General features: G+C 33.8%; 3 protein-coding genes across 5 annotated transcripts; 1 reads left to right on the top strand and 2 right to left on the bottom strand.

Annotated features, from left to right (window-relative positions):
- The first annotated feature begins 18,234 nt into the window (after window positions 1-18,234).
- Elk (Eag-like K[+] channel) lies at window positions 18,235-180,269 on the top strand. 3 transcript variants are annotated; one of them, XM_036370035.2, is made up of 17 exons: window positions 18,235-19,456; window positions 47,037-47,160; window positions 105,801-105,920; window positions 117,819-117,929; window positions 119,785-119,904; window positions 125,940-126,077; window positions 140,918-141,171; window positions 143,062-143,290; window positions 144,824-144,987; window positions 149,148-149,352; window positions 155,274-155,453; window positions 155,640-155,758; window positions 161,840-161,920; window positions 170,613-170,708; window positions 174,535-174,688; window positions 174,939-175,063; window positions 176,677-180,269. In XM_036370035.2, the coding sequence occupies exons 3-17, from the start codon at window positions 105,845-105,847 to the stop codon at window positions 178,828-178,830; spliced, it is 4,206 nt and encodes a 1,401-aa protein (XP_036225928.2). In that variant the 5' UTR covers window positions 18,235-19,456; window positions 47,037-47,160; window positions 105,801-105,844; the 3' UTR covers window positions 178,831-180,269. The 3 variants fall into 3 exon arrangements, with proteins under 3 accessions (XP_036225928.2, XP_069964209.1, XP_036225927.2); XM_070108108.1 differs by lacking the exons at window positions 18,235-19,456; window positions 47,037-47,160 and adding an exon at window positions 101,857-102,403 and having other exon boundaries at window positions 140,933-141,171; XM_036370034.2 differs by lacking the exons at window positions 18,235-19,456; window positions 47,037-47,160 and adding an exon at window positions 101,857-102,403.
- PPO1 (Prophenoloxidase 1) lies at window positions 63,438-70,157 on the bottom strand. The gene is given in 13 exon segments (XM_036370042.2): window positions 63,438-63,708; window positions 63,856-64,135; window positions 64,198-64,677; window positions 64,680-64,734; window positions 64,791-65,240; window positions 65,555-65,729; window positions 65,800-65,975; window positions 66,041-66,354; window positions 67,529-67,728; window positions 67,791-68,046; window positions 68,319-68,949; window positions 69,022-69,471; window positions 69,534-70,157. Coding segments are annotated over 13 exon segments (4,263 nt in total). The 5' UTR covers window positions 70,074-70,157; the 3' UTR covers window positions 63,438-63,452.
- LOC138857078 (uncharacterized) lies at window positions 71,400-80,577 on the bottom strand. The gene is made up of 2 exons (XM_070108509.1): window positions 80,073-80,577; window positions 71,400-72,537 (listed from the first exon to the last, which is right to left on the bottom strand). The coding sequence occupies exon 2, from the start codon at window positions 72,533-72,535 to the stop codon at window positions 71,927-71,929; it is 609 nt and encodes a 202-aa protein (XP_069964610.1). The 5' UTR covers window positions 72,536-72,537; window positions 80,073-80,577; the 3' UTR covers window positions 71,400-71,926.
- Window positions 180,270-221,599: the final 41,330 nt, after the last annotated feature.

The following is a 221,599-nucleotide window of genomic DNA, read 5'->3' as shown; positions in this document are numbered from 1 at the left end:
GAAACATCCCTAGAATAATTTGGAGGATGCTGCCGAATTAACAGTTCTTTTACGGATAAAAATCTAGATCCGTGTGTCAGACGTCATTCAAATCGATGAATCTAATATTTCAAATACAAATGAACATTGCCCAGAAAATCAAAGACCGAATGAAATTTTAAACATTGGTGACTGGATTAGAACCTGTTAGTATTGATTTTATAGAAAATTGATAAAAGCTACAGATCCCAGCGCAATCTATGTGGTTTCTCGAATGTAGTTATGTATGTAATCTCAAATTTTGCTAAAGGCAAGTTTTCGTTTAAAGAAATGTAGGTAGTTACTTTTAGGGAGTATTAAGGTTTTTGAACTTTGAAAAGGACTTTGTACTATTATTCGATCTACTCCCGCGAGACTCTTAAGTATGCCAACAATTACTACACAAAAAACAGGTACACAGTCAAATTCAAAAGTAGCAAGTAAAACAACAATGGCCTCAGTAAAAAAAATACAATGGGAGACTATTTCCCAAGATAACGAAAACCATTCGCTCAATAATTAATAAACATTTAATGGTCTTATAATGGGGAGAAAGCGGGTGCTATAAAGGACCCAAGGGTCAGAACAACATACAAACACACATTGGTGCTAGCGCTTTAAAATATAGACACATGCACACATGCGTACATGAATACAGTTATGTGCAAGAAAACGCAATTGAATGCCATTGACTAGGTGACTCGGAGGAAGGACAAAGCCCAATGGCATTGAATTACTAATACATGCATACGTATGACTGTAGCAACACTGTGGCAAGGCGCAGCGCACTCGCACCAAACAATATAATGAAGAAGAAGAACAGGGAAATTTTGTTTAGACAAAGTTTTTCATAGACATGGCTGAGGATGTGCTTGCCTGTGTGTGTGCGGCACGGACTAACAAAGAAAAGTTAGAGAACAAACCATTTACAAATAATTTATATATACAAGTATATTTATGTATGTTTACGTGTGTTCGTGAGCTTGTAGTACATTATTGTGGCAAGGTTTATATGCTTGCAACACTCTTGCGGTCTTGTTTGTTGTAGAAAAACCAGGCGCAAATGTGCCTTGTACGTGTTGCGCCAGGGCAATGGCTTATTAATTGACTAATTGAGGCTTATACACGGCCGGCCGGCTGGCTGGCGTATTGACTCGCCACTCGCCACTTGCCACTTGGTGGTGCGGTTTAAGTGCAAACTGCGAGTAGTAAAGCATGCATGGGTGTATATTTATTGTTTTCTATAGTCAAATGGCACCTGTGTGTACAATGAGTAATCACCTAAATGACATTGGTTAACAAAAATAATAATTGTGAGCGTAAAGAACAGAATATCAACAAAAGTTTCAAGGTTAATTGAGACTTGGAGGCCATTAACGTAAAAAAATTTCAGAGAATGTACATATAAGATCACAGGACAATTAACCAAATAATTTTAAGCAAGGCTTCCAAATTGACAACCCTTGGCAAGACAAATATCTGTGGTCATTCCAGACGACTATCTTGGAAGCATTTGTCAATAGACGATCATCAAATATTAAAAAACCATCAATGTTTTGATTGGGGTGAATATCATTAGCTTATTGAGCATTATACAAGTACATGCATAAAAGACAATCGCTGGAAGCCAAGAAAATTTTCAACAATTTCGACGATAAGGTTCGCCATTTTTACTGGAATCGTATATTCCTCATATACTGTTGTGCCTAAGATATTTCCTAGATGGCTCTTGCAATTTTTTATACTATATACTAAGGTTTTCATGAAAAAGAAGTTTGGAAATGCTTACCCAATAAGTGGATATGCTTCGTAATCGTGGAAAAACGGACCTGCTTTCTACTATTGTACCTTATACTTGTAATACTACGTCAGAGATATCAAGATTTTTGGCGTTGGTATTGTGAGCTAAATCAGGAAAAATGAACTAGTTACTCTTACTTACTCAATAGTGGACACAAATGTTTTATACACAAATGTTTTATAAAAGTTAATTGACATCAAGTGGACAAAAAGACAAGCACATCCTTGATTTCCTCCTGGGTATACCACCTGATCAAATTTGACCCGGACACGCTAATCGGGTTGATTAAATCTTTTTAATTTCGTGTGAGATTTGTGCCCATATGTCAATTGTGTGTGTTTGGCAGCGGTTTGTTTACGACGCGAAAAGTTTGTTCTTATTTTTTTACCATGAAAAAAATTTACCAATGAGTTTGCCTAAAATTTTGTGTTTCTAATGAAATTACGGCTACGGTATCATTGAAAATGTTGCAGAAGCGCTTAGCTTTTGCCTTTTTATCACGATATTTGAGTGACACAAAGCATTCCGTGAAGGTCGTGAAGTCGTTAAAAACTTGCCTCATGCGAGTAGGTAATCCACATCTGTTAATAACGACAACATCGAAATAGTTAAATAAACTGTGCTTGAAAATCGTTGTGTTGGCATCAGGCAGATGGCAGAGGATCTCAACCTCTGTTATCGACGCCGGGTAGAAGTCGCAAAAAATAAATGCTTGACAACGTAGCTGTGACCTTATACTTATCAAACGCATGATTACAGGTGACGAGCCAGGGGTTTATGAATATGACGTTTGAACTGTGCAACAATCTAGAAATGGCGTTTCACAAAAGAGGAGAAACCGAAAATATCAAAACTCGAAGCCATCCCAGCCGAAGCTTATAACAAGTGTGTTCAAATATTTTACGTGAAAATATAGTTCTTTTTATCAGTCCGGGTAAAATTTTATCAGATACTTTATGCTAAGGGTAAGTTATTTATTTTAGAGATGTAACATTTTTAATATTATTAACTAGATTACTTGTATGGTTTTCCAACCAAGTTTTCATCTGTACAAAAAGACTTTATGTCCCAAACTATGACTTTAGTTACAAATGAAATTTTCTTTAAAACATAAACTTTTAAATTCCTCATTTATTCACAATTTCTTTAATGAAATTATACTTAATGTCTTTATTAACTTGAAGTATTTTCATAATTCAAGCGTACGATTAAGAAGCACGGCATAACTTCTTGCTCTTCTACTTCTCTTTGCACTTCCATATGAAGCAAAAAGTGCGCAAAAAGACAAGAAAAAAATTATTTAATAACCCGTAAGAACTTTTATGGAACAAAACCATAAATAATAAGCACAATTGGTCAGACCATGATGATTGAACAATAAACCTTATCTACCATAGTATATGTATTATATACCTCTAAGTGAGTATGCCTGGAGACAAATGAAATTTCTACAATCGAAAGCCAACTGAAGTTTTCTTGGACAAAACCACCTGCCAATCATTGCTGCTGTTGTTGTTTTATATGCCAACAGGTAACCATAAGTACAGTTAGCTTTTATGCTGACTTAACAGCTGGCACATGCAGAAAATTACTGAGTCAACAACGAAGTGGATATGTGCGTGTGTTTCAAAGTAAGCATTGGGAGGAGAATTGCTGATAGTTATTTGATGAACATGACGCTAAAAGGAAGGGAATTGATAGCGTTTGAGCGATTGACTCTCAGTAAGAAATTTTTAAGAGGATAAACTTGAGGTTCAGTCCTGTGCTGAATCGGACTACATTTATATCGGACAAAAAACGTAGACTTCGGCATCCATTCCATTTCTTATAGCGTAAAATGGTATAAAAAGATCTTTATCTGGTTTTTGAGCGGTCAGTGTGTATGGCAGCTGTATGCTATAGTATGGTTCGTTCCTAACAATAATAATACGTTATACCTTAGACTATAATCCATGCTAAATTTCGTGAAGATATCTTGTTAAATAAAGAAGTTTTTCATACAAAGACTTGAGTTAAATCGATCAGTTTGTATGACAACTATAAGACATAGTGATTTGATATCAGCGATTCCGCCAACTAGAATGTGCTTAGAGAGAAAACGACTTTGGCAAAATTTCAGATGGATATCTCTAGTACACCCTGTTCAGATTATAAAAAGAAAAATTTCGTTGTGCAATGATTGAACACTGAAACAATATACTCTAAGTATCTTTGGTCTATTTTTACAAAACTGTGCAAAAGAAATAAATGTGGTAAGAATTTTGGTCTTATTTACAATAAGTTGCGAATGTGTTAGGTAATATTGTGTCTAAAACACGGCAGTGTCAGAAAAATCCGATGCGTGAACTTTAGTTAACTTTATTGTTAGTTCGGAAGCTCTTGTACTCGAAGCATGTATTTTGAGCTGTCTTTTGAGCGGTTTGTTCACAATGTACCAAAAATGTCTCTGTTCCACTAATTTATCGATTTCGTTTGACGTAGCTGACAGCACTGTGACATTTAAAGACATTTGTAGGTTATATGAGAGAGGGAATTATTACTACACATATCATAATCACAATAACCCCTGAGGGTTTTTGTTCAAGAGAAGTGAGAGCGTAAACACATTTTTTCCTCGAATGCCTCAGGTTTATAACTGTTTAAGCTTCTCCATACCATAGTCCATTATTAGGAGTTAGTCTTATAATACTAAAGCTCCTTCATTCTCTCCAGCCTTAATATATACGTTACTACAGTAACAAGCGACAATACATCTCATCCATTTTTAGCATTTAATATTCCATGCAATTTTCTCCTTCAGCCGCTTAGGCACACATATGTCTCATAAACAGAGTTCCACATGTGTGTTTTCCACAAGCATAAACTAAGTAATGCGTATTTCTTTTGTTCTGCGCCAATCGCATTGTCTGTCTGTCTGTCTATTTGGTCTATTTGTCTGCGCGTTCATTGTCTACCATAAGCTTCCGTCTGATTGTCTGTACTTCTTTGTATGTGTGTATAAATATATACGTGATACTGTGTTCGCTTGTTTGCTTCCTTACCCACCTTCATTTTGCCAGCGGTTTGTGTCAGTCTTTGCTTCGCCATGACAGTTGAAATTCCCTTTGGCCATAACTGACCCTGAGTGTCGAGGACGTCCGCGTGCACGCTATCGCAAAGTCATCAAAACCGCTTGTTGCTATCCACCTTCATGGACTTTAGGGATATTAAAAGTCAACGAAGCATTTATTTGCTAGCACACATTCAACGTGTATTGTTGTAAGTTATATATACATATGTGTGGTGTCTATTTGGTGCGAGTACCCTGTAGGAAAAATTATTCCGATATAACGCCTCTGTTCTTTTTAGAAAGTTTAGAGTGATCATCAACTCTACACCTTCTTTACAGCGTGAAGTTATAGAGGTTGAATAATCTTTAATGTAAAAAAATTAAGACAATTTTAGAAAGGTATTCCTAACACGACTTATCTTCTCATTCTGGAATGATTAAAAATACCATATGATTACTTATACAAGAAAAGGGTGCACTCATTAGCTTTTTTGTAGTACTCAGCTGGAAACTTGATTTTAATTCTGTAAGAGCTTCTTTTATAATATCATATTTTTTCTGGTTCTCGTCAGGGCCTTGGCTCCCAATCTAACTCCGATTCTGCAGCTGCCACTTTTCTCACAGGGTTTCTCAGCAATTATATACGAGTATAACCATACTATACTCATAATTATAAGTACACGTGGACAAAGTATAAATACACATTGATGTTCTAAGTATGATTGGTGTAGAAGGAAGCGCAGTAGCAAAGATATGTGGTGTCTGTTTTGCGCAAATTTATAGCATTTAAATTCTTGTTTATATCGAGCACTAAATGCATGGAAATAAAATGGAAAGGACAAATGAAAAAGCCATCTAATTAAATAAAAATATCTGATGGAAGGAGGGAAATATTTTTCAGTCAGAAAGTAGAGGGAGTTCCTAGGTAGAATTGTTTAAACAAATACCTTGTGTCATTTAAGAATATTTCAGAAATTTAAGCCTTAATTAAAATCAAATATGCCGTATGAAAGTTAAATTACTTAATTGCATTGAAAGCTTTGAAAATTTCTTGATTTTTGTGTAGTTTGTCAACGATTTTAACACTTAAAGTGGAAAATTTACCATTCTCAATTAATAATTAAAAACTTCTAAAAACTAGGTCAATTATCAAGTCAAATTGATAGACCAATTTTCTCAACTAAGTAATGAATTTAATTTTTTTTTAATTTGGTTGTAATCGATTTTGGGATGTCTCAATATTATTGTCAAAAAATTATCCCGAAAATTGTGGATGAAATTAAAGGTTAAAAGAACGCATCAGTTCCTTAAAAAAGTAAATTTTAATTAGCTAGTTAACGATTGCATAAAAACACGCTTATTTTGACTGCTGCATCAATTCGTATTGTCACCAGGCCTATCCAATAAAGTAACATCATATTAATGCCTAAAAAATGCCAATGATTTGATTTACTCAAATTACAACACGATATTGACAATTTTGTGTAATTTAAATTAATGTAAATTTTTATGATGGCGCAAGTATATATTCAGAACACTCCTACATTGATATGGTTTCGTAATGGAGAGAGTGGAGCAGCATGGCGTATGAGTGACATTTTCAGCATTGTGTGTATATGTATACGTACATATATAACTTCAGGTTTACTGCTAACCAGTTATATTATGTCACTAACAAATGGAACATAGATGATTGCACTCGGAATAATAAAGAGATGAAATTGAAGGACCGTAAATAACCAAAATTGGGCGTAATGAGATTTCAATGGTTCTAATCTACTTGGTGTGTTTTATATATCAATGCAAGGATGAAAGCCTTGTAGTATTTCAAAGTTCTATTTTGAAGTCTGCAGTCTAACATTTCTATCACACTGAAGTTAAGTAATATAATGAGTTAAATTATGGATGATAATTATATATGTAGATGAACCCGAACAGATCAAAAATGATAGCAAAGGTGTGAACTATAAATAGCATTTTATCCGTCAGTCAGTACTCACAAATTAAAGGATCTTCCGGCTTACTAAACATTTAGCAATAAGCGATATTTTGAGCCATCAGATCAACGGTTTATAAATTTTTATTAGGTACATGGAGGCTTGGTAAACATTTTTAGCATTTTTAGCATTGTTGCATTTTTTGCCTCAGTCTACATTGTGATCAGGAAAAGATGTAGATCAATTTATTATGTTAACAACAGTTCTCCTTGCGTTCAATGACTTTTGGTGAGTAAATTACCCTTTTGTTTAAATTTAGCTAGGTCAAAAACCTTTAGCAGGTTCAACCTTAGGCTTGTTGACTTCACTAATAGTCATTGATGGAGGCGCGTAGTTTATTACCTTTCTCGATAATTTCCATAATATTTTTTCGAGGATAATTAGATGTGTGAATAGTTTAAAAATGCCTCTTTATTGAAACTTACTACATTTAGAACTAACCTTATTTCGCTTTAATCTATTTCGATCTACCTTTCGGGAAGAGTTGTTCACGGGTCATTGACTGTAGCGTATTAACTTTGCTGAGGGTAATTTAGCATGGGAATAGTTCGTGCTCCAAGGGTGTTTGGTTAAGAGGGAGATTTAATTGCTACTAACTTTGAAAAATTTTAGCTTTCTTTAAATATTTTAGCAAACAAACAAACTGTAAGTAAAATTTTATTCAGGCTGAGAGGCTAAGAGTAAGCTTACGTATGTTAGAATAATATTAATATATCTCAATTTTTGCTGCCACTATAGTGTATTGATATGGCGGCAATGAACGATCCAAATCAAGTGCTTGTATTGTAACTTTTTCACTTGTGAAGGGTATTACAGCTTCGGTTTTTCGGTTGGTAGAAAATCGTATTTGCTGTTATAATTACTTTTTTATCACCAATAATACCAAATGAGATATAAATCATATCAAATATAATTTGTATTTTCTTATATTTACTTTTAAAAAGAAAGATGCTCAAAAATTTCCACCATTGCTTTCCTCTAAGCCGATTTCATTTACTTTTCGAGTAGAAATATGAAAGGAAATTTTTGCTCCCATTTCTGGAGCTTTGAGTTTTTGCTTACGAACTAAAAATAAACAACAAAAAAGTTGTCTATTTTTGACGAAAGTGAGCAAAGGAAATAAGTAAATGGTTAGGTATCTCTGAGACGGACAAGTAGAAAATTATGATGGGGGTAGCAACCAATGTATGGGTACATAAGGAAGGTAAAACGAGTGGCAAAAACAGCGCAATCAAATTCCATCAGTTGCGCGCTGCTGAAGCATGCAAAGTTTAATTTCCAAATTGGGTTGAAATAAAGCGAAAAGCAAATATTTGACAGACATCAACACAACAACACACAAAGTGGTAGATATAACGGTGATATTAGTAGTGTGCAAACTAGAAGGTGGGTGTGTACACCAATAGGGTTTACCACACACGCACACACCCATTTGCAAGAAAATAGGTAAATATTGTGGTATAATAGTTGCGGGTTAAAAGCCTCACGGCTCAAGTTGGAGGTGCAAAGGAATTGGACTTTATGTTATCAAATAGCTATCTAAGCTGCATGGAAATCGAGTTGAATTACGGCTGTGCGTTGGTATATGAATGTGGTGTGATGAGTGGGTGGTATTGGGCAAATAGCAGAGTTAAATTTAATTTTTCCAAAAAATTATAATAAATTATAGACTAAAATCTGTAGCAAAAAGTAGACATATTTCAATTAAAATGTCTGTACTTAAAAACAATTTGCGCTTTTTTTGCCATCGTGATGGACATTTACAATAAGTGACAATGACAGGCAGACAGACGAGTCAGTGCCCGCCGCTGACAAGCGGAGCAAAACAAAAACAAAAAATAATTAAAGAAGTGTGCAAAAACAAAGCAAAACAATAAAACAACTATTTAAAATTAAATATTTTACTTAACCCACATCAACTCTCTCCAGCATTTCTTAGGCAAAAAGTGTCAACAAGGGCAATAATTGTACAGTGTAAACATTTAACTGGCAAATATCGAGCGAAAACAAAGCCAACTTAGAAAACAGTAGAGCGAAAAAGTTTTGGCAAGCAAAAAGCAATTGAAATTAGCATTAAAATATTAGGGTGGACGGAAAAAAATTTTTTTTTTGCTTAGCCTGAGTGTAAAATTTGTATAATATAAAAAAATAAAATTTTTGAATAAGAAATTTTTTTAACATCTAGAAGCAGCTCACTCACTTATAAAGTAAATTTCGAGTTAAAATTTTTTTGGACAAAAAAAATGTTTGATAAGTGTTCTAGAAGTTGTGGAGAGTCCTTATCTTATCTTACCTTATAGAATTATCTACTTAAAAAAATGTTTTGTGGTCTTTATTGGAGTTTAAAAAAAGTCTTAAACGACAGCATGCTTTCCTTAAGCGTTAAAATAAATTTTGAGTCAAAAACCGTCAAATTCGGTAATTCTTACATAATTGTGAAGCGTTTAAAGCCAAAAAATTTGTTTTTTGTCCAAAAAAAATTTTAACTCGAAATTTTTTTCAAAAAATTTTCTTTTTTTATAATCTACAAATTTTACATTCAGGGTAAACAAAAAAAAAATTTTTTTATTATATATACACACACACATAATGAAAGATTCGCGTATATTGCGATTGCGTGTGTATAAGTTTGGCTTCTAACGGCGCGTCAACAAAAAGGCAAACAATTCATCGCCACAAAGCAAATGTGCCATTACACGGTATTGTTCTTTGATTTTCACACAAGGCAACAAAGCAAAAAGCAGGAAAAAAGAAAAATAAAATAAACTAATAGCTATAACAACGGAAAACACTTTAGCCAAAATAAATATGACAAAGAATTTGGGAAGATGAAGTGTCTATATTAAAGCATGTCACCAATGGTTACACTAATTTAAGCAAATGGAAATTTTAATAAAGTTTGTGTATTTATAATACTTGCACCTATTTATGTATATCAGTACAGGCAGAGGATGTTACAATAAGTTCAGCACAAAGTTTATAAAACCCTGAAGAAAGCGTTGAAGACCCTATAAATTATATATACGAGTATATACATGATCAGGGTGACGAGCTGAGTCGATTTCGCTATGTCCGTTTGTTCGCCTGTATATATATATATATATATATATATATATATGAAAACTAGTTTGAAATTTAGCATACGTCCTTTTCTCGCGAAGAAGTTGCTCATTTGCCGGAATCATTCTTGAATTTTGTTCATATAAATAATTTTTTTTTGTCCTTTTTAGGATAGTTTTTTCCGCTTCACAATGTCAATATTAATGTCTTCAACCGTTTGAGGTTTATTATTAAGTGAATTTGAATTAATATGGTTAAAAAATAATTTCCTACATGTACCAAAATATATAAAAATAGCTAGTTAAAGTCTAATTGGCATATTTGATAACTTCGTAGAACTCAACTCTCCACAGCGCCATTTAAATCTCTAAAACCATGCTGTGGCACGTATATACTCAACTATTAACCTTCCCACAAACATTTATCCCTGGTTGCCAATCACCATTTGCTAGTGGCTGTGCTGACTCCTACAGCCACACCAACTGCCTTTCGCTCGACTTTCATCGCCGTCACTATGTCTAGCAGCACCGCTGCAGCACCCACACTTCAGCAATGCCGCAGTTGAGGCAGTAATTTGAAGCCACTACATACGCATAGCCGTAAACACACGCTACATCTTTGGCATACGCTTACTAAGGTGTCGCCAATTCCGCCACACTCACAGCGAATTCATTTTTGTTTTATGTACTTTGGTGTGCTCCGCAATATGCTGCGATGTGACCATTGGTTGGAGTCTCTTGCAGCAATTCATTACCAATCTTGCGCTTTGGTTTCAACAACTTGCAACTAAATGAAAGCATTGTGTGTGACATACTTTTAGGCGTACACTTGTATTCGCCTTTGCTTTTCATGCTGAAAATAGCCATACATTTTGCATCTGTTGCATTCGTAGCCTTCATTTGACCATAATTGTTCTACTCCAACTAATCGGTTGACATTTGAGTTCGCACTTTGTTAATGTTGCTATTGTTGTTTTTGGCGTCGTTAGAGCAAATTTAGTTTGGAGTTACTGATTGCAGTGGCCTTGTCCGTTGGTCAACGGTGGGCTGCTAAGCTGTTGCTCCAACATTGGTACAAATTGTCGCACAAACTTTTACCAGTTTTTTTGTTTTACTTTTTGGGGATGCGTTTTTTTTTTGTGGTATTTATTGTTGTTGTTATTCGTTCGAGGAAAATAATCTCAGAACAACGCTGTGCTTATCAGCGTGTGAATATTCTTTGTAGAGATTTTACAGTTATTTGTGGAGAGAGTGAGTATAACTGTAAGTTCAACTGGCGAAAGCTTTTATCTCGACAGTTTGTAGCATACTGTATTAGTGCAGTTGTACAAAAAATATGAAAATTTTTTAAGGAAATGAAAAAAATAAAATACGTTACTTTTAAAACATAACTAAATGCAAAAATTATAATAATAATATAATGAATAAATAAAATATTAAAAAAGAATGTTCCTTGAAAAATGCTGTCTTTTATTTGGTATTTTGGTAATAATTATTGACCGGTTTAAGAAAAATATAAATATTTGTTTGATATAAACAACTTACAAGTTGAATTAAGGTTACTTAATAATGAAGAAAGGTCTTCTATGAAGATCATTATCTTTATTTTGATCAATTAATTTTTATGACAGCAGGTTATAGTGAACTGAAATCGACGGCTCTGACTAACGAACAGCTTCATGAGGGGAAAGGGCTGTGTGCGAAATTTCAGAACGATGTCTCAAAAACTGCTTGTTCGCGTATGTACAAAAAACCCACAAAATGTAAATAAAGGTTGTGTACTTGACTACATTTAAACAAAAGGGCCATTGACCTCGCAAAATGTAAACAAAAAGGTCGTTCATCGCAGAAAATATAAATAAATGGGTCAGTGACCTCAAACAATGTAAACCAAGGGGTCAGTGACCCCAAATGTAAATAAAGGTTGTCGACTTGGCTAAATGTAAACAAAGGTTGTAGACCTGGCTTAATGTAGACAAAGTTAGTTGACTAAGTGTAAACATAAAGGTTACTGCCCTCATAAAATGTAAACAAAGGGTTCATTGACCCCAATTATAAGCACAGATTGTTGACTTGCCTTATGTGTTATGTGTTAAAGCTTTCTTAAAGCTCTAGTGAAAGCTTATGCCACGAGTTTATTTGAAAGTTTCCTTGAGCTTACAAAGCTTTCATTTGAAAGTGCAAGAAATCATCGATGCGTTAATTTTTCGAGCTATGGGGGTACTAAAAGTGAAATGGGAGTCCGAAAATTGAAGCAAGCTTTTGTTAAAAACAAGTTAATTATAGAGCTTAACCAACGATAAATTATTGGAAAATAAATAATTATATGTATGATATTGTGGACAATAGTTTTCTTTGTTATTCAATAATTTTTTGCAAATATTTTATATATATTTTATAAAATATATTAAATCCATATACTAATTGATACTAATAATGCTGATGAGAACTTTTTTATTCCCACTAACCCGGCCAATTTCAATCAACTTTGGTACGTGACGTTATTCAACCATTCCTATGATACGCTGTAAAAAGGGTGAAGTCGGACAAAAACCACGCCTACTTTCCATATAACAGAAATTTAAATTCCTTCTGAGTCTTTCACTTCCAGTATACAAATCAAACATCAATGAATATATTGGGATAAAACTTTGCACAAGTAGTATCCTTAAGGCATTTAATGGTATGCCCAAAAATTGTCGAAATCAGGCCATATCTTTTCAAGGACCCGAACACGTCAGTCAATTTGTGAGTGCTAGTATAGAAATTTGGGGGGCATATTTCTGTGATGACAGCGTGCTCATATCTCAAAATGGGTAAAATCAGGCCACCATAGATCTAATATAAATATTGTCGAACTTTCGGTTGACTTTATACCGCATCTCTCGGTCAATATGTAAGAAATCTTACGAAATTCAGATTGAATCTCCTTCTAATAACAGTGTATCTTCTTAGCTTTTATATCCATCGAAGGACAATACACATAAGAGGGTCCAGAGCAAAAAAAAAAGTTGGTTTAAATTTGTTTTATTATTTAGTCGGAAGAAGGAAGAGAGGAAGAAAAGAAAAGAAAAATAAGTGAGTTTGAAAAGAATGTTCGAAATAACAACTGTTATTTATTGAAAGCTTCGTTCTGCATGACACTTGAGGCTGCACAACGCTAAACCCGATCTAAAACATTTTTTTATCTTAAAAATCATATTGTGGACCTCACCTCAAACTCAACCTCAACATAACCTCACTAAGCTGTTAATGCAAAAATTTATGGTCAATTTGACATTACCAATGCAGTTAAGATTAAATATCAACAAAGAGACACATATGTTGACAATAACTGAGCACCTCACAGCTGTGTTTCAAGGCCTTTTCGAAGAGGCCTTACGATTTTTTTTTGTTATCACAACGTATATGTATTAAGCACAACAAATATATTTGTATGATTACATATGTTATAGCAATCATGTGACCAACTGACACTACAACACACACACACCCACATGCAAAGAAATTTGCAGACATTATCGTCTTTCAACAAGCTGTTGCTTCGGTCCGTCTTTATCATTTTTTTGCAGACAAGAATGATAGCAGCACAGCAACTAACAATAACAGTAAACTGATACATGCAATATGCCAGGGTTATTGAAGTTGTGAGAGGTCAAAAACGAAGGCCCACTGATAAGAGGTATCAGTGCTGCACAGCATTTGCGCTCTTACTTGCTCTCACTTTCACTCTATGTTCGCGCTCTGCTCTCAAGAGCTTTCATCTGTTTATTATTGGAGACTTCACTGGCGCGGCGACGCAGCATCACAACAGCTGATTGCTGCTATTGTTGTTGCACACATATACGAACAATGACGCTACAACTATAACAGCAACAGTATTGTCAGTAGTTAGAAGCAACAGCAGCGCCGGAGTCAGAGTGGTTGTTCAAAGCGTTGGCAGCATCCACATCGGTCCCGTTTTCGGCATCGGCAGCCACAAGTTGCCATTTCGTGCGCTGTGCAATAGTAGCAGATGTGTTGCTTACAAGAACGGACGTGATTAACGGATGAAATCACAAAGCGGTTCAAAGTCAAACGCAGCCGGAAGTGTACACACGCACGCATACACTCACAGAAAGCGCAGTGCAACCCAGCTGGGAGGCGCGCACTTTCCTCGATAACGTTCTTAAGCACACATATATATAGGTTTTTGTCTACATGCGTATGTGTGTGCTTGCATACATACACACATACATCAAAGTAATTTAAAATATTGCGGTGCAGAAAGCGATCAAAAATTTGTTGATAGAATTCTTAATCGAAAATCAAATATTTTATGAAAGTGAAAAATCTAAGGAGCACCAGTGAAAGTGCGCAGAGAAAGTGAAATAAGTGAATTTCATCTAAATTAGCCAAAGGCTATGTGTTGTTACTGCTCTTCCCAATTGAAAGCCAAAAAATTTAATATCTGCGTCTGACGTGCCATCGACAGCGACAAAAAAAAAATAAATAAAGAAAGTAAGAAAACAGAACAACATCAAAAATAAATTAATTCCACAACAACATACGGTACATGGCGGAAAGTGCGTTTGATTGCTGTTGGTGTTGCTGCCACTGCTACGTGACTGAATGCTTGCAACCCCACGAATTTCCAAGACAGATGCAGGGCTAAGGCGCGCAAACCCATTACAACAGCGGATCCTTTTGCTATTTACATAGTTTGCGTTGCTGTTGTTGTTTTTAGTGCTTGAAAATAGAGAAAATCAAATTCTCACGTGCGAGTGTGTGTGTGTTGTTGTTTTGTGCTACCTTGGCCTTGCAAGAAGCAGCAACAGCTGAGTTACCACTGCCCACCTGCTCTCGCTGTTGCCTGTGTCTTTGGGGTGTTTTGGAACAGAAATTCTACGCAATAGAATGGTGAAAATTTCGTGACCGTCCCAAACAGAGATGTGACAATTTTCGACAGTGAATAGTCTGGTGTAAGCAAAGCTTTGTTAGGGCAGCTGAAAGTTGACATAATTAATTAAAAAGTTTATATTCAATGGAGAAATACAAAGCGCAGCGAGATGTTTTTGGTTTAAATAAGAAATAGATGCCGAAATTAAATTATTGTGGAAAAAGTTAAAAGTGCTGACAATTTTTGGGGAAAAAAGTTAAATTAATACAAAAATGAAATAAATTAAAATAAAAAAATTTATTTAAAATAAATAAAAAATCATATAAAAAAAAGTAATAATATATAAAATTTAAATAACAAACAAAAAATAAATTAAAATAAAATAAAAAAATTAATCAAATTATATAAAAAATAATCAAATAATATATAAAACAAAATAAAATAATTGTAAAAAATTATATAACAGAAAATAAATTAAACAAAATAAAAATTTGTTAATTGCCACAATTGAAGTTTGATGTAATTAAAAAATAAATAAAAAACAGTGAAACGTGAAACAAATTAATATATAAATCATACAAAAATAAAATCAAACATATTTTATGTAAATAAAAGAAATATAAATAATTAAATAAAAATACAGAGTAACTTTAACTGCTGTTGCACCGCATACAAGGGTATAAAAAGTTCTTAATGCTGATTTTGATTAGTCAGCTATGTACATGATATATATCTATATATGTCTTACATAACAATTTGTGCCAAATTTCGTAAAGATATTTTGTCAATTACAAAATTTTCCATACAAGGACTTGATATTAATGGATCAGTTTATATGGCAGTTATAATCTATAGTAGTCTGATATGGGCGGATCCTTCTTGGTAAGAAAAGGACATGTGCAAATTTTCAGATCGAATTCGTAAAATAATGTAAAATGGTGATTTTTGGGGTTATGTAAAAAAAAAATTGAAGTCATTAAATTCCAAAATAATTTACTATTTGCTATAAATAATTTGAAATTTCAGCTCAAATATTCGAAGATATTTATTTACACTATAATTTATGTGCTATGCTTTCAAAATTCGTTATCCGTAGATTTGAGATGTAATATCCCGAAGACAAAACTATATATAATGGGACATAAAACTTCACTAAAGCTAAAAGAAAATCAATTACGCTCTATTATATAATATGCAGCGTCTATAGCGTAAATATTGATGTAATTTAGCTAAAAGCATTGAATTTCCTTTTAGTGCGAATATATTGAACCGTTTTTAATATTATCTGTACTTACTGTAAATAGAAATGCATATAAAAAGCAGAAAAGATGGTAATTAAATGTAAGCTTTTAACTTGATTACTATTTTGAACTCAATACTTCTATCTAAGGTTAATCCCGCTTAGATTGCAAAAACCGAAATAAAATACACCAAAAAATGATTCGAAGCTTTTGAAAGTTGTTGAAAGCAAACCGGAAATTGTAGCCAAAGTGCAAGTAAAGTGATTTGAAATATGTAAATAGCACAGTTTTCAGAATCAGTTAAATCTGTGGCTCTTTGAAAACTTCGCTTAGTAACGAGAAGTATTGTAAATATGTAAATAATGAAATATAAACAAGTCTGGAATAACTCGTCGACTTAAAATTAATTAAAAGTGAGTTTTGCGTTGCTTGCTTTTCATTCTTCCTAGTACTACCTCCACGCCAAGAGAGCTTTGCTTAGCACTCCCCTAATACATATAGTTCTCCGAGAACTTTGTTACTTCTTCTGGCAATTGTAGGAGTACCAGTTGACCAAGAGCAAGTTCTTTGAAATACTTTTTGATAAATATTGATATTTTGTAACTTTCATGACTCTGATCCTTGATCAGTGAGAACCTTAACTGGTATAAACTATGATATAATAATTTGGTGAATACTTCTGAAAATATTTCCTAACGACTGAAATATTTTAATGCTGGTGGGAATGAAAGAAAATTTTGCGTTTATTAAGAAGTCATGTTTCGAGCTCTGTTATAAATTGTTTGTAATAGTTATAGCAAGTTTCAACGAAGAGTTTGTTGCATACTTTTCGAGATTCGCACCTAAAAATGTGTTAGATCATATCAAACTTAGTTTGAAAATATGAAGTTTCGAAAACAGTTTCTGTAGTTAAACATTATAAAAAGGCTAATAGGTAAGGAAACATACTATTATAGCTAATGAGATTATTCAAAACTCAGATATTGACCATTCCATGCTTATATTATATATATATTATATATATCAAACAAACATATTTTTAGTAAATAAGATACGCTGAGAGTCAGTGGTACTAAAAAATGGTAAATTCTTTCAATATTATTGATCAACCACCTCATCGACTTTTTTTGTTTCCAAAATTCAAGTTACCACTCCGTGGAACCAGTTTCGACTTGATTGAGGGCGTAATTGAAAATTCGCAGAAGGAACTGAAGACGATCCCGGACAGCACCTACAGTGCATGTTTCGATGATTGGAAAAGGAGGTGGCATATGTGTATCGCTTCAGAAGGAACATATTTTGAAGGCGAAAAATAAATATTGTTGCAGATTAAGCATTTTTTTTTTATTTACAATTTTTCTTTCTGGTCACAATATATAGCTGCCATACAAACTGAACGCTCGCAATCAATCTGCTATCAATATGTCTGCTCGATTTTTGGCATAGATTATTGCCCAAGGCAACGCTACATTTACCGAATATATTGTTCATATCGGGCCTATATATACATCTATAGCATGTATCTGCCATAAAAACTGACCGAGCAAAATCAAGTTAAAGATCTTTTAATACCCTTTTATGCCTTAAGAAATATACCAGTGAAGGGTATTATAGGTTGGGTGCAGCTGAACGTGACGTTTTGTTTTTTGGTCTGTTTCCATGTGTTATGAAATGTTGCGTATACGCCCAGTTGGTCCTATGAAGAGTTAATTTTTAGCATAGAAATTTTTGGAAAACAAAACCGTTATAGCCCCTAAGCAAACATTTTCCAGGATATTTTCACATGAGCATAATAAATCTTAATCACGTTCTTTTATTCTTCTTCCCAGCACACATTGTGACAGGCTATATATTATTAAATTTTATTGTTTCGCCCACAAAAGCGGCATCAAAACACATTAAATTGCAATTTACACTAAACGCAACATAAAACACATAAATGTGACAATGACGGAAAATTCTGCGCAAATTTATGTTCGCAATTTGTTTAAGTGAAATTGGGTAAACGCTGGGGCATTGCACAAGCAAGCAAACAATTATGCTTGTTTATATGCAAAAAACATTTTTTTGCGTACATTTGATTTTTATGTACTGAGAGCAAGCAGCAAGTGCTGGCAGGCGACAATAAATGCTGTAAATGCCGGATGACAGTTGCCAATTGAAAGTGAAATTTAATAAATTTTTTGGGCGAACAAAAGCAGAGACGGAAAATAATATCAAAAGCGCGCATAAAATCATATGCACAAAAGAAATTAAATAAATAATACATTCATATGCGCGCTGTGTTGTGGTGGTTGAGAAAAAGTGAAACCGAAATATTTGTAAATTTGTTGCCGGCGGCGGTGGCGGCTGTTGACGCTTGCTTCAAAGTGCTGGTGACATGTTTACAGCAGCACAAACACACACACACGTATATATATATATATATGTTTACTATATGCATGTTTGTGCATACAGAAACATAAAAATATGCAGACAAGGCATAGCACTAACGGCAATCAAGCGAAAACTTACATTTTTCGCTTGCATTTGCATAGTTTAAGGCGCAGACAAGAATGAATTTGTATGGATGCGTTTAGTTTCTGCTTGTGAGGTTTGGAGTGAATACTAAATATTAATATTTGCTTTTAACAATTCAGCCGCTATAGAATTTATGTGAAAAGTTTCCAACAAAAACAAAAAATACACATATGACAAGCAATGAAACATATTTACAGCGAGTGATTAAGCAACAAGCAAGCATCAGCCCATAATACATATGTACTGTAACCGACTAAGCGTGACAAAGGCGACGTCCAAGTCTCGTTTGGCGCTAATGTGATTGATGTGCTTTGTTGTTGTAGCGTTTAGACGTGGCGTATTTGCGACAAAGCATAGAACGAACAAAAAAAAAAAGATAAATTATAAAAAGCGGCAAACTTTGCTTCACAAAAGCGAGATATTATATAAAGAGTAGGATTTCATGCGCGGAAAAGCTTATCCGCAAAGAAAATGTGTGGAAAAGTGCAGAAGAAAATGAGAAAAACCGAGTGTTAAGCGCGAAAAAAAGCGCGCATTTCGTTATCAGCTGCCGGAAACAGCAGCCAAAAGAATTACAATCAACTAAAAAGACAACAACAAGTACTATAAACGAAAACGACAAAGCAACAACAACAACAAAAATTTTGCTGACACGTGCCACTACTGCAGCAAGCAGCCCAAAGCGTGGCGCAACAAAATCAAAGCAAAGACATAAAAAAAAACAAATAAAAAACATAAAGAAGCAACGCAAGCAAGAAAATAAAATTACATAATAATAAAATAAGCCGTCATACAAGCTGATCTTAGTTGCTGTGTTAGATTTGCTGTCTGACAGTTTGTCGTCGGGGCGCTTGTGAGTCCAGCTTCCTTCAACGCTTACGCTCGTGAAAAGGTAAGTGTGCCACTTTTTATATAAGTTTGCAGTTAAATCTTTCTTATCTGCTTGTATTCCTCTCGATTCGCACGGCTGCTCGTGCACAAAACGAGTGCTCTTCACATTCATCCGCAGCTACTTACATTTGTACATATGAGTTTGTTGCCGTTAATATTTAAATCACATTAATACTTTTTGTCTGAATTGTTGCTATTTATATTTTTCTTTGTTCACTTGTACTTGTACTCGTGCCCGTGACTTCTTTGTGTTAACAGGAAACTTGTACCCATGTAATCATAACATGTAATTCGCAGTTAGGTATTTAAGTCAAGGGTCCGACAGCGAAAATGTAAAATATTTTAATAAGAAGGATTTATATTACATTGTGTGCAAAAAGGAAGTCAGATTTTGGAATTGGGATTGAACACTCATTCTACGTACATATGATATATAAAAGTAGGAAAATCTGGTTTTTACTTTTTTTTGTAATGATTGTAGTGTAGTGATAATCGTAATCAAAATTTATTTTTATACTGATTTATTACTAATTACTACACTTTTCAAAAATTAGTCTTATTTATACTATATATACCATCTAATCAAATTCAACCCGGACTGACCAAAAAAGAAACAATTTACGTTTTCAGTTATTTTAATACAAATCTTTAAAATCGCCTTCAAAAGAGACTCCTGAGCCAATATAAGTATGCCAACGCATAAACAGAATTTCCGTACATTTGTTATACGTATAATCTTTGGTTGGGATAGTCTTCACTGCCTTCAGCGAAGTCCAGTTTTTTTTCAGTTTCGGCTCATTTTTGGAGCGCCACTCACTTCATTGTTGAACAGTTTCTATGTCATATCCATAAACCCACCTCTTGTTACCAGATCGCGTCAGAGTTTCAGTTTTGGCATTGACAAATTTTATGAACAAAATATTAACCAAATGTATTGAGGTGATCCATGAGCGATGTTAAATTCCTCTGCTATCTTTCTGGTGCCAACGCGATCATTATAAAGCATTGCTTGTTTAACTTTTTCCATGTTATCGTAATTAATAGCTGTGGATGGATGACTCTCCTGACAACTTGTTGATGGAGTAAACTCCTTTAAACTCCTCTGCCACACTTTCAACGATTCCGTAGCTGTGACTCTATTGGAAACACAAAATTTCAAGCAAACTCGTTGTTAAATTGTTTTTTTTTGCTGCTCACCATATTGAATCAAAGATTTTGAAAATCTTACATCAAATAAGATAATTTTTGAATACTAATAAGCGACGAGATGGTCTTCGCGCAAATTACTTCAAAATATTTTGATTTCTTCAGTGTTTTTGCCCGTCGGACTTGATTTTGAAATATTTTATAAGTCAATTACCACTCAAAAAAAAATTCAAAAAAGGTAGAGCAAAAGGTTTTGTTAAACCAACATCTACACACTTTGAGATAAAAATAAAATTACTGCGAACGGAATTTTTTGTTAGTGTAAAATCAAACTACCGTTAATTAGCAATATGACAGATATGACAACATGGCCAATTTTTTATAATAATGATCATATTTAAGAAAAAGTAAGTAAGGGCTAAGTTCGGGTGTAATCGAACATTTCATACTCTTGTAACTTGACAGGATCATAGCCTAAGACATAATGTTTGTTAAGAACGAAAATCATTTATGTAGTATATGTTAGTTTGAGTAATTGTGGACAACTTTTACATATTTTCGGCACTAAACTACAGTATAACCAATATTATCCGTTCAGTCAATCAATCACTGGAAAGTGAAAGAATCAGATGGAATTTAAAACTGTGCTATATGGAAAGTAGTAATAAACATAGAAATTTAGCCCATATCGGTCGAGTAGGTCCTGAAATGTGGGTTTTAACCTAAATATGGGCGATGCCAGTCCTATCGTCCAATTTTGAACGCTGCTCCTATAACGTCTTTTGACGTTTTTCTTACTCATTTATCGCGCTTTTAGTAGTTTTTAAAAGAATCTTTATGTGGGAAGTGGGTGGAGTGATCATTCGGTTCCATTAGTTTTTAAGGGATTTGTTTTGAACGAATTTGGTTATTGTGGTTATAGGGCTTATAGCTCAAGTGGTATAGGATATATTTACGTGAGGTCTATTAGTTTAGATTGAATGATTCTCGGTGCCAAATTATAGTTTTATATCTTAATTTAGTGCTTAGTAATGACACTTTTATAGATTTCATTTCGTGTACCAAGTTTCATTACGATATCTCAATTCTTACTCAAGTTACAGCTTGTACAGGCAGACGGACGGACAGTCAGATGTCCGGATTTCAACTCGTCTCGCCATTCTGATCATTTATATATTTATATATAAGCCTATATCTAACTCGATTATTTTTATGTCATACAAACAACCGTTAGGTGAACAAAACTATTATATTCTGTTGCAATATGTCGCAAGAGTATAACGAATTGGTTTGTCAGACCGCATCAAAGATGTGAAAGATTAATGTCCAAATGTTGAAATCGTTCACAGTTTAAAATTTTCAGAAATTTCTCACAGAACATAAGTATCTCAACGGCTTTTCAACTTTTCCACTAAATTTACTGATTCAATTTACTTTAGCTTCTTATTTCATAGCTGTTTTTGTCTTCTAAGTTAAAGCCTTCTCTGTCAGAGTGAGCGAATTTAGCGATGAAAAGGTATTTGTTGCATCCATTAAAACCTCACACATTTTAAATATAGATTTTTAATAATAAATGCCGTATAAGTTTATAAATTTGTTATTTCAAGTGAAATGTTCAACTCTGTTGATTTCACCGAACTGATTCAATTTTAAAACATTTTCGTGGAATAACAAAATAATTACGTGCAAAGTAAATTTGAAAGCTCCCTCGAGACAAAAGTATTTAGCTGTCGGTCACAAATCATGCCACTAGCAGAGACTCAACACACAAGTGTTGAGGTCAGCCGTCGCTAAATGAAGTGTAAAATTTCATAACTTAATAATTTAGTATGTCAGCAGTTTGTATGACATGAGAACAACAACAAGAACAAGAGAGTAATGTAACACAGGTGTAATTGAGCAATTCGAAATGCTTGAGTGGAATGTAGATTACGGCAAACTCTTGTAATTATATAGTAATTAAGACGATGATGTTTAAGGCGAGCTGAAATGACAAAGGATAAGCAAGTGAGCGAAAAGAAAAATGAGTGAAGAGCGAAATGTGAGAATAAATGTTTGAGGAGGATATAAAAAGCAGTGCTTAATTGTATGCGTAACTGAGTTTTTGTGCAGGTATACATTTTTAAAAAACACTAAAGCATTATATAAGTCATTATATTTACTTGTATACCTGTTACTCTGTCTGTGTATACGTAAACTAGTCCTTCAGTTTTTAAGATATCGATCTGAAATTTTGCACACGCTCTTTTCTCCTCTCAAAGCTGTTAACTTCTTGTCAGTATCTCCGATTTCGGCTCACTACAGCATATAGGTAGCCGCCATACAAACAGATCAATCAAAATTAAAATCTTTTTTTGGAAAACTATTTTCTTTTTTTCATTATATATTGTCTAAAGCAACGCTACAATCTCTGAACAAATCGGACGACTATAGCATATAGCTGCTATACAAACTGACCGATTAATATCAAGCAAAATATCTGTTTATACTTTTTAATGCAAGAAATGAAACTGTGAAAGGTATTTTAGCTCAGGCTCAATCGAAGTTAACGTTTTTTCGTGTTATTTTTGTGTGGCAAGCCAAATAAAACCAAATAATATTATTATATTTTTTTACAATGTCACCCCTCTTATTATATAAAAAAATTTACTCTCAAAGTGCAGTAAACCAGCTAAATCGAAGCCCATACATATTAATATCTGTCTTCCACACGAGCGTATGAGTGATTTTATTTCGTTAATTTCTTGCTCCATAATAAATGATGTGTACAATGACAAATAAATTAATTTGCACATTTTTCACACTCCAATCAAGAATTGAACAACAACATTGTTTTTGCTTCGCTTTCACTAATGTACATTTTATAAACCTTTTTACGATCTGTTGTTAAATTCTTATGAAAAATTCACGCACTAAAATTGTTAACCCAAAGCTTAATGAAAAGCGAAATATGCATATTAGCAAATGAATAATAAAAACCGAAAGATAACAAACGCATGCCGTGCATTTTAACGCTAACCAATGATTGAATGGAAGATATAGAATTTGGACATCCAGCTTTGAGGCACGTGGGGAAAAAATATTTGATTATTTGGAAATAAATTGTATTTATGCGTCGGAAAATGTTAACATTAAATTTTTAATTACATACAAAAATTTGTAGCGTGTGAAGAGTTTTTATAAATTTTTAATAGAAAAATATTTATTTATTTTTAGTATGTGTGTGTATTAAGTTGGTTCTTAAAAGTAGAGAGTTTATGTTTTGAATCAGGTTTGCTGAATTATTAGCTTGGATTGGATGTGTTTTTATTGAATACTTTGCTTGTTTTATTTTACTTTAAAATTTTCTATTTGATATATCCCCAAAACGATTTTGATATTAATGGAAATATACATAGTATATATAATGTATATAATCTTTTAGGTCATTAGAGACTCTTTTTCCTCTATACCATTTGATTGCTCAATTGAATTTGACCGCCCAAGAGAACATTTATATGTTATTTGCCTGCAAATAAAAAAGAGCATTCCTATTCTTTTATTAAATTCTAAATCTTTAATCGATAATTTTAATACGATAACCGATAAATCTAAATCGATAACTTGTAATTTTAATCGATGACCGATACTTATAAACCGATTTTTCACAAATGAAATGTAACATTAATTATTAATAATTAATTGATAGCCTCTAATTTGACATAAAGAACGAGCCGTCCTATTCATTTATCAAATTTATTATCGTTAATCGAGAATTTAAAATCAATAATCGATAACTTATGCTGTTAAATCTATAATTTACAAATTTGAGTCAATGACTTATAGCCTTAAATCGATAACCGATAATTTGAAACCAATTCTAAAAAAAGCAATTTTCGATAATTTTCTTATTTTCTAGCTCGTTTAATTTTAATGGGCATATTTCAATAAATTTTCCGGCTGTAATATTTAGAGTAAGAGATAAGAGAGGGAATGTTTACTTATGTACATCCAGTTGTGAGATATTGCTCTGAAAGAACAGGAAAGAGAAAAAGTGCTCATAAAAGCAATTTGTTCGGATTAATTGGTCATTCTCTGGAATACACTCTAAAATTTCTTTTAATTATAACATTATTTTTACGATGTATGCGCTTGAGATCTTGAATTATATGGAACAAAATTCAAAGCGAACCGCTTACTTCAAATCAGTCAGCCGCTGTCAGCAATAGTTTATCACAAACGATTTAAAATTTCGACGAAACGAATATTTTGACATGAGTTCACAGAAGCTCCTCCATTAATTAGAAGTTCATGTTTGTGCATACTAGGAAAAAATACTACAATACTTACTGGATATATTTGCTTCGAAAACCAATATGATTATTGCTCTCCGTTCCCACTATGATCGAATAAAGGTAAAAGCTTTCATGCACACACAACTCAGAAAGAATATATGAATGATTATCCAAACAAAAAACAAAATCGTTATTGATATTGAATTAATAAAAAATAAAATATGTATTTTAACGCTTCATAAATCAAATTAAAATTTTAAAGCGAACGGAAAAAGCAAGTGGACAGAAGAGCAGCACAAACATTATTTCATCATTCATTAATGGCGATAAAATGTGTAATTAAAACAGTGTTTGCAAAATGAATTAATAAAAGTTTAGATATCAAAACTGAAAAATCAACAACAACAAAGTGTAGACAACAAGAAAACTGCAAATTAAAACGCGCACTGGAAAGCAATTAAATTTTATCGCAATTTGCACCGGGAGCTAAAAATTAATTGACATTAATTTAGCTTCCCGAACATGTGTGGGAATCTACTGACTAGTGCGCGAAGAAGCGTAGAAGAATTATTAAAAACAATGAAGTGAAATGAAAACTCATGTTTGGTTGCGAGTTGGAAAAATATGCAGCCTTATGTCCTGTATGTGTGTGTGTGTGTGAGTTAAGGCTTGTAGGTGAAGTTTGCACCTGCAACGTAGACTTTCCATAAATTTTTATTATTTTTAATGTGTTTTCATTTTCTAATTAAAACGTGCTCTGCAATTAGATTTTCAATAACCAGGGTATGCGTTTTAGTCGGAGTAAAACCACGTAACTGAGGCATTGTAACTAATGAAATTGAAATTTTTAAATATATATGAAAGCACTAAATGTTTTCTGGATAATCAATGCAAAACTTTTGTATGAAAGTGAGTTTATCTTTTAGAAAACCTGTAAAGGTTGCGAATTTATAAAATGTAAATGAAATAAAATTTATTCAAATTGGATTGGACAATATGATATCTAAAAAATTATTTTTGTTTACAAAAATTATGCTTTATGGAGTAGCCACCTAATTTTTCAAAATTACTACAAAATTCAAAGCAAAATTTCGACAGTGTGCCACAGTTAATAATACAATACATTTAAAGAAAATAATAATTTGAGTTCTAAAACTAACACAAATTTATTTTGAATGAGTTGTATTTCGAAAGTATTAATATAAAATGTTATAATATTTGAAGTATAAATATTTTTATGATTTTAATATTTTATGTTGCTAATTGCATGAATTAAGAAATAATAAGGAATTTACAAAAACTGGACAATATGAGTATCAAAAAATAATTTAAAAAAATTTGTCTTTTGCGTTGCCACCTAATTTTTCAAAATTTGTAGAAAGTTCGACGTTGGCAATGTGCATGGAAATTTTTATATTGTCTAATTATTACAAATGGTATGGAATTTTATTGTTTTAATAAATAATAAATAAAATTAGCATTACTTTTTAAATGACAATTATTATTATATTTAAATGTGTCTATATTTTAAAATAATTTTTATATTTGGAATAATGACTTATTATTATCCTGAAATTTTGTATCTATTTTGGGAGAAATATTTTGCTTCTATGAACTTGGATAGTTTTTCTTTTCATATCCTTTTCTATTTCTATTTCCTGCTCACACACCTACATATATATATATTCATCTTCCCCTCCAAAATTGATTATTTTATTGCAATTTCGTCGCTACGTGTATTCCCGTATTCTTCGAGTAATTTAATTACCTTTCGGTTGCTTATCGGAAATGCCAAACGCTAAACAGATTTTTACTGTCAATTTTAGAGAGATTTCCAGTCGTAAATTTATGTCAATAAAACTTCAACAGTGACATTAATATACGCTTCATTTTTGTTGCTTATATATGTGCATGGAATAATAAAACGTACCTAGTTACCTTGCTACAATTCGGTTGTATTTGCATAGCATCAAGTGCACCCTGTGTTATGGACGTACGTGCTACTGTTTTACGATAGATTTTACGGCTGCGAATGTCTGCTGAAGTAAAACACTTTTATTGACAGTTAATGGCGGACTTAGCAAGACTTTTATTACATGAATGTATGTGTGTGTTGAAATCATGTAAAGTAAGTGTAGTGTAAGTGCGAAGGCAGACTTTTTTTTACCACTTTTTCGGGGCAAAATTTATGTATTGTGTGTAGCTATGCTTCTCACTGAAAGAGTCGGACGAGATAATCAAAAAAAAAACAATTAAAAATGTGTGTTTGAGTTTTGTATACCTGTACATATGTATTAGGGTAAGTCAAATAAATAAGTGATTTTTTTTTCGCTGCGTACTCTGAAAACTTTGTTGACAGGCACCTCTAAGTAGTAGTATGAGCTCTTAATTGTAACGGGAAGGTCCACAGCTTAACGTTTTTCTATTTTTATGTCTTGAACAGGGTATATTAAGTTTGTTACGAAGTTTGTGACACCCAGAAGGAAACGTCGGAGACCCTATAAAATATATACAAGAATGATCAGCACGATGAGCTGAGTTGATTTACCCATGTTCGTCTGTCCGTCTGTCTGTCGCATATACGCAACCTAGTGCCTAAGTTTTCAAACTATCGATCTTAAATTTAGCACATAACTGTTACTCATCAAGAAGCTGCTCATTAGTCGGAACTTTTTCATTTGACGAGAGATCTTCATAAAATTTGAAACGATGATAATAAGAAAAAAATAGAAAACCGTTAGGCGTACCTTCCCATTACAATATAGAGCTTGTACTTAAAGAGCCCTTTTTTTAGAGGTGCCTAACAACCAATTTTTCAGAGTACGAAGCGAAGGGATTTTTTCACCCATCCTAATGTATATGTTTATATAATTGAGATTGCCTTGAACTTGCATTCCTTGCTTTCATAAATATGCCTTCTTCTTTTATTACTTATATCCCTATTATTCTTTGAACTGTATTGCAATCCTTTCAAAGTTACTTTTGCTCACTTTTTCTTCTTTTCATTCATTCATATATAACATGTAATCCTTCTTCGCCTCCAGCTGTTTTCAATTTATTCAATTTCGTAGTGACAGCAGTCACAGATGAAAATCACTTGTCTGTCAGAGATGACAACAACTCACCTGTGGCTTAAAGGGGAAAAAACATTATAAGAGCCAAGCTGTTGAGAATTCGACAGGAAATACAAAAGAAAGACAGACGCAATGACAAGAAAATAGTAAAAAAATGAAAAAACTGAGGTGACAAATTTTGTTATGTTTGTTTTTGTGTGAGTGTGGTTTTCTTTAACGTGTTGCTTTAAGAGATGTAATGTAAGATGTGGGCGGACAGTGAAATTCCTAAGAAAAAGGCTCTATAATAAAAAATGCTAAGAAAAAATTGTTTTATGTTTATATTTTTGTCTGATACTTTTTAAATGCTGCATATTTACATATTAATTTTTAGTTTTTTATTTGCTTTCTTTGACAAAGTTTTTGCCAAGATATTAAAGAATGATGATTTGACAACAGCTACTAAAGGCACAATAATCATTTTTTCCGTTAAGATCACCATTTGTAGGCATCGAGTACTGCTTTCAGTTACTACAAACTTGTTTGGCTAACCACGAAATTCTTCGTCTTCCAAGAAAAAATCACCACTTTCAAATTTTGTAAACCACTTTTGGCATACTCGCTCAGCTAGAGCCTATTAACTTACATATTTAACACTTTCGGCTGAGGCTTACTACATATTAGAAAATGAAGAAGAACTCTCCGCAAAAACACTTTTTCAAGCCCAAAGTTCGACAAAAATGAGTGAAAACAAGAAAAAATGTTCACTTCGCCTACACCGAAGCTATAATACTCTTCAAAATTACATAAACAATGGAATAATAACAAAGTTACCCCATCTCCTGGCAAACCCAATAGAACAGTACAAAATCGCTTATTTATTGGGCACAGACCTTTATGCTCTAAGCGCAGACATCCTGCTATCTGATAAAGTGTTTATTTATGACTGAAGAAAGATTTAGCAAATATTTGATCTAAATAAAAGTTGAACTTATTTCATGGTAATTAATCTTGACATATATTATATATACTTATATACAATTTATGACACTTGGTTTATGAAATTTTACAACAAAGGTTAATTAAATATATTTGACTTTTTATTTCAGAATAGCAATCACACAGTTGTAGGAAAATTATTAAAATTTGTTTTCGTTGCTAAAGCTAAGTTTCATCAGTTGAGAAACTATTCAGAAACAATCGAAGTACTATTATTGATTTAAAAAATATAATATTATATATTGTTGCTGCTGTTATTGTAGCAGTGAATCAAATGGAACATAAGTTCTTAATGTGTGGTTTAACTTGAGTTTCATAATGTCCGCTTCTCTTTATCGGTGCTATTTCGTCACTCAAGTATGTTTCTTTACTCAATATTTACTCAACTGTTATTAAAAATAAATATTCGAAACTTTATCTCCTCACCTTATTCTCCTTCTTCTTGCTGCTCTTATTCTTTTTCTTCTTAATTGCTGCCATAAAAGTTTAAGCGACTGAATACAGAGCTGATTATAGTTTAGCAAGAGAGATAGTCAAAGAGACCAAACCTTTGTTGATAACTGAAAAAGCTGATTAAAACACTAATATGAAATAATTTCAGCAGATGTTTAAACAAAATTATTTTATTTGGCAGTCAAATGCAAATGCTTGCATGAATATTTTATGGTCCAAATACAACGAGTTGCTTGCTTTCGATAAAAAAATGCTTTCATGAAATATGTGAGAACTGATGGTTAGTGATTGATATGATGTTGTTGAAACACAAGTGTGCTGATGAAAGTGAAATCTAGGCAAACAAAGTGGACTTTTTAATTTATGATTAAAAGTGAAATTGAATTCGGATTAAAGTGAAGAGTAAGCCATGTAAAGTATTAAAAAATTATTGAGAATTTCAAACAAAAAGGTCAATGATAAAGAAATACATTGACACCGAATATGAGATAATTGGCAAACATTTGTATATTGACTCTGTTGGTATTTATTAATAAATTTCAATTCCACTTAATAAAAATATAAATATTTTTCTATAAACCACAATATTTATGCGGTGAAAATAGAGTTGTTGCACAATTTCAATAGAAATAAATTTACAATTTTATGACTTTGCTTACGCGTTAATTCAAATAATATATATATACATATATACTTAATAAAAGAGAAGTGAAAAAATTAGTTGAAATGTGAATAATAAAATTTATTCGAAATAAACTAACAAAAACACGCACACATACTCCACAGCTCGTGTGCTGTTTCTCGGAAGTCCTCCCAGCTGAGCGCTATTATAGCAGATAGTTTCAGAATTGTTGTAAAATAAAGTAACAGCTAAGGAGTTCCCTCACAAAACTAATGAAATGTTCCTCATAAGTATTTGCCTGGTTTAAAGTAAAGCACTCAGTGTCCCAAGCTGCTTTGTTGCTAAGTGTTTACATAGTTTTTGAAGCATTTCAAGGGCGATAACGTGTAGTACAGTGCAGTTGGTCATGCTCGTATGTATGTACGAGTAAACGGAATTGAGCAAAATGGCGGCCAAAAATTAGACACATTATTCTAAATAGTTGAGAAAATGATACGTTATCCATTACACATGATATATAAAATCGTTATTGTTGCAAATTCGAGTTTAATGATTTTTATGGCGTGAAACGATACCTCCAAAAATGGATATTATTATTTTCACTTCACTTTCATTAAACGCCACTTTCTTCAGTGTTATACACTCCTGTTTTGCAACAAAATGTAGGCTCACTGTTGACTATTTTGACAGATAATCAGTGTAAAACAAAAAATCAGATTTTCTGCAAAAACGCGATAAGTTTTTGGGAGTTAAACTAAATTAAACTCGAGTTTGTAATACAACATCAACTTATTAGAGTAAATTGGTTCCAGAATATCCCGTCCTTCTATAAAGTGCTTACTAAATTTTTTTTTATATGTAAAACTGAGAGCGAATTCTCTTAAGAAGAGAATAATAGAGGTGAATACATTTTCAAAAATAAAATAAAAATTGCGATATTAATGGAAATCACTTCGTGTTACTGATTTCATGACCGCAGACTGTTTGTATGTGGTATGATTTGAAACAGCACTTTATTTATCTAAACCATACTAAAATCAGAGATGCATTTATATAAAGCAACTGTGCTTAGAACTACATATGTACACATGAGATTCCTTTAGCTTGTGCAAATACACAAAAAAAAGAAGTTATTTTATTAATTGCTTAAGATTTACACAGTGAAGAAATTAGTAAAATGGCTTAATAAAATTGTATTTACTCAGTTGTCAAAATCACTTACGTTGTGTAATACATGTTAGTAAAATATATATAGTTTTCTTAACTAGAGTGAATGTTCAAATTTTGAAAGAGGATTGCTAGATAAGTCAGGAAAATTTTTATATCAATGGACCTGGAAGCTTGAACAGGTCCCTTATTCGTTTCAAACAGCCTTATAATTTAGTCAATTACAGAATTGTCTACGTGTATAAGTATAATTAATAATACGTTAATTATCTAAATTAGATCGCTATGTGAAATGCCTAGCTATTTCCTTAATAAGGTAAGTAAATTTAAAATTACATATAGTTGAAATATTCTAATAGTCAGCGGAGTCAATATATAACATATTTGTTTCCATTTCTTGTAGAATTATAATTTTCAATTCAACTATATTAGCAACAACTATTATTTAGCTTCTTCTAAAACTGCTCTAATTTATTTATTTTAAGAGTGAGAAAAGTAAACAAGTATGAAAGGTTACGTGAAATAATTACTAATTGACTCAATTAAGTGATCTTCTAAAACTTCTCTAAGTTATTTATTGTGAGTGTAAGAAAAGTAAATAACAAGGGAAGGAATAGATTGACTCAATTAGGCCATTTTCTAAAACTTCTCAAACTTTTTATTTCATTTATATATATTATATATTTGAGTGTGCGTAAATTAAGCAAGCTGGGATTCAATTAATGATTTTCTAAAACATGAAAAAAGTATGAAATACAAAAAGGCCTTTCATTTCTCTAGGAATTGAATGGTTAATAACGTAATTAACAAAATTGTACCTAAAAGTATTGTACTCAATATGTACGATGATTATATATAAAACTATGCTTTCCTTGTGCTGAACCTGTATTTATTTCCGGAAGTTAACGCATTTTAATGCCAACAATTTTTTTCCTCTAAAGCTCAACAATGTTTGATGCTGCCCTCTCATATGTATGTATGTAAACAAAAAGTATACCATTTATCATAAAATATCCATTAGTAATGAATGAGAATTGGTATTCTGCAAACAAAATATCGATACCCATAAGGACCATATTTTATATCAATACAAACGCCTAACCGCAAACGAGCTGTAAATAAACCCGAAAATTGTTGACTCATACATACAGACAAATGCGAATTGAAATGAAAACAAAGTAAACAAAACGAAAAATATGTATTTCAAATAAATATAAACTACAATTTAAAATATTAACCTCGAAATGAAAAGTAATGACAAAGAAACACGCGTGGCAACGCCGGAAGAGGAGAAGAACAAAGGCGCTGGTAATAAAAACGTAAAACAATCGTTGTGAATGATCAGATGTGCGTGAAAGCACGATTCGGTGGACAATGCGTAACAGACGCAACCGATATATTGGTGAACAGCAAACGCACATACATATACTCGTAGATGGCATTAGAAAGTAAATATTTATGTTTAAACTATATTTAACTCTTTGTTATATTTTTGTTCTTTAACCTAATTAAAAATACACATTTGTGTGATTAATAAATAGTGGAAAAATTGTTATATAAACTCAGTCTAAAAAAGTTTTTTATCACATTTATTTCCCACTGAGGCTTACCCCTAGGTTGTGAAAATATTATCTGGGTTAGGTTTGAAAATCAGCCGAAATGTATACCATTATCTTGCTTAATATACCTGCGTATGCTATTATGTTTTCTAAGTCTTCTGCCTATTCACAATCCATAACATTTACAATTTACGAACTCGAAAAGTATTTTAAGTCAATTAAAATAAAAAAATAAAATAAAATATAGAAAAATAATAATAAAAATTTAAATAAATGTTATTTGAGCGTTTAGCGTGTTAGTTGAGTATAAAATTTTTAATAAAAATTAAAATAATGATAACACTAGTTTCAGTATTTCATAACCTGGTGGAGAATTATACTTAGTTTGCCAATTAGTGAAGAAAATATTTTTTTTGCTAAATAATTGTAGTCGCCTTTGAAGGGATTATAATTTTGTGGTTTTCATATTCAAATATATTCGATATGTTGCTCTCATAGGTATAAGCCTTTTATGTCAGTGCGCTAAAATGTAGGCAACAATTATGCATTAAATAAGAAAAAAGTCATAACTGTTTAGGGAAAATAATGTCGGTATTTGAAATACTTAACAATACAGTTAATACTTAGAATTCTTTTATTATGAAAATTTGAGAGTTATTTTTTAATGAAAAATATTAAAATTCTCCCTTTTTCGTTAAATTTCTTGTTAGTAATAAAATTGTATAATTTAGCGAAAATAAATGTAAATTTATAATAAATAAGTAAATAATACAAGAAGGCTTATAAAATTCTGATTACTATACAATTTTTATAAAAAGTTATTTTAAGAAAAAATTAATTTATTTTCGTTAGCTAAAAAAGGTTTTATTAGAAATTTTAAAAGCCAATTTGAGAAATTTTGTTTAAAGAAAAATAATAAAATTTTCATTCAATAAAAATGAACGACATCGTACAATCCAAATGTATTAGTCGGATTTGTGCAGTATTTTTTTTGCTATATTTATTCAATTTTACAAGCCATAACATAGCAAAGGAAACACAATCTTATTATTATTAAAAAAAAGTTCGGCATTTAAGCTTTATCTACAGCTAAAATAGTATAATATTAGGTCAAGTAAAAATTTCGTTCGGTTTTTATCTAAGAGATAGCGTTATTGTCCATAGTACTAGTGTTTATTCGCGCTAAAAGTTTGTCTTTGACAGTTTTTCGATTGATTTACTCAGTTCGTTGTGAGCGCTCTTCAAAGATGGACACCAACAAAAAGAAATATCGCTATATTTTACAATACAAAGCAGCCAAAGCGGCTGAAAACATTAACTTAGTTTATGGGCCCGATACTGTAAACGAACGTGTAGCACAAAAGTGATTTGCTAGGTTCCGTTCCGGTAATTTCGATGTCAAAGATGCACCACGCGTCGGGAGGCCTGTCGTCGAAAATTGCGATAAAATCATGGAAGTAGTGGAAACAGACCATCACGTGAGCACTTATTTAATTGCTGAGGAACTAAAGATAGGCCAGAAAACCGTTTGGAACCATTTGCATAACCTTGGATTAAAAAGGAGCTCGATGTTTGGTGTCACACGAACTAACGCAAAAAACATGATCGACCGAATTTCCATTTGAAAATCGCTGCAGAATCGCAACAAAATCGACCCGTTTCTGAAGCGGATTGTGACTGGCGATGAAAAATGGGTCACTTATGACAACATCGAGCGCAAACGGTCGTGGTAAAAGCTCGGGGAAGCGGCCCAGTTGGTGGCCAAGACCGGATTGACGGCCAGGAAGGTTTTGCTGTGTGTTTGGTGGGATGGGCAAGGAATCATCTACTGTGAGCTGCTCCCCTATAGCCAAACGCTCAATTCGGCCCTCTACTGCCAACAACTGGACCGCTTGAAGACAGCACTCATCCAGAAGAGGCCATCTTTGATCAACAGAGGCCGAATTGTGTTCCATCAGGACAACGCCAGGCCACACACGTCTTTGGTGACGCGCCAGAAGCTCCGGGAGCTCGGACGGGAGGTTCTAATGCACCCATCTTATAGTCCGGACTTGGCACCAAGTGATTACCATCTTTTCCTGTCCATGGCGAACGCGCTTAATGGTGAGAAGTTGGCCTCAAGAGAGGCCTGTGAAAATTGGCTCTCCGAGTTTTTTGGCAATAGGGACGCAGTATTCTACGAGAGGGATGAAATATAAGTTGGCATCTCGTTGGCAACAAGTTTACGAACAAAACGGCGCATATTTGACTTAAATCGGACAAATGTACCGTCTTTTGTATCATCTTTTGAAAAATCAATAAAAAACCGAACGAACTTTTTACTTTACCTAATATATATATATATATAGGTACATATTTATATAATAACATACAATAGGAAAAACACTACAAGAAGTAATTGATAGTGACGCTATCATTATTACACATCATACAGCTTCGATTCATTATTTATAACAAATTTCTCAATGGTCTTTTCCCGTATCAAACACGCAATACAATAACAAAAAAATATATAGAAAACAAATCTAAAAAAAAAATGAGTTTATAAATACAGTACCTATCTATAGCACATATATATGTACATATAACCAATTATACATACACACTTCCGTACATACTAGTACATATTCAGCGATAAGCACTCTTGTACACAAACTTGCGCGCGCTTTTCACATCTGCTTATATAAATTATTCTTCCATTCTTATTTTCATTGTGAACTTTTTTTCAAGATTTTTTTTGTTGCTGTTCGCTGCCGGTGCTGCTGATAACGTCATCATTTCAATTTAGTATTCACTGCATTAGTTGCTCATTACAAGCATATGTATGTATTGTATTGTACATACATATACAAGTTTAGAGTATACAAAAATTAAAAAAATCGCAAAAAAATTTGTGTTCAATCTTGTGAAATGATTTCGCTTTCTTTTTCTTCTCCTACTGTAAATGCGGATTTTTTGAATTATTTATTATCGCAGATCGCTCGCTCAAATAATAAACATTTCCGTTTGTTTTGTTCCGCTGACTTGGGGCATGCCCTGAGCTTTATTTTATTATCTGTGGTACGCGTCATAAAAATTTGCTAAACGAATACATATATGTATATACAAGTATATGTACGTTCATATATTTATATATACTTATGCATAAAAAGTATTTAATTTTTTGGTTTGCGAATTCTGCTTTATTTGTTTTTATTTTCTTTTTTCTTTATACTTTGTTGTATTTTAAAATGGGTTAGTTTTAGTATGTTTGACTTAGATTTATTTTTTTTATTTTTAATATTTTTTATTGATGTCTGAACAAAGTCTGCTGATCCATTTTTCGCGCAGCTGATGTTTCATTTTTTTTTTAATTTAAAACTGGCAGTGATTACAAACATAGAGACCAAATAAAATTAAAATTAATGTCGCTCTAGTCCGATTATAGTGGAGGCTCTTTTTATTGTCTGATTTGATTGATTTGATTCTAATTCGAAGTACATTATCGCTAAAAGGAAACTGCATTTATTTGCGGTAGTTGAATTACTTCGAAAAAAACAACCGCATTTATAGTCAGATAAAGTTCATATTTAATAGATATATATGGATAACCGAAATTTAACAATACAAACAAATTGTCCCTCTAGAGACTGCCACAGTAGAAAGGTTGTCTCGTAATGATCGAAGAGTCTCGTAATGATCGAAGAAAAAATATTTTAGATACTAACATCAATTTTTAAGCCCCTCTGAAGTGTAAATTTTTTTCAGAAAAATCGACTTTTTTTCGGTACCTTTATACCTTTATTGTTAAATATTAATTTGCTTTTTATCTACTGGAGCATTTTTCATATTAGGAATCTGCCTATTCGAAGCCTTTTCAGGCCTAACGTAAGTTACATATATAAATAAAATAGATAAATAAATGCACAAATGGTCTGCCAGCTATTTTTGTCATATGCTTGTATATATGTAAATGAACTACTATCGACAGTCCATTATTTATAACATCAGGCGGAAATTAATTCTTTTGCCATTTAGATAAATATTTTGGTATTTCAATCGCACTGCTTTTCCTTCCTTAAATAAGCATGTTTGCGCTCGTTGCTTTCGCCGGAAAATCATTTTCGTTTTATCTATTGATTACATGCATGCATTCACCTATTTGTGTGTTAACGGATATTCACCATTAAATTAAAGCAACTGTGAGTGCTCATTTCATTTCAAAATAAAATTTCGAAAACTAAAATGCAGCAAAGGAAATATTTATTTAGTTTTAGATGAATGCAATTTTCGTAAAAAGGCGAAACGTTTTAAATAAAATAATAAAGTAAATATTTCATTAAATTGGCAGCTAATTAGCTTGTTTTGTTCAATAATACAAGAAAGTGAAATAATTAATATTCATTAGATAATTGATGAAATTATAGGTAGAGCATAGAGATCGGTATATAGTTACCATATGTAATGAATATACTCAGGATGACGAAAGAAATTGGCATACGTTTGGTGTGGTGTGAAAATGAGTGAAGTGAGTAATAACTATTAGCTAGCTCCAGTATAACGGACTGAAGCTGCTCATCTGACCCGCAGTAAATAAAAATAATTTCTTTTTCAAAACGTTAGGGTTACCATCTGCTCAAAAGCTTTTAGTTCAACAATTTACAACATAATAAAACGTTTGAAATTAAAGAGGCCTAAGAAATACAGTTGAATACAATTTTACATAATGGTTGCCACCTGTTTCAATTTTATTGAATAATAAAATTCTGTACCACATTTAAGAGCTGCTACTTACAAAAAGTATTTCTAAGAGTTTTTCAATCCAATTCAGAATTTAAAAGTTTCAGAGGTTGCCACTTTTAATTTTAGTACAGTAAGATGTGTAATACTTATAAAAAAATTATTACTAGAGACATATGTATTTATGCAATTGGAGAGTAGTAAATAAAAATGTATTTCCTACTAAAAAAAAAGTAGGGTTGCCACCTGTTTAAAAAAGTTTTAAGTGTGACTATTTTCGAAAAACAAAACCATTCCAATTAAAGCGATGTAAGAGAGTCAGTTGAAATTTTTTTTTTTAAAGTTGCCACCTAGTTAGCATTTAGATACTAAACGAATTACTACAATTTTGTACCAAAATAAATGGTCGGTACATATTGAAAGTGTTTCTTTTAATTTTATATGTAATGCTTGGTTGGTTTAAAATACAGGTTTTAAGTGGTTGCCACTTTTTTTCAGTAAAATATATAATACCTATACCTATATTACTACATACATACGTATGCAACTGAAGAGAATATAGGTGAAACTATTTTTGAGTAGTGTTGCCAACTATTTGTAATACTTTGTTAAAATTAAGTAAATATTTTAATATTAAATTATATATTATAAAGTATTTGAGGCAATTTTTACGTAATTATATAATAATTATTTTCAAAACAAAATATTTTAATTTACAATAAAGTGTTCAAAACTGCATTAAGAAGGGTGCATACAAATTTTTTTAAAACCCTATATCCTAATAGCGTGCTTATAGTTGCTATACCCATCTTAATTTCACAAAATTTTTTATCAATATTAAAATTTTCATAAAAATATTATAGGTATATTTATTAAAAAAAAAAAATTTTAAATAAATTAAAATTTTCATCCTAAATTAATGCGCATTTTCGCTTTGTGTTAAAATCATAAAATTCTCCACTGCAAATCATCTGCTTTTATTATAGCCAATAAGTGAAGGTCGCATTCAGTGAAATAGGTTTCGCGCCCCAAAGCGCTCTTGCAACTTCCATTGTCTCATGCTGTCAATATGTCGAATGTAATTTGCTTTTAGAGAAAATAAATTTCGCCCCACTCTTCACAGTTTGAGTGCGGTTAACTTTTTGGTTGTTGTTTTTGTGCCAATAGCCCACATAATTTTGCGATTTGGTTGCTCATCAAAGGCATATCCGCCAGCATTGAACTACGGATACGGAAAGGTATGCAGGTGTCTGTGTAAATTTAATATAAAAAAATATTGTTTGCACATGTGTTTGTTGGCCTTGGGAAAAGGTTCACATGGCAAAACTGTCAAAATTGCGTGAAGAATACAAAACGGCGCAAATTCTATTTTTATTGAGTCATAAATGCTTTCAGGCTAAATAGCTGTATGGCTACGTGGCGCACAGAAGGTCAAAATTAAATTTGCATGTGCGCAGCGAGGCATTAAACAAGTACATAAAAATAAATGACATTAATATATCTACCATAATGGAATATATTATATAATATTATATTAAAAAAAAAAAAAATTATTAAAATTGTATTAAAACGTTATTTCCTTTTTATTCTCGCAGTCTTAACTGCCTCTCACTGTTGCACCAAATTACTTTAAAGGCATTTGTTAACTTCGCATATGGCAACTGCCGCTATTCACTTGCCGGCGGTTTTGGTTTTCTTGTCTTTGGCAATCCGCGCGCAGCCAAACTTCGACTTATTAACTGTATGCTTTCTGTTTCGCCAAACCACAACAAAAGTTTAGTGTTTGTACTGCGGCTCAAAGAGAAGAAGATAAAAGGTGAGGGAGTCTGCGAGATAGCGAGTGCAGTATAAAGCCAATGGGAATTCGCAAAATAAAGTTGCAAAGCGTTTAAGTGCTGCTGAGAAGAAATCAATTAGCGAAATTGTTGTGGCCACCCGGACGTATGAGTAACGTGCGTTTTAGCTAATTGGCAGCGAGTGTTATTGACGCCAACAGCGAGTTGACTTATGCAGTATGCTTGGGAATTTCGCAAAAGTTATAAGCAATTGATGTAAATTAGAAATAAAACTTTTTTGGCGCAAATCTGCTAATATTTGGCAACTTATGAAGATTAAATAATTGAGTTGAGATATTTTGGCCTAATAAGTTTATATTGTGCAATTTATGATTATTATGGTGTGTGAGTGGAATGACAATCACTCAAATGTGTAATCTAGGGCGAATGCATCAAATTGTGATTTTATAACTTTCACGTTCGTATTTTGTTATATTTATTAAGTATAGGTTATGAAAAATACTCAACTTTAAGAATGTTCCATTGAAATTTGAGCTTTGGTATATTCTTATGGTATATTCTTGTGGTATTTGCTACACATTTTGATATTCTGTAACACGAAGAAATATGTAAACATAACCATAGCTAATATTTTAACATAATGTGTCAAAATAATACGTAACTACAAATCCATGGAGTAGTTAGGAAGTTAAAAATTTCGGCAAAACTGTTCTTCTTTAAGGGTTATATCCACTTGAAAATCAGAAAAAATGCTTTTTTTGTGAATTTTTTTCAAGGAATTTTATTTGAAAATAAGTTTAAATGATCCAAATTTACTTTAACATTTGGTGATTAAATTAAAAATATTGAATTACTTTGATTTCGCAGCAGAACCTGCAAAAGAAGGTGTTTGGCGGTGAGTAGGATTTTTCAGCCTAAAATTATCTAACATCCAAAAAGCAAAAAACATTATTTTAGCAATTGATGAATACAGGTAAAGATCGAAGGATTAGCAGAGACTTAGGGTTTTGACAAAATGACGGCTTCCCAAAAAAGTCGTTTTTATTATATATTTATGAAGATTGTGTGAAAATTTCATCTATCAGTCCAGCAGTTTCCGAGAAATTTCGTTAATCGAATCGAAATAGCGTATAGACGAAAACGCGTTGAAATTTTATGGAGCTTATTACAAAGATGCTCATAACTCCGAAACAATTTGAAGGATCAACTTGAGATTTTTGAAGAATACTTTCACATATATATATATTCGATATATATTCAGAAAGAAAATCGAGTTTTTGAAATTCACAAGTGGGTGTAGCACCTTAAACGTCACACTTAGAAAATTAAAAAACCTTTGTCCACTTTTTTCTTGCTCATGATATTTGAAAGCTTAGAGATTATTTTTTGCAATACTATGACAACCGTTAACTCTCTGATGTATTAATATCTAAAAGCAGAGCTACGCCATAAATCAAGCCAATACTGGAAATTAATCATTAATAAAATATTATATTTTGTCCTACAAATGTACAGTTGTTTGTCAAGCCACGTCACAGCCATTACAATGATGAATAATGACACGCCATTTTATTTTTCATCCTACAATTTATTACTAGCTGCTGTATGACAAATTTACGCTCTATTTGTAGATTATTATATCAAATTATTTATAGTTACTATGGTTGTCATTTCGGTGTGAAAGTAGAATATTGGCTCTGTTTTTTAAAGGTTGTGTGAATTTTTATCAAATATCACCGATTTATAAACGATTTCCTTTGAATTTACAATATTGAAATTGGCATTTGTAGTTATTGAAAGACATGAGGTAAAAAAATAACATAAAGAAGAAATAAATAAATTACCATTTTTCATAAAAATCTTTATATCGCCATTATAATATGTTATTTTTCAACCCCTAATAGGTTATATTAAGCTTGCCACACCCAGAAGGAAACTTCGTAAACTCAATAAAGTATACACATATATAAATGATCAGCGTGAGGATCTGACTTGATTAAGCCATGTCCTTCTGTCTGTATATATGCGAACTAGTCCCTCAGCTTTTAAGATATCGATCTGAAATCTTGCAGACGTTCTTTACTGCCCAAAAACTTGCTCATTTGCCCACTATAACATATAACTGGCATAACTAATTTGTTCCTTATTAGGTAACCTTTATTAGATTTGAAGTTTGTTCATATCAAACAACATGTGCAGAAAAAACATTGTGTAATTAAAATTTCATAAGTAACATAGTCAGTTCCTTAGTGCCATAATCATTACAAATTTTATTAAATTGTCGACTTTTTTATATATAAAATTTAAATTACTTGTACCACTGCTTATAAAATCACTTGTTTTTAAATAAGAGTTTCATTTATTTTTGTTTGGAAAAATATCTCTAGTAATTTCTGCCAGATGTTCATTCATAAAAGTTTTACGCTGCTGCGTTGCTCTTCACTTGCCACTGCTTAACTCATTTCACTCGAACAACTGATGTCACAGCACAAGTGAGCAACATCTGCGTGTACTTGACACATAAATGTATGTATGTATGTATATATTTCTAGACACATTTGATGTTTAAATATGTGTGCGATATACTCATATTTAGTTGCTTGAGCTTTGTTAATTTCGATACATTTAATTTTATATTCTATAAATTATTTCTTAGCCTTGAAGTCACAATAAAACCAAAAAGACATAGCTTTTTGTTCAACAACATTTGCAAAAAATATAAGTTATATAAACAAAATTGAATCAAATAATGTATTTTACTGTCAACAAGATTAAACATTTTGTTTCAGACGTTTCATAATATTTATACTTATATGTGTACTTATTCAAGAAATAAACTTTTCGATGTCTTTAGCGCCGGATGTGGAAATAGTCTTTACAATACAAAATCATACATGACTTAGTAGTTAGGTTAATAGAGTCATAATATATATTCAATTGTACATATTTCGCTAAAAAAAAAAAAACACAGAAAAGGCATTAACTATGGCTACACCGAAGCTATAATACCCACATGTGCTGTTCTTATAGCAAAAATGGGTATAAAAAGATGCTATAGTGATATGATTCGACCATTCCGACAAATGATCAGCTTCTTGAAGAGGAAATGATATCTCGCAAACTGAGGGGCTAGTTAACGTATATGCAGACATACTAAAAATATTTAGCTCGCAATGCCGATAACTTATATACTCGTATATATTTATGTACTTCATAGGGTCTCCGACGATTCCTTCTGTTAAGAACTTGGTGACAAACTCTGCGCATGGTATAGAAATAATAATAAATAATTATAACTTATTTCGTATTCTATGTCAAAGTCATGTCATAATTATGTCCTTAGTACTGTCATACCCATTTTCAAAACGGATTATCCTGAAGACCTAAAAGCTTAGTCCCTAAGTTACTAATTATTTTGAATATTGCTGCATTTTATTTTTTACGAGTGACTTCCACTCTGTCAAATACATTGGCAGTCATAACTAAACAAACGAGAGCGTATTCAATTTCAATTTTATATAATCTATGATAACAGTTCTCGAGACAAATTGGCACTGAAACACTGAACTGAGCTGAAAAAGTGAAGTTTGTGTTCGAAATATCACAGTTAATACTGACAGCTTGCTGAAACCGCTTAACGCAGTCCACACAATTTTTCTCAAACACTCTAAAACTGGTTAATCGGTTTTTAGTAGTACTGTAAACAAAAAGTTATATTTTATTTACTAAGGCATGTTTTTTTTTTATTTTATTACAATTGTATTACTTACTCCTGTTTTTTATGCATTTGACAGTACGTAGGCCACATTGCACAAAAAAAATATATATATAATAAAAATCGAGAAAATCAAAGGTTTATCATAAAATTGAATTGCGTAAAAAATGCTTGTTTGTATGTTCGTGTATTGCCGGTGTATAAAACAACTTGTTTACTTGCCACCTGTCTGCTATGAAACGTCTGCTCGATTTGTCTGACAATTTGCTCAAAAGGAATATAAAATAAAATTGAAGGTAAATAAGGTAATAATAATAATAACAACATGTTGCAACAGTATAAAAATAAATGAAGCGTAGCAGACCGACATGTGTCCATCAGTCGGAGCAGAGGTTGTGCTCAGTAAATATATGTATTTGCAGGATTTTGCTTGGCTATAAATAGCAATTGTCGGGACCTGTTCGCCAAATTGAGCAAAATTTGTGGGTTTTATTTGAGTGAATTTTGAAATTTTAAAATTTATTTTTAGTATTTTTCACACAAAAAAATATTACTCAAAGAAATTTTGTTCAAAGCAACAAGCAACAAATATTATGTTTGAAAAGTTCTAAAGTATCTTTCCACGAAAAATGTTTGTTGCTTATAAGTATAATAAAAATTAGTTTTAAAATGCAAAAAATTGCCTTAATAGCTGCTTTATTACACTTTCTGGTAGTGTACAACTCAATCTATTCGACATTAAACTTATCAGATAGCTATTGAGACGTATCATTGCTGGTGATATAGACTGAATCGTTCCTAAATATTTTTGATGTTTTATCGGGCATAAATGTCACTGACAGCTTTTTCTCATTCTGTGTGAACTTATTTCAGACAATCAACCTGATGAATGTTATACTTTGCGCAAATGAGGCTACTTTCTTCGAAACTCATCTGGACGTGGAGCTAACATTAACATATTGCAGAGTTTCCGATTAAACATGATCAGAGCAAATACAAGAGAAATTCGATATTGAACCTCGAAACCAAAATAACCCGAACGTCTTTTTGATTCTTGTCACTTGAAAATGAAGTGGATGTGAGCAGACGGAAGCATGTTGTTACACCGTCTGAATGTCTGTATATACGCGTCAGTTTTTGAGTTGTTAATCGTTTCTCCCTCAATAAACTTTGTATGCTAAACTTTTTTAATTGACACGATATCTTCACGAAATTTGGCACGTTTTATTGTCTTAGCTCCAACGCTTTAATCTCCAAACATATTGTTTAGATTGAACCGCTATATCATACTTTTATGATATTTGTTGCGCTACAATCTCCGATTTTATTGAGTGAACAAAATCAAGACAAAGACTTTTCATACACTTTGATGCAATAAAGAAATGCAACTGTGAACGGTATTATAGCTTCGCTGCAGCAGAAGTTAACTTTTAATTAATTAACTTTTAAGTAAAAATTAAGATAGTAACCTGTAATTTGATACAGGGGACTGCAGTAGCAAGGGGCTAAAGACAAATCTTATAAGAACTCCTATCGACAGTGTGAAAATGGTTAAACTCGGATTATAACCCAGTTCTCTCCTTATATAACGGTTTTGTTAAAAACTACTAAAAGCCTGATAAATCAATAACTAAATGCGCCAGAGATCTTAAATTTTACACCTAAGAAGCCAATGTCGAATCAGGGCAATGGGGGTGACACCGCCTACATTTAGTTCATAACCCATATCTCGAGACCTACTCGACCGATTTCAACCAAATTCGGCAAGTAATATTATCCTGACCTTCCTACATTACCATGCGAAAATAGGCTAAAACCACGCCTACCTCCCATATAACACAATTTTAAATTCCATCTCATTCTTTCACTTTCCAGTACACAAATCAAGAACCAATCAATATATTCGGATGCAATTTTGCACAAATAGTGCCTTTGAGATGTTTTACCTTATGATCAAAAAATTGTCAAAATCGGGATACAACTAGTCAAGTTTCCAGCTACCGAATATGTGGATCCAAGTTCCTATTGCGAAATTTGTTATCAAAAATATTGCTCAATCTGTGAAATACCTTATACAACACAATATATTACAATGTTGAAACAGTCTTTTCCTAATAATATTGTGCTTGTATGTTAAAAATGGATTGAACCGGATCAACACTTCCTTTAGACCCCATCTACATAACATAAAGATTTTCGAATTACCTATCTTAATAAAATTAAGTGAGCGTGTCTTTCTAATAATGGTGAATCTTTGTGCCTAAAATGGATGAAATCGGCTAAAAACTTGTTCAAACCTCTATGTAACTGATATTTCGCATTTTCAAACATTCGGTTGACTTTACTCCTTATATATATATATATTGGTGATGGTAAGTGAGGTACCTTAATGCAACTCAGAGAGCATCGCTGTTTTGTTAATAATATGTCGTAAAGCTTAAAATATATTAAATCAGGTCATTACTACCTCTATTTCCCATATACGTAATACGTAACGCAAGTTGCAAGAATATAAAATAATCAAATAATAGAATAAAACTTAGCCCTTCCTTACTTGTTTTTTTTTTTTATTATACACATGATCATCTAAGTAATATACATGTGTCTTTTTCAATACACTTCACATTCTGTTAAGTAACTTTAAGTTTATTGATTTACTATATTCCCTAAATAACCCTTAAAGTTCTTTAAGCGAAGACTTTCAAAATTAAATTAGCAATTTGTGTAATAACTTTATACGTCCTTGAAGATACCATCTCTATTGGAAGAAAACAAGAAGAAGAAAAGTAAACACAGTTACTAATATCAAGTCCAGATGGCTAGCTTGATTTAAGCCACTCAAGTATTCCGTTCCGGTTGTCACCAAACACATCAGTAATCTAATAAATTGTGCATAAACACTGGGTAAATCGTCATTTAGTGGGACCGCTGTAGATATACGAGCGCGTGGGTGTTCCTAATTTACATATAAACACACATACACACATAGATTTAGCTATAACAGTTATACAGCTAACCCATGGGGACCGAACACAAGCGAACCGAACGAGTTGGAAGAGCGAGGGGCGGATGCAATCAAGCGAGCAGCAGGTGTCATTTGCATTTTTCATGAGATTTGCTCTGTGATTGAATGAGACGTAAAAGTGTTGAGAACTTAACACCGGTATGGCGTGAAAGAGCCAAAAAGGATTTAAAAGAGTTTTGTAAAATAAAAACGGCAACAGCAACAATTTAAGCGCGTGCTAATAGCATTCTAATGGAGGTATGGAACTATATCAGCTTGTTGTTGTTGTTGTTGACGTTGTAGGGCCCCAGGAATATATAAAAAAATATACACGCGTATTTTAACCCTCCACAGCAGGATTCAATATTATTTTCGCACGGTTGCCCTTTTGCTTGGCAGCAGTGGTGTTTTAGCTTCCACTTACTCCTCTCCACCTCCATTCGCTTTAGAAACAGCAGGTGGGCTGGCTAGCAGCGCTCCAACGTTCACAACGCTTACTGCAGCGGAAATTTATGCCAGTGCAATTTATGTGTGCATTAGCTCGTGCGTATTTATATGTGTGCGTATGTGTGTGTGTGTATTTGAATATCCTTGCACCTGCATAGCGTTGGCATTGAGTCGGTGTTTACTACTGTTAGCTAATGAAATTTTTCCTACACATTTTCGCTTTTCAATTTCTATGGCTGCGTAAGCATTTCTCCTATATAAGTGCGTAAGTAACTGTTATACATACGATATATGCATGTGTGTTGGTTAGAGTAACACACTTGCAAAGTACTCGACCCCTTTTAACGAAATTGTTGCCAGTTTTTAGTTTGTTTGCCTTTTCAAACATACACACATTCGCAGCAACACCTATTATATGAATAAAACCACACACATATATATATATATATAAACATACATACTATATATGAATATATATCATAAATTATTATATATATACAAAGTTTCATATGCTTTGCACAAATATTAACATTAATTTTGAAAATGAGAAAATGCGCTTAACTAATTTCACTTGTTTGCCTTTAATTGCTGACGTGTTTGGGTGTGTGTATTTTCTACTCATTACAGCACTCAAAATATTTATACGTCGCTTAGCCAGAGTAGCAACATTGGCTATACGACGGGTTTGGCGAGCAACAGCATCGAACTGAGCACCATAAAACTAGTGGCTGCGCGTTCATTGAGCAAAAACGTAAGTACATAAATATATTACCATGAATATTTATGAACAGAAGTAATTTATATTTACTTAAAAGACTTAGTAAAAATATTTAAAAGTCATAAATAATATTTCTGTATTACTTAATTAGTTGTAATTTACATTTAAAGCATAGTGATAACGAATTAAACTAATGACTAATGTCAAAATTGTACCGCTATGTTCACTTAATGCATTTATAAAATTAGAAAATTTGGATTTAAATCACGCTTACCTTACCTCGAACGCCATTTACTGTACCATCAGTACAAATTTGACCAAGACTGACAAAAAAAAATTAAATGTTCTGGTATTTTAATATATTATCGCTTTCTATATAAGTCCCTGTGTCAATACGAGCAATCCAATCCAATTTTCCATACATTTATTATAAGCCTTAGCTAGGATGGCCCTTCAGTGCTAGGACCAGCGCTTGTTAAGCTCACGCGAAATCCTAAGGCCCAGCGCTAAAACGCAAGAGGACAACGGATACTCCTAGACATGTGAGTTTTACTGAAAGAGCAGGCTTAAAGCATCCTTTTTGGTTCCCTCAAGCAATATTAATGGATTGCAATTGAAAAAAAAATGTTCATTTTCTAATTAAAAAAAAACTGTATCGCTTGAGCTGAAAGAGTACACATGCAGATATACATATGTGCCATAGAATATAATGTAAAATGGCAGCAAATCTCAAAATATTCTCAGCTGGCTGCATCATTGACCGCACAAGCATCATCTAGAGTCTGGCTTTTGTCATATTTTTTTCTGGACATTTCTCCATTTATCCTTCATGCGCTTGCATGTACTTGTATTAGTGTGTATAAGCTTTCCTATTCATATAATAAGGCCAAGTACACAGGCAAGTAATTGCTCGTTATAATGTTCAAAGTGAGTATGTAAGGAGCAGGCAGAACAGCCAAGAGAGAACACAGGCACCATCGAATTAAATTGGTAATTTCAAACTACTCCCACTACAACTAGTATATTGCATAGAGGAATTCAAAGTGAAGCACAAAACAAGACGAGTATATTTGCACTCACACAACAATGGCGAGATCGAGAGAAGTCGCACTGCCAGAGCTCAGTTGCGTTTCTGCTTGATTGTGGCACATATATATATATATATAGTACAATACATGAGTTTATGTGTTTGTAGGCGCAATTGAGTTCGAAAATGGATAAGATATTCTCTTTGAAATGCTAATTGTTCGCAATTATGCTTTATGTTAATGCGTTTGAAAATTGAGTTTCTCCGTTCGATAGTCGTAAATAATTGAAATAAAGATGGAAAATTAATGCTCCCATCAGTATTGGCATTGAGCAAATGAAAGGGATTAAATGGGAAGGATGAGAGGTGATTGTGGTGGAATATTGTTGGAAGTGCTGGCTGTGCAAAAGAGCTTTTGTGGCTTCCGAAGGTGGTGATTTGGTGCCTTGAATTGATTAAACTGATATTTTTCTTAATTAGATTATTTGATAATGAATTTTGCCGATTTACTAGCGTTCTTAGTTATTACTGCGTATATGTTTAAAGTTTCACCTTGAAGATTTTATATTTATCGCTTCAGTTTTATATCCTCTATAAACTATTAAAAATATTGTTTACAAACTTGAACTCAGTAGCCAAACTTTATATGTAAGTATATTTGTATGTTACCTTCCAATTAGGAGACCATTTGGCTGATTTTCATAAACTGTACGAGTATTTACCTCAATTGGTCAGTGACATATGTATGTCTAAAGGTGGTTCCGGAAAATTGCCACATAGGTATAGGGTTAGGAAAAAATAGTATGAATGAGTTTCAAGTGGAAATTGGTTTAGAAAACTCTGTTTAAGACTTGATAAGGGCTAGTGTTGCCGTTTATAAAAAATAGAAAAACTGGCCAAACTTTTATGAAAAGTGTGCTAACAAGAAGGCACTTTCAAAAGTTTTGCAAAATCTGCAATTTGGACATATATTTACATATATAGTAACGCGTTGCCACCTAATGAGAATAGTAATATTGAGAAAAATTTAATAGAAAGTATGCCAACCAGGTGACACTTTGAAAGTAAATAATTTCAAGATTTAGATAGAGGGTTGCCACCTATTGTCAATATTATTTCTAAACCAAATATTATAAAGCTGTGATAATTGCAAGGTAATTAAAAGTGTATTAACCAGTAGACATTTTGGAGAGTTTGAGCAAGTCGTTAAATTAAAGATATTTTGATTTTGAGTTGCCACCAATCTGAAATGGTAGTACCTGACAAAATATATTGGAAGTATGTCTACAGCAAGGTATTGTGAAATTATTTGTGAAGTCTACGATTAAAATATTTTTGGGAAAGTGTAATCGGTATTGTGCTATAGTGTTGCCAACTATCTCAAGTATGCAAAGTATGTTTATGGTAAGGATATTCAGTTATGCTATAAAAAATAGCGAAACTGGGTAAACTATATCAATTATATTGCATTTTGGAAAGCATTTGAAACGTATATTTTCCAGCGATTTATTGGTGAGTTACCAGCTCTCAACTTTTATTTTATTTTTTAAAATTATACTAATTTTTAACAGGGTTGCCTTCTAGCTCATACAGTAAAGACCCCGCAAAATATATTGAAAGTATTCTTATGATAAGGTATTTCGAAATTGAAAATAAGTTTAAAAGTATTGAGTTGCCAGTTAACAAAAATAGCAGAATTGGGCGAAATATGCCAACCTTGATGCATATTAGAAAGTCTTTTTTTCAGAAATATACTAAAGAGTTGCCATCTTTGAATTTTTCCTTCAATTTAGACATATTTTTGAATAGAGTTGCCACCTATATAAAAATTAAAAATAAAAGTATTACGAAATGTTGGCAAGTATAAAGGGTTTGAGATACCCATTTGAACTTATAAAATTTATAATAAAATTTTTTACAACCAATTCGGCTATGCCACTGTGAAGTGAGTTCATTTCAAAGTCAGTTTGTTGCCATTCCCGCTGATAATGACACAACATTTCTTGAAAAACACAAGTTGCTTTGAAGCACAAAAATAAAACAGTAAACAATAAAGAAATACACAAAAATATTGACCAAAAGCTGGGAGGCTGACACGCTGCTGTCAATGGGAAACGCGCATTAATCAAACAAACGCGAAATAAATATTTTTCAAAAGTGCAGGGAAATCCATTAAGGCAGCACCACTTTGAGGCTGCATTCGAAGAATAAAACAAAATAAAATTTTTTTTATTTTTATTGCAAAATTACAAACGTACTACATCCATATATGTTATACAGACAGTGCACATTTGAAAAGTGAAAATCTCTAAGTAAACAATTTTTGAATGGCAAGGTTGCCATACGGCGTGTGTAAATACAAAATGCCGTTATGCACTTGAACTTTATTACACACACACAGGTACTTTGTACTTGCTTACAAAGCGATTTTGGGGGCAGAAGGAAACAACGGTAAAAGTAATGCAGCATTGCCGTGTGCCGCACTCCATCCCTCGGCGGTTGTGGGCTGTGGGCTGCGGACAGTAAAAAAATCAAATTCGTTCGAGTCGTAAATTTTGATGAATGTTCTGACCATTTAGTCTATTCTGCCGTAAAATTTTTGTTATTTCTATGCGCTCATAAATCAATGAATTCTAATACGATTTTCGGATATTTGCACTCTATTTACTTTGGCGCTGTGTACTCAGCGCTCGGCTGATTGAGTGAGTAATCGTTGGCTGCTGTCTGAAGTTTTCAAATTACAGCAATTTTTAATAAGTGCCTCATTCAATCTAATCAAAATATTGTAAATATGTGTGTGTTTTTAGATTATTTTCCGCCTGCGAATCAGAACGTGTAAGTAATTATTTCTCTTAAACTTTTGCTATACAAAAATGGACGTTTATTAAGTATATATTTTTCCGAGTCTGAGTGGTAGATTGCTTCAAAATATTTTTAGAGCTATAATTATAATTACTCATCAACATAGATGTATAATAATTTGCTGGCCACTTGTATGCCCTTCCCAATTTTTTTCCCTGAATAACTTTTTCGCCTTCCCGTTTTATTTACGAGCATTTTGATGAAAATATATTGAGTCAAGTTTTCAAGAGTTTCAAATGTTTGTATGACTTTGTCATTATTATTATTATTTTTTTTGTGTAGTTTATTCTGCATGTTTTTGATGTTTTTCTTACCCAGTCATGCTTAGACACTTATAGATATTTGTTTGTAAACATATGTAAGTGGCTGCATATGCTTTCAAATGAAAATAAACACTTGGTGTTGTGACATTGCCTTGGCATTAATTAAATAGTCTTTGCTACTTTTGGCTTTTGTAGCGCATGAAAACGGAAATGAAAATGCAAATGAAAATAAACATTGTAATGTAAATAGTGCGTGCTTCCTCTGAATGATCAGTACCACAATATTTATATTGTGCTGTTGTCAATGACGTGAGAAAATGAGAAAACATAATTTTGTTGAGCAACTAAATGAGATCAGCTAAAATTAAAACAGAAAACAATTTGAAAATTTGAATGTCTTTATCTAGAGATATAAATTTGCCAGCTGTCAACTTAACGAGAAATATATATATACAAAAAAAAAATATGTGTATATACAAAAAAATGTCCTTTAATCCTAGATTCCAAACTGGTTTACCGTTAGCATACTATTTGAGAGAGGTGGAAACTCTATACTTAACGTTTTTGCTAATTTAGTTAAAACTTTAGCTTAGTTAGAGTATCTGAAAATATTTATACTAAAATGGGAAATTTTTTCTCAAAAATGTTTTAAAAAAGGTTTAAAAATAACTAGGAACGATTTTAAAATGCTTTTTTTTTAATATTCCCGCAACATGTTGTTTTTTTCTATTTAATTTGATAGATTTTCAATAACAAGAAGAAATTTAATACTGTTTAGTATATTATTTGTGGTTTTTTTTAGGTATTTGGAACTGAATGTTGAGTGGCAACTCTATTTATATTTACATACTGCATTATCTTCCAGATGCATCTATTCTCAGGCAGTTAAAATTTCTTAGTGCTTTTTATACATAAAAAAATCTATTATTATTATATCATTTTATTCTATGCAGTTGGCAACTCAGTTTAGATTATAAAAATTAAAAATATCAATATCGCTTTTAATTTTGTTTACCATATTCCTTAATCTAAAAGTTTAGTTTTTTGAAGTCTTAAAAAACTTTATGTTTGTAAGTGTTTCTTCTCTTAAATTCTTCTTTATTTTTGATTGTTCAATTGTTTTTAAATAAAGGAAGATTTGGAAAAATTTAAATCCTCACATATTTTTGCTTTCTTTAAAATTTTTAATAAACAGTCGCAAGTGGCAACCTGTCTGTGTTAATTGCTTGCTAAATGTGCTCGTTGTGTCTAAACCCATATTGTTAACAAATATGTTTAATTTTTCATAGCATACTTTAATTATCAGGTGGGTAGCAACCCAATTTTTATTATAGAAATATAAAATCTCCAAATAGCTTTGATTTTGTTCATTATATTACTCAAACCAATTAGTTTAAATATTTTAAAAATATTTATACATTAGGGTGGGCCTTAAAAATCAAATAAACCATGATTTCTGGCTTAGGCGCCTATTACACATTTATATACACATTCAACATGTAGTTATATGAATAGATATTTATACGCAGCTGCCGTCATAACTGCATAATACTTTTTAATTAAATGAATTATTTGTTTACAACTCTCTCTGCAGGAAAATATTCATGTATGTTACTTATACGCACTGTCATTCGAAAATGTTGGCATTGTGTCTACTTAACTTTCGCATTACATTTAAAAACTACATATTTCAACATATTTGTCTTTTTTATTTACTTAAAATATATAATTAATAACCCGCTACCAACACGGCGTATAAGTAACCGATAAAATCCCGCTGTTTATACTTTTCGGGCAACAAAAATATTTTGTTTTTAATTAACATATATCAAAACAACACGTTAATGAAATTAAATCCTATGCACCATAGATTCATGTACACATGCACACACATATATTTACATGCATGTCAGCCATCTAGTTCAAAATAAATTCAAACGCTCCATCAAAATATTCCAAAAACAAATAAAGTATTCACAATATTCAGAAAATATTCTTGCAATATTAATAAAAATATAAATTCCACTGAAAGTGTATTAATAAAAATACCACAAGCGAGCTAAAAATGCATTTCATGGTGCGCATAGTTTATTTTCTTAAAATATTAATTACAAAAATAATGCTGTTTATTGTTTCCAGAGAAATTTCCCACTTATCGCGTTTATAAATATTCTTACACAATTAAATAATTTTCACTTCGACATTTTGAACAAGTTTGTTTACATTTACCGTGCATATTTTTCGTAGAAGTGCAGATTAATCACGTTTCTGTATTGCCTATGTTGTTGTGATTTTGTTGTGTTGTATTGTAAATAGTGTTCAGGGTCGTGACAACCATTTCGATTTCCGATTTGAAATTGTGCAAATGTTGTCATTTTAAGTTTATAAATATTACAACTCTGTTTGTGCTTGTGCTTAAGTGATTGTGTGTCGTGCTGTGTTGGTATTTTAAGTGTTTAAAAATATGCCTTCACTGTATATATTATACCTATAAATTAAATAGCAATTAAAGCGGCTGGAAAAGGTCTTAAAGGCACATATGGTATTGTTGTTTTAGTAATAATAAATTAATTGCAGTGCAACTAGTTGTCCTAAGCAGTTAATAAATGATTTTGTAAGTATAATGAAAACACATTTGTTAAGCAAGTTGGTTAAAAGTTACAAATTATGACAGTTATAGTAATGTATAAAAAAGTGAGGTTGTGTGTGCGTGCAGCTACCTTGTTAAGCATTTTTTTGCGACCTCTACTCGATGTCGATTTTGCAAAATATTCAGATCTTTTGGTACGAGTCTAGAAATGACACGCTTCCTACCTAAAACATTAACCAACATTTGTTGAGTCGAACCATAGGAGCAGTTGAGATCCTCTGCTATCTCTCCGATGCCAACGTGATGAGCAAGCACTGGTTCTTTAACTTTTTCGATGCGCTTTTCATTAACAGTGCTGGATGGGCAACTCGCATAAGACAAGTTTTCGATCTGCACTGAATGCTTTCTGGCACTCAAATACTTGTGTTCGTGAGAAAGTAGACTCCCAAAAATATTTCTGCAAAATTGTTAACGATTATTTACCCTGATTCAATTGGAAACACAAATTTCAAGCAAACTCTTTGTTAAATATTTTTTACATTGTAAAAAGCGCCAGCAAATTTATTCGCGTCGCAAATAAACAGCTGCCAACACACACTAATTGACATATGGAGATCAAACGTCACACGAGCATTGAAAAAGATTGTATCAAGCTATGAAATGTTTTTTTTTATGGATTCAATTTGGGCACGCAGTTTATGTGGACCAGTACGGGTCAACTTTAGTTAGATTCACATATATTTTCCTTGTAAGTAAACCTTTCGATGGAGTCTATACTAAACAACATTGAAAGCATCTAAGTGGTTCTGCAAAAAACATTCTATTCAATGTTTTGGTAGGTGTGTTATGGATGAAAGATAAACTGTTATAGATAATCAAAGAAATCAAAAGTAAAAAAAAAACCGAAATCAAATCGCTACAGTAGATTGTTATGAGGTCTAATATACTCTTCACCAAAAACTGCACTAAATAGTTTTGTTACTTCTCAAGGATTCTCTTTAAGGTTTTCAACTCATGGAAGCACGGTTTTCCCATCTTCGTAGATTTTCTATTTTCTTACGCTCAACCAATCAATCACCAACATTTCATATCCAAGAGAATTAATCTTTTACCACTTCAGTCATGTTCGAAGCAGGCCGGTATTTATAAACTCCAAATTGTATTGAGAATATGTTATAAAAACAACAAAAACTCATGAGGGTTAGGTAAATGACAATGGTAAGTGAATGAATATGTTTGAATTATCTGGGAAGTTCTTAGTAGGGCTTTAAAATTATTGTAGTCAGTCATATGATAAACTATAAATTGAGGAACATCCTTCTAGTGCTAACTAAATTGCCTTCATAATGTTTTGAGTCCCCTCTTATTCAATTAAGTTTTAAAACACTCTTGAACCAGCAAATCTGGCATTTCCGATCAATTGCCTCATCGACCTCTCTATTCCAACCAAACCATCATCATTTATAAACTTAAAATCTGTTGGATAGTAGAGGAAGTGGTAGTAGCTGTATTATGAATTCTGCCACCTCAGTAGTTCTAAATTGGAACTATATTTTTCCCACTTTTTTACAAGTTCTAATGTGGATTTAGAAATAATTTTTCAAAAAGCCATAACCTCGTGTTCGTTAGCATAAGTAACTACATCGGATAGATATTGAGGGAATATAGACTGAGGGAATATTTTTATAAATACGAAAAAGCTTTAAAAACTCAAAAGTTCTATTAATAAGCTTTTTATCAGTTCGGCTCATTTTTTCATACCATAGTTACTAGGTCCCATACTTACGTATATATTTTTTTACAGTAAACTTTATCCCTAACTTTTTTGCTCAAAAGTTGGCGGGGACTTAAAAACTTAGAAACCTGAAAGCAATGCTTTCTATGAGCCTTAGATTCATTAATTTTGTTTAAATGAGAGTGCTGCGAACTTAGAATCTCTCTTTTCGACCATCCCATTGGTACACTACTCACCTACAACAGATTAACGGATATTGGCATTAGAAAAAGTGTAGTTAGAAAAACTTTCGAATCCCCAACACATACGAGTACTTATAACAATACAACACAACACAATAAGGACTACCCTAATGTATATTACCAGAAATATTTTAAAACCATGAAAAAAAGCGCACTTTTGCTAAGTGTGTTGATAAGTGACACTGAGCCTCTAGATACACAACACTCCCGCCAACTAACTTCACCAGCTAAGTTTTTGCCACAGGCATTTGCTGCATTACTTAGCCGGCTTTATTGGTCCTTAGAGCATGGAAAAATGGCGCATAATTTCAAATTTACTTCGAGTCAAGTGAAGAAGGAAGCCAACAATTTATAATATAAACAAACAAGTGCGAGCATAGCTCGCTTATGTATCTCATATGCAAATATGTAGATTTTTAAGAGAGCCAAAGATATTTCATAGACTGAAAAAAGCTTTTAGAAAACGACCCAGATCATTGTAAAAGTTGTTAAAAAACGACATTTGAATAACCAAAATATTTGTTTGTTGTTGGTGTTTGAGTAGTGTCAGGGCAGAGATGATAGACTTGTATTGATGATAATTTTGCACAGCTGTATCACTAAATGGCCACTAATGCCTGCTGAGTGGAAATATGGCCCGCGGTGACTTGCTTTCATATCGACCGGAAGGTAGGCAATCATATAGTCACAATAAGTTATGCTCAAGGCGGATTACATTTACCAGAGTTTGGATAAAATACGCTTCCATATCTATGTGTGTGTGCATGTATGTATGTGTTATAACTCGTTTAGGGTTTTCGCACGCGTCTTTGTTCAATATTTGAAAATTGGAAAATTTTATTTAAAATCTCCCAAAGCAAAAGTGGAAAGCGAATTTTCAGTACAAATTGGAAACGCTTTTAATCTAAAAGCTCCACAGGGCAGCCTTATATGTGTGTGGGGCGTGGCAGCGTGCACTGATGTCAGAATGTGAAATATGCGCGGATTTGCATATATACAAGTATACGTTAATATTCAAAAACAAGTATACACAAACATATGTCACACCCATACATACACACCCTAACTGTATGCAATACTTAAATAGAATTGTGCAGTGCAAGTAAGCGAAAAATTGATATTGTCGCCATGACTGCGCAAAAGGATTTGTGTTCATCCGCTAAACTCACACATGCATACATACCTACATACGCACACTCACACATAGAAAATATGGTACATACTAAATAACGGTAACGGTAGTTGGCACGAGACACGTGTACCGTTGTTGCTTGGTTGTCACTGTAGTTGCCATGCTATTTTTATTTGCTGCAGCTATTATTTGTTGTAATCGTATTCGTAAGCGAAAATGGAAAGAAAAGCAATTTAAATTCGCTTGAAGTTGTAGAATTATATTGGTTTTGTGGTTTTCTCTTGGTTTCGCGGAAAATTTTGTTTGCAGAAATTAACTGCGTTAACACAGGAAGTATCTTAAACCAAGTTGATAAAGAAAATAGAGCAGAAAATTAAAATAATTGACAAGATTGAAATTGAAAGAGAAGTTGATTTTATGTGCAAAAAATTTCAGAAGTTCAAAATGATATGATTTTCTTGTGTTTTGCCTTTTTGGACAAAATGTATTTCTCTTTCAAGTTTAATTTATGTATTTTGCTTCTGGTGGTTTATTTAAAGCATTTTTTGAATGTTGGCTTGCATAAAATTATTTTTGTTAAAATAAGCATTTTTGCTCATTGATAAGCAATTAAAAAAAATATATAAAATTTAAATATAAAATTAAAAAATATAAAATTTAAATATAAAATTAAATTTTTTTTAAATTATTCACGGATTTAGCTATCTCCGTCTATTCGTCTGCACTCAAACTAGTCCGTCAGTTTTTTAGATATCGCTGTGAAATTTTGCACACGTGCTTTTCTCTTCGGGAAGCTGCTAATTTGTCGAAACCGTGTATATTGGATCAGTATAGGACATAGCATGGAAGCTTTTTGATTTGACAAGATATCTGCATGAAATTATAGATTTATTAGCATAAATTCTTGTAGAGGCCACACTCTAATCATCAAAAAGCTCTTTACTTGTGGAACTCAATGTTTCCCTTACCTACATTCGAAATAACCATATGATTCTAAGCAAGCTAAATAAAATCTTCAATTTAGTACAATAACAATTGATTCTTTTTTACTAAACATATCCATTATGTATACAGGCAGCTTAAAAACCAAACGTCCCTACGTTGTCTTTAATCTCGCTCAAATGCTTAAATCTCGATTTTATAACATCAAAGCACATTCCTTATGAAAGCATTTTCTGCTGCAAAGTTGGTTTTCGCTTCAAAGCCTAAATTTACTCCTGAGCAATATTTTATATCAGTCTCTTAACACTCATTAAAAGTGTGTAGAATTAGAAGTAAGAAAAAATTGGCATCAAAAAGTGACTTTGCTTTGTTTTCGACAAATAACGCTAATGAAATGAGTTTTAGGAATGTCTTTTATATTCCACTTCCGCGCTACACTTGTGCATAGAGGAAGGCACTCATAATGAAGTAAACGAATTTAGGCAAGCAAAGAATAAAAGTTTACTTAGCGATGTATAGGGTGCTTCTTAAGAGCATAGAATTGTTCAGAGCGGTTGCAAAGCTGTACTTGTCGTGGAAATAATTCAAAAGCGACTACCCAGGTTTACTAACAGTAAAAACTGTTATTGCTAATAGTAGTTGTATGCCGAAGAAAATTTAGGTCATCTGATTTATATGGATTATTCTTAATATGGTGACGTCTATGAAAATAATTCAGCTACGAGAGCGCACATCAAGAAATTTTTGAGCTATTAAAACTTAAATATTGGAAATTCCACTTCCTTTTCCATTTTTTAATTGAAATAAATTTTCTAAAGCTCTAAAAATAGCACCCTTTTTATAAATTGTGAAAGGCGAACTTGAAAAAAGAAAAGCACAAAAGTAAATAGAAATGCACAAAAGTTTTTAATTACAAAGCGACTGAGAGATGACTGATGGATGACTTGTCGAAAAAAGAGCAGAAAAGTTATGCAAAGCATAAGATTACACAAATTTATTTGAATGTCTACATTACATTTTAAATTCAAAAAAATATAATTTTGAGTTTATGAACAAGTGCTAAGTGTGCTTATTAACGTGTTTGAGAGATACTGAGTTTAATTTATAAAAATTTAGAAGAAAATTCTCAATCATATGTTCGAAACAAAAACTTAAGGTATCTCTATAAATTGCATAAGTTAAACTCGGAGTTTATGATTAGTTAGCAAAACTTGAAAAAAAGTGGTGTTTAAGGTCAAGAAAAATTTCATTGCCTAAATTCGGAGTTTATGTGGCAAAGGTTAAAAAAATATGGAATTGAAGATGATCCGAAGAAAAATGTTTCATAATCTAAACTCGGAATTTATGAATAGATACCAAAACTTGATATAAGTGGTGTCTAAGCCGATCTGAGGAAACAAATTTTATAAGCAAAACTTTCTGTTGGGATGTAGTGTTTACTGCAAACATCCAAATGATCAGTAAACATGAGTTTGTAAGATTCAAATTAAGTAATTAGTAAATACTGCTGAAATATTTGAATACACCCTAACAAGCCTAAGCACTGTTTTTACTGTTGTGTTATTTTCTTTGTTATATGTGTATATATCATATATACGACATTTAGAAATTAACTTTTTAAATTTGAAAATATTATATTTTTTCCAGCTATACAGTTGGAAGTACTTTTTCTTCTTCATTAAACAAAAATTCTGCTATGAAAAGGTTCAAAAAACAATAACCTTTGAGACGAAAAGAAAACTTAAATGCCAAAAATTGGGTTTCCGTGTAACTTTTATTTTTCCTAAACTGTTTTCTGCTTCTTCTCTTGGCAATGTTACTTTCAAGGTCACACTAACAACCAACAATAGCTTATCAAATATACATGCTTTTCTATTTACTGTTATAGCAAAATTTAGACGATTACAGTTACCCATTACTGGTATCTACAGCTGTCTAAGGCATTTATCCAGCAACTTTGCCCTAGTAGAGAGCAAAAAACAACCGTTAAACAAACGGGAAAAATGTTGAGGAGTGATACACAAGTCAATTGCGCCAGACAAAGCCTGCGGCCGAAATAAGCAAATATGTTAAGCTACTTTTACGATTATTAACTAATGCCGAAATGTTGCATATATATACACATATATGTATGTATATAATATATATATATGTACATAAATACTACGTACATATATAGATATATACAAACAAACCTATATTTTTGTAAATATTTGTCTCTATTTTTGTTTATTTCAGCAAACTAAAGCGCTCAATACTTTCTTCGCCTTTAGGCAAAGGGTTTTGCCATTTCAGTTTTTGTTGTTTGTTTTGAGCCTTTTCTTGTGTTTCTGCAACTTGAGAATGACAATTTGCTGTGCATTGTCAAATTACTTTCCTCAAACGCGTAAAACTCGTAATTTCTTCAATTATCTTGCTACCCTTTCCTTTTAAAAGTTATTTTGACGTTGATTGAGAATAAAAGTGGAATAAAATTATGAAGAGAAAACAAAAATATATAATAACAAGAAAAATATTTTGAGAAGAAGGGCTATAACTTAGGCTTCAATTAAAATTAGATATGAAAATGGTCGATTTAAAGATATTTATTCAGAATGATAGAGTACGAAAGTATTTTTAGCAAATTTATTACCCAAAAAAATATTAGAACTTGCCTCGATTTTCCGAGTTGACAGTAAGAAAAAAGAAGCTTCTGTTGACAACCGATATACATATACGTTTTATTCTATATATAGACATCCTTATATTTGTACTTATTAAGGATGATAAGGGATAAAGCTACACGCAATTTCAGTTTATATATTAATTAGGGTAATAGACTTAAAATTTGTACCGACTAATCCTCACTGAAGTTAAGTACTCATGGGCTGTTTTGATCCCAGCGCCTGTACGAAATACCACCTGATGAAATTTCACACGGATTGATAAGAAAAAAATTTTACATATTTTAATAAAAATCTTTATTATCGTTTTCAAAGTAGGCTCCTTGACCCAATACAAGCCTGCGAACGCTTGATACAATTTTTCATACACTGATTATAAGCCTCGGCTGAAACGGTTTTCATTGTCACCAACCAATTTTGATTATTTCGTTTTCGGTTCATTGTTGAACAACTTCGACGACATATTCATTAACAGACGTCTCACCACCATTAGTTCTGTTTTCAAGCAAGATTCTTCTCGACATCATTATTCCAAAAAAAATTCTTCTTTGGTACGAGTCTAACATATGCATTTGGTACGAGTCTAGCACGCTTCATACCCAAAACATTAACCGAAATGTAGTGAGTCGATTCGCAAGAGCTGGAATCCTCTGCGATCTCTCTATTACAACACGACGACTTTCAAACACAGTTTCTTAAACTTTTTCGATGTTATCGTCATTAATAGAGGTATATGAACGATTCGCATGAAGCAAGGACCGGTCCGGGTCAAATTTGATCATATTGTGTCTATGCCGTTTCTCTCTCTCTTAGGCTTATTGTGAATATTTTTATCTTTTCGACTGCTGCATTCTTCGCAAAAGTTTTACAAGCGAAATAGAGATTTGTCTCTTCTTCAGCTAACACCAGTCATTACCGCATTTAGGATAAGGCTAAGTAAAAAATATCCATTATTTTTCCAATAGATGGCTTTAGTAAACTGTAGCTCGAGTTATATATGTGTTTATATATATTATACTACTGTTCGAGTGCCTTCTCACTTTGAAAATACTTGCTATAGACAGTGTACAGTTTATTGTTCCATTCTCCAAAAAGTTCGTTATAGCCAAAGTCCAAGGTTTTGTACGAGTATAAATTTCTTGCATATAATCTGCCCCTCAAGTACTCCAAGACCCGTTTCATCGAATATGAGTGGCGTGCCAGGTGTACGTTCAGTATCTCATAGAGACTTCTTTTTACATATTTTCAAGATTTATAGATTTTTAGACTAAAAGCGATACTACAAGTCATGACGCAAACATATTGTCATACTGAGTAATATTTATACAATTTCTTTTGAGCACCGAATATGGTGAAAAATTGACATGTGTAAAAAAAATACATTCACAAATCAAATCTGAATAAATTAATACATATTCACATGAAATTACATTAATTACAAGTATATGTTTGTACTGCAACTTTCATCTACACTACATCAGCGAATATATATACTTATATATAATATTAAAACGTTATTGTGGCAACAACATATGGTCTGTTAGCAGCACTCATTCAGAACAAATATTTACAAGCAATTTTCCATGTGGTCAACCAAATTGAATTCCAGTTTGTTGCTCCACCCCCCTACGGACAGTACGGGGGCTGAAATGAAAGTATGCTTAAGTAATTTTTGCTTGTTTGTGGTGTTAGCTTCAATTGGGTTAGGAAAATTGGGTAGGTTGGCGGTCTCATAACTGCATATGCTTGTGTGTAAAAATATTTAAGCTGAGTAACCGCCGCTTAGCAGGGTTACCAAGTTGTTGCCTAATATGTGTTTTCTATAAATAGGCATTTGTAAACATATGTTATGTAAAAGTTATGTGTGGTTTCTTTCATTTTGAGTGTTGTTGAAGCATTTGAGGGTGTAGTTTAGGGAGAGTGTACTTTACATATTGAAAGCAAATAGCATAGAAAAAACGTATCTTCTTGTTCTATAAGAAATTAAAGTTATGTGCCTCACCTAAGCGTTAAATAAAGTTGTCTTAAAATGATATATCAGTGTTTTAATATTTTTATTTTTAGTGACATCTCCTACAGAAAACTTTCTTAAACGTCAAAAATTAATTAATTGAACAAAATCTTTAATCACGTGGCAACTCTTCATCAAAATATATACTCCTAAGCCCATTTGAGCTACTTTAATCTGATAACAATATTCAATGAAAGTGAATGAAATTTAAACAGATGACGGCCCTCCTAAAAATAATTTCAGTTTTGGTTTTGCATTTTTTTTTGTATTTTTAATTATTTTTTCCTAACCTGTGCCTGTGTCAGACGCAATGTTTTCTTAAGCTTGCTTAGTTTACTAGTCAACAATCTTTATCAAATCAATTTTATTAAAATAAATTTTTGGCACAGATGGCAACTCTTTCCAAAAATATTTAAAAACATTTTAAGCTCTTAGATTTTATTATGTATTTTTAGTGAAGTAGTTTTTTTGACTTCAAAATTTCCAACAGGGGCAACTCTCCATCTTTTATTTATAAAATACTTTCTATCAGGTGGCAACATTTTTCACTCAGTAATTTTGTTTTTGACTTAAAATATCCAAATTAGCGGCCTTTTTGTTTTTAATTGGGAATTCTCGCTCCATTCTGGTGAAAATAGTTTTCAGAAACTTAAATGATTATTTAGGTCGAAGAAAATGTCATTTGTGTACTTTAAGGAGTTCCTATTCGAGCAGTAAAAAAAAGCAAAAGAACGTCTGAAAGTGATTTATTATTTTATATTATATGTATATATTTTTTCATGATGAATTTTTTTTATAGTTTTATACATCGCATGGTGAATAGTTTCTATCTTGAAAAACTACTGATATCTTTTGCAATTAATCCACCCCATCGGCGGCTGGCTTGATGTAGTCATTAAATGTGATAGTGACATCAATTCTTTGCATATTTTCAAACTGTTCCACAAGTCCATTAAGACTCTCAGCTGGCAGGCGCCTGTCGAAAGGATAGCCCATCGTACGCCTATCGGGATACAGTTTATCGCGCAGGCCACAGAAGGAAGCTGCATTGTCATTGCATAGTGTGGCATCTTCATCAGACACTTCGTTAGATACTTCGTTAGAAACATCTATGCTAAGATTTTCGAAAGAGCAAAAATAGTTTAGGCACTAAAACGCTTACAAATATTGTGTGAGAGTATATGACTGCATTAACCGCAGACTGAAATTCCAACAGGTCTTAGTTAACACGCTCAAGCACTTCACTAATGTGTACACTTACCAATTATGGCATTCTCTTTGCTGTCCCCGCTGTTGGACCGCATCGCCGGCATAGTCCGAAATCATGACAAACAAATCAAATTGCATACCACGAGTTTTACCCTTAGGCAGTAGCATATAATCTGGCCAACCGCAACCGCAGAAGTGTAGACGTGAGTTGAGCTCCGGATCTGCGTCTGAGAGTGCGTCCTTATTGGTGGTGCGGCCAAAGGTGCGCTCAACGGCGATAGTGACGGAGGATTCCACGGAAAGCCGCTTCAATTGGTTTTGCCCGGGGTAAACTTGAGAAAACACAGGGCACAAATAAATACAAATATGTGCTGTGTCATCGGTAGTCACTTACGCTTAACGGTAAACTTATCCAATTCAATTGCCAACAAGCGCTGTTCTTCCAACTTCAGTGGCTTGCCACGTTCGTCCGTTTTCGGGCAGAGGAAAATGCGACAAGTACCGTTCTTCACATGCTCACATTTGTTCTCAATCACAAAGCTATACTCGAAGGGTGCATGCTGAAGATGTGTGTACGAGGCGTGCAAACCACTATCGGCCGTAAAATCCAAGCCAGCCGCCAAATCAACTTCGGAGTTTTGCCAAAATGTCTCAAAATGATTCGGTTCCTCAAGGGTGCTCGTTCTAACTTTAATTTCACGTAAATTGATGTCGGCAAAACTGAGCTCTTGCTCACTGTAGGGTGGTAAGAGTCTCTTGAATTTACTGAATATATTGTTTATGTAAGTGTGCCAGCGATAGAAAACTGGATCACGCATAGCGGTCATATTGTGTCCAATCACGCCGAACTCCTCCATATGCCGATGATCTGGATATTGCCGAGTATATCGATGCCGGTAACCTCGTCCAGTGGATGCTTGTTGCCACGTGGCTAAGAAAAAGTGCTTAATTTATTTTTGTCGTTACTTAATTCTTCGCATTACTTACATCTACTACAAATCCCTGATCTATGGCCGCCAAAATGCGATCGCTCCAACGCTCCAAATCGGTAATCTCGATAGTTGTATCGTCGCGGTTCACATCCTGCAAACAGAGATTACCGCTACGTCCCGGATAGGTGCGTTGATGCGCATGATCTAACAATTTCGGATAATAACCCTCTTCGATGGGTTCGCGTAGATTACTTAACGGCAGAGCCTTGGCTAGTTTATTGCTAAAGCGTTCGGCATTGTAACGCGCCAAAATCTGTTGATGCATATAGTAGAAGAGTTCACCGCGCCGGTCCTTGTTGACGATTTCGCGTGTACCGCTATTCGGATAAACCAAGTGCCAGTGCCAGTGATGCATATTCACGCCAATATCTTCACGAAAATATGCCAAACGTTGTTCGAATTCGCGGTCGGAGGCGGTATAGTTTTGGGGAATTTCTACGTGAGCCTTAATGAGGTGATGGAAACGTATAAATTATTGTAAGGAGAATGCTGTTGAGTGTGCGAAAAGAAATATTCGACACTTGAGCTATGAATATCAAAAAAATGATTTCTGAGGACCTCATTACAATTGCATTTAGAAAGTCCATTTAAGAACTGATAATTGAACACTTTGATGTTAAGGCAGTATTTGAGATTTTTGAATGAAGACCGAAGTAGTTTTAGGTACTCATTAAATGAGAGTCTTAGTTACTATTGAAATAGCTCGATCAAACCCCAATAAGCCAACCAAGCTAGAGTACAAAAACTTTGTGGATTTACCTTTTTATTGCCTTTAAACTCCAAAGCCTTACGCATCTCCTTAAATGCTGAGGGCTCAATAAAATTTGCCGGAAATATTTCAGCCACTGGCGGTACCCAAATGCCACGGGTCTCTGAGCGATGCAGCAACGCAACTGAGTAACAATATTGGAAGAGCATAGCATTTAAGCGAATCCTGTGAAGCAGAAGATATTAAAAGTTCTATTGTATAAGCATCCTTAAAATGAGAAAAATGAAAATTTTACCTGGTATACACACACAAGCTGAGAAAATGGTCTAAATCCTCAACTTCCATCAGCAATCTGATGAGTTTCCCAGCAATTTCTTTATGCAACGTATTAAAGAGAGTAAAGTTTTATTTCACACTCAATTTATCAGCGAAGGATAGATCTGGCGTTGACGGCAGCTCCTTCAAGGGGAACTATGTGGAAGCAAATAAAGTACATAAATAAATAAAACTGTTACTAGTACACAGTATAGATTTACCTTTATGTGCTCGCTATTCGCATAACGTTCCTGCAACATCTCCTTCACGCCACGATCACACTCCAAGTAATGGGAATCGGGTAACTCGAAAATACACTTGCCATTGTCGCGACAAGTGTAGATGGGCTCCAAAGGGCTCTGAAAGAGCATTTGAAATTGTTTTATATAATCTGTCATTTTCGTTTTCTTAGTCGTGTTCAGCACAAGCGAAAGTAAACTGAGCACACTTATAGCATTGTCTGCTTTTTTATACGAGTGGGTTCTGCGTACAATTTCACCAACTGCAACAACTTTTTCCTTATCAGTCTTCAATGCTGCGGTTCATTGCATCAATCTTTTTTTTTTCATATATTAGATTGTATGGTATTTTTTCAAAATTAGTCATAATTTAAGAAGAAATTTTAATGGATATCGACGCTACTGAAGTTTGCCCATACACGCGTATAAATTTGTGGTTTTTACTGTATATGCAGACTTTCCCTATATGTATTGCAATTAGCACTAAATTTACGAAAGGTCATTGCCATTCCAAATAAAGAATTTTTCAGCAAATATTGCATAAAAATAAGTTAATGTTTTCAAGATCCATAGCGCTCTCGCTAGGAAGCACAATTTGAGTTTTATTATGAAGCAGAAATCGTTGTGACTCTGAAAAGTTTCGATTGTGATCGCATTGTTCTGGCTCTTGAAGTTTATATCCGTGCTGCTACTTTTTTCTGAACTAAAAGTGAGCTCAAAGACCAGGGTTCTGATATTTTTCTGATACTTTGTGCTCGTTTTAGATTTATTTCCATTATGGAATTTTTTGATTCGGTCTTCGCGCTCAAAGCTCACCCTTAAAAGCTGTGCAAAAGCTTAAAAATATCGATTAATTCCAAAACCAAATATATATGGATTACTTTTAAATTCGATTATAAATCGATAAATTAAATGTCTTTATAGGTTTTAACATGATTTTCAGTATAAATTGTCCATAGTTTTAGATCATTAAAATCCAGTCTTAAATTACTACTTGCTTTTTAAAGCCGTATACCATAAAATACTACATATTGTTGGATTTTGGAATTAAGTTATCGATTAATTGTATTTTAATCGATATTTAAAAATTTGTTAAAAATACAATAATAAAAATGATTCAAGCTTTCGGTATTTCTTGGTCTTAATATGTAATTCAATGAACAGTGTTTGTTGGTTTATGCTAAAATCTCCCAAATGATTGAATCTGAACCTTCTTTTTCGGGACAGTCTAAATAATATAAATATATTAAAAATGAACAGTTTGCAAATTAATTTTTTAATACATTTATTGAGTAAACGGGATAATAGTAGAGATTCATATGATGCTTTGCATAGCATTATTTTTAACTGGAAGCAAAATAATAGATATTGAAAGAAATTAGAAACGAAATGAACATTAATATTCCATATCTCGCTTAAAGCTACAAATGCTTTATATGAGTGCTTGTAATAGACCTTCTCATAGGTTTTAATTGCGCTTCCTATCGAAAACCTCATTGCGGAAGATTATCTTGATAGGTGTCTTCTTCATGTTACTGAAGTTCTCAGTCAGTGCGGTCAAAGTGTCAGCCGGTAGACGTCTATCGAATGGATAGCCCATAGCACGCTTGTCGGGATATAATTTGTCCTTAAGACCACAGAATGAAGCAGCATCGCCACAGACATCAGGACTGACGTGAATGCAAGATTATTTATATATTATTATGCATTTTATTTTTTAAGCTATACTCACGCGTTGTTCTTCTGCAAGACCGCGTCGCCTTCGTAGTCTGAAATCATAACAAATAGTTCGAATTGCATACCCTCGGGCTTACCCTTCGGTAGTAACATATGTGCAGGCCAGCCGCAGCCGCAGAAACGGAATTCAGCCAATCTTTGTGGATCATCGGGCAAATGTTCGCCACCGATACGGCGGAAGGAACGTTCGTAAGGTATGGTTACACTGGAGTTAAAGTAAGATTGGTTGATTTTGTTAGCGCCAGGCATTACTGTAAAATAATAGAAAAAATTAGTTCTGTTTACTGCTTCAACTATAGATTTTACTAAAGTTTTTCTTAAATGCTTTCATCAAAAACTTCCCAGAAGCTGTTATGAAAACTTTAACTTCTTCTTTCTCATAAACTTTCCTTTAAGCTCTCTTAAAAGCTTTTTGAAAAACTGTAATTAATTCATTTCGTTTAAGCTATCTGAAGGGCTTTTAGAAAACATTTCAGTCAACTCTTTTTTGTGAATATTCTATAGTTTTTACGAATCAACTCACAATTAACGTTAAACTTGTCCAATTCTATGGCAAGCTGTCGTTGTTCGTTCAAAGTCAATGATGTGCCACGCTCGTCGGTCATGGGACATAAGAAAATACGGCAAGTTCCGCGCTTTGGTGTACCACTCTCGTTATTCACTTCGATTAAGTACTCGAATGGAGAATGTTGTAAATGTGTGAACAATGCATAAACACTGCCACTTGGTCCGAAATCTAGACCAGCAGCCAAATCCACATCAGATTTTTCCCAATAGGTGAGCAGAGTGTTTGTAATGTTCTTTGTTGGGCTCAAGATGCGAACATCAGCACGTGTCACCGTTATGCCGTTGTAACCGAGCTCAGGTGCGCTGTACACGGGCAACTTCTCCTTGAAACGGTTGAAGAGTATATCCAAGTAGCCATGCCAGCGGTAGAAGATGGGATCACGCATAGCGGTTGTGACATCGCCCATAACACCAAAGTCTTCCAGGAAACGATTGTCTGGATCGTGCGAGAATGAAATGACATTATGCCCCTGATTGTGAAGATCGCCATAGAAACCGGGATTGATAGAGAGATCGCTCGCCTCCATTAGATCACCGAGTATATCGATACCTTTGACTTCATCCAGTGGTATGTTGTTACCTCTTGACTACAAGGCATATGATATAAATTACGTTTAACCAATACATTTACATTGTCAAGTTCATAAGAGAATACTTACATCAGTTACATAACCCTGATCGATGCTTTGCACTACGCGACTGATCCAGCGTTCAATGTCAGCTAATTCTAATACAATTCCATCGCGATCGATATCCTTCAAAGATGTTTTTGTAACACGTCCCGGATAGGTGCGACTATTAAGACTGCACAAAATTTTCGGGAAGTATCCTTCCTCAACCGGTTCGCGTATATTGTTCAATGGCTGTAGCTTAGCTAAAGCATTGCAGAAGCGTTCCACGTTGTAACGCGCCATCAGCTGATGATGCATGTAGTAGAATAGTTCACCACGACGATCCTTACGCACCACTTCAATGGGTCCCGAGCCGGGATATACCAAATGCCAATGCCAGTGGTGGCTATTAACACCGATATCCTCACGAAAGTAGCTCAAACGTTGCTCCTCTTCACGGTCGGAGGCGGTGAAGTTTTGTGGAATGTCAATGCGGCGCTACAAAGGAAATATATTGTTTTAAATTTACAGTAATTCCACTACTCTCTCGCGCCACTTACCCGATTGCCTGGATCTTGGACCAGTTTGCCCTCAGCGCGTGCCTCCTGAAACACGGACGGCTCGACAAAGTTTTGTGGAAATTGCTCCACAATTACTGGCACCTGGAAGTTACTGGTATCTTTGCGATGTTGCACAGCTACGGCGAAGGCATATTGAAAGAGAAAAGCATTGACACGGTCCTTAACATAAGCAGCTAAGGAAATGAAATCTTCCTCGGTGGTGGGCTCCAGCAACAGTTGTATGAGCTGCGCGGCAATGCGCCGATGTGGTGCATAGAAGAGTGAGAATTGCTGACGTTTGGTAAGTGGCTTAGCGAAATCCAAATTGGGTTTTTTCTTCAAATCGCGTATAGGTATTTTCACGTCGACTTCTTCGCCAAAACGATTCTGTATCTCCTCCTTGACTTCGGCATATTGTTCCGTATAGAAGCTATCAGGCACGTCTAGTACGGCTTTGCCACTGTCGCGTGTTGCGAATACTGGTTCCAAGGGGTTTTGGAAGAGTAAGTTCAGTGCTTTTTTATTCTGTTCGCTGGACATGTTGATATCTGCTGCTTACTGCAAGTTATTGAAGTTAGACGGTGGTGGGTTGCGTCGAAACGACTGTGAAAATGCTTTGAATTCTGAAACCTTTTATACTCTTTTGATAAGGATTCGCACGTATTATCTGCTCCAGTTTGTTGTTGTCTGCGTACTTTTTTAATAGCTGCATAGTTTTATCATATTTTTGCTGATAGGATACGTAGCTTTGAAAACCGCAAACGTTTTTAGGTAAGCTTGTAGCGTGAGAACTGAATGGTTAAAAATTCTTTCGTTTGATATATGCAATCATATCGGATTTTTGTAGTTTAGCAAAGCATAGACATTTTAAAAGAATATAGACATTAAAAATATATTAAAACGCGTTGCCAAAACCTATCTTCTGATAATTATTAGTCTACATATTTTTTGCCATGCCTGCAAGCTCTCCATGTTATATTGAACCACATTAATGGAGAAATTAATAATAATTGACAACTTCTATTTGGTAGAAATATAAGAACTATTGGGTACTGATGGCTTCTCCAAATTCATAAAATACTGTCTGATAATTTATATTTTTTAAGTTAAGGTCCTAGGTTAGAACTTTACATTAGAGACAATTACTCTAAACCTGAAAGTAGTGCTAAGGAAGTATATTCGACCAAATGCTTCCAGATGATAATTGTTTACTCCTAATTCAAAACTAAGAATTTGAATTCAAGTGCGATTGATTATTAAAAGCACTACCATAACACTCAAGATATACGAATTAACGTTTCTTCTTCTTAATAAAATGACAATTTTTTATGCATGGATAAACCTGTAAAGGTTATATTAAGTTTGTTGCAAAGATTTTAACATCCAGAGGGAAGCGTCGGAGAACGCATAAATTTTATAGATAACTGATCAACGTGACCAGCCGAAACGATTTATAACTAATCCCTCAGTTTTTGGTATATCGATCTGAAATTTTGCACACGCTTTTTTCTCTCAAATAAGCGGAACCTTTGATATTGGACCACTATAGCCTGTGGCTGCCATACAAACTGGACTATCTAAATCAAGATTTTATTTAGAAAACTATTTTATTTGACATGATATCTTCACGAAATTTGACATGAATATTTGTTTAAGGCATTCGTCCATTTTATTAGTGCAGGATTTCCTTTAAGTTAGTATTGGATGTCAATAGACTCAACTTACAGTCGTTGTAACCGAGCTCAGACGTTGATCAGAAACACGAGTTTAATCTGCTATGTTTAGGAAAAACCATTTGGAGTTTTGAAGAACTCCAAGTTTAATTAGGCAATTTTTAAGTTAATACCATATAGTTACTCACTTTGCTTTATTTTTTCCGCAATACAATTTCACTTAAATATAATATAATATTTTAAAGTATTTAATGTTAAATGCACTTGACTTTGATTTGATATAAAATTTCAAAAATTTTAAATTCTTTAATTTCAATACACTTTATTTTGGTTTGATATAAAATTTCACTTTTATATATAATATTACAAAATTTTAAATTCTTTTAGGTTCAATACACTTTGGGGCACTTCCGAACAAACTTCGCTGCTACGGTTTTCCTTTTCGAACTGGTGTCGAGAAACGAAAGATGAGAATTCTGGTCTGAACAATCCTTTTTGTTTATTTGGGTGGTGAAAAGATGATGATTGAAGTGTCGGTGTATAGTGTGGTTGGTTAGTTGTACAAGTATATGGTTGTGTTGGTGGGTGATATGGTGTGTTGTAGGTGGTGTATGATGTTGCATTGTGTTATGTTGTGTTGTATGATGTTGTACGGTGGGTTGTGAGCTTAGTTGTCGCGGGATTAGAAGTCGCATGAACATCCCGGCCCCCCTAGGCGAATTAATTGCCTAGAAGTCTCTGCAACTGTTGCAGAGTGCTCACTACGGCGTTCAATCCGGTTGCCCTTTGCCGCTGGTTGCGATGACCATAGGGTGGTGGAGGTGGCCGCGAGCGTGCCCCTCTGGATGGCTTCGGGCGATGTATTCTTTGGCGCTGGACGGGATTCCCTTGTTGTCTGTGCCGGTGACTGGTCTGCGTGGTGGACGGATTTGCACGTCGAGGGAATCGATGGAACAGAGTATGATGCGGTCGTTGGCAATATTGGCACGATCCGTCGGTTATACACTCAAAGGTGGAGTGACTATCTGCCAAGCAAGTCATACAGTGTCCGTGGGCTCTGGCGATCTGTTGGCGTTGAGCGGGCTTCATGCTTTTGAAGATGGTGCACCTCTTCAGGACGTGAGGTCGATGGCATAGACTGCATCGTGGAGGCAGATGCTCATCAAACTGCTCCTCGTTTGCATCCCTGACTGCTGCTGCAGATGATTGGCTGTGTGGTGCCGTGGCGCTTTGCATCCTTGGTGCTGCGATGGGTGGACCAGATGCTCTAGGCGCAGCAATTACGGACCTCACAGTCTTGGGAGCGCTGTGTATATCTTCTACGTCCATTTCTATTGGAATAGGAATATATTAAAATATGGTTTGGCTCATAATTTTGAATTATGATATTTGTTACGTGGCTTAAAAATATATATATATATATATATATATATATATATATATATATGTATATGTGACTACATATGTTGTCGTTAATTTTTAATCGCGCTTGTTAGTGTTAGATTTGCATGTACGGATTATAAAACGGTAGTATTTCGAGTTAAACGAATTAATTGTCGGTTTTGATTTTATTTATGCGCTTGTCTTGGCGGGGTTTGTGTAATCGCTTCTTCGGTGTTCGGAAGAAAACACAATTTTACTAATGGTCGAGTTAGTATACCAGTTTGCGTTCGTACGTCTACTATTCTTATGTGACCATCTCGTCCCCGATGGACCTTTTCAATGCGGCCTAGTCGCCATTCTGTTGGAGGAAGACATTCATCATGTATGATGACGCATTCGCCCGTATTTGGTTCCTTCTGGATCGTTTTCCACCGATGTCTCTTATGGAGATCTTTAAGGTAATCTTCCTTCCATCTATGGCTGAATTCATGATGAAGTATCTTAATTTTTTCCCATCGGTCTATTAAATTGAGTGAGTCTCCTTCTGCCTCAGGTATGGCGAGAAGTGGAGCTCCTCTGAGGAAATGTCCAGGTGTAAGAGCTGTGAAATCGGAGGGATCTTGCGAGAGTGGTGAGATGGGTCTTGAATTTAGTACGGCTTCTATACGAGCGAGTAGTGTGGTAAATTCCTCATAATTGAATTTATGATTACCTGCCGTTTTCTTTAAATGGGACTTAAAGCTTTTTACAGCTGATTCCCAGAGTCCGCCCATGTGGGGAGAACAGGGGGGTATAAACTGCCAATCAATTCCTTGTGGTGCATATTTTTTAACAATTTCTGGGGAGACTTCTTTAGTAAATTTTACAAACTCTTTCTCTGTGGCTCTTTGAGCTCCGATAAAGTTTTTCCCATTGTCGCTCATCATTTTTGATGGAAATCCGCGTCGTCCGACAAAGCGTGCAAATGCTGCGAGAAAAGCCGCAGTAGACAGATCTGAACATAGCTCGAGGTGTACTGCCTTTGTCGTGAAACATACAAAGACAGCCACATACCCTTTTCTGAATGAGGAAGACCTTAACATAGAGGCCTTTATCTGGAAAGGTCCAGCAAAATCGACCCCAGTAATGGTAAAGGGAAGAGCAAAATTGCAGCGTTCAGGTGGCAAAGCTGCCATGATCTGCGTGCGTATTTTGTGCTTGTACAATGTGCATTGTTTACACATAAAAATCGTTCTTTTAATTTGTGGCTTTAGGCGCGGTATATAAAATTCTAGTCGGACCATTTGTTGCATCAAGCGATGCTCACCATGTAATGTAAGTTGGTGAAGATATATTAAAAATAAATAAGTAAAACGGGATTTCTCGGGAATTATAATGGGATGTCGTTCGTTATAACTAAGGCTGGAATTCACTAGTCTTCCATGTGCCCGGATTAATCCTTTAGTGTCCAAAAAAGGATTTAAAACGAGAAGTGAGCTTCCCTTATCGAGGGGTCGTCTTTCGACTAACTTTGATTTCTCCCGCTTGAAATAGCGAGTTTGTGTATATGTAATAAGGAGGACCTTGGCATGTTGCATGTCGGAATGCGTTAGTTGTACGGAAGGATCATTTGTTATTCCTTTAACCTTTTGTTTGAGTCTTTGGATAAATTTAAACATGTAAGCGACTACTCTTAGTGCTTTTGGGAATGATGAAAATCGATGTAATATATCATCTTCATCAGGAGTGATATGAAAGTTTTCAATTCTCCGAATTTCAGGAGCTATTATATTGCGAGCGGGAGACTTTGGCCAGACTTCTTGTGATTCTGTTAACCACGTAGGACCGTTCCACCAGAGTGTAGTGCTGGTGAGATGAAGTGGTTTGCAGCCTCTTGTCCCAAGATCCGCTGGATTATCTGCACTTGCAACATGTTGCCATTGTGCTGGGCCAACTAAGTCTAATATTTGAGATATACGGTTAGATACATAAGTCTTCCAGGTATATGGTGGTTTTTCTAACCATGCTAAAACTATTTCTGAATCTGACCAAAGGTACATTTTATGATTGGTTAATTTCAGATGGGTTTGGACAATTGAGACTAATTTTGCTAACAGAAGTGCACCATTCAGTTCGAGCCGTGGCAGGCTGAGTGTCTTCAGCGGAGCAACTTTGGCTTTGGCTACTAAAAGACGTGAAGATATTTTGTTATCATATTCAGTGCGTACGTAAACTGTTGCACAATAGGCCTTTTCAGAGGCATCACAGAAGCCATGTAATTCTACATTATAGTCAGGTGCGAAATTTACCCATCGAGGAATTCGAATTTCCGAGATGGTATGTAGATTGTTTGCAAATTGAACCCACTTTGTTAAACGTATGGGTTTTACTTGCTCATCCCATTCAGTGCCGTCTTGCCACAGTTCTTGAATGAGGATTTTTGCTTGAATCATTATTGGCGAAAGCCATCCTGCGGGGTCGAAAAGTTTTGCCACCGAGGAAAGTATTTGACGTTTGGTTATGGCGGATATTGCAGATATTGACTCAATTGTATATGAGAATTGATCTGTTATCGCATTCCATTGAATCCCGAGAGTTTTTGTAGTACTGGCCTTTTCAAATTTAAGGAAGTTAGTATCTAATAAGTCTTCCCCTTTTATGTTTTTTATTATCTCAGGATGATTTGATGTAATTTTCTTTAGGGGGAACCCGGCTGAATTTAGTGCTTTGATCACTTGAGATAGTGATTCGCAAGCTAATGAGAGGCTGTGACTACCTGATAGAATATCATCAACGTATGTTTGTTTTTGTAGCACAGAAGTTGCTAAAGGCAAATTTGTTTGACAGGTTTTTGCCACTTCAAGTAATGTCCTAATGGCTAAATAGGGTGCACAATTGATGCCAAAGGTAACTGTTTTAAGTTTGTAGTCGCTGATTGGACTATTACTTGATTTTCGGAAGACTATCCGCTGAAAATCTTGGTCATCTTTATGTACTAAAATTTGTCTATACATTTTCTCTACATCTCCATTGAAAACATATTTAAACATGCGCCAATTTAGTATTAGCAGCATGAGATCAGGTTGTAATGTTGGCCCTGTGTATAGTACATCATTGAGTGATTTGCCTGAGCTCGTACACTTTGAGGCATTAAAAACAACTCGTACTTTTGTTGTGATTTTATCTGGTCTTATTACCCCGTGATGTGGAAGATAAAAAGATAGATATCTACCTTTAGATATTTTTTCATATGGTACAGCTTCTTCCATATGATTGAGGTCAAGATATTCATCCATCACGTCATCATATGCTGATTTAAGCTCGCTTTTCTTTATCAAGCTTTTTTCCAAGCTTAGGAATTGCTGGACTGCTGATATTCTCGAGTGGCCTAGAGCTATCGTTTCTGGAAAGGTGGGCTTGAATGGGAGTCGCACAACATAACGACCATGTTCGTTTCTTGTTGTTGTGGACTGGTAATGGGCTTCGCATGCCAGGTCTTCTTCTGAAGGTTTTGTGATTTGAGGTAGTTCTTCTACTTCCCAGAATTTTTTGAGTTGATTATTTAAATATTCGTTTGAAATATTTTCAACTTGAGTTGTGAAGGAGTTAATTTTTTCTGTGACTTGGCCACTTAATATCCATCCAAAGATTGTGTTTTGGGCTAATAATTTATTAGAGATTTTCTCTATACCTTCAAGAATTATTTGAGGTATTAAGTCGCTGCCCAATAATATGTCGATTTGTGATGGGGTATGGCAGTTGGGATCTGCTAATTTGAGATATGAGCATTTTTCCCACTGTTTTTTATTTACTTCATAGCTTGGAAGCAAATTAGTGAGCTGCGGTAGAACAATGGCTTGTGCATCTATTCGTATATCCGCGTTTGGAGAAACTATGGTGATTGGGCAAACTTTATTTGAATTTTGTATAATTCTTCCGCCCATTCCCGAAATTTGGAAACTCGAAGTTTTGACTGGCAATTTTAGCCGATTTTGAGCTTTTGATGATATAAAGGATCTTTGAGAGCCTTGATCTATTAATGCTCTTAATTTGAATAAATCTCCTTTATGTTCTATAGCAATGACCGCTGTGGGTAAAAGAATTTTGCTTTCATTCTCAGAATGAAGCGCTTGAACTTTTGCTGCTTTTGAGCAACATGGGTGTTCCTCTTTATTTTCGGGATTCGGGATTTCGGGATTACCTGATTTGGTTGTCGCGACTAGGCCCGTGGTTTTATGTATATGATTTTGCTTCATATTTGTAAAATTGGTTATGTGAAGCAATGAGTGATGTCGTCGTTGACAGTACACACAACTGAATTTGCTTTCACAGTCTTTTGTCCCGTGAGAGTTGGACAGACAGTTGATGCAAAGTTTATGTTGTCGGACAAGATTGTTTCTATCTGAAACGGACATTTTTTTAAATTTCTCGCAAGATCTTATATTATGTCCTCCTTTACAGATTTCACATAATGATTGCCAATGGTTTGTTTGGTTTGACACGAATGTTTGGCTTCTATTAACGTGTCTATTATATTGTGTGTTATTACTGACTTGGGGTTTAAAAAAGTTTTTATTTGAGTCATTTTGATGACCTTTTGGCTTAACTACCTTTTTATCTACTCGCTCAGCTATTTCGTACTGAGTTGTTAAAAATTCTTTCATTTGATGCCATTTTGGCGATTTCTTTCTTGCCACTAGTGATTGCTCCCATCGTAGCAAAGCAGCATCAGGTAGTGTCGCTGCGCAAATATTTACTAGGATAGGGTCCCACGATTCTGTGGATACATTTTGTGTTTCTAACACAGATAAGCAATTAGTCACTGTCGAGTATAGTTTTTGAAATTCTTGGCTGGTTTCTTGTTGAATTTTTGGTAAATTCATTAAAATAGTTATTTGGTTATCTACCAATACTCTTTCGTTTTCGTATCTTTCGACCAGTGCATCCCAAGCCAGATTAAAATTTTCGTCATTCAAAGCGAAACGCTTGACAATACTGCCTGCTTCCCCTTTTGTTTTGTACCTGAGATGGTACAGCTTTTGTGCTCGTGAAAGTTTAGGATGGTTGATATACACGGCAGTGAACATGTCCCGGAAGGACGGCCATTGATCATAACCTCCATGAAAAACTTCAGTATCACAAGCTGGTACTTTTAAAAATATACCTGTATCTAGGTTTTCTTTTGAATTTGTAACTTCTCTCGGAGGAGGAGTAGTGGCTCTACATGGCCTTAATAAATTTATTTGGTCTAATATCATTGCCTTCGTAGTTTCGTATTGATCGAGGCAGTTTTCATATTTGGCTGACGCCGAAGCTTTAATGTTTTCTGGAAGTTCAGCGTCGTCAGTATCTAATATTGTATCGTACGCTGTCAGAACGCGTGCCCATATATTATCTATGCTTTGAATTTTTAAATTTAGGACTGATTCTGTATTGTCGTTAATAGGCGAAGCCGAAAACCGTGTGCAGTATCTAATAAAACTGTCACTTTCAGTTATGAACCTTGACAGTGAATTGTCTTTGGTTCTTTTTTGTTTTGCACCCTGCTTTGAGCGTGTAGCTTCTGCGGGTGTGCCTTGTGCTTTATCATCATCAGCCATTTTTGGAATTTCTAATGATAGAGGTGTTCGTTGTTTAACCTCTTTTGCTTTATCAGATTGCATTTATAAATTTTTGAATTAAATTAAAAGCTATTAGCTAGCTATTAAAATAGTTTTGTATTAAATATTTGCTATAATACGGTTGTAGCAAAAAAAATTTTAGTTTGCTACCCAAAGCTGTAGTTAAAAAAAAAATTAGTCTGTTGTAATTTTTTTTTTTTTTTTTTTTATCGGACAAGTCAATTTATTTTATTAAAATTTATGTCCGTATTATTATTATCTTAAAAATTGCCGAAATTGCTTACTGGGTATTCGTTTCACTCGCGAATAATTTGTATATTTTGTATGTATGTATATTCGTTTTTATTATATGTATCTATATACATTTGTTTAAAAGGAACGCGAAAATAAAATTATTCTTAACAACAAATGTATATATATCTGCATACCTATGTATGTTAATTTTAATTTTCATATGTTTGCATATGCTAATCCGTTTTGACCGTATACCTTTTAGTTATATTGACATGTGTACATATACATATATGTACATGCATACATGTAACGCGTTTTTGTAAAGTTTTGCTGAGAGCGCCTATATATATTTATATATATATAATTGTAAATATATTACTTTTTATGTATATTTTTTAAGAGAATATATAAGAGAAATGAAGAGCAAAAGGGTTGGGTTGCGGTATATATTTAGCGCGGGAAATGTGCCAATGCTTAAGAAAATATGTGTACATACATAAATGCCGATAATTGTATTGTTGTTGTTTTTTTTTTTTTTCTTTCTGCCTTTGCTTATATGTTCTGAGCGATCCTGCTTGTTGCTTTATGGGCCCAAGGGGTATCGCTGGAAAGTTTGCAAGTCGATGAACTTGACTTATAAAATTGTTTTTGTATTTTGTCTTGTGATGTGTTTGGAGACACGAATTAAGCAGGCAGGTATTTGAACAGTAATTTTTATTTTTGAAACTTTTAGAATTAGCTAATTTATGTATGTACCATATGATTATGTAGGCAAATTAGAAAAGATGTTACTTGCGGTTAATATATAATATTTCGCGGCAAAGTTTTAAAGCCCAAAATTTTGTATTTAATTATAGGTATTTGCACATATGTATGTATGTATTTCTGTAATATATGTGAGTTTTTGTTAGCCTTTGCTTATGCGTTTTAAGCGATCCTGCTTGTTGCTTTATTAGCCCAAGGGGTACCGCTGAAAATATCGCAAGTAGGAATACTTGACTTTGAAAATTTTTTTTTTTTTTTATTTTTTATTTTTATTTTTATTTTTTTTTTTTTTAAAGAATATAACGGTGTGTTTGGAGGCACGAAATAAGCTGAGGCAGGTACCGTATAATATATATATATATATATATTTTTTTTTTGTTCTTTTTCAGTTATATCGTTCGGTTATTTATTTCCACCGAAAACCGATAAAACTGTATCTAACATACATACATATGTACATATGCGCATAAAATCAAATCGGAATGGACTCACTTTTTTTTCCGCCAAGGGTTTATGGGTGGCAATACTTCCTTTCTCTTCTTTTTTTTATTTTTATTATGGGTTTTTTGTTGTTGTCTCCGGCGTTTTTCCTGTGCGTTACTGTCCTTCTCTCTGCTTGCTTGGTGGATTTAGTTCCCGTGCTTTATGTTGATTTTGTTTCTTAGTTTGTGTTAAATCGCGCCCGTTTTTAATTTTTTGGTCTTTTTTTTTTTTTTTTATATATTTTAGTTGGTTTCGCGCCCGTTTGTTGTAATTTAATTTAACCACTTAGTATAGTATGTATATTAGTACTTATGTTTTGAAAAGATTTCACTTTTTTATTTTATTTTTTTTTTTTGATAGGTGCCTTTCAAGGAGGCTCGAAGGACCACTTAGTTACTCACTTTGCTTTATTTTTTCCGCAATACAATTTCACTTAAATATAATATAATATTTTAAAGTATTTAATGTTAAATGCACTTGACTTTGATTTGATATAAAATTTCAAAAATTTTAAATTCTTTAATTTCAATACACTTTATTTTGGTTTGATATAAAATTTCACTTTTATATATAATATTACAAAATTTTAAATTCTTTTAGGTTCAATACACTTTGGGGCACTTCCGAACAAACTTCGCTGCTACGGTTTTCCTTTTCGAACTGGTGTCGAGAAACGAAAGATGAGAATTCTGGTCTGAACAATCCTTTTTGTTTATTTGGGTGGTGAAAAGATGATGATTGAAGTGTCGGTGTATAGTGTGGTTGGTTAGTTGTACAAGTATATGGTTGTGTTGGTGGGTGATATGGTGTGTTGTAGGTGGTGTATGATGTTGCATTGTGTTATGTTGTGTTGTATGATGTTGTACGGTGGGTTGTGAGCTTAGTTGTCGCGGGATTAGAAGTCGCATGAACACCATAGTATGGATAACTGATCAGTACTGATTCCTTGCACCCAAGGGCCAAGCCTTGCCAGTACTCCCTTAAAGCGCTCTAATTTACTTTTTAGTTATACCATATCTGCATTTGGTTGGATTTTAGCTATACCTTAAACTCACTCTCAAATTTGTAATATGAACTCTCAATTATCAGTTTCTGTGAATGTCTACAATAGTAACAACAATTTGTACGTTGTCACTCAACATAATTGAAACAATTAATTTTACATTATCATTTAAACAATAACGGCAAAATTGCAGAGTAAGTGTAAGAAAGTGAAAGGGGAATCTATAGACAAAAGCAAGCCTGCGCTGAGTTGCAATGAAGTAAAAGCTGTCATTGCGGCAACGTGGCATATGCGCTGGAGTATCCTCTATTTCCGGGGGTTTTAGGGGGGTAAATAGAGGAGAAAAGCACTTTCAATATATTCACATCTTTACATTGCTTTATATAATAATTTGTTTATATCTTTGTTATTGCATTGTATTCATAAAATACCGTAACAGGGCTATAGTCTGGCCACCACAAATAACAATTGCTTACATTCTTCGGCGCTTGCCAAGAACAGCTGTGGCTATTGTCATTTCGCCGCTTCAAATTACGTGCACCAATTGAGTTTACTAGAATACTTTACGATTTCCTTTATTTTGAGGATGGCTGTGAAAACGTGCGGGTATTTGGCACATCATTTAGTTTATTTAACTTCGTTGACGGGGATGAAGGCTTGTCATGTTTGTGATATTACGTGGTACTTAATGGCTAACCAGCGAGAGATACCTGTGTTAGAGAGAGGAGTATTCTAGTAGTATTTTAATAATAAGCTGTGGAGCCATTGTGACTAGAAAAGGCTAAGTATAAAAGAGAAAGGAAGAGCAAATTACTGAATCATTGATGCTTCGTTTTCAATGCTATTTGGCAGGTCCAAATGGAAGTGAACCAAACTGCCTCTGACCTATTAGAACATAGGACGATTGACTCTTAATCAAATTTGCTTTAAAACTTTGCAGATATGGAAGATCTTACTCATCAATTTATTTTTGATTAAGTCAGGAGCGAAATTGTGTCCGGCGTGCTATAAAAGCATTCAAAAGGTCTTTGTAGACTACTTCTGATCATCGGTTACCATGATATGATAATACCTACCAATTTTCTTGATATATATTTTTCATAAAATATCTATTTGAAGAATATTCGGCCTCCTAAATACAAATTTGAATTGAATAATTGAAAAAAAATTTGATATATAAAAATGTTCAAAAGGCTTTCGGATACTTTTGATATTTGAATATCTAGGAGAGTACTTGGGTAATATATAACGATAATAACTACCGATCTTTTCGATCAACCTTACGTGATCTTTTCGAATAAACTGCGACATATTTTTTTTTCTCTTCAAAGTAGATTTGAAGGAGTAGAAAAACAATTGAAAGAAGTTAGGTAAGATTTTATTTATGGCTTGCCATAAAAAAATCCAAAAGGCTTTCCGAGACCACTTCTCATCATCGGGTACCATTGGGCTATATACAATGAGTACAAAAGTATTTACCGATTTTCTTGATCTAACATAAGGAATTTATTCGAAAAATCTTCGACCCAAGAAGCAAAAAAATTGAAAAAAGTTTTGATATATTATCATTCCGAGACGAAATATCCAAAAGGTATAAGGAATGATTACACAACCGCTAGATGATATCTCGAATCTTAGAAAAAAGAAAAAACGTCTTTTGGACCGAAATTCTATCAGTTGATTCAATATAACCGTTAAAAGAACCGCCTGGAAGGTCTAATAACGATATGAACGCTGGCCTTTCCAGAAAGAAAGTCACGAGAACAAATGAGTTAGACTCAACAATATATTAAGATAAGAAATCTTCCTTCTTCTGCTGCCACGTTGGCAGTCGTATAAGATACGTATAACTACAAAAGTAAATTAATATATTTACAACAGTTTGTGACCCCTTAATATACAAGACGACCCCACTGTGGAGATTAAGGTCACTTTTAACAAATTGTTAATCTGCCTCCCTTTATGACTTAGACGTCTCGACGATTTGCGCACAATTCTAAGATTAGAATGGCGGGCAAGTTTACAGTCGCATGCTGTTTCAGCGCGTTTGTGGCAGGTCGTAATGACAGGCAGGTGAGCAGTGGCAATAAAACAATGCGTGACAGCTGCGACATGCCGTGCAACCCACAGCAAATTGCATATCACACCTTAATGGAAATTTTATTAATGACAATGACATTAATAAAGTGCTAATGTTAATGCCACATTACTGCGTTAGCGTTTATGAAGAACGCAAACAGGTAATTGTCACAGTGAGACACAAGACGCTGCTAATGAAGTTGGTAAGTACGAAGGCATATTAGGGTGATCCTTAACACAATAAAGAATCGATCTCATTTGAAGGCACCAAATTGATTGTTCGTTGTGTGCGCAGAACATCCAGGTATGAATCAAAAACACCGCCGCATATCGAGAAAGCGCCTAGAGCCTGCCTCAAATTTATTAAGGCGGCTAATATCAATTCCATCCCATTTGCAATGTCCGTCTAAAGTATGGCAACCGGGTTGCTTTAACCTCAGTCTGCCGAAAGCTCGACAGTGGAGGAGAAAGTGTCCAGATGTTTCCATTTTCCTACAACTTTGTAAAGTTGCTTTGTCCAAAATTTTTGGACTCACTGCGTTGGTGCCAATGGGATAGTGTCCAGTAAGGACATGGAACCTTGCTAAGAGCTAGCTTATTGGCTCATTTACGACCCACTCTGGGGCAGAAGTGCTGACTAATGCGTGCAAAGCCCCTAGATCCAACGCTAGAACGCATGAAGACAGGAAAATATCGGCTTCTTTCCAGCCTGTTCAAATATGGATACGTGATTAAGAAGGATTAAATTTATTTACGATATCTTTGACTATACTTTTATCGCTGTATGTACTGCGGCCTAGGCACTCGAAACCAAAAATCTTTCCTCTTACATTTAAGTACCACCCTAATGTTTATTATACACTAGTGTACGTAAACATATATATTCAATTTCTACTGTAGTTAACTGCATCCTTTCTTCCTTCAGCTGGGCGTAGCTGCAATTTACCAAATTGAGACGTCTTCGCACTAAACTGAATTGTTTGCGTCAAGTGGGCGGTGTAGGGTTGATTTTTTTTCGAACATTCTTCGTCGTAGACAACCTTATTGCTCGGATGCGAGTCTCATGATAGTTGGCTAGCAAACTAAAGCGAGCGAAAAATGGGCAAGAAATGGAGAACTTTGGAAAACATAGAAAAGCAAGCCTTTACTTGATTGCTTAATACATATTAAATATATACCTGTAAATATGTGTGTGTGTGTCTTTTGAATCTCTTTGCGGTCTTACGCAAACAACTTCAAGCATTTTGAATTCTCAAGTTGTTCTTTTTACCGCTAGTGTGTCTTGCATTCACAGCACTTTCCTTCCCTCTCTTCTGTGTCCCTCCTTCTTCTTCACTTGCTATTTGGCTTCTCTGCTCTGGAATTTTCAAGTAGAAAATAGTGAATTAAAAGTTAAAACATGCACTATTATGAACTATATTGAACTGAAATTTTTTAACTTTTGAGCAGCATGTGTCACTTGTGGACTTTCTAAAGAATCATCCGAAGTTACTGCTTTTGATTGGATCGCATATATTCTTTGATGCTTCTGTGTAGGGGGTTTTGGTATTTAATATTGAGATTTTCTAATCGCTAAGTTATTAGTTTTTTATTTTGAGCAAAGAGCGAAGAAAATGTGCGATCAGAGTTGCCTTAATCTTAGAAGAGCTTTTATCTCATACTGCTACATGCAATTCCAATATCCCAAGACAACTCGCCATTTGCTTGCAGATATGGTTCATTGGTTTTCTTGAGCTTTATCGACCTCCAGTTGCGAGTTGGGGGAAATGGATTTTAGTATCGCATATTTCCTCTATTCCGTCAGGGGTGAAGAGTTTCGATGGAAGACAGGCGGGAGCGCGACTTCGCATCTTTGCTAATCTAGCTCCCTTCCAGACCTCTCCAACTCTGGCTAACCAAGATTCACTCTCACACTGAGGACGTGACCCTAAGGTTATGGTGGATTCCGCCTCATGTTAGCTCTGCCGCTTGACTGATAAGAGAAAGTTGTGCTTGCCGCCGCTTAGCACCTTTTTAGCCCACTTAAAAATGTTGGCATGCTACTCATATTTTTGTGGTCTGTTTTCTACCGGGACTTTTAACATAACCTGAGGTGCCCGATCTTCCCATTCTCCACTTTCAAAGGATATTTATTTCGCTGCCTTTCGTTTACGGAACACTGCCCGGTTTCGAGTTCGGTTCCGACTCCGGACCAATGTCCGCATCGTTGTTTTTTATCTGTATTCATGTCTGTTGGGTCCCCACTCGGAACCAGTCAAAAGTTATCTATGTTAGGAAGCCAAGGCGAGGGTTGACACACGTCCTTGTGGGGCAATGCGTTCAGAGTCATTCAGCGCAACGAAGGAGTCTTCTCAACCTACACCTATTACATCAGCTTAATGCTGACGGGATAGGAACGTACTGTTAGGTCAGCCAAGAGATGGAGATAGTCTCGGCTCAAACCCAATAGGCATTTCTGCAGGGTGTCACTCCTACGTACTCAGGTGACCGAATATCTTAAGCACCAGCTCAGCGTTCAAAGGAAATCCAAAAAACTTCAGTCCTGAAATCATAGTCTGAGTCAAGTTCGCGGCCAAAGATCCGTTAGGAATTTGACAGGCTTAGAAGGCCGCTGCCCAGTTAGCCTTATCCAGACTGCACCACACTGAGCTGACCTACTTTACATATCTCAGTGATCCCCACATACATTCCATATATAATTATATGTATATGTAAAATTTGGATATGCTCCATTAATTTTAATAATGATTGTTCTCTGTTTCGAGACATATGTATATGCATGATATATTTTTATATAAAGACCAATAGAAATCACCAGTTTTTAAAGCCACTTTGGGTCAATTTCGAAATGAGTTTACTTGTTTTTGTTCAAAAATCAATTGCATTTGATGAGCATGAGCGTCTCTGTTTTGTAAGCATACCCATGCGTATTTTCTCCATTCAAATGCAATTCTATGGGATTATTAAGAATCCAGTTAGCTTCAAATCAATATGCTGGTCAGACTGCCAGGTTGCCAGATTGACAGGTTGTTTCGGTGTTTTTGGTCATGCGCTGCATTTAGCCGCAACGAATTGCTTTAGGTTGTCGTTGTAGACGAGGGGAAGTGGATGGCAAGTGGAAGATTGTCAATATATGTACATATGTATGTACATACCAATACACGTGCAAGTCAAAATTTATGTAGAAGCACGTTAAAGCACGTCTTTCGATGTACTACGCTGAACATTTCTGGATATTATTCTATTTCATTTGAAAGTTATCCATTCGAATATATTCTTCTTATTGAATATGTTGGTATATACAAATGTATGTATGTATGTATATAAATATATGAATATTTACATAATTCTCGAAATTCTTTTGATGACCATGCTAGTTCTTTAGCAATGATTATTTTCAATTTTATAAGTTAAAAGATGAGTTGTAAGGTAGGTAAGTTGTAAAAATAGCATCATCGATATTTTTATGAACTGAATTGATTTGAGCATCATTAAAATAATATATTCCACTTTATGTTTGGACAGCCGAATTACTGACCTAGAAAGTGTGAGATAGAGAGAGAGAGAGAGATAGAAAGAGAAAGTGTGTGAGTAATAAAAGTAATCAGCTGATGGTTGCGGAACATTAAGAACAATATATATAAATACATACAAACGATTTATTTAGATTAGAGAGTGGCGAATCGAATAAATTATTAATATAAATACGAAATATGTATACACATAATTAGCTATGTTTTTTGCCGCTAGAATAATCTTTTATATTGAGTTCAATTGGATCACTTTGTTATTGCTTTCATATGCAAAATTTTTCAAAAGAGCGCAGAGGTCTTTGCCTCACTTCTTGCATAAGTATACGAATATTCGTGCAGAAGGCTTAAGTCGTCTTTGATCGAGCTTAAGAGTATCTATTTCTTATTAGAAATATGTCTACAATAAGTTTTTTTTCTAAAATATGTGATTTCATCTACTCGGGATTCGCGCCGATGATCTTTCGTATGGCAGTCAGACGCTCACACACACACATCGGGTTTGATTAATATTACATAACCGTTCCGATTGTATTAATTATTGCATGATTACATTCTAATTATTAGTTATCTGTTTTTGAGTGAGTGATTCCGGTGTTTATTTTCAAAATTAGCAAGGCCATCCCATAATTATCATATGTAAAACTTCAATGACCGCAAAATATTACAGTCAGTAATTGTCGAGCAAAAATGAAGTTTTTACAAATAACGATACAGATATTAATGATTTTATTACTGCACCATAACCTACAAAATGTATTCCCGAAGGTTCGATTTGTTTACTTTTGATAAATATTTTAAAAATTCATGTGCATTAAAAAACTTACAGAGCAAGTGATGTTGAACACTTACACGGAGTTTAACTGTACTACTGTTAGCAAATTGTCCTGTTACATAAGCAAAAATACGCAACGCAGCAGCATCTCCATCAAAATGCAATACAAAAAGAATATAAAACGCTTCAGCTTAAACTTTCTCATTGTATTGCCATGGCGTTCTGCGGACTTTGTGCTGCTCAATTTAACCCGTTTGAATGGTTGCCAATTCATGGCGAATCGGAATCTAGGGTCGCTGCTGCATATTTTTCTTAACTCGATGAAACGATATAGCAACTTAATGGAGGGATGTCTCTACATGCGTAACAAATTTTATTATATTCGTGGGCTACGCTTGGATTTGAATGCAATACCAGCAGTTGCGTTCGACACCGATATGAAATCGTGGTTTGAGATTATTCACGAGGGTGATGTACTGTTTGATGTCTTCGTGCATAGTCACATGCAATTGCGGCGGAATGGATAGTTTGGGAGAGATTTGTCGGATAAAATAAATTTTTTAAACAAAAGTTATAATAATAGAGACTGTGTTCAGTTCAGTTTTCGTGTGATTTTATGTTTCTCTTTCTCTTGTTTGCTCTACTTCACACGTGCACAAGCGTCAAGCAATCTTTGTAAAATGAGCACCAACACTTCTAAATTAGGTGAATATCCGAGGGCATATTGAGCTTCTTCAGCTTCTGAGCTTTTTTTTTTGGGAAGCCGCCATCTTGTCAATAACTATCATATTTTACAAGTTCTTCGATCGTTTGCTGTATTAATCTATGGTAATATTAAGTTTTCGTTTTTTTGGTTTGAGATAATTTTAAGAAAAAAAATCTTCATTACAGACAACTTTTGGAGGTCATCCTAGAGATCAACTAAGGGATCAAGGGAATCCAAACTTTATGAAAATCAGTCGCCGATTATTAAAGTTCATTAAAGTCTGCAAATAAATATTTATTGTTTACTTATTACATAAAATGACTCTTCAAAGAAAAAAATTCACAAAAAAAACGAGTTATTTCTGCCTTGCAAGCTAAATTCATCTACCGAAACTGAACAAATATTAAAACTCTTTTTATAATTTAGCTGCATATGCAGGGTAACTTGCATAGATAGAAGATCACTGAAATTGTGCAGATAAATCAATATCACTCTGTCTCTCTCAATGCTCTTTAACTCACTCCATTTCTCTTACTCGACCTCGTGGAAGTACGTCGCAAGTACTCGTCGAAATCGAATGATTAGTTCTGATAATTTGCCTAAGGGAAGCAGTATGGAGAGCCATTTTTCCTTTCCTTCTCTGCTAATGTACAATCCATGCATAACGGGCTTTAGCTTGCTATCGATAAAGAACGAAATCAGAGCATTTATGTATACATTCTGTTTAAAATGCAAACTTATAAATTACATATATTTTAATTTAATAACCAATAGTTTGTAATTGAAGCACTTGTTATAAATATTACTAGTGCTGTGCTAGTTGCTACATTCTCTATTTTTGTAAAAACATGATATAGTGTATTTAGCATTGTAATAATTACCAATTTTACTTATTAGTGCTTGATGATATCAGGCTTTATATCGATCCATTTAAAAAGTAGTTATGGCCCAACTAATGATTCGTCTAATTACTAAATCGGAATTCCTAATACTTAGTAGCTAGACAAGCATTCGAAATTGAATATATTTTCACTCAAACACTCCTAGGTGTCAAAATGAATTACCTGGGAATTTTCAGAATCATATTAACCGTTATTTGGCTACAAAACGTGCTGAAAAAAGTACAAGCTAAAGCGGGCCGAACCGTATTTAGCACTATATATTATTCTATATATTTGTATTAACCATTGAAATAAATTTGCAGACTAACTTCGAGCTCACCTACACTGTTTACGGAGTTGGTATTTAAGAAGGACTTAAAACATTGTAGCATGAATTTTCTCGTTGTTCTGTCGCGACGTCCTGTGAACTTTGTGCTGTTAAATTTAACGCATTTGAATGGTTGCCAATTTATGTTGAATAAGAATCAAGTGCCGTTCCATAAAATTTTGCTTAACTCAATGAAAAGAGTCAGCAACTTTATGCAGGGTTGTCCTTTTAAACGCAACACCCTGTATTATTTTCGTAGATTTCGTTTGAATTTAGAGTTAATACCAGCGCTGTCATTCGAAACCGATATGAAGTTATGGATTGATTTTTTGTATGAACGTTTGAAGCTTTTTTCATTCTACATCGACAGTCGCACACGGTTGAAGCGCAGGGGATTAGGAACAAAACAGGGCACTTGAGTTAAGAAGTTATATAAATGCTTTTTGACTTGATTTTCTTGCTAACGTAGATTTGAACGATTCCGATACATTTCGCTAAGACAAAATAAAGGTAAGAAACTACTGTTTATTAAATTATGACTTAATAAACTTTTCAAAAAAACTTATACTAAAAAGTATTGGCACAAAATGCCGAAAACTCTTTTTCAATAATTCTAACTCTGTATAGGTTAAAGTAGAGACTGAGATAGAATAGTATATAGAGATACATGCCAAGGTAAGGAGAGAGACGAATGTAGAAATATAAACAGAGATAGAAGCATAGATATACAAGTAGATATAGATATAGAATAAAAAATAGAGATTATTGTAGGAGTAAAGATAGAGGTAGAAGAAGAGATAGCAATACAGCTCAATAGGAGGGGTAGAAGTATATGTAGAAGTTAATATAAAGGAGAATATAGTCTGTAGATGTAGTGGTGAAAAACAAAAATTTCTACTCAAGTATAAATCCGCTAAACCGAGTAACTTACAAGTACGGTATTAGTATCGTTAACTAAGTTTTGATAGAGCAAAATGATATCGGGTAAAGAATTATGACTTTTAAATCCAAAATTCTAAAATTTTAAGACCGACTTGGTTATTGGTTGTCCTAACCTCATCTTGAGACCACTTCGTTTTATAACTGGGTCAGTTGTAGTGGTTTTCAAGAAACAACTTCGAGGTTTTATATCTTTTTGACTTAATGTCGTTGTTAAAAGTGGAAAAGACGTCCAAAAATGTTCATAATGTCTCATCGTTTGTAGGAAACCAAGTTTTCCGGCGTAAAGTTTGTCGATACAAATATGTGTATGTTGTTGTACCCAATGGTTATTTTTTAGTACTAACGATGAAAAATGTTGAGAAATACCATAGGTATAGAAATGTCTTCCACATTTTCGAAAAATATTATCGAATTTATCCTAATCTGAGCGCTTTGAAAAACTTTTCAAAAATACAACTGCTTCCAAAGCTTAAACACAGCAGAAGCATATTTTACTATTTATACGCATAAAGAGTTGTAAACTGTTCGCATCATTAATCCTTTCAACAAGAGCGTATTAAAGCCGAACGCATCATAACTGAAGCTACATCCAACAACATAAGTAATACAAATTGGCCGCTGATAACTGTATACATTTTTTTATATTTCCCGCTTACAATTTTTGTAGGTTTATGGCTCTTGGTTTACGTTCACTTTTACCTGTTGTACCAGAACAACAATAAAAAGGTTTATGACTTACGCTTTTTACGAAAATTTTGCAAACTCTTTTGTTGTTGTGTACTCGTAGTTATATACGGTTAGATAGCTAGGGAATTCTGAAGTTGTACGTCAACTTCACCTTTCATGCAAAGTGGTATATGAAAAATAAAAAATTGAGAATAAGCAAAGCTAATGGCAGTAATGCCGTAAGTATGTAAAATATTCTGAAGGAACATATACAAGTATTGTTGTTGGAGCCGAATGTTAACGGAGAAATAGTTTATATAAATATGAATGATATACTGGGACTAAATCAAACTCAGCCTCGTAGTGAGGAAACCTTTTTGCAAAATTGTTGTATATTCTTAAATGTTAAAAACACACAATATTAAGTATTACATATATGCAGAGGGGCGATTATTGTAGACATCAGATAGAAAACGATATCGGTATGTAGCGAGTTGTATTTGCTATTAACATACAATTTTTTTCAAACCCTAATAACAGGAGCTGTGCTAGTTGCATCCTTTAAAAAAATTTAAAATAATGATGTTGGTATATACAGTATTAGAGCTAGGCAATAGTCTAAGAGTCCGATTCCTGTCTAATTCAACAATAATCAATAGTCAATAGCCGTTGTGAGCCGGTTTAGTTTAGGTTTATCCATTTAGAGATTCAAGTTTGACTTGGACTAACAAAAAAATAAATGTTTAATCTTTCATAACCTAAAACTTTTCACGTCGTTAACAAACAGCTGCCAAACACACTAATTGACATATGGAGATAAAACTTCACACAACTTACTTAACTTCATATTAAAAAAGGTTGTTACAAACTAGGAAACACACTTTTATCGATTAGGCTTGCGCGTGCAGTTTAAATGGTCCAATCCGGGTCAATTAGACCAAATATGTATTTAGTTCTTCGAAGCGAATGATAGTGACTGCTATGTATTGTGAGCAAGTAAATTATGATTCACCATTATGTGAAGCCCTAACGTACGTTAAAGCTACTTATTTAGTGATGCGAGTGTTCTCTTCACTTAAATAACAAGCTACCTTCATAGAGAAACTTGTTCAATATATGTATGCCAGCGTTAAGCTACTTTGTGTTAAACCATAATTATTTGCAAAGTAATTACATGCATGTAGTTTCTAATAATTATTAACACTGAAAATTAGCAAATGATGTAAATTTTAAAACAAATACTTTACATGCTTATGGAAGTAACTATATGTGTACAAGTATATTGCAATATAATATGTTAAGAGCTTGGAGAGCATTTGAGGTGAAACATGAATTATTGGAACACAAGGATTTGTAAAGTTCTTAGGTGAGTGTTATTAAAGCATTACATATTTACAGCTATACAATTATATATAGAAACTTAGATCTATATATATATATATATAAACGTGCAATAAGTTTTTGTGAGGTTTCCATAAAAACAAAAGAATGTTCCGAGCATGTGGTAAGCTGGAGAAAAATAGAACGTGTGTAAATTGAATTTCAATGTTCAACTAGTTGATGCCCTAAGAGACAATAACAACAAAATAATAAAACACAGGCAATGATAGTGTTAATAAAACCAATTTGCTTTTACCGCATAAAGACAAGAGGCAGCTTAGAATAGACATAAGCAGTGAGCACAAGCAGCTAAGTAAGAAGCTTCATGGGTATTACACACAATGGATATATGCAGAGTTATACATCTATCTATAAAATGTATATTTAGTTTATATGTTATGGGTGAACTTATTACGCAAAGAAACTCTGTGGTTTTTGTCGATACTTTCATATGTATTTCTTATAGGTTACACATATGTATTTATATATATATTCTATATAATTATATATTGTACTTATATGTATATATCTGTAATGTTCTTTCGCTCTGCGTCAGATATTCGATGCTAAGCACGTTTTCACTTACAAGCGATTTGGCTGCCTTTAAGCTTAATTTCTACCTAAATACGTGTGTGGATGAGTGTCTGTATGTAAATTTGTGTGTGTAGTGTACAAATGTAATATATTTACATATGTACATAAGTATGTAGCCGTAGATCCAGGCTGGTTTGTCAAACAAGTTGCTCACCCGCGGCTTATATGTTACTCATACGCCACAGTCGCAATTCCGGTTAACTACCTTATTGTTGCGTATAAATTAGAGTTGTGCATTTTTATTGGATTTTTTCGCTTAAACCACAAATTAAAAGAGTTTATTTTTTATTTCCAAGCCATTACAACAAATTCACACAACAACAGCAAAACGAGAATAGTATCTTCTCGCCAATGCTGTTGAATTGGAGCAAACAACTTGAAATTCTCAAAAATTTTTCGAAACAAAAAAATTAGAATTGAATCTTGCACTACATTTACGCTCCAATAGTTCGACTAATGAATTGTTTTCATGTATTTTTGACACCTTTGTATAAAGATACGTTCCCGAAGTCTCCGCGACTCAATCGCCATGCAGCTCAGTCCGCCAGCAGCGTGCCAAATGTCAGTTAGCTTGTATTTCAAAAACTGCGCTACGTTCCAAATGCTTCAACGTGTTTGGCGAAAATGCGAATTGGCTTCATTGTGAGTAAAAAGCGATTTAAGATAACTGGGAGTGACCAGCGGATGGCGCGCAGCTGTCAAAAATGACGATAACGCGTTCACACATACACATACACACACATGTATAGCCTCAGACAAGTACATATATTCGTTTGTATTTTGACTCTCAACACGTACTATGTAGCTACAAAAAATGTTCGTATATATATCCCATGACAGGTACGCCTCTTGCTATGGACAATGCTTTTTGCTTTGGCTTTTTATGGATTCCATTGCATACCAAAAAAAGCTTCATTTGATGCTGTTGATGCAGCAGGCGAATATTTTTTTGGTGCTATCAAATTCGACATTTCTTTACATGTAGCTCACATTTAATCAACATTTGTAGTTCAAGATCAACGTTTAGGTGAAAGGAAGGGAAATAACTTATGTGAAAAATGCCGAATTTTATGATAAAATAAAACAACTAAGCAGCACCTTGAAGTGAAAAACATTTAAAAAACTTTAAATCGATAAAAACTGAGACAGACGGACGGATAGACATACGAATAAGAATATACGAAAACTGTTGGGTCTTAACGGCGGATTTGCTTGGGAAAGAAAGACATAATAATGAATATATTTTTTAAATTGTAAAGATTTTTTTGTTAGCAACACAACCACCAGAAAACGATCCCTTTTAACTTAGTACGTTCTTTAGATAATGACGCCTTGCTATCGAATTTAGTTGGCTGCTTACCGCAACCCTCTACCCAACTCTGGCTGGTCAACAGAGCTATTCCTTTAAGCAAACTGACATTTAACTCAACCCTCTAAATAAAAACAATAACTATGACTTCGAAACTTTAATCCTAAACTCTTCGCTCTTGAAAACTTTCCATCTTTAATTAAAGCAAAGTAACTTTTCGAGAGCGTAAAAGATCAAATAGAATACATCGAGAAGTAGAAGAAGACCAGAGGCAAGCTAACAAACTATAATATCACTTTCAACCAATTAAAAACAAGGCAAGGATATTGTATAGAAATAAAATGTACTTGCGTAAGCAACGCAACACCTTGTATTTATTTAATTAAACTCTTGCTTTGTGCTTTAGCCTTAGAAGATAATACAATATGAAAAGTTTGAAAGTTTGGCAATTTGCGTTGCCTTTTGCTTTCAAAAATAACGTCAAAAATTTTAAGTTGAGAGAGTAAAAAAAAAATTCAAAAACCAAATAAAATTAAATAGCGCAAAGTTAGCATAGGTTTATTAAATATATGCAGTGAATGTGTTGTATAGAAATTGAGATCATTTGGGAGTTTTATTGACAGACTGATGGTTTTTATATATTTTTAGCACAGCAAGTAAATCAGAAAAATTTCAAATACCTCCATTCGATGTTGTGATGAAATAGTGAATGCAAAGTTTAAATAAGTGGCAACCCTCATTAAAACTATATCCTAGAAAAAGTTTTGCTAATGTTTTTTTTAATTTCGCTTACAAACTTAGTCAAATTAAAAAAAATAAATATTCAGATAGCTGGCAACCACTCTCAGAAATATTTGTTACGGTAGCCTTCTGAAATCTCCTTAGCCCATATCCAATACCCATAATGCAAAAATTCGTTTGTATGCACAGATATTTTAAATTAAAATGTTTAAACAGGTGGCAACGCTTCCAAAAAAAATTACGATTAACTGTAAACATTTTGCAAACAAGTTTATTGCTTACTGTTTTTTTTATGAGCTTTGAATCTTGCATTTTTACAATATAATCGAAATTTTCAATTTGCGACTACATATGTATATATTCTGAAGTGTGCATGTGTGTGTATCGCTTGAAAACAGAACTTAAAACACATCTATTTTAAAGCACTAAGTAACCGAAAGTGCACGCCACTGTGGGAACTTAAAACTTATCAGCTGAAATTACGAGTAAAACCACAGAAGTGCGGTGAAAGCAGATATTTTTACTTCGCTTGCCAACAAAAACAACACAAACGTTGCACACAAATAACACTTTGTTCATATGATTTATAAGTACATAAATTCATAAACATATATTTCGTATTGAAAGTTAACAATAAATATATCTTAATGCACGATTGCTATATTATGCAGCGAAATATAATATTTTACTTCAAGTAAAACAAGGATATTTGCGGGAATTAAAAAAAACTAGTGTCTCAATTATTTTATATATTATGGCATTTCTACGCATCCCTAAAAAAGGATCCTTCACTGCTGCAGTGATTCAGCTGTTTTCACTGTAGATAAGCTAAACGAAAATATAGTTAAATTAGAAGATATTGCCCCTACAATGATCTATGGCTGAAAAATTGTGGCGTTTACAACAAAGTCGCTTTTGGCCGGCCAATTTCAGCTACGTAAAACCGATAGTTTCGAGACAGAATGTTGATTTATTAATTCTGGGTGGAAAAAGTCTCGAAGACATCTGGTTTCAACAAAACAGAAAGTTTGACAACAACAAATAATTAATATCGCTGGGTTCAAGAAAGGCGACCCCGGTTGAGGTTCTGTCAAAAAGATAGCTCGAAAAAATATATACACTTTTACGCCATACAATTTTAAAGTATGATATACAGTTTTTTTTGTTTTTTTTAAGTAATTCAGTGTTTATATGATGACTTTAAACAGGACACACCCCGCACTTTTAAAAATTATCACGCAAAGTATTATAAAACCTGATTTGATGCAATTATTACAGTCCACTTATCGACAATCAGATAACAATGATGCTATAGTTCGCATTTCAATTCCCAAATCCAGCAGAGCGGTTAGTCATAAGAACAAATAATTTCTGACAATAAAAATGTTTAAATGGAATTGTTACGCAATGGCTTATCATCTCTATGGTTTTCAGCGCTCTTGCTATTATCTTGGTAATAAAAAACGTTTGTCGTATGACTTGCATGACTTCTAGACATTTTAAAATTTTTAAACTCTTACTGCATAGATTTTGTGTTAAGCCTTGTGCTTAATATCGCAATCTCAACTATTAGACAGTTAACGGCACACTTATAACGGAGTTGCATGTGCAGTTTAAGCCCCAACAAATTAGAAGCGTCAGTGAATTTTAAGTGTTTATTTTTTTAAAGCGTCAATTTGACTTAAAATTTGTGTAAATACACCAAAAAGCATGCCTGCGAAGAATTCTAATTCAAAGAAGAAAGGTAATAAATGAAGGTGGTATTTACACATACACACGTACACTTCTAGATAACGTATGATTGTTGTGCAGTGGACAAACGCTGAACTTTTCGCTTAGGTTTCGCTTCATTAACATTCTAAACTACAATTTGTGGTGGTGGAAAAGTTCATTTGCGCGTCGTCCGTCGCTGTAAATTGGCTTAATTTTAATGAGACTTCGCGTTGTACAGATTAGTGAATACATTATGGTTTATTAAAAAAAATTTGGTTATTTATGAAAAATATTTGTCACACCAAACGGAGATGAAAATATTTTGTGAATCATAATGAGAAAGCAGATTTACCATAGCTTCTATGTTCAAGATTGTCATTAGCTGAAATATGGCTGCAGTCGTTTTTGTACAAAAAGCGCGATTTGCTTCTGTACCTGGGTAATGGACCGATTAGTTGACATTATCGTTTGGTATCATAATTTACAGGGATAGAAGTCTATTGTTCATTCTAGACCATTGTATTGATCGGTCTTGAATGAGGATAAGAAAAAAAAAGAAAGTCAGGTTTCCACAGCACGAGTACTAGGCTTTCTTTCTGTTGGGTGGGAATGGTTTTTCATTACTTACAATATATCGAGTTCTGATCTTCAATTTCCTTGTCAGTCAAGTTGTTGTTTTAGTATTATTATTTTAAAGTCTGACAATGAATATTTTAAAACCCTTGACTTTTATGTAAGAGTAGGAAAGCTTGGTGCCTAACTTGTTTGGATGTAAAAATAATAATACCGCAAATTTATTATTAGAAAAATCATAAAGTTCTTCTTAGACTCAGTTGGTCCTCTTTGAGATAAATAATTGACTAGATAGCATATCTATTTGATAATTTAGATCCGCAAGGGATCTTGGTGAACAATTTCCTAAATTCTCACAACTTCCCAAGATTCATAGCTAATTCCTAGATCTAGATCAGTCTTCCTTATTTCAGTTCTTTTTTATATAGGTAAGCTATATTATTTTGAATTAGCTGGTGGCAATTGGATGTCAACGGGGAAAAAAGATAGGATTGTGGGACCGCAGAATTAGGAAGTCAGTAGGACTCTAATAGTTTGATATACAGTAATAACTCTGAAATATATAATTGTTGAAGCTTTTCAAAAAGGTACTCACCGAATCTCAAAGAGAAAATCTGCAAGAAAAGAACTTATATTATATATATTCTCACAAAAAATTACATTTGAGGGAACTTTTCGGATCTATTTTTGTAATATAAAATATTTTATATTATGTGAAAAATTATAACTTTTTCGAACCAGCGACTTTATTGTATGCTATTTTTTTTGGAAATATCAAAATGTATTATACCAACATACCAAAATTGAACATGTCCGAGTCAAATTTGATCTCGAGTGTATAATGTTATAGTGAACCTCTCTGCGATTTTTGAGGATGGAAAGTGTTGATGATATTCCAGAGTGAATAGAGAACGATTATTTCATTTTATATCTGAGTATAAATTCTATTAAAATTTAAATCCTTAATTAATGAGAAGAGATAAACACTTAAGATTCCGGGTTTTTTTTCAAAGAGGGTTGACTTTTCATTATTACTTATTCGCCTTTATCAATCTTTATTCAGTTGAGATCTTATCTTTGCTAAATATTGCACTAATATCTATAAATAACAACCAAGGTGAATTGACAGCAGATTTTATTTATAATACCAGTTACTCAATAAACACGGAATGATAATCAGAGGCAATGAAAAGAAATGCAAATACGAAACACAAGCGTTATCGTTACATATAACATCTTTAGTTAGAAGTTTGTGAATTGTGCAAGCTATTAATGCTTTGAAACACCATTATGAACTGAAATATGAAAATAAATATGAGTAATAGCTGTGCCATTCAGCAATTAAGTACAGCGAGGGAATCGCAATTCACCCACTAACACAGACAAGTATATACAATGCATTTCATAAGGGGAAGAACAAAATGATCGTAGCGCTTAAATTAGAAAAAGGGCGCTGCAATGTAAAATTTCAGCATTGCAATTTCCTTCAAGTTAATAATAATACTATTTTATGCGACCGATAATAACGGTATTGCGGTTGACGTCTCAAAACGTGCTGCTAAGAATAAACCAAAACCTGACAGGGGGAACATTACGTAACACGAGGGTACGCCACTTATATATAAACGCTGTAAATGCGCTACTTTTCCAGTTTATAATCAAAGTCACACATATACCATACATATAGATATATATATATATATATTGTATATAGTATATAATATATTATATCTGTCAATAGCTGCAGCGTTCTTATTGTTGTACGCTCGAAAAAGTGAATATTTCTTGATTAATGCATGTTTTATATATATTGCATATATATTTGTATTTTGGATTTATATAAAACATTTGCATGTGTGTGTGTATGTGCATTCAAAACCTGTCGCAGTGCTACTTTATTGCTTATGCAGTCCGTTTTATTTTTAGTACTGCCAGATTGCGGTCACGTTATTACAACCATCGGCAATTTATTATAAACTTATCTAAAATTAAATATTATAACGTTGAAAGCGCGACTAACATATAAGTAGCTGATTATACCTAATGAGTCACGACAACTAAGTGGCATGTATGTGGCTGATATCAGCATACAGTGGCAGTGTAGTGGTGTGCGGTGGTTATGCTGCGCAGGCTGATAACTTTTTTGATTATTACCGAGTTATAGAACTAAGATTTACTGCACATGAGTGTTCGTGTGCCTTGCCATGTGAGTAAATACACATGTGGGTATACTAATGTCAATAAAAAGTGGGATTTTCTTATACACAACACCATGAGGGGAATAGGTAAAACATTTAAACATCTTTAACAGATGGATCTAAACTCACAACTAGTTTAGGTCTCAAAAGATGTACCTCGACATAATATGAAATGTAGTTGAACACCGAATACTCAAAGATGTGAAAGCGAACTTGGTGCAAATAAAGCTTGAATTATCTTATCTCGATTTTTTTTTGGATAGTACTCATGACTGAAGTTCATTATTAAAGGATGCTGCCGATTTTACAAGTAAATTGTAAAATCCTTAATATATAGAACTTCCCGAGAACGTACATCAAAGAGAATAGAACGGATCTATTAAACCTTCCTTGTAATTGATAGTTCATTTACGAAAAATAAAGCGAGGTTTGAATCATCGAGGCTAAACCAACTATGAACTATTGAGAGAGTTATAAAAGACGATGCTCTCAATGTTGTCGTAGAGATATTTTAATAAATAAATTTTTGTCTCACTCCTAACAACAAAGGCAACAGAAAAGCCAGTGCAAGAAGAAATGAAGTTTGAACTGAAAGGAAAAGGTTTAATTTCTAATAGAAAGTCCAATCCGAAAAGTAAGGAGAACATCAAAATTTTATATTTACTTTTTAAAGAATGACATCAAAGAATATATTACTTGTCGTTCCCTAATACATTTTCAAGGCAGAACGGATAAAAAAGTTTGAAGATCAAGAATTATCTAGAAATTGGAGGAGCTTAAATTGATAAAAGATTATGACGCAAATAACTTATGTTAGCTGTTATCAGCTGTACGATATTAAAATAGTATAAGTAAAATGCAAAAAAAAAATACAAAAAAATACGAAAGTCTCTGTGCAAAAACATCGGTAAGTTAGCCTTTGTTGAAAAGTGAATTGCGAGAATCATTCAATCGAAAATTCGCGAAAGAATTGCTAAAAATTAAAGTGATCTCCTGGTTTAGAAACGGGACTTGACTGAGTTAAAGGTCTGCAACTACTACATATTTAAAAATAGTTCTACGTTAAGACCTATAAGTACATATTACCCAAACAAAAAACAAAAAAAAAGAAATCTGCTAAGGGTTATGCTGGAAATTTTCACAATTGAGAATATATGAATCTAATCTGTCTATCTCTCCTAAGCCTAAGTGAACACACCTCGCTTTTACGAGTCTCTCTTACATGCTCTCATGTGGTAAAAGAGAGTAACAGCTAAAAATATAAGCTTAAAAATCTCTAGGCGCAAACATTGGAAGTTTGGTCTTCGCTGGGGATTATTAAATTTACAAAATCACTGTTACAAAAGCCCGACTTGACTTAGGGGTTTTAAATATAGCTGCTAGATAGTAAAACAGCTCGACGTTAAGAGTTGCAAGTACTCTTCGAAAAACAAAAACATCAGTGATATTTGTTTCGCACTCTTAACTATTGATCACGATATTTAAATTGAGTTTTTTTCATATATGTATGTATATACATGACTCTAATCAGTCCCTTAGTGCCCGTTAATGTATGGATCAATGAATATTTCTTTTACGAAACTCTTTTTCGAACCGTTCTCATACTCTTCTAAACTTAAAAAAAATGAGTGATGTCTTTTAAAGGAGTGTCGTGCTGGCATGTAGAGTAAACTGTATAACTATTACTTAGACAAATCAGTTGTTAGAGAGAGAGTTAGCAAGAGCCACATTTGCTGAGACATTATTTTTCAAAACTTATTGCGTTTTCGAAATGATTATACTTTTACTAACTTTTAGCTGTGCCCCAAATTTAATTGCGATCTTTCAAAACCAAAGGTTTGATTTCAAAACCATCACACTCAACTATTACTCGTCGTTCTGAGATGCTATATCTGTATGTATGTGTTGTTACAAATAAGTGAATATTAGCTTAGTATGTATGTTAGTATGCTGAGACAGTTCACTCTGTAAATCACACCTTGATCTTTTTCTAATTACGGAATAGCTGAGTAGTTCTAGAAATACTTTAGGCATAAAACAGGTATAAGTAATCATTTCCTAAATAATGATTTAATTTATATTCTAGGCTATTACTTAACAAGTTAGCCTTCATAATTTCGTTTACCACATATTCAATTGAGTTACAGACCTACTTGAATTGTGAAACTTGATGTTGTGCGATTTCTCTTTTAAACTAGAATTTAAATTGTTGACATTATAGGCATTAGATTGGCGCAAATTCATAAATAAACTTGAACTTCGCCAGCCAACAAACACTGGGTATAATTAATAGCGTTATAGATAAACTGTTCATATTTTACAAGCTGACGTGTTACGTATGCCCCTGTCTAATATATGTGACAGATTAGAAATATTTACTTGCACTAGCACTTAACTTATAAACACTATTAATGCTTATGTGTGTGTACGTACGATGTATGTAAACTAACAGGGTATTTATTTATATGCGATATCTAGCTATCGATCTGTGTTCGGCTGACATTCTAACAGGCATACACACACACGCGCTCTCATATATATGTTTATTAGTTAATAAATTTTTATCTGTTTGCGTACTCATAACCATACTTCGTAGCGGTTTCATAGTTGTGGGCAGGTGCGCGTTAGCATCCGCTTTCCTGTTTACTTGCGCTGCTTGGCGTCGGTGTCGGTACAACTGGCAGCTGGCAGCTGGCAGCTGTTGCGCATTTCGTGTTCTCCACACACGACGCCGATTCGCCGATATTCAACGGCCACGCGCCAGTTGTTGCCTATCTGTCGCCTCCAACTCGCATGCTACAGACGCGTTGCGCTTCCTTGATTTTTTTTTTTAATTTAATAAAAAAAGAATTTTAGTGACAAACCAGCGAATTCGGGAAAGACCTTGCGTGCGCGCATACTCGTGTATTTCGCCGATTTTCATATGACGAAGTTGTCAAAATTGTTGCAAACTCTCCTGAGTGTTGCGCATTTTTGCGCTGTGACGAACTTTTCGCAAATTTTAGTTTAAATATTCTCGAAAAAAGTGAAATTTAAAATAATTCTCAATGCATATTTCTGATAATTCGTTGTGAAAGTTGCAATCTCTGCGTCCCCTGTGTGCGCTGCATCATTCGATTTGCACGCAGTGGTGTCGCGAAGCGCGTGTTTTGTTGTAAATTTTGTAAAAAGTGCGAAATTTCACACGCGTCTACAGCTTTCGTGGTGCGTGCGAGTGTGCATGTGTGTGTGAAATGTTAGTGTTTCGTTGAGCATGTTAATATTAATGATGCCACCGGAGAAATCACGGCAGCCACTACGACGTTGCAAAGATGGTAAGCATGAAGCTTGTGGTGGTGTGGTTGCAAGCGACACCTTAAAAGCAAGTCAGCTCGCTCTTTATCGTTACAGGTGTAGAAATGCATGCTAAGAAAGAAGACACCAGGAGAGATGGTTATCCTTAACTAACTACGCAGTTAACTGATGCTGCATTCATGTTGCCATGTTGCAAGCAACCTCAACTGCTTTAACTGTACACAACACACACTCGTAGAGAGAGTCGCACAAGTTCCTATTCATCATTGCTGCTTGACTTTCGTGTCATGCTCATACTTTTTGCTGATTCTTCTTCCTCGTCATCTTCTGCATTATCCTTGAGGTTATTGTCTGCGCTGTGATTTATTTATCTCAGACATTCCTCTCTTTAAGGCATTTCAGATTGTGCATATTAAAGAAATACCTTAAAAAAATGCAAACATGAAATAGTATTGTGAAAAGAAAGCGTGCGAAGATAGCTTTAGGGCTTCTCGCAAGTATGCAAAGAAAAATGCGCATTTTAATGCTTTGTTGTTGTAGCAAAGATCTGCTATTGCATTGCATTTGCTGCTGAAAAATATTCTTCTCATGAAATATTTGATATTATAATGTTCCTTTCAAATATTTTAAGCACAATTATTTAGTTGTGGTTCAGAGGAAGCTGTTATGGCGTGGTATTTGTAGATTTATAGTCTAAAGTTTATAGTTTATAAGCGCGGTTTGGGGCACACAAGTAGCTTGACAAAATATTTTACAATTAATTATTGTATAATGCCATTATATCAAAGATATGCCTGTTTATGGTGCTAAGTTATTAAATTTTAGCGACTATATGTTATATACTGTGCATAACTGTGTTACGAAATTGGTTTTGGATAGTCACGATAATTTAACTAAAATATAACGTGTTTCATAAAATTTGAAATAATATTTACATGGCTAGCAGGCGTAATTGTTGTTCGATTTTAACCGTTATTTAAATTTACTTTAACAATATTATAGAGGTTATATGCGCCAAAATTTGTTAAAATTTGTGGTCAAATTAGCGGGTTGCCTCAGGTGAGTACCCAAAGTAGAGACAGTGTTGTGTAATGTTGACACCAACTGTTAAGTAATCTCTGTAGACTAAGAAAATTTGGATATCTTAAATTTGGATTATTTGATTATACTTTCACGAACTTTTAACTCTGCTCCAAATTTAACTGTGATCTCTCAATACAAAAGGTTAGATTTCAAAACCATCTCGCTCAACTATAACTCGTCATTCTGAGAAACATATACAATATGTACATGTTGTTAAGTAAGTGTATACAAGCTAAGTATGTACAATGATTGTGAGCGGCACATACGTTTGATAATTTGATCTATTTTTAAGGAGTTCTGGAGGAGATATCATGATATTAGTTTATCTAACTATATTCGGGCGTTGGACTTTGCACCTGAAGAAGTGTTTTTGCTGGGAGTTCTTCCTCATTTCTTTAATATGAAGCTGAGGTTTTTAGCCAAAAGTCATCGTATTTCGGTCGAAGTTTATGGTGCACATGTGTTAGCTGAGCGAACGTGCCAAAAGTGATATACAGGCCTAAACCTAGTGATTCTGGCTTGAAATATTAAGAACGTCCTGGGTAGTGAAAAAGTGTAAGGATGAGCAACTGGGAGTTAAGCACAAGAATGGCTCGCAGAATCTTCGGCCATTTCTGACTACTATTCGTACCGGCCGATGTAGTACGCCCTCAAGCCAAGCTGACGCAGTTATCCTCGTAAATTGTGCTTCAGAAATGATTTCGAGCTTAAACTAAATTGTGTAACTCAATTAATCAAATTGCTTCACGAGGATTGAACCAATCCAAAATTTATAAATTTGCGATGTCACATCTAGTTCATCGAAAATATAAAAAAAAGACAGTTTAAACTGATCTACTCAAAATGCGCTAGAATAATTTTGAGGACAGTTACCATATTACTAGTTTTTTTTTTTAATTGATATATTACAGTGGTATAAAGGGATATTAAACTAAGTAAGTTGAGGAATTTTTAATTGCACTTAATTGATAAAGTAAATTTAAAATATTTAAATTATACTTGTATTTGATATTATAAAACTGTTGGATTAATTTTGCTCGTATTTTTGCTATATTAGACTGTATCAGTTTTTTAGATTCTGGGAAAAATTATTTTTGAGAAATTATCATTCGCGCAATGAGAAGTTATCTGTTCCTCATCATAATTTTTGAAGTACGTCATTAAGATCTCTGACTTATCTTGTAATTTTTTTTTTATAGAAATTTGAAATCTAAATCCAAACTCAAAAAAATCTGAGTGTGTGCATTATTGTTTTCAGGAATATAAAATTTAATTAAGCCATATTCCAGTAATAGGGGCTATTAAAATATATTTAATTAATTAATTCAAATGTGTGCTGATTTAGTTGCTAGATTATGTTAACTTAAATACATAAGTTTAATTGGCAGATATATTAAGCAAGCATCTGGAATGTGTCCAAATTAGGTCACTACTTATTAATTACTATGCAAATATTAATTGTAATTATCCAATGGTGAGCATACATCCGTTATCAAATATGAACAACGTAATATCACGTTTATTGTCAAATTTTCATATTTTAACGCAATTTAGTTGAAATAATTGTTTATGTAGTATAGTATATGCCTTTATGTTCAATCAGAAAATAGCTCTCAAATCAAATTACTGCGAACGTTGTAAATGAATTTTATATGACCAGAAGTGTACGTGCGAGTGTTTTGCCTGCTTGATTTTGTGGTCGCATTAAATCAATAATAAATAAGTAATAAAGCAGATGCTGCAATGAACATAACGGAATAAATTTTATTGAACGCACTAATATATTTAGTGAAGAGTGCACATTCGAGCGCATTTAGATGGCGTCGATGATGTTGCAGCTGTGGCATGTTAATCGGATTATGCGCGCAAAAATAAATTTATTCATATGAGCAGCTGCATTTACTTTCAAAGTGTTGATTTGTGGGCGCTTTAGTTGCCACTGCTTATAATAATTGAAATTTGAACTGAATGTGGTACTAAATTTATCAAAGCCTGAAGCTAACTGTTGGTTGGTGTCACTTTTTGCTATGAGTTATATTCACATGAAAGTCAGAAAAAACGGGTGAAGTGTAAATTTTTTGAGGAGACATTTTATTTATTAAATGAATATAAATAATAAAGATTTACAGCATTTGATGTACTTTAAAAGTCCGTTATTCGTTTTCTTTTCTTTGAACAACGCGTTTAAGCCGATTACACTAAGTTGAAATATTCTTACAAGCTCAGCTAAAAGAAACTGATATAATTCTTTGAAATGTTAAATATAACTTATGGCAAATGAATATATATTTATTTATATACTTACTTATATTCATTTCTTTTATTTTCTTACAGATTTTCATCGTGAGAAGAAACTATATAAAAGACCCTACAATCCAATGCCAGCCCGAAAGGGGCTGCTTGCGCCCCAAAATACCTTCTTGGATACGATCGCAACACGTTTCGATGGCACACGTAAGTGAAGTAAATAAATTTGATTTCTATAGCTGTGTTTAAAAAAACAATAAGCTGAGACATATGGTATGAAATTTACGCCCAAGAAAACACTAATACGAACCTCAACTCTTAATTATTGGCTTTTATCTTTTAAGTCATCCTTAACTTTGAATTTTCTTTTTTTTAAATCATTACTTGTTTTATCAGTTTATTTTTAAAAGGTTTTCATAAACATATTTATAACTTTAGACTACTATTGTTTTTTATTAGGCGGAGTAATGTATAACATAAAGAAACATAATAATATATTGTATAATATATTGATATTGATAAGTTATTAAATTGAAGAGGAGAAAGAGATTGATAGTCCATAGTTGAACATATTTGGGGAAATGTTGCCAATTTTTATTAAATTAATACACATTTTAAAGTTATTTAAACCTTGATATGCATTACATTTTACAAAAAATACCTCTTCGAGTGATTGGAAGTCTCTCAAATCGGATATTTAGTTTATGTTAGACTTATGAAGATGAGCAAGATATTGAAAGTTAAACGTTGAAATTTTTTTGGTGCAATGTTGCCAATTTTCATTAAATTAAAACTTTTAAGGTTATTTAAACCTTGATATGCATTAAATTTTATATAAAATGTCTCTCTCTAAGCGGGTATTTCGTTTATGTTAGACTTATGATATATATTTTGGTTTTCCGATTTTACTAGAAATATGACACATTCCAATAATATACAATATATGCCCTTTTTTAAAGTTTTGTTTTCACAATTTCTTATTACGAGAATTGCGAGACCAAGAAAAGTGTTGATAATTATTAAAAAGAAACTGTATTGGATTAGGTAGATCAAGAAAGCAATCATTTCAAAAACAAATGTTTACTTTCTTTCAGTATAGTGAAATTATACAGTTTTGAACAACCATTAGTGGAGGAATATAGTTTGTTTTAAAGAAGGATCATTGATTTCTCTTTGAGCTGTCGTAAGATACCTTCTGATTAAATTTGACTCGCAGTTTTCTTGAAATTTGGGGTTTCCAATCACCGTTACATACAAAACGGCTTGCCTTATGTGAGTCGTCCATCCATATCTTAACAAGCGTTTAGGGATTGGCATGCCTGTATTGGTGATAATACATATTGTTTTTTGTCAGTCCGGGTCAAATTGATCAAATGGTATATATTTTCTACATAAAGATAAAGCACTTTATCGAAATTATTGAAAATTATCTTTTCTAAATAAATCTATTATAGCTTATGGCTAGCTCCTTTCGCAACTAAAGCTTTTACAACATTTAAGTTAAATTTAAATTGCTCTGCAGTACCGTCTTGCACGAAGTATGAGTAATCAACAGCTGTGATAACTGCGAAGATTGCTGTGTCCATGACGTTGATAATGAAGCTTTCTATGGTTATTCAATCGCACTGCCCACCGCGTATGCCATAGCTATACCGTTCGTTGTTGCCGAAATGAAAGCTGATGCCTGTAGTTACGTAATTACATTACGTTTACGTAATAACTGCGTGTGCGTGTGAAGTTTGAAATTCACATATGTCAATTGTCGTCAATGCGTGCCCCGCCTACCGCTTAACACATTTACGCCCACAACACTTTATGAGCGCAATAAATCTTGCCGCAGTGCATATGTACACTTAAGTACTTTCAATTTACTGCTTTTACACATACACACACACACTCGTGTACTTGTGATATATTCACACTAACATATATCAGTTGGACGAAAGCTCTTGCTAATCCACTCGCTGGCTGTTAAGTGCTGTTAAAGTGTTTATGACTTAAGAGTGTTGTTGTTGCAGTTGCGAGCTGAACCATGTAAGCGCTTAAGCAAATACTTAGGTGCTTGTATAAGTAATGCGCTCATAGCGTGAAATATGAATGATCCATGTGCAAACACACACGCACACGCACTCAAATATGTGCATTGCGTAATGCAAAGGAAAATTAATTAAATTAATTGCATATAAGTGGTTGTCGTCTCGTGTTGCATAAAGCAGTCACACATACATAAGTGGATTTAAGCAGCAATATACGAAATGGCATTAGCGAAGTATTTTAAAAGCTTTCAAGAAAAGCAGTAAGTGCAATTTGCAACTTGTGTGTGACAGCTTTTAATCAGCAATTAATTTTTCGAGTATTAAATAAGACTTCATTTGGCTAATTTTTATATGTATGTACAGTTATATTATGTAATTTAATTTGGAAATATTTTTCAACAGTCTGTAGTTCGAGCATATAACTCATAATTTTATACTAGCGAGTATTTTAGCGTTATACAAAAATAAGAAAATTTGCAGGAAAATTGCTCTAAGCTGTCGTGGGTTGAGTTAAGTAAATGCCCTCATATCTACTTTTATATTTTAACTGTAAATCACTTAATTGTCATGCTACTCTATTTGTGTTATCTTGTGCGTCATAACTATCGGTGTTGGTGGAGCGTGGTTATGTAAACTTTAGTGGCGAAGTGTAGGAAGCAAATACGTAAGCTCATGGAATGTGTATTGTAGCGATGGTGTTTTATAAAAACACTGATTTTAGCTTAAAGCTGGTTGGAAAGACGTTAGGTTAGGTTAAGGTACGTTACGTTAGGTTTCAAGATCGTTCTAAACAACGGATCACCTTTAGGCAACTGAGAACGCCGGTCGATTGTGTTACCTAAATACTGCTAAGTATACTCGTAGATCGACAAAACTCTCTGAAATCGAAAAAATGTTTGGAGCCTGTCACAGATTTGTTGAGGCTGCTGATATCAGCTACGTCTAATTCTTCAGGTTCATCAAAGACATGACTGCTCGGTTGAAAAGTGGTTCTCAAATAGGTATAGTATGTTACTGATAGCGCACTTTCGATTCTCAAGAGTACGCAGCCAACTTCAAGACACGAAAGTTAGCACAGATTGGTTGAAAATATCATCTTGTTAATTACGAAAGTTTATTAGTTGACTCAATACAAATAGTCAATGATCCATTTGGCGACTTTTTCGAAGGCGTTGCACAAGTGTATGCCTCAAATGTTTTTTTACACTCGTATTTCGAAGCTTGGAGGAAGCTTAGATGAACTAAGAGTCGGGCTCGATTCAGCATTACCATAGGTATTATGTCTATGTCTCTATTCACTTGTAAACAAAATACACATTATGTCATTTTATGTTACAGAGCATATTCATGGAAACCATTATATCTGCTTTAACTCTATATTCTCATCCATTTCATTTCATATAACTCTCGAGGAGTCTAGCCATGGAAGTCTATAGCTAATGTCGTCCCTAATGTATAGTTTGTTGTAGAAAATGGTAGGTTACGTAAAACGGCTTACCCTTACATTAACAGTTATCTGCAACTATTTTAAGATAGGTATAAACTATCCTTCCAGTCATTTGCTTGTTGCAGAACCCCCCCTTATGAACATCAGTAATTTATATCCAGATAACGTCGACGACATTGGACATTTTACCGACCAAACTACGGACGCAAAGGATTTCAGACATGCACTGAACGCCATTCACGATGGAACTATTAACACATTTATCGACTACCTTCAGTGAGTCAAGCCATCCCCCATAGCAGAAGAAGAGCTCAAGTTGCCTCGTGTATCTAGAGTGCAACTTGCTACATGTGTACTTACTGTAGCAGGTTAAACTCCTAGTTATCCAGAATAGAGTTCCCGAATGACTCTAACAACCCGTTTGCAAGCCCTATGAAACCAACTTATCTACTAGCCAAAACAGCATGCCGTTAGATGACTTTGATGACAATTAACATACGCCTGACCACCTAAACAAGGTTCTGCTCGTATTCGTTCAAGTAAAGTTCATATGAGTAACGTTGGTCGTAGAGGTATGATCTTGAAAACAACTAACCGAATGGCAATGAATTTGAAGGGCCATTTGGTGTGTGAAAAGTTCCTGTTATATTGTAGTAATGATCCAGTGATGTAAAGTTTTGGACCCCGACATTGCAACAAGCTATTCGGGGAACATGTCTCCAAACCTTAAAGTTTTAGATCAGTAAACTATATAGTATGTAGGTGTCGTTAGGGCTCAGGTACCTTAAAGCTATTAGAAGATATACGCTACTGCCTATATTCCATTGAATTCATTAGAGAGTCTATAAGGTTTCCTTTCGGCATTAAAGTGAATCTGTACGCTCTTGTTCTATAAGTTCCTTCTTACCTTTTGTTCGTATTTTTTTGTTGCCAAAAACTCCCCCCGTGGTTATTTGCTATTCAGTAAGCATAAAGTAACAAATATATTCACATATATACATATATATATGTGTATTTTCATTTCTAACAGGCAATTAGTTCAGTTAGCAACATTTGAAATCCGTAATCAAGCTTTCTGCGCGGTTTTTCCACCGCTGCCATGCAACAGTTTGTTATGTTGCAAGTGCATTGTTGCGCGAATGACATGGTGCCAACCATGTACGAGCTATTGTCAACTCTAACCACTATACCAATTATGAAATCGAAATAGTAGCATGCACTTGTTTTGCCCGGAAAGCTTTCCGATCAGTGCTAAAACCAAACCGTTGCTGTTTCCTAATTAATAAACTTACCCCGCCGAATGATACAGTTAGCAGCTATGTTATTGCGTACAAAAATTCAATTAATTGCGCAAAAAGCTTAGCTTTCACAGCATTTCAATACCGTTTTCGTACTTTTATATCTGCAACATTTATATACCTACAACAGCCCTCACCCCCTCGGCGATCCCGCTGTGGCGAGATCTGCCTTTGATTTCGATTTTGTGGCCTCCACTGTGGGGTTGTCCGGATTTCGCTGCAATTCAAAGCAAATTTGAAAATCGTTTCAACATTTCTGCTGCTCGCGGAATCAGCTGGGAAGCTAATTCAATTACAGTTAGGCATTTATGCCACTAACAATTTGTATTTGTATCTGCGCTCTAAAATACAATTGTTTGTGGCAGCGTCCAGCTTCCGAGTTACGCTTTGTTGCGACCGCACAGCGTAGTTTTATATCATTAATTAGTGGGTCCGCGAAATGCAGCGAGGTTTGTTACTTGTTTTTGAAAATTATTTAGTTTATAGTTTTTTTTTACATTTTTGATTAATTAAATTCATAGCAGTTTACATCATTGGCGTTTGTTTGGTTCTTTTTTTGGGTTGCTTTGTAATGCCTTTCATTTGGTGCAGTTAACGCTATAATGCCCAAGGCTGCATGTGGCGGTTCAATCTCAGTTCCCCCTTATACAAGGTGTATTCAAAGAAAAAGGTGAATTTTGATTTTTCGCGCGCTGTGTGCATTCGATTATCGATATTTTGTTTTTGTTATAATCAGACACATACTTGTATATTTATCATGTGCTTGCATCACAGGCCAATTCTGATTAATAGTTTTTTTTTCCTTGACAACAGAAAAGGTTAGTCACGTTTTTGTGTGTTCTTCGATTTTTGACTTTTGAAAGAAATAGATCGAAGTATATGTAAAAATTTTTGTATTAAATATGAAATTAAGTGCTCCAGGGCACTTGAAATATTGACTGTGGCATTCAGTGATTCCAACTAGTTGGAAAAAAAATATTTATAAGTGGTACAAGCGCTTTACAAAAGTTATGACGTCGAAACCAAGACCCAATCATCCCAATAAAAGCTGCCTGATGAGCCTAGACTGAAAAAGACATGCCAAGTTCGATCAAATGTGAAGGTTTTGCTCACTGTTTTCTTTAATTACAATGGTTTGGTGCATCATGAGTTCCTGGCAAAAGGTCGTGCAGGAAATGAGAAATACTACAAGGAAATTAGGCAATGTTTGCGTGAAGCAATACGGCTCTAACGATCGGAATTGTGGAAAACCAAATCGTAGACTCTGCATTACCAGCTCACACATCAACTCAAAATTCACCATTTCCTTTGAACACACTTTATATATCTTTTGTAAAATTTGGGAATATTAAATATTTTCTGACCCCTACGGCGAATATGCTATCAAACAGACTGCACCTGCGAAAGGAAATGTTGCGGGATTCTGAGCTTCTTCAATAATGGTTTGAAACTTTGCGTCTGATCAAATATGAGCCGGACACATAAAAATAACTTAATTTAACGAATTTTAATACAAATATTTCGCTTAATCAAATGTTTCTTATATTTTTTATGAACTAATTCTCGAATGGTCTTTTTGATTGACTAGAAATGTGACCGGATCTTGCACTGAAAAAATTCTTCAGAAGTAATTTGTGAAACAATTTTAAAATTATATTTTTGCTAATAAGCTCCATAGTGTTCATAGTTCAATGAACACGTCTCTGTTCCGTTTGCAGTAGTGTTGCGTCCAATAATGTTTGCCAGTTATATAATACCAGACTATATTGCTCTTAATCGCAAAATTCGTAGGAAAAATTAAAATGGTATTTAAAATTGCCTTGAATGGCAGAGCGGAAGCTACCAAACCGGTCGTCCACTAAGCCGGACAGTTTGAAATGAGAACTGTTGAGCTGTGGATTTTCCACAACTATGAAACACTTTTCTCATTCGCAAAACATTTGCATTTTCAGCTAGTTGTCTGCTTGCCATAAATAAAACGCATAGCAATGATTGTAAAATCCAAATTCAGATTTGAACTCGTTCCAATGCATACATTTCGAAAACATGACCAACACACTTTAGCGGCCATACAATTTGGTTGAGTCGAAAAATGACCAAATCAGCAGGCAACGAAATGCATTCGCTTCGTTGTGAATCAATGCTGGATTTGCATTTTTAGGTTATTGGGCGCCATGCTGCATTAAGCCTGGTGGAGTATCGATAAGTGTACAGATGACAGCTGTGCCACTGTGCTGAATGTCAAAATCGCGCTCTATTGCGCCTAAAAGTGTGCTCTGAAAATATTGCAGTACTTCTGCAGTTTCATGACCAAATTAAATACCCTGAAGCTTCGAATAGCCCAGCAAAATAAATGCAGTGAATACAAGTGTACGATGGATTTATATACGTGGATGTATGTGTGCATGGTGTTGGTGTTGTTTACGGGTTGGTTGCCTGGTGGCTATAAAAGCCACAATTGCGGCAACTTAGTTCGCCGCAATCAGTAGCAGATGCGACATGTTGGCGGAAGTGTATGTGTCCAGGTTCATTTTTCCCATAGCAAGGACAAACACACATATGCATACATATAGGTACTGGTGCGCTTTCAATTGCGGTATTACATATATTTGTATGAAAGTGCGCCTAGCAAGCAAAACTCGGTAAAATTTTAGATAGTTGGTGGCTTTGGAGCCTGATTTCAGCATTATTACTATTATCCATAGATGTGGGAGATTTTATCTGTAACAAAAGGTCATCCTTTGGCATTAATATGGTCTTCTACTCATTCAAAACTAGACACTTTATATCAAAATACTGTTAGAATATTTTTGGGACCATTTGTTTATTCATTCGAATTAAAATATTTATATTATAGCATACTTTTAAGATGTCGGTCAACTGTCTTACCAGAGCGCAAACCGAAAACCCTTCTTAAAGAGTTGTAGACATTTAAAAAGTCTGAATACCAGAAGTGTAGTATACTTTCGGGTGTAATTAAAAAGATTGTTTCATCCGTGAAGCGAACCTCAGTAAATTTTTTTTTTGAAATATTTGTGTTCAATGATAAATAAACAATTTTTTATTTAGAATCGAAAGTATTTAAGGAAAACAATAAAAAATCTGGTCAAACTGTGATTATTGTGTCTAAAACTTATATATAACAGAGTCTAAAAATTATATACTGAGTATATTTAGAATGGTGGGTACATTGAGTTCTCAAAAATATTTATTTATGCTGATCCTAATGAAAAACATGACTACTGGCTTCGAAATATCTGCGGAAATTAATTTTAAAGGGCATGCCTATTGTGACAGCCTAAAAATGCGATATTTTGCTAAGAAAAAAAAAAAAAAATTTGTAAGAAATGTTTTTGCATATTTTAAATATAGATAGTAAAATTTCGAATGATAAAATAAATATTTTTTGAGTTACATGCGATCTCATCATTAAAAATTTTACTATGTCACTATTCAAAGTTTTAACCTATTGAAATATGAAAAAATCGATTTTATATCTAAATTTCACAATAGGTGTGCTTCTTAAAGGTCAGTGATACGAAAACGGCATTTTTTTAAAATCCAGATAATATTTTTATATTTATTCATTATTTATAACAAATATTGTTCTAATAAAGTTTAAATATTACTCTTTACTTGCGTTTACTGGGCTCAAAAACTCTAACACATTTGCATAAACGCCATTCTATGCTGTTAGTATGCCCCTTTGCATATGCAACACTTTTTTGCGCCATGCGAATTTTATCCGCGTCGATGGAGCAACATTTTCTATATATCGGAGTTTTGCATGGATAAAGGCGCATACATTTATATGCATGCATGTATGTATGCGTTTGTCGCCGAATCAACGCATTTATCAATCATCACATAATCAACTTTCAACACAATTGTGGTCTTTTGTTGATTGTGAAAATTGCGTTTAATTAGTGACGCCATTTGCTGAAGTTTCACGCCCTGCTCGGCATGTTTCTTTGTCACTCATATCTATGGCGCTGCCATTAATTTGTTGCATTGAACTCTACCCAGTGCCCACATAAATATATATATATATATATATTCTATATAGATATATATATGTATACATATATATTTATTTGTATATTTATAGTTGTATTTAAAGATAACCGACCGGCATTAAGTCTCTGAGCACGCAACGTCTATTTTTCCCTGGCACAGTGTTGTTGTAGTATTTCGGTTGTCGCCCATCGTACGTTTTAGAACTGTTAATTAAGTTTCGCAAATATTTACTTATAACTTTCGGTCAACACTAACCTTCCCAAAAGCAAAGCTGTTTGCTACTTTAGTGCATGGGAGGTCATTGTTGTTGTTGTGGCTGTTTATATAACTCTTAGAAACACATATGGTATGTGGCAAAAATCCTTGTTTGTATGCATGTATATGTGTGAAAAACTATGGTTTTATTTAAGCTGACCTGAGGCTTTTGTGTGCTTACTTCTAAAAGTTGCCGATATTGGTTTTTGGCTTTTCGGATAGTATATGTTACCCTTATAGACTAGAAACACTCAGATACACATGTATACATATACACAAAATTTAGAAAATTAAACGAAGAGCAGTATATTATGTATGTGTGCATTAATTTTCGGCCCAATATTTCGTTCCTCTGACACGCCTATGCACACACATACATATGTAATATATAGTAATTGTTCTTCTTCTTTTATCTTCAAACTTTTTGTTTGTCTGGCGACTGATGAACTTTTAATTGGCATTTGTAACTTTTCTTGTAAAACAAATTGTAAAAAAAAAAAAAACCAGATGGGCTAAGATTAATCTTGACCAAGAATTATGTATGGTATACAAAAATAATTGAAAAAAAGAGTTTAGCTAGTTTTGTTCTTTTCTAAGTAGATGAATTGAAAATATTACTGAAGACTATATAATATATCATTAGAATGATTTTCTACGCTGTACATAAGGCTTTAAGTAAATTTTAAGGTTATCTGGGTCGTTCCAAACTCTTCTACTCATACCTTAATGACCCTCGTGGGCTCCAAAATTCGACTGTTCTAATTTTCCGGGAGTAGTAATGCTGCGGAAAGCAATGGCGCTATTTAGCTGGTTTTGTACATTCCGATAGCGCTTGGCTAATACTGAGCTCTTACAAGAATCTGTAGTTTGTGAGCGTTTTTGAGCCAAGCTTAGGCTAAAATCAGACTTTTTAGGTTCCTAGGCAAATCAGCTGCAAGTTTTGGTTGAATAGAAGCCTTTGAAACACAGTGATATTATTATTTGGTTTCATAGTTGGGCAATTTCTCACCATCTTAGTTTCTGACAGTATATTGGTCTAACAACATCGCATTCTCCCCACTCTTTTTGATCACACTCCAACCTAACCTAAAAATTATATTCTACCAGACTTATAGCTCCCCTCATCGTGCAGTCTTGACAATTTCGTACTGTTGTATGTACATGTTAGTTCTAGATTTTTTAAGCGTGACTGAATACAAGCTAGTCCCAGCTCAGTCGTTAAGTGTCGTACGTACTAATATGAATTTAACTATTTTGCTTAAAAGCAGTTAGCTTTTACTAAGATAACCTATAAAAAGAATAATCTTTGCTATTGTCATAAAAATATTTCTGTGAAAAATACTTGCAAAATCCTTTGTGCAATTTTAAAGCTTCTTATGTCTTTTACAAATTTACTGACAGCCTTCTCTCATACTTATGAGTCATATGAAAGCTTTTAGTTGTAGTTGAAAGCGCTTTTCATGAATTTCTAAGCATTTCATTTAATTTTGCTTTAGTTAGATATGTAGAAGTAAAATGAAAGAACATAAGAGAATAAGGGAACTTCGTGTAAGATTAACCGTGAAAACGTTTATGCACATCTCACATGGTTGTTGGTAAACAGACAATAAAGTAAAAGTTAACTAACCGAAACATAAGTATCATACCGATAGTAGTGGTGAGGCAAAGTGGAAGTAAAAGAGTAGACTTGTAGATTTTTGTATATGGACAATACACGGTATATTTATATAGATGTAGGTATTTATGGGATAAAAATATTTATTCCTTATCTGTTTATTAAACTATTAAGTTACAAATACCCTAAGGGGTTGTATATATTTCCAAATTAGAAAAAACGCTTTTTTTTGTGAATTTTATTGAATAACCACATTTAATTAGAAATAGTTGGCAAAAAGTCATATGAGAATGTTTTCAATACATTAATATTGTTAAACAAGTTAGTATTTTATATGGTATATATTAGCAAAGTGAGTTTCAGATTTCTCCAAAAATTATCGGGTCTAACTCAACTACAAAATTAGTTTTTTCCTTATTCTAAAATGAAAATAGGAAAAAATATTTTTCAATAAACCCATGCATAAAAGTTTCATTCTGAGTGTGGGGTCTTACTTTAGGGTAGTTTGGTTAAATTGAGATTACAATGATATAAGTATACCTTTACCACATTAGTTTTACACAAATATCTTAAATACTTGTTTGCTCAAATTGAAGTAGACTCTTTATAAACTAACATTTATATGTATACATAAATATTAAATACTCCTGAGTGGTACTTCAGCAGTTAAACTTAAAGTCCATTACTTTTCTATGTGTGCGTGGGTGTTGGCACAATGCATGTTTACCCACTTTTGTATGCTTCTTTGAGAGCTATAGACTGGCTTGGCTTATCTGCACGTTTTGACCAGCTGTTTGTAGATTTCTGATTTACAGCAAGCACTTGCTTCTTTAAATAGAAGATAAGCTTAATTTATTAAACACCAAAAACTTATGGAAGCTACTGCGCATTAGCAACATGCTCTAACTTATGCACGTATGTGTATACATACTATATCTGCTTACTTTCTGCACTTAATTTATTATTTACAGCGTTTTTATTTGGCTAGTACTTTATTTGAGCAAATTGAATGAAGTTTTTCAGAAACTTAAATTAATTGAGTTAAAATTCTCCGAGTTGCTATAACAGCATAGTATTATTTATTATATTAGGTATTAAGTTAAGTACAATGCACAAGAGTGTGTGACGTTCTCTTAAGCTTTTTAGTGTCCAAATTGATTATCACTTTGACTTTTATAAGCAGAAAAAGGCTAAAACAACAACAATGAAGATTTGCCACACTGTCAAATAAGTGCCAAAGTCAATAGTATCCTTTAATGCACAGCTGGACAGCAAACAATGCAAGTTGAAAGCTTTTTATTATCACAAACCCATTTACTTACTACTTACATACACGTTAGATATATATTTTTTAGAATTTTATCTAAAAAACCATTTTACTCGTCAAACATTTATTTACTCTCTTTTTCGCTCTTTGTTATTTTTTGTGCTTCACAGATTCAAATTTTGTGCTTGGCAATGCGCAGGCAAATGGCAATCCAATTGTTTATTGTTCGGATGGCTTCGTGGAGCTGACAAGATATTCGCGTGCGCAAATAATGCAAAAGGGTAAGTTTTAAAATGAAAAATGCATTAAAAAATAAGGAAATTTGTGATCGAAATATAAAATAAAATTTAATAAATTAAATAAGGATATATATTATATATATTTTTTTAAATGCGATTTGGTGGAAATTCTAATAAAAAGTAGCAACTAAGTGACATAATAGTATGCGAAAATCTTTAAACCAAAATATGTCCACTACGGTAGTTTAATAGAAAATATTATAATGGATAACTAATTATTTTTTTATTCTTTTTTATATGTATACATATTTATAATTAAGGTAGAAAGCCGAACTACTAAATTTATTAAAAAATGTCTCTTTTAGACTAACTTGACAAAATATTGAATAAAAAAAAGTATATTTTAGTAATAAAAATGAGACTTTTACCTTAATTCGTTGTAAACGTGTTTATTGCTTGGAGACTGATTTATAGTACAGTGCTACCACCTAGGCTGAGATCCATATTGCCTCAGTCCTCCCAAGTTTTGCTACAATCCAATTCATAGTTCTACAGATTTTTAAGTTCACAGACATTTGTTTGTCAAATTTTTTTACCATCTAGTTATTTTCCCTCGAGTTATGTAAATAATTGTAAATGAGCTAACAGGAGTTGAGAATAACCATCCAAGTACAGTTGTGTTATTTTTCTACTAGGTTTTGATTTTTCACATAACATCTTTCGCCAATGTACTTCAAATAAATACCTTTATCGTTCAAAGTCAAATCGTTGTTAGGAAAACTTTTTTATTTGAGAAACTATTTTTACGTAAATTGGCCTAGAGAATTGACCAAGGCATCACTACAATCTCCGAGTTTATTGTTCAGATCAAAATACTACAACATATAGCTCTTATACAAACTGATCGATCAAATTCAAGTCCTTCTATGGAAAACTGTTTTATTTGACAAGATATCTGTATGAGATTTGACATAAAGTAGTATCCCACAGATCGCTACAAGTTTTGAACAAAATGTTCAGATTGAACCACTATATCATATAGCTGCCATACAAACTGACCCATCAAAATCGAATTAATGACCTTTCCCTTTATATTTTAATGCTGAAAGAACTGCACCTGTGAAGTTTACGTATACTAAAGCTGTTATATTTATTTCGTTGTAACAGTGTTTTTGTTGTACTTCTCCACTGGTTCATCACCTCAGCCTTATTGAGTTAGTAACAATTGTCTGGTTTTATCATATGAAATAACTGATGAATATTTCGTAAACTAAATTATACCTTACCTATTCTTAGCTTTTATCCGCACTAGAGTTCTTTAGGTGCTTAAAGAAATTAACGGAATCAAGGAGAAAAGTTATGAAAGTTGGCAAACATATCGGTTGAATTTATTATCAGTATTAGTAGGGAAATTTCTTATTCAGCACAAATATAATTTAAATCAACACTTTTCCAATTTACTCTTTCATTTACTTCTCTTTTCCATGCTTTCGCACAAATCCATGTAATTTCACGGGCTTATTGCAATTACAAAAACAACAATGATCGTGTAAAATGCTGCCAATCAACAACACCGAAAACAATTCTACCCATTAAAATGCCAACAATGAACAAAAAACGACAAATACAAATACGAAACAAAAAACATCTACAACAACAACAAAAACAACTATAATGAAATTCAACAATATAAACATGAAAACTGCCTGCCAACCGGCTCATCACCGTGCTTGGCAACAATCCATCGGACAATGGTTGCCCAACTGCGCCCATCATCATTGTACATTGATGACGACTTCCATATTTGTTGTTGTTGTTGCTGGCTTGTGTCAATTTCGTTGGATGGCGGCGCGTTTCGACTACGACCACTCGTCGACTGCATTTATTGTGTCAACAGGATGTTCGTGCCATTTCCTGTACGGTCCGGAAACAAAAGACGAGCACAAACAGCAAATCGAAAAAAGTCTGATGAATAAGACCGAATTGAAATTGGAAGTTATTTTTTATAAAAAAGATGGTAAGTACACACTGTTATTGAAAACACTAATATTTCTTATGTATTTGAATCGTATACTTAAAAGCAAATAGAGTTGTTGTTGCAAGACTTTAACAGCGATGAATGCTTCTAATTAAAAAGTTTATGTGGAGCAAATTGCAAATAAATGACAAATATATACAAAGTGACCCAACAACAGTGCACTGGGTACGGCTTTAGCTCCTTACAAGGATTGAGCGCGGGGGAAAGTATTGTTGGGGTGAACGAGTCATTTGTATGTTGATATAATATTTGTATTTTTACTAGGAAATCCTTATACTAAAATACCAAATAGGAACATAATTTGAGACTTAGTATATTAAGGGGTTATGGCGCCACTGGTAAATCAAAATAACGCGTTTATTTTCGAATCTTTTCCGGAGGCATTTTATTGAATAAAAAATAAAAAATTTGTATACGGAATTTAATGTACATTCATTTTGAAAATTTTTGAAAAATTGAGAATTCCTTTGTCGATTTTCAGACACACCTCCAACAAAAGGTGTCTGGCGGTGAAAAAGATTTTGCTCCTTGAAATTATCTCTCCTTGAAATTATCTCAAATTCAAAAAAAAAAAAATATTACTACCGTAGATAAATACCACAATATTATTTGTTTGTTTAAAACGGGACACATGCCAATATCTAAGAAAGCCGTGTGAAAACTTCGGTCCTGTTTCGTAGACATTTCCTCACCGTTTACACCGTGTTAAATTATTATATTTACTGTATTTATATTTACTGCTCACAGGCTTGTTCTGTAAGCAACTGGCAGCGAAGTCAGCTGAGCTTGCTTCTATTAGTAGCTATTAGGATATACTACCAATCAAAATTTGCCTTCTTTTTGTGACAAAGTAGGTGCTTAAGCAAGAAATATATTTATATTCACAAATAGCCAAGCGGTTTAAAAATCACTGAAGTCTCTTTGGGTTTCATCGAAGATAGTGAAATAATGACTTGATCTATAGATATAAGGCACAAAAGAAAAAAAACAAATTTGCCTTAAGATAGTCAAATTTCAATCGTTAATATCTTGTAAACGGTTAGGTTTACGAAAAACTCGTTAAGAACCATGTTAGAGAGCATTGAATTTTCTACAAAATCTATAAAATGAGATAAATATTCAAGCAGTTGGAAGAGGGATATGAATATTTTTATCTGATAATAAGAAAAAAATTGGAAACCTATAGTCTGAGGACCTTTCCGTTACAATTAAGAGCTTATACTTGGGCAGCCTTTCTTATAAGTGTCTATCAACCAATTTTTCAGGATATGAAGCGAAAAAAACATAACATAACTTACACCCTTCCCTGCATAAGAAATAATACTAAGAAATAAAAACAATTTTCTTAGCCAAATTTTCCTTTAGTTAATTTTCAAACCCACAAGTGTCTATCATATCTATACCACAACCACTAGTTTGGTTATGAACCTATAAGATAAGACTTCGAATAGAAGTAGAATGAGAAGTGTATAATAACCACTTCTGCTTTTTAATATGAATATTTATTATCACCATCAAATATCTGTCAAATTTTTCAAATGAGTGAGCTTTTCACACTAACTATTTTTCACGGGATCTGTTGACTGTTAATAGGTTTCTCATTGCGAATATGGACAAATGTCTATTCTTCAAGTGATATACATACTATGCAGGTCAGAAAAGGTGTCTGTAGATAATAAATTATAATTACTATTAAATTATCTTTCTTAGTATTGTTATCATGAATGAAAGGAGCTTGGAAAAACTTATTTATTGGCTGCAATAATGCAAACATTTTTTGCAACCCATAATTTAACTTTCAAACAGTATTATCTAAAAAAATAATACCTTAAATGCACTTACTCTCACGTACATAATATGGTCCAAAACAAGCACACAGACCCCAAACAAGCACAAAAAAACAAAAATTTCAATAGTTTAGACTAAAAATTACGTTAAAATAAATTCTTACAATTGATTTATTAAGAGAAAACAATATGGTCTTTTCAGTTTGAAAAATGAGTCAGATAAAGCAAAGGCGCAGAAATGAGAATGAAAATCATGACCTGTGCGTTAGAATAGTTCGATTGTTCAAAATGAAAATAAAGGTATAAAAACCACTAAAGTTTTTTAGATAGTTACTAAAAATAAGGCAGACCTAACTTCTTGAAACTTTAGCAATAAAATTTTATTCACTTACCACAAATTAGTGAAACTTTTACGCCAAACATCAGACGCAATTTATGAATATTCAAGAATATGAAAAGGCAACAGCTTGCTACGATATTCTTGAGAACATAGCTGCTGCTAAAAGAAAAAAATAACATAACTCAACATTGAAGAGTTTTGAAAGTCTTGCTTGTAGACTTATTGTTGTAATTAAAATGCGAGCTTATGAATTCATGGTTTTAGAAACAAAGCCTCAATAAAGGAACATGCAATTTGGAATATGAAGAAAAAAAAGCAGCAGCTTCTTCTTCTTCTTCTTGCTTACGAAGTAAGGCGTCAGTTGTTCTTAAATAGACATGCATACATTTGTGGTGTTAACTCTACTTAAGCAGTTTTACCACTCAACATGTGCCTCTCTATGTATTCTAAACATAAATGTACACCGACATTCAGAATTGAAGCGGAAGTCATACAATTCAGCAGACAAAGTGTATATGCTAGCACAATAACTGTAAAAATTACAAAAAAGTTGAACAGAACTCAAAAGCAAGGCGACAAAAAGAGCAACAAGAAGCCAAAGGAATTATAGGAAAACATTGTCATCTAACGTAAGCCCACTCAGAAACTTATTCGAGTGACTTTTTATTGTCCCAGCAGTAGTTTGAGCAGAACAAAACATGTCGAGAGGTAGCAGGTCGAAATCAACTAACACAAGTGAATATATATACATACACATATTTTGGAAAAACATACCTACACCTAGCATATTACGCCCACTCAACTCCCACTGTGCGTAGTCGTTGGGGAGCATGCTGTGAGGATTTACGCAGCGCTGCGCATTTGTAACTGTAAGTGAGCAATTTGTTGTATTTGTTGGTGTGTGTGCACGTCTTTTGCTCGTATATACACGAGCAGCTGAAATTAAGGCACACACGTCACACTGCTGCTGCTGCCCATATCAGCGTGAATGACACAGACAACGTGGCGTATACGCAACTTTCTGCCGTTTCACACGTTCACAACAAAACGGACACGTATCCGCATTGGTAATAAATAAAATCATATGAATGTTAAGTTTATACGTAAATAGCATCATTTGAGTGCGTTTCGGCGTTTTGTTCGCCTTGACTTGACTTGAGCTGACGTTTGCTTTTCAATTCGTAAATGCTGCGCTGATAACAAATAACAGGAGTTGGCATTTTATTGGTTTTTAATGCGCGTTAAATCTTTTGGTTTTCTTTCAATGCTTCATTTGTGCTTTAAGGTCATTTATAGAATTTGATTTTGTTTGTTGAATACCAAACATTTTGTTTTTTTTTAGATAATTTTACGAGTGCCTTAAAGCTCAGATTTAAAATGTTCACTAAACATTTGTTAAATGATGCCAGATCGGCAAGTAAATTTATTGGAGAAATGTTCATTAAATTTGAGTTTGTTCTAAATTTAGTAATAATTTGAGCAGGATTACAACAAAGCCATATAATTCTTTAGCGTAAATCAACCTATTAAATGGGGCTGCCACCTGCAATTCGAGCTTACATGGCTGTTCGTAAATATATTTTATTCAAACTCTGTCATTTTTTTTGGCAAGCAAACGCCTATCCGTTTAATGAGTCCACGATAAAGGGTCTTGTAAAAGCTAAGTGACACTGATTTTTGGGTCTGTTCATCGGCAGCTATATTTTATTATATTTATTGTTCAATAAGTGGTAACTCCATAATCATGTATACGAGTATTATTTTTTAATTATCACATTTGTTTTTATATATTTTCTTAATCGAGTTGCGAGATAAATTTTATCATTTCTTCGGAACAGTCAGTTGATTTGTAACCTAGGCAAAATTTAGCTCATAATATATAATATTTTTTGGGGCTACAGGTATAAGATATTTGAAAGAATAATATTTGCTTTTTTCTCGATTAAAAATTACTGACTTTTTTAATCTAAAGACTTACGGAAGAACTCTAGCATCTTTTTTGAATATTTGTTCTATTTCAATCGCATTACCGATGCTCCGTTTAAAGTTGTTTTCAGAAAAATTTATATCCAGCGCTTCTTACATTTTTTCATTTTCCTTATCATCTTCAGCAAATCTACGAAAATCTAACTATTGTCTATGCAATTTCTATTAAAGCTATGTTCCAACCAACCTTACTGAATTTTTGCGCAATGTCTCTCTCCACTTGTCCTTCACACAACCATTCACACCCACACACGCTTAAAGTGTTCACAGTCGCTTGAATGCGCGCTCAAGCAGTAAGGTCTCATTAAATTAACTATATAATTTTTCTATACTCACACACACATACTAGTGTAAATGAGCATTTTCGTTATACTCGTATACACTGTATATGTATGTGCACAAGATCAAAAAGTGTGTCAAATTGATAAGCACATAAGCAAATGCATGTCATTAAGAGTGTAGGCACACATTTCAAAAGCTATTTCGCTCGAAGACTTTGCGAAGCGTTGCGCGTGTCACAAAGCATATAATAACAATGTAAGTAGATGAAGAGCAAAGAGATAAAAGTAAAATATATGTTGTAAGAAGTATGTATGTTTGTGGAACACGTAATTTAGTCCTCGTTGCGCCTGTTAGTATGCTATAAGTTTCTATTTTGTGCAGCACTGATTGGTCTAGTCTAAGTCTGGAGCGATTTTTTGATTAATTTGTGTGAGGAATACAGCTTTTTGGTGTCTAATGGATACTTGTTAGCATCCCGTACGTGTGCTCGTAAGCTTCAATGGTGTAAGTGATGTGGTGGCTATCATATTTAAGATATTTAAAAGAGCTCTTTAAGTGATACCTAAAGTGCGGATAATGAAACATTTTAAGCACAATAAATAATTCATAATTTTTTAGAATAAATTGTAATAATTACCTTATCTTGATTTGAGCAGCTAATCTCGCATTTTCGGTTTCTTTACTTCCCGGTTAGGCAAGGCCGAAAATATTTTATTTTATAATCTCGAATATTTTTTTTCACATTTCATATTAAAATTGGAATTAAAAATTAAAAATTAAATTTTTGATCCTAAGTTTTTATACCTTGAACAATATAGCCTGTTCAAGGTTCGCCACGAAGTATGAAACACCCAACAGGAATCGTAGGGTTTCCGATAAAGTATATACATAAATGATCATCGTGACAAGCTAAGTCGATTTAGCAATGTCCATCTGTCTGTTCGTCCGTCCGTATGTATACGAGATAGTCTCTCAGTTTTTAAGATATCGATTTGAAATTTTGCACCCGTCCTTTTCTCATGAAGAAACTGGTCGTTTGTTAGAGCGACGGATTTCGGACCACTATAGCATATAGCTGCCATACAAACTGAATGATCGGTATCAAGTGTTTGTATAGAAAAAATTTTCATTTGAAGAGATATCTTCACGAAATTTGACAGGGATTATTGCCTAAAAAATTATGCAATCTTCGCAGAAATTGTTCAGATTGGATCACTATAGCATATAGCTGGCATACAAGCTGATGGTTTTTCTTCTATTTGTGTAGGGTATTATTGCTTGGGAGCAACCGAAGTGAACGTTTTTTCTAGTTTTGTTAAAAAACACTGTAATGCTTGTTTTAAGTGTTATGAAATTTCCACTTTAACTGTTATCTTAAAGTATAATTTAAAGCTTCACCAGCAAAATCTACGCTACCGTGCATAAGTAAATATGGATTACGTATACGCCATGTCAACGACAGATTCGATCAACAAGTAATTCCCAGCTTACCGTTTTGCTCATTTTTCCGCTTTTTGACTTTGAGTCTTTCAACACGCACACGCACATATATGCTTATATGTACTTCGTTCATTTATGCAAATAAGCTAATTTCACTTCTTCACCTTTCTTCTTTGCAGGTTCACCGTTTTGGTGTCTCTTTGACATTGTGCCAATTAAGAACGAGAAACGGGATGTGGTGCTCTTTTTGGCATCACACAAGGATATTACACATACAAAAATGTTGGAGATGAATGTAAATGAAGAATGTGATAGCGGTAAGTTGACTAAGCGAAATATAAGAGTAGATGTTTGTGTAGAAATAATTATAAAAATGCTTTGATATATTTTGATTTAATGAAGGATATGACTTTTGTAAAATTTAAAAATATTTTTGAATGTTGTGAATTAAAAAGTTTTCTACATAAATGTTTTGATATAAATTTACCGAAGCACTTTGTGTAAAATTTTTTTGTTTTGTGAAAGATGTCATACCTTTTGCTACATATGTAAAATCATAATATTTGCAGCTGATGCCATTTCAAACTATAATTTAATGCTTTTATAATTAAAAGGTGTGCATAATAAGTGGCAAAAACAAAAAAAAAAAAAATTACAGCAATTATTTGAGGTTACGATTTACTAATGAGCCTGTAAAGAAATGATGTTTTTATGTCCTTTTTAAAACTTAATGCCTGGTGTTTAATTATATATATTTACTTAAAGCAAGGTAAATAGCCTAGTACATATCTTTATATCTCTCAAATCAGGAACCGTTTGTTTTTTAAACAGAAAACAAATCAGTAAGCTATAACATTTCTCTCAGTGTCTTTACGCAGATTTTGCCAAAATTCCTTGAATCATGAATTTTTAAATTGGTTTCCTTATTAATTACTTTTTGGGTCAAAAAGATTTCGCAAGTTTAGTGTTTTATATTGTATATATTGCGTCCATATAACTATATTCGTGGGGTCTTTTTTTAATGTGAAAGTTATTTAACAAAACATATATCATAATACTATTCAGATTATTGCCCATCTGAATCTATAATATCTTCCAATCTTTCTAAAAATTCGTGCATTCCGTCCCAAAAGTACTACTCCTGCTTTGTGTACCCTATTAATGGTTTCCCTCGGTTTTTGAAGCTCAGAATACAGCACGCCCTTTCCAAGCATTACCTTGGCGTCGTGAATATTCAGTTTTGTCATGAATTTGACAGGAATAACACGCACAAGAACAATTGCTATCCAATGCATGTTCGGAGCATTGGAATATTGGAATAATGGAATAATATTGAAGCTACGCCATCTCTTGAAAAACCGCAAGAATATAGTTATAGATCTAATATGATGTTAAATAACTGCACTTAGTCACCTCTGATGTACTATAAAACAAAAAAATTATAAACACCTGAAAAATTGTGCTATAAAATAATATAAAATTTATTTCATATTAGCGTGTATTAAAAAAATTATGAAAGCAATAGCTTGAAATGGCAACTAATGTACTAACACAAGCGCACACATGCATGCAAAACTTAGAATAATAACTCAAATAGTTTTTATAATATTTTTGCAAGAGTATACAATTAAGCCATTAAGCATCTGCACGTACACAAAAACCACGAGAGTAAACAGTAAGCAATTAACGACTTTTTTTTGAAGTCGAAATTTTTTTTGTTGTGATTTTCTACTTAAAAATAAGCTACCACCACAATAAAAGAAAATTAGCTTAGAACCTGAGCAACAGCTACTTGGCAAATAGTACTCTAATACTCGGCAATTATAATTTTCCACAAAATGTGCCTTAATCAGAAGCCATTGTTGAACGACTTAAGTTGGAGCTTTCGTCCTTTCAACGCTTTTTTTGATTTTCCCACACTCTTTCCTTCGATTTTTAAATTTCATTTGCATACTTATATTCGCGCTTCAATTCATAACGTCGTACTTCTTGGCTCCATTTTGAGTTTTTACTATAGCGTTATAATTCTGGCTCGTTACTTCCGGCACTGGCTGTGCTATAAATAACCGCAATCCAAGCATTTTTACGCGGAATGCTGGTGGCGTTATTTAAATAGCTGCCATTTCCACACTTGCTGGCTGGTGAAAGGATATCTATCTATATCTATATATATTTTTCGTGTTTTTTTCGAAAATCTCATTTTTTCCTTTCCGCCGGTATTATTTGCGGTTTTCACGGAGCGTTTAAAGGGCACACACTTGAGTACAAGCGCTGAACTGGTGAGCCGTATATTTTCAGTTCAGTGACTTAACTGTTGCCAATTTTTGTTATTGTTATATTTTTTGGTTTATATATTTTTTACTTTTGATACTCTGTAGAGTTTTTGTGGCGGTACAAATATGCAGGCTGAAGTAAATTGCCTTGAAAACTTTGAGGAGAATTGAGAATATACATACTCTATAAAATTGTCATTTAATTTGATATGTTTTTTTCTTAATTATAAAGGAAAATTTTGCATAAGAAGTTTTTTCAGTGGAAGGTGTTAAATTGTTTCAAACTATTATATTATATTTCTGTTAACTTAAAATGGAACTAAAGATAGTTTATATAATTGTTTGCTATTAAGCGTGTGTTAATCTGTTCAAATATATCACTAATTGAGCTAGTTTTTTTTAAATTAGGGTAGTAATTGAGCTCAATTTATCATAACAAAGCAATATTGCCAAGTAGTTGAGTCAATTAGTAATATACAATACGTTAAAAGTCTTAGTTAAAATTTGATAACTGGATAATTAACTAATTAGTGCCGTAATTCAGACTGATCAATTAACCAAGGCAATTAAGAAAGTATAAAATCTACAATTGGCAATGAATAAAAAATTATAGTGACTAATTTTGAATTTACTTGTATAAAAATATTAAACCTAGTGTGACAACCTAAAATACCCAAAAAAATGCCGATTTGTGGGAGTTAATCGGAAATTTATATATAATTGAAGCAATTCAAGCATATTTGAAAATTGTATTGCAGTTTCAAGAGGAATGCGTTTACAGCTAAACTGATGGAGCTGATTGAACTGACCAAATACATTTTAGAAAGCTGTAACTTAAAAACTACTTGAGTTATCGACTTAAAAATATGTTATGGTATTTTTAAAAGCTTAGACTATCGGAATATGCAAACATTAAAATTTTTTTTTTTTAATTTTACACTAGGTTAATTGTTGAATTTAGTCTGGCTTTAAAAAATAATATTAACCTATTTCATTTGATTAAAATTCGTACTTTTCATTTGGAGCTCTTAAAAAGATTATATTAAGTTAATTTGGTCGCGATTGGCGCTGGAAAATTATTGCAATTGGCTTTGCTTCTATATAAGACAAATAAATCTATTATGATCTGTGCTTTAATGATTGATTGTTGTTGCCCAAAATGAGCCGATATAATGCAGAAATTTTGTTTAATTAATTTTTTTATTTGTTACTGTTTTTATTACAAAAATAATTTTGCTGATATTAAAATATTTTGAATTTAATTTCTAGCAGTCGAGCAATTAATTTGCATTTGGATACTTAGTATAATTAATTATTTAGACCAGTTTATTTATTTTAATTTATTCAGTGTTGTATATAATTGCAATGTATATGTATATCCTCTGATGCATCAGCACTTATTTAAGGTCGAATCATGCATGTGTATTCATTTTCGTACTCATATACGTGTATGTATACGTATATAATGCAGCATTTATGTACTCGTATATTAATGCGATTCTTTGATTAAAATTTGTAAAGGATAAAGTTCGTTTGCTCTCACGAAAGCAATTAACTTAAATTGAACTTCTGCTGAACACTCAATAATTATGCGTACGAGGGTAATTGAAAATACATGTGAAGGAAAAATAAAATATTATTTATGTTATTATCATATTGTGGGTATTAAAACAAAACTTATAAGAAGAAAATATTTAATAATTTAACTTTTTATTAAACAAAATTTGTATTTAAGAATGCACGGTTTATAGTTTTATTACAAAATATGACACTTTCAATAAAGGATATAATATAAGGGATATAATCATAAGTGTAGATAATAATTTGAAGTGTAACTCGAAATTTTAAATATGGTTAGTGTAATAACCTCTTAGTATATATACAAGTATAATTATTTATACATTTAAATTGTATATATACCCAGTGATTCTTTTCCTTTAGTCCATGCACTTCGTGTACTATCCTCGTAACACCTTCGACACATAAAACAAATATTTGCACGCTTCACGCAATCTTCTGTAAATTTGCCCTTCTGCCTATTTCTAATATTATAATGGGTTTGCTTTCACTTCACATTCAAACCTTTTTATTGACAGCAGTCAATGCTCGTATGGTTAATTGCACATCAAAGTTAATTTGTGAGTGTAAGTATTACACATACTACTCGTATATACATATGTGTGGTTTATTTACACTTCTATCTTTCATCTAGTTAATTATACAAAGATTATTTGTTTAGTAAATAACAATATGTTTCAAAGCTCGAATTACCACAATTTAACAAGAGGCTTAAAGGCAAATAAATATTATGCTCTTGCAATAATTATTGACTTTGAAGGTGATTACTGTTGATGGATATGATATTAAATAGAAACTGGTGTATATAATAAGAGTGAAAAGCGTCTAAGTTAGCAAGGAAACTGTGAGGAGGAGGACATACATATATTCTAGTTATGGATGTATATGAAGAAAATTAGCATTTGTTGCCGAAAAAAAGTATAAATAGATGTTGGCTCACAATTCTGTACATCAACAGAAATCACTGACCCTTAGATTCTAACGCACAACAATAACTAACTTCTTCCGAGTAACTAAGGACGTGTGTAAAAATTCATAGCGATATCTCAAAATCTGAGGTACTAGTTGGCGTATATACAGACATATGGACATGGCTAATTCAACTCTGCTCAACACGCTGATCAATTATATACATATATGTTGTATGTATTGTATTTATATAGGGTCTCTGACATTCTCCTCTGCGTTTCGAAAACTTCGTGTCAAACTTAATATACCCTGTTCATACAAGTATATATATCCCTTGCAACCGCGCGGTCTATTTGAACCCAAATCATTATTTATAAATAAGTTATGTAGGTATAACATTTAATCATTTAATCAGTATGCCATTAGTAAGTTTGAATTAATGACAAAAACTGCTAAAAACCTTTGTCAACACATAGTAGCTTGTGATATGGCTCCCTGAATAATGTACACTCTATTTTGGTCTAAACAATAGCTTTATAAAGTAACACTAACCCACGATACACTGCGTGTGAACCCTCATCAATAAGCTGGTCAATAATCTGCCAGCACACGTACATGTATGGCCACTTCCTCAATTATGCAGGCAATCGCACACATTCCACCCTTCGATGAATTCAACACTAATAATGTTGCATATACGCCCGTGCATATCAGGCGGATTAGCGCAGTACATAGATGGATGAGCGATTGTTTTGATAAGGCCGATGATGAATGTGGCAAATGAACGAAATATGCTTTAACAGCATTGCCGAACTACCGTTGCGTGAGTACACAGTGCGAATATGTGGCGCAGAGCGCTGCTAATGAATGCACGTGTACGCCTAACCAGCACCTATGGAGGCGTTGACAAGTCGATTTACGCACATCTAACGCTGAAGATGCATATAACCTTCAGCTGGTTACTTGATTGATAGTGTAGTTAGTGCGTGCCTTCTGCTAGGGGTTACTAATTCGTTGATTAAATTTATTTCGCACGGGTTTTAGAGTGAATAATTAAACCAACTTTAAATTGAAATTTAGTATAAATTATAAATTTCAACAATATTTAGTTCATCGCTTTAGCTCGCCACTCTCATGTTACATTACGAAAATATAAATTTAAAATTCCATAAAATTCTTAACTTAATAGCAAATAAATTCGAGAGCAAAACTTTGCACAAATGGTGTCTCTAAAGTGCCCCATCGCATGTTTAAAAATATTCGAAATCTGACCATAAGTTTTCAGGTCCCTAGATACCGAATGTGTGTATTTCAGTGCGTATTGCTGTTTCTTTTACCGAAAATATCAGCAGAACTGTAAGCTATATTATTGAAATATAGAGATATTCATTTTCTGATAATAATGTGTCCTTGTGTCAAAATTGGATAAAATCAGGCCAATACTTCAACTAACCCCTATATACCTCCAGTATATAATATAGTTTAATGATGAAATTGTGTGGAATCGGTGCACAAAATACCCAGCTCTCATATATAATACTATATAAAGTAATTTTTGTTACTAGACTAACTTTCACTACTTATGATAGGCTACAATATAGTATCTTAATAATTTCACCTCAGTGTACTAAATGTATATTTAACATTATTTTGATGACCGCCAATAAAATGTTAAATCGTTTTTAAAGCACCAGCTGAGTAAAATCCCAACCACAATAACCGTGAATCAGCTTATTAACTAGCAGGTGAAATATACCCAAATATATTAGCTTCGGTTTAGTGAGCACTATAAAAAGCCAGCAACAACAATAATAACACACACTAAATCAAAATCGACCAACATGCCACCGCCAGCTTAAAGGCGACTAAACTCGAATAAATTTATAACACAAAACAGGGAAAGTATTTACGGTCGGGCATTGACTGGCTGACCAAATGACAGCCACTGTGTGTCATACCTGTGTGTACATGAAAAAAATCTGTTTTATAACTTGTGCCTTACCGCTGCAGTGGCTCAGCTGTGGTGGCTGTCATTGACCGCAAGCAATCAGCTGGAGCAGACGACAGCCGCAGAGCGGTATTTGGCGGCTTGCGGCTTTCATTTAACTTTGCGTTATTTACGGTGAACTTGGCAAATATTTTTGCTAAAGCTGTTAATAAAAGATGCATGAGTGTGTGTCTCATATTTACTGGAAAAGTCGTAAACATTTATTTTGAAAATTGAGACAAAAGTGCGTTTGCATGAAAGTCATAGAAATAATGTAATAAAAGAAATATTATAGAAATGCGTTAAATTGTCAGAATTTAAATTTTTTCGATGACTTTTTGCATAAATTCATCGGCATATCATATATAATATTTTATATTTTTGTTCTCTATGCAGATATTTATGGATTTCTGTGTGTGTTTTGTGATGGTGATACGTTTATATTCTATTCATTGCATTTTATTTACATTTTAATGTTTGGCATTTCGTACACTTCTTCTTCTTCTTCTATCAGCTGCATGTGCTTGCCAGTTGATGTATTATTAATTTTTATTCCCTGTAGAAGTTTGTGCCTTTGGAGTGTTGGTGACATGCAGATACTACAAATGTCTATTTTGATCTCCGTGTTTGTTTTGACTATCTTTCCCATATATCCGGTTGATTGATTGAATTAAATTTGAAACCATAAAATGTGTAGCATCAATTGAGTTTATGGTCTTAACTGGATTTTGAGGGGAAACATAATTTATGAAATGAAATATCTGTACACAAAAAGAAGCAGAATATGTAGATTTGAATTGCTTATATATTTTTTAAATAAAAAGTTATGAGCTAGCGGAAAGCGTGAAATAATGTATTTTATTTTTCAGTTATATTATTGCTGACTGCTTTCCTTTTAAATTAAAATTTCAACTGTATTTCCTTATGAAAGAAATTTAACGATTTTTCAAACACGTAAATTGATAGCCAATATTTTCTAATAACAGATTTTTTGGTACATAATACTATCTAACATATCAACACTATAATCAAATATCAGTTGTTGTACACAATTTTACAACTAAACTAACTCAGATTTGGAAATATAGTAACTTTCAAAATTTCTTGACTTGTGTCACATTTTTTAAAAATATACCAAAGCAGGCAACTTGAAATCTTAAAATGTATTAAGAATGGATTAAGATTGAATTTTGGTTCAAGCAAAAGCAAAATCCAACTCAAGAGCGCGTCTTTACTCTAAAACTTCTATGTTAACTTTTTTATTTGATAATATATCTGCTCGAAATGTAGCAAGGACAATGGAATCAAAGACGATATGTTTCATATCGGACAATTATAATATGCAGCTACCATACAACCGATCCAAATCAAGATAAAGAACGTATTGTCCTCATTTATGTCACAAGGAAGGCACTTGTGAAGAAATTTCTAGTTTCGTAGCAAGCGACGTTAACATTTCTTCTAGTTTTATTACATTTCATTAAATGAAACTTTTTTTAAATTGGCAGAATGTACAGTTCAGACAGAATAATTTACAAAAACGTTGCCTATATTTAGGCTGATGGTGCAAAAATAATTGATCAATACAGATATATATTTTTTCTAAACTAGTTGTTTCAAAGTTTTCTTATAGCTTGCTAAAACCCCCTTTTTCACTTTGGTTCATGGAATGAATATATAGTTTTTTATAAGAAAAAATTTGGGCTCTCTTTTGCGGAAATAAAGTTGTGGTATCAGAAATTCGTTCTACATTTCGATTGAATAACTAGCGCTCCAAATCAGTCAGATCCCAAGTATCTGTAGAAGTATGTATAAATGTGAATAACAACTGCTTCGAGCAGCAACATCTTCACCTTTCATACGAAAAGATTTGTGCCTTCAAAGCATTAAAATGCCATAAAGCCTTAAAAAGAGAATATGAATATTTTGTGAAATCCAAAACCAAATCAGATATTTTATCAAATTAAGCGAAATCACAGCAACATACCTCGCACTTAAGTACTGAAAACGTTCAACTGTAAAATAAATATGTTTTTAACGTGAAACATTTATAAACTTTATTACGCACTGCAACGATTGACGATTACGCTTGAAATGAAGATTACCCTGCATTTAAGAAGATTGCGGAAATAATTGACAGAATAAAGCTCAAAAGCGCCGGGAGAGCGCAAAATAATTATTGAATTTGTATATATGTATATATGATATACACACATACAAGCAAATAAGTGAGCGTGTAGCTGGTTTTTGTTGTTGTGATTTTACACGCAATATGCTTGTAATGAAGTGGAAAATACTTTATGAGCTTGCTCTACAAAATGCGTATAGGTATGTATGTGTATATGTATTAGGGTGTCCGTTATATCCCAAATCGATTTTCGACTCTCTAAATGCCTAAAAAAATTTATAAAACCCATTTGAGCTCTTAATATTGATAATAGCCCGTGCCACAAAGCCGATTCATTTCCCATTTAAATAACATAGGGTTTTTCGTACTTTTTGCAATTAATTTTTTTTTGCAAAGCCAGTTAAGACGTTGCTGCGGCATCGAATTATTTTTATAGGAAATGGAACGTTCTACAAAAACTTTCTGGGACATTTTTCAAAAAATCCACTTGTGTCAAAGTTATTCAAGGTCAAAGTTGAAGTAAAAAGTGTATTGTATTCATATAGTACTGCATGTCGTATGAGTAATATAGAATTTATAAAGCACTTGCATGAATGCTCAAGTCGTTTGGTGTATAACATTAACTGAGTAGAACTTTTAAACGAAAGATTTTATGAAAAAAAAACTATTAAGACCTTTTTTTTATAGAGCAATGAGCAATAAATTTGATATTAGAATATCACTTTTTAAAAGCTGTAAATTTTATTTTTTAATACAAAATATTAAGAAATGGCATGTTATAAACATGAGAAAAGAAAATTAATTTAGGCATCGTCTAAATTAAAAATAAAGAGCTTGTTTACGTTGTGCCCTTATTTTTAGGGCTAAAACTATAACTTCAGGGGGCGTTTGCAAAAAAACAATCAACTTGGGAAATAACGGACACCCTAATATGTTTGTGTGGGGATGTTTGTGTGTATATGTAAGCGTAAAACGACAATTCACGCTCCATTCGCAGCCATAGAAAAGCGGATGTCATGTGTAATTAATTACTACCAGTTGCTGGCAATGTTTCAGAAGAATATGGCATTGGCACTGTGTGTTATTAATTATTCAGAAGAACAAATTCACTTGAGCACAGTATTAGTATATGCGCGTGAACATAATCTTTAATTACAGGCAGCATAGGCTATGAAAACTCATATGTAGATACACATACACATGTGCATATATATATATATATGTGTTGAAGCACATCGATGAATTCCAATGTTGTTCTTAATTATACTGAACGATTGAGCTCAATCATGAAGCTATAATTATTTTATTGATATTTGAGTGAAGCGAAAATTTACAGTTATTTTAAAAAAGCATAAATATGCAACACCATATTTATATATATCGTAATATAATAAAAGCTTGAACATTTTTTGACATTTTTTTGCAAAATATTTTCGACAAAAAAAAATAAAAAATAAAGAAGGTCATCCTAGAAATGATTGTTGATTTAAATAATAATTGAAGCTGAAACTATAATACATTTCTCAAAACCTATATAAATCTACTAACAGCCATCTGTTGGGAACGCGCCGTTGTATTAAAAAATATAAATAAATTATTTTCAGTTAAAGAGTAATTTTCGAAGATTATATCGAGAAAAATCTAAATGACCCACAAGAGTGACTCCAAAGGGGTACTCCTGGTATGAAATTTAAAAAAAAATTATAATTTGTATCTTTAAAAATAATTTTCACAAAAAAATAATTTTTTTCCCCCTTTTAGTATCCGTTGTTAATTGTTTAATTCATTAAACGTCGCTTATTCAAATTTGATTGAGTTAACTTTCAACATGATTAGTTAAGTTTCAACATGATTTTTTTGCTTTTTAACTGTTGCCCTTACGCTTCTATCAAACAAAACAAATCATCGCTTGTTTTGTATTTTGATATTTGATTTAAACCTTTCACCAACAGCAATTTACGGATTGAAAGCGACAACCGCGGGCATACTGCAAATACTGTTACACAGATACAAACACGCACACATACACGGCGCTCGATTACAAAATATTTTTCATGCAACTAAGCATGCAGACTTGTCTACTACCGAGAGAAGAAATAATGGAAAAATGTTAATTTTCTTAAGACACTCAGCCTTCAACCGAACGGTTTTCCACCCAACCTCTTAAAGCCGCAAATTGTTTGAATTAAAATCCAATTTGTTTGCATACAAACAACTTATCAGGCCCTTAAAGAAATAACTGCAATGAAAATGACCTCTGAATTTTCGGCATTATAAAAAACTCAACGAAAGGGATAAATTAAATTGTGGGTCTTATTTGTTACCAATGAGCCTTGGGCGGGTTGACTTTTGCGTTAATTTTGGAAGAAGGTCTTTATTCTTGTAGGTCGCGAAACTTCTTTGCTATCAAGGCAGACAATTTAATTTATTTAATTTATTGCGGGGCTCAGTGCTGTTATGATGATTAATTCAAGGCATAGCATTACAAATATTACAGAAACAAAAGCTGTTAAATATGGTGTTAAGTGCGAATGATTTGTTTTTTAATAATATTGTATACAATTATTTATTGTGTTAAATTTTTATTCATCTTCCATGGCTTTGTGTAATTAATCATTTAATTTTGTCTTAACTAAATTTTGGGAAAATTTTTCTGTACAGGCGTGCAATGTTAACGAGATCAAACTTTTTTTTGAGAATATTTATTTCGAATAGACACCAGAAAGTAGTGGCTAATAACGAAAGTTGAGAGCAAAGGGCTGCAAAATCAAATTTTAGAGTCATTTAAATAAAACTTTTATTTATGCAGGCTTTGGCAAGCATTTTTTTTCAAGACGCACTCGATATTATTGGGTTGGCAACTAAGTAGTTGCGGATTTTTTTTAAAAAATCAAAGAAAATTTTTTCATGGAACTAAATAATTTTATTCAATATTGTGAGCCGTTGATTTTGTGTGACAAATCTTGCTTGTTTAGAGTAATACTTGTAGAAAGGTATGGGAAGTATTTATTTGGTTTAAATATATTCTTTTATTACGTCACTTTACCGTTGTAACTAAACTTGCACGTTTTACATTCGAATATTTGTTTCTATGGCAACTTGATATATTTTATTTTTTAGCATTTGCATAATTTATGAAATTTTTAGAGATGTAGCAGCTTTCTTCAATTAATTTAACACACAAAAAAAAAAGAAAACCATTACAATTATTAGTGTGGCCAAGATTATTTTTGATTTTTTTAGCAACATTATTTTGGACTCCTTTTAGGTTTTGTTTTGTTGGAAATGCCAGAATAAAAGCCTCTTGCCAACTGCGGCCTTTAGCAGCAAATTTTGTTGCATAAAATATATTTTTTATATTCATATCGGCTAGCGATTCCATAAATTTGGTAGAGAACACCAGACCCAAAATCAGAAAATAATATCCAAAAGTCAAGGTGGGCTATTATAAAAAAAAAAAAAAAAAAAAAAAACAAGTAAGGAAGGGCTAAGTTCGGATGTAACCGAACATTTTATACTCTCGCAAAGTCAAATGGTATACTCGTTTGAGATTTCTTTGTGGATTGACTAATATTTTCGGTAGAAGGTCAACTATAGGCACTGGGGTCCACATATTTAGTACTTAGGGGCTTAAACAGTTTTGGTTCGATTTAGACAATTTTTGGCCACAAGGTGCCATATTTTAATCGCATTATTCACGCAAAGTTTTAACCCGACACAGTCATTGTTGCCTGATTTGCATAGTGGAAAGTGAAAGAATCAAGTGGTATTTAAAATGGTGTCATATGGAAAATAGGCGTGGTTGTAATCCGATTTCGCCCATTTTCGCACTATGACATAGAAACATGAAAAGAACGTTACGCACCGAATTTGGTTGAAATCGGTTAAGCAGATCTCAAGATATGGGTTTTCACCTAAAAGTGGGCTGTGCCACGCCCACTGTCTAATTTTGAACGCGGTTCCTATAAAGTCATCTTATACCATCTCAGAGATAAAATTTAATGTCTCTGGCGTGTTTAGTGCTTGATTTATCGCGCTTTTAGTAGTTTTTAACAGTACCGTTATATGGGGAGTGGGCGGAGTTGCCACCCGATTTCAACTATTTTCACACCGTCAATAGAAGTGCTAAAAACATTTGCTTCCAGTGAATTTTGTTAATATAGCCTTAGCGGTTTAGGAGATATGCACATTAAACCTATTAGAGGCGGGACCACGCCCACTTTAAAAAAAAAATTTTTAACTGCAGATGCCCCTCCCTAATGTGATCCTGTGTACCAAATAACAGTCTTGTATCTTATTGCGGAGCTTAGTTATGGCAAGTTATTTGTTTTTGATTAATGGCGTTTTGTGGGCGTGGCAGTGGTCCGATTACGCCCATCTGCAATACCAACCGTCTCACGGTACCATGAAACATGTCTACCAAGTTTCATAAAGATATCTCAATTTTTACTCAAGTTAGAGCTTGCACGGACGGACGGACAGACGGACGGACAGACGGACGGACGGACAGACAGTCACCCGGATTTCAACTCGTCTCTTCATCCTGATCATTTATATATATATAACCCTATATCTAACTCGATTAATTTTAGGTGGTACAAACAACCGTTAGGTGAACAAAACTATTATACTCTGTAGCAACAGGTTGCGAGAGTATAAAAACTAGAGTTACGGCAAATTCATTTGAGTTGAAGAGCTTAAAATTGATCTAGTCAGCAAGTAATACTATTTTCCGCCTCGGAGCATAATAAGATTATAGCAAATAAGAATTTTTTTCTGTGAGTCTGTGTGCTCTCAATACGGATTGTGGTCTTCAACTACGAATATGCACTAATCCCTCAATTTTTGAGATATCGATTTGAAATTTTGCATATGTTCTTTTCTACCAAAAAGTCTGCTCATTTGTTGGAACCGCCGATATCGCACTACTGTAGCGTATAGCCGCCAACAATTCGCAAAATAAAGATATGCATTTTCCCAGCATAGCTTTTTTATTAGTGTTATTAGTGGCATTTACAACTGCAACTCGCTTAAAATTTAATAAAAATTAAAATAACACTTATTTGCGCAGAGGCCACGCTGGTCGGCAAAGAAGTTTAGGAAGTTTGTGCGAAAAAAAGCGCAAAATGTGTGCGAAATGCGTTAAGTGTAAACCAGAAAAGCGCTTAAAAGTCGCTGGACTATGAAAACGTCCTCGTCGAACAACAAAGGCAGAAGGGCAGAGAGGCAAGCTTTTGTAGCGCGTGAGAAAGTACTTTGTAAAATTTTAATATTTGCTTATAAAATGAGAAAAGTTTCGCTGTAGTAATGAAAATGCAGAGGCAAAGGCAAATTTCTCTGTTTAACGCTACTGCAACTCGCTGCATTTCAATGCGTAAATTTATAACAAAAAAAAAAATATATATATATGTTAAAAGTAAAGCTCAAAACAAAAATAAAAAAAAATATTATAAAAAATAAAAATGTTGAGAAAAGTGAAGCTCTGCTGGTCAATTGCTGGCCAACAATATATGAAATTATATTCATATATGTATGTATGTGTCTATACACTTATTAGTTTTTATATATGTGTGTGTGCATGCCTTGTTTGTAACAAAGTTCTTAGCCACTAATGACTGCACTCTGGCATGAAGCAAATTTCCATGAATGTAGCAAGTAGTTTTAGTTTTTGTTCAAATTATTTACATATTTATAAACAGTTAAGCGTGTGTGGCATGTAAAGTTTGTAACAAAAAATATTTAATTAAAAGTGAGTACATATTTAGTGTGCAAATTGCAGCCTGCAACACAAAACTAAAAATTAAATTAAAAATGTAAAACAGAAAACGACCTTAAATTCAAAACGCTTAATTATGTAATTTTTTCACACAACACAACAAATGCTTACACTTGCACCTATATAGATTTAAAGTAGCGTATATGTCAATAAAGTTATAAATATCATAAGAAAAAACCATTAATAATCCTCACCTTTGTTTATCCATTCTTTTTTCTCTTTTTCTCTCTCTCGTTCGCGCTCTTGTACTCTACTGTAAAACCCCGCGCACTTTGCCACACATTTCTGCACTTAACTCACCTATCTCACTCTCTTACTTGTCTTTTTCGCGCTCTTTTTGCATTATTATTTTTTGCTCTTTTTCACCTTTATCTCTAATTTGCTTTTGCATTGCATTTGTTTGTGGGAAAAAAAAAATTAATAATTTCGAAAAATATACTCTTCGCCCCCTTTATCTTCTTATCGCTTTTCCTTCTGTTCGCAATTTTTTTGTTTACGCTGCAAAGTTTTTGCCCTTACAGCTGCTTTGCTGGGCGCGCGTTTTCGTGCCGGTTCCAATGCTGGCATGCTCGGCTTGGGTGGCCTGCCGGGTCTGGGCGGTCCGCCGACATCGGAGGCGGATGGCGACGGTATGGAGGGCAATAATCTGGATGTACCTGCTGGCTGTAATATGGGACGGCGACGTAGTCGTGCGGTGCTCTATCAACTATCCGGTCACTACAAGCCGGAGAAGGTGAAGACGAAATTGAAATTAGGAAATGTGAGTAGCCAACTATTATAAACCATTATTAACCTCATTTTATGATTTGAGGTAAAAACAATTTAGACATTTGGGAATATGAACTTACTTTTTAGACAAACTTCGCTAAATCCAAATTTTTATTGCTATCCGAGTATGGGACGAGGGTCCAAACTTTATCGCTTTTGAAAATATAAGAAATTTAAGTATTGTTGTTATGCCGTTGCAGCGACATAAAGTATTTCAAGAATAATTGTTTTTAAAGTTGCCGAGACGTTTACCAATAATACTATTACGTAGAACCGATTGTCATAGGAACGGAAAAAGGAGGCAGACAGGAAAGGTTGGCGAATTACATAAGAACTATAGCAGGAGTGTTGACAGGTCACTGTATAATTTGCAGACATGCTAGTAGACTAGGAACACCATACGATGACTATTGTAGAAGCTGTCAGGAGATCGAAGAGAAAGACACTATAGAACATATTTTATGCGAATGTAAGGCTTTGTATAGGAAAAGCATCGTAAATATTAGTCGAAAGTTTCTTGACATTGTCTCGGAGGTTGCACAAAGAAAACTTTTTGTATTGATGAATTTCAACAGGAGCACAGGGTAGTTCAGAGAAGACATAATTGAGTGATGGGATTTTACTCTTACAATGGGCCTCCTAACGACTAAGGTCAGACGACAGACATCTACTTTACTTACCTACCTACCTTGAAATATTTGGATTGACCCAATTTAAGTCAAATATGCAACGTTTTGTTTGAGATATTATGAAATTGACAAAAACTGGGACATTAGATTTTCACAAACTTTCCTTGAGGCGAACTTTTACCAGCAGAATCATTTGCAAAAGACAGGTACATATAGTATTCACATGGCACCAGGACCGGACTATAAACTGGAAGCATAATAATCTCCCAACCGAGCACACGGAGCTACTGGCTAGTCACAAACGCTGTGTAAGCGTTGTCCTGGTGAAACATAATTCCAAATTGTTGACGGTACAAGTCCGAATTTAGAGTTTAGCACTAAGTGAAGATAGTAGAAATCTTCCCGACCGTCAGTTATGGCTCGGCCAAAGTTTCCGGAACACTTATACCACGCGAGACACGGATTACTGACGCCATCTATTAGAAAAATAATGGATACGTTTTTACTAGACCTTATACAAGTATATGACTATTGGTCTAGTTACCCTCACCGGACTTAAATCAAATTTTTTCAGACTTTTTCAATGTTTTTGTAGTGATTGGTTGGGTCATAAGGATAGTTTGTAAGGTATCCCTTCCTAATGTGCAAACTACTAACAACAGCACTACCTCTTATATCAGTTTCGTGTGATAGCGATAAACAAGCTCGTGCACACACACTTGCTACATGCGTACATATGTCTCACACCTATATTCGTACGTTTATCATTCCGTTTTTGCCTCTTAATTAAATTCAACAGACATGCGAATAAAACTAATGCCATACAACTGCAATCGTGTGTAAGTCGAGTCATATTACATTCAACCGTTAGCAGTACATAAATCCAATATCCACAACACAACGCTCGTGGCTAATAAACGTGAAAAGTTATGTGCATATGCGTGTGTTTGTGTGTGATTCTATTCAAATAAACTCACGCAGCGTTCTTTTGTGTGCCTTCACAGCAGCGAATACGGTTATACAAATAGTTCTCGCATCCAGCTTGAATGTAATTTAATCCTTTTTTTGCCACGCGCAATAACAACTACAACAACAACAATTGTCGGCTAGATACTGTCATTCAAGCAATTAGTGCGTTTTTTCAGCTTACCCTCCGTTTGTTGTTTGCTTTTTTTTCTTTCGCGCAAATTTTAATATCTACCGCATTTTTCATACTAAATATTTTTGTTTTTCTTTGCATTTTTTCCAAACAGAATTTATTGCATTCAACGGAGGCGCCTTTTCCCGAATACAAAACGCAATCAATAAAAAAGTCACGCTTCATTCTGCCGCATTATGGTGTTTTCAAGGGTTTTTGGGACTGGATTATATTGGTGTCCACATTTTATGTCGCCGTTTTGGTGCCGTACAATGCGGCATTCGCGAAAGCGGATCGTCAAACCATGGTGTCGGATGTTATTGTTGAGGCGCTGTTCATAGCAGGTGAGTGCGTGGTTTGGCGATATTTTGTAAAATATGCATGAGGGAAGCGTAAAAAACATTTACAAACTGAATGAAACAGTTTTGTGTGAGTATAGCTTGGTAAAAGTGTTTGCGTATAGACTGACCGCCTACAATGTGTATTATTTATTGAAGAATTCAATGAGGAATATGCGTGTGAAAGTTATTTGGTGACAATTTAAGATAATAAGATACTAATAAAGCTCAAAAGTAAAACATTAATAATAATTAGTAAGAGCATTAAAAACGCAAAAATTAGTCAGAACATAAATTCTGTAAAATATGTTACGTATACGCCATGAAGTTCCGCATATGATATTAAATGTATGAATATTAAGCGTTTAGGTGGTTTAGAATTTATTTAGAATTTAGTGATATTAAATTTATATGCGATATAAACTGTCTAGCTAAAGATCCACTTAAACTTGAATTTGAATTTCAAGAGATCGAGATTTGTTTTTTCGTTAGTATCGAATGTACATACATTTAAGAATATACTTCGAAAATTTGAAGGTGAATCGGAAAATAGTTCCGGAGGTAGAAGCGTACTAGTAAGAATCTTTTAACTTAGTGTAATCGGATCCCAAGCCTTTAAACATTTTTTTCTCGAAACGCTGGTATTTTTTGGAGAGGTGATTTTTTCCTAATCGCTGGATCCAGCCGGGTCGCCTGGAAATTTTCGTATGTATAAAAAATTCTTTCTGCCGACAGAAACCTTTTTCCGGATGTCCTCCTAGCGATTGGCTGCCTACAGGATCAAAGTATCCAAAATTTTTCAAAACGAATCAACGAATATTAAAGAACACTAAATTCTGTGTTTTTTCAATTATTGAAAGGAATGCTTTTTCAAAAAAATAAAATAAAATTATATTAAAGAAATATAAATGAAAATGGCATGTTTATTCTGACATGCAAGTGGATATAACCCCCTTAAATTGCTTGTGCCACAAACTAAGTCAGTTGCCTGCAAGACTAAAGCTTTGGCTCTACCTCTGCAACAACAACAACATTTGTTTTACTGAACTACTTCACGCTGAGCAAACTCATCTACTCATAACGAATGAAATTGCCAGTTCCAGTTTAAAGCCGCTTATAGCAATAAAATCAAATCAAATCAAATAAATATGCAGGTTACTCATACGCAACGTTGGTCACTCGTACGTACTGCTATAAAACTACTTAAGTGCCATTTGAAACACATATATCTTTTTAGAAAATATATATAAAAGAAGAAAATATGCATGAATTATAATGTATAGGTCAAGTAAATGCTGACTACTCATATATATTTTCTTCTTCTTATTGCAACACTCTAGCCGAGTAGTCTGCAGCATTTGATTACATTTACTTAGTCACCGCAGACTACTGGTCTGTTTGTATTTATTTTTATTAAATTTTCCTCCCTATTTATTTCTAACGCTTATTTACGACCGCCAGTCAACGGCGGCTTGTGAATATTTTATTATGTGCCAATATTTAAGTACATATTTGATGCTTGTTGTGCTTTCGTTGCAGACATTTTATTGAATTTTCGTACAACATTCGTCTCGAGCAAAGGTGAAGTTGTCTCCGATTCCAGGCTGATTGCTATTAACTATTTGCGTGGCTGGTTTGTTGTCGATTTGCTGGCGGCGTTGCCGTTCGATCATCTGTATGCATCGGATCTATATAATGGCGAGGTGAGTAGTCGGCGCGTAGCAAAATGAAAAGAATTAAGGAAAACTTTTTTTTCTCAACGGCGCAGCAACAAGTTGCATAAATCACTTGTTGGTTTTATACTTTAAGACTTGCTTGCGATGGACGTGTATAATTCAGATGCTGATTTTTCTTGCTTTCAATTTTCAAGTTAGCCTTAACTTTTTCATTTATTTGTTGAATTTATTTTGCGGTGTAAGTTATTTAAACTTTTTTTTAAAGAAGGCTGTCAGAAAATTTCAAATACCAAATTGGCTGACAAGCACGGTAAACATGTTTAATGGCTTTTCTAAAATTAGTATATAATTTCAAATTAATGAAAGCTTTACAAAAAAACGAATATGCGTATACATTTTTGGGTCCAGGGAATAAGAAGTATACTATTTGACTAAATTGGATTATTACTTTCTAGCCGACAGTTAAGGAAATTAAGTTTAAAATATCTGTTTTATTATAGCTAAGCTTTTACACGAGATAAGACCAAGTCTGAATTTATTCGTAAATATTGCAAGAAGGTGTCCTTCATAATTATCAGTGCTTACAGGAAGCTTCAAGCGCTTGATAGCTTAGCTAAGAGCGGATAATTACTGTTTAGGCCAATGCTTATAGCAAGTGTATGGAAGGTTTTATAAAGTGTTCGCATGTATGGTTCAAAAGTAGCTTTTCCTTTTATTATTTTATGAATATTGGCAAATTTATCTTCGTCCGGATTACCTTCTATTTTAACATCTTTAGGATTGACGAAAATTACTTGTGTTCTTAGATGACTGAGACTTTCTTTCTTTTTCTCTGTTAACTTGTTTCAGAAATAAAACATAGTTGCCACTAGAGTTTTGGCTACTCCTCAATTATATTTTACTATTTCCATTTATATGAGCACAACTTTTTAGTCTTGCAACTACCTTGTAAACTGCATGCGAAGCTTACTCACTAAAATCACTGCAGCAGTTTGACTTTTTCTAACCACCAAAGCAACTATCTGCTTACGAGTTTGATTTATTTTATAAAATCCCCAAACATAGTAACTACCTACATCCCCCTAACCTCAAATGGCATTAAGGCTATTTTGTAACTTTTCATTTCCTTTATCTGCCAAGTTTTCAAAGTTTTGCTCTTTCAACAAAAATGCAGCTTTTTTGTTGCCCGAACGCGTATGCAATGCGCTGCAGTTCGTATACACAATGTCGGCAGGATGTCGACAGGTAGGTGGATAGGAAGATTGTGTGCATTGCCTTATATTTGCGTCCGACAAACAATGCTGATGGGATATATCTCATTTTTCCTGCTGCCATTGCAACCGTGATGAGATAGTCAGCTTTCCTGTCTTGGCATTCAACCAGTTTTTCCTGCTGCAGACATATTGCTTTTGTTGGCATTTCAGCGAATCATCAGCATAATCAGCAGTGATTAAATGCGATTTAAGAGCTTTTAAAGGTCTTGCACTTTTTTATGCTGAGTACGAGTCATTTGCTGGCATCGTGATGGTAAAACGAGTCAATAAAGAGTTGTAGTATCGTAATTGGAACAAAATATTTGTAAGTGGAATACTTTCTTGGAAGTTCAAGTATCAAAATTTAATGATGAGAGTCAAGGTACTTTCAAAGATTTGTAATAATTGATTACAAATTGATTTCTAATAAGGAAACGAGAATTCTACTGAGGGTAATAACTTTACTATATTGATTTGCGGTAACTGTTCATACAACTGAGCAGTTGCGTCAGAAATAATTTGAGAGTGGACTTTAATGCGGTCGCAAGTAAATAATGACATGCTTGAAATTGTAACAAATCTGAAATTTCAGTAATTTTAAACCGTTTTTCAATAACTGGTTTACAGACTATATTTTTTAAGTTCAAAATGACTGTATACTCCTTTGAAAAGCTTCATTTTTGCCGAATCTTTAGAACAAAACAGGAAAAAGTCCTTAAAGTCGGCTGCATTGGAGCTGTAGAACCCTACCGTAATCCATTTTTTATAATCTGAAAGAGTACAGAAAGATCTTAATCTTGACGTTGATTGGTTTATTTGTATGACAGCTATATGCTAGAGTAGTCCGATCTAAACAATATGCTTGAAGATTATAGCGTTGTCTTGGATAACAATCTATGCGCAATTTGGTGAAAATAATTTCTCTATCAAAAAAGTTTTTTTTACCAGGACTTTAATTTTGAGCGATAAATTTTATGACATCAATATATATGATATAGAAGTCCAACCAAAAGAATATGTTCTTAGGTCATAGTCTTGCTATGTCAGCTTGTCACGCTAATAACTTATATATATACTTTTTAGGTCCTTCAACTTATGCTGCTAGTAATATAAACTTCGTGGCTAACTATATATTATATATCCTGTTCAGAGTAAAAAAAAGTAGTTTTTAGTATTGAGGTTAAATTGTTAATCGTTTGCGTATACAAATCAAAAATTCCAATTGTCCTGCAACTTAAAAAACTGTCATAGTAAGTTTCTTGAACTTTTATTCAGAAAAGAAATAAAATATAGCCTTAATAATTAATTTGCATACGGATACATATCTACCGCTAATCTGCTCCGTAAAGTGCTATTATGCGCCACAGTGAGAGTACTTTCTAACTAGAGAGGCGAGTAGCAATTTGTTTTCATTAAGAGCGCGCTTATAGAGAAGATAAAATAAATTATTTAAATTACAACAGCGAAAAGCGCACGACACTGCTTGCGCGCCATAAAGTAGGCAATATAAATTTCTTGTTGTGACAACTTAAACGCTGCACTAACTGTTGCCGTATTTTTAATAAGCACGGAGTAGTTCTCACCTTGAAGTAAATGCAAAGAGGAGGTAGGGAAGGCAATAAGAAAAAGAAATGGGGGTTAACTGCAAGTGATTAAGTCATATTAGCATTGCTTTAAATCAGTTGCGATGTAAAATTTTGATGATTTGTTAGTGAAAGCAAGGTGTGAGAGTATTAAAATTTATTGTAATATCATATAATAATATATTCTTAAATTAATGGTGTCACAATATCTGAACTTCAAGCTTCAATGAAAGTGCATCTGAGTTTAGTCTTTCGACAGTCAACAATAAAAAAATATACTAATATTCCTTATATTAATCTCACCTAACTCAAATTTTTTACTCCACTTCTTTTTCGCCGAAAAATCTATACTTCACTCCACCACCTACCATCTGCTTCGCACTTTAGTTGTCTCCTTGTCTGGTGACGTTTGTGTTGCGCATTTTTGTCTTTTCCATCTAGTTGCTCATCCGTCTTAGCTTACTTTCTGCGGGATCGGCGACAAAATCGCTGGGATTAACTCGTCTACTGCTGCGTATCATAGCATAAAGACACAGCATGGATTTTCTTAGCACAGTTCATGTTTGTTTGTGTGACCGCATGTTTCTATCTGCAGCAACTGCAGCGACTCACCTCCTTGCTTGCAGTAAATGACTTCTTTCCTTTCAGCACACAGCTGAACCCACTTGATTGAATGGGTGTGCTCTTAAATTAAGTGTTGCGCGGTGAGTTGCTGTTGACTTTCTGAGTTAGGTTCGCTTTTGTCACTCGAGTTGCTGCCGTGTTCATTATACGTGCATGCTAATTTAGTTTTGGCTTAGGCTATATTTTTGTTATAGTTGTGTATTTGTTTTTATTCAGAAACTAACCGGTGTGTACCTGATATCATTGAATGTAAAGCTACCATTAAATTTATCATAATTTAAGAGTCTCAAAAGTAGTATGGCAAATCTCAGCCAATATGTTCTACAGTAGAAAATTCGTAGGTTAAAATTTATGTATAATTTTCTTGCTGTTCTATAAAGGGTTTAAAAATAATATATCTTTTTGTCGACAATAAGACACCTTATGTTTACTTTTTTATAATGCTTTATTTATTCGGATCATCTGATTTTATACATCCGTCCATGTAAAATAAAGAAATATCGCATGAAAATTCATTGACGGCGTAACTTTTCACGTTCTGTGTGACTCCGCTGCAAAGTTGAAATCTTTTTCGTTTACCACATTTTCAGTGAAAGCAGATTGCTTTCAAGCGTGCTATACGTGCCAGCACCTTCGACACACAATGAAAAGCATACCACCATATACATAACACAATTTTTTGCACTGATAATTTGTTTTTTTTTCTGGTTTCCTTTTCTTCCCACAGGAGTCGCACATTCATTTGGTGAAATTGACACGCCTGTTGCGCCTAGCCCGGCTACTGCAAAAAATGGATCGATACTCACAGTACACCGCCATGATACTGACACTGCTGATGTTGTGCTTCTCGCTGGTGGCGCATTGGTTGGCCTGCATCTGGTATATCATTGCCGAAAAGGAGTACATGATGAATGATAGCGGCTGGGATATAGGTGAGTTTACGCGCCTAAATCTACATACATATGCATAGATGAGAGTGTGTGTGTGTGTGTGCCCGCTTGTGCCTCAGTCACGGTAATGTGTTTAATTTCATGCGTTTTGCCTTCGAATGAGAATTACTCATACGCACTGTATGACCGCGAGGGAAGTAGGTGTACCACAACATGTCCTTTCATGTAATTTACAATGTTACACGTGCAAATGTGTGGTGTGAGCAGTGTGTACATGAGCCATTACGATTAATTTCGCACAAGCTCATCACCTTATTTGCAACAATTTTAAATATACTTACAGATACATATTTTTGGTTTGACAATTTTTGAAGTAAATTTGCTTTAGTTCGATACAGCGCTACAAGTGATTATATACTGATAGGGAGAGTTCTTCTTTCTTCCACTGCTACCTGGATTTTCAAAAGAGATTTACTGTTTTTGGGTTTATAAATATATTTATTTGATAAGATATGTAGTAACTTGCTTATATTTCCATTGTTCCAATATTTTGAACATTAGTTGGAGAGCTGCCGTCTTTGTGCGTCTTCTTCAGCATATATTATTTATTGGAAGCGTAAGCAACAATCACTTTTGTACCCTAAACAGGTTGCACCATTAAGTTTGCTATGATGTTCGTAATACTCAATACAAAGTGTGTATTTAAATGATCAGCAGGACGAGCTGAATCGATTTAGCCGTGTCCGTATAACTCTCCGGCCGTCTGTAGATAAACGAACTAGTGCCTCAATTTTTGAGATATCGATATGAAATTTTGAGATATTTTCAATTTTCAATAATGCAATCTCCGAAGAAGTTGGGTCACTATAACATATAGCAGCCACACAAGCTGATCGATTAAATTTTTTTTATCGATTGATCGAATAATCCGACAAAAAATGGTGTACACGATTTAAAAGTGAGAATTTTGGCTGAGAGAACCAAGAACGTCTTGCACTATCAAAAAAGTTTGAGAAACTCAAAACATTACAGTATGAAAATTGTTGCCAGATACAAGAAGAGCTCAAAGAATTTTTGGGAGTCACTCAAGCAACCATTTCAAAATATTTAAAAGCTGCCGAAAACAACTCATCAAATTGAAGCGAGCGACGGCTGAAAAAATGTCTAGACACGATGTGACAATTTAACTATAATAATTGGAAAACAACTGCTACAAATTTTTGCCACACCTGCCTTAAAGCCCAACTCACTACCCGTTTGAGCAGCATTTGTTCCGGTCGATGCAGAACAACCTCACTGGAACACAACTCATATCAAAACAGATAATCCAAAAATGGCTTGATTCAGTTTTATTGGGATGAAATTTCCAAATTGCCAGAAAGATGGGAAATTGTTATAGCTTCAGATGGGCAATACTTTGAATAATATTATTGGTTTTTAAATGAACGTTCCAATTTTGAAAAAAAAAAAAATTATTTTTTATATTGATAATTCTTTCATATTTATTTAGTTCTGTATAGAGGTTTAGGAGTGTTGTTGGGGGATATGTACTTATGTTCTTTTTGGGAGTCGGCTGTTAAGGGCGGTCTGCTGTTGGAGTAAGTCTTTTTCGACATATTATATTTGTTGCACCCCAGTTTCAAGCCCAATATTCTATGGGAGTTGTTGGTGTTTCTAATTTTAGGTTAGGTTTAGGGTAGTCCAGAGATAGATATATCGGGAATCAGCTGAACATCGGTTCTAAGTGTATCAAACCTTTGTATACTGGTTAACTGAGCTTATCAAACTAATTTTAATGCTAACCAATTCTGATGAATCACTAAAGCGGTGACAAGATGTTTTAGTGTTGATCAGTAGTTACAACACTGGGCAGAAAACAGTACATGACGAAATTTCTTCCAAACATCTTTGGCAAATGACGCTCGGTATATATTTAGCATGAACCTTTATTCAATGACAGGTTAGAGCGGCTACATCCAGCCCAACATGAACCTTGGTCAGATCTAGTACCTTAGTGGAACTGTTGAGATCTACTCTAAGACAGAAGAATCTTATATTATATATTAGGCCATACTAGTATTCTTTTGTTTAAATATGAGCTTTTTTTTTTGATGGAAATTTGGCTTTCTGAAGAAAGGTAACAAAAGGAATCTGGATTTCTACGTTGATAAATTTGTTATTAAAACAATTTACTTCTGCTCAAATCTTTAAAATAATAAATTTACCAAACTTTACTTTCAACTTCTATCTATAGAAATATACGCATCACTTATCATCTTCACTGCCAGCTATTTCCAATATTTTGGTAAGCTCTTCGAGAACTCTAAGCCACACAAAAGCTACACTCCTCTAACTTCTATAGTAAGATATACTCATGAGTGTTTTTGTTGCGCGCTCTAGTAGACGATGCTCGTTAGTGGAGCTTGGTTTGTGGTACTAGCGACAAATCTCAGCTTGCAAGCTAACACCACACTTGCCGCATTTTCTAACCGAAGTAATTAAAAGTCCATCACACAGCTCGAATTGACTTTGCTTCCGTGACAAATTGTAAATTACGAATAGACTTAATAACGAGTTTGCGAAGGCTGACTGCCTAAAGTCAAACGCACACTTCCCTAAACATTTTTGGCTATGCTGTCTTGCCACTTCATAAGTGATAAGCTATTTAGCAACTAATTAAAATCAAATTCTATATTTTCGGAAAGGCCTTGCTGACAACATGACTTAAATCTCTTAAGCAAATGAGCAATTACACACACAAACATAAATATGTATGTGTATTAAAATCTTCGCTTACTTGTTGGTGTTTTCATAGGAATTATATTATTGTCAGTATTGTTAAGCAATAGATCGATGGCGCAGAACGAAAGTGGCCACCTGACCATGACCTCAAGTTTTAACAAGAGCACACCTATAAATTGGCTATGCATAGAAATTTGTAGAAAATTTGTTGTTGCTGGATTTTGTAGGAAAATTCGAGATTTTGTATTTGACCAACACTCATTGTGACGCCTGTCATGTGGTTTGAGTGTTCGAACATTTGATTAGTTCGCTAACTTGTATGCAAATATGTATATATGGTATATATAAAATGGTTTTGTGCTTAAATTGTGGTTTAGTGACAATGGTTGAAAGTATACCAAAAACTTTAAATAAACTTAAAACTTTAAATAAAATTCTACTAAAATAATATAATTCTACTAATAATAATATAAAAGAAGTTCAGTGAAAAAAATATATATTTATATGAGAAAGTATATAAAAGCGTTAATGAATAATATTAAAAGTATGACGCAAATGCGACCAAATGTTGAAAAATATTGAAGTTTCTTGACACCTCTTACTTTAGAAAAGCATTTCTCTGGTCTGAAATTTGGCGTATTCAGAACTAGTTTTTTGAAAAGTATCAACGAATATGTTTACAAAGGGTTAACATTGCCTTTAAGGTGGCAATATGTGGCAAAAGTCATCCGCTCAATAATTAATTAATTAGTATTGAGAGAAAAATAAAAAGTTCTGGTTGCACTTCCTTTTCTATTAAGGTCTGCTCAAGATTTAATCCTTTAAAATGTGGAGTAGAGGCCAAAAAATATGCTTGGCACCGAACCTACTCTGTGGTTATCACTTAGTCAACTTTTTAACCACTTTTATTCCCATATAACTCTTTAACATTTTCGAAACACAGTTATATATTTTACGGACTACAGCACTTTCATCCATTCTTATGTATACCCAGGTGTTTCTTTTTGAATACTTTTGCAGAACTGAAGCAGTCTTTCAATCCTCTGCTCCGTTGTTAAGCCTTTAATTATCTATCTTTTTGCATCTTTTCGTTTTCTTTATTTTTCATACTTTATGTTCGTCTGTTCATACGCGATCTGGTCCCAAAGTTTTACACACGTACTTTTCTCTTCAAAAAGCTGCTGATTTGTTGAAACCGCCGATATCAGACCACTATAGCATATAGCTGTCATACAAACTGAATGATTTTAAGCAAATCCTTTTATGGATAACTTTTTTATTTGACAAGATATTGTGACGAAATTAAGAACATATTATTATTGAATGCAATGCAATAATATCCGAACAAATTGTTCAGTTCGAACAATTAAAACATATAGCTACCATACAAACCGACTAAACAAAATCAATTCTGCCGTTCAATATTTTTTAGGTGTAAAGGTTAATATAGCTTCGATGCAACTTAAGTTAAATGTTTTTTTTTTTGTTTTTATTTTGTTTTCTTTTTGGTTGATTTCATTTCATTATGTTACGGTTTTTTACATTTAATTTTTTCCCTTTCCTTTCTTTTCATTTTCATTTAAATTAATTTAGGTTAATTTCATTTCGATTCGTTCCGTTACTTTTCCTTTTCGTTTCTTCAGTTTATTTTCCTTTCCTTTTCTCTCCTTACCTTTAATTTTCTTTTCTTTCCTCCTTTCTTACCTTTCTTTTCCTTCCTTTTCTTTCAAGGAGTTGTACCGTTAGTGGGTGGATAATTAGATTTCACTAATGGATTATAAGCGCATAACTGAACTTTATTATTTTATTTATCTCATGCAACAAATATCTCTTTTTGTTTCTTCAAACTTTTCTCATTCCATATAATCAGCCGAAAATTAGCGTCAACTTCCATTGCCAATGAGGATGCAAGTATATACACATCCATTCGTATAATTCGCTAATGGATGCAACACACATGTTAACATATCTATGTATGGCCTCCTTGGCGTTGCCAGGAAATGTAAACTTATAAGCAATTTCCTTATGCCCTCAATCAGTTCCGCTTGTTAGAGTAAGGCGCTGCAGTACAAACTATTTTCGAAAGACATGCGATTCACATACACAAATACATACATATCTACATTTCTAATTCTGAGCACACACTTGCAGACGCAAACAGTTATTACAAATACATACACATCCCTAATCCGCTCTCACTCGCCCTGTCACACTTTTGTTGCTTCGCTTGTTTGTTTGCTGACATTGAGCTGTTGCTTCACAATGATCTGCTGACGAAGCTGTTTCCTTGTTTTGCCTCCTCACTCTTTGCTTACTCGCTCTCTCTCGTCTTTGCTTCTACTGAATCAACAGCGCTCGCTATCAACAATGAGTGTCGTCTAATGTGTTTGTGTGGGAGTGCCTGCTTACGCAGTTTATTTTTCTAAGTCCGACATTGTTGACATTTGCTATTTTATATTTGTTTTTGTTGCGTACTCCTTCACTGGATCATTTGTCACTGTTTTGCTAATCATTCAATTGTTATAGCTCACAAATATGTGTGTGTGTGTGGGTGTCATTTACTTTGCGTGTATGTGTAATCTGTTTCAGCGAATGTCAGCAGCTTCTAATGTTTTATATATGTGAGTGGTCTTGTGATAGGTGCTGGAAAGGTCAATAGGTCAATTCAATTAGGCGAAGGCGATTTTATTGAAGTGTCAATTTTGATTTATTAAATGAGTAGTAAAACGTAATATCACTGAGGAGTGAGGACAATTGCTTGTGAGCTGTGAAGGAAACTTTTTTCGAACGCTAATACTTTCAGTTGTCTGATTAGTTAATATGAGCCTTAAGGGGCACACCTATGTTATGTGGTGTGAATGCCTAAAAAAATGCCATTTTTGGGACATCAATAAGAAGAAACTTTGTTAGCTATCAAGTAATTTTTGTCATCTTTTCGTTGAGGTTTTTTAACAGGTCTGTCAACGACTCTGCTGTCTTAAAAGTTAAAATCATTAATTTTATCTCCAAAGAATTATATGTCTTTCCGACTATCACTTCTAGTAATTGTTCTCACTTAAGAGCGCCTGTTGGTATGCTAACTTATCTTAAATTACCAAAGATCAACGAAATTCTTAAAACATAATATATTTTCCGTATACTCCGCATCAGTCCATTAAACAACGTTTATTTCTCCTGGAATTGTGAAGACAAAATTATACATATATTTATCGTGCTTTCAGGTTGGATGCATGCTTTGTCTGAGCGCTTGAAGATACCTATCACTAATATCACGAACGCTGAGGCCTATTCGACGGCGCTGTATTTTACCTTCACCAGCCTAACGTCGGTGGGGTTTGGCAATGTTTCTGCGAACACGACAGCCGAGAAGGTTTTCTCTATTATCATGATGTTAATTGGTGGTAAGAAAGCGAGAAAACATAGTACTTTTTTTACAATTCATAAATATATATTGTATATTTCTATGTATGGATTTGAAAAGTAATTAACCAGGATTTCCTTAAAATTTTAAATCATGCTTTTTCCTTTCTTTTTTAATCCATCGTGCGTTACACATATTCTGCCGGCTTTTTCCGTTCATCTGACAGCATTAATGCACGCCGTCGTGTTCGGTAATGTGACGGCGATAATCCAGCGCATGTATTCCCGCCGTTCATTATACGAGAGCAAATGGCGTGACTTAAAGGATTTTATAGCGCTGCATCAGGTGAGTTCGACGGCGTGATTTGAATTATTATATATGTGTGTATGTGTTACTTGTATGTATGTATAGGCAGTACAAAAATATTAATGTATTTTTTGTCAACACAAAATGAAACAGTCGTTTGTATATATTTACATATACACCTATGAATGTTCTTCAGCCTTATTCGCAGCAAATTTAACTTTTATTTTTGTTTTCGTAGAAAAAAGCTTTGTGAAGACTTGTAGTTAAAATGTTTTTAAAAACATCTTCTTACATAATAACTAGGTTCTACTTCCGGTAAAATTATATTACAACAGAAGTTTTCACTGCACGAAACAGAAAATTACAATGAGTAAATTCTTGTATGGCGGGCTTTGAGCGCAGGGACTGAATCAAGAAATTCCTTAACGGATATAAACCTAACACGATCACAAAGTAGGCGCAAAATGTTTGCATACTTTTAGGCGTATTTTCGTATATCTCAAGCGAAACAAATCAATTAAAGAGACAGTGCACTCTGATTGAAAAATAATAATATTTAAGGTACAATTTTTTTTTTAAAAGCAAATAAAAATATGGAATTTAATACAAAATTAATTAATAAAAAAATAATTATTTAATATCCGGAATCATAATATTAGTAACATTATAATTATCCTGGCAAATAGCTACACCACTTTTGGCACCGTATTTCGTTTGAATTGAACAATACAATTGCAATCAGGTATTTCAATCGGATTATCAATGGTAAGAAATTTCCACTTTTCTTGGTTGGATATTGCAACATCAACTTCGCTGATAGCAAATCAGAGCGGATGAATTTTCGCGTCTTTTCTTTCGGAAAAAATTAATTTGAAAATGAATAATAATCCATAAGAATCCACAATAAAATATGGGACCACCATTGTCGCGGTATTTTCCAGATAGTTAGAGGATATCAAGTCTTAAACTTCTGTTTCTTATTTAAATTACGGTAAATCTACAGTTTCATGTATTGCAAGATTTATATTTTAAAAACTATTAACTTTCCATTTATTCAATAAAAGGCAAAATTTGTTTTCTTATCGGTCACAACGCTCAAAAAGTAACTTGAACAAATAGCAAATTAAAAAAAGATAAATACTGCATAAAAAAAAAAATAAATAATTATAATTACATAAGTTGGTAAAAAATGCTATGCAATAACTTTACCGCGGCCACACGTATCTTTTTTTTCACGAAACATTAATTTCCTGAAGAACTAGTTCTACAGCTCAAATAACAAACAGTTTTTCAAAGGCAAAGTGTAAGGAGTGTAAAACATTTTTTTATATTGTTAAAAGTCTTTATACATTAGGGTACTTGTATATGTAGATTAATGAAGTATTTTATTTTTGCCCTGATCAAGGTGTATTATGTTTGCCAAGAAATTTAAAATACCCAAAAAGAAACGTTAGAGACTCTATAAAATGTATCATATATGTGCATGACAATCCGATTTGATTTTGTTATGTCCGTCTGATCATATTTCTGTAAATATGCGAATCAGTCCCCCAGTTTTTTGAGTTATCGATCTGAAGCTTTTGCACACGTGATTTTCTCCCTAAGAAGCTGCTCATCGGTCGGAACTATAGATATCGGAGCACTACAGCATATAGCTGTCATACAAACTGATCGATCAAAATAAAGATACAGATATTTTTATACCCTTTTATGTTATAGGAAATGATCATGTGAAGAGTATTATAGCTTCGATGTCGGTAATTCCGTTAATCAGTTTGTGACTAGCTCTATTGCATACAAATAATTCTGTATTTGTGCAAAACTTGCAGGCAGTATTTATACAAATTTTAATTAGGTATTTATTTAACTTCAAATACATTCCACCAAATTGAAGCACTAACTATATATATACCAGACATATTTTCAAAAATACATATGTATGTACAAAAATATGCACTAGCTTAAAAATTAAGTTAGAGTCAACAAATTTTGAGTAAAGTACCGTTGAAATTTGGAAATAAATATGGCTGCCATAATAAAAGTTGTATTTCTAGGTGTTTGTATACTAGTGAGCAATTTGTCATGCGAAAGTTTAAAAACAGAATAGCGGTAAATGGCACCAGATTCAGTTTTGCATACGTGACAGTTCAACTTTTTTTGTTATTGTTGTAAATGCCACTCGTAAGCATATGTATTTTTATTATTGTATGTATTTTATGCTGCCATGTCTGTGGTCGAGCACAATAATTACAGCGGCTTGACAAAAACACTTGAACGCATAATGATAACGGCGCGTGTTGAATATGCTATAGATTTTTAAATGAGGGTGCGACTTTTGATTTAATAATTATAATTATCATATACTTGCTAAGATAAATACTAACGCAATTCGATTTAAAAGTTTAGAAATACGTATTTAGATGCTTAATATCTATCTGTAAAGTTGGAAGTGTGCTTTTGAGTATCAGATGAAAGAAATATAAAACCTACAAATATTAGTTTTAGGCTCTTAGTTACTTTTACCAAAATTAGGGTAAGGTAAGGTTACTTCATACTAATACGTTTCAATAAAAAATAATACGCAATGCGGATTTTCACTGTTCAAAATATCCTCATGATCGATGTTGATCATCCTTATGTTGATACTATTTTTTGAATATAAGATTGCCACAAACAAACTCAAACTCATATTTTTGGAGACTTGGTATTATTATGACAATGATCACCAATATAGAAATACATTTATACTTCATATGGATATAATAAAGAGAACAAAATATAATATTTTCCTGAGTCCTATTAGATGGTTTTATGATATAGAAGATTTAAAAATGCGAAATTCCAGTACTTGGTATGAGAAGGTACAACCATTGTCGAATATATCATTTGATTAAATTTGACACGTACCCATATAAGTTGCACGCGGGAACCGGAACTTTACAAAATTTTTGCCTATTTTGGCACAATATTTTATTTTTTCGTGTGAAGTTTGATCTCCATATCTAATTATGACACAAGTATTTGAGTTGCACAAAGCGTTCAGTGAAGATCGGGAATTCATCGAAAACTTTCTTCATGCGAGTCATGCAACTTCCTTTCTTAATGAGCATTGGCATGCTTGTACTGGGCCAGGAGCCTATTTCGAAGGCAATAATAAAGATTTTTCTTCTTGTCAGTCCCACATGTATACTATTATATATGAAGCATAGTTTCTACTGAGTCTTACTACATATAGGTCTAACGTTTTAAAGAAAAATGGTGTATAAATAACCATTCCAATTTGCGGCCCACCCTTATGTGCAGATAATCACATATATATATATATAGGTGCATTCCTGCCGTTATTTCAATGTTTATTGCGTCAGCGCGTCGAAAGCTCTTGGCATAACTACCACACATGTTTACTTGTTATTGTTTGTTTTGCAAGGATGCAATGGTAAACTCAGATGGACCAACAGAATTCTGCACGGTGGCAGAAAGAGTAATATTCTGCGGATAGACATGCGAGCGAATATATTTATGTGCATGTATGCAAGTGCACTCCTGCCTGCATAGATATCTAGGTAAATATTGTATAAAGGGCATAATACGCGCTGTTGCCCAACGCCAGTAACCCATATGAATATTGACTCACTTAACTGACTATCTGCTGCTCGAACGTGTGATATTGAAGCGTTGCCATTGCCGCGATTGCCCTGCAACGGAGCATTTTATCAAGTAAGCAAACGGCGCGAGCACCTATCAGCCGCATCAATTTGTTTTTATTGCTGCATTTCCCAAGTCGTGGCGGGCAAAAACACAGTTTAACGTTAGTTACCAAACGTATGGGTCCTGAGTCCTCTAAGCACACATTCTCACACATATATATATACAGACATAAAATAACAAGAAATGATGTGGAAATTGCAAAGTACCACCTGAAGGACATCATGTGAGCAGTGCAAAGATAAGCGTGCAACTAGTCGGCAACAGCTGGTGGCAGAGACTCTCGAACAAAGTTAGTTGGCACTGAGCGATAACTCGACAATGTTTTGATATACGTATACCTTAAGCACTTAATTCGGATGTTAAGGAGGGCACATTTACTACCATAAACTTGAAAAAAGAAAACACTTTAAAGGTCTCGGAGAGCTAAATAAATTAATTGTAGTATTATTCGCCCTCAGAATTGAGTGGTATGAGGACAGTTAAGGCTTTCCAAGCCATTTCAGGTATACACTGACGACTTTTGTCATAAAAAGAGTGCAGTCAAAGTTTGTATTTATTTCCATTGCCAATTGCAGAAACTAATGCACAAATGATTAGATCCATCACGCAGTGGAAGTTTTGTAGTTGTGAGCGCGCCAATCGCCAACGGCACGTGTCTCACGCATTTGAGGTTAGGAATACAACAAGAGCGAACTTGATAATTTACAAAGTATCCGGCACGTGTAGTGTATTTGACGCGCTACGCTTACAAGCTTACACACTTCCACGAGCAACAATTTTGCATGTTAGCGGGTAATTGGAGCAATGGTTGCGTGAATTTTCTACTGATAGCTGAAAAAGATGCAGGAGAGGTTTACGAGAAAACACAAATAAATTTTATATAAGCTTTAAATTTACAACCATGGTTTTTATTGGAGGACCTAATTGAGGCAAATATAATATATGGGTTTGCAGTCGAAATAATCATAATAAATGCATATATCTCTCTGTCTGTTCATCTGTCTTTTTGCTTGTGTGTTTATATGTCAGTTCGTCAGTCCATATTTCTGTGTGTTCATCCGTTAATGTGTCCATCAGTCCATCCGACAATCTGTAATCTTGTATATTCAATCATTCGTCGGTCGCCAGCTGATCTATCCACCTATTTATTCGATCAGCTGTCCTTATATTCTTATTTCCATTCGACAATTTACCTATCCGTCCACTCGTCTGACCATATGTCTGTCTATCTGTCCCAGCTTTTCCGTCTGCCTGTGCATCCCTCCATCCACCAGTTTATTCGTTCAGCACGTCATCCGTCCGCCAATTTATCTGTCTACCTTTCCATCCGACCTGCTGTTCTTGTACTTTACGCGTTTGTCCATCTGTATACTTGTCCATCCTTATGCTAGTCACCTCAGTCTGGCACTTAATCTGCCATCCAACCAGTCGTTTTTCTAACTATCCGACAATTTGTTCATCCGTCCATTTATCTATCTGCCTATTTATCTGTTTGTCCATCGGTCCACCAGTTCGAGTTTCCACCCGTCCTTTCATTGTGTACTAGATACCTGGGTTTCGAATGCAACTGATCAGTTCAAAATTCGACTTTCCCGACTATGGACTATTCGTTGCAGGAACGTGATGGTTCAAAGACCTCTGTGGCTTGTGTCATCATCCTTTTGCTAGAGGGAATTACATACAACAGTTAGCTGTATGATGAATTCGCGAAAAAATTTACCTGCTCCACTGATAGAAACCTTGGCCTCAATATTGAGTTTTTGAAAGTATGAAGCAATATAGCCTTCGGGTTAGAAATCATACCAATTTTAGATACAATGGATTCTCGAGAAACTGCTAAATTTTGTTTTTATAAATGTCAACCCCAAGTATTTGATTAACGATTATCTATCCAGAAAATTTTGTACCTCTAAGAAGTACCTTTGATAATCAATACTATAAGGCTGAGTTGCCCGGAATCAGTTAAGTGCTAGGAATCCGGCAAGTTTATGACGATATTTATTGATAAATTCATGAATTGTGTTTTAACCAGTTTTTTAGCTGTAAAAATATTTATAGCTAAATTTGCTCATCGCCACCTAGTGGCAATGTGAAATCATGAACTCGGTTCAATCATTTTTTATATATGTATTGTATATTACAGACTTTTTATTGAAATTAATTTTTTTTTAAATGTCAACGCATGGTATATAGAAAACTACTTTTATAAAAAAAAATTAATGACAGCGCCATCTATCGACAGCTTATTAAGATACAGAGTAGTTTGATCGTTTATGAAAGTCTTATATGTATAGTTATTATATATCATACCTTAATTATAGGTATATGCGTAGAATGCAATAATATTGTATCTCTCTTTTCTCATGCTTTTCACGAAAAAATGTCTTTCTTCGCTCGACAACACACACATAGATGCCCAAAGAACTGAAACAAAGGATTGAAGATTACTTTCAGACATCGTGGTCGCTCAACCATGGCATTGATATTTACGAGGTAAGTACACACTAATGCAAATAAAGTAAGCATAACTCTACTATTTTACTGCCTAGCCCCAATGCTAATTTACACAAACACACACAAAAAACAACAAAAGTATTAAGTTAGTAAGTGCCGTGGTTAATGTAAAAATATTTGCGGCAGACAGCCACAAAAGTGCCAACACAAATGGCGGCTACACACACATACACACAAATGCACGTTTCTAGAGACAAAAAGTGCATATTGTCTGCGGTTCACGCTCAGCTTCAAGTCAATGCGGCTAAGCAAAGCATAAGCGAGTTGTAATGCGAAAATATACTTTTTTGCCAGCGATTGCTTGTGTTACGCTTTTTGTTGCTACCTTTTTATTGCTGCCTAGTTTTTCAGCGCGCACAAAAGTAGGCAATTGCGCCCATTTCATCTATCCCTTTTGTTCCATTTGCATGGAAGTGTGTGCGTATGCGGACGAGTTTGCTGACATTTGCATAAAGTGTAAATGATGCGGGTTTCTGTTGTTGTGCCCTTTCATATACCGTATTTAGGTATATTTTAGTTTTGAGTGTCTGACAGCGGCTAAGAATGCCATGGCGAGTCTAACAAAGGAATTGAATGTGTCATTAGCCTTTTCTGGCATTTGAGAATGTCGGGTTGCGTTAGACTTGCCAGTTGTAAATGAATGCTCTTGCTTGCTGTTTACTTTTTGCCAGTCACTTTCTTCACGCTACAAAAGAGTTATGATTTATTATGGAATGTTGGATGAAAAAGGTCGTTTACATCATAAATTTGGAGCATGCGAAATAAATTTGAGCACCAAGAATTTGGGGTAGCTTTAAATGTTAGCAACTAGAAATTTTAGTAAATTTTATTTGAACTGATACTTTATACATAAAAAAGAAAAAATTATTAAAATGAAAAATTTTCTATTCTCTGTTGTGCATGACTGACCACAACAAAGTGTAAAGTTGATACTATATGGCCATAACGATCGGTTTCAAAAAAAAAAAAATCAGGAAATAATAAAACATGTAAATATGAAACGTGAAGTGTTTAAATCAGATATCTAAACTTTCTGCAACATTGTGTTGAGAGTCTCAAGAACATATACTAAATATATATTCTTAAAATTGTAACTATATAGCATGCAAAGATATATATTTTGACTCCTTATTTAAAAAGCCTAAAATATAAAGACAAAACTTTAAGTCAGGCAGGTTAATGTACTCTAAAAAATTTTTGCTGGGAAGTGTTCAAGAAATTAATTATTCGTAATTTTAGTTTTCAAGTTGTTAATTTAAGTTTCAAAGTGTTAAACTTGGTAGAATTGAATGATTCTTAATCTAATTGGTTTGATAGAAATAGTGAGATGAATTAAAGACTGATGTAAAAACAGTCTTCGAATATATGTTACGGTTATGTTTTCACAAGCCAAACGAAAATCAGCAGTTGGTTTTGGAGTAAACTAATTCTTTGAGAGATTGAGTCCTAAGTAAAAATTATTATTCCGTGTTTTAGTATAACTGTTTTTATAAACTTCACCGAAAAATCGAAAAAATAGGTTTAGTTCAATACCCAGGAAAAAATTCGTTACCAATTACCAAAGATATTTTTATTCCAATCCACTTATGTGTTATTAACCATAAATACGTATTATATTAACAGTTTTATAGCTAATCCAAAAAAATGGTTATTCCTTAACTTTAACCCGTAGCAATGTTCAGAATGTAGAATATGCTCATTGCGTATAGTACGAACTGAATCGTAGGTTGCCATTTATATTTCGGTATTGGTAACTCACGACTTTATCGTAAAGTTTGACTCGTTTGATGTTATACATACTAAGAATGTTTTGACATATGAGCGCTATTTGTGTTGCTTACAGTAACTTAAAATATTCATCTCGGCCAAAAAATGACATTAAATCGCGAATATTTTAGCGCGATTAACATATTTTTTTACAACTTTCGGCGTGAGATAATTCAGCAAGAGTGCATCCATTGACTTAATTAAATTTTTGGCGATGACGCTCCTTCAAACACCAGTGTTTATCGATGGGATAATGAATTCAATCGAGGTTGTAGATCACTCTAACACGATTTTTGGAAGGTCGTCCGAAATCAGTTCTTGTTGCTGAAAAAAAAGGAAAATAATGATAACTCCATGAGAGAGAGTAATGAAAGCATAAATAATATTATAGATTAAATTTCTGGAAATGAATAAGTGTTCTAAGGTATATTTCTCTTAGAGTCCACATCAAGAGATATTAACAACCGAAGTTCTACGATAGTTGCCGCAATCACTGTAGAATAGAGTTGAAATAGAAGAAGCACAAAATGTTTCCATAGAATCTCTGACAAATTGAAATCTCACTTACTGGCTGGTTTAAGTGATATATGATCGTTTTGGATTTTTTCTTCATAACTCTTGCTTTATGTTAAAATATGTGCTCGAAGGCAAGCATTCAACCATAACTACATATAACTGTGTTCCAATTTTTAATTTTAAACATTTATTGCCACTCATGTTTTTCTTACACTTAGATACACCTTCCCATTTACTATGTTTATAGTTAATATGCTGTATTATAACTGAACCCTCCAGCAGCATTTTGCCTACCACATTTGATTAAAGCAATGCATATTTTAAGGCGCTTAACATAACAATATTACAATAATCACATAAATATCTTTTTCTAACTAATAATAAACCCAAAAAAATGTGGATGTGTGTATACTTCCTGTAAGCGCTGCAAGTGCAAAGCAAAATGGTCAACCACCACAACACCAATCGCCTTTAGTGCTACGATTGTCCCTTTGTTGTCTATAGCAACCAATTTGGGGATAAGCAACTAAAGATCCACAATAAATTAATTTAGTTCTAAAAAGCATTGTCATTTCACGCCCCACATCCACTAAGAATCTGGTAACCTCACACATCTGCAGGCGTTCACAAGCAACATATACCGTTGGAAATTTTCGTTACATCTTCTCCCCTCCACTATCTTTTTGCTTTTGCGGAAAATATAAATGAATTTTGTCTGCATTGTAGTGGTAGCTCGACAAGTACGTACTTACTTATTACATCCACACACGTGCACAGACATATATACGTACATATAAGGGAGGTCCTCCTTTTTGCGGTAAATATATGTTAATATATACAATTTGTGTAAGTTATTATGTAAGCAACAGGCGACGGAAATTACCAAGTTTGGATTGCGCATAAATAAACAAAATCTCCGTGTATGTGTGTACACTTATTTTGGGTTTGAGTGTATGTGTGTGTGTGTGTGTAAAAGCAATATTTTCCAGCAAATTAACTGGGTCATTGGTTGTTGATACAAGTAACCTCTACCACAATCGCACTGCTGAGTAGGAAAGAGTAGATATTCGTGTGTCTTTTATGATGCTGAATATTAAATGTTATTGTATACTATTTTTTAGTTTCCGAACTTTTACTGTGCCCTGGTTTAGTTATTATTATTTTTTTTTGTATTTCGTTTGAAGTAAAAGTTGAATACATTTAGTGCAACTAGTGAGAGTTGAAATTTATTTTTAGATACATAAGTAACAGATTTTTTATGGTTTCAGTGGTTTTATGTTGTAATTTACAATTTTATTGGTTGTTTATGTTTTTCGGTATATGAAGATGTAATGGAGCGGTTGCCTAAACTGATGGTAATGGAAATTTTTTTAAATTTTTTGCAGTTTCCCCGCTGTGATAGAAATATTTTCAAATACGTTTATCATCAATATATTTGAATTTTAATTTTCATACCGGTGGCAACTCTGTAAAAAAATATACATTTTGTTTATCTATTGTTCAATTTTGTAATTGTAATTTATTTAATTTTAAAAATTTAATTCATTAGGAGCAGATGGCAACCCTTCTCAATATTAAATACAAATTAGGGCTTTCTTTAGTTTGCTCTGCATATTGTGCTAATTCGAAAATTATTCGATTTGCCTGAAAAATAAAAAACAGGTAGCAACTCTCAAAAAATATCCGAAATATATATTTAGCAATTTTTTTTGTTTAATAACTATAACATTAAATTTATTTAAAAAAATGTATTGAATAGCGCATGTGGCAACTCTTATCACTATTATAGTAAACTGTTGGTCTTTGGAAACCTCTTTTTGGCTTGATTCGCCCAATTTAATAATTCGTTAATTTATATAATATTTTATTAGTCTACACTAAAAATATTTAACCGACTTAACAGTTGGTTACACTTAACAGAGGTATGTAAAATATAAATTTCATTTCTTTTATGAATAACAACGTTTTTCAAAATTATTTTTTTTTAATAATTCTTTGGTTTTATTGTCCTATTTTTATAATTTTTAAAATTTGTATTAGTCTAATGGCAACCATTATTAAAAATGTTTCTGACTGTTTTAATAAATTTATTTGATCAATTTGATTGCTTAGCTAATTTTAAAAAGATGTCAGCTCTTTCCAAAACTATTTTCGAGTACAAATCTTCTTAAATATATATTTAATTTAAGGTCCAAGGCATAATTCGTTTACGTTTCAACTTTTATTCAATACAAATTTTTAATAGGTGGCAACCTAGCAAAATATTTTCCGCATAATACTTCTAATACAGCTTCCACATGATAGTTAAATAAATATTCATAAATCTATAAATTAACGATAATTTAAAATGTTTTAAAACAAGTGGCATCCTCGTAAATTTTTTTGTTCTCTGCTGTACTATTGTTATTGTAAATCGAAAAAACAAAAAGTTCCAGATATTCACATCAGTTCACCGTTTTCTATGTGCTCTATTAAATATCTTTCAAATAAATAATTTTCAACTAACATAACCTCGTTTGAAGCCAATACTAAACAATTTTCCGAAATTTCTAATACCACGCTAAAAGTATTTTCAGAGATCGCCACTCAAAATGAAATTTCGTAATTTTTAATATATTTCAGCAAGGGTTGTTTGTTGCATGCAACACTTTTGACGGCTGCAATTGAATGCCATGGCGTATACGCAATAATTCGCTTCATATAAAAAAATGCGTATTTCAGGAGCGAATTGCTGGAAAATTTGATTTGCCATTCAACAGCTTCTTTTCTCTTGCATCAAAGTGGCACATTGTATACGTATGCCATTAGCATTAAATTGGTGGCAATAACACAGCGACTATATTGGAAATTTTATTTTTACACATATATTCCGTAAATGCGCAAAGTACAAAAGTGAAAATACTCTCTTTTGCTGTTGATTGTTAGTCGCCTGCACGGAAGTGCCTTTCCTGTTCGTATTTCTATAACGGAATTTCCACTTATGCCGCGGCTACGAACAAGATTCGACTGGTATACATATTTACTAGCATTGATATTCGTCTTCGTTTGCCTCCGTTTTGCACTGAGATGACGAAACAATGTCTCTATGTGGAGGCATTATGTAATGAGTTTGCATTTGATTTGCTTTTACAAAGTTGAAGGCAGAAAGGTGATGATAATCAGTGTTGCATACTCGGCGTCATAAAAGTGAAAAGTGTCGTATGTTTACGTAGGTGTGTGTGCAATCATCAACACTTGTGTTGTCACCTTCAGTGATGTGTAAAATATTAAATCAATGGTAACGCTTCGCTTGAACTGATGATTAAATGTTATATTCAAAACAGATTGAGACTTTGATTTTGAAATGCAATTTGGATGATAAAGAAATAATCAAAATTAAAAGTTAAAAAAGGTTGAGTGAGCCGATGAGTGGGTATATGATAGTCTAGACAAAGCAATGTAATATATAACCAAATTAGCATAGGCTGATTTCCAATTTTTATGGTTTAATAATATAATCAAATATAAAGAAATGCAAGCGACAGTCTTAGTAGCAAAAAAGTACTTTATTGGCTTGCTTTGAGTTTATCTCAAATATAAATATTGAAGTACACTGAACGAAGCCTTACAGAAAAGCTTCGTTAATTTTGGTTGAGTTTTTTAAAAGTATTACAGAATAACTGTTTGAATAAGAAAACAAAAGTTAAACAATTTTTTAATGAAAATTCTTTCCGCAATTTGGAAGGTTGCCACATACTCAAAAAATTTAAACAAACAATTTATAAAACAATGAAGCACGAAGCAAGTATTCATCGTCAAATCATGTAAGAAATATTAGTATTAAAATTGTTTTTAACAAAAGTTGCCATCTGCTGAAAAGTTTTAATGCCGTGCATTTTTTTATTTAGATAAACTAATAACACAATCTTATTTAAAATACATTACAGCTGAAAATACTTTTGAATAGAGTTGCCATATGTTGGAATTTTATAAGCAAAATTGGTAAAATAAATGAAAATATTAAAAAAAAAACGCTCAATTAAATTGTAATAATAAATATTACATACAGTATGACATATTATTAACGTATGTTGCCACCTGTTCAAATAATTAAATATACAAAAATATTAAACAATCCTAAGCTGACTAAATTTTATCGTTAATGCGAATGAATATTTTTAATGTTTTTTTGTAAAATAAAAAAGTCTTGAAACAATAAAACTTAAATAAAGTGCTTGTATGGAAAGTTTTTTCATGTGACAAAATATCTTCACGAAATTTGACATGGGTTATTACCTAAGGCAACAATGCAATCTTCAAATAAATTGTTCAGGTCGAGTCACTATAGCATATAGCTCCCATAAAAACCGACCGATCGGAATCAAGTTCTTGTAAAGAATCTTTTGCATTTGTGAAAGGTATTATAGCTTCGGTCTAAACGAAGTTAATGTTTTTTCTTATTTAATATTTGACTCGCCCACTCTTCGACTTAATTTCCCGCACATTTTTCTTGGCTCGGTTATTGCAATGTTGGTCGATATTTCTTAGTGCATAAAAAACTACCTTTTCTAAATATCACTGCTTGTGATAGTTTTACAAATTCCGCCAACTTGATTGTACCTATATTTCTATCGAGTAGATCACCTTTCGATGCCTTCAATAAAATAATTAATGTACCAGTCGAGTAATTAGAGTACAGTTTCCTTGTAATCAATATTTGAATTTAAGAAACCGGAAAGAGATCCAAAATATCCCAATCTTATTCACCAGGTATCTGAGCTTTGATATTGACCTAGAGATTCTTACCTTATTAGGCTCGAATGCGAGGGTATTTTTTGCGATCGAGCATTCTTGAGTTTCCTCCGAAAGCCAACAGTTGATGCGAAAATGCTTTATGTATGTAGCTGACTCAAAATAATCAGTAGATCCTATCGACCCTTTAATTATCCCAACGGATTTGTAGTTCAACAAACTTTACGGGTGCATTAGCGCTGTTACAGCCTAATATATGATTTCTGACCCACTTTAAAGTGTTTTATTTTCTCTTCCATTTTAGTGCATTTTTGGCCCGTAATTTTATAATTTTTTTTGCAGTTTCAGTATTGCACCAATAAACGACTCTCTGGTCTTTGCTTATGACCATCAGTTGTCTAATCAACAGATTTTATACTAACTCGCCACATTCAGTGAATTTCATGTGACCCTTAAAATTTTCGACTCTCGATAGAGACGTTACTTGAAGCACTTCTCCCAAATTTTTTTTTAAACTTATGACAGTAGTTTGGCTAAAAAAACACAAAGTTACAAGCAAACTAATTATTATATATTTAAGATAGCTTTACTAAATATAGCCTTATATTAAGGTCAGAAAGTTTCCGGAAGTTGTAAATAAAACGAAAAATGTTTATGTAATCTACATCAATATTTGCTTTATCGCCTTCAAAATATGCTCTTTCTGAAGCGATACACATATGCTACTTCTTTTTCCAATAATCGAAACATGTGTTGTAGGTCCAAGATCGCCTTCAGTTCCACGGAGTGTAACTTTAGTGTTGGAAACAAAAAAATGTCGCATGGGCCAAGCTCGATGAATACGGTGGTTGATTGGTGGTGTTGAACGAGGGTTTGGTCTTAAAATCGTTCATTATACTCTGTAGCAACATGTTGTACCAGAAGACCAGCGACGTTTGCGCGAAAGCATCCGTCGTAAACGGACGGAATTGTGGACCAACAATTTCTGTAACTTTCTGGTCTTAATGTATATACTTTAGAAATATGAAGCAGAAAGTAGTTGCAGCAACTCCAATCAATTGAAATGTTATTACGGAAAATAAAAATATTTTAAATTATAACACGCTTGCAATATGTTAACTAGAAAATATGCTCACAAAAGCCGCAGCAAATTGGTCTCATTTCCCATAGTTAATCCACAAAAGCAATTTAATCAAATGCTTTTTGTGTTGCCAAGCAATGAGAGAGACAAGTTGTTTAGGGAAAACATAGCATACTTGTCAAGCAGATCAGCGCAGCAGCAGTACACGTATATATATATGTATATGTGTGTGTGTCAACATCTGTCAGTAAGCCTGTCTGTCAGTTGTGGTGACAAATGTGTTAAACAGCTGGCGGTGGCAAAAGTTGTGTTGCGATGAAAAGTTATCCATGTGTATGTATGTGTCGTTATAGCAAATATGTGCTTCTTGACTTTGTGGCAATTATCTATACATATATTATATATATTATATATTAAAATAAAATATATTGTACATATTTATACCTCGAATAAAAACCAAGCGATAGGCAAATACAAACAAAGCTAGCTTACGCATTTTACAACCACCAAATTTATTTTTATTTACTATTTCTATTTCACAGTTTAATATATCAGTGTTTGTGTCAATAATTTCAGACGTTACGCGAATTTCCGGAGGAACTACGCGGCGATGTGTCCATGCATTTACACCGTGAGATTCTGCAATTGCCGATATTCGAAGCCGCTTCACAGGTAATATTTCTAAGAATCAATAAATTTTTTTTATTTTGCGATTTGCCAACAATTTCAATGGAAATTTCTCCGGCTTCGGCGTCATTTGTGCCATGAATGTTGCATGAATGTTGTTTACGTTTAAGTGCCCAGGTGTAGGTGACATAAAGGCAACGCGAAGCCTTTTCGCTCAACATATTCAACACGCCGAGCTGAGGCAGTTAAAAAATAATAAAAACATTGAAATATTTTGTGAAAATGTGAGCAATTCGAGTACAAGACAAACACATGTAAGGCGTGAAAAGGCTGTGTTGTCGTTGCCTTTGAAATTCGCCTGTATGTTGTAGGAGGTGAAAATAAATTTGTAAAGTTAGAAATTTATATCACGTGCTATTTTGTATACACCAATGTTTGTGTTTATATTAGACAGATATTTCAAAGAAATGCAAAAAAAGGGCTTACTATAAATTTTGCATAGGTTTATAATAACATAAAGTACTCTTATATGGTATTTACATACACAAATATTTGGTAATAAATTTGAATTTTAGACTTAGTAGGGTTTATTAAGGTATTGTTAATATATAAGACTAACTGAACAGCTGAACAGCTTATGAATAAGACCTCAAGTTAATATTTTCAAAATTCCAAAAGGCTAGGGAAATGCTTAAATTAGTGGATTAAATAAGCTCAGAAATTCTCTTTAAATTTCTTTACATAAACTTTTTGTGTGATTTTAAGTTTACTCAATATTCTCTCTCTGAAAAGAGCATGTAAAGAGTGCAAACCGCTATAAGTAGGTATGTTAAAAAAATTAGGAATATATTTCAAAAGTATATGACATGGCAAAAATACAAAATGCGCCTAATAGTATGCAATACCTTATTTATAACAAAAGTTTCTCAAAATACATTAGTCGAATTTGCAAGTATCATAGATGTTAATCTTATGACAACGGTCCACACATTTTTAACATTGAAAAATACGTTGTATTTTTGCACAGTTGGAGTCAAATCGCATTACCTCGTATATGAAAAATATAATCTTTAGTAACATTAAAAACGGCACGAATAATTTTTGAACCGATTTGACTTTTAACAGGCTTAAATATGCCTAAAATTATTTTCTAAGCACTTTAACTCTTTTGTGAGTTGACAGAAGAAATGCTGTTGTATGGCTTTAACAAATATTTTCATCTTGGCAGAAATATTGTATTAAAAATTGGTATTTTTCAGGCTGTTCTCATGCCTGCTATATCTAAGGGGTCATACAGATTGGCATGTTGGAAAAACGCCGCTTTTCATGTTTTTTAAGAGGCATTTTAGTTGCCCCGACATTATAACATTCATAGCAAATTCAAAAGGTTACTTGTAAGAACTAGATTCCGATCGTTCAGTTAATAGGACAGCTAAATGCTATAGTCATCCGATCTATACAATTTGTTCGAAGATTTCGTTATTGTCTTCAATAATAATCTATGCCAAATTTCTTGTAAATATCTCGTCAAATGAAAGAGTTTTCCATACAAGCACTTGATTTTGCTCGTTCAGTTTATTAGGCAGCTATATGCTATAGTGATCCGATCTGAACAATTTTTTCCGAAAATGGAAAAGAGTGATACTATAAGCATGTGTTAATAAGTTTGAAAATCACAGGAAGCTGCAGATTTTCGATATATTCGGAAAAAAATTCTTCTTTGAAATATTCTTGGGTATACTAAATAAATGCGAACTCAGACATTCAAACTATAAATTTGAAAAGGACGTGCTTTTAATGAAGCACCGACTTAGGTTTGTGTTTATAAGAAATCGACCTATTCGAACATCCATGGGATAGTGACCCCAGCTACAAGAGCATAATTTTTATAGAATTCAATAATGTTCGTTAACTTCGGCTACTAGCCTGTGGTTAAGGCACATTTACAGTAGCTCAGCGGTATTTGAAGCTTTTTAGAGAATTTTTCTAGAGACAAATTACTTGCCGGTACTTTATTTTCTCATGTGTGGCTTTAAGCAGCCAAATATCTACCTTTCTTATTCACACAATTTAACTGAAAACGCAGTCTAGAGAGAATTTTTTAAACCACTTATGGATACAAATGCTTACCAGCGTTTACAAAGAGCAACAGTCACCAACTCTTTACTATACCTATATATATATATATGTGTTGTTGTTGTGTAATCGGCCCAAACCCTTAACAAGGACGAGTGCATTACTCTCTATGATTGCTTTCAAAAATGAAAGAAATGAAATATGAGAGGCAAAGAAAAACTAAACAAAAAGCCGAAAACATTACGAGCATAAAGCATAAAAAGCCAACAACAATAACAACAAAAGCAATAGTATGTTTATGATATACTGACTTTTACAAGTGCAAAAGTGCTCGAAAAATGGATTGCTAAGTGGTGGATACTTTGCAACATAAAAAGTCGCATGCCAACAAAAGAAAGCGTGCAACAAATAGGTGGGCAGACGGGAAGGGCAACAACAATTCAAGCGCGTAATTTGCGTGCAAATGTAAGCAAAAGGTAAGCAACAATTGAGGATCACTCAATGTGCACGCTAAATGCGTGTACTAAATAAATGTGGCAACTTGAGGGATTGCTGCACAAGGACATTGCCAGCAGCAAGGGCAGAGTGGGCAATGCATGTGCGGCCATAATATTTTTAAGACATTTTTAAAAAGCAAAGTTCAGTTTTGACAGACACGAAACTGTATTTTCTTAATAATGGCGAATTTATTGTTGCACATGTGCTTCTGAAGTACTGTTGCAGTTGGGAATTTTGCATGCAACACATCTGGCAAGTAGCTGAGGGTAGTGTTATATCATAAATTTCAGTTGTTGCAAAATTGGTGAAAACATTGTTAGCATATTTTTGTTTGTTGATCTCACAGCATTTTATCTGATTTGTCATGATGCTTCTAAGATGCTGTAGACACAGGATCAGATTCATTTGGGCGAATTCGGTTGTCTAAAGAAAATGTAATCGACTTGAAATTGGAAAAAATAAAAACGTTTACTTTGTTTCCAACGTAACTAGAATACCCTTCACAAATAAAAAAATGTATATGCCACAGTGATCCCACCTTAACAATTTCTTTGAAGATTGTACCGTTGCCTTAAGCAATAATCCATGCCAAATTTCTTGAAGGTATTTCGTCAACTAAAAAAGTTTTTCATATAATTACTTGATTTCGATTGTTCAGCTTGTATATCAGCTATAGGCTATGGTGGCCCAATCTGAAAAATTTGTTTGCAGATTTTCGCGATGACTTAGATAAGAATTTCTGCCAAATTTTGTAAAGATACCTTGACTAATGTAAGAGTTTCCCATACAAAGGCTTGAATTTTATCGGTCAGTTTGTGTGACAGCTATATGATATAGTATTTCGATATCGGCAGTTCCGACAAATGAGCAGCTGAGGAGAAAAGGACTTGAACTCAGATCAATATCTCAAAAACTGTGGGACTAGTTCGCAGAAGGACTAAAGGACAGACAAACGGGCATGGCTAAATCGACTCAGCTCGTCATGCTGATCATTTCTATATATTTGTAGGGTAACCGATCGTTTCTACTGTATGTTACAAACCTCGTGGCAAACTTAATGTATCTCCTTCAGAGTATAAAAAATTAAAATAGATCTCATGTTGCGAACAAATTTTAGAGTCCGAAAAAAGCACGTCTCTTTCATGCTGGCCACTTGGTGGATGTGGTTGTAATATTGTGGCGACTTTAGATTTTCATTGTTCTTTTAAAATTTTTAGACAACATAATCTAGCATATTTTGTTTTGACTAATTCAGAATCGAAAAAAGTAATAATTTGGTTGTAATTTATTTTTGCAGGGTTGCCGAAAACTTCTTTCACTACACATTAAAACCAATTTTTGCGCACCCGGTGAGTTTTTGATGCACAAAGGCGATGCCCTGAACTACATCTACTATCTTTGTAATGGTTCCATGGAGGTCATCAAGGACGATATGGTGGTGGCCATATTGGGTGAGTGACATGCCTTAATTATATAAAAAGTAACGCTTATAATAAAAGTTGTCTCCAGCATATTGAATATTGTAATTGTGAAAGCAAATTTAAATATTTCATTTGTTAAATGAAAATTCGATTTTAGGCTTTCATTCAAGTATTTTTTTGCATATAATTTCTCTTTGTTCCCTTTTGCTTATTATCTGTCAATGAAAAATATTAATCGCTGCATAAGGAATCATTTAATTTCACTTTTTCCACGTCGCAGGCAAAGGCGATTTGGTTGGTTCTGACATTAACGTTCATTTGGTAGCCACATCCAATGGCCAGATGACAGCGACAACAAACAGTGCGGGGCAGGATGCGGTGGTGCGGAGTAGCAGTGATGTGAAGGTGAGTGAAATTAATAGTTAATAAATAATAATGAGGGTTTAAAAATGTATTTTAATCTTCATAATTATGTGTTTAATCTCTGTATGTTGGCGGTTTAATAAATTCTTTTGAAGCAGTCATTAAATATTTATGCATAAATACATATTGTACATACATACATGATATAATATAAATATTGATCTCTTTCAACCAGATGGCAACATCATAATGTCATTTATCAAAAATTTTATAGTTATTTCAAGTTTTTCTACCATTAAAAAAGGAATAAAAATTGAGATAATTTTTTATATTATTTATATTTGATAAGTGTGTCAACTGTTCTTACTTTTATTTAAGTGCTAGCCTTTGACAGCTTTTAAACGCACAATAAAAAGTGACTTTTGGAATTTTATTTAAGTTTTAATTTTTTTTTAGTAATTAGGTCGTTTTTTTATTTATAATCAGGTGGCAACTCCATATTAGCATATTTTGGTTATTTTCAGTTTACAACCATATTTCATTACTTTATATTTATTGAAGTAGTTTTTTCCCAAAAAGTTCAATTATGTGGCAACCCTAAAAAGTTAATTGTAAATCAAGTGGCAACGAGTTTTTGTTCTGCTTAAAAAATTTCTGTTGCAACTTTGAAGATCTTTTTTCAAATCATGTGGCAACTCCCTTTAATAATTAAATAAAAAAAATGAATTTTGAGTTGAGTCAATTGAAAATTGAGTTAAAAAAAATATTGTCGAGTTTGTCTTGTTTCGATATTTTAGCGAATATTCCCTAAGCCGTTTACTTTCCAGAGAACCATGTTTGTTTTTTGGATAGCTGCACAATGCTCAAAAAATTTCCTTCTGCATAAATAAAAGCTATTTCGTAAAATAAATGTCAAACATGGTATTTTATCCAGTAGCACAGTTTTCGTTTACATTTTTTGTATCTTCGTCGTAGCTCAATTTAATATAATGTATATACATATAGCCAATTATATGTTAAAAGGCCGGAAAATGGCAGGAAGTGAACATTGTCGTATGATGAACATTAATTTCCTGGCATTGCGGCGTTTAATGTGCTATAATATGATATAATATTGGTCGGGAAGCAGTAAGCCATTCGCTAAATAAGCACACATGTCAGCACATATGTAATGGTTGCGTGTTCTCTTTTTGGAACAGTGAAATTCTTAACAATAGCTTTGAATAATTATGTGCTTTAAAGCTTTTTAAGCAAAGGAAAAATTGAACGTAATCCGCCTTATACTGGAATACAATTAACTTGTTTGTCGCATGTAATCCTTTGAAAGAAAAATTTGTCACTATATATATATAGAGCACATACATAGTATGGATAATGTTTAACGATCGTTGGTATTCGGCCATTTTATTTTATTTTTCCTTACTTATCCAATGTATTGCAATACACTTATAAAACTATAGTATTAGGTGTTTCCAATTAATCACTCATTTTATTACATCACACACACACTTCAAGCATTACTCGTTCATTCATCAATGCGCTAAGTATAATCATTCATTCATTCGCATTGAATTTATGAACTTCCGTTGAATGTTCCTTGATGTAATGTGTGCTCTTCTTTTCTCTTTGCCTCTTTTTGGTGCTCTCTTAACTAGGCGCTCACTTATTGCGATCTGAAGTGCGTACATATGGGAGGCTTAGTTGAGGTATTGCGTCTCTATCCGGAATACCAACAACAGTTCGCCAATGATATACAACATGATCTCACTTTCAACTTACGTGAAGGTTATGAATGCCAGGACTCAGAAATTGGACCATCATTTCCACTGCCGAGCATAAGTGAAGACGATGAGAACCAGCAGGACGGCGATGGTGGCGATGAGGACAATGAAAATGGTGCAAACGCCTCACCACATCACAGCATTACCACACCATCACCATTGCATGGTCGTTCACCATTGCTGGGCTTGAATAGTCCACGTTTAATGAAATTACATCCGCGTGGACGTTCGCTGATAACCTTGCGTGAGCGTGTTGAACGTCAACGTTCATTAAATATAACATCAAGTTTGGACACCGGCTCCATGGATGAGGATATGAATGCCGAGGATGGGGATGAGGATGTGCACAGCATAAAGAAGAAACCTTCGATGGAACGCTTGGACTCGCAGGTGTCGACGTTGCATAATGATGTGGCGCAGCTGAGTCTGGAAGTGCGCAATGCCATACAGGCGCTACAGGAGATGACCTTCTCGACAATGGCCTCACAGGCAAGTTTGAAATTCCCACCTGCGCGCTCTATACCCAATATATGTGGCACTGTTGGCGGCGCGGTGGGTATGGGCAGCAATATGCACTTTGTGGCGAGTAGCAACGATGATATGTCACTACAGCGTTCGTCCTCGCATCCTCCCGAAATCTGGGGGCGTGAAATGCAACTGCCTTTTGTTGGCAGTGCTGCAGTGCAAGGGAGCGTGGCTGCTGTTGATGATGGTGGCGGTATTAGTGCTACTGGCAGCGCCAAGACAAACTCGCCCGCTGCGCCAGAAGTGCCAAAGATATCGCGCGCTACACAAACCGACTTCTATAAAATAGACTTTCCCGTTTTCGAACGTTTTGTATTGGCCAATCCACGTTTGGTGCTCGGCCTGCTGGGCATTGATCCGGCGATAAAGACTGAAATTGAATTGCTTCAACAACAGCAGACTCTACAAGTATCGCCATTGAATACAATTGAAGAGGTTATATCACCTGCCGAAGGCACCTGCTCAGTTACCGGCTCCAATGAACGTTTGCTGGGCGATAGCTTTTGCGGCAGCGATAAGTCGTATGCCGTGATAGATGATGAGAACTCCAATGATTATCGTTGGATTATGAAACATTCCGTGAGTAAAAGTAATAATTGTTGCCGCTCGACGGAGGCTCTGCTACAGCCCATTGAAGAGCAACAAGAGTTGCCCAAGTATTCCGTTACATCAGCGCAGCTTATGCCACAGTCTCCACCCTCACGCTACGAGCATCGCTATACGTCCGCTACGACAACTGCGACGACAATCATTGCCGCGACGCCGGCATCTGCCGACCAGGCATCCAGTTTTCAATTAGTTAGCGAAGCAGATCGAATTGGCGGCCCTGCCAAAACTCAGCAACAACCAGCACACCGCACGACGCGGCGTAACTCCAACACCAATTACAGCCAGCACCATAGCAACAGCAATAGCAGTCTCTCAAGTAATGCATCCACACATTCGAATAGCAGCAACAGTCCGCCTGCGACAACAACTACCGGCACAACTGGACACAATGGACCGATTAGTGGTGGCCCAGCTGGCAGTGGCGGCGGTGGTAATAGCGCGCCCAGTAACAACAGCAGTCGGCGCTCTTCTTGGAAACTGCATCGTTCGCAAAGTGGCGACTATAAGCGTTTACCTGAGGCGCTAGAGGACTCACCGCCGGGAAAGATCATTACCGCCGCTAGCGCAACAACAACCACATCTATCACACATTATGCATACAGCGGCGGTGGCGCCGCCGACGAACATCTCGAACTTCTCGCCAGCAGACGCTCATCGCGTGCCAGTTGTGTGTCGGTGGTCAGCGCGGCAGCGGAGGCGGCAGTGGTGAGTAAGCGCAATAGTCTAAATGCGAATCGTTCGCTATTGAGCGTTAGTGGCGGTGGTGCTGGGGGTGCAAATGGTGGACATGGTCATACGAGTTATCGTTTTTCCGCTGGTGATGCTGACAAATTGGAGAAGGGATTGAAGGGATTGCCATCGACGAGATCGCTGCGAGACGCAAGCATCAATTAGTTGAACGACAGCGCCTGGAAAGCGAGGAATCGTTTGAAGCGGAGTAGTAGTAATAGCAGCATATCTAGCTAGTTTTATAAGAATTCATGAACTGAGTGCTGTGCGAAAGTTGACAAAAAGACAGAATTGTAGATAGGTACAAGTGAGATGAGTGATAAAAGAGAAGAAGAAATCATATGTTGCAAATAAATGTATAGTTTAAGAGGGAAGAACGAGCAAAGAATTTTTAATAAGCGAGCAAGAGAATTAGCAATGCTGAGAGAGCTACTAGAAAATAATAAGTCACAGAATATTTGTTAGGGATCAAGTTAAAATAAAATGTATTTTGCTAAGGCAATCTTGTTCTACATAATTTTTAATATGCTTAGGTATAATTCATATATCTGTAAAGAATTGTAGCTTTTAATATAAGACTTTGTAAGGCATATAATATAATTTCATTCACTTTGTGATGGTCAATGCTACTTCTATCTAAGTTATGCAGTATATTAATAGGTTCCAAATTCCGTGAAAATATATCCTCGGTTTTTCGCAAAAATTCTTAGTAATTCTCCGTAGAAATTACTTTATAAATATTGTTTCTTAATGATACTTTCTTCGAAAACGGGGTATAGTGAATACTGGCATACATTATTCTAGTGCACTTTGGAGACTTGTAATTGAACTTTTTGGACAACAGTTTTGTTCTTAAGGCTATCTCTTGCAGAGGCTCGTGTTATTTTTATTCCTTAAACTTTTTGAAAGATATCATAGAGAAATTACAATATTTTTTTTGAGTTACTTTTAAATATCGTGTATACAAGTTTTAAGTTATTTTAGAGTATTTTACTCAATTACCGAGCAATCGCCGAACTTGACTACTCAAATTTGTCATAATTGAATATCTAATGGAACTCTCTGTGATATATGCAAAAGAGCGTTAGAGAGTACCTTACTTGGAAGCAACATAAAGATTAAAACATTTTGGTTTAGTTTGTAAAGCAGCTAACGAGAACATGAAAATGAGTGAGTTTCTAGTAAGCAACTGTGAGTGATTATATCATATACATAGAGAAAGGTAGATATTTTTAACAGAATAAAACTAAAAGATATAATAAAAAAAACTCGACACATACACTTTTATTATATATATAAAAAATATACATACGTATTAAATATATACGCATGAAACACTGTATTTTGTTGAATTTTTTGTTGAAATTTCTCGATGTGATTTTTAAATGTTTGTGAAATAAAAATATATTTAGCTCAAGAATATATTTAAGAAAAAATTAATTTATTAGTGCTAAGAAGAAAATATAAATAAAATTTAATTATAAAATAAAATATATTTTAGGTAAAAAAATAAGTATATATGTGTATGTGACATACATTTTTATCAGCTGTTATCTTTATAAATTTTTATCAAAAATTTATTTTATAAATATTTTAATTTTTTAAGTAAATTAAATATATAAATGTATGGTATAGCCGCTACCTTCGGTAATACATATAAGCAAATAAATTATATCACTAGAAAGTTCAAAAGAAGTATAACTGTAAACAGAGACATATGAGCAAAAAATTATATCAATATATTGGTTAACCTATTGTAGGTATACTTGAAAGCATATTTACATTGTGTGTGTACTCGTAGTCTAGTTTTATTGTTGTAAAAAATTATGAAAATCACTTGTTATGTAGTCGGCTGAATTATTTTAAAATATTTTAAATAAATTTTTGATTACTAATCTGAAAATAAAACTTGTAAATTACAATACCTTTTATTTTAACTTTATAAATTTAGAATTGAAAAAGGCTCATGACTGTTTTAGATTTTTTATGCCAATCGGTATGCTTGCTCACAAAATAATTAATATAAGAGTCTTAGAATATGTGTAAAATCTATAATAAATTTATGTATATTTTGGTAAGAGAAAAAAAAATAAATTTGTTGAGCATAAAATAAAGTATTGTAAAATAATACATAAAATAAAATATAAATAAATTTAACTTCGCGGCTGTATGTTTGTATAAATGTGAAACTATTGCTCTAAGCTTTCTACTTCAGTAAAAAATATTAAAAAAAAAAAAATAACTGACAAAATGTACAGCGTAAAATAATACAAGTTATACCTGAATATCATAAAACTCTGGCGCTAAAACAGAAAAACATTTTTAATGAAAATTACAAAAATTTCAAGATAGACATGTGTATGCCGCTTTCTGCAGGCTGCAATTTTATCAAATATTACTTAAACCTGAAAGACTTACAATACCTGCTCAAATTAAGTAATGCGACTACATACAACTAGGTATTTATGTATATTAAGTTACTAAGATATCATATAGCAATTACATGTAAAAGTAAAAACAAGTCGAATGAAAAGCAAAGTTCAGTTTACTGTTTGAAAAAATAAAATACAAAAAAAAAATGAAATAAATTCTAAGGATAACGTAATCAAAACCCAGTTTCTGTAAATTCAATGTCTTAAGCCAGACAAACAAAAATCAAATAACTTTTCCAATTCCAACAGAACTCAGCTGGACTGAATCGCATCACACATCACAAGAATACATATGCATATTCAGTGCAGTTAATACACCAAAATAGTTAAAGCGCATTTTGGCAAATATTTACAAACAAGTGCATGTACATAGGTTTTATGTATATACAAGTATATGAAAATAAAATATTTGGAAAGCAAAACAAAATTAAAAATAAGAATATTGATAACATAAAGCATTTCAACAGCATAAATAAAATAAATACAGTGTTTGAACAAAATATACATACATACTTACAATTTTGTCTGAATTTCATTGATACGATTACTCACTTTGGATAGTTGTTTTTGGAGGAATTTTACTTTTAGAAATAATTTTATTTGAAATCAAACATAAAGTGAATGAAAGGTATATACTTACAACAGCTCTGAAAATACTCTTGACTTGACGCATCGCCAGAAGAAAAATTCTAGCGCAGTTCAAGTACAAGAACAATGCGCCGACTGAAATACCATATTATAATATAATTTCTTTGCTCTATTTGGTCACCATATGGTTTTTACGATTAATATAGCCATAAGGAACGAACGGATCTGGAACTACCATACTCTTTGATAAATTTCGTAAATATAGCTTTTAAATAAAAATAAAAGTTTTTCATAATTCATTTTGATTGATCACTTTGTATGGCAGTTATATCGTATGGTGGTTCGATAAGGATTGCAGATTGATATCTCAATAAGTGGTACTAATTCGGGTATATACAGACGAAATTGTCTAAGTCGACTCAGACTCAGCTTTATATGTACCTATATGGCTTCCTTCTGTGGTGGCAAACCTAATACAACTTGTTTAGGTTATACAATAATTATGACTGAAATTTAGATGAAATATTTTGGATTGAAATTTCTTTTTATTCCGATAAGCTCTGATTTAAATAACATTATGTTAAATCGTATATATTGGTTTTCGTAATAACTTGATACTAGAACCATCTGTTGGATATCGTGCAAGTGTACTATTTCTTAGTTGGAATTGAATTGTAATTCGGAATCTGCCGGCACCTTAAATAAATTAAATATTTTTCTGCCACTGAAAACAATTTCAATCTAGCGATAATCTCACAGTTACATTGCTTTTCATTACTTTTAAGTCGAAATGAAATTGTCGTTTGTGCTAGGTAAATATCTCCTGAAATTATTTCAAATTATATGAATGCTGTTCTAAACACAAATCTACTACTTAGTCTACAAATATATAATAAACCATTTAAATTTTCTATTATTTTGTTAACTAAAAATTTTGCTCAGAGCTATTATATTAAGTGATTCAAATTCAAATCAGATAGCTGCACTGAAATATTCAATTAATTCGACTTTATCGCAAATTATTGAAATTTCCTGATAATTTATTCGATCGTAAATTGTAGCCTCAAGTAAGAGAAAGTGCAAACTTTTGAATTGAGTGCCAAATATATTGCACTGCCAACCAAATAGCCACAGTGAATTTAAAGTAATGCGGTTACAGTATGAAAATTGAATCGAATTACAGCTGTATGAATACTAAACTGTAAGAAGCACTAAGTTAAATGCCATGTTAGAGAAGAAAATTTAGTCGAATGAAGACTTACATTGTTAGAAGAAAAACTACAGCGGAGTATGAAAGGCCTGTAGGAATATTTGAAGCTTGTTCACTGGTGGCCAGATATTGATTACTAAAAAGTGAATTATTTAACCATATATTTGAGATATTTTCATTTAATTAGGTCGCTTTTAAATTGTTTTGCATATTTTTTGAACGCAAGAAACAATCAAGAACTTGTGTGTTATAGCAATAATACTGTTCCTATTGTTGAAAGTTTGCCAATTTTCCTAAAATTGCTGGCGTAAACTTCAGCAAGAAGACAGAGAAGAGAAATCTGGAATTAATATGGATAGTCAGTGTTGCTTAGATGAATAAAGCTTCCTATTAATGTCCGCTTCTAGTAGTATAATCAGTAGTTTTCAAAATATAGCATTTCAGCAGTTTTCTTAAATGATTCTTGCAGGGTTAGTACTCGTATCTTCACTGTAGCAAGAAGATTTTTAAAAATTTTTGGCGAAGTTCTTACATCTTATCTCTCACTAGGGAGAATGACGTTGTGCTTTTGGCTGTCTATACATATACTAGATAGATTTTTTCCTTTATACGCACAGTCGGTATTGCGATTTTGCTTTCCCCTTGGGACAAAAGAAATACATACCAAGTAGTAGAAGACCAAGTGCTAAAATATTAAAAACTGTCTAAAAGAGAAACATCAAATAATATTCTTACTGATTATTTCTATATCTGTGATAGAGATGATGACGATAATAATGATAATGATGGTGATCATGATGATGACGATAACAAGGAAAAGTTTTCAAAGAATTTACCAGCCGCGAACACATTTCAGTAGCGACAAAAGGAACATCAGCAATTACAACAAGAGTAACAAACTTGTTGTCAACTTCGTTGTTAATCTGCACTGAGATTTGCATACAATTTGGTGGGGACTGCCCAAAACTGCTAAAAGCGACTTGTTTGCTTAGTTTGTATATGTATACATATATATATAGATTTGTGGTGTGAGCGAAGTCTCAAAGTGTTTAATTCGATGATAAAACATTCACCAAGCGCAAATCGAATGAAATAAGAAAAGAGTTAGAGGGAGTTAGATGGTTCTTGCCAACAAAAAGGCTGGACAAATATACATATATAAAAATGTTTGTATTTATGTTTTTATTTGTATAGGCTGCTGGGAACTGGTTCAAAATGTAATAAAAAATGAAGATATTCTTGGTCTTAGAGTTACTCGCCTTTCGATTGATATATGTAAATTTAATACTAAAATTGCTAGAAAAATTGTTGAACTCTTCGTATGAGCTTTGCAGTTATATAAATAACTCCTATATAGCAGAAGAAAAAACTTAAAGCAGTAACTACAAATTTGGTGCGGAGCTCGACCTACACACCTGCCAAGCTTATATATGTACATTTGAAAACTCATTGGAAATGACATAAACCTTAGGTTTCCGCTCTTTTGAGAAAAAAAAACAGTTTACATTGATAAATTGCACATCCAAGGGTGAGTGGAAGTGCTATAAACTATGCAGATTACTTGGAAATTAGTTTTGAGTAGTTCATATACTTATGTATACGCACACACGCACAAATAAATATCAATATATAAAGTTACAAAATGTAGCTGAAATCGAAATACTTTCTTGAGCGTCAGAACTCACACTCCTTCTTTTGCGCTACAGTTCTTCAGTTCTTGTGTGTGTGCTTGTATTTGTGACCGCTAATGTAAAAGTTATAAGTTTTTCAGTATAAATATCGCTTGCTTTCGGGTAAACAGAAAGTTATGTCTTGCCACTTATTTGCCAATCTCAAAGGATATAGTGGAGATGTCTGCGTACGCAAATATTTCTTTATGTGTAATAATATAAGACATGACTAACCAATTTACAATTTTTACTTTCACTTAGATGAATTATTTGTATTTATTTTTATACCACGAACAAGGTATATTAAGTTTGCCACAAAATATGTAACACCCAGTAGAAAATGTCGGAGACCCTATAAAATATATTTAGAAATGATCAGCGTGATGAGTTGAGTTGATTAGCCATGTCCGTATGTGTGTATATATGCGAGCAAGTCTCTCATTTAGCACATGTCCTTTTCTCACCAAACAGCTGCATATTTGTCGGAACTACCGATATCGGTTAGCATATAGCTGTCATACAAGCTGAACGATAGAAATCAAGTTTTTATATACAACCTTTTTATTTGACGAAATCAGGCAGAGATAATTACCTGAGGCAACACTATAATCTTTAAATAGCTTGCTTAGATCGGATCACTATGTGATATAACTGTCATACAAACTGGCCGCTCAAAATTAAGTACTTGTATGAAAATACAATTCTATTGCCGATTTTGTTTTTGTTTATAAATATAAAAGTTTATAAAAATATTGTGCAATAATAATTGCTTGAACTTCAATAAAATATGGCTATAGTGTCGAGTGAGAAGTGTCATATAGTTTTATGCCTTAGTTGGCTTCAGTGTCATTTACAGTATAAGCCAATGATAAAGCACACCTTTCATGAGCTTTAAAAACACATTTGTTATATCAATGTAGTAAGTAAATAAGCATCACTTTAAAGATATTCAATACAGGGGAGCTACTTTATAAATTTTTGTAAGCCTTTAAAGCTCTCTTTCCCATTAATCGGCGCTTCTATCTACATAAACTTTTCGAGAGTACATATTTCCCTATAAAAATTTTAAATATATACAATTTTAAGCCAGAGAGCTTTTAGTGCTTCTATAGCAATTCAACCAAATTTATTGCAGTATTTAAGTATACACATTTGAGAAATCTAAAAAGCTTTCGTATACAAAAATTTTTCCATTTCAACAACATCTATTGTAGCTTTTCTACAATTTTTGACTAAAGTTTTATATTACCGCAGCTTTTAAGCGCATGCAGCTTGGGTAATTTTCGATGGTTGACAATAGTTGAGCTCACAACCAAGTGAAGTTTTCAGCATATGAAAAGTATACGCATACAAAAGCTAACCTGAACTTCTAATATTAACTTATTCAGCGAGAAGTGCTTAAAGTTGGGGGAATAAAAGAAATGCTTTCTGCTGAAGGCAGCTTTTGACCACTTTTCATAAGATTTATATTTGTATATAAAGCGCTTTAATATTAATTTTCGGATATTTGTCTAACAAGTTACCCTGTTTCTACTATATTGCATTGATTGTATTTGCTTAGAAACATTTTTGTTTTATTTAAAAGTCGTGATTTTTGGGGTATCTGCCGTATTAAAGATAGTTGTTATTGAACGATAAATTATGTTTTTGCTCGTTGGGATGTTTCCGCTGGCACAACTTGTAGATGCGTTATAATAAAGTTTAATTCAAATATTACAAAGTATAACCGATTTTTGTTCTATTTTTTGTTAAAAAAAGTGTAGTCAGGTTGTTATACTGTGGAATAATTAACTATTGTGAACCGAATAACTTTCAAGTCTAATGTAATACTCCGTCATTTGGTTAATAAAAATAAAAAATATCTGCTTTATGAAAGAGTTTGAGAATAAAACAGGAAAAAGTTCAAAAAAAAAAAACATTAAAATTTAATTATTACAGTCAAGATTGCAGCGGTTGCACAAAAATACACACTACTCTAAAACTTGGATAAAAAATACATTTTTCTTCAAAACTCAGTCCTTAATGTGTCTTTAAATGTATCACTGCCGATGGGTTGTATTCGACTTTTTGGTAATAGATTTCAGCTTCAGAACCTTGAAGCCAAAATATATTATTTTAATTAATGTTTATAAACAAAGTTTCGGCTAGACATAAGCTTTTTTGAATATTTGAAAATCTGACAAAATGGCAGCTATTAATACAGCTAAATTTTTTGATCATGTTTCTGAACCTAATATGTAACATATATATAAGAATCTGAAAACTAACCCTTATATTGGTTAGTTAGTAACCAACTTTACCGACGTCTTTTAGCAACCGGGTACCGGGATATTAACGACAATTTAACGAAAAAAAATAACGTAGATTCAAAAAAAAAAAAACAATAGAAAAATTAATTCACAAATAGTTTTCTTTTAAGTTAAAAAACGACGATTTGAGAGCTTAAAATAAAATATTGAATTTTTTTAAGATATTCACATAAATACACCGCGGTGGGTACCCGGGTACCCGATTACTAACATAAGGGTTAAGCAATTTCCAAAAAAAAGTTCATGTCTAAACATATCTAAATGTTTTATAAAACAGTAACAATTTACAGATTTGAAATACGAGTATCTTTCCTTTTGGGAAACCACGTTCAAAGAATTCTGCGCCAAATGAACAGTCAGCGCGGGGCCGAAAGTAGGGCTGGATATCTCATAAACAAACATGCTTGCGGTCAAATGCTTTATAGAGCATGCTGCTAGTTATGTATACATTAGAAATATGCAAAAAAACTCGATATATAATCCCCTTACATGAAACATAGTTAATTAAGAATACTCTCGAGAATTAGTTTCAAACATACTACTTTTTTCGGAATTAATCGGATTTTCAGAGCAAGTATTGGCGCGGAAATTATACAAAACCAAAACACAGGACCACCACTTCTGTTTGTTGCATGTGCATTACGCAGACAGACATATATTCTTACATTACACACACACCACCACCAAGTATTGTGTTGAAAGCAAAATCTGCAAATTTAATTCTCAGCTAAGTGGGTATTTAAAACGGTTGCTAAGCGCCCTAAAACAATTGTTGTTTATGCTCACAAATACATACATACATGCATTTGTGTGTGTGTGTGTGTGTGTAGAGAGCCAGTTGCTCTGTGCCAAGCGACCCGCGCCGCTATGTGCACTCGAAATTCGCAAAATGTTACAAATGCACCGCAATTCGCCTACACAAAGCCGCGCCAACTGAGCTGCATCATGAAATGCATTTGCTCACATATTCCTAAATAGAATGTCGCTATGCAACTGTAATTGCACTGCGCTTTGTTGTTTTTGTCTTTCGGCAAGTGACACACGCGCGCGTGTATGTGTGTGTATTGAGGATTGTTTACTCTAAGTTTCTACATTGTATTGTTTTTATTCTTATCATACTCTCGCAACATGTTGCTACAGAGTATAGTAGTTTTTTTAACCTAACGGTTGTTTGTATCAACTAAAACTAGTCGAGTTTGATGTAAGGTTATATATAATGATCAGTGTGAAGCGTAGAGTTGACATCTGGGTGAATGTCTGTCCGTCCGTCTGTGTAAACTGTGCACCGCCCACTTTTAGGTGAAAACCCATATCTTGAGATCTGCTTAACCGATTTTAACCAAACTCGGTACATAACATTCTTCTCATACTTCTATGTTATTGTGCGAAAATGGGCGAAATCGGATTACAAACACGCCTATTTCCTATATAACACCATTTTCAATTCCATCTGATTCTTTTACTTTCCACTATGCAAATTAAGTAACAATGACTATATCGGCGTAAAACTTTGCGTGAATAATGCGTTTAAAGTGTGCCACCTTGTGACTTAAAAATTGTCTAAATCGAAAAAAACTGTTTAAGCGCCTAGGTATTCAATCGCCTTTGTTCGGCTCCAGTGCGTATAGTTGACTTTTCACCGAAAATATCGGTCAATAAATAAGATATATAATTGAAAATCACACAATAAAATAAATAAATGAAACTCTCGATAATAGTATGTCTTTGTGTCAAAAATGGGTTGAATCGGATCAATACTTCCTTTAATATAAAAGTTTGCCAACAGCTGAAGTAATCCTTTGATCCTTGCAAGTTGCGAGAGTATAAAATGCTCGGTTACACCCGAACTAAGAACTTCCTTACTTGCTATTTTTGTTGTTGTAGATGTTTATCAATGCTGTTGTTGTTGTCGTCGTTGCCATGTACGCGAAATGGGTTTATCCATTGCAAATGTTAAGTAAAATGCTTCAAACTCACTTCCACCGCCATTTACAACAATAAAAGTTGTTGCTTTTGTTGTAGTAGGTGTAGCATGATTGTTGAAATGCTGAAGTTCTGTTATAATAAATGCAATGTCTCCATGAAAGTCTGTTGCGTATTGCTTTGCCAATCTATGTGTGTGTGTGTATGTTTGCGTTGGTGTTTGTGGATTTGTTACGCGAATTATTTTCGAATACAACTTAGCTGCACTCAAAGTCTATTCAAACTAACTAAATGCATTCGTACTTTTAAGTAGAGTGCTTTTTGTTTAATCTGCTGAATAAATTTATATTAACTAGTTTAACTTACTAGTTAAGTGCAGTATTTATGTTTAAAGCGAAATGAAATGGAAAATCATTAGAAAAGCGGAACTGGAAAGTAATGCATTTTAATTATTGTTTTTGTTGTAGCGTAGACAACTGCTGTAGTGATATTGGTTTAAGTTTTTTGTATGCTTAGAATGTTTGATTGATTGGTGAGTGCCTTCATATCCAAAAAACAGCCGAAGCCTTAACATTATATTAGTTTTTAAAAATGTTATAACGAAATTTCAACTCGATATCTCAAACAGTTTTTGAGCTATAGCCATCTAAAGTGTAGTCGTTTAGGTTAATAAGCTCTTTCAGTTAATATTTAAACGCGTTTTTCTCAAACAAACATTTCTTAAATTTGCTTCAGTGATTACTTGAACACAAATGATTCAATCACCCTACGTTAATATATATTTTCTACATGTTCTGTATATTATATATGGTAGTTCTCCATATATTGACTTTTCGGTTTTTTGATCTGTTTAAAAATCAAATTTTGACATACCAAAAACGACCGAAATTTTGGAAGAAATTCAACATATTTTAAATGCCGCTATTTTTCAATTTTTATGTTTTTTTGACCGTATATCATTGTACAGACAATATCTACTAGAGAGTTTTCTTTTAGATTCCTTCAACTGAAATAACTGGAAGCAGAGTAACTGCGTAACTCGAAAGATATCTACCTTTTTTCTTCAAAAATTCGACCGTTAGTTTTAAAAATGTTTATAAATAGTATATCCATAAAATTTTAAAACAATTGATAGAGAAGAATTTTTTGTTTTTAATACCCAAAAATCGCATTTGTTCGGCTGGCACATTAGGTGTGCCTTTTAGTAAGAAATCCGGCTGTCAACAAATATACAATTTAATTTATATTAAATTATTATTAAATGTATTAATACTAAATTTACGATTTTTGGTTTAAATTGCTACTCTGAACGCAATCTTGGAATCGAAGGCGAGAGAAATAGAGAATCTGTTAATGTTCATCTCCATATGATATATATATTGCATGTACTTAAATAAGCAGCATGCATTTTTAAAAATTTTGTATTCCCTTGTTCCTGTAGCTGATTTGAAAGTGGTCCTCCGAAAAAAAAGTGTCCGGCAGTGAGAAACATTTTTTTACGTAAAATCATATCAAACTCATAATCCAAAAATAAAATATTATTACTATAGATGAATATAGGTAATGATCACAAGACTAATCAAAATTTTAATTTTTGCCAAAATAGCGATTTTTCAATAAATAAAATAGTTTTTTTTTGAAAAATTTTCATTTCAGAGTGGCTTAATAAATGAAATTATTACGAATAATATTATTTCTAAGAAAGTTACTTGAAAATATATCTATGAATATGTATGTATGTGAAAATTTCAAGTCGATCGGTAGAAATTATCCTCACCGTTTCGTAGAAATTGTCCTCACCGACTCTGAAAATAGCGTTTCGAAAAAACGTGCTTAAAGTTTTGGAAGCCGATTGGACTGAGTTAAAAATGCGCTCATATCACCGGAACTATTTGCGGCTTTAATTTCACTTATTTAATATAATATTTATATAATATTTAAAAAAAAAAATTGATTATTTTAAATTTACAAGCGAATTTGTATGTAGTGAACTCCGCCAAGCTCTAATTCAGTTATTAGTTCTGTTGATATTATCCATTAAAAAAAATGGTGAATATGTATATTAAATTCACGGTTTATATTTTATAGTGCTGTGGTCTCGTTAATTTCCTTGTCGAAAGGTGTCTATAACTAAAAAAAAATTATTAACCAAATTTAAGGGATCTTAAAACTTGCAGTCATTAATCAGTCTAAGAATATTTAGCAAATGTATAGCAATTAGTGTAAAATTCGGCCTTGCGCTCAAACAATTATCTGATTGCTGTGGCGTATGAGTAACAATCAGTAGCGAATGCTCGCTTGATCAGAAGAGATCTGTTTTTCACATAATTGCATATTGTTGAGCAGAAAGGCTAGATTATAGTGAAAAGCGTTGAATTCAGTCGATATAAGAAGAATCTCCATACCGTTTGGAATTGTAATTGATTGCTGCAGCATACAAATATGCCCCTACACACTTTTGCATTCATGCTCGGACTGGCAACCATTAAAAGCATGGCTTGTAAATGCATTGTCCTAACCATTGTTTAAGTTACAATTTTGAATTTATCACTGTTTGTTAATCTGTACGTTGGTAGTTGTGTTGAGATCCTACACATTACTTATGCTGTTATCTGGTTGCGATGGAAATGCATATTACTCCACTATCGCAACATGTTGCACAGAGTATGACATTTTTCTGCACCTAAAATAATTTGAAAATAGTAAAAATGAACGAAATTTTTATATGGTTATGTGTCTCAAAAAGACCATTTATAGGTCTGCCAAATCGGTCTTCGGTTGATTTAATCAATATATATCTGCCAATATGAGATATCTGAATGAAATTATAGGGACACATTTTCTTAGGCTTAATATGCTTGGTTTCTGAAGTGGATGAAATCGATCCACACACTTTTCTGGTGCAATTGGCTGCCGCTTTTTTGAGTAAGTAAGTAATTAATATTAACAGTCACCTCAATGTATTTCATTCCTTTCCTTTCAAAGCATTTGTCTTTAACCCTTACAAACTGCATGAACATTCAATATGCGGCTGCACTCGAATGCAGCACTTCCTTATTTGTTTGGTTTATGTGTGCTCCTGCTGTGTCCTGCTCATGTGTACAATAGTCTGATGTGGCTACTGCCATATTCACCAGCAATTATTATCTATGAGTCGTTGTGTGCTTTTGTACTCATCCGTTCATTTGCGTAATTGTCTATTTTTGCAGATTCATTACTTTGTGCCAACAATTCCATTACCAATTAATTAAAATGTATGTGTGCACTTGTTGTTAGTACTGTTTAAGCCACTGAAAGGATATATTTTTCTTTAGACTTATCGGTGTATCTGTATCGTATTCGGAATTGCGGACATAATGTGCAATTACGCGGAGCAATTATATGCTGCAGACGATACGTAAATTAAGTGATTTGACAAATATTTAAGTAAGATTCATATCTAGCAGAAGAGAGCATAAAATTATGCTTTTTTGGAGTAAATAATGGTAAAGTTTAGGCTTATGATTGAGCTAATTTGAGTGTTTCATAAGTATCTGCAAATATTTTCTATTAAAAAACAAGGTTTTTCAAATTATTTCTTATATCCTTTGGCTTGTTATTTTAATATATTCCCGCAATCAAAATACCATTTTCGAAGATTCTGCTAATCTCATTCACATTTTAATAATCGAAACCATACACCTTGTAACAAAGTAGATTACATTGGGTTTATAACTATATTCGTGCGTTTTTTTTCAATAATGGAACTTTTATTTATCTGCAACTATAACATTTTTCAACTTTTTGGGAATTTGTATATTCCATTCCAAAAAAACTGCGCGGCTTGGCGACCAAGAATTAAACTGCTAACAACGAATTTTTGACAACCTGTACTGATGTGACCCGTATTCCAGTGAGGGCGTACTGAATTGACTGGAACAAATGGTTGTCTGAAAGAGCAGGTGGGCTATAAGGTGGCTTAGGCAACATTTTCCAACCGTCGTTTCAAAATAGTTTCTGCTCAGTTTTGGAACATGAAGCCCAGCGTTGGCTTAATGGGAAATCATTGCTTCATGTCTTGTTCCCATGCCTTTCTGATTGCAGCAAATACGTAGCATTACCTTAGTATCATGGATATTTAGCTTTGTCGTTGATTTGGCTGGTTGGCCAGGTTTCACATATAAGTTTGTGCGTTTAGGGTTATGGTAATGGATCCATGTGTCATTGACAGTCACAATCCGACCCTTGACTTCACTTTAAAATGCGAATAAACTAGAAGACCTCACAATTTCTGTTGTGTGGCTTCAAATGGCTAAAGCCAACTGAGGTCAGGTATGAGAGAATCCTTACCGAATTTTCAAATCTGGAACCTGTTAACCTAAGAGTTTTAGAAAGAGGAACCACCTTTCTATCTATATTCTTTTCAGATAAATTTACATATAATTTCTCGGATAAGAGGTTTGCTTTGCAAAAATACATGTATATATTTCTTAGAGCATTTTATCAATCAGCTAACACAAGGAAGTTATTGTTTGGCTATGTAGCCTACTTTTTGGTGTTTTTGTCCAGTGTACTTAGCTTTTTGTAATTCTTATCTGTATCTTCTTTATTAGGACTAAAAAAATGGACAGCGAGAAGCGTGCAATATTTTCTGATTGGATTAATTATACAAGTAGTTTTTGTAGACTCTCTGTTTTCTCATTAATAATAGAAACCACAAAATTATGCTACAGAAAATTTTAGATTTACCGTAAATTTTAAAAGTGCCTTACCACGCTGCCTCTGGACGACATACAACTGCATAGTTTAAAAGATGATTAAACAATATCATTTAACCTAGATTAGGCCACGAAAAAAATGTGAAAAAATCTAAATCTGAGCATAAATATAAGTATTTGGTAAATTTTTGCATATTTTCAGGCGTTAAAGTCGAATATGAACTTATTAAGCATTCTAAATCATTTAAGATGCGGACGCTTTAAGGCAAGATATTAATGAGTAAGTGCCAGCGTTGAAAAGCGAACGAAATCGCACGCATTAATTAAATTTCTGTGGCAAATCAGTGCAAAACCGATACTGACTTGATATCAAAGTAAATTCACAACAGTGGCAAGAAGGCAAAGAGCTAAGCAATATCAAGACATACAAGCAACGGACGAAATCCATTCACTTCACTCGCTTTTGCTCGCTTCGACTCAAATAAAGCAAACGAGCAAACATATGACCATTTTATTTGTGGCATATAGAAGGAATGACTAATTCATTTGCCTGCCGAGCACATTCGAAACGATAAATGAATACATGAACTGCCAAGCTGCAAAGCAGTTAGCAAGCCTCCAAACTCTGGGTGTGTGTGTGTGAGTGCCTTCCCTGTGCTAAGTGGCAAAAAACGCTTGTGCGCTGCTGAGCTGATGACTTGGCATTAAACTTGTTCCTCTTGTAACTGCATATGTATGTATGAGTGACACTTTTTTTGTTGTTGCCCTGCAATAGCAATGCTTGATTGCACTAATGTGCGGTTCATTAACCATTACCGTTGACCGCAGAGCGCTGCCACAAACAAAGCACAGAGAAAAGTGATGCGAAAAGACGGCTGAAGAGGGGTGCAAGGATAAGAAAGAGCAAATTATAGAGCAAAACTGAAGCCACTGTGAGAGCGGGGGTGTGAGTGTATGTATGTGAGTGTGGAGCGAATGCAACTGGCTGCTAAAAAGCAGCGGCTAATGCCATAAAATTGAATTAAGCGAAGTAATTAGCAAAAGGAAGTCTTCGTGCTGCCACTGCTGCTGCCTGCAACAACAACAACAGCAATGCGAGCAGATTTTTGCGGTCGCCAACACTAATGCACAGCAGCCGGCCGGCGGATTTGCCAAAACGTCAATGTGCCGCATGCAACGCTTCATTGGCGCGCGAATCGCAAGAAAGATCGGAGAATCGCAGAAGCGCTGTGAAATCTAGAACTTTGATGTCATTAATAAGGAAAAGTTTTTCTGCCGTTGCAATGGTTCTCGAACTGTACCATATATGGGAGGGTGTGTGTGTGTATGTATATGTGTGTAATTTCTGCCATTTGTTTTTGCTTTCGAGTGCGCCATTTTCGCTGATAACGGTTTGATTCAGTCGTTTTGCTTAATATTTTAAAACGTTTTTAATTTCAGTTGTTTTTGTTGTTGGCCCTTTGTTTGTGGCAGCATTAAAAGTTTTTCTAAATTAGGTGGGTGGAAAAGGATTGCGATAAAAATACGAATTATCAGCGGAAATTTATGTGATTTCAAATGAAGGTGCAAAGATTCGCTGCGGCTAATATATGAGTCTGTGGACTCTGCACTTGCTGCGTAGTTGTTTTTGTTTGGGCAAATGTAATGTGCTCACGAACATTTAAGCTGCTTCAGTTGATTTGAAAATTAGCTAAGTTTTTCATTTAATTTCCTCTCAAGAGATTAATGATGGCATGATCTATCCGAATGGGCTTACAGCGATAGACACATTTAATTGGTGGAAGAGGTGGGCGTGGTTTTTACTCTTGCTTAGACAATTTATATAAGTATTTTTTATGCGAGTATGTGACTGTTTAGATTAACTTTTTGACACTTTAATGCTTTATTGTATGATGCTTGGAGAATGAAATATTGGTGCAGATGATAAATATAAGGATTGTAAGATTTCATGATGGTTTGATACTTATTTCCTTGTGAAAATCCAGTGATTCAAATAAAATTGCTTATAATTAAAACTACGAGTAATTTGAAAAATATTCTATTCTATCCCAGAAAACTTGTAGTTCTAATACAGCCATATTCATTACAAGCACATAAGGTCCACACAGATCGTTACAGATAATTTTATGTTTTGCAAGAAACCTGCTGCTCTTAATTTCGATGTTCCAAATGGCTTAGAAAAGTACTTAAAACCATTCTATTCATGAGTTTTATAATAATATTATGCTAAGTATTTACCTAAGGCAGGTGAGTGTATGCATACCTAGAAGTTTTTACGACCAGCCTATATATGAAGACTTAATCTAGAATCCCATCGGAAAGGCCCTAAGTCAAAATATATTAGAAATTGATTTTGAATGAAGCTTAGCCTGCCAGAATAGATTACAGAGCCATATAAGGTAAAGAAAAATTTTGTAAATGCAATCATACCATTAACAATTCAGATCTGAAACTCAGCTCTCTGAAAATATAACTACACATAGTAGGATATTTTAGACACAAAGGTGAATGTAATCGCTTCCTTTGAATAGGTGTTTATATAATACAAAAGATATAATTCCTCATCAGATTTTGATTAGTATATCGAAATTGCACAAAATTTACACTGTTAAAGCAGGACTCTTGTACAGAGTATACATGTCGTATACGTAACATAATGTTAAACAGTATCGCTCATATTATATACATACCATATATGTATAAAAAACCATAATTTCCTTTTTTTTAATAAAAATCTTTGTTATCAGCTCCAAAGATCGCTTTTGCAAAACCTTCACGTCATTTGGTAGGAGACTAACATCTCATTCCATACTCTCCTCTAAGATCTTTTAAAGGAGGACTTGCATAAGTCAAGTTTTCGCTGATTTAATTGCGTTTGTTATAACGTAGATTCGCTTAAACACTTTTGCAACATTTTAAATTATTCTGTGGCTGTGTTTCCATTGGAAACACACATTTTCAAGCAATCTATTTTTTTTTTTTATTTTTTTCTTATAGTAAAAATCGCCAGAAAACCTTTTTTAGTCGTAAAAAAATAGCTAAGAACTGCCAAATATACTTATTGCCATGCGAGACCAAAATTTACAAGGATTTAGAAAAAAAATGTATCGATTCGGTGTTCGCATGTAGCTTAAATGGACCAGTCCAAGTCAAATTTCATTAGATTGTATGTACAAGTATAAGTATTTTTATCCAGTTTGACTAAACTTTGAAATATAACTACAGAAAAATAGCATATAAAAGCTCACATACTCGGAACAATGTACATATATCGCACAAAGATTCATTTTCTAGGTTAGTGGCTTATTTCTCAATAGTTACTGCCATAAGGAATTATATATAGACGTTATCAAAACAGATAGTTTTTAATAATAGTATGAACTTTGTCACCTTCTCTACATGAATTTATCATTCTACTAATATTTCTGTGTAATAAAAAATCAAAGGAAACTGAACAAAACTAAAACTTGAGTTTTGCTATTTTTCTTGATTTGTTTTCATTATTCGTATGTTAGTATGTATATCTCAAACAGAGCAAAATTTTCCAGCTTTTAACATTTTCCATTCAACTATATATCTTTAAAATACACCCTTTATATTCATTTCAGAATTGTTTATTGCCCTTTCAAATAATTTCAAATGCTTTCATAGAAAATAAGTTTCAATCATATTTAAGAGTTCTTACATTTCCTTCAAAATATTTGTGTAATCATCAGCCCTCAACCGATTATGCTTTGTTGAATTTAGTGAATTACTCCTTTATATGCCTCATTGATATTATTGAAAGCAAATAAATCGCGTAGCGCTGCCAGCTATTATGTATCGACTTTCTTGGAATTAGGTGAAAGCACATAAAGCTTATCGCAACACGTCAGACATTGCAAGCACATAAGAGCCAAACACGCTACATATACATAATACAACGGTATGTGACATATTCAAATCCCTTTCCAAACAATTAAACGCCATTTACATAAGTCAGAAATTGAAAAATTTAAAAATCACTTCGTCAAAGGGTTGACAGGAAGGGCGCATATATTCGCGAATTGAATATAGAATATGACAGTTCGTTGACACTCAATTATTGTGCTCGCATGTGTAACGCACAAACACACATACATGTAAAAGCATAAATGCGGAAATGAAAGTTAGGGAAAAGAGTTGGGCCATTTATTCATATACCAAACATCAAGATTCAATATACGTACACACTAATACGTATTTATTATAAACACATATGTATGTATAAATATGAGTACAACAACTGGCATGCAGCTCACTTGGATATTTGCGTACCTACCATACTTTAAGGCGCTTGACGCGTTTGCGCACAAATGAAATGCTTTGTTAGAATATCTTCCACTTAAATGCGCTTAAATGAATTTACATGCACACAAGTCATAAATAAAATTGATGCGCAACAAATCGCAGTTACCATGCACATACAAGCATATATCATTCAGCTTGCGTTTGTGTTTGTGTGCATGCGTGTGTGCGTCGAATATGTGATGCTCTGCCATCTTGGCATGTTTAACATATGAGAAACTCATTTAAAGCATAAATTATGCATAAAAAGCAAATAACTCATGTGCATTCATGAAAGCGAGTGGATGGCAGAGTGATAGAGAGAGCTGCGGAGCAGCATGTGCTTTAGGGACTGCTGTGCTGAAATAAATATGTATGTGTGCGTTGGCTGCTGCGTGGCTTTGTATATTTGTCGTACGCTGGCACACCGACTTCACAGGCTAGAAGAAATTTATGACTCGACTATTAAGTGTGAATTAAGTTGAAATTTCTTCCCATAGCGTTTTTATTCTCAACAGTTGCCAGTGCCATTGTCGTCGTTAAAATGTATAATCGCCAGCGCACTTGGCGCACGGTGGGTAATTTTTTGGAAGGCGAATAAAAATGCTTCTTTTGAGCCTAATGTGAGCTATCTTGATACCATTTTAATACCTGGACTTATGTTATTGTATTGTTGTAGAAATTTTGTACTACAATATTTCCAATTCTCGTTTCACAATAAAAATTATAATGGTTTTGAAATCGAAATATTAAGTGGTCATATATATCAATTTTTAAACCAATTTTTTTCAGTTAAAATATTCTTTTTTATTTCTAAAAATTCTTTTTGCAGTAATATTTTTCCTGCAGTGAAAATATTAAAAAAAATTTTCCATATTGTTGTATTTGGATATAATTTCTGTTTTAAAAAACTAATTTCCTTTACAAAAAAAAATATTAAAAAATACCTTAGATCGCCTTTCAGCTCACTGTGCAACGAAAGAAACTCATGTAGATTATCAGTTTGTTGGGACTTAAAATAATAAAAAAGAGCAAAACAGGTAATTTCAATTCAGAAATCCGACAAAGACAATAGTAGCGATACCGCGAGAAAGATTTGCGCGTTTGCAAAGCAAAAGTGGTTTTTTAGAAACAAAAAAAAAATAATTTATAGCTACGGCATTTATTTGTAGAGAATTGCATTATGTTTTATTTTTTTTTTTGTACTCTGATTTTTTCTACGCTTTGATTAAAAGCTTTTGTAAATAAATCTCTTTTTGCGCCATTGTATTTCATTTATAAAAGTTTGTTTAAAAGTCGCCATTGAATTTTATTAAATTTAATTAAATATTCAATATTTATCTTTATCCTTATCTGTATCTGCACCTTTATCTTTATCTTTATCTTTATATTTACCTTTATCCTTATCTTTATCTGCACCTTTATCTTTATCTTTATCTTTATATTTACCTTTATCCTTATCTTTATCTTAATGTTTTTCTTTATCTTTATGTTAATCTTTATTTTTATATTTACCTTTATCCTTATCTTTATCTTTACCTTCATGTTTATCAGTCTTTTTATCTTTATCTTTATCTTAATGTTTTTTTTTATCTTTATGTTAATCTTTATTTTTATCCTTATCTTTATCCTTATCTTTATCTTTATCTTTACATTTTAATATTTAATCTTTAATAATTAATCTTTAACCTTTAATCTTGGATCTTTAATATTTAACGTTCAATCTTAAATCATTTGGTCTTTACATTTATTTTTATCGTTATCACTAATATTCGACATAACGACTGTGCATGCATTAATAGATACAAGTAATTATCCAAGTACATTTATATACAATGCTATTAACTTGTCAATCCAGTTTATAAAAAAACGTCTAATCTGCATACAAATGCCACCGTAATTAAGCTCACCTAAAAGATAAATCAATGCTTAGATACTTGTGTAAGCCGCTTGATGATAAAATCATAGTTCAGCGGTTGGTTTTAATATGCCAGCAAACTAAGTTAATCAAAGTCAACATTCAGGCAAATAAATCTTTCGTACTCATTACTCATGTCGGCACCCAAACACAAATAGAGAAAGAGTAATATGGTAATGGAGAGCGACTGCAAGTAAATAAACTGCATAATTAATTCATTAAGCCGCGCGCTCATCGACTTCATCTCAGCTTTTTTCTACTTTTTCTTCTTGAAAACGCAAACAAATACTCACACACTCTTTGTACGAATATATGGTATAATGCAAGTTCACACACTCTCTCACTCACTCACTCAGTCATAAGTGACGTTGAAGCGGAAAACCAACTTGTCCGGAAGTGTGTTGAGGCGCAAATAAACTTAATTTAATTTGAAATATTAAGCAAACAAGACATTGAAAGGGCGGAGTAGCGAAGTAAATCCACGAAAAAAGAGCAAAGCTGCAGGATAAAATGTGACTTCAAATATTATGCGCTGACGCCGTAATGTATGCAATTGCAAAACCGGGTTAGTTGCTGGAGTCACGTCAATTGTCATTAGCTGCTGTCGAAATTTAGGGTCAGTGCTAAAAATGAAAAAAAGCGAATACATAGCATAAATGAACAGCAATTTGACATTGACAAAAAAAATTAATGCCGATAAAAGTTCGCATAAAATGGGTTACAAGCCCTTCGAGTATAAAAAAGTTTAAACGCACATAAATTAAAACTGCAACCTCTCACTTTACTTCACTTTCTTTTGGCATCAATTATTCACGCACAGCAAAAAAAAAAAAATAAAACAACAACGACAAAAGCAAAAAGGAGAAAGACCTATAAATTTTGGGTTGCCAACAGGCGGCGATACACAATATACAGTTATCTGTTGTTGCAGTAAACGTGAAGAAGAAGCAACAGCAAACTTTGCGACTTTGCGTTTGTAATTTATGTAATTTGCATTATTATTTAATGTTCAATGAGCGAAATGTTAATTGTCGGGTTAATTTATGCAATGCGCTGTTATTTTTCACCACTGAACTAAGCAGATTGCCATTGTGTGAGTGGCGCGTGTGTATAATGTCCGTTGGCGATTACTGTCATTAAAGTTATTTGCAGTCAAAGGCATTGTTGCTATGTGAAAAAACGATATTTTTATTGTTGTAAAAATAGGCATTCTGCATTCGAAGCCGGCTTCTAACTAATTGTCGCCATTTAACTTCGGTTATCAATGAGTGATTGTGATTTCCGTCCAAAATCATTACTCATTACATTTAGTTAAGTTCTTTGAATAATTTACTGTAGCAAAGTGAGAGAAATTGTAACTTTTTATTTAGAGTAAAAGCAGTTCGGTTTTATATACTCCCAAACTAGGCATTCTTTTTGGGATATTAATAAATTTTCAGTTTTTTACGCTGCCAGAGTCAAGAAAAAGGAATCGATTCGGATTACAACATTTAAGCTGGTGTCTGTGATCTCTTTTAACGGATGGTCCAAATCCAATCACAACCACTCTGACTTCTAATATGAAGCCATTTGGAATGATATAAGCCTAAGAGTTTTTTAATAAGTTGGATCGACATCAATGGTTATATAGAAATAAAACTTTTATCTCTTATATAATTTTCGGTGACTTCAGTGCGTTACTTTTAATGGCTTTAATTAATTTTAATTAATGGCGCTTTTTCGAAGTGAATGTGTCGAAAACAGAAAAAAGGCACAGATGGCCGAATCTGGGAAATACGGTGGCTGAGCGATGACTCTCGACCCTTCAAACTGTGAAATTCATTGTGAGCCACACCGCGGTAATCAAACAAAACGAAGAGCGTCAGCTTGATTTTTGAATGAATTTAAGGTGTGTTTTTCGGTTTCGGCTTATTTATGGAGCGCCATTCGTTAGATTGTTGGACAGTTTCGATGTCTCGTTTATAAACCCAGTTTTAGGGCAGTCCCATTCAAATTTGGTCAAATTGTGTACAGAACTCGCACTAATTGACTTTACAACATGTTTATATAAGATGAGGTATTTTGATAAAATTAGGGAAGCTATTGGTTTATTGAGCGGTGATTCGATTTATCGACAATTCAATTTACCACTAAGTTGAGGTTAACTGAGCTTGATTTCTGCTCTTTATGTAGTATGTTAGGTTACTCAAACTGTCATATAATTGTTAGAAAATGCTCCCTATACATAGTAATGGGAAATTAAGTAATTGACTACATTACCTTTTTAAAGGGCTTAGCTGCTACTTTAGCCACTTTTTAGAATAAAGAGGCGTCAATATATAAATTATTATAGAAAATAAGCTAAAAAAGAACACAGCGTTTAGTTAATTAACAAACTGCAGTAGTGTCTTAACTAGCAATAGCAACCAATTTTCTGGATTTCCATATGGAAAGTATACGAAGAGCAGGTAGTATTCATCAGTGGAGCTCTCAGAACAACGCCAAGCCAAGCTCTAAACGTTATCTTACACTTACTGCCAACAGACTTGTTTTGTAAGTAAATGGCAGCGAAGTCAGCTCTTAGACTGAGGGAATCTTCCCTATTAGTCGCCAGTAACAAGCACTGTTCTATGATACTTAAAAAGTTACCGTTTCTTCCCATTATCACGAATTTTCAAAATCCTACTGTTTTGATTTTAAATTCGGTCTCTAATATTGCCTTTCCATTCAAAGAGGACTGAGAATGGGGCGACCGCTGTAGTGTCTTTCAAGTGGAGATCACAGCAATTAAAGAAAGCCTTCTTGTAGTGAGAAGAAATGTGCTTACAACAAGAAATATATTTATATATACAGATAGCTAGGCGGCTTTGAGATCACTAAAGTCTCTTAGGGTTAGTGAAATAGAGACATTATTATCTCTTAGGGTTAGTGAAATAATGTCTCTTAGTGGATCAAACATCATATTTCACGATAAACCTGCTATGAGTTACAGGACATAGTGATATTCCTGGTAACTGTGAAGCAGATGAACTAGTCAGAGCTACAATTAGACATCGATAAAGAGGAAATATATATGCCTCTGGCTATTTGTAGATATATAATCGACAAACATGTTATAAACATTGCTGAGGCTCGGTGAAATTAATCCCTGACTTGCTCAACAAGCAGGCAAACGTGACATGAATGAAGTATGAGCCGCACATGCCGACTATTAAAATTTAAAAGGAATGATATAAGAAATACGACTATTGTAGAAGCTGTCAGGAGGTAGAAGAGACGGAAACTATTAAAAATTTCCTATACGATTGTAAGGCTCTATATAGGAAATTATTCGCAACCATCGGTGAAGGGTTTCTTGACGACGTCTCGGAGATTGCACAGTCTAAAAGCCACTAAAGTCTTTGCAAATATTCTTTGTGTATAATACAAATTTCTCTATTATTCCCTACTACTTGTATGAACAAATAATTAAATATAATGAAATACATACATACATATGTTAATTACTGAATGTATCTATAATTTTGCTCAATTTACTTTTTCGAACAATTAAATTTAAGGACAAGGAAGTTTTTAAAGCACTTACAGCTCATTAAAGAGAAATTACTGTTACAATTTTGTTAGCCAGTTCATATAAAGACATATATTGTACATATACATACACTTGCATATACGAGTATACAATGTGACTTCTCATTTCGCAAGTGTGGGTCTTTAAGCCAGCATTCTTGTTGAGGACAGCATTCTTCTGCTGCAAGTTTTCCTAATTGTATTGACGTTAAGGCTATTTTTCTTCATTTACGCAATTTACTTTTGCTTCTGAACATTAACCCAGGCACACACACATACAAACACTCATACTACGCTAAGTCCTTAGAAATGCTTTTGGACAGCAGATTGAAGCCCTGTCTGTCTTACAGTCATTTTGGCTTAAACGAATTGTTTGCTTAACGCTTTGTTTTTGGCCATAACCAAGCCGTTCGAAATTCAACCAAACTGCAGGCGTTCGGCTTTACACCCATAACAACAACAACAACAACTGCGCTCCTCAATTAGTGCCTCACCGAAGCTGATTGCGGCCGCTGCTTTTGCATTAATTACTTTCTGCACAATTCGTTGGCCATAAGTTCACTTCCTTTTAGTGATTTCGGTTGTTTTTGGAATTTTTGTTGCTATGCCTTTTTTTGTATTATATTGCCTTTTTAGTCAAATTATTTTTCTCCTTTTCAATTTAGTTGTTCGTGTTTGCTAAGCCGCATAATGCCAGCAACTAAGCTCTGACGGTAAGCATGCAGACAGGCTGAGTAACGCCGACTTGATGTGTTCAGCTGCCCATGCCAGTAGCCTGTGCGAGCTGCTTGCCGTTTTTACAGCATCCTTCTTCGTTTACTTAGCGGCTAGACCGGCCAAGTGTTTGCCCAACTTGACTGGCCAACTATTTGACTCTGCGCTTCATTAGGACGCAATTTTGCTTTTTTTTCGTTAATGTGTTTTGGGGAGGGGTATGCGTATGCCTAGTCCACTTGCTACTTAGCACATGCTGCACACAACGCGGTTGTAGAAGTACTGCTTTCCTGCATTCATTTGTTTTTACTCTTCACTTAGCATTTGGCAACTGCGAAGGCTTTGATTGCTGTTGCTGGTTTTTTTAGCGCTTTCCTGTAACCCTTTCAACTTGTACCGCCCTTCGCATACCAATGCAAATACACGCAGAAGAATATTGGTGCTAACCCAGTCAGCACTTGAATGGTTATTTTTTAGCCAATTGGCTGAGTGTTAAAAGCTCCGATTTTTGAGCAGATTGCCACAGACTTTGGTTTTCTATACCTAGAAAGAAACGTCGCAGACCCTATAAAGTATATATTAGGTCAAGTAAAAAGTTCTTTATTTATTTTAAAAAAAATTTTATTGATTTTCAAAAGATGATAACTTTGTGTACATTTGTTCGATTTAAGTCAAATATGCGCCGTTTTGTTCGTAAACTTGTTGCCAACGAGATGCCAACTTTGTTATACCCCTCTCCTAGAAGACTGCGTCCCTATTGACAAAAAACCCGGAGAACCAATTTTCACAGGCCTCTCTTGAGGCCAACTTCTCACCATTAAGCGCGTTCGCCATGGACAGGAAAAGATGGTAATCACTTGGTGCCAGATTCGGACTATAAGGTGGGTGCATTAGGACCTCCCATCCGAGCTCCCGGAGCTTCTGGCGCGTGACCAAAGACGTGTGTGGCCTAGCGTTATCCTGATGGAACACAATTCGGCCTCTGTTGATCAAAGAAGGCCCTTCTGGATGAGTGCTGTCTTCAAGCGGTCCAGTTGTTGGCAGTGGAGGGCCGAATTGAGCGTTTCGCCATAAGGGAGCAGCTCACAGTAGATGATTCCTTGCCCATCCCACCAAACACACAACCTTCCTGGCCGTCAATCCGGTCTTGGCCACCATCTGGGCCGCTTCCCCGAGCTTTGACCACGACCGTTTGCGCTCGATGTTGTCATAAGTGACCCATTTTTCATCCCCAGTCACAATCCGCTTCAGAAACGGGTCGATTTTGTTGCGATTCTGCAGCGATTTTCAAATGGAAATTCGGTCGATCATGTTTTTTGCGTTAGTTCGTGTGACACCCAAACATCGAGCTCCTTTTTGAATCCAAGGTTATGCAAATGGTTCCAAACGGTTTTCTGGCTTATCTTTATTTCCTTAGCAATTAAATAAGTGCTCACGTGATGGTCTGTTTCCACTATTTCCATGATTTTATCGCAATTTTCGACGACAGGCCTACCCACGCGTGGTGCATCTTTGACATCGAAATTACCGGAACGGAACCTAGCAAATCACTTTTGTGCTACACGTTCGTTTACAGTATCAGGCCCATAAACTAAATTAATTTTTTCAGCCGCTTTGGCTGCTTTTTCGCCTTGATCGAAGAAAAATTTTAAAATATAACGAATTTTCTCTTTGTTGGTATCCATCTTTGACGAGCGCTCACAACGAACTGAGTAAATCAATCGAAAAACTGTCAAAGACAAACTTTTAGCGCGAATAAACACGTTTTCAGCGCCTTATAGTAAGACATGATGCTACACGTAACACTAGTACTATGGACAATAACGCCATCTCTTAGAAAAAAACCGAACGAACCTTTTACTTGACCTAATAATTTTCTCATACTTCTATGTCATAGTGCGAAAATGGGCTAAATCGGACTACAACTACGCCTATTTCCCATATAACACCATTTTCAATTCCATCTGATTTTTTCACTTTCCACTATGCAAATCAAGCAATAATGATTATATCGGCGTAAAACTTTGCGTGAATAATACGTTTAAAGTATGCCATTTTGTGACCAAAAATTATTTAAAATGAACCAAAACTGTTCAAGCCCCTAGGAACTAAATAGGTATGTGGACCCCAGTGCCTATAGTTGACCTTCTTTCCTTTTCCGAAATATCAGTCAATCCACAAAGAAATCTCAAACGAGTATACTATTTGACTTTGCGAGAGTATAAAATGTTCGGTTACATCCGAACTTAGCCCCTCCTTACTAGTTTTTATTTGTTTTATAAAGGGCTTCCGATGGAAAGAGTGTCTACCTTGATTAGTTGCTCACAGAGAACACTCGATTGCGAGTCATGTCCATTTGCAAATGCTGGCTGGGTGCCGGCCCTTCATGCATTGCCCCTTCGAACTGGCCATCGTCAAATCAAAAATACATTTCCGACCTTAATTAAATGTGCGCATATTTCGCTCATTTGATGCAAAATAAAGCAAACGTTTTGACCAAAAAACAAGAAAAACGCAAAGGCGGCCAAACATTGCTGCTGTAGCTTGGCCAAAATATAACCGCACTGTGACACACACACATACACACATGTATACACTTGGAATCATCTACATGCACCGACAGGCCAATATGGCTACACACACTAATGATGCGATAGCATTCACCCTTGCCACTTATAGCTGCCGCTTACCGTCGTTGCCTCAATGCGCCGCGTATATTTGGCGCAGCACCGTTATGGTTTGCTATTAAATAATTGGTTTGGTTTTTATCTCATTCCATTTTGCTGCATTTTTTCTCGCAGTTATCCAAATTTCATTTCAATGCACTAACCTACAAATGTCTGCCGCTGTTGTTGTTGTTGTTGTATGCATATTTAAATGAGTAAATATTTTTTTTGGCTCGCAAATTGCAAAAAATTGAAATATTTCATGAAAACATTGGGAATTTACATTGCAAGGACAAGCGCCGTGTGCAAACGCCGCTATCCTATCTCTAAAGCGCGGCTCCCGTTATAGCGGTAAGCTATGTAAATTCAACAATTATGCCGATATAACGAAATATTTATTTAGCTGGTAAATATTTGTTTACGTTGATGGTGCATTGAAAAATATTTACGCATCCTTGGTTAATTTAAACGTTGTCCACAGCGTGTCCTTGGTGCAACACCAAAATAGCGAACATGGCACGAGAAGGGCTGCCAAAAAATATGTTGCCGATTTTTTGGTACAGTTTTTGGCATAGCTTAGCATTTTGACCTTAGTACATATGGGTTTTTGTATATTTGAATAAATTTAGAGAATTGTGTATAACGGATTCCTTCAGTTATAGAAAACTTTTTTTTTTTATTTCTTTGTAACAAAGTATGTGAATCACACGAAATCAGCTTGTAAAAACATAGTAACAGTATGGAAGTTATAACTTCAACTATATCGGTGTAGCGCGCATCATAAACCAGTTCTAGAAAGTTTTCACTAAAAAATTTTTTTTTATGGAACTCATGAATAGTTGTAACACGTGGCTACAAACTTAAATAATGCTCTCAGCTATGGACCTTCTCAGATTTATATTTCCTTACTTATATTTTATAAAATATTTCAGTTTTAAATTTTTATTTTTATTCAAAAGGTTTTCTAAGGTGGCAACAGTTGCCAAATATAGTTTGATACAGGAAAACTTAAAATTTTCTCAAATCCTTTGGAGGACTTTGGCGGACTAGACAAAATGCCGGCTTCCTAAAAAGCTTTAAATCTTATTATTAAATAACCTATTACTTCGGTCATTCAAACCTGCAAACAACTCCAAAAAGGTCGTATGAAAATTTCAAGCCATTCAATCTAGCTATTTCGAGAAGATTTTCTCTATCTAATCTGAAAATAGCGTTTCGAGAAATACGTGTTCAAGGTTTTGGGAGTTAAAAAATTCATACGAAAACGCTCATATCTGCGAAACTATTTTTCAACATAAATTTTAAGAGAATATTCTCAAATATATATATATTCGTTACATAAACCACAAAAAAAAGTCGATTTGTTGAAATAGGTGGCAACCTTCTTCTTAAATACGTTTACCCGTCAGGCTTTAAAATATAAACTGCGTCTAAATCCAAAAAAAAAAACAATAATAATTGCGTTCTACAACACGCTGTATCCACATAAAATCGCATATATGAACATATACACATTTCAATATATATCTACCTATTTGTATATATAATTACGTGGATATACTAGGTTCAAAAGTTGAACTTAAATTTCTTAAACCACAGAGTCATATAAATCACGTCAAGCACTTTTACGCGTGTTTTCCCTAATTTATGTGTTTTTTGTTTTCTATTTCGGCATTCGTGTTATTTGTTGAGTGTTCCGCACCTTATGCTCACATAGAAGACAATTGCCAACCACAATAACAACACGGCAATGCAAAGCAAAAGCCAAAATATAAATTAAACAGCGCTGCTGTGACCGCAATCGTGAGGCTGTGCTGCCAAGAAAGGGGTGAAGGGTGAATGACAAGAGCATATGATAGACCCAGCACCAGCCGAAGCAGCAAAGGCTCGCCGACAAGTTGTGAAAATAAAGGCGATAGAGGAAAAGTTGAAAATATTATTATAGCAACCAAAATTGAGATTGGTTGCCCTTCGACTTCGGGTGCGCTAATTTCGCGCGCACCCGGCGACCTCTTCCTTTATGCTCACCCGTTGGAGCCTCAGCTGGCGCGAACATTAATTGCCCAGGCGTCAAAGGCACAGAGTTTTATGTGCTTATACTTGTATGTAAACATACCATATACTCGATTGTGTTAGTGTGAATGTATATACAATATGTATGCATGTGTTGAGACTCTACTGGTTCCTGTATCAACAATTTGATCAACTTTTCATTTTTTCAACCATTCATTTAGCGATTTTTCAGCAACTTTTTTCGCGTATACTCGTCAAACATATACTGTCAGTTTGCTTTATTTTTCGCATTTTTGCGTTCATCATTACAAATTAATGTGTTTCACTTGGGCAAGTGTTGCCAGCTCAATTGTCTAAAATGACCTTAACTGCGTTTCAACATAAAGTGTGGGCGGCAATGGGTACTATTGGGCGGTATCTGTTCGGCAGTGTCTTCTCAGCCGCGGCCACCGATGTGATGAGCCATTAAGCAACGCACATGTTGGTATTACGAAGCATTCCGAGTGGTGGAGTAGAAGAAGGCGAAAAAGACAAAAAATGTTAATTTTTCCACTGACCCTTTGCGTTTCACAATTAAAAACAGAATGCCCGATTATCTTTGAGAATTTCCTTCCTTCGCTCGCATGACTGACTTTGTTTTTGCTCTTAATTTCGACTGGAAATAATCTTTTACTGCGCCACGACAACGTTATGTAGACATGATCAAAAATTTAAAATAAAGAAAGTTGAATTTTATTTTAATGTACAGTTATTAAGTGAAGTCATTTCGAAAGTTTCGAAATTTTTTTTAATTACTACTTTAATCTTCAAATCTGTTTAATCAGCCGAAATCGTTGCGCATATTTAGGCTTTTTAAAATATAATAATTCTCGCGATATTAATGATACATTATTAACCCTTTTTTACCATACACTGAATGAAAAAAAATTGATTTACGGCACTATTGAAGACTCAATCTTTAATCATACAAATTCTTCAACTTTAAATTAGATATAACCACGAATGAAGCAAGTAAATTTCTGATACTCTGTTCTGATGTGATCCCTATTCCAGTGAGGTGACGTACTGCATTGACCGGAACAAATGGTAGTCAGAAGGGGCAATGTCTGCATTGTAAGGTGGGTGAGACAAAGCTGCTCAGCCGATATTTTCCGAATAGTTTTTAAGTGGTTTTACAACAAGAGGCCGAGCCGAGACGGAAAATAATTTCTTACAGTATATTTTTACTTACTTTAATTCCACTTCGAATCAAGTAGTTACGAAGTGCTGAGATGACGTCACTTCGGAATCATCTATGTTCATTTCTTCGACAGGCTAATACCGAAAGTCTAATTAGTGATTCAAAGTACTTACTATAACATTAGTAGAGCAGACTCACCTTAAAACATTTACCAAGTTAGCAGCTATCTTTACCGATTATGTCGCAGAGAACCTGCATGCATTAAATGCAACGGTATATTTATTTGATATAAAAAAATAAATTTACATTCAACCTCTATTTCGCACACAGTAACAATACATTTCCAACTCTGCTTCGTGCAAAGGCAGACAAATTCCCCAAGTGTTGCGTTGCGTCGGCTGACCAGATCCGCTTTATCGAACCGTTTTAGGCTCAGTGATGCAGCAGTATTTTTTTGTTTTAGAGGTAAGCTCAATTGGTCACAAATAATAACACTGTTGCAATCCGGCCATTCAGCCTCGGTGCCAATGGTGTTCTATTTCAAATCGCATGGCTAAACTAACTAACTGTGCAGTCTCTATTTGTTTTCCGCTACAAATTCACAGGAGAATTTCAGAGCTCATACGCGTGTAAGCGATTTTTACTTTCCGTTATAAAAAAAAAAAATTAAATTAAAAAAATGAATGAAATAGTACTCTGTGCGAATAGGTAGATATCTACATTGCGTCGATCTAAGTTTCATTTTGGCGCGAAAATATCAGAGATTGTAAACCCATGCAGCATATTATGCAATAGTATAATAGGTTTCTTTCGACTACCGCCTGTTAGCAGCAACTAAAACTAAGAGAAATTGATATCGAAATATTCAATAAAAATTTATTAAATTGCAGCGATTTAAAAAAAAAAAATTAATTTTTACCAAAATTTTGGTAATTTTTAGCTTGTTGAACGTAAGTTTGCACAAATCGTCTCACTGGCAATAGTCTTGTCTGAACTTAAAGTAGACAACATTTTTCCATACTTTTCTCTAGCCCGCATCTATCGAATAACATGATCTCCGCTTTTCCAAAAAAACTATATATTATATATACCTAAATACAGATTAATTGATTCAGATATTTTAATTAGCCCTTTATATGATTATATGATATAGATTTCCGCAAGAACTGGATTTTTATTGTTGAGCTGCATGGCAACTACATAGTATATGTATATGCCAAAATGGTCCGATATGGGCGGTTCCGACAAATGAGCAGCTTTTTGGGAAAAAAGTACATTTGGTAAATTTCAAATCGGTATCTCAAAAACTGACGAACTAGGTTGTGTATATACAGACATACAGACAGGTAGACAGACGAATATGACTAAATCGACTCAGTTTGTCACAGTGATCATTTATATCTACATATACATCAGTATATTCAATGTTTGGTTGTACTAGAAATGACCCGTACCTTACTTGCTTTATATGGCATTCGTGTCGATTTTCTGTTTGGTGGATTCGTTTGAAATATCCAGTAGTATTTGCTACTGAAAAAGTTTCCTATATACTCGTTATCATCTTGCTGTACCGACATATTCAGCACACATAGAGTATACTCATATATACATATATTATATATAACATATATTCACATGTACATTTATATTCTGATTTGAGCTTAGTCACTAGATGGTCCACTGGCATTGACATTCACTCTGCAGCATAACTGGCAATTGCATCCGGCTTTTTTATGAACTGGAGGCTTTGTTACGATTTGTTTTGTTTCTAGCTATTCGTTGTTTGTTTTTTCATTTTCAATTTTCTGGAACTGTTAGTGCTACCAAATTTGCTCAAATACGAATTTGGAAAAAGCCTACAGTATATTTGTGCATTTCGTACGAACAACAGAAATACTCACAAACCTGCTCTGCAAGAATTAGGTATTCCACAAGTATGTTCTAGTGGTTCTCTCGTTTCAATTTCATCAGATATGAAAGGAAATTAAAGTATAATTGCTTTGCCATCTACTAACTTAAGTATGACTTTACGAAATGTGAAGATAGTTGCAATGACAAAAATTATCATGCCATAGATATATTTTTCAAAATACTAAATTGATTTATCGATGACTTCGTGTACTCCCAAAAAGTTGTAACATATCAGATACATAGATTTGCCATAAATACAATTTTTCGAAGTCATGATCGTTTAACGAGTACACAATTAAGCAGTTGGCTTGATGAGCGCTCTGCCATTACTCGGGAGTTCTTTTCGATACAAACTTTCTACAAATATAGGAAAGTGGTTTCTATTGGCCCATGATCTGTTCAGATTTCTGTCAAATATTAAGCTCTGTTGCTTCATCACAAACATAATGAGTGACTCCATTATATATATATAGACGAACTAAGTGAGATATTGCCCAGGAGGAAACGTCACCTATGCAATAAAGTATATATGATATAAATGATTAGCGTGATGAGCTGAGTCGTTTTAGCCATATCCACCTGTCTTTCTGTATATATAAGAACTAGTCCCGGTCAAGCAGATATGACCCCTCAAATTCCAGAAGTCCTTGTATGAAATACTTCAGCAGATTTCTTCACAAAATTTTGCACAGATTTCTGCTTGAAAAAACCATAAAATATAATATATATATTGTTGGGGATATATTTTTCAGATCGGGCCACTATAGCATATAGATGGCGTACAAACTGACCGATCAAAATAAAGATATTTTTATAACCTTGCTATAAGAAGTGCACCTAGGAAGGGTATTATAGTTTCTGAGTAGTCGAAATTAATGTTTTTTACTTATTTTTTATTTCATTGGTTCCAAGTTCACATCTTTCTATATGCACTAAGCATTTCGCTTAAAGTGCTTAAAGTTGCTTAAGAGCTTAACATAAGTACTGTTGTTGCATGCATATGGCAATTGTTTGTTGGTGCGAGTTGTCTGCTTTTTGCTATGTGCTTCTTTCAGAGATCTCGGTTTGCTCTACTAATTGCTTGTATTTTTTTGCACATGCTCGTTGCACCTCCGCATTTGCTTCACCTTAACGCCTTTATTCAATAGGCAGCTCGTGTGTCGTCCTGCGCCTGGCACTCTGCGCCGTTATTATCATGTCTTTGGACTCTCCTGCCTTTCAGTTTAGTGCACAACAACATATGTGCTACATGTGTGTTAATATGTTCAATAGTTATTTTGTACTTCAGCCGCTCATTGCTTCCAATGAATGCATTTATTGTTTGTGTTTTTGTTAAATTTTTTTCTCTTACTTGCCTGCGTTGTTTCAGCGCAGTTTGTTTTCTTGCCGCAGCCATTGTCCATGTTTGTTCACACAAATCGCACTTTAATTCATTTGTAATTGTTCTTTTCGAGTTGTGTTCGTTTCTCTTTCCAGGTATTTTCTTTGCTATGTCCTTCAGTCTCGAGCGCCTTGTTTTCGGATTAAAAATCGGAATGTATCCTTGCGTGCAATTTTGTGTGCTTTTTATTGGTCGAAATCGAATAGCTAAAGTTTGGCGATTAGTTTTTGCTCAGCACCAACGCCCACTGTGAGTAAGTGGATAATGTCTGCGGCATGCAGTTCGTTCCTTCGCCCTCGAGCATCTTTTCAATTTTCACCACACCAGTATAGCGTCTTTTGTGCTTTGACGACGCCTCCCTTCGCTCCCACCCCTCTCAAAACAAAATTGACATTTCTATTAATAGCAGGTTTTCTTTGCTTCATTGTTCATCAGTTGCTCGGCTTTGTTTTTGTAAAATCAGCAACAACAAGCGGAGTAGTGAAATTGTCGAAGAGTGAAATTTGTGCCAGCCACTTACAAGTGTTCTACAAATTACAGTCTTGTTGGGAAATTGCTGGTATTCATTACAAAAGTCAGGTAAACAAGTTACCAAAGTGCTGCCAGCTGTAATGTTTTTATATAGATGTAGCTGTAGTAACGGGCGATGGACGCCCTGGAATGGCAGTTTGATTACGTACTTATCTGCTTACTTTCAAACTTTTGAGTTCTCGGAAGGCGTTTGGGGTTCCGCCGAAATGATATTATTTGTTATGTAGTTAAATGAAATATTCACAAATAAAATAAATAAATAAAAATTTAAAATTGTAAAATTAAAGACGAAAACGCACCCAGAAGGTATGCCGATATTTGACAAAAACAGTCTTAAAGCTAAAGACTAGAACTTGAACTGGTTTAACTGAAAGACACATTAAAAATATCATATTTATTGCACACAGACGAAACTAATTTATATTAGATTAACTCATATTCTAAACCTATGACGAAAACGCTCGAGCTTTGACTTCTAAAATACAAGATTATTACAACTCATTCGGTTTAGCAGTTATATCCATTTGCAAGTCAGAAAAAATTCGTTTTTTGTGAATTTTTTTTCTTAAAAGTAATTTTTTTCTTAGATAAAGAAAAATATTGAAAATTTATAGTACTTTAACAATCGGCGTTTAACTTTGAAAATTTTTTGATTAGCTTGAGGTTTGACGCGAAATAAACATTATAGAAGAAGATTTTTCTAGCGAAAAATTTTCATAATCTCATTAAAATATTCGGAAGTGGTAAAAATGTTGTGATTACAATCATTTGTTGCATTTAGCAAGATATATGCTATAAATTTGCTGTCATTTAAGTTTAATCGCCATTTAAAATAGGTATATACTTGCAGTACCCTTCCAACTCGGTCATGCCATGTCATCTGATCAATAATGAAATATAAAAACGCAAACATATATTCAAGAGTCGAAATACCTCAGACTTTTTATTTATTAAAAGTTTATATGGTAAAAGGAAATGAACTTGTATAGTAATTCGGGATTTATGTTAAATTAAAAGGATCCCACTTGGGCAGTTTAGAATGCCGGCCGTTTAGAATGCCGGTCTGTGGAGGTACCTAAAACTCCTATAAACGCACAAATCAACTAAAGACTGCCGAGATATTTCATCATCAGTCTTACAAAGGCTGGACAATGAAGAAGAAAGGGAGAAGGCAGGCAATGTCCACTAAGAACTCCAACTATATATGTGAAAAGATATTTTTTTGTCGGTTCGGGTCAAATTTGCTCAGATGGAAAATATTTAAGGACAGTCAGCATATTCTTAACATGCCGTCAATTATAATTAATATACAATATATATATACAATCCTGAAGTAACATATCGACGAAGTTACCTATAAATATATTCACATACTACCATCAGCGGTTCCCAAACATAATTCTCGTTAAACCTGCATACAAGCTGCAGCATTTGCCCATTTTCAGCCTACAAGAACATTTACTGAACCCAATTTTACCCTCAGCTGTGTGCCACCATGGCTGCTGCTACAACAAATATTTTTCGTCCCTATTATGTAACTGTATTTTTACTTTTGTAGTGATTTGTTGCATAAGACTCGTTTTGTAATCAAATCAATCTTTTTGAAAAATAAAATTCAGAAACTTTCGACCACTTACACTCGCATCTCAAAAATTAGGGCAAAACTAGCTAACCCAAACACACACACACATACAAACGTGCAGAGCTACGTTGCATGCTCAATTGTCCTTTGGCCTTTTTTAAGTCGATTGGTTGTTGTGCTGCAGCATCGCGCTTAACAATCTCGAGCGATGCCAATAACGATAACAATAATTGCCATCCAGGGACATATTCATCTCTTCTGCATGTACGCATATATATATGTGTGTGTGTGTTTATGCAGTCTATCTGGTGTGTGTACTCACGCTCTTAGTAAAAAGGATTTACGCGTCATTTCAAAATAAAATTGGCAAATTTTACAAATACAAATGCTGCCATGTGCGCTTGTATTTGTGTGTAAGTGCATTTATATATGTATGCGTGTGGTCTCATCTCGGATTCATCTGGTGTCCCAACACTATTCATTTCCCAAGCAAGCGCTACTGTCAGCCAGTGCCCTCTCTATGCTGACAAATGCTACACCCACACGCACACACATATACAAGCAGCTATTAGACATGTGTTCATATGTGTGTACTCAAATTTATTTGTTATGCGTGTAGAGAGTGCGGCCTGCAATGTCGGCTATCCCAAGCACAATCTTTTTTTATTTCGTTGTGGTCCAAACGCCGCTCTAATAAAGGTGATTTTGGTCGAGTAGTGACAGTTACTTGTATTTGTTGTTGTTGGCATTGTTATATGTATCTACACTTATTGCTGCCAACCGAGTGCCATCCGAGTGATGTGTATATCTCGTAGTGGCTATTGACTTTCTGCGGCCTTTTAACCGGCTGGGGAATACGTAGTTCGACGGCAAAAAACGTCGATAAACAAACAAAATCGATTTCGTGCTGAATACTGCGATAAATATTTGCATGCTCATATGCAGTTGTTTATGTATGTTTGTGTGTGTGATATGGGTGGTTTTTGTTTACAACCTTTGTATTTAGTCAATTGCACGATTGGTCATTTGTATGGTCTCAAGCGTTGTTTGGCCGTTTGGTGTTCAATTGCTGGCTTTGGTGGCTAAGTCGGTGTTTTTTGATCGACCGCTTTTATTTGCTAGTGAGCCAAGCTGCACACTTTGACGTCGACTATATTCAGTATACGTTAGAGCAATATAAAGTTTATATGTTTACTGGTATTCATTAAAACGGGCACTGAGCTCATTCAAAATTGGAAACCAAATGGGGTGGAAAGTTAACATGGCGTCGGTTGCCTGATAGTTCTACTGAGAAATCACCATATTGGTTCACTCAGCTAGAGCTGTTCTTTGGCTATAGGAAACTATAGTCAAATCCATAATTTTTTGAGAAGTCTTTGTAGGATGGAATGCACTGTATGTGACAGTGTCATCAGTTTGAGCAAGAAAATCGAGAATGATTGTTAGTGAGCTAAGAACTACGCCAGCAATGGAACTCAGCACCATGTGGATTGAGTTGAAAAGTTGTGTCACTGCGATCATGGTTATTAGGCACAGAAAAGATGGCTGCTTGAACCAAAACTAGTTTGAAACACTTGAAATTTTTTGGAAATCTCTCTCAGAGGCATCTGCTCTTAAGGTAAACTTTGATGAAATATGGTAGCACCCTCGTGTCATTATTACCGGAGTTGGAGTTCTGTTATTTCCTTGTGTTTTACTATTGGACAACTGTGTGCCAAGTGCAAGTCTACGGATCCTGCCAGTAGTCAGTTACATAGTTCTTACGGCTAGAGATGAGTTATAAAATGGCTTAGTGTGCATTTTTTATTCCACGAGTTTAGTTATAGGGTTATAGTTATACTAAATATTCCGGTAGATAACTATAAGCGAAAAAGCGCTGTGGACGTCAGGAAAGGAGGACCCTCTACCTGAAACAATAAAACGCAGCAAATGGCGCTGAATAGGACTTATGTACTCTGAAGGAGACCCCAGACAGCATTACGAGAATTTTGCTTGAGTGGAAAGCTCAAAGAAACAGAAGTCTTTTTTGACCAGAAATAACAGCCTTCTCGGATATTACGCCAACTTGCTGTTGTCAGTTGTTGCATGAGATAATAAAGACCTCCATTGTTTATACCAAGCTCTAAAAAGTGCTTGCACAGAAGAAACAATTGGCTCTACAGATGTTGAATAAGTAGATAAGAAAATATGTCGTTAATAGTTACTCTCCAATAAAATCAAGGTGTATGTTTTTGGCAAGCACCTAGTTGCAAATTTTATGCTCAGCCTATCCTATTTTTGCAAAATTAATTAATTAGTCGCAGACATATGTAAGAATCGTTACAGAGTGTCACATGAGCTCATTTCTTACAAGTACGTATGTGTAAATTTGGTGTCCTTGGCTACGAAAGTTTTCCTTTATGCAAGAATATAAACATAAATACATATGCATATATACATATATACATATTTGCAAGTGTGTGTGCAACAACTAATTAAAATTAGATGAGGAGAGATGCTTGAGATATGCTTACCAATGGATTATTATAATTATGTTGTGTACAAACAAATTCAAGAAAACCTGACATTCAATATGCGTTTGTATGTATTTGGTTGGGTGTGTGGAATATCAGCAGAGTGCGTTTGCAGTTGCTTTTATGTGTGTATGTACAGGTATGTGTGTGCATGTATGGTTTGAGTGCGGTTGCATTGTTTGCATATACACACACATGCAACAACAACAACGAATTATCAACTCGAACCCTAACAGAAAGGCATGTTTATTTGAGAAGACGCAGCCAATGCGCTCTAAGGCGCAGTCAAGTAACATAGTTTGTCTTCTCAGCTTAATTTGCGAATTTGCTCGAGCTTGGCTGCCTATAAACCATATATGTATATATATTAGGGTGGGTAAAATAAAAAAAACAAATGTTTTTCGCTTCGAAAAAAGTTTGAATATTTTAGGGCAAATTTGTGGTTTTCTTTTGAATTTTGTAACTCCTAGTCTTGTAGGAATTTAATTGCTCTACTAAATACTGTCTCTTGTTTTTCGCTCTCTTTTTTTTTTGTTTTCATTTGTGTGTTTTCTTTTGTTAGGCATTAATGTTGGATGATGAATATCGCGTAAACGCTTAACTTGATCGAAAAATTGTATAGCTCATTTTGGTAAAGCAGCAAATTTACTACCAGACCATGAGACTGTTAATATCTCTTAAACAGATTAGGTTTACGAAAAAAACGTAAAAACCATTTTGTAGACCTTTTAATTTCCTACAAAATCTATAAAACGAGATATTTTTTCAAGTAGTTGGAAGTGTGTTATGCATTTTCTAACTGAAATAAAAAAAGAATAGAAGACGGATGACTTTCCCGTTACAAATAAGAGCTCATACTTGGCGAGTCTTACTTAGAGGTGTCTAATAACTAATTTTTCAGAGTACGAAGAAAAAAAAATTCACATTTCTTTAACCACCTTATTATACATATATATGTATAAATATGTATGTATGTATCTATGTATGTATATATGTATGTATGTATGTATGCTTATTAAACTTTTCCGCTGACAGTGGTTGTCACTCACTTTCCTTTCTTTTTGGTTTTTTTGCTTGATTTTTATTTTAGTTTCTCAATTTCTTTCCCACAAGCCGAAGGAAAGAAAGCAGCCGAGTCTTCGTAACATAATTATAAACCTTTACTTTGGCATTTGACTACTTACGCTAATTTTTAGCACACATGCATGCACTAGCTGCAACGCATCAAAAGAGTGAAAAATAGTAAAAAAAAAACCATTTCAGCTTCCTTCTCAGAGTAAAATCTAAGAATATGTAAAATAAACACATGCAAGCCTGCATATATGTACTTGTATATGCGTGTTTGTGTACGAGCTCTCCATACATACATGTGTATATTGCATTTGCAGCACACAGAGCGAATGTTGCTAATTGCAAAACCTCAAAGGATTAGCAGTCACTTCTGTAGTGAAGATTGGCGCGCATGGGGGATTATCTATATATAACTATATATATATATATATATACATATGTATGCAAATGCATGCGAGTGCTAGTGCTATATTTTTATTCTATCAAGCCACGTATTCTATCAGCGCGTTTCGATGTTTGTTTGGCATTTGGTATGAAATGGATGCGGTTGGTAAAAAACCCTGCGCGGTGATATATTTCCTATTTACTCGAGGTATTTTTCAGAAAAGTTTCTTCCAAAAACAGTTAAAGATGAATCTTAATGATTTGTTGAAAATAGCCATTGTCGCGATTAAATGGCTGAAGTTTAGGCGATAGACTGTATCTATAGGAATTTAATATTTTTAATCATGGCCTTGTAGTCAAAAATGATATTAGACTGCAATTCTGAAGTAGTAAAATTTTAGTAAGGCTTAAAAGATTAAACTTATATTTATAGCTTTGAAGGCTATTAGTTTGGTTAACACAAATGAGTCACTTCTTGAAAAGAAAAGGACGTGTGCATTTTTATATCGATATCTCAAAAAGTGAAAGACTAATTTGCGTATATATAGACAGACCGACGGATAGACGGACATGACTAAATCGACTCAGCTCATCACTAATCTTTTATATATATATATATATATATTAAAGGTTCCCCGATATTTATTTCAGGGTGTTTCGAACGTAATACCGCCTGTTCTGGGTGTAAAAACAATAACTTCTGTCTAATGACTACTTAAGAGTGAGCTTCATGCATTTCAACTCTGTTCGATTTCTCTTTATTGATGGCTTAACTAGCTATCTCTTTCTACAATAATCATGTTGCTGCCGCATCTAGCTCCAGCTTCTTCTACCAAAAATATTACATCGTTATTTTTTCCTATAGGATCACATGACTTTCGCTTGTGCGCGCATCAATGCGCTGTTGTTTTAGGGTAGCAGTCTGCTTTTGCGTGCTCTAGTATTTGGTGCGTTGCAAATTGAAGTGCTCAAGTGTGCACTTTCAATTTTGTGTCGAATATTCAATGCGTTTCTTTCTTTACTCGCACATTCCACTACATACAAGGTTTCATTGGCTCCTTTATTCGTTCTCTTCTCGCTCATCTTATTATTTTAGTGGTGTTATTCTTTACAAATGTTATAAGATTCGGTAGAAGGTAAAAATTAGTTAGGTAGAAGCTTCTATGCAAAAGCTAAGCTTATTTGCTAGATAGCAATATAAAATTAGGTCAATATCAGGCTCCGAAATTTAATGATGAAGACTTGTACTATAGCCTTTTTGTAAATCTTGTCTCCTTTGACATAAGTAAACCAATGTTGAGATGAAATTAAGCAAGGCCTTGGGTGTTCAAAGAGTTATATTCAAAGAAGTATCGAATTTTTTCTTCTTTTTTGCTTGAGCTGTTCAGCCGAGTTTCTATACCATGCTATGCATGCTATAAGTGTTTATTCACATATATAGTATATACAAAGATATTATAATATTATTTCACATTTGTATCATAATGAACGGATTACAGTATTACTTACTTATGTATACTGCATATATGCTTAATACCCGTTCCCGTGGACCAAAGCAAAATAGAATAGGACTTCTGCTTGGAGTTTTGGAGCCTGTCGTACTATATGGCGCTGATACACGGTTGAAATCTTACCAAAGTGGCCGTTTTCCACCTGCGCCATTTGTGCATCCAGAGCAGGCTCCGCGTTTCGTATAGTATCGGAAGATAAGACCTTGTAATCTTAATCATTAGAGTTCTTAGCCAAAAAGATGGAGAAGACTGTAACCTGGACTTATCCAAATCACTAAAAGAAAATTCTAGAGCACAGACGGTTAAGATCTGATAAAAACGATGAGAAATCAGTCTAAATGGACGTTGGACATTCCGACTGATCCGCAACATTGATTATGGCTAAAAAGACCACATGGAGACGACCTCCCGACGTAATACTTGACGGTACATAACGGTAGGAAATTTAGTTCGGATTCAAATTCTACACTGACCTAGAATTCAGACTTTCGATTCTTTCTGCTCGTAAAGACAAAAAAAAAAAAAACTGAAGAAAACGACGGAAACTCTATAGGAAAATATATATGTATTTAGATATATACATATACTAGATATATATGTATATGATAAGCGTGATGAGCTGAGTGGAATCTGGCATAGTACCAAACAATCTTACACCCGAATTTGGTCTTTCTGTAATAGCTGCCTTCGATATATTTTACATCAATTTTAAACAAATACAGTCTGCTGGAGAATTAAGGCGTTTTCTCTTGAAGTGTGCTTCTCTGTTAGTTTCAAATGATTCCTATTTCGATTCGAGGTTAAATTAAAAGAAATCACTAAGCACATTTCAAATGACATCAAAGATTTCTAATTATGCTAATTCATATAAATTGT

This window comes from Bactrocera oleae, chromosome 4, assembly GCF_042242935.1.
Source record: "Bactrocera oleae isolate idBacOlea1 chromosome 4, idBacOlea1, whole genome shotgun sequence".
NCBI classification, from domain to species: Eukaryota; Metazoa; Arthropoda; class Insecta; order Diptera; family Tephritidae; genus Bactrocera; species Bactrocera oleae.
The sequence above is the reverse complement of the archived record's forward strand: the minus strand, read 5'-3'. Positions and strand labels throughout refer to the sequence as shown.

What these genes read in the sequence shown, in the direction of transcription:
- LOC138857078 (XM_070108509.1), bottom strand. Translation starts at nt 72,535, where the DNA reads ATGGACGTAGAAGATATACACAGCGCTCCCAAGACTGTGAGGTCCGTA.
- Elk (XM_036370034.2), top strand. Translation starts at nt 102,343, where the DNA reads ATGTTAATATTAATGATGCCACCGGAGAAATCACGGCAGCCACTACGA. An exon ending in ACTACGACGTTGCAAAGATG is followed by an intron (nt 102,404 to 105,800) that starts GTAAGCATGAAG and finishes ATTTTCTTACAG; the next exon opens with ATTTTCATCGTGAGAAGAAA. An exon ending in TGATAGCGGCTGGGATATAG is followed by an intron (nt 149,353 to 155,273) that starts GTGAGTTTACGC and finishes TCGTGCTTTCAG; the next exon opens with GTTGGATGCATGCTTTGTCT.